We start from the raw sequence: 284,946 nt of genomic DNA on the forward strand, positions 1-284,946 counted from the left end.
AAAAAAGAGGAACAGAGATGCGGCTTTGCAACAATACTTCAGTGATACGTTCGGAATTGATGGCAAGAAAATATCTGTGATAAAGGAAATTCCTATCAGACTCTTATTATATGACTATGACAGCAAGATTATTGGGTGCGTAAAGATGGAAGATGGAAGATGGAACCAATATGGATAATGGAAGAAAAGCGATTTGAAATTACTGGACTTAGTAGACTTGATGAGTTGGATTAATTGACATGTTCATCTAGAAAAAAAATTGATGGACATATATCTCAAGGATTGGAAACTTCTCTTTGACTTTTTGTGGAAGAATAAAATGATATGATGTTAATGAGATTTGAAACCAATTAAGATAACCGCTGGAGGAAGGTGATTTTATAATCTATTAAGAGACAGGCTTGTTATATATTATAGATTTATAGCTGAACTATGACAAATCGGAAGTCAATATTTTTATATTTTCTTTTCTTTTCTTGTTGTGTTAGTTATTGATTTGTGTTTTTTCTTTTTGTATTGTTTTGGTTTTGAAAATTTGAATAAAAATTAATTGAAAAAAAAGAAAGAAATGTGGATAAATGGAAGCTCAGGAGAGGACTTTCTCTGTGGCAGCCTCTACACTGTGGAATTCTCTCCCCACAGAGGGCCATCTACAGTAGCATCTTTGCTGTACAGCTTCTGCCATATGCTGAAGACATGCCTCTTTATCCTGGCCTTTGACAATTTTGTGGGACCCACCTCTAGAATAGCAGAACGTAAGAAGAGCCCTGCTGGATCAAGTCAGTGGCCCATCTAGTCCAGCATCCTGTTCTCACAGTGGCCAACCAGATGCCCCAATGGGAAGCCCATAATCAGGACCTGAGGAACCCTCCTGCAGTTTCCGGCAGCTGGTATTCAGAAGTATACTGCCTCCGACAATGCAGGCAGAACATAGCCATCATGGCTAGTAGCCACTGATAGCCTTATTCTTCATTAATTTGGCTAATCCCCTTTTAAAGCCATCCAAGTTGGTGGCCATCACTGACACTTGTGAGAGAGAATCCCATAATTTAATTATGCTGAATTCACACTCTTATTTGAAACCATTTTATAATTCTAATGGTTTTGTTTGTTTTACAATTGGATATATGGATGTAACCCACCCTGGGACTTTATGGCAAAAGGCAGGTGAAATGTCTTATAAACAAACACACACTGGAGGTGGAGCAATTCTCATCTATTTTTAAGAGAAGCAACAAGAGGAAGAATAGTATTTATTATTTATTTATTTAATTTGTATCCCGCCCTTCCTCCCAGCAGGAGCCCAGGGCGGCATGGGGTATAGCAGGGAATGGAGTTATGCAATAAAAGTTGCATGACCGGTTTTGACCCAAGCACTATCCATAGGGAACTCAATCCCCTCTTCAGCTGGCAATATTTCCCCATACACCTGGTCCCACTAACATTACAAGGGGCCAAATAGCTGCTATTCCGAACTGCAGATCCCCAGTATAGGAGCCTTTTTGCATTACCTTCAAACTGCTTTACAGCACCCACCAGAAAGGCATTTAAGTCAAACAGTTCCCAGAAATTCCATTTCAGCGCTGGTGGGTAAACCACTGGTCTCTTAAATTTCTTTCTCATCCCAAGCCTGTCAAAGAAACAGATGACACTTGCCTATCATCCTTGCACTCCGTTCCCAGAAACACTAAAGCAAGGGTACCTGGTCCATGACCAACATCTGGCCTCCCAAGACTTCCCCCTCCCTGCCCCAGAATTTCTCATTTACAATGTAACATAATAGTTTTTTAAAATAAAATTTTGACTGCTTCTATAGCACCCCCCATGATGCCACATTTGTGGCCCTCCAGTTAAATTTGTCCACTGAATTTAAAAAAAAATTGGCCACACCCACTTTGACATGCAGCCTTGGGTCCCCAAAAAGGTTACAGACTAAGGAAAAGGAAGTAAATGCAGCCTGAACAGGGCTTACACTGGTCAGTCATGACACACATTTTGGGATAAACTACAGGTCCCAGAATTATTTGGGCGAAGTCACAACTGTTAACGTGCTATGAATATGCTTTAAATGTATGGTGTGGATGTGACCTGGATTGCAGCACCAGGTTAAAAGTTAACTACCTCAGTCCCACTATTTGTTCTACACCAGTCTTCCTCTGCTTCCCGCAATTGTTGTGCACTGTTGTTCTGTTCTGCCATTTTGTTCACTGTGTAATTGGTTGTTTTGCAAATTTATTTTAAGTGTCAGTTATACTTGCTATAAGATGGGTGACATTTTTGTTAACCCTCATCTTGGAAACATTCAGTGAACAATGGGCTATAAGAACAAATCATAAACCTGGCGCCTTCCAGACACTTTAGGCACAGCAGTGGGGTCCTTCCCATCACTTGCTATCTTGACTTTTAACTGGAGGTGCTAAAACAGTCTTCGCCAACCTGGCAACCTCCAAATGTTTGGACTACAATTCCCATAAACCCATTTGGAGATATAGTACAAGACACCTGGAGGGCACCAAGGTGGCAAAGGCTATGCTAGGGATTGTACTTGAGAACCATGTGCTCCATTAGTGAGGCCTGCCCCCACCCCATTACAAACCCATAATTTGATATCGCAGCCATCAACCTTAACTTCTTATGCTGAAGAAGGAAGTTTGGAAGGACCTCCTTTCCTACAGGAGTACAGTCTTCATTTGTGTCACTGTTAATAGCGAGCAGCCTTATTTAGAGTCTACAGATTTAGTTAGATCATTAATCCAGGAGAAACTGGTATCAGGTCTTCCAGCAAACAGGCATTATTTATGTTCAGCTTCCGACTCACCAGTTTCCCTATCACTACCTTCCAGTACATCCCCTGGATGCAAAGAGAAACCAATCCTTACAATGACTTTAATCTTTAAAGTAATTTTAAACACTTAGATGGTACCTGTTCCACCAATTCTTTAAAAATGAGATTCCCTGAGACAGATACACAGAGAGCAGACAGATTCTACTGCCTTCCAGATTTCTTAAAACTGGCCCAATTGTCTCTGAAGCAAGGACTAAATTTTGCTATCCAGGATTCATCTACATTGTAAGGTCCACTTACCTCCTCCAGATGCTTTTAATATCCTAGAGAGAAAAAGAAAGAAAAAGAAACTCAGTACCAGAAAAAGACACAGGGTATTCTAGTAATACTTCCCAAAAATTGGATGGTGATTTGGCTGGTTGCCATTTGGTCCCTTTGTGTCCAGCAGATGTCAGCCTACTTATTATGTATTTGCATTCATTTAAAAGCATTTTTACTCTTCAGTCAGAAAGGCTCCCAAAACAGCTTATGTAAGATCAACAAATCAAGATAAGCCAATAGGTGAAAAATGGAAATGGCCTGCCTTCAAGTCGATCCGACTTATGGCGCCCCTATGAATAGGGTTTTCATGGTAAGCGGTATTCAGAGGGGGTTTACCATTGCCTCCCTCTGAGGCTGAGAGGCAGTGACTGGCCCAAGGTCACCCAGTGAGCTTCATGGCTGTGTGGGGATTCGAACCCAGGTAGGGATGATGATTTAAAAGACAGAGCACAAAAGGAAAAAGGGATGATGCATGAAGAGGAAGACAGTGAACTCAGGCACTGGTTCTTAAATGTTACATGGGAGTTCTTAGAATAGTCACCTAGAAAACAGTTCAGTAAGAGAGAGAGAGAGAGAGTTCTTACCTGCACCATATGAAGGCCAAGAGTTGGCAAAGTGTTTTTAAAACTGGCTACATTAGGGGGTGGGGAACCTTTGCCCTCCAGATGTTGATGAACTACAACTCCCATCAACCGTGGCCATTGGCCATGATTGCTGGGAGTTGTAGTTCAGCAATATTTGGAGGGCCAAAGATTCCCCACACAAGATAAAAATAAGCAACCAAAATGCATTCGGAAGGGCAGGCTTCTCAGGCTGCATACGCATGACATTTTATCCTGGAATCAATGGAGACTGGGTACTTGTTTTACTACATAGCCCACACGCAGTCTAGATCTATTGAATATTTTTTGCCCCTGAAAAGCAGTTCTTGAGAAAGTGGTTTCATTCTGAAAACGAAAGCTCATTGCAGCTTGATTCTGCTACACCTTGCAGTGTTTCCATTTGAAAACAGATATAGGCAGTCCTGGCAATGGGGTGGGGTGGGTGGGTGTATCCACACCTGTCCAAAGACGTTGTGGGTGAGCGTATACCAAGATCACCATCACCACTTCCTTCTTCATTAACCTGGGTCATGCACAGGGAGGAAAAGGTGTGGGTAACCTAATCAAGGGGAGGTTTTCAAATGTGTATCAAGTAACCACACCCACCCTTGTGAGCAGCAGGATCTAGAAATCAATATATATTGAAAGCAGCATGTTGAGGATGAGTATGAATGATTCCAGATTGAGGAAAAACTATATTTATCCACCACAAGCGGATTAGTGCACACGCAGACTCAGTTGCGCAGGAAGCCTTGCTGGCTCAGAAATTCATTGTCAACACATGAGGGACTGGGATTGCTCATATGGCCTGGGAGGAGAATGGCGTGGCTTAAGCACATGACCCTATTGCGCCCCATATGGCCTCTTCATCCCAGTTAATGGCTGAAGAGGGACTTTTTGTCTTACCTGCAGGAACTCATCTGCTGGCTGCTGACATTTGTCCTCCAACTCCCGAATGATTCGATTGAGGGAGAAGAGTTCTTCAAAGAGTACGCCCATGTGCTCATCCCTCTTCTTCGCAATCTCATCCTCTACCTCATCCATCTTAGTCAACAGAAAGTGCTGTTGATGAATGAGGAACTGGTGCAGTTCTTGGTACTTCACCATTGTTTTTTGCCTCTCTGCTGCCGTTCGCATCTACAGTAAACAGGAGAGAGAGCAGAACCAGGAAAGATTCAATGAAGCACAAGGATGCAAGCTGTACAGGAAGAGGCATTTCAGCAATATTTATATGCAGCTCTGAGTGTTTCAATACACTTCTTCGACACGTGCATTCTCTCTTAGTTTTTACAATGGTGCTATAAAGTAGGCCATCCTTTATCCTCATATCAAGAACATAGGAAAAGCCCTGCTGGCCCATCTAGTCTAGCATCCTGTCTTCACAGTGGCCAGCATATGCCTCTGGGAAGCCTGCAAACAGGACATGAAGGCCACAGCCACTCTCCCCACAACTGGTGTTCAGAAGTATCTTGCTCCCAACACTGGAGATAGAATGGGGTTGACAGTGGCTTGCCTAACGATAGGCAGAGGAGGGAGTAGAACAGGGAAACTCTTAGATCAGGTGTGTGGAATCTTTGGCCCTCCAGATATTGTTGAACTACAACTCCCATTGGCCCCAGCAAGTGGTCTATGGCCAGGGATGATGGGAGCTGCAGTTCAACACCATCTGGAGGGCCGAACTACACATTATGTTCATACACACCACCCCAGGTGCTGCTCTCAGTTTAGGCCCACATGTTTTCCCCTGTGTGACAAACAGCAACACCAGCAGGCTATCTGCCTTGAGGTTGCAGTACAGAGGGAAAGAGCTAGATCACTCTGTCCCATGACAGCTCCAATTCAAGTTGGGCACTTCCATGTCTGGGTTTACAAAAATAAATTTATTTATTTATTTATTGCAATTGTATACCGCCCCATAGCCGAAGCTCTCTGGGCGGTTTACAGCAACCAAAAACATTAAAACAAATGTACAATTGAAAACACATATTTTAAAAACAATTTAAAACACAATTTAAAAATTTAAAACAATATAAATACAATTTAAAACACATGCTAAAATGCCTGGGAGAAGAGAACACATTCAGTTCTGCATAATGCAGGCATGAGAAACCTTTGGGTCTCCAGATGTTGCTGAACAACAACTTCCATCAGCCCCAATAAGCATAGCCAATGGCCAAGGATGATGGGAGTTTGTAGTTCAGCAGCATGGGCACGGCCAAAGGTTCCCCACACCTGGTAATGTGTTATTTGGCACTCCTTAGCAGCTATACATTTGGCTGGGGTTTGGAATAGGGGAGTCTGCTCTTCGCATCCACATATCCTTGTCACAGTTTCAACAAGGGCAGAACAGGTTTTTGTATTCTTTCAGGAGTGATTTGTGTATGAAGGGGGGCGGGGGAATGAATGTATATCCCATAGGAAGTGTGCGTCCTGAACAGCTTTAGACATTACTCAAGATACAGAGATGTTTTAATTCCATATATTTCTGCCCCTGCCCCAAATCACAATGTCTAGTTCAGGTGCAGGGATGAAAGGATCTGTCTATTTTGGTCCTCTCAGTTGGTCAGTTTTCCATTCTTAAATTCAGTTCCACACATTTCTGCAGCAATTTGCAGATCCTCAGGAAAATTCTTCAGCATTTTAGTGCCAATTTATCCTAATAAACTATCCTAATTAACACAGTTTTGCATGCAGTTTTGACTAATGCACACGTTCTTGCAAGCAATTTCTCCTAATATATTGCATCTTTGTACATTACTAATATATTTATTTTTACACACACTTTCCCCTAAGATATACATTTTTGTAAACAATGTTTGGAGAACTGCATTGCAAAATTCGGGTACGTGCAAATTTTGAAGGATGGCTGCGTTTCCATGCTCATATTGTTTCAGAAAGTGTGAATTCAATAGACTCAGCTTTAAATGTAAACTGAGCAGAATTGCTCCACCATCCCTAGATGTGGCTAATCCTTTTTAGGCCAAAGGTCACACAGACCCACAATCTGGACAAAGTGGACAAAGCTGAAGTGCAAGAACGGAAGAGGCAAGAACTGCAGTTCTCAAGGCAGCCTTCCAAAAGTCTTTCCTATCAGCTATTCTACACAATTGTGAACCATTCATTTTATTTTTAAGAAAGTTTTTACTAAACATAAGGACAAATTTTGAGAGGATTTGGTGGGATCACAAATATCTTTTGATATCATAGAATCACAGCTGAGGACCTGTGGGAGCATTCAGGGATTTAAAAAAAATGTGAATAAAAAATTAAAAATGGAACTGGGGGGGGGGAAACTTTGGGAAAGACATCATGGCATCACAATGGAGGGTGCATTGGAGCAGTCAATAAATTTAAACACCACAAGATAGATATGTTTAAATGACAAATTTGGGAGGTCTTGGAGGGCCACAAGAAACTTTTTTTGCAGTCATATATGATATGACCCACCACGTAGTCACCCCTCCTCTAGATAAACACAATGCATAATGTGATGTCATTGCCTCGGGTACTGTCCCACCCCATCTCACATCATTGGCTGTCAGACACCATGTGGGGCAAGTAGAGAGTAACAATATCATGCATTGTGTTTACCTAGGACAAGGGAAAGTCAATCCAGCTCAATCTGGGTATGAGAGAGAGAGCTACCTGCAGGAACTCTCGGGCACCCCCAAAGCCCAGCACCAAGCAGGATGGAAAGCCCTAAGAAAAGAAAGGCGTTTTTCTTCATTTTAGCAGTAGTTTCAATGCACCCCCTCCTGAATGAGGACTGAATAGTGCAAAACTGAGCAGAGGTTAATCCCCTAGAGGGTTATATCCTGCTCAGTTTGACTAAAGAAACAAAGGTTTCTTCAGGAAGGGATGTGCATTGAAATAGTAACTGAAACTTAATTTTAGCAGCACCTTGCTGCCTGCGAGGTGCTTTGAAGTCCTGACTTTGGGCCTTTGATGCACCAAATCACCCAATGTCATTGTTGTGTCGGATGACTGATAGGTGGGCAGCCCTGCTCACTTGTCAAATTTGGCTTGCGAGGCTGATCCTGATATGGATCTGGCTTGTGGAGCCAAAAAGCTTCCTGCCACTGACCTAGGCACTACAAGGAAGGGAACAGGATAGCAACATGGTGTGGCAGCTGTAACATCTACTTCAACCCCTGCAAACTATTGCCTGTCTCCAGTCTTGACACTGTCCACATTTTACATTCAGCAAATAAAGGATTTTCAAGGACCACATCACTTTACGTCCTTCTTGGGGAAGGCCAATCCATTTCAGACAGGCACTCTGAATAAGATAGGTTTTTAGACTTCATAACTCATTTTAGTAAAGTGCAGTAACACCTACAAGCATGTCTTGACATTGCTTTTCTGTGTTTGACAGATGCTTCAGAACCTCTTCTCTCTCCCCTTTTAGAAAATTGATGCCGCTAACAAAGTAATTCTGAAGGAAAACAAAACTGTTAGAAACAATCAATACATATAAGGAGTCAGCAGCCACAAAACTAGTCAGTCCAAACCAGAAAATAAAATACACTTAGTCTGCTACGTTTTTCCTCAAGCCTCCTCCTCATTCACCTTATTCTTCTTTCAGACTTCTGTCCCTCAGTCCATTTCCTACTCTGCTCCCTTCCTTAAGATACTTTGCTTCTGGCTCCAGGCTCCTAAGCTTCCCAATCTCCTTGCATTCTCAGCCAGCCATACAAAGTTCTCCTGTCCCTGGTACTTGTATGAGGCTTTCATCCAAACCCATTGGACAACTTTGTTGTCTCTAACAGACATTGGACTGCAAACATTCCAGCAGTTTGATTTCCCCAGAGCAGATGGAAGGCTCATGAACATTCCATACTGAACCATTGCAACAGCTCAGCCAGTCAGTGCCAGAGGCTTAACTACACAAGTACAACAGAGTCATTGCAAGAAAAGGAACATATAAATAAGATGTGGCCCTTCAGATGAGAACCAGAATCCAACTCCCACCATCCCCAGCCAACAAGGCCAATGGCTAGGAATGACGGGAGTTGTAGTGCAACATCATTTAGAGGGTTCCCCACCCCTGTTCAACACTTTCCTTAGGTTGCATTCCAAGCAAGCCTGTATTTTTCTTTGTGCTCACTCCACTACAGGTGGTATCACAGAGCAAGGGTTCTCAAAGTTTCCACCCTCAGGGACTAACTACCTTGAGATGGCTGAAAATTACTTAAGGTCATTTGTCGCAAAATGGTAGGGCAGAGGCAGAGTCAATCGCAATCCTGCCCAATGCCTCTCAAAGTATCTGTACTCATCTCCTATTATTTCTTCTCCCATTCTCCTTTCACACTCAACTTGTACCTTATTCCTCCTCCTCAGACTACCAGTTTCTTTCATCCATCCTTCTTGGTCCTTTCACATTCACTTTTCCCCTCCTATAACCTCTTTGTTTTAATTCCCTTCCTTTCTATTCCCAGTTTATTTATCATTAATATTGTATATTAACCCTTTACCTCACTTCCTAATACCTCTCAACACTTTCTCTGACTTTTCCCCCTCAGATTAGGGAGACCTTCCTTCCCTCCTCCCCAAAACAACCCTTGCTGTCTCCTGGCCACCTTTACTCACGGCACATCCACACCACACATTTAAAGCACATTTTACACACATTTAAAGCACATTGGTTCCCTATTTTTATTATGAAATTGTTTTTGTATTTGTTTACTTTGCTGTAAGCCGCTTTGAGCACATTTTTTTGTGGAAAAGCAGCATACAAATAAAAAGGATGACGATGATTAAGAACCCTGGGAACTGTGGCTTGCCCCTCAATTCCCAGCACCTTTCACAAACTGCAGTTCCCAGGATGCTATGGGTAAGTCATGTGCTTTAAGTGTACCTTAAATGTATGGTGTGTACACAGTGTAAGTGGTCATAGAAGATGGTACTCCTGGCTACTGCTCTGTTCCTAAGTATGTGGATTCAAGCTAGGATTCGTCAGTGGTAACATGCACTCTGTACATCCCTGGGGCACTCTGTTAGGGGCACAGTTGTGCCTCAGCTCCAGTGAGCCCCAGCTGCTGCAGTAATATCTTGTAGCTCAAGGGCATAGCTCAGTGGAAGAATATCTGCTTTGCATGTGGAAGGTCCCAAGTTCAATCACTGGCATCTCCAAGTGGGACCTTCCTTCCCTCTCCCACAAAAAAACCCTCTGTCTCCTGGCCACCTTTACTCACAGGCAGCACATCCACACCATATATTTAAAGCACCTTTTACACACATTTAAAGCACATTGGTTCCCCAAAGAACCCTGGGAACTGTGGTTTACCCCAACAGAGCTACAATTCCCAGCACTCTCAACAAACTATGGTTCCCAGGATTCTTTGGGGGAAGCCATGTGCTTTAAATGTGCATTACATGCGTTTTAAATACACTGTGTGGTTGTAAGATCAATCAGCATGCAAGGAGTTGCTGGTGCTGACATTGGTCAAACTAAAAGGCTAGACAGCATGGTTGGGGGCAGGTAGGCAAGTGAGGATGGAGTCACTGGGCAGGCTGTGATGCCAAGGCCCACCTTAACGTGACCTAAAGTCCACTGATGGATCCTGGCCCACTGTTTGAGAAACTCTGTCACACAGTTACAAGAAAGGGGGACTGGAAGCAAAGGCAAAAACTGCTACCTTCCTGCCCATTTTCCAAAGCTCTGTTTAAATAAATTGCACCTAAAAGAACAGCCAGAAGCAGAAACCTAGCTGGGATAGCCTCTGCAACCCTCTATCTACAATCTCCTCAGTCTTCAAGAAACACTTTCCCTTAACCAGCATCCTGTTGGGAATAAAGCACTGACACATGTTACAAGTGACCTGAACCAGGCGGGCGGGGGGGGGGGGAGAGGGGAAAAAGACATAAAGGCAACCTATTCGTCCCTCTGCTGATTCTTCCTCTAAATTGTTTGTTGCTTTTGTAGGCTTTGCTCCCCCCTTCCTTTCTTCTCTTCCTGTCTTTGTTCTCAGTTAGTTAGTAATGGCTCCCTGAGTGGAAGCTGTATGGCTAGTTCAGCATATATGACTTTACCTCTTTGTAGTAAAGAATCTTAAGTTTATTTATCTTTTCAACTACCAGTCTTAATAAACCAGGTATTTCTGCACTCCGCCACAAAATACACACACATACCCCCTCTAACACATTCAACATCTCTTTGAAACCTGCAAGACCAGCCCCCTTCTTGTTGCACAGGATTGAGGGTTCTTACTTTCTCCTCTCACCAGTGTCTACCCAGTGTCTAGGTATGTTATATGTTAGCACACCTTATATGCTAGATGTTAGCTTACCTACGGTTGCAGATTTCCAACAGTAGTCATCTGAGTAAGTGGAAGTAATAAGTTGGAGACCCCACCCAAGGATTCTAGGGTCTTGGGGTGTATCAGGAAAATTAAATATGGAATAGGACAGAGGAATATTCTTATAATATGCTAGTTGTTCATGTCTTGCACATTACAGCTATTAAACACACTCCACATGGCTCTAGCCATCATATCAGAAACAGAAAATAAGAATGCAAGATCAGCATGAAATAGGCTGCTGTGTATACGTTCACTTAGCATCAAAGTATAAAACCTTGAAAGTATAGAATCTCTTAGGTTATGATATATAAATGGACAAAGTCCATAATCACAATCAAAATCTTGCTACAGAGCCAGAGTTACAAAGTATTTGGAAATACATATAATACTTCTCACCATCAGATGACATGGATGGACTACATCACACCTGCAGTTCTTCAACCACGTCTCCAGTGAGACTGGTCCAGTGCCTCAAGCGGCATGGCTTTGTATGTGTTTTTTTTATCAGAAGGTGTGCATTCTAGTGACTTTGGTTCTTCCAACTAGTTTCCTAATCCAGTGTCTCAACCTGGTTGCTCACTCTAGACCCTCCAGCCTGCCTTATAAGGAATTCCATCCACTGCTTGGACTGCGTGTTATATTTACAAAACAATGTTCTGGTCTGCAGGCCCAGAAATATCATCTCTACATTCTCAGTTAGCTGAAACTATTCACTACAACTTACACAGGAGTGGGAGAGACTCTTTCAGAGAGCAGTCTCCGAATACAACAAAATTGACAGGCTCTTATGTGAGCAATAACAGGAACATGAAGCCAATATAGGACCTGGCCCATAACAAGTAAATTGCTCTGAAACTTTCTCCTCCTCCTCCTCCTCCTCCTCCTCCCTTGCCCCATCATACAACTATGGAGTTGGGGTGGGGATCTCGCAGGTCATCTAGTCAAACCATCTGCTCAATGCAGGGCCTGCAATGCAGGTCATAACTACAGCATCCCTGGCAGATGGCTGTTCAGTCTCTGCTTAGATACCTTCGGAAGTATGCTGCAGCTCAGTGGTGGAGCATCTGACTGGCATGTAGAAGCTCCCAAGTTTAATCTCTGCCATCTTTGGATATGAAAAAAGACCTGCTGGATCAGGCCAGTGGCCCATCCAGTCCAACACCCTCTTCTTACAGTGGCCAACTAGGTGCCTTTCGGGAAGCCTGGAAGAGGACCTGAGCACAACAACTGCTGTATATAAATTCTGTCAAATAAATAAAAATAATAAGTCGTGGCTAGTAGCAGATAGGGCTGGGAATATCCCCTGCCTGTAGCCTTGCAGTGCTGCTGCCAGCCAAGTGTAGACAATACTGACCTACACAGACCAATAGCTTGACTCTATAAACAGCTTCCTATGTTTCTTCGGCCAAGGAGAGCCCACCAACACCTGAGGCCGCCTGTCCCACTATCCAATAGCTCTTTGTCATTAGGAATTTTCTCCTAGCGTTTAAGCCAAGATCTGCATCCCTGCCAATTTCCACCCACAGATCCCAGTCCTGCCCTCTACAGCCTTCCCCAACCTTTGGGTCTCCAGATGTTGATGGACTACAATCCCCAACATTCCTGACCACTACCCATGCTGGCTGGGATTGATGGGAGTCATAGTCCAACAGCATCTGGGGACCCAAAGTTTGGGAAGAGCTGAGCACATCCGCTCCATTCTTCTGTATGACAGCCTGTCAGATATTTGAGGACAGCTACTGTGTCTCCCCTTCTGCTATTTTAACCTGTCATTTACTCAATATGAGCACCTGCTGTTCATCACTAGCCCCACAAATGGCACACTCCTACCTTGTATTCCCGGGCAGCCTCCTCCAGAGGAACAACATTGTGATACTGGTGCTCCATGGACCCGTCGCATACCAAGCAGATGAGGCTTTGATTGTCCTTACAGAAATATCTCAGGGCCTGTTGGTGCATCTCACATATTTTTGCCCTTCTTGCCGCCTCATGCTTTGCCCAGTAACTCAGCTGCTCAATTAACCCAACAACACTGACCAGTTGGCGGCTTGGCTTGAAGCTCACCTCCGATGCTACCTGCTTGCACTGAGGGCAGACAAAGCGGGTGGAGAAACTCTTCCAACACGACAAAATGCACAAGTGGCAGAAAATGTGCCCACATTCTAGAATGACGGGATCTTTGAAATAGTTCCGGCAGAAGGAACACGTTGCTTCCCACTGAAGCTGCTTCAGGATGCTCTCAGCCATACCTCAAACACCAGACCTAAAAAAAAGACAGAATTTAACTTGGTTTCTCCATCTGCCTTCCAATGCTCTTTAACTGGAGTAGTCGCGCCAATTCCCATCTCTGGAACTGCTGGAAAGGAATAGGCTTTACTTAATCAGTGGCTCTAGAGTTCATTGGATCTCATTATCTGGGTAGACTCAGGTGTTCGCTGCAGCTCTTCCGTTCTTGTTTTAGAACAGGGGTTCTTAACCTGAGATCCATGGATAGGCTTCGGGGATCTGTGAACCGGGTGCATTTTTTGTGTGTTTATGTGCATCTTTCTGGGGAGGGGGTCCACAGCTTTCATTAGATTCCCAAAGCGGCCTATGACCCCAAAAAAGGTTAAGAACCACATTTTTAGAGAGACAAAAAAGTTATTGTCTAGCTTTCTAAGCCAGAGGTGGGGAAACTCAACTCTGGGGTCCGAATGCAACCATCTGGCCCTCAGAACTTTCCCCAGCCATACCCCTCGCTAGTCCAGCATTGCCCTCTCCTTGAGTGTTTTGCCTGGATGGAATGTGTCCTTGCCAACTCTGATAAGGCCCCTTGCTTCCCTGGATGGAAAACAGTGAGGGGTGCACGAGCATGTGCAGAAACCAGCCTACTGCGCAAAGGTAAGATTGACATTCATTATTACTCCACCCACTTTTGATTTTGGCCCCACCCACCAGTAACATATGCCTCCCCCCCAAGGTTGCCTAGCAGGGAATGAAGCCTTCAGGCTGAAAAAGCCTCCTCCACCTCTGCTCTAAGCCTCCCACGGCCTGGCATTCATCGCGGGATGGCAGCCTTCCAGAACAAAGGGAGACCAGCAAACAGGGACTGAGAAGGTGGCCTTAAGTGGCAGGGAAGCTTACATGCGTGACAGTGTTCCTGTAGATAACCAGGTTACAGACTATTTCTAGTTGCTGTTTTTAGGCACCAAGCCTCAAGAGCCTTTTCTACATTATTGCACATTAGCACCATTGTACATCAGTTGCATGAACTCCACCACAAGTGAGGTCTCCTATGGAACAAAGCATTCAAAGCTTGGTGGTTCAGATTAAGCGCAAGAAGCCTCCAAAACAACCCATTCCAAAACATGGGCATCCATCTACTAGGGGACATAAGCTTTGGGTAGGCGATGGGGTGAGGAAGAGGATCCGGAAGAATTAATTAGAGCTAAGAAGAAGTAGAGGTAAACGTCAGGAACCAGCACAACCCCCCCCCCCGGCTAGGATTTACTCAGCAAAACTGTATCATTTTAAAACAAAACTCTACCGCTCAAATAGGCAACTCACAGCCAGGTATAAACAAGGAACCAGTAAAGGAACTGCCAGGCAACAAGATTTGCAACAACAGAAGGGCAAAAGGCGACTATATAAACGCAAGAACGCCAACAAAACCTTTTAAAATGCTATGCCCCACCTCCCTAAAAAGCACCTCCCCCTTATGGAAATGAGAGCCCTCCCATTACAGTCTGGCCACTGAATTATTATTACAACACTGAACTACAGTTCCAAAAGGCTCCGCCCTGTCCTCAGGCTTCTGTGCAGAAAAAGCCCCCTTAGGGGGAAGGTTAATGTCTTTTAGAAACCCTTTTTAAATTTAATCTCGCCCCCCCGCTGGCTCTGTGCAAGGCGTGCCTTTGACGATTCTGATTACAGGACGTTGGGAACCCCTGTGTCCAGTGGAGCCTTCTTTTTTCATTCCCTTTCCTTTTGAAAAGCTCCAGCCCGCTCTGGAATAGACGTTTATCCATGTGCACGGGCCGGGGACGCAGGGGACAGAAATCAGTGTGTGCTTATCATGTCCACCATATAGGAAGCTACCATATACCGAGTCAGGCCATTGGCCCATCTAGCTCAGTATTGACTACACGGACTGGCAGCAGCTCTCCCTAGCCCTTCCCGAAGATGCCCGATATTGAACCTGCGGCCTTTTGCATGCAGAGCAAACACCCTACCCCTGAGCTATGGCCTTTCCCCAAACTAGTACCGCCCCAGTGCAGAATATTCAGCTTGATGCAAATTGCCCCTTCTGTTTGGTGCATTTCAGTAATCCAGGAATCATCAATAGACATGCTGGTATAATTTCTGCTAACGCCCCAATCCTGTGTTTGTTGTTATGTGCCTTCCAGTCAATTACAATTTATGGCGACCCTATGAATCAGCAACCTCCAATAGCTGGTCTGTTATAAACCACTCTATTCAGATCTTGTACATTCAGGTCTGTGGCTTCCTTTATGGAATCAGTCCATCTCTTGTTTGGCCTTCCTCTTTTTCTTCTGCCTTCTGTTTCCCCCCAGCATTATTGTCTTTTCTAGTGAATCATGTCTTCTCATGATGTGTCCAAAGTATGACAACCTCAGTTTCATCATTTTAACTTCTAGTGACAGTTCTGGTTTAATTTGTTCTAACACCCAGTTATTTGTCTTTTTTGCAGTCCATGGTATGCACAAAGCTCTCCTCCAACACCACATTTCAAATGAGTTGATTTTTCTCTTTTCTGCTTTTTTCACTGTCCAACTCTCACATCCATACATAGAGATCGGGAATACCATGATCTGAATGATCCTGACTTTAGTGTTCAGTGATACATCTTTGCATTTGAGGACCTTTTCTAGTTCTCTCACAGCTGCCCTCTCCAGTCCTAGCCTTCTGATTTCTTCACTATTGTCTCCATTTTGGTTAATGACTGTGCCGAGGTATATAATCCTTGACAAGTTCAATGTCCTCATTGTCAACTTTAAAGTTACATAAATCTTCTGTTGCTATTACTTTAGTCTTCTTGATGTTCAGCTGTAGTCCTGCTTTTGTGCTTTCCTCTTTAACTTTCAACAGCATTTCTTTCAAATCATTCCTGGTTTCTGCTAGTAGTATGGTATTGTCTGCATATCTTAAATTATTGATATTTCTCCCTCCAGTTTTCACACCTCTTTCATCTTGGTCCAATCCTGCTTTACTTATGATATGTTCTGCATATAGATTAAACAAATAGGGTGATAAATATACCCCTGTCTCACACCTTTTCCGATTGGGAACCAATCAGTTTCTCCATATTCTGTCCTTACAGCGCCTCTTGTCCAGAGTATAGGTTGCACATCAGGACAATCAGATGCTGTGGCACCCCCATTTCTTTTAAAGCATTCCATAGTTTTTCATGATCTACACAATCAAAGGCTTTGCTGTAATCTAGAGTGATTTCCTGCTGAAATTCCTTGGTCCGTTCCATTATCCAAGATAGGTTTGCAATATGATCTCTGGTGCCTATTGTTAGTAACACCTGTGTATGTTTACTCAAAATTAAGCCCCACTGTCTTCATTGGGACTTGCTCTTCATGAGTGGGTGTAAAGCTATAGGAGTGGTGAGGAGCCTGTGGGCCCCTCCAGGTATTGTTGGACTCCAGTTCCTTCAGCCCAAGCCAGCATGGATCCGATGGTCAGGGGTGATGGGGGCTGTAGGGCAGCAACATCTGGAAGCGTCACAAGCTTTTCCAGCACTGGGCAGCAGCCTTTCTCCTCTGGCCTGAGGCCTCTGACAGGAAGGCAAGCAAACCTAGTAGTTGTACTTGGAGTCCTTATTCCTCACCCCCAAACAGGAATGGCTTCGGAGAGGGAAGAATCCCCACACTGAGGGCACCAGGCTGATGAAGGCTGAATTAGAGGATCCCCATCCAGGGCTCCTTCACCTTTAACAGTTGAGAAGAGATAATTTCAGCAGGTGTTGCTTAATATACTGCCTTCACCTGCTGAACTTCCCTCTTCTAGACAGCCATTAAAGGTGCAGGAGCCCTGCCCTCTTTTTGCATCTAGCCACCTGGCTAGATCATTCCCTCTGATAGTAACAAACTCATCTGGCAATTGATTTCAAGATTATAGCCATAACGGAGCCACTGAGAAATAATGCGCTCAGGGGGACCTTAAGGTTTGCAGAAGCTCAAAGGGGACTGAGCTTGCTTTCTGCCTATGAAATACTAATTGACTTGGGGTGGGGAATGGAAAATCCTGGAATGCAGCATGGCTAATTAGCCAGGACACTGAACTGGAGCACTCCACCCTGCAACATTTTACTGCACATCCCACTTTTATTACAGACTATGGTCACATCCACACCATACATTTAAAGCACTCTTAATATCACAGCTTCCTCCAAAGAATCCTGGGAAATGTAGCTCTATGAGGAATGTTTGGCTCTCCAGATAGGGTTGCCAGGTTCTTGGCCTGAGACTGATCCTGTATCTTTAGGAGAAGAAAAAGTCAGCCTCCAAGAGGTCTTCTGTATCTTTAAAAGTTGTGGAGGGAGAAGGGAGAATTCCACCTTGTGGTTTTTCCTATTACAGAGTTGCAAGAACACTTGCACTTGGCTGACTTTCTCTTCTTCTAAAGATACAGGATCAGTCTCAGGCCATGGACCTGGCAACCCTATCTCTAGATGTTTTGGAGGCAAGATAGTATACCACACAATTCTCCAAAAATTAGGTTACAGTGTGGTATAGTGGTTAGAGTGCTGGACTAGTGACTAGGAGCTGGGAGTTCTTATTATGTGCCTTCAAGTCAATTTCGACTTATGGCAACCCTCTGAATCAGCGACCCAGTAGCATCTTTTATAAACCACCCTGTTCAGGTCTGTGGCCTCCTTTATGGAATCAACCCATCCATTGTTTGCCTTCTTTTTCTACTCCCTTCCTTCCGTTTTCCCCAGCATTATTGTCTTTTCTAGTGAATCATGTCTTCTCATTATGTGTCCAAAGTATGATAACCTCAGCGTCATCATTTTAGCTTCTAGTGATAGTTCTGGTTTAATTTGTTTTAACACCCAATTATTTGTCTTTTTCATGGTCCATGGGAGACCAGGGTCCAAACTATGACACTGACTGGATGATTGTAGGCCAGTCACTGCCTCTCAACCTAACACACACACACACACGGTTGTTACAAAGATAAAAATAGAGCAGGGAGATCCATGGAGAAAAGGTGGGGTGTAAATATACTAATAACAGGATGTTAAAATATCAAGATCCAGTAGAGCATAGTAGTGTTGGACTTTGACTGAGCAGGGCAGAACTTGCTCTGAAACTTTTGCCCAATCATGAAACTCCTCGGGGCATCCTTGGAAATGTATTTCAGCTTCCACTACCTGACACGATTAGTGCAAAAGATATAATGTTTGCTGTAAACCGCCCAGAGAGCTTCGGCTATGGGGCGGTATACAAGTGCAATAAATAATAAATAAATAAATAAAATAATGGGCCACCTTTGCATACTATCCAGCATTCCTTGAAGGAATAATAAAGACACAGGGGTTCTGTGGACGTGAAAGTGTTTTTTCCCACCTTCTCCGGTCTCAATCAAGAACACCACAAGAGCAACAGGATGAGAAACCTTTAATACAGCAATACATTTAAAAGCTATCCAGGACATGTTCTTATACATAATACAAAGGGAAGGAACGGATGTGTAATTTAAGAAGTAAGACTCAGATCTTGCTAGTTAGAGATAATGTTACAGAACAACTGTGCAGATTGTCTTTCTCCCACCCGTGTCCAGTGCAGTAACATCCCATGGATTGCAAGAGGGGAAAAACAAGGGGATGAACCCAGTTCAGGATTCATCCCCTCCTTCTAAGAGTCTCATTTGCTGAGGGACTCCCAGTAAGAAACAAGGAAATGCCCCCCCTGTGAACATAAAGAGGTTTGTCCTATGATAGCCTCCCTAGTAGTAGTAGCAGCAGCAGCAGCTTCATGGTCGGGGGAGTTTGGGGGTGGGGAGAGAGGTAGAGAAAAGACTAAAATCAGAGTCAGAGAAAGAAGCCCTGTGACCAGCAGGGCCTATGAGGTAGGATTTGCTGCCTTAGGGAGAGAGACAGAGCTGGGTTTTTCTTTGAAGCCAAAAGAAGGGGTGAAGGGGCTCTTGTGATGTTCCTGTATTAGTGTAAATAGGGTAAGTGCTGTTTGTATAGGAGATACATGGTAAGTAGAATGAAAGAGGAAGGGGGAGTGAATGGGCAGTAGAATGCTGGATGATTGGCTGAATGTTTAAAATGGCTGACAGTATAAAAGGAAGTATGACAGGTAAATCTGGGTGGATGTGAGGTGGTGGATGTGGGGTGGACGTTGGTGGGTTTGAGAGAGTTGTTTGTCAGGAGAGCGTGGAGAAGGAGGGGGGTGGAGTTCGGATTAGTATTAGATAAAACCATATGCTTATGTGCATTATGAAGAAATCTTGTTCTCTGTGTTATTTAATAAATACTTAATTTGGTTTACCAGAGGCCTGATCCTTGGCTGGGGTTTCACAGACCAGAAGGGAGGGTGAGGTAAATAACCAAGGCTGAAGAGTGACAAATGGTGGCAGCGGGTGAAGGGAAGAATAGAACACCACAAGTATTCAGAGCAAACCAGAATTATAAGCAGTCTGAGTAAATCAAAGGGATTGGGACAGCTTAAGCACGCAGTCACAGAGGTAACCTAATTGAGGGAGACTCAGGCAGAGTCTCTGGGAATACTGGTTATAGGACGTGACTGGTGGTGCTGCCTAGCAGGGGGATCTGTTGAGATCTGTGCTAGAGCGGGGAGAGAAACCATAAAAAAGGACAGTCCGGACTGGTGGAGTCCCTGGTGGTGCCTAGTGACAGGCAGTAACCACGCGCAGGTAGGAACCTGACAGGGAGAGCCAGGGAAGGGCGTCACAGCTCTCCTAAGAACGAGAGTCCTGAGAATGCGTAGAGCAGGTTCCCTCCATCAGCATCAAAGAAGGCCAGCCGACCCCCACTATAATTCAGAGACACTCGGACCCGCTTCAGCACCCACCTCATGGGCTGAGAAGGAAAATGAGGGGGGCTGAGAACCGCAAGGTGATCTCCCCACTTTGCTATAGCCCAGATCCCTTCAGCAGGTCTTAAGGAGACAATGCCCTTCCTCCTCACAGATTTCCTGGCAACTTCCACCCCCCATCCATCCTCGTGTCCGACAACAACGTCCCAGCAATGTCTGCCACTGGCGAATTCCTCACATCCCAGCACAAAGAGACACTGGTCAAATCTTTTGTGATCATTGATCAAATCTTGGGGCATGTCTCCCAGTGTCAAGCTTTTACAATCCTTAGACAGGATGAGTTTGGGATGAGACATGTCTGGATCCAAAGTCACTTTTTCTGTGAAGGAAGCAGGAGAGAAAAGAAATAATAGTAAGCAGAACGACCTACATCCTGAGCCTAGACACAATAGTACAGTGTTAATGGGTGGCAGTGGTGGCTCCATGTCGGTGGGGCAGAGGAATCAGCTCCAGGTTTTAGTCTGAACTTTCCTTAAGGGTTTAGACTAAAACCCGGAAAAGATTCCACTGCCCCACTGACATGGATCCACCAGCTGCCACTGCTGCTGGGTGGTCTTATGTAAATATAATGAATCAAAAGGAGAATTGAGGGAGCTGTTTAGGGTATTTCAAACATTGTCTTCCTAACCCTTATAGCAACCTCTCCCAACCTGGTACCCTCCAGACGTTTTGGACTACAACTCCCATCAGACCCAGGCAGTACAGCCCATGAATGTAGGTTACAACAGTGGACCCTCTTCAGACATCATTTTTATTGTGCAGTCATGATGATTTGTGCTCATTATAGCATTGAGATGATTATGCACAATCCCACCTTCAACACTATTTATGTCTGCAAAGTTATTTTGGCGGCGGGACATAACGCTTTATTTCCAATTGGTGCACATCCCATAACTATCTATTGACACAATCGCTCCTCCGATGTAGAGCTCATACAGCTCCGTGGTATACCCCGGAGCTGAGAGTGATGAAACAAGAGAGGAGGAGGCTGGAGTGCAGATGGAGGCGAACTCCCAACGAATGTAACCATGCTTTGGTAAGTGCCACCAATAAGTTGTATATGAAAGCGGTAAGGACAGCGAAAAAACTTTATTTCGCTGCCTCTATTAGGTCATCCTTATGCCGCCCAGTGGAGCTTTTTAAAGTTGTGCGGGGGCTTTTACACTCTGGCCCTCACGATATTATAGAAACATCTGAAGCCCGCTGCAACAAAATTGCTGGACACTTTCAAAATAAGATTGCTTGCATCCGTAGGGACTTAGACTCCGACGTTGTGACAGATGAATCCAGTGAAGTGTCCGGAGCACGGCCTTGTCCTTTATTATTGGAAGAGTTTCAGTTGGTGCAGCTCGAGGAAGTGGACAAGGTGCTTGGAATGGTCCAGGCAACCACGTTTGTTCTGGATCCTTGCCCATCTTGGCTAGTGAAAGCTAGCAGGGCTGGAACCACTGGCTGGGCCAAGGAAGTGGTTAATGCCTCCTTGAGAGAGGGAGTAGTCCCTAGTAGCCTCAAGGAGGCAATAGTGAGACCTCTTTTAAATAAACCTTCCCTGGACCCAGATAATTTGAACAACTACAGACCGGTGGCGAATGTCCCCTTTTTGGGCAAGGTTTTGGAGCGGGTGGTTGCTAACCAGCTCCAGGTGCTCTTGGATGAAACCGATTATCTGGATCCGTTTCAATCCGGTTTTAGGCCCGGTTTCGGCACTGAAACAGCATTGGTCACCCTGTATGATGACCTTTGTCGGGAGAGGGACAGGGGGAGTGTGACTTTGTTGATTCTCCTTGATCTCTCAGCGGCGTTTGATACCATCGACCATGGTATCCTTCTGGGGAGACTCGCAGAGTTGGAAGTTGGGGGTACTGCTTGGCAGTGGTTCCGCTCCTACATTGCGGATCGTCGCCAGAAGGTAGTGCTTGGGGAACATTACTCGACACCCTGGACTCTCCATTGTGGAGTCCCTCAGGGGTCGGTTTTGTCCCCCATGCTTTTTAACATCTACATGAAGCCTCTGGGTGCGGTCATCAGGAGTTTTGGGGTGCGTTGTCATCAGTATGCTGATGACACGCAACTCTATTTCTCCTTTTCATCTTCTTCAGGTGAGTCTGTTGATGTGCTGAACTGTTGCCTGACCGCGATAATGGACTGGATGAGAGCTAATAAACTGAGACTCAATCCAGACAAGACTGAGACACTGTTGGTGAACGCCTTCCCCGCTCAGATGGTGGATGTGCATCCTGTTCTGGATGGGGTTACACTCCCCCTGAAAGAACAGGTCCGTAGTTTGGGGGTCCTTTTTGACCCTTCCTTGTCTCTTGAGGCTCAAGTGGCCTCGGTGGCACGGAACGCGTTTTACCATCTCCGTTTGGTAGCCCAACTACGCCCCTATCTGGATGGCGACGACCTCGCCTCAGTTGTTCATGCTCTGGTAACTTCGAGATTGGATTACTGTAATGCGCTCTACATAGGGCTGCCCTTGAAGACAGTTCGGAAGCTTCAGCTAGTGCAGAATGCGGCAGCTAGACTATTGACGAGGACCAGTCGGTCTTCGCACATAACTCCTGTTCTGGCTCGCCTGCACTGGCTACCTATTTGCTTCCGGGCGAGATTCAAGGTGCTGGTTATGACCTATAAAGCCTTACATGGCGTGGGACCGCAATACCTGCTGGAACGCCTCTCCCACTATGAACCTACCCGCTCACTTCGTTCAGCATCTAAGGCCCTCCTCCGGGTACCAACTCATTGTGAAGCCCGGAGGGTGGTTACTAGATCTAGGGCCTTTTCTGTGGTGGCCCCCAAGTTGTAGAATAGCCTCCCCGAAGAGGTACGCCTGGCGCCTACATTATTATCTTTCCGGCGCCAGGTAAAGACCTTCTTATGCTCCCAGGCATTTTAATCATTTTAATCTTTTTATCTTTTTAATCTTGTAATACTAATCCTTTTATCATCTTATATTTTGTTTAATTGTATTTTGTTTTCATTGTGTCTTATATGTTTTGTGATTCTATTATTGTGATGTATGTATTTGATCCTATTTTGTTTACCGCCCTGAGAGCTACTTGCTATGGGCGGTATATAAATGCAACAAAATAAATAAATAAATAAATAACTTCCTACTGAAATCCTGAAACTTTTCACACCATAAATGTTCTTTTGAGGGGGGGTGTCCCACTTTCGTTGCGCTATAGCGCAAGCATGCCCTTCCAGGTGGCAATAATTGAGGAAGCATCACAGAGCAACTAATAAAGGAGAATATGTGTGGAAGGTCCAGTATCAATCCACCACAAATGCACTATTATTGTTATCAATGACATGTTGCAGAATACACCTGCCAAAAAACCCCCCACCAGTCTGGAAGGGCCTGGGTGACTTTCCCTTATGAGGGTTGCATTTTAAATCCAAAGCAAGCAGGCATGGAACGTCTCCCTCACGGCCATTTCCTACTTCTCATCTGGAATCTCTGTTGGATTCTAGAGATGGAGGGCAGAAGAACTCAAATGTATTAAGCAGAAAACTTGCTGATAAGGCTCTCCTCCTGTGTATTTGCTCCTCCATCAATCCCAGTAATTTACCTTTTTTCAGCAGATGTCCAGAATTCATGATGTCTGAGGAAGGAAAAGAAGGGAGATTGAGCACAGAGAATTAAAGACATTTTTCTCATTATAACTATTAATAGTTATATTATGTATTTTTATTTATTATTTATTTATAGTGCAGGATTAAGCTGGGGGAGAATTCTTTCTAATACCCAAAGCATATCTTGAATTAAAACTCGTGGCCTACACTCCTCTCTTGTACCCAAAGATTTTTGAGTGCACAACAGTTAACAAGGCCCCACCCACAGCAGAGCCTACCTATCTGCTCTCTGTATGAGTCTCTGTTCTGGGAATGAGGACAAGACTGGAAAGTAAGTCATGTACAGATGCCACAGTCAATCTCCTCTGTGAAAGGGTACTTAGGAATCAGAGCAATGTTACATTCTTTCTACTAACAGACTAATAAATGGACACTCACAGATCTTGCACAGGCCTAAATTTAAGAAATACTAAGCAGATGGTGATGGACAAGCAATATTGTAACCCTCCCCATCTCTTCAATAAATCAGCTGCATAAGTAACATCAAAATTACCACTCCAGGGTCAACATGATTATCGAAAGAGGGAAATTACTCCCAACAGAAACAAATCTGAAGGAGGTACGAGTCAAGCAATTTTTTTCCCTGAACGTTCCTATTTCCCCCCATCTCTCGATCTTGCTCTTTTTCAAAAAGCACTTTCCCAAAGGCTTGCAGACAGCCCCCATAACCTCTGCAGTAAAGTGATACAGCCCAGAAGCCATCTGCCTTCCTCATCAGTCTGCAAAACCTACGCCTCTGAAGGGCTAAGTTCCCCCTCTCATTTCTGCGCTCCTTTTCTAACCTACACCCTTACTAAACAATGTAGGCCCCTGCAATACCACAAAGCAGTTGCCATAAACAATGGAGGAAGATCACGGGTGGGCCAATTCTCACAGAAGTGGAGCATTTTTTTCTCTCCACAGAATACAATCCAGAAATAAAAGCTGCAGGAGCAATTTTGACCTGAGCAGTTTCCACAGTGGAACTAAAAAGCGTCTTCTCATGTGGCGGTCAAAAGTCTCCATTCATCTGGCCCTGATCTGTTTACCTTTACATTGTCCCATGACATTCTCCAGAATGGCATTTGAGTCACACAGTTGCCAGAGTTCCCATTTTTGGGCAGGTGGGAAAGCCCCTGAAGACTCCAATATCCCCTTTGTCACAAACCTGGAGAGAAACAGACCATTTTTACCAAGCATCCATGAAGTTCAAAATAATAAAGCAATCTTTGCCAATCAGGGGCCCTCCAAATGGTTTGGGCTACAACGACCAGCCTCAGTAAAAAAATTTAAAGGAGTGGGAGGAACGGAAGAGGGGAAGCCTGGGTCACCCCCTAACAAATGCCCCACCAATCTTGAACTCCTTTCCTGTTAGTGTATCTAGTCATGGAAACCTACCTAGTATTTGAGCTTATTAAAATCAGCTTCCCTGAAATCCAGGTTACATTGTTGACTTCACTTACCTTTAGCTTTCCACACCACCAAGAATTTCTGCATTACATGGTTGCTATCCCCCTCTTCTCCACAACTGCCCCTTTCTTAACCTAACTGACCAGCACTTTCCTACTAGTTAGGATCAGGTAAAGATACCAGATTCTAAACAGTTATTCACAGTGATATTCCCTCAGTTTCATACACTGATGAAAGCCAATTTTGCAGCACTTTCTACACTTTGCTTTTTCGCTTACCTACCCGCCCATGGGACAGGACAGGATTTCATCAAGGATTTATGGCGGGGTCTATTTACCTCTTTAAGGTGTTTCCAGCACCCTAGATGGGAGGGAGAGAGGAAGAAGAGAGAACCTAGTGTCTGCCATAGGCAATTCTATGCATACCTCTCACATCCTGGATAATTATAGCCCCCACCCCCTTGTGTCCAGCTGGTGACAGACTTAGGCCTGAGTCACACATAATGCTAAACTATGGTTTAGTGTTATGCACAAATCCTGCCTAGTAGCTTAACTATGGTTTGCATTTTAACTATAGCTTGGGAGTTATGTGCAACCTCGGATGTTTCTTTAAGAATAGTTTGTCTGGCCACTCCACCCCAGAAGCTCACCAGGCTACAAAGGCATGAGACAAGAGCAGCTAAACAAATCAAATTTTGGAGAAACAAGCCATGGTTTGTACAACTGTCTGTGGGACAACCTGTGGCTAACCCTGTGGTTTGTTAAACAAACCATGGCTTAGGGCAGAGATGAGGAACCTGTTGAACTACCACTCCCATAATCTCTGACCATTGGCCATGATGACTGGGGCTGATGGAAGTTGCAGACGAACAATATCTGAAGGGCCACAAGTTTTCCAATCTGGCCTAGAAGGATAGCAAAGTCAATGGCATTGAAAGTAGCTGTAATTCAAGAGAATCAACAGGGTAGCACTTATCTCTTCATCTCCCAGTGCAGATGACCCACCAAGACAGCTTCCTTTACAAAACCAAACCTCAAGCCAGACTGGAATGGCTTCCTATAAATCAATTTCAACCAAAAGAGCCTAGATGTGACCATGTACTCAAGCACCTTACTAAGGTATGAAAGACTGGATAGTTACTAATATCACCAGGATCAAGGTAAAATTCCTCTCATAAGGGCCCAACCACAGGTTGCTTCCGAGCTGTGGAAGCCACACTCTCCACAAGGAAGTCAGCTTCAGCCATTTAATAGAGCTGGAGAGGGGGACTGAAAAATCAGCCACACAAGCTGGAGCAGTTGCCACCAAAGTTTTGGAAGGCGAGCTTCTGAAGTTGAGGTTCCTCAGCTATTCTTAACTTGCACCACTCTCTGGGGGTGGAGGAGTCCCTGGTGTAGCAGAAATAATTAACTAGTTACAGCCCTACATTATATAAGTCTCTTTCTCCAGTACTCAACAAATTCCTTCAGTGCTTAGCGTTTAGACCAGCCTTTCCCAACTAGTGGGCCACCTGATGTTGTTGGACCACAACTCCCATCAGCCTCAGCCAGCATTGCCAATGGTCAGGAAAGATGGGAATTGTGGTCCAACAACATCTGGTAGCCCACTAGTTGGGAAAGGCTGGTTTAGACACATGTCTCTTGGAAGCCAAAACAGACTCTTGAGACAAAGGGAAGTGTCACCACAGGAGATGTACCTCCAGCCCTCAAACCAAAGCTAACAGAAGGCCTTCTGTGTTACAGCTTCCTCCTTATGGAATACCCTTCCTCTTGAAATCAGATAGGGGCTGATTGCAATGGGCTTTCTTTTTTAAAAAAACAATACAAAACCAGGCCTTTGTTGGATTGTTAGTATCAGCTACATCTGATTACTGACTAAATAGCTGAAATTGTATAGTATTTTAAGGCCATTTTATATTTATGCACACCTCAGGTTTTATACATGTTATATTTTGGACACCACTTCAAGGTTCTGGACTATGAATATGGAACAGTTTAATAAATATCTTAAACTGAAAGAGGGAAAGAAGCCAATATTCAACTAAAACCTCAACACAGTTTTGTGTTCTACGCCTCCTGAATGCTTCAACAGGAAAACCACCCTCCATGACTTCTAGGAACAGTATTTATTTTCTGACATTTATATTCTGCCTTTTTCCCCTCATGGAAATCAAGATGGTAGATACACTTAAAAAATGGCCGCTTTTGCTTCCTATAACACAGCCTTTCCCAACCAGTGTGCCTCCAGATGTTGTTGGACCACAACTCCCATCAGCCTCAGCCAGCATTGCCAATGGTCAGGAAAGATGGGAATTGTGGTCCAACAACATCTGGAGGCACACTGGTTGGGAAAGGCTGCTATAACAGGTGGCTCAGCTGCACAAAGGCTTGACCCCATCCTCTTTTCCTGAAAAGATCCTGGGCCATTTCTGCCCCAACCTGCAGGAGTTCATGTGCTGGTTTGCTGACACTTCTCTTCCAACTCCTGGGCAATATCCTCAAGGGAGGAGAGTTCCCCAGACAGCTCAGCCACATGTTTCTCTGCCTTCCACACAATATTATCCACCAGCTCATCCATTTTGGGTAGCAGAAAGTTCTCTTCTTTGTCCAGAAGCGTATGTATGTTATAGAACTCTGACATCATGTTCATCTTCTTTGTTTCTATTCTTTCCTGTAACATGTCACCGACGGAAAGAGGAGACAGACACAGAAATGGAGTCTGTAGATAATCTTCTCCGGGCATTATGACCATAAAGGGGCAACATTATGGGAAGAAAAGGGTCTGCGGGGACACGCCTTTAGCTGCCCCCCTCCCATCATCATGGGGAAGCCAGCATGAGCCATAAGTTCCACTGAAGGAGTAAGGAACTGTTTCTGGTCAGTGGGCCAGACCTTTATCTTCCCTAACCCTGTCCCCCCTTGCACAGGCCAAATGTGGACAGGGCTGCCCACCTGTCAATCACCCAACATCACAATGAATTCAGACAATGTGGCACTTTGAAGCACCTTGGCAGGCCTGCAAAGTTCCATGCAGGGCTCTTTGGAAGGGACTTGCAAAGAGCCCTGCACTGCGCTTTGAAGTCCTTCCCATCCACTGATCATTGGTGCTTCAGAAACCAGGTGTGTGGGACTTCAGAAGCCCTGGCAATCAGAGGGACTTTGGAAGCACTGCACACTGGGCTTCTGAAGTGCCGAAGATCAGCTGATCCATAGTGCTTTTGGCCCAACCCAGCTGACTTTTTACCTGTCCACATATGATGCCATATGACATCAGGTGCTTGGCAGGTAGGCGTCGCTGGGCCAGAACGGCCTGTCAGCCAAAAGGGGAGGCCAGTCAGACCTGATGAAACCCATGGGCTGTAAATTCCCCATCCCTGTTCTAGCGTATCTGTTGGTGGGAGCTCCCTGCATGATTAAGCACATAACCATGATTCTAAATTGAGCAGAGAGCCTCCATGATTACAGGAGGTCCCCTGCCACCAAAGTTCACCTTCCATATGCCTTCACATGAGCGGCTTAGTGGTAAATTATGAAGTGCAGGCGCTCTTCATGACAAGCCTTCTAAGACAGCCCTCACCAACCTGGTGCCCTCCGGATGTTTCTGACTACAGTTTCCATTGACTTCATCTAAGCATCTGGAGGCCATCAGGTTTGAAAAGGCTGATCTAGAGAAATACAATACTTGATGCCATGGGTGTTGCCCCTCCCCCACACCACCTAGGCTTTCAGCTGTTGGACTGGGCAACACACAGCACACAGACCTCTGGTCATGCACTGTGCTGGCTGACATCAATGCTTCTCAGACTGTGGGTCCCGATGTGTTCCTAAGTGGGTCACATTACAGGGACTTCAACCACCATCACCCTATTTCTAGGGGTTTCCCCCTTTTTCATCAGGCTGACAGAACCCCATTATTTTTTGTACAGCCTCCCCCCATAAGTCATTCTTAAAATTTATTTAGATTGCCTCTGACACCTATCTAAGCATTATAAATAAAAAAATACATAAATATAAACATGTTCAGTGTTACCTACTAATTGAATATTGTGCATTTCCTCATGGGAGAGCTCAAACAGGTGGGGTTTGTTTACATGCTGCTCATAAGAGGCTGGGTAAGTCTGTTATCTAGGGATGAGGAACCTGTGACCCTCCTGATGTTGCTGGACGACGATCCCCATGAGCCACAGCCAGCATGGTCAATGATCAGGATAATGGGAGTCGTAGTCCAGCAGTATCTAGAGGTCTCTATTCCTGCTGCAATTCCATACCAGCTTACTTGGAGGTAAGTCCCATTGAACTTAATGAGACCTTTCTGAGTAGAAAAGTTTAGGATTGCATTGGGATTTTGCAGATCAGTCCCACTTCATCAAAACATCTGAGTTAGGAGGAAATGAACATAGAGCTTCGACAGCTATCCATCCCAAGTTAACATCTTGTCAAGTCCTTTCACAGAACTGCTGGCTTTCAGCATTTAGTTTTAACCCCTGACCTTTTCACACAGGCTACATTTTATGTTTGACAAGTAAAGGATTTCCTAATAATTCTCAATAGGTTAGCCTTAAAATGTCTTTGTATGGTCTGCCTGGTGAAGACTAAGCCATTGCAGACATTCTAAGGAGCCGAGGCTCTTACATGTCACATGTTTTTCTACAATTAGTTCTAACTGTTCACTTGCCAAGTTCACAGCAACACCTACAAGCAAGCAGTGGCATTCCTGTTCCGTGTCTTTAGAATCTCCTGGAAAGATCAAAACATGTTCTGAAAGGAAAACAAATCAATTTCAGAAAGGTATTAATGGCCAGATGTCTGCAGCTATGGAACTGGCTGGTCAATTGAAGTCAATATAGATGCCTCAGTTCTGCATCCCCTCTGCCCATTTACTTGAGCCTCCTTCTCCTTCATAATTCCACCTCTCAAGTGTTTCTCTGTTCATAGCTTACTCAGCATCCTTATTCTTTCAAGCCATCATAATGCTCAGCTTTCCTACCTACTGGGATATCTTCCTGGGCTTCAGTCTGCCACGCAAAGCTTTGCTTGTCCCTAGGACCTATATAAGGCTTTCATCCCAGCCAGACTGACAATTTTCCCAACTTCTCTCACAGACACTGAACTGTAAACATTCAGATAGCTTTCATTCCCCAAATCCAAATGGCATGGAATGAGCATGAATTACCCATCACAGCTAACCAAAGTTATGGGATTCACCCACAAGACAATAATCATTGAAAGACTATGCCACCCTGGGCTCCTACTGGGAGGAAGGGTGGGATATACATTTAATAAATAAATAAATAATAAAGAGAAGGACCAAATTGGCTGGCCCTTACTCTGTGTATGTCTAAAAAAAGAAAAGATCCACCCATCCAATCTCCGAAGCAGTGGAGGAGAAAAACAGAATGTTGCCACTTTCCTGCCCAATTTTCCAAAAGTCTATTCACATTAGCTGCCTTGAGAATGGTCAGATGCTGAAGCAGGAAACATCCCTACAACCAGCTGGGGCAATCTCAGCAGTCCTCCCCTCCCAGCTTCCACCCCCTTCCCCAAAATATTCTCTCTCAACCAGCATTCCACCTCTCCTACTGCTGGTTCCGTCAGAAGCTCAACCGAGGAACTCCTTCCTTGCACTCCGGGCAGGCATTGCTCGGAAGGCATTGCTTCCAGGCCTTCATAATGCAGTCATAGCAGAAGTTGTGGCCACAGGCCAGAGTTATTGGATCAACAAAGTATTTCAGACATATAGAACACATTGCTTTCAACAGAGGTATCTTCCTAAGACTCTCAGCCGCCATAGCTCAGACACCAGAACTGAAGAAACTGAATATCACTGTGCTTCTCTATTAGATTTCTGGTGGGTCTTGGCAGCGGAAGTTAGGGAGAGCGCCTCTTTTTGGAACTGCAGGCCTCCAGTCTGTGGGAGGGAGAGAGAGGTTGAAAAAACTAGCAAGTGCTGGACTAGGACCTGGTTGACCATGGTTCAAATCCCTACCCTGTCACAAAGCTCAGTGGGTGACCTCAGGCCAGTCACATCCTCTCAACCTAACCTACCTTGCAGGATTGTTGTGAGGATAAAACGGGCAGAGGGGATATAAATGCAATAATAAATAAATAACAGTCAGAGGCAGTATGCTTCTTAACAGCAGTTGCTGGAAACTGCAGGAGGGAAGAGTGATCTTACGCTCATGTCCTGCTTGTGGGCTTCCCATTGGGGCATCTAGTTGGCCACTGTGAGAACAGATGCTGGACCAGATGGGCCACTGGCCTGATCCAGCAGGGCTCTTCTTACGTTCTTCTTATGGGCATTTAGAATGTAGCTACTCAGTGGTGAGAAACATACACTTTGCATGTCTAACTCATGAACTTTGCTACTTCCAGGCTAAGACCTACCACTGAGTACAGAAAAGGCATTCTAGCACAAGCCCTTGTGATATGAAAAGAAGAAAAAAGAGTTGGATATCAGTCAACTGGAGGAAAACACAGGTGAGTAACAAGTGACATGACAGAAGTGTATAAAATTATGCATGGCATGGAGAAAGTGGACAGAGAAAAGCTTTTCTCCCTCTCTCGTAACACTAAAACTTGTGGACAGTCAATGAAGCTGAATGTTGGAAGATTCAAGACAGACAAAAGAAAATACTTCTTCACACAGCGCATAGTGAAACTGTGGAATTCGCTCCCACAAGAGGCAATGATGGCCACCAACTTGGATGCCTTTAAAAGAGGATTAGTCACATTCATGGAGGAAAAGGCTACCAGTGACGATGGCTATGCTCTGCCACCATAGTTGGAGGAGATGTGCCTCTGAATACCAGCTGCTGGAAACCACAGGAGGGGAGAGTGTTCTTGCGCTCAGGTCCTGCTTGCGGGCTTCCCATGGGCAACTGGCTGGCCACTGTGAGAACAGGATGCTGGCCTAGATGAGTCACTGGCCTGATCCAGCAGGCTCTTCTTACATTCAAACATATGATGACAGCTTTAGAATCTTTTGCAGCATAGTGCACAGAACAAACTGGAACTTCTTGAGGTTGCTATAGCCCAAGAATAGGGAACCGGGTACCCGCCAGGTGTTGCTGAACTACAACTCCCTGACCATTGGCTGTGCTTGCCAAGGCTGATGGAAGTCCAGCAACATCTGGGGGGCCATGGGTTCCCCATTCCCTTATACAGGAAGTATTTGGATTCAGACCGTAGTTATTCAGGTCAAGTGGCAAAATTCAGTTGAAGTTAAGGGAACATTATAATATAAATAATAATAATTAATAAAGTCCACACATTCCAGAAGGCTATTATTGCACATAATATGCATTAGTTTCAATGAATTAAAATTACTAATAATTAGAATTAGAACCCCAATAAAAACAACAGCTTCTAGGGTCAAGAAAAGCCTGGCGACTGGATCAAGCCAAAGGCTCATCTAGCTCAGCATCCTGCTCTCACAGTGGCTAAACAGATGCCAGTGGGAAGCTCAAACGCAGGACCTGAGCACAAGCACACTCTCCCTTCCTGCAGCTTCCAGCAACTGGTATTCTCTGACAGTGGAGGCAGAGCATAGCATTGTGGCTGGTAGCCACCAACAGCCTTAGCCTCCATGAACTTACCCATTCTTTTAAAGTTATCTAAGCTGCTAGCCATCACTACATCTTATGGGAAGAAATTCTTAACTATATGCTGCTGTGTGAAGGAGCACTTTCTTTTGTTTGACCTGCATCTTCCAACATTCAGATTCTTTGGGTGTCCTCCAGTTCTAGTATTATAAAAGAAGGAGAAAGAATTTGTTCCTGTGCACTTTCTCCACACCATGCATAATTTTAAACACCTCTATCATATCCTCCCCCTTTTTTCCTGTAATCTAAAGAGGGTTGCGTCCTGGTTTAAATTAAGCCCAGGACAGCCCTCACAAAAGATATTTATGCAGTAGAGATAACAGCCCCAGCAAAAGAGAGAAAGAACTGGAAGAACTGGAAGTGTCAGCTCAAAGCTTACCTAACAAAGCAGGACCAAACAAAAAGGGGGGAAACACAGTTCGGAGTCTACAGGCAGGCAATTACTAGTTAGCTGAGCTCAAACTGGGAAGCAGTAACAGGACTGTCCTGTTTAAAGGAGATAAAATAGCCACAACAAAGCCAGAAAATGACCAGATAAACAAACAAAAACCCTCCAAAACTAATGAGAAAGAACAACCCCCTCTTTTATGAGAATTAAAGCCCACCCATTGGTCCCCTTGGCCACAGCCTTGTAAGACTATTGGACTATAGTTCCCGAAAGTCTTCGCGCCAAACATCTTCGCCAACTGCTGCGCAAGAACAGCCCGATGGGAATTGTAGTTTCTTTGCCTTCGCACCGTCTCACTTCTCTATTGTGGAACAAAACTCCACCTCCCTGCCGCTGTCCTGTGCGAGGGGGTGGCTCCAGCATTTCTGATTGGTAGAAACTGTGTCCAATTGAGTCCCTCCTTTCCTTTCGCTAGTCTCTCCTCCTGTTTCGTTTTTGGAACGATCCAGGGCAGCTCGCGTGGAAGAAATTTGCAGGGCGCTCCGACGCCTCTTATCTAGTGGGTTGGTGCAGTGGAAGTAGAGACGGGCAGACATGAAGCTCTGCGACTTATTTCAGGGGGTGGGTATGGGAAGTGTTTGTTTAATCGCGTCGTCCTCACGGAGAACGGCTCCATGAGCACTGTAGTCTCTTCGCCTACTCTCAGTCTTTTATTCTCTATTAGGAAGAGCACCTCTCGCCGCGGCCTCTGGGCACGGCGAGGCTCCGGGACTTCTGATTGGCAGAAACTGGTAACAGCTGTGTCCAATGGAGTCCCTCCTTTCCTTTCTCCAGTCGCCCCTCCTCTTTCGTTTTGGAAAGCTCCAGGTCACGTTAGAGCAGAGTAAAGGATTGCCTAATAATTCTCAATAGGTTAGCCTTAAAAATAAGGGCGGGATGTAAATTTAATAAATTTTGTTTCATCTGACCTCACCACTGCTTACACCCCTCCCAAATCTATGTATAAACATCCTTGTCACTGAGGATTACACCTCATGTAGCTGAAGTGGACTCTGGTCCACAAATTACCCCTCATGTATTGGGTGGCTATTTTCTAGAAAGAACTACTTCTTGGGGTATGGCTGGCACCAATGGTGGTGTGCTTCTGTCATTTATTAAAAACTTAACTCTGTGCCCAGGCATTTCCTGACCACTGATGCCAATTTTCAACAGATTCCTGGTGCTTTATTGCATTGCTGTGTTTTCTCATGATTGTTTCATTGCAGTGATTTAATTCACTGTTGTAAAACCACACTGGGATTTTTAAAATGAAAAGCAGTCTAGAAGTGTGTCTAAATACATATATTGGAATACAATCCATTTGCTGGTATACATGCAGGGGACAGAAATCAAAGGAGTTTTGGGGGGGAACTGAGCTGTGGATAAAGCAACTGTTTCTTCCATTTCAAAGACTAGGTTCATCACAATGATTAAACAATGATCCTTCAACATAAACTTCGCTGGACTGGCCATGTTGTTCAAATGCCTGATCACCATCTTCCAAAGCAGCTACTTTATTCCCAACTTAAGGATGGAAAATGGAATATCGGTGGACAGCAAAAGAGGTTTAAATATGTTCTTAAAGCGAATCTAAAAAAATGTAACATGAGCATCAAAAACTGGGAAGTCTTGGCCCATGAATGTCCCAAATGGAGGTCGGCTATTATCAAGGGTGCTGTGGACTCTGAAGAAGCACGAATACAGGGCAAACAGGACAAACGAGCTAAGCAGAAGACACATCAAACAAATCCTCATCGTGAGTATCTTCCATCTGAAAACCCATGCCTCACTGTGGGAGGCTGTGTGGATCCAGAACTGGCCTCCACAGTCACTTACAGACCCATTGTTAAAGACCTTATCTTGGAAGACAATCCTACTCAGCCATGAGTGATCGCCAATGGAATGGATGATCATCACAAACTATAGATATAGCTTCTCCTAACAATCCATACCTCTTTGTGCTCATTCAGAATAAAAGTACCACTGAATTAAAAAAGATTTAGTAAGTGAGCAAAATAACACCACCAGAGACAACAAACTATTATTTTCTACAGGCTGTACCCAATTAAGTCCTAAGTTAGTCATGTCCATTAACTTCAATGGTCTACTCTGAGCAGGAGTAGCATTAGATACAGCCCTATATGCTTAAGAATCTAATACAGACCCAGTGTTTCCAATGACCACTTCATCAAGATTTATGTTCTAGATTTCTGAATTGCTAATCTGCCATGCCATTACATAGTTTTTAATAAAGGCAATACTGATTTTATTAGGTACCTGGGACTACAAAAAACACACACACAAGGTATTATTTTAGGGGGGGAGCTATAATATACCACCAAGCTTGGGTGCAATAAAAAGAGTGCAAATTATACAAGTGTTCTTATGTTCATGCAGGAACGGCATTTTTAAAGGCCCACTGGTTTATAGAATCAAACCAAACTTCTTGGGCCACAGAGCAGGATCTGCTCTGCTGCACAAGAAGGCTGAAGCAACTGCCTTTAGGAGGCAGTACAAAGGATGGGTAAGATGAAGGCAGACACTATGGTATGTGTGAATGGTGCAGGAGGACTGCACAGCATGTGCTTTCTTTCTGTATGAAGTTTCAAATTCAATGTAGTACTTTAAAACAAATATTTTTATTAGGAAGCAAGCACAAATCTGCACAACACCAACTGAACTGAATGTTTTCGAGCTGCCAGAGCTAACTGTTCAAACTTGCTCTTAAAAGTCTATTCATCTTAAAGATACAGTAACTTAGGGTTGTGTGTTCAATTTAGGTCTACTCAGGGTAGGTAGGCCCACTGAAATTAATGGAGTTAGCCATGCCCATTAACTTCAGTTGGTTAACTCTGAGGAGGACTAGCAGTGCATATATCATGACTTCTTCCCTTTTCACGCACACATTTATGTTTTAAAAAATCAACATAATAAAGCCATATTAAAGGTGGGAAACATTTTTGGCTCCACAGGTCAGGCTCTTATCAGTATCTGCCTCATGGGCCAAATTTGACAGGTGTGCTGGCCCACCCACCTGTCAATCACATGATGTCATTATGCCATCACATGATTGCAGCCAGGGGCACCCACCTGTCAAAATCCCTTGCACTTAAGTCTCCGTGATCAGAGACTTGGAAAAGCCTCTTCCCCACCCACCTGCATTTGAGTCCGCACTAGGGACCAGAAGGCAACAAGAAGCAGGATATAATTACAGTAAATAAAAGTAACTAGGGCATGTGGCAAGGTGTCACCCATTCTACTTTTTGGTTTAAAATGAAACAAACAGTCCAGTTGTTCTATTGCTTAGTAGAGTATATATTTTGCAAAGTGGAATGAGAATTAACCAGCCCACCTTCCCTTCATACAGACTAGCAGAATAAAAGCAACAGAGACAGTCTTCTTTGGTAAAAAAAAGTATTAAGAATGTTTACTCACAACATTTCATATGTTCAGGAAACAGGCTCTAGCTTGCAGAGAAAAGACAGAAGTAGGTAGTAGATTTAGTCCATGATTGGGATCATCTGGGAGAGAAGCCTGTAGTGGTTTCTCTCTCCTGTGGTTTAATGGAGAATTATGCTAATAAGAGAACATCTCTTAACAAAGAAGAGGAAGAGAACACCTATCCATAGGAAGTTACATCACAGTAAACAAGCATAGTGGTGTCCTCAAATTCTGGCTAGAAGGGACATCTCCCTATTAAAAGCATGCAAGCTGGTTTATCCCAACATCTACCATCTCCACTGTATCCTCTCATGCTAGAACAGCTCTTAGGAATTGTCATATTTTCTGTGGCACAGACATTAGCACTGCAAGTTTGTGTGGTATTTGTTGAGAGATATCCCCGAGTGAAGGACACTAATTGCAATAGGCTTGAGGTGCATGCGCTCCTCCTGCAATAGGCAATAGTACACAGTTTCAGCAGCTGAGAGTGACCAAGAAGAGTCACACGCTACAATGAGGGATTGTGTGTAATGGTAAAGTTGGAGGGCTAGCTCAACTGCTGTCCCACTTCCACCACTGCTGTGGCTGTAGGAAGAAAAGGAAACCCGACTTCACCACTCTCTTGTCTTGTTTGAATATGGGATAGCATTTCCACCAGATTTCTCCAAATTCCAGGCAACACACATGTAAAATTTTAAATACTGAGCGCCAAAGTGGTGTGTAGTGGATAGGAGTGCTGGACTGTTGGGTGAGGAGAACCTGGGTTCAAATTCCTGACCAGTCCGGCACAAAGCCGAGCCTTCTGTGTTTGCCAGGCTAGACTACCTCAGAAGGTTGTTGTGAGTATAAGATGGGGGAAGCAGCCTGGTATGCCATGCAGCATTCTTTGGAGAAAGGACAGGATACAAAACCTAACAGGAGAGAGAAAGAGAGAGGGAGGCTTATATGGATACAAGTGCTCAATATATGAAAATGGCAATGGACTGCCTTCAGGTCGATCCCGACTTAAGGCAACCCTATGAATAGGGATTTTATGGTAAGCAGTATTCAGAGGGGGTTTACCATTGCCTCCCTCTGAGGCTAGTCCTCCCCAGCCGGCTAGGGCCTGCTCAGCTTGCCACAGCTGCACAAGCCAGCCCCTTCCTTGTCCGCAACTGCCAGCTGGGGGGCAACTGGGCTCCTTGGGACTCTGCAGCTTGCCCACAGCTGCACAGGTGGCAGGGCACGTAACCCCTGAGCCACTCACTGTGGGGGTGATCTTTGGCTGGCCCTTGACATCCAGGAGACACGAGCAGGGATTTGAACTCACAGACTCTGGACTCCCAGCCAGGCTCTCCTCCCCACTGTGCTATACCAGCTGTGCTCAATATATATTTGACCCCAAAAAGAAAAACCAGACAGCAATAGAAAAGAGAAGCCTTTAATGTTTAATAGATACATTAAAAGACATGTCAAAGGCAATGCCCATATAAATCACTCAAGAAGAGTGAACAGTCATGATCTATAAAAATTATCAAGATCTGCTTTACTTTCTACAAATCATGGTAACATGTGACAAATAAGAGGGACCCCATTTTGGAATATCTCCTGGATTGGCTGGGTCCAACCCCTGGTTCTCCACATCAGAATCTGCTTTTCTCACTGGAAACATCTCACAGGAGGCTCCTCATTTGCTGAGGGACAAGCAAGTGGCCACTGTGGATATAGAGATTCAGCCTACAATGTCACACAGCCCACTAGCCTCTCTGAGTAGCAGCGGCAGCTGAAGGTAGGAAAAATGGGACAGAGGGAAAGTGACGCCAGGCAGGAATGGGGGTTACAGGGACAGGAAATTCATAGCCAGCTGGGGCTGAGGCAGACTGATTGCCTTACGGGGAGGAGGAAGGGGTGAGAGAGAGAGTGTGATCTGGTTTCTCTTGGAACCCCCCAAAAAGGGTAAAGACATTTTATAGACAAGGCTCCAGAGAATGTAAATAGCATATCTGAACTATCCATATTTTAAAAAGCTATTCCCCTTTCCCTCCCCCCTTTGTTGTTCAAAGACACTCAGATTTGAACCCCCACGTCAGGAATAGATATTTGAATTTAGGCGATTGAAAGTGGTATATCAGCATTTCTATGCCTTGTGGCCCAGATCCCTTTGTCAGGAGGACTAGCAACACCTCCCCTTTTGTCTTTGAAAACTTTCTGGCAATCCACCCACCATGGCCTCCCTGAAATGTCTGCTTGCTAGGAATTCCTCACAGCCCAGCACCTAGAGGAAATCATTTGCATTTCTTAGGGATCTTGAGGTTTCACTTCCAGTTTCAAACGTTTGGGCTGATCTGTGTCTGAATCACCAGTCACATTTTCTACGAGAGAGAAAAACTATTGTAAGCAGAAGAGTTGGGATAAGAGATACATCATCAGCCTAGAAAGTTGTCATCATATTCAGCATATAATAAACTATTGTGTTCAAAAGATTTCATATCCATTGGCATGGGGCCCTTCCAGACTCTTTCTTTTTTTGTCAAGTGTATTCTGCAACATGTCACTGATGCAACAATAGTTCATTAGTGGTGGATTTATACTGGACTGTCCACACACAATTCCGCTTTATTAGTTGTTCTGGAAAGCTTCCCCCAGTGCTACCACATTACTGGTGTCTGGAGGTGCGCTCTTGCGCTAGCAGCGTAACAGCAGGTAAGAGCAAGTCACCTCTAATTCCCGGCTGAGGCAAAATTTGAACTAGGAACTTCCCAGCTCTTAGCCCAGCCAACAGTCCTGCTTCTCAGTACAGGAATTGCACCAGATAACAATCCCTGCCCTGCATGCGCAACTGGGACACCCATCTTCTTCCAGACACTCCCCACCTTTGAGCAGGGAGCATAACCTCAACCAAAGCTAATAGCAGACTGATCAAGGGCAGTGGAAACGCGGTGCTTTTTTGGTAAAAAGAATGAGGTGCTGGTGCTCGTGTCTTGATGAGACTGCCAAGTGTGCCAGCACAAAATGGCTGCCTATGGCAACACAAAAAGAGGGCACTCTGTACTGGTGAGTACCATTACAAAAACTAACCAAAATCAGGTGGGGGTCCTAAAACTATATGCCTTAGGTGTCAAAGGCCAAGGCGAAGAGGTATTATGGGTCTTGGATCCAGGACAGAAGTTTTACTTAACTGTTTTCACCGAAAGCCAAGGCAGACAAGAGAAAACAGGCCTTGAGGTCTCATAATACTCCCTGGATTAAATGACTTTTCAGCAACTTCCCAGGAAATCGCCATCAGTTCTGTGGGGTGAACAGCTTGTGGGTACAGGCCCTCTCACGTTCTCCTGAGTAATGACTGCTAGAGAGCTCAGCCAACAGGAGCCAGAGCTCGCGTCTTGCGAGCCACCAATAGAAGGAGCTGATCCGTGTCTCCTCCTCCTTCGTGATCTTGAGCAATGCAAAACCTATGATGTGATATGTGGCATGTTGTTCAGTCCTGTTCTAAATACCCCTTATGATTACCAGTAAAGATATGTCACAAATGTTCCCGCTAGCCTCAGCCAGCATGGACATGGAAGATGGGAGCTGAAGTCCAGCAATTTCCACAGGTTTCCCATCCCTGCTGCAGTCCAACAACATCTGGAGGACCACAACCACCAACTCTGACCATTGGCCATGTTGGCTGGAGGCTGGGCTGACCAGGAGCTGGAACCCAAGAACATCTGGAGGGCCACAGGCTTCCCATCCATGCTATGAAGTCACAGAAAGCACGCAGAAGTGTGCATGGAATCCACTATTGGCAGGAACCACTGGGCTCCCGCAAACTACAAGCAGACAAGCTTTGCGACCATTTTCCCCATGCCAGCTTCCCTTTTTAAATGCCGCTTGCAATGGGCAGTGAAATTCACAACGCGATGGTTGCAATCATGTGGGGAAGGGAGGAAAGCTGTGGCCTCCTATTTAGTCACCACCTGCAATTCTGGCCTGAAGCTTCTGAAAGTCACAGCTGTCAAAATGTGACCAGTGGTGGCAGATGCTCATCGTTGGGACAGCTAGGGTGGAAGAAGGCGGAGAGACCAACAGCAGGCAGAGGCAGAGCTAATGACAGGCAGAGCCAAGGAATTCTAGTTTTGACCCCATCCTCCTCCCTGCTGAGGTCTACAAAGGCAACACCAAGACAAAGCTGACAGCCAGGGCCACCCTCTGGAATGGCTGTAAGAAGGCAGGCGGATGACGGCAGACTGAGGTTGATGGGGCAAGTGACTGATCCGCCCTAATGGACCAGCCTCCACCGAACATGACATAATTTCTGATGGTTATTCTGAACACCCTCCAGTGTTGCCTGTGAACACAAGTTACCCACTGGATTTTGCATCGCTTTCTTTAAAGTCACAGAAACAGGTGTAAAGAGATATGGAAACATTGCCTTTTCCCCAATTCTCCAGTGGACTAACTAATCCCAAGAAAATCCAGTAAAACAGCAGCAATCAACTTCCAGACAGGCTCCCACCCCTTCCATGAATTTGGTGTTCCGTAAGCCCCAGAAACTTACCTTCCTGCTCTTGATATCCTGATTCCATAGTGTCTGAGGAAGGATAAGGAACACAGTTTGATCACCACACCATTGTCCTTTTGTCAAAAGGATCAGCCTATCTTATTAGATACCATTTATTATTTTTTCTTACTTCAAGAGCAGGATTAAGCAGAAGCTGAGGAGATTCTTAGGGGTGGAGGAGAATTCTCAAGCAAATTCCAGTTTTACTTTCCTATATTCACATTTGCCGCCTCCTAACATAAAATGTCTCCCTGAAAAGAAAACTGTAAATTTGAAATTTGGGTAGATTTCCTTTCCCGGTAACAGCTGGGAGAGTTTTCTGTTGGGAGTGTTCCTTAGACGCAAGTCTTTCATGCTGGAAGGCTTCTAAGATGTTGTGGGCCCAAGTTTACACTGATTTCCAAAAGTCCTTTATTTCAAACCATTCTAAAACAGAGTCTGCCATGGACACCAAGTTGGTGCAGTGGTCAGTGTCAGACTAGGACCTGGGAGACTGCGGTTCAGATTCCCACAATTTTCAGTCTAATCTACCTCACATGGTTGATGCCAGGATAATATGGAGAGGGAGAAAGCCATGTATGGAGCTCCTTGAAGGAAAGGTGGGATTATAAAGGCAGTAAATAAAACCATAGCAGGATACAAATACATTTTAAAAATAATGTAAAATAAAAATGTCTGTCTAAGAAATTAAAACATTGTGACCTTCTGGATTCCTTAGAGGTCTACTCAGAGGCACTACCCGGTTTGAGGACATCTTGGACCAGGGGCCTTCTGGTTCTGTCACTGGCTCCAGCTGCTCTGCTCTCTGCCTCCCCGCTGCTGCACCAGCTGGGTGGGTTGGTGGCAGGTGAGGGCAAGGAAGGCAAAGCAAAGAACTGTGCCAGTCAGCTCCCAAGTCTCCAGCTGCTCACCATTTTAATTTTCAAAATTTGCAAACCCCAGGGAAAGAGTGGCAGTGGGCTCTGCTAATCAGAAACCAAGCTTTGTGGTAATGGGGCCAATGAGAGCACCAGAATAGCAAGGGGTTAGGCCAAGTCACCTTGGCAGGGGTGGGGAAGACAACTTTGCCAAGTGTACAAGGCTAACAGCTTGCCAAAGGTGACCCACAGGGTGGTGGTGGGGGAATGCGTTGGCGAAGCAGCACTGAACAGGACTGAACCCTACCCATCATCCAACATCACCCAGCGATGGTGTGTGTGGTTTTGGGGAAATGGACTCATGGGCCAAATTAGAACCCCTGGCAGGCCCAGACTGGCCTGCAGGCTGGAGGTTCCCCACAGGAAATGCAAATGTAAAATAAAAACTATGTGACCAATTTCCCCCCTCTGTCTCCCCCCCCCAAGCATTTCAAGGGACCAAACTGTAACCACTGCACGGTGCTGTCAAGAGTTCAATAGAAATAAGAATTTTATCCAAGTCCTTCCATTACCTTCAAATTGCTTTATGGTACCCAACAGCCAGGCATTAAAATGACACAATTTCCAAATTTCCAGTTTCGCCTCTGTTGGAAAAGCTGCTGTACAGGGAAACTTCTGCTTCTCACACCTGGAGAGAAAGAGATATTTTCATACCAACTATCCTTGCAGTCAGAAGCATTAGTGGAAAAGGAGGAGGAGCTAAATCTAGATTGCAGCCAGACTGACAAAAAACTGGTTTTGGATACACCTGACCAACAGATCACTGCATGGAGGAGCTGTGCTCCCTCCTCAATCTTTCACTGCGGTATTACAGATCTGTGCCCTTTCCTCACAGGGTAAATAGAACAAGTGGAAGAGGCTACAACTGGGGAAATCATAGGAGGTCTGGCATACCTTGCCCCAAACTCTATCCTGTTGGCCCAAGTTAGGTGGAACGATGGTTGCTCCTTTGTGTAATTTGCCGTCTCTTGAATTCAGATCCCCTAGCCCAGGGGTGGGAAATCTTTTTCAGCCCAAGGGTCGCATTTCCTTTTGGGCAACTTTCTAGGGGCCACATGCCAGTGGTGGACAGGGCCAGAGGCAAAAGTGGATAGAGCAGTGAACATAAATTATATGGTAGGCTAGTTTCTACCTACACACTATCCTCCACCCAGGCAAGCAAGAGTCATTATCAGAGTTCAAGGACAGGCAAAGGAGGATGTGAAGCAAAGCCAGTCAGGGGTGTAGCCTGGGAAAAGAGGGTGTGGTCTGGGGAGAGTCTCAAGGCTGGAAAGAGAGCCCTGGAGGGCCGGATTTGGCTCCTGGGCCTGCAGCTCCCCAGCCCTGCCAAAACATCTGTTTTACCAGTTGGGTTGGGCTAGCTCTGATGGGGGTGACCAGCAGAAAGTCTCAAGTCACAGGCAGATATAGAAAAGCACAGGTGTGGAAGCGCCTTAGGCACAAGATCCAAAATACCTTCAAAACTTTGATGCCCATCTAAAACTAAATGCACAGATGGACATTCAGCTAGGCTAAATCAGCCACAATTCAACATGGTCTCTCAATTCATGCGTCTTACAATCTTGGAACTATAAACCCATGGCCAGGTCTTTCTCTTTGGTAAGAGCAGTGCTGGCTGAGGCTGATGGGAGCTGTAGTCCAAAACATCCGGATGGCACCATATTAGCAAAGGCTGAGTAAGAAAACGGGAGAGGCCTTTCCCCATAGAAATGCATTTTAAAAAAACTCATGCCACTGTTGATAGGAATAAGAATGCATTAATTTAGGGTCTACAGAGTTAACTGGGACATTAATATTCCTCAAGAAAATCTGTAACAGGGCTTCCATCAAATTTTAATTCATACTTTCAAAAAAATGATAATCAAATAATAAACCATAAGATTTTGACTCCACGCAATTACTATTGCAGCTTCATAGAATCATAGAAAGGATCCACTGATTAGAGGAGACAAAGATTCTACAATGTTCCTGTTTTGTCGTTTCTGTTTTTACACTGGCCCAACCAGTCCTTTGACAAGGAAAAATTATCTGTTATCTAGGATTCAGCTTTTAATATGGAGTTCACTTACTTCTCCAAGATACTCCCAACATCCTAGAAGAGAGAGAAAAAATAAGGAACTCAGTGCCTGCCATCCTAGAGATACCCCTCAAAATCCTGGCTACTGAAGGCCTCTCTTCTCCCCCAACCCTGTGTATAGCAGTCTACTTCATATTTACCACATAAAGACTGGGAAGGGGGCATGTCTTCATAAAACGAGGGCAAAGTTTTATGTGGATTGGATATATTGGGCCAAGAACAGGAACCAAGACAAAAATCCATGTTCCTCAGGCCTTCCTACACACTTTCTACCCAGAAGTTCAAGATAGCATAAATGGGGGTTTATTAGCCTCACAACAGCCCTGAGAGGTAGGCTTGACTAAGAGTGTTAGAGCCAAGCATGGATCAGCACCTCACTCTTGGTGATCTGTGTCCAACACTCTTCCATACTACACCATACCATAGGTAGCAGATTTCAGGCTTGCTGGATCTACAATGTTTTTTACTAGAACTCTCCAGTCTAACAAGCAGAGCCAGATGCAAAACATGCAGTCAGGACTAAGGAATAGGGTATCTCCAAAGACATTCTGGGCCTAGGAACTTTGCTTTCAGTACCAGAGCTCAAAGTTCTTTCACACAGAAGTCCATTCTGAACTAGGAATGAGGGAGAAATGTGATTCAGTTCAATTTAAAGGCAAATCTATCAAATTTGCACTTTCCGAAACAATATGAGAACCAAAACACAACTATCATGTGAAATTTGCAATTATCCACATTTTGCAACGCAGTTCTCCAATCAACCAATGTTTTACAAAATGCATGTATTAGGCAAAAATGTGCAGAAACATTAATATAGTAGTGAAAATAACATTCAAAAATGTATTGTATTAGAAGAAATGTGTACATTAGTCTAGTCTGTGTACAAAAATGTGTTTATAAGGCAACATTCGCACTTAAATGCTGAATGAGTTTTTTTTTTTTTAATTGCAACGCTGCAGAAATATGGAGATCTGAATTTAAGGTTAGAAAAATGAGAAACAGGGAACAGAAATGGACAGATCCTTCCATCCCTACTAGCTAATTGACATGGGGAATGCTGTTTCGTGCTTGCTGTTGTTAAGTTGGGAGTCAGGAACTCTTACTGATCCGCTGCAAATCAGCCAGAGATCCACCAGTGGTTTCCTAATCTATCTTCCGTCCACCCTCGCACTAAGCTAAACCACACTTGCTCTCAAATATCTAGTGCAGATTTAATAAATGTATCATCCCAATTTCACGCATAGCTCTTCTTACAAGTCATTCTCAGTATGGTTGGGAAAGGCATCTACATCGAGTGCTCTCCTTTGTGGCAGGCCAATTATAAAGTGACATCTCTTGGAAGAGGAGAACAATTCTAGCACAGAAACAGAAGCTAGTGGGGAGACATGAAGACAATGACAGAGAAGCAAGGACAGATCCCAATACTATTCAACAAAGAAATTTCAAAGCAGCTCCCTTAGCACAGAGGTGGGGAACTGCATCTAACCAGTGGTCCAGATCCTTATTTTTTCCCTTATTTTTGCCCCCAGCAGGGCAAGTTTGATAGGTGGGCAGGATCACCCACCTATCAATCATCTGATGCCACAATGATGCTAGGTAACCCATTTTGGCCCACATGGGCAAAGATGCAGCACTCTGCAAGCCCAGCTGATCCGCCTTCCAGCCCAGTTGCATCTTTATCTGCCCCACTCCAGATATCAGGTGTGGGGCAGGTGAGTGTGGCTTGGCCAAACAGGCCTCACAGCCCCATGGGGCCAGACGGTCACCACTGGTGCCTTATCCTGCGTTTCTTGGATGCTTCGGTATGGAAGTTTCCACCTTGCTGGCAGCAGCAGGTGCACTTACAATTTATTTATTTATTATACTTGTATACCACCCCATAGCCGAAAATCTCTGGGCGGTTTACAGTAACTAAAAACAAATACAATTTAAGATACATCTTTTAAAAAACAATTTAAAACACAATTAAAAATTTTAAAACAATATAAAACAATGTGCTCCTTTCACTCCTCTTATAGGTGGAAGCGTCCTTTTCTCCAGGAGATGATCTTTCTTTGGTCATTTCTCTCCTACACTCCTTACCTGCAGAAATTGAAGCACTGGTTGCTGGCTCTTTGCCTCCAACTCCTCAATGGCAGCCTTAAGACAGTTAAGTTCCTTGGAGAGTCGGGCCATGTGCTTGTCCCTCTTCAACATGATGTTGTCATCTACCTCTTCCATCCTGGCCACCACATAGTCCCACTGCTCACCCATAAACCGGGTCAGCTCCTTGAAGGCAGTTGCCATGTTTTGCCTCTCCTTTTCTGTCAGCTGCTGCAACAAGCAGATGGAAGGAGGAGGGGAAATGTGTTAATTTCAGGAACTGAGGAGCCTCAGGATGCAACCTGTGCAGGAGAGGCATTTCAGAACATCGATATGCAGCTTTTTGAACGTCCACAAATATTCACTCTTTTCAGAGAGGAAGCTGCGGCAGCTTAAGGACAGCCTTGCTGGATCAAGCCAAAATGCAATATAAATTAAACTGAATGAATGAATTCATGATGCAAATTGTCCCACCCCTACATAACAGCATTGGCTGCTGGGATAAGGATGGGGCAACACGCCAGAACACCACCACCACACGTAGTTTGCATCTCATTGTTGTAAGGTGGGGTGGGGGGCAGGACAGAGATATGGACCATCCAACAGTTGTTAACACCTAGAGCACTGTTGGGTCCCCAGATGATGTCGAACTACAACTCCCATCATCCTTTGCCATTGGCTGGGGTTGGTGGGCATTGTAGTCTGACAACATCTGGGCATCCAAGGTTAAAGAACAGTGATCTAGAGCCTAGAAATGTGCACTAATTTCCTGGTCTCTAACTTCTCACATGGACCACGTTCTATATTCACAGAATCATAGACAAAGAGGGCTTATCAATGGTTTCTTCTCAAAGTGGGGGGAGGTAATGAGAGGGGTACCATAGGGCTCAGTCCTGGGCCCAGTGCTCTTCAGCAGTTTTATTAACGACTTGGATGAGGAGGTGCAGGGAATGCTTATCAAATATTTAGATGACATAAAATTGGGAGGGATCAGTAGTACCCTGGAAGACAGAAACAAAAATCAAAGGGATCTTGATAAGCTGGAGGATTGGGCTGAAAGGAACAGAATGAAATTTAACAGGGATAGGTGCAAAGTTCTACAACAAGGAAAAAGAAACCAAGTGTACAGTTATAAGATGGGGGATACTTGGCTCAACAATACTACATGCAAGAAGGATCTTGGAATTGTTGTTAACTACAAGCTGAATATGAGCCAACAGGGCAATGTGGCTGCAAAAAAGGCAAATGCTATTTTAGGCTCCATTAACAAGCATGGCTTCCAAATCATGTGATGTACTAGTTCCCCTCTATTTGGCACTGGTTAGGCCTCCTCTTACCGCATCCAGTTCTGCATACTGCACTTTAGGAAGGATACAGACAAACTGGAACAAGTTCAGAGGAGGGCAACAAGGATGATTAGGGGACTGGAAACAAAGCCCTATGATGATAGACTGAAAGAATTGTGCATGTTTAGCCATGAGAAGAGAAGACTGAGGGGAGATGCGACAGCACTCTTCAAATACTTGAAAGGTTGTCACACAGAGGAGGGCCAGGATCTCTTATTGATCATCCCAGAGTGCAGAACATGGAATAATGGGTTCAAGTTACAGGAAGCCAGATTTCAACTGAACATCAGGAAAAACCTCCTGTTACAGCGGTACAACAATGGAACCAATTATCTAGGGGGGTGGTGGGCTTTCCAACACTGGAGGCATTCAAGAGGCAGCTGGACAGCCACCTGTCAGGAATGCTTTAACTTGGAATCCTGCATTGAGCAGGGAGTTGGACTTGATGGCCTTATAGGTCCCTTCCAACTCTATTCTCTGACAGAATATTTCCAAAAGGCCCTTCCTTGAAGTATCTTTTTATGAACTCCTTAAGAAAGGCTATTCTTAATTCCGCCCTTAAAACTAGTTGTAAAATGTGAATGTAAGTGTTCACTTTCCAGTAACTGTGGCACTTACAAGATGGTCTTGATATTGCTTTTCAGTATCCAACTGCTGCACCACAATCTTGTCTTTTTCCTCCTTTAGAACCTCAATGCACCTAACAAGGCGATCCTGGAGGGAAAAACAAATGAGACAGTTCTTAAATACTAGAAGTCTGCAGTCAGAGTAGGCTGGACCATTGAGTTGCCTTAGTTCTTCATCTCCATCCTTTTCCTTATACTTCCATCTCCTTCCCCTTCTTGCTGGTTCCTTTCTCTCAGTGGACTGCATACGCAACACACTTTCTTCAACCACCTTGCTCATCCTTCCGATCTCCTAGGGCCTGTTCCCAGTCTTCAGCCAGCCACATTACACTCCTAATCTCTGTGAGGATTTCATCATCTGTTCTGAGAACTTTCCCTGCCCTCACAGAAACTAGACTGTAAACATGCCAGCTGCCTTCCCCCCCCCAAAGAGGTAGCATTTTATTGAAAGTTCTAACCCATCACCCAAGCTCAGCTAATGAGGGTTCAAAGGCTTCACCACCAGAAGCACTACAGAATATAGACTGTCATTGGGAGAGAAGGGCAAGGTGAGTAAGTTGCTGGATCTCTTCCTCTCATTCCAGTGCAAGGGAGTTTGCTCCCTTTTCCAAAAGGATGGAAGCTTTGCAGCCAATCTGAGTTTGGAACAAAGAAGTGGGAGATAAGTGGCAAAGAGGGAAGTGTTACATTCCTGCCCTAAAATGCATTAATGTTACCAGTGCAATCACAGACACATTTGCTCAGATAAGTCCATCATAATGCAATGAGGCTTACTCTCTACTGCAGTGATTCTCAAACAGTGCGCCCAGGCACACTGGTGCACCCTAAGAGGTGGCTAGGTATGCCTCAAATATTATGAAAGTATATTTTAAAAATGAGAAGAAACCCATTTGTAAGTAATAGTTTTCTATAGTTTAAGTTATTTTTATTCATAGTTTAAAATATATTAATATATTTTAAATTTTGTACACGAAGTGCGCCAGAAAATATTTATATGTTTTACAGTGCGCCACAAACCAAAAAAGTTTGAGAACCACTGCTCTACTGGGTAGGTTTAGAATTACTGCCTAATTCAGATCAGCCAGGAATAAACTCAGGAAAGCTTCCTTCTTGGGGTCCCTCCAGACTGCTGTTTTATTGTGGGTGTCTTCTGCAACATGTTCTTGATACAATAATAGTGCATTGGGGGGGAAAAGAAATTGACTGCCTTCAAGTCGATTCCATCTTATGGCAACCCTATGAATAGGGTTTTCATAAGCGGTATTCAGAGGGGTTTAGCATTGCCTCTCTGAGGCTGAGCGGCAGTGACTGGCCCAAGGTCACCCAGTGAGCTTCATGGCTGTGTGGGGATTTGAACCCTGGTCTCCCAGGTCATAGTCCAACACCTTAACCTCTACACCACACTGCCTCTCTAATAGTGCATTAGCGTGGATTTATTCTGCTTCAGTTTGTTCTGTGATGCTTCAACAATGCTATCACATTATCGCTGTCTGGAGGGGCATATAGCACAACAGGTGAGGTACAAAAATAAACCAGAACATTTGTGGTATAAAATTTTGTGGGATTTCAGGAGAAAGTTACGGGATATGCACCAACTACTGCAGGAAGGATGCGGTGTGACCGCCCAAAAACATTGAAAGCGGGATCACGTGTGACCATCCCGAGAGCATCATGAGCACAAATCATCATGAATGCTCACTAAAAAGGATGTCTGTAAAGGTCCTTGATTTCCAGTCCTTCCCACAGTCAACATACTCCCTCACCCGGCATTCCAGCCCTCCAGTCCTATCACTTCATTTTTTGGGGGGGTCATCATCTGCACAATCCCCCCCACCCAGTCCTATAAATAAAGAGGTCCTACCTTGTACTCTTGAGCAACTTCATCCACAGGAACAACACTGTGAGCCTGGTGCTCTTTGGATTCATCACATCCCGAGCAGAAGAGGGCTTTATCATCCTTGCAGAAAGATCTCTGGACCTCCTGATGTTCCTCACAGTCTTTCACCCTTCCAGACCCTTGTCTTGCCTGCTCACTCAACTGCCTGATTAACCCAGCAACGTGGGCCAGCTGCCCGTTTGGCTTGAAGCTCACCCGAGCAACTTCATTTCTGCAGCGAGGACAGGCGGTCACATCGAGACTCTTCCCCCAATGCTTCAGAACGCAGGCATGGCAGAAGTTGTGCCCACAGTCTAGAGTGATAGGATCTATGAAATACTCTGAGCAAATGAAGCAAGTGGCTTCCGACTGAAGCTTCTGGATGATGCTCTCGGCAGCCATGGCTCCCAAACGGCAGGGCTGAAAAATGCAGATGTTCACTTTACTTTCTCACCAGAACGCCAACAGGCCTTGGCTGGAGAAATGACAGTGGCTCCCCTCTCTGGAACTGATGCAAAAGGAACAGGCGGCAATCTGGCAAGGGAAACAGAGAAAAAAGAGGCAAGGAATGGTTGGAAATGGAAAGCCTTCAAGTTGATCCCGACTTATGGCTACCCTATGAATCATGGTGAGTGGTATTCAGAGGGGTTTTTCCATTGCCTCCCTCTGAGGCTAGTCCTCCCCAGCTGCCTAGGGCCTGCTCAGCTTGCCACAGCTGCACAAGCCAGCCCCTTCCTTGTCCGCAACTGCCAGCTGGGGGACAACTGGGCTCCTTGGGACTTTATTTTATTTTATTTATTTATTATTTCAATTTATATACCGCCCTTAGCGAAATAGCTCTCAGGGCGGTGAACAAACAAAATAAAATACAATATATCATAATAAAAATACAAAAACATATACAAACAAACAACAAAAAGCACAGCAAAAACAAAATAAATACTACAAAAATTAAAATACAGATTAAAAGATTAAAAAAGTTAAGAAGATTAAAATGCCTGGGAGCATAAAAAGGTCTTTACCTGGCGCCGAAAAGATGGAAGTGTAGGCGCCAGGCGTACCTCTTCAGGGAGGCTGTTCCACAACTCAGGGGCCACCACAGAAAAGGCCCTAGATCTCGTAACCACCCTCCGGGCTTCCCGATGGGTTGGTACCCGGAGGAGGGCCTTAGATTCTGAACGATATTACGGGATCCATCCGGCTTCAGGAGCGGATCAACTTAATAGATCCTCCACCTTTGCAGAGGGAAAGAGCCGCTGTGAGTCTAAATCTCAACAAGCTGTGATCTGTCCATGACAATGGGGTAGATGAAAAACACCCCACCACCAGATCACCATCTCCATGTCCAGTGGCGAAGATCAGATCAAGAGTATGTCCCGACACATGCGTTGGGCCAGTAGAAAATTGAGACAGCCCCATTGTTGTCATGGAGGCAATGAAGTCCTGAGCTGCGCCAGATAAGACAGCCTCGGCATGGACGTTGAAATCCCCCAGTACCAAAAGTCTAGGGGATCTCAACAGCACCTCCGAGACTATCTCTGTCAGCTCAGCTAAGGAAGCTGTTGGGCAGCAAGGTGGACGGTACACCAACAGTATTCCTAGTCTGTCTCCCTGGCCCAGTACAAGGTGGAGACATTCCAGACCAGTTGCCGTCTGGACAGGGTGCTTGGTGAGAGGAAAAGAACTCCTATAGCTTGCCCACGGCTGCACAGGTGGCAGGGCCCATAACCCCTGAGCCACTCCGTGTGGGGGTGATCTTTAGCTGCCCCTTGACATCCAGGAGACACGAGTGGGGATTTGAACTCACAGACTCTGGACTCCCAGCCAGGCTCTCCTCCCCACTGCACTATACCAGCTGTACCAAGAAATGGTTACCATCTTCCAATTCTGACAGGGCTCTGACAAAGCTCAGCCCCTAAAAAGCATCAGCCTTGCATGCGAAGGTCCCGGGTTCAAATCCTGGCATCTCCAGATAGGAAAGACCTCTGCCTGAAACCTCAGAGAGCTGCTGCTGGTCAGTGTGGACAATACTGAGCTAGCTGGACTAATGGTCTGACCTGGTATAAGGCGTCTTCCCATGTTCCTGTTATGGACTGGGGGAGCATATGATAGAAACAATGACAGAAACAGAGAATGGAGTAGGATGCTAGCCTTCTGCGTCACCAGGCACTGGAGCAAAACAGTTGGCAAAGTTATGGCTATAATCCTAAATATGTGTATCCAAAATGCAGTAACTCAAAAGGGTAAGAAACAGGCAACCTGAGCATGTTGTTGTTGTTATGTGCCTTCAAGTTGATTACGACTTATGGCGACCCTATGAATCAGCGACCTCCAAGAGCCTCTGTCATGAACCACCCTGTTCAGATTTTGTAAGTTCAGGTTTGTGGCTCCCTTTATGGAATAAATCCATCTCTTCTTTGGCCTTTCTCTTTTTCTACTCCCTTCTCTTTTTCCCAGCATTATTGTCTTTTCTAACGAATCATGTCTTCTCAATCCTGCGCATGCTCAGGACTAATTCCTGATTATTATTACTTCCAGGTTGAACTCCGGTACTTAGTGCTGCCATCTGGGTGTGACTTTGGGGCAGATGTCCTAGGAACATAGGAAGCCGCCTTATACCAAGTCAGACCCACTGGACCATCTAGCTTAGTATTGTCTGCATTGACTGGCAGCAGCTGTCCAGGTTTTCAGGCAGGGAGTCTCTCCCAGCCCTCCCTAGAGATACCAGGGATTGAACCCGGGACCTTCTGCATGCAAAGCAGGTGGCTCGGCGGCGACCCTTCCTCCAGGATCCCACTTCGCAGAAGGAGCAGGAGGGCCCACCAAATACAGCAGAAGTGGATTGCCCCATTTTGAAGGAAGCAAAATAAAACGGGCTTGGGGGAGGTGGATCCTGTAAGGTTTGAAAGTCCAGCGTCAAACATTTCCCAAACTGCACCGCCTTCAGCATTCAAAACCAGAAGGGATGTTTATCTAACACAGCATCCCCCAAACTTGAAAATTGCCAAGGGGCTTAGTAGACCATTTAATGATTTTTCTGTCTGTTGTAGCAACCCTAATGTGCTGTGCTAAGAGGTGTACAACTTTTAATTGTGTTTTTATAGACATGCCACGGACCACCTAAACAGAGCCCACAGACCACAGTTTGGCAACCTCCGGATCTGTAGCTCTTTCTTGTGCAAGATTCCCTGCCTCGCTACAAGCTTTAATACAATCTCAACACTGTGGAGTAAATTATCATCAGTCAGTTTTTGGAAAATGTTTAACTATTTAGCATTCATTTCAGTTCTAATTATCACTGGCTGTCGTTTTTGCATCTCCTCGCTGTTCAGTTCCCACCTTACCATTTCCCCCTTTTTATGTACCTGCCAACTTTCACTTCCTGCAACTGAACAAGCAGAGCAGGCTTGAGTCCACAAAAGCTTATGCCATAATAAACTGAGTAGCCTCCAAGGCGCTGTAAGAGGATTGTTTTCGCTACAAGAGACCACTAACATGACTGCCCCCTCTGGGAAGCTATTACAAACACACAAAAGAGGTCCTGGGTGCCAAAACAACACACACCGCAAGGGGGTGTGCATGGAACAGAGCAGACATACATGAGAGGGAAAAGGGGCTTTGTAGGGGCAAAATGAGAGTTGGGTGGGGGCCGGGCAAGGCACATTCAACATATGTTGTGCTGTTCCGCTCCCACACAAACCGGAGCTTTTTGTATTTGCTGTAGTCTGGCTACAAGGTTCAGATTGTAGCTATTCCCTACAAAAAGCCCGTGAAAGTTTGAGTGAATAACATCTACGTTTTCTCCAGCGCTTTCTCCACTGTTGCACCGTCGCACATCGCCGCTATCAATCTCAAACCGCACTGCACTAACAAGAGCAGAGGAACTTTCAGGGGTGCGCCCTGGTTCAAATTAAATGCTGGAGATCACCACCCTAATCCTGGATGAAGTATCCACACACCGCAGAACATAATCCACAGATAGGAAGGGCGCAGGTGGTAAGGAGTGATGAGAAATATATCTTAAGCAGGTAGGATGTGCAAATACAGTATTTGCATCATGAGCGAACAAGCCCCTAGGATAAATCTTCATCCAGGCTAACTAGCAAGGGGGGGGGAATTCAAACTGGATACTCAGGATATTATCAAGGAATTTAAACCAAGAACCTGCATAAAGGTTGTTCTCTTTAGAAGCAACAGGAGCTGTACAATTGAAGGGAGGAGGCGTTAGCATGAAAAATCCAACAGATCCGCAATCAGCCAAAATAAAAAAAAACTGCTTTCCTCACGGGATTTAAACACTCCGTCTGGCCACGCCCTTATAAGAACGTTTAACTACAGTTCCCGAAAGGCCACACACATATCCCGTCTGTCCCGCTCTCTTCGCTTGCTGCTTGCAAAACGCACTCCCTAGGAATTGTAGTCTCTTTTTCGCAGCTCTTGGTCTCGTACTCTGAACTGGGAAAATAACTCCACTTCCGCCACTTCTTCCAGCTCCGGTAGTTCTGATTTGTCAGGACTGAAGACAGGCGTCCAATGGAGCTTCTCCTTTCCTTTCGCCTGGTAGCTCTTCTAGTTTCGGTTTGGACAGCCGCAGCCTATTGGAGGCTTGCTGGGTATAAAGTTGCAGGAGAGGACATCTATACTGTTGCCAATTTAGTGATTTTTCTCAGTAAATCTAGTGTTTTTAGGCACGCATCTGGTGACAAATTGTCTTGTCTAGTGGGAAATCTAGTGGATGTCCAACATTTTATGGTGAGAATCTGGTGATTTTTTTACAAATACTTCAATTTCATTAATTTTTCTCTATTACAGTATGTATTTGTGAAAGCGTGTAGCCAAAATTTTCTGAAATTTTCTTGTATTTTTCATTGTTTGCATTTCTGTTTCTATGTAGAATCTCTAAAGTGCTACTTGAGTATTGTTTAGTTTCTGCTGTAAGCCATGGCTAGTTGGCTGCTGCTTTGATTGAAAGGATACCAGAGTAATATCTGAGCGACTCCCTTACAAGGAAAGGTTGCAGCATTTGGGGCTTTTTAGTTTAGAGAAAAGGCGGGTCAGAGGAGACATGATAGAAGTGTATAAAATTATGCATGGCATTGAGAAAGTGGATAGAGAAAAGTTCTTCTCCCTCTCTCATAATACTAGAACTCGTGGACATTCAAAGAAGCTGAATGTTGGAAGATCCAGGACAGACAAAAGGAAGTACTTCTTTACTCAGCGCATAGTTACACTATGGAATTTGCTCCCACAAGATGCAGTAATGGCCACCAGCTTGGACGGCTTTAAAAGAAGATTAGACAAATGCATGGAGGACAGGGCTATCAATGGCTACTAGCCGTGATGGCTGTGCTGTGCCACCCTAGTCAGAGGCAGCATGCTTCTGAAAACCAGTTGCCGGAAGCCTCAGGAGGGGAGAGTGTTCTTGCACTCGGGTCCTGCTTGCGGGCTTCCCCCAGGCACCTGGTTGGCCACTGTGAGAACACGATGCTGGACTAGATGGGCCACTGGCCTGATCCAGCAGGCTCTTCTTATGTTCTTATTTTCTTATCCCCAACATCACATAAAAAGCCAGTGACAGATAGGATTTTTAAGTTAAGTCTCCAGATTGCCTGAAACAATCTGTCTTCTGCTTTATTTCAAGGATCCAGGAGTAGATTTATCAGTACACACAGAAGGGTCCCTGTGTGTCTGAGCCCCCCACCTCAACTATTAATACACATCATTAACCGAGATGGTAACTTGAAACATGTCTGTAGACAATGAATTACTATTGAATTCTAGTATTTTAGTTTGTTGTGTTCCACTCAATTTCTCCTACTCCTTGTATTTAGACAGTAAAAGTACTGCTTAATAATATAAAGATGAACAAATAGGGCTGTGCCCAGGGCCCTAGGGACCATAAATTTGCCACTGCAAGGATCCCATGATCATTCACAGAACTGTGGTTACAGTTTCTCTTCAAAGAGCCTAGTTCTGTGTGTGCTGTCTGAGAATCAAGTCCCACTGAGTTGGGTTTCAATCTTATACCCAATTATGTGGGAGTAAACCCCATTTAATTCTGAACAGCTGTTAAGAGGATTGTGCTGTTACCTCCAAGTAAGTGTACAAAGGTGCTGCTGCAGCCAGAGGGACAGCTGTGGTGGCCTAGGATATTCCACAGCACCTTTCTGAATTTTCAGTATTGTTTTTCTGTGCCACAGTAAACCTTCCTCCCCATGCATTTTAGATTAGGGTACAATTTCAGCTGCTTAAACAGCTTTATGTTCATTTTATTCTATGGTTGATCATGTTCTATATTGGATCTGTCATTTTAAAATTGTTTGTATATAAAACCTTAAGAGCCGTTTTTCAATATAGGGCAGTTTATCATTTTTAAAAATAGACAAAATAAACATTTTGTTAAAGGTATATCTCTTCTTTGCACTTTCATGCAAGTCTGCTTAAGCCCTCTAGTGCTCCACAGCACAATAGGGGAAAGCAGGGGCTGGAAGAGAGGGAGGCGGTGTTCGTTCCTTTTCCACTCCTGAAACTCCTCACTCCCTGCCTTGAACAGCAGATAGGGACAGCAGGTTGCTTCCAGAGTGTTGCTATTTATAGGTGCGATCCAAGCACATACTAACAAATCAAGGTTGTGCAATTAAAGCTGATTTGGTGCTCTTGTGCAACAAAACCACCACCACCCCATCACATTTTTTGCTATAAGGAAAGTGACAGGAGACACTGGAAAATGGGATAACAGTTGTTTGATGCAACATCATATAACCTCCCCACAAATAAATCAGCTGAACAGTGATTCCTATAAGCGCCCTTTCAGGTACTTGCCCCATACCTGATGTCATATATGTTGACAGGAATAGGGGCAGGTGTGTGTGACTTGACCAAAATGGCTTCTAAGTATTCTGCATACAAGAACTACTTGTTCTGGATGTTAATGTTCTTTCATTTATGCTTTAACTGCATGTGTTGTGGTCTGGGTGGATGCTCAGGTAAATATATCTGGTGTAGTTTCCAGGATTCTTTGAGGAGTCCTGTGCATTGAATGTGCTTTAATTGTGTCATGTCAATCTGCCCTAAGTCAGTAGGGGGCAGCAACAAATATTATAAAGGAAGTCTGGACTTGGTCCTAGTTTACTTCCTGCTAGATAGGTACTCAGCCAGCTGTTTCATCATAAGAGGGAACAAGGAAGATCTACAACAAAATGTTGCAATATGTGGAATACTGCTCTTCAGGATTTCTGCTACTCTCCATGCCCTGTTCTCAATGTCAGTCACCATTCTATAGGATCAGTAAGCACACTCAAGTCTCCATTGGGCTGTGTTGGGGACAGCCCACTCCTTATAGATTTTTCCTAACTTTTGTCTTGTACTTCCGCTAAGCCACAGGACTCCCCTAATCCTGCCTATAACCCCCTTTTGTGGTGCTGTTTTGGCTATAAGCAGCAGAACCCATAGCCTGCACATCAGAATTAGGCCCCATCAGCACTACATGTTTAAAAGATGACACCACTTACAAGTCGCGTCTTCTCCCCAAAGAATCCTGGGAACTGTGGTTTGTAAAGGGTGCTGAGAGTTGTTAGGAGACCCCTATTCCCCTCACAAAGCTGCAATTCCCACACTGCTTTAACAAACAATCCCACTTACCAACACGCTCTGGGAATTGTAGCTCTGTGAGGGGAATAGGATTCACCCAACAACTCTTAAAGCAACAGGGCCCAGGTTCTTTAGAGGAAGCCAGAACTCTTATAAGTGGTATGACAGTGCTTTAAACACACAGTGCAGATGTAGCCATAGAGAGAATTATCATAGCATCGGCTCCAGTTCCTAGCTCTCACTGTGGGTAGGTGGGGGAGCAGCGTCATGAATATCATGTAACCAAGCTTGTTCTGAAGGTAAGAAAACTGTTCTCGCCCACTTTTCTGAAAAATTCAAGGTAGCACATTCTAAGACCTACTGTAAGAGCCAATGTGGTGTCGTGGTTAGAGTGTTGGACTAGGACCCGAGTTCAAATCCCTACTCGGCCATGAAGCTCACTGGGTGACCAATCACTGTCTCTCAGCCTAACCTACATCACAGGGTTGTTGTTAGGATCAAATGGAAAAAGGGAGAAACATGTACACCACCTTGAGCTGCTTGGAGGAAAGGCAGGATATAAATGCAATAACAGAAGAAGATCAATAAAGCAATGTCTAGTGGACAGCAGACTGGACTTGGCAAGGGAGAAGCTGGGATCCCTTCCCAGCCATATAGCTCACAAGGTGGGCTTTCACATGTCTTGGTCTCGCAGCCTAGCCTACCTCACAGGACAGTTGCAAGGGGTAGGGTGGCATAGCACCCCAGCATGCTATGCAGCATTCCCTGGAGGAAGAACAGGATGCAAACAGGACAAAGAGGGTTAGGAGGATTTAAGTGGCTAGTTATATATTTGAGTCTGAAAAGAAGCAGCTTTTATTAGATTAGTAATCCCCCCCAAAAAACCCCACAGTATTCTTGAGCAGACAAAAGAACGAATTGATATAGAAAATTAACAAATTCTAGTCTGCTTTAAAACCAATTACAAATCATGATGGGAGTGTCCCCCCTCCCCCTTTGGAATAATAGCTACCCACCCCAACTGCTCCCCCACAGCAGCAGCTGCTTCTGCCCCTGAAAAACCTCACAGAAGGCTCCTTGTTTGCTGGGGGACTCCATTCAGTAACAAGAGAACAGCCACTGGGAACGGAGAGATTCGGCCTAAAGGGTCACAGCAGCCTCCTTGAGTAGCAGTAGCCCTGTGGGTGGGGGAGGGCTGGGCGTAGAGGGAAAGTGAAGCCAGGAATGAGGCTGGAGACCAGTGGACAGCTGGGCCTGCCAGGTCAATTTGGACTGTTTTAGGGAGAGAGGGTGAGGTGGGCTTTTTCCTGAAGCCAAAAGAAGGGGTGAAGGGGCTCTCCAGTGAAGGATAACGATTGGAATGCGTAGAACTCTGTTCCTTCATCAATATCAGAAAAGGCCACCCGGCCCCCAACATAGTTCAGAGACACTCGGAGCCTCTTGGGCAACTTTCCCACAGCCATAGACACAACATAAGGAGGGTTGAGGTATGTCCAGCACTCGCCCTGCTTTGCGACAGCCCAGATCCCTTCTGTAGGGGTAAGGGAGACAGAGCCTTTTCTCCCCGTCGAATGGGTAGCGACCCCAATGCCCCAGTCACCCTCGTTTCCCAGAGTAATATCCCAGTAGTGCCTGCCTGCTGTGAATTTCTCACAGCCCAGCACAGAAAAAGTCTGGTTAAGTCTCCTGTCGTTCATGGGCAGGTCTTGAGGTGCGTCTCGCAGCCGCAAACTTTTGCGATCCGTAGAGAGAATGAGTCGGGGATGAGCCGTGTCGGGATCCAAAGTCACATTTGCTGTGAGGGGGAGAAGGAGGAGAAGGAATTATTATGGGAAGCAGAGCAGTTAGGATGAGTGCAACTGATCTTAGAGTCTATATGCATTATCCTCAAGTCGCCATCATCTCTAGTATGCTCAAAGTGCTTCACGTATCATCTGAATAGCCACCCCCTCAGGTAGGTCAGTATTACATCACAAGTGGAGCTGGTAAGGCCAAGAAATAAGGCCAGTTAAGCCTGAATAACCTTTAACATTGGCAGAGAACACAGGATACAGCTGGATATCCTGCCATGACAAGGCAGTATTTAAATCCAGAGGGTTGTATCTAAAGCTAGTCTTACTCAGAATAGACATTATACCATAGGACAAAATAATAAAACCACCATCACCCCCATACAGCCACAGGTAGCTTTGGCAGCACAATAATACAAACATCATAGCCAATCAAAATGCCTTGGGGGAAAAAGTCTATCTGGCACCAAAAAGATGTCAATGAAGGCGCCAGGCAGACCTCACAGGGGAACTTATTCCACAGATGGGGAGCCACAACTGAAAAGGCCCTCTCCCTTGTCACCACCCTCCAAGCCTCCCTCTGATTTATTTGTGGGGAGGTTATATGGTGCTGCATCAAACATCTGTTAACTTCAGTGTGTCTACTCTTGAGTAGGATGAGCATTGGATATCACCCACAGACTTCTACCTCACTTTCTTTTCTGATAACATAGATTATTCCTTGTTTGGTTCCAGAATCCCAGGACAGAACTATTGCTCCATTAAAATACAAGCAGGCAGCATCCTGACAAGGCCCCAGCCTTCCGGTGAATTTGGCTGTCTGTCAGCCCCAGAAATTTACCTTTCTGTATTTGATATCCAGATATCAGAGAGTCTGAGGAAGGAAAGAACATAGATTAACCACCACAGTTTTGCCCTCATTTCCCCATACCATCTTCCTCCCTTATTTCACGAGCAGGTTTTAAGCAGAGGCCAAGCAAATGTACAGGGGTGGGAGAGAATTCAAGCTAATTCCATCCACATTCTGCCCTTTTCTCAATATTCCCAACCACGGATGCTCTTGGATATTACCAAACATTCAAGTTCTGGCAAAGCCCAGCCATGCTTAGCTTTGGAGAGAGACTTAAAAATATTTATATCCATCCTGTCACTAGGACACCCATTTTAAAACAGTAATTTATTTTCACAAAGAAAAAGAATACTTTCAGGTACCTGTAAGCTGCATCTAACAATTGATCAAGAGGAGTTATTCACACTGACCAAATGCCATTCAGCCACAAGACTACCCTTGCAGTCAGATTTCAAAAGCAAACTGAGTGAGGTTTTTTGAAATTCAAGTGGTAACACAGAAGATCCCAGGGACTGAACCTGGACTCTGTTGCACTGGTTGCCAGTTAGTTTCCAGGCCCAGTTCAAGGTGCTCATGTTAGTGTTTAAAGGTCTAAATGACTCAGGTGGCAAATACCTCAAAAACCACCTCCTTCCCTACAGACTGTCTAGAGTGTTGAGATCAGAGGGGGCCCTTTTGGTAGTTCCACCACCCTCGGAAGCTTGGGGGGTGGTGGCCTGGAAGAGGGCATTCTCTGTGGTAGCCCCTAGGCAGTGGAATTCCCTCCCCACCGAGGTGCGTCTGGCAACTTCACTGAATAACTTTTGGCGAATGCTGAAGGTGTACCTCTTTACCCTGGCCTTCAACACCTGAGATGTGTAGTTCTATTTTCTGTTATATTGTATAGGATGTTTTAACTGTTTTTAAAGCACAAAAGCAGGACTACAGCTGAACAACGAGAAGACTAAAGTTATGTAACTTTAAAAGTGACAAGGACATTGAACTTGTCAAAGATTATCAATACCTCGGCACAGTCATTAACCAAAATGGAGACAATCGTCAAGAAACCAGAAAAAAGCTAGAACTGGGGAGGGCAGCTATGAGAGAACTAGAAAAGGTCCTCAAATGCAAAGATGTATTCCTGAACACTAAAGTCAGGATCATTCAGACAATGGCATTCCCTATCTCTGTGTATGGATGTGAAAGTTGGACAGTGAAAAAAGCGGATAAGAGAAAAATCAACTCATTTGAAATGTGGTGTTGGAAGAGAGCTTTGTGCATACCATGGACTGCGAAAAAGACAAATAATTGGGTGTGTATAGCACAGTGGGGAGAAGAGCCTGGCTGGGAGTCCAGAGTCTGTGAGTTCAAATCCCCGATCGTGTCTCCTGGGTGTAAAGGGCCAGCTAAAGACCACCTCCACAGGGAGTGGTTCAGGGATTACGTGCCCTGCCACCTGTGCAGCCATGGGCTGCATTTCACTGGTGGGGAGGGGCAGAGGCAAAAGTCACCTGAGCAATGGATGCCACTCTTACTTTTATACAATAGGCTATATTCCAGCCACACTTAAGCCAGAGGCTTCTACACACTTCCATCTAGCAAAGCAAGAGGCATTATTCCCTCCTCCCATTCAAAATGAGACTAGCGCCATCTCTGTTATCTTTTCGTCACCTACTGAAGCCCTTCTTCTTTCAACAAGCCTTTTAAGAAGAGACAATATCACAGTCTGTGTCAGAATTACTTTAAGATATTTTCAGATTTTTTTTTATAAAAAAAGATGTTTTAAGATGTTTTGTTTTTAAGATGTTTAGTGTTTTGTTCCTTGTTTGCCATCCTGGGCTCCTTCTGGGAGGAAGGGCAAGATAATAATTATTATGTATTCAATTTCTATTATCACAGTTCAAATACACAATCCAGCCAGGATTGCACTCAAGGAGGGCATGAAGCAGGGGTGTGGTTTAGGGAGAGTTCCCAGGGCCAGATAGAGAGGTCTGGAGGGCCACATTCAGCCTAAGGTTCTCCACCTCCGCCTGTCTGTTACTCCATTATCCAAAACTATTTGGAAAGAATTATTTCCACTGAACAACTTTGACTGGTACAATTAAAAGCTAAATGAACGATTTTAACCAGAGCACTTTTCACAGTGAACTAACATGGGCTCCATCTGCACTAAACATTTAAAGCAGTATTGTGCCACTTTAACAGACATGGCTTCCCCCAAAGAATCCTGGGAGCTGTAGTTTGCTAATGGCACCTAGAGTTGTTAGAAGCCTCGTCTTCTCCTCATGGAACTACAGTCTCCACAGTTCCCTGGGGAGAGGGATTGTTAAACCACTCTGAGAATTGTAGCCCTGTGAGGGGAATAGGGGGGTCTTCTAACAACTCTCAACACCCTTCACAAACTACACTTCCCAGGATCCTTTGGGGGAAGCCATGACTGTTTAAAGTGATATGATACTGCTTTCAATATGGATAGTGGAGATGAGACCACTGTCTTTTCATGTGCCACTCAAAATTCCCCATTCAACTAGTCCTCCTAGCATTACAAGGGACGACAAAGCTGGCACTTCCACTCTCAGGGCACTGTTAACATCCAGTCTACCATTCTTGCAGCAGCCTTTCCATTACCTTTAAATTGCTTTGCAGCTCCCTCCAGAAAGGCATTAAAATCACAGAAGTCCCAGGTCCTCAAGCTCAGCTCTGGTGGAATACGCTCTGGACTTGCAGACCTCTTGTCGCACCTTGAGAGAAACAGACATTTACCAAACATTCAGGCAGTTCAGAACTCCAGTTCAAGCTAGATTTCAACCAGAGACAAAAATGGAACATTGGTCACTTACCCTGAAGGCTCTTTTTCTGGCAGACTCACTCACATAGCTCCACGCTGGGTTATCAACTTCCTCTAGCAGCCCAGGCAGGAAATCTCTCGTCAATTTGAATACTCCTCCTCCCCCTCTCCCCCTCCTCAGTTTCCCTTTAGGCACAGCTAAGACTATTGGACCTGTGGAGTAAAACCTTTGAACAAGAAAACACAGAACCGGGCCATGCCTGAAAAAACAGAAGAGGGTAACATGTATTCTAATAGGAAGAACCGATGTGTTGACAGAGAGGATGAGTGCAGACTGAAGCATGGCTACGTTGGCTTCGTCTGCCAGAAACAGACCTTTCATGGTAAGTGACCAACGTTCCATTTTCCTGGCAAACTCACCCACATAGCCCCACACTGGGACCAGCCGGATCCCAAGGCCATTATGGATGGGAATTTGCAGCTCTGCTCACTGTGAATATAGCACTGATTGGAGGACACACTGTCCAAAGGCCCCTTCAGCAGACACATAAGCAGACTTTATTGGGTCTAGTGAATGTAGATGGCACTGCCCAGGTGGCTGCTCTGCAGGCTTTTGCAGTGCTGGCGTTAGCGGCTAAAGCTGCAGAATGTGCTGCTGCCGTGCGGAATGAGCTGTAATGTGACCAGGAGCCCTAAGCAGATGGGATTCATAAACTAATGCAATACAGGCTCTGATCCATGTGGCAGTAATTGCACATTGGGCCGTTTTCCCCATGGAGGAGGTGTGGAAGGAAACAAACAGACTAGTGGTCAACCTCAATGTCTCGGTGCGTTTAATATAAATTTTAAGGTAATAGAGAAGACACCTGAGGTGGGGAACCAACAAAGCCAAATGGAAATGGTCTGCCTTCAAGTCAATCCCATCTTATGGCAGCACTATGAATAGGGTTTTCATGGTAAGTGGAATTCAGAGTGGGTTTAGCACTCACTGCCTCCCTCTGAGGCTGAGAGGCAATGACTGGCCCAAGTTCACCCAGTGAGCTTCATGGCTATGTGAGGATTCAAACTCTGGTCTCCCAGGTCGTAGTCCAGCACCTTAACCACTACGCCGCACTGGTTCTCACAAAGCCTAATAGCAAGCCAGAAACAAAAGACAGAGGAGTAAAGAGGTCTGCGTGGGCTGGCAGGAAATCAAAACTGAGGAGACGCAGAGAGGGAAAGGAGAAGCAGCATTCAAATTAACAAGAGAGATTTCCTGCCTGGGCTGCTAGAGGAGGTTGATAACTCTGTATGGGCCTATGTGGATGAGTCAGCCAGGAAAAATATTCATCTTGATATTAGGTGGGCCTTCTTTGAGACAAGGAAGAGGGCCTTTTTGGCTGTGGCTCATCTCCGGAATGCTCTCCCCAGTGAGGCCCACCCGGTGCTGACACTGACATCCTTTCAGCACCAAATAAAGACACACCTCTTCTCTCAGGCGTTTGAGGAAATGTCACGCTTAGTACTATTTCTGTGTTGATTTATTGTTAAATGTGATGGTTATGCAGTTACTGTGCATGCAAGTCACCTAGAGAAGTTTTGAATTAGGCAACAAATTTACTTATTTCGTTAATTTAATCAATTTATATTCCACCCTTCCCCCCAGGGAGCCTTGCAGAGGGCAGCAATGGAACAAGCAACAGCAACTCTTCATCAGGCCAGACGGCAAACACTGCAAGAAGTGGCAGAGAAAGGGGTGGAGAGGGTGGTGTTCAAGCAATCCACAACTGCATCTGGTTAAGAGTCTTTAGAGCAGGGTGGGGGACGTTTCTGGCCCAGTGGGCTAGATTTTTATCTCCTCCCATCACCCATAGATGGACAGGGCCAGCCACCTGTCAACCATTTGCCATCATGATGACTCTAGGTGACTGACAGGTAGGAGGTCCCACTCACCTGTCAAAGTTGATCTGTGGGGTTGGGGAAGGAGAGGTGGAGCGTGCGTGTGGGTGGTTCAGTCTTGCTCTGTGCAGGGATCTACTTCCCCAGTGCATTCCCCACCAGAAATGTGCTGGCAAAGCAGTACCCAGCAGGACTGATCCTGCCCATCAGCTGATGTCACTAAATGACATCAGCTGATTGACAGGTGGCCATGGTTTTGCGGAAACAGCCTTGTGGGCCCCTTGGCAGGTCAAGATTGGCCTGCATGCCAGAGGTTTTCCACCGCTGCTTTAGATGGAGTCTGGGAGGAGGTAGCAGACATTCAAATGAGAGTGCTGTTAACTGCTTTGAAGGTTTCAGGTTGCAGCCAGGCCTCCTGGGAAGGAGGATGAACATAATGGCATCTCTGCAACCACAACTACCAGCTGTCAAATGTCAATCTTCAGGTAGGTTCTAGCCCAATTGGCTCTCATACAAAGACTTATCTGTGCTATCTGGGATTCAGTTTGTTAACGTGAGGTCCACTTACTTTTCCAAGGTACTCCCAACATCCTGAAAGAGAAAGAAGCAGCTCAGAGCCTGCCAAACACCATTCTAAAGACAACTCCTCAAATGGTGGTTAGCAATCTAACCTCTTCCTCCTTTTGTGTCCAGGTCAGAGGCTACTTGGTATGCACCACCCAGAGTCTAGCTAGAGGGCATGTCTTCATAAAATGGGAGCAAAGTGTTGTTTGAACTAGGTATTATGGGTTGTCCCCTAGGCCCTTAAAAAAGTGCATCACCCCCCACACCTTCTTCCCATAAGCTCAAGGCAGCATAAAAGCCATTGTTAAATAATGTTTACATGATAGTTCACAACAACCTTGAGAGGTAGACTTGACTGCAACAGAGCCAAGCATCACACCCAAGCAGAGGTCCATTGCTAGGTCTCTGCAGTTGGAGCTCAACACTTATTTATTAGAGCAGGAGTAGCCAACCTGGTGCCCTCCAGATGTTGTTGGACTCCAACTCCCATCAGCCTCAGCCAGCATTGCCAGTGGTCGGGGAGGATGAGTAGAACAGACTTATGAATGAATGAAACATGGAAAGAATGAATGAAGTCAAACAGATCCAGTCATCCCTACTCAGAGCAGTTCACTCAGCAGTTTGCTTTGTCCTACACTTGTCCAACGCTCCTGCAGAGAGGCTTTTCCTATCACAATTAATCACAGCCAATGGATGTCCAATGAGCCCTCTCTGCTTCTTATGCAGATGGGTTGATCAAGGAGGGTGTGACAGTTTAGTTACCAGCCTCCCCGTGGAGAAGAGTTGGGGCTGCGTCCACCACAGCGTACTTACCTGCAAGAGTTCAAGCGTTGGTTGATGATACTTGGTCTTCAGCTCCTGGATGATATCATCAAGAGTGGTGAGTTTCCGGAAGGCTATGGCCTCATTCTGGCTCTTCTTCCATATGATCTCCTTCTCCAAGTCTCCCATGATCTGGTTCAGCAGAAGGTTCTCTTGGTCCACCAGAAACTGGCGCAGTTCTTCAAGCTCAGCCACCATGAACTGCTTGTCCTCTTCTGTTTCGTGCTACAATTGGCCGGAGGAACAACGGAGGGAAAGAAACATGTTAATTTTAGGAACAGTCAATTGCTGCAGAATCAGGATGCAAGTTGTACAGGAGAGGCATTTCCCCAACATGTAGATGTAGCTTCTTCAAAGCGATTTATGTACATTATCTCCTTTGTAGCTGTTACAACAGCACTTGGATGCAAGGGTTGGAGAAGAGGTCACAGTTCAGTGGTACAGCATCTGCTGTGCAGGCAGAAGGTCCCAGGTTCAATCCCTGACATCTCCAGGTACAGCTGGGAGAGACTCCCTGTCTGTAACCTTGGAGAGCTCCTGCCAGTCCATGAAGACAGTAGTGAAATGGACCAACAGCATGATTCAGTAAAAGGCAGCTTCCTATATAGGTCAGACTTTTTATCCAAAAATTGAGAACATTGGAACAATTGTATACATCAGGAGTGTGGAGCCTCTCTCAGCCACATTACCTCATGAGCAACCTTCCAAAGACTGCATGCTAATGATGGGCGGGGTCAGAGGCTAATGTGGGTGGGGCAATGGATGCAATTCATACCTTTGTACATGAGGCTACTTTCTAGTCGTGCAAGTATCAGAACAGGGACAGGGAACCATTTTGGTTCCACAGGCCAGATTTATCAGGTCCTAGCCTTGTAGTCCAAATTTTACAGTCAGGCAGGGACATCCACCTATCGATCATCTGACATCAGGTGATTGGGCTTTCTAAAGTCCCAAAGTCAGGACTTCAGAAGCACCATGTGGGACTTCCAAAGAGCCGTGCATGGTGCTTTAGAGTGCCTGAGGCTTTGGCTCTCCTGCCCACCGCTTGACAGGTGGTGGAGCTGAGGCCTCCTCTCCCTTCCCAATGCACAATGGGAAGCGCACTTTAAGGCACCCAATTGTGCACTGACAGCTATGTTTCTACCTGCCCTACACCTGACATAACATAGAATGCCAGGTGTGAGCCAGGTGGGTGTGGTTTGGGGAACACAGCCCCGTGGGCCAGATGGGAACGTTTGATGGGCCAACTTTGGCCTGTGGGTTGGAGGTTCCCCATTCCAGATTCAGAGGTTTCTATGCATGCACACAGCCCTCTCCATCATCTAGGCAAGGAAGAGTCATTATCACAGTTCCAGCCAGCCAAAAGTACTTCAAGAGCGTGTGGAACAGCGCCAGTGAGGGGCACGGCCTGAGTAGGGATGTGGCCTAGAAGAGCTGTTAGGACCGGATAAGGAGCCCTGGAGGACCACAGTTGGTCTCCGGGGTTGAAGGCCAACCCGCCCCCACCAGTATTCAGCTGCTGGAGTTGTGTTTTAAAAACAAATAAGTATTCTTAGCACCTTAGGATTCACGTCTCCTTTTCCCAGTATTTTTTTATCACCACACTATAGAGAAGAAAGGATGATGATGAGCTTGCCAAAAAATAAGTGAATTGTTAGCCAAGGTGAGATGTGGACTAGAGAAGCACTGGCTCACACTAGACCAGGGGCTCCCAGACTGTGGTCCACGAGTTTCTTTCAGGTGGTCCGTGGTGCCTGGATCTCTAGTTAAAGATGGGAGATGCCACATCTGCCACATTGAATATTCATATTGATTTTTATTGATTTTTTAATATATCTTATTGTATTACCATTTGAATTCTATAGAGTTACAGTTACTACAGCAGGCAGAAAAATCATTAAGTGGTCCGCCAAAATGGTCAGCAATTTTCAAGTGGCCTGTGGAGAGGGGAGGAGGGAGTTTGGGAACCAATGCACTAGAGCATGTTGGCTGTCTTTGATGGAAAGGAGTGGTCTTGTCTGATTGAAGGAGGTTTATTTATTTATTTATTGCACTTGTGTACCACCCCATAGCCAAAGCTCTGTGGGCGGTTTACAGCAACCAAAAACATTAAAACAAATATACAATTTAAAACACATATTTTAAAAACAATTTAAAACACAATTAAAAAATTTAAAACAATTTAATCAATCACTGCCCTATGTATCACTCTTTTCTTGTCGCATATTCAGCTCTGGCAAACTGGGCTTTGCATTGCTTTGGAAGGGACAGGGGAACAACAGAGGCAAATAAGAACATAGGAAGCTGCCTTATACCGAGACAGGCCATTAGTCAATATAGCTTAGAATTGCCTACACTGGCTGGCAACAGCGTCCCAAGATTTCAGAGAAGGAACCCTGCCAGGCCTACCTGAATATGTTAGGGACTGAACCTGGAGCCTTTTGCATGCAAAGCATGTGCTCTGCCACTGAACCACTGATGGGCCATCCGTCATGGGATGCAATGCTTATTTATTATTTGTTTATTTTATTTGTATCCCATCCTTCCTCCCAGCAGGAGCCCAGGGCGGCAGACAAAGCACTAAAACACCATAAAAACAGATGTTAAAATACATTAAAACAAAACAGCATTAAAAACATTAAAAAAACAACTTTAAAAAAGGGTTAAAAACATTATTAAAAAGCATATTAAACAATTCTGACACAGATGCAGACTGGGATAGCTCTCAACTTAAAAGGCTTGTTGAAAGAGGAAAGTCTTCAAAAGGCGCAGAAAAGATAGCAGAGATGGTGCCTGCCTAATATTCAAAGGGAGGGAGTTCCACAGGGTAGGTGCTGCCATACTAAAGGTCCATTTCCTATATTGTGCAGAACGAACCTCCTGATAAGATGGTATCTGCAGGAGGCCCTCACCTGCAGAGCGCAGTGATCGACTGGGTATATAAGGGGTAAGACGGTCTTTCAGGTATCCTGGTCCCAAGCTGTGTAGGGCTTTGTACACCAAAACTAGAACCTTGAACTTGGCCCGGTAACAAATGGGCAGCCTCGAATAGCTTAACTAGATGTTACCCGAGACACAGAGCTCCTGACGATCACATCATTCCCTCACCCCTCCAGATCAGGCTTACCAAAATACAATTCCTAATGTAATGTCATTGCACTGAGCATTGCCTCAACCCCACCCTCACAACATCATTGACTGCTGACTGCCATGGAAGAGACACGCAACAACACAGCAACATCACATCATGTATTATGTGTAACTAGACTTTAGAAGCAAGTGGGAGAGAAGAGAGATATGGAATAGTAAGAACGTCTTGGGACCGATCTGCACTATGCATTTAAAGCTGTATTATACTGTAACTTTAACAGTCACGGCTTCTCCCAAAGAATCCTGGTAACTGTAGTTTGTGAAGGGTGTTGAAGGTTGTTAGGGGACCCCCTTTTCACAGACCTACAATTCCGTGAGAAGAGGGGATTGACTGTTAAACCACCCCAGGAATTGTAGCTCTCTGAGGGGAATAGAGATCTCCTAACAATTCTCAGCATGCTGAAACTATAGTTCCCAGGATTCTTTGGGGGAAGCTATGACTGTTTAAAGTAGTATCATAGTGTCTTAAATATATAGTGCAGATGGAGCCCTAGTTGAGTCCCTACAAACTATTGTCCATCTCCAGACTTTACTTTAATCTGACTTTTCACACAGGCCACATTTTACAGTCAGCAAGGAAAGGATTTCTAAGAGACATTTATTTACACGGCTGGCCCTTATTATATCTCCCTGGAGAACTCTGAACCAGTCCAGACAGGCAGTCTATAGAGGATAGATTTTAGACTTTACCTAATACTAATTATTAATATTGAATGTAATTGTTCACTTCCCTGTAATACCTACAAGCATGGCTAGGATTAGCCCTTCTGCATCAGACTGATGCTCCAGAATCTTTTCTTTTTCCTGATTTAGAACCTTAATGCTTCTTAAAAAATGATCCTGGAAAAACAAACCACAAATCCGTTTTCAGATAATTCTTAAATATACTATAAGACTGCAGCCACAAAATTGACTGGTCAGTTCAAGCCAGTATATGCAGTTACCTCATTTCTATTTTTTTACCTCAATCCCCTTCACTTCTCCTTCAGTTCCTCCACTGCCTATACTGTACTTTTTCTTCAGCCACTTTGCTTCTAAGCTGCTTAGCTTTCAAGTCTTCAGGTCACTACACTATTTCTATGGTCTACATGAGGCTCTTGTCCCAGCTAATCTGACAACTGCCCCTTCTCTCGGAGAAACTGCACACATTCCAACAGCTTTATTTCTGTTCTTGAACATTTGGTATCATTATACCAATTGAGCTCATCAGTGACAGCCGCTTCACCACCACAACCACAAACATATCACTGGGGTCACATCTGCAGATTACACTTAAGGTAGTATATACCACTTTAAACAGCCATTGGAGAAGAAATGTTGTCAGTCTGTGAGTGAACTGCAGGTAAGACAATAGACTTCCCCCAAAGAATAATGGGAACTGTCGTTAGTTAAGGGTGCAGAGAGTTGTTAGCAGACCCCTCCTCACCTCACAGAGCTACAATTCCAGGAGTTCACTGGGAAGAGAGCTTGACTGTTAAACCACTCTGAGTGGGGAATAAGGGTCTCCTACCAACTCACAGCATCCTTAAACTACATACCCCAGGATTCTTTAGAGGCAGTTGTGGCCTGGGAGGGATTGAGAAGGTGGTTTTTTAAAATCCCTTCCCAGTAATGTAATGGCAAATTCAGAAGTACAGGGCCCCTCCATGTTAGTCACAGCCACACCTTTTTTTTTTTTTGCTGATGGGTTGAGAATGAGATCCTTGTTCATTCCTTCTCCCACAACATCTCTAGGAGTGAATAAACATGAAATTGAAGTGTTAGCTACTTAGAAGACTCTTCTCAGTGGCTGACTCACCTCCTTTCACTCTGATTGACTCCAACCAGCAGGAAAGGACAAGGAAGCATATTAGAAGACTCTTCTCAGTGGCTCACACACTCCCCTTTCATGCTGATTGGCTTGTAGGATGCTGGAGACGTAGGGACCCGGCTCCCAAGAACTAAGGGGTCTAAGATCCCCTGAGACCCTGGATGACTACACCCCTGTCAGTTCCTGTAATTGCACTGCAAGTGTACTGAGATCCCTCAGTATCTTCATTCTACTCCCACTAATATGGTAGTGTTAAGAAAGGAGGGGGTGGGGAAGAAAAACATGAAGATAGAAGGTTACCACCTTCCTGCACTATTTACAAGAGCTTTACTCACACTAGCTACATCTTGAGACTATGCTTTAATTTGGATTCCTACATTGAGCAGGGGGTTGGACTTGATGGCCTTATAGGCCCCTTCCAACTCTGATTCTGTGACTGTTCAGATGCTGAAGCGGGAATCATCCTTTCAACCAGCTGGAACTGCAACCCTCCTTCCCCTCTCCCATTTTCTATCTCGTGATGCACACGCTTCCCTCAATGAGCACCTCTCCTACCTTATTTATTCATTTATAAAAATATAAACAGCTTGATCAAAACATTATCCAAGCGGTGTACAAATAAAACTACAGATTTTTTAAAAAATGACTAAAACCCACCAATTAAAAACAAATGCACATAAAACCATCATAATTAAACACAAAAATAAAATCAACAGAATTTAAAAAAAAAAGTAGCTAACTCATGCACCTGGATAGGCTTGCCAAAACAGATGAGTTTTCAGCTGGCATCTAAAACAAGACAACAAGGACTCCTGCCTCATGTCAATAGGCAGAGAGTTCCGGAGTTCTAAATGCTGCTGCATAAAAGGAATGACTCCTTATGCTTTATCGCCTCTGCACTTTTTTTTGAAAGCAAAACACTTCCCCCCCGCACTATAAACTGCCAAGTTCCATCCTACCTTATACTCTTCCGCAGCTTTTGACACAGGGATGACACTATGCGCCTGATGCTCCTCGGATTTGTCACACACTGAGCAGAAGGGAATTAGATCATCCTTGCAGAAAAATATCAGCTCCTCCCGGTGCTTCTCACAGGCTTTCCCCTTTCCTGCTGCTTGCTTTGCCTGCTCGCTCAGCTCTTTCATTAGCTTAATCATATTGGCCAGCTGCCTGTTTGGGATGAGGCATATACGAGAAGGCTCCTGCTCACACTGAGGGCAGGCGGTGCTTTTGGAAAGGGCTGCCCAGTAATTCACAATGCAGTTGTGGCAGAAGTTGTGCCCACAGTCGAGAGTGACTGGGTCTAAGAAGCTTTTCAAGCAAATGGTGCAAGCCAATTCCAGCTGCAGCTGCTGCACAATGCTCTCGGCATCCATGGCTTTTGCACACCAGAACCTAAAGCACTCAAGTCTGGCTTACTTCTCGGCTGGAGCAGTGACAGCGATTCTTGTCTGCAGAGTTGATGTAAATGAAGGAATTCTAGTCAGGGGCAGGGTGGGGAGGAAGAGATAAAGAAGTGGGGTTACCATTTCCCATTTCCTATAGGGCTGCCCATCTTCCCCACATTTCTTGATGACCCAGTCATGGGCTGGGAAGAAGAGTGTAATGTGACGATATAACAGCAAGACTCAACAATGGTGCAGTTATGGTTTGCTTTTTTTTTTTTTAACTGACTGCTCCCATAGGTACCTGAATGGGATGCCACAGGGTTTTGTGGCCCTCCAACACCCCACCATCTGTCCATTAATTTTTTAAACTTTTTTTTAATTGTTGACCACTCCCGCAGGTTCCCTCCTGCAATTCTGTGATGCCAAAAGGTTTCTGCAACTCCCCAAAAGGTGTTCTTTAGAAACACAAAAAATGGCCACACTGACTTCCACACTTCAGCCACACCCCCTTTGACATACAACCCCCTAACATTTGATCATAGGCAATAAAAAATGTTCGCCACTCCCAAATTAGGTAGTTAGACCTTGCACTTAATGATCTTGGGTGGGGCCAGGCGCTCTATGAGTTGTTAGTGTGTCTTACTTCAAAATGCAGTAAGCCAACCCTGCTGGGTTTGGGAGGTTCTATTGCTCATTGTGCTGACGGGGAGGGGTATTTCTGGACTTCTGCCCACCAATCCTGTCCTGAGTGAAATATTGGGGATGGAGAGTGACCTCTTGCACCATAAGCCACCAGAACAAACCAGCAGACCTTACTATTGGAAGAAGAATCCAACATACGCAAATTTTTGACTATGACCACTTCCATGTTGAATTCCAGCATCATGCCCAGAAACATATAAAAGAGTGGCGCTCAGGTACCAAACATTTGGGGGGGGGGGGAGAGAGAGAAAGAGAAGAAGTAAGAATGAATAAAGCACAGAGAGCCAGAGAGGAGGACCTTGGAAGGGGCACGGTCATGATCAGGCTCAAGCACAAGTTGAAACTCCTTGCATTTACCATAGCCCTAAACATTTAGATTCAGACAGTGGCTATTCACTAGGATTACTGACAAAATGTACTTGAATATCTGTAATATCTGCATAGAATAATAGAATAGTAGAGTTGGAAGCGGCCTATAAGGCCATCGAGTCCAACCCCCTGCTCAATGCAGGAATCCCACTTAAAGCATTCCCGACAGGTGGCTGTCCAGCTACCTCTTGAATGCCTCCAGTGTTGGAGAGCCCACCACCACACTAATGGTTCCATCGACATACAGCTCTAACGTGTTAGGAAGCTTTTTCTGATGTCGAAATCTGGGTTCCTGTAACTTGAGCCTGTTATTCCATGACTCAATTCATTAAACTAATACTAACCATATCTTGCCTTTTTTTCCCTTGGTAGTCCAAGGCAACTAACAAAATCCGGGTTCTTTTTAACTATAGAATTATTATTATTATAGAATGAGATGGCATAGCAGATTAGCAATTTAAAATCTAGGACATAACCGTTATGAAACTGTAACCAGAAACACTGGGTCTGAATTAGATCTGTGCACATACCATGTACTTAAAGGATGTTATCCCCCCTCCCAAATCCTGGGAACTGTAAGGGTTCTCAGAATTGTAGCTCTGGGAGGGGTAAAACACAGTTCTCAGTGTTGGAGGGGGGATATTGTGCTTTAAATGTATGGTGTGCAAGAACTGCTTTCAAGGCTGTGCCTTACAGGCGAATAGGATTATTGCAAAAGGCTAATTCATTTTTTAAGAGCGGGAGCGGGGTTTGTGCCTCCTTTGCATCAGCAGGTACTAGCCCAAATCACCATTCCCCTCCCAGACTTACCCAACAAGTCTGATAGACAATGGGGGGGGGAAGCGCTCAGCCTTGTCAAGTCAGCAGCTCTCAGCTGGTGCAAACCCGAGCCTTGGAAAAGGTTCGCCCCCTCTCACAGGATCAAGATCACAACAGAAAAAAATAATAATCTAACGATAACAAAAGTCCCGCCAAACGCTTGAACAAACTCTCTTCCAGCCGAGCGCCTTCCCTCTTATGAGAATTAAAGACCGCCCTCCGGCCACGCCCTTATGAAGGCATTGAACTACAGCTCCCGAAAGACTCAACTTCTTTCGTTGCTCTCGTCGCTATTTTCCGTGGGAGACAAGACTCATGGGAATTATAGTCTCTTTGCCAAACGCATCTAATTTTCTTCTGATTGAAGGCGAGAACCTTTCTCTCCCGTGGCTAGTTCTCTGCAAGGGGGTGGCTCCAGTAATTCTGATTCGGCGAGGTTGGTAACGTCTGGGTCCAATGGAGCCCCCTCTTTTCTATTACTGTCCCTCCTCTTTCGTTTTGCAAACTCCCTCTCCGCCTCACAAACTCGTTGAGCTTGCTTGTGCAGAGGTTTCGCTGCGGGCTGCGTGGTAGCGATACATGGGAGGGTTAAACTATGAAAATTGCTGGTCCCGTCCCTTCCATGTTCATTCAGGGGTTAGCCCTTAAGATCTCCGTGTACTGGAAGGCCTTTGGAGCATAACAAACCTGGCACTTTTTGTATGATGCAATGTTGATTATCATGGTGAGTTGAATTTTGGACTGTGGTTCCACTTTTTCTTTTTAATTTATATTGTTAGTCTCCCTGGACTTTCCTAAGAGGAAGGATGGGATAAAGAATTGTATTAAATAATCATAGTAACGCCCAAGCACTACACTGCCACAACCATCATCATAATCAAGTGTCTAGTGTGAAAGAAGCACCCTGAAAACCTGAAATCCCAGTAAAGCGGCACCTACCTTGTGGAATTCCCTACCCGTATATAGTAGACAGGCGCCATCTCTGTTAACTTTTTGGCGCCTATTGAAGACCTTTCTCTTTCAGCAAGTCTTTTGAGACCTTGTCCCAGTCTGCTTCTGTGTTGGAATTGCTTTTTAACATGTTTTTAAACCTTTTTTAAAAAATGTTTTTAACCTTTTTTTTTAAGATGTCATCAAAGCTTTTTTAAAAAAAGTTTTAAAAGTTGTTTTGTTTTAATGTATTTTTATGTTTTACTTTTTAAATAAAAGACTTGTCTTTTTTCCCCAGGCATTTGATAGGCTGAGATGATGTTGTTTTGTTTTTAGGGATGATATGAGTTGGAGTGTAACAACATCTGGTGGATCACAGGTTTCCCAGCCCTGAACTACTGGAAGATAGGACCACATTATTTTCAGTTATGAATCACTTCCTATGAAGCATTCCCAAAGCTATTTCAAAACGCAATAAAAAACACATAAAATTCACTAATAGGCAAAAAACCTTGCGGTTTAAGAACGTACCTATAGCCCACAGATATTTCTATCAAACTTTCAAAAGCAGGGAAATTGGGCAGCTATAGTGGATGCACCAGGGGAGCAGGAGACCTGACCTCCTCTCTGAGATATTGTACCGCCCTACAAATTTGTCAAAATGCAAACACAGTTTGGGTTGGTTTTTCACAGCTCTGTCATTTTTTTCTCCCTTTTTAGATTTTGAACTCTGTTCTCTCTGACTATTTTGTGTATCGCCATGAAAATTGAGAGGGTTGTTAAGCGTTTCTGAGTTCAGGACTATACGTTTTGTAAGGTTTTGTTTTGAAATGAGCTTATGGGAAGCATCAGAATGGCATGGGGGATATTTTCAATTTAACATTGCGGAATGTGAAAATTCCACGCTGGCTATAGTATACAGCCACTCTTGTGGCTGTATAATAACTGCATATATAAAAAGATTTTCATATCCAATATAACAGAGATACCAACTCAGGTAAAAATCTCCACGTGGAACAGGGGTAGGGAACCTTTGGCCCTATAGATGTTGTTGAACTACAACTCCCATTAGCTCCAACAAGCCTGGCCAGTGACCAGGGATGATGGGACTTGTAGGTCAGCCATATTTGGAGGGGGAGGGACAGGTTCCCCACATCTAATTTAGAAGGATGGTTGAAAAAGGCCTTCAATAGGCACCAAAAATACACTAGAGATGGTACCTGTCTGATATGTAACTGGAGGAAATTCCAAAGGGTAGGTACCACCACCCTAAATGCCCAATTCTGATATCAAGCAGAATACATCGCCAGCTAAAATGGAATCTGCAGGATGCCCTCCTCTGCGGAGAGACATGATTGGGTTGGTTATATAAGGGATGAGGCTCTCTTTTAGGTATCTACAAGATGCCTCTTTCTACTCCAGAAAAATAACACAGATCAGAGGTGGGATGGCATTAACACACAACAAACGTTTTAAATACTGATGGCATATCACATAATTGATCAGAGTACTGGAGTGGGAAAGGTCCAGGTTCGAATCCCCACTTTCACACAAAAGAAAGTCACTCTCTTAGCCTCACAGGGATCTCTTAAAGACAAGATGCAATAGCATCCCTGTTGAAACTAGCCCTAGTGTCTCTGGAGCTGTGGGGAGAGGAACCTTTTTTTCTGTCAAGGGCAACATTCCCTCAAGGGTAATCTGCTAGGGGTTGCAGGCCAACAGTAGGCAGGGGCAGAGACAATGGTGGGCAGATTGCATAGTGCTCTCTCTACCCTCCTTAAGAACATAAGAAGAGCCCTGCTGGATCTGGCCAGTGGGCCATCTATTCTAGCATCCTGTTCTCACAGTGGCCAACCATATACCCCAATAGGAAGCCCACAAGCAGGACCTGAGCGCAAGAGCACTCTCCCCTTCTGCAGTTTCAACCAACTGGTATTTGGAAGCATACCAAAAGTCAAGGCAGAGCACAGCCATCATGGCTAGCCATTCATAGCCTTATCCTCCATATGCCTCGAATTCCATAATTTTAACTATGTGCTGTGTGAAGTAGTACTTTCTTTTCTCTGTCCTGAATCTTCCAACTTTCAGCTTCACTGGATGTCCACAAGTTCTAGTGTTATGAGAAAGGGAGAAAAACATCTCTGTTCACTCTCTCCATACCATGCACCCTTCACCCTCCTCCCACTGAGTAGATCATTTGCAGAGGGCTCCTCCCACCCTCCATCTGTTTCAACTCTCTCCCCACCCCCTCCACTTTTCTCCTCCTTCCCTCTGGCTGACACCCACCTGTCATGAAATCGCAACATTGGTTCAAACTGGTTTAAAACGAACTGTGTAAAATGGCTCAGATGCAGTGAATTGTGAGGATTTCATCTGGGAGGAGATGAGCCTCTTTGGAAAACTTTTAGGTTTCGTTTCTCAGCTGCAACTCATTAGGAGGCCTAAATAACTGCACCTGGTTATCTGTTGAGAGCCTGGTACTCAAGGCCATGCGGGCCTGAGAAGGTTTGAGATCAGGAAGGGGGGGGGCTGCCAAGGCACAAAAAGTGAAGAAGCTTCAGGAATATTGCTTCATCAGAAAGCCCCCCGATTGGCTGAATCAGTATGGACTGTTGCTGGGGTTTTTTCCTTAAGTATAGGGGCTGAGATCCATAGCTTTTGTTCCCCTGGTTGTTTCCCCAGATGCCATGTGGAGTTCCACTGCCTTTTACTGTCCTGATGATATATCTCTGAGGAGAGATGAGATTTGCAACAACTACCTCATCAGTAAGCAGAATAGGCTAGTTAGTTTGTTATTTTTGTTGTGTCTGAACTCTCTTGTGTTGTACCTGAACCCCTGGCTGGGTGTAGTTTTGAGGAATTATTTTGCTGCTAATTGTGCACTTATATTTTGTTAATATAGCTACTTCTTATTACCTTTGTGTGTTCATTGAGTGAGACCAATTTGGTTCTGAATCCAGCACCTTGACCACTGACCACAAACTACCAAGTGTGTGTTTTGGCTTTACCAGAGGCTTCTGGACAAGGAGTGCCTGTTTGGCTCTTGTCTTTAGGAATCCTTGGTTTACCTATATCTGGGCTCTGGGTTTCTCCTAACTCAGTGGAACCAGTTGAAGGGGTGGTGGCAGCCTATCGTCTACCTTGCAGGGTTGGTGTTGGTTTGCACAGCCTTGGCAAGGAGGATATTGGGTTCCAGATCAATTGCCCAGGGTGGGGAATTGGGTCTGAATCATGTACCTGGCACTTGCAGGGTGGCAAGGGTTCATGACACCACCCACATGGAATTAGGCCAAAGGATGCACATAGCCCTTGGGCCACAGGTTCCCGACTTCTGCCTCAGAGCAGGTATAAGAAAGGTTTGGGCTTCCAGATGTTGCTGAACTACAATTCCCATCAGCCTCAGTGAGCATGGTCAGTAACCACGAATGATAGGAGATTTAATTCACCAACATCTAGAGTGCCCAACAGGTAGGATCTAGGGGGGCATATGCAGTTGTAGTGTTGTTGACCCTGAGAAATAAAATGAGGCAATAAAAATATATATTTATAAAACTTTTAATACGTCTCAGCATAGCAAAAAACCTCCCACAAACATGTTAATATGTTTTACGTGGAAGAGCAAACAAAAGTTCTCTTTAAAAGTTAACATGCAGATCGACTTCACTGTTGATTACAGATCTTGCAGTATAACCATATAAATTGTGGTGCTCCCCCCATTGAAATATAAATACGGTCAGGATTGGTTAAGTTTTCACTCCCCACCCCAGAATCTCATTCATTGGAGGAGGGACACAACAAGCCAAATAGCCACTTTGAATAGTGGGTCCAACTTAGAATAGCCTTCCTCAACATGGTACCTGTCCAGATCAAGTGTGGGGAACCTTTGGCCCTCCAGATGTTGTTGAACTCCCATAAGCCCCAACAGCCATGGCCAAGGGCCAGGAACTAAGGGAGCTGTAGTTCAGCAACATCTAGAGCTCCAAAGGTTCCCCACACCAGCACCAGTTGTTTTGAACTACAACTCTCATCAGTTGGAGTTGTAGTCCAAAATACTTGGAGGGTACCAGGTTGGAAAAGGCTGGTCTGAGTGTCACACCAGCCTCCCCAAGCAGACACAAAACTGTGCTTTTGGTGTCCTGCCCTCCATCAGCTGTGAAGATGCATAGTGAAACATGAAAGCAGGATCATCGCCGTTAAGAGGTCAGAGCCCTGAGTGGCAAGAAGGTGCCAACTGCTTTAGTGAGGGAGTGTGAGAACAGCTTTATCAGCCACATGAAAAAAAGGGAGAAAGGTCTCTCTGGCAATGGTCATTATCGGAGTCTGGAAGAGCAGGACTGCTTCATCTGCATCAAAAAAGGTCACTTGCCTCCCAGTACAGTTTAGAGACACTCGGATTTTCTTGAGCTCTCCAGTAAAGTTCAGATGAGAGAAGTCAGGGGGGTTGAAAACCACATACTGGCTTCCACGCTTCCCTACAGCCCAGATGCCAACCTTAAAACTGATGGCAGCCACCTCCTTTCTCTTCACAGACTTTCTGGCAACCCCCACAGCCCATTCCCCCTCACTTCCCACAGCGACATCCCAGTAATTCCTGCCTACTGCAAACTCTTCACATCCCAGCAGAAAGACACTTGATTCAAATCTCTTTCGATTCTTGGGCACATCTTGGGTTCTGTCTCCTAGTCTCACGCTTTTACAATCCTCAGACAGGATGAGGCAGGGATGAGCCGTCTCTGGATCGAACGTAATAATTGCTGCACAGAAAAAGTGTGGATGGTCAGCAGGCCAGCTGGCAGAGCAACTTATCCCAGGTGTAAGCAACATAAAGGTTTTTTACTATATATTATAACTATAATTTTACAAGATACAAAGAAGAAAAATAAAAAACCCACCTGCAAGAGGTAAGCTAAAGCACACAATTGGGTACGAGTAAAAAAATATGCGAGTTGCTACTAAAATTGGGTATGAGTAAAAAAATATGCGAGTTGCTACTAAAATATGTATAAAAATATAATTCAACTTGAATCTGTCCCAACAATCTGAACATACACAAGACGCTTCTAAAATGCTATCATTATGAACACTGTGTTTTTTATGTTGTTTTTGTTCTTGTTAACCGCCCAGAGAGCTTCGGCTATGGGGCGGTCTATAAGTTTAATGAAATAAATAAATAAACATGGTATAAGTTAATGTCTGTACATCAAGCTCATGTGACTACAATAATACTGAAAACCAGGCACCTGTCAACCCAACAGGGGTCTTCCTCAGTCGAAAGTTGAGTAAATATAGTTTTATATGCACACAACATTGCAAGTTTGCTCATTCAGGGCTTATCAGTAGGGCAGGAAAACAGACCCACTCACACAAAGGCAGAGACTTGCATACTCAGCTGTGAAAATTAATTTTTAAAATAGAGTAAACATCAAGTACCCCCCCCCAAAAAAAACCCCAGTGAAGACCCAATGCCGATTGAGCACATGAACCCTTCCTTGCGATGTGGAACACCGCATTATTGGAGGTCATGTAGGGATCCTCTGTGGCGCAGAGTGGTAAGTGGCGGTAATGCAGCCAAAGCTCTGCTCACGGCCGGAGTTCAAATCTCTGGTACAAGGGGTCGAGGTCCACTCAGCCTTTCATCCATCCGTGGTCGGTAAAATGAGTACCCGGCATATGCTGGGGGGTAAAGAAAGGCCAGGGAAGGAACTGGCAATCCCACCCCATATATACGGTCTGCCTAGTAAATGTCGCAAGACGTCACCCTAAGAGTCGGAAACGACTCGCACTAGAAGTGCGGGGACACCTTTACCTTTATAGGGAGCCCATATCTGCAGAACAGTCTCCCCTTGATTGACATGCCCCCAATGCATAGGGCACCAGGACCAATAGGGACATGATAGTGGAGCCCTATCCTTCCGACCAAGCAATTGCTACTTGCGTAAGCAAGAACACCCAAATAGTGCTGTCATGTTGTAGATTTTTACACTCTATTTTCTCCCTGACACTTCCAGAGGCAGGTAAACTCTTAAATAGGAATCCCAAATGTAATGGTGGATGGCGTGGGTTGCCAATGACCTATAGTAACAATTCACAGACTCCCCCCCCCCCATTTCTGTGGACACTCTTGAGTGCTTGCGCTGGTTTTTATAGCTTGATTTTTTTGGGGGGGGGGATACATTGCCACAATATTTTCAAATGGTGGGTGGTTTAGAACTTTAAAAAAAAATCAGCAAAGAGAGAAGAGGGGGTGGCCAACCCATTTTCTGACTCTGAACCCGCCATACTACCAGCATGCAGGTCTTGATAGATAACCTCCCAAGGAATACAGAGCCAAGAAAAGATTCCCCCATGCTATAAGGAATGGATTACTCTCTCTTCGCCTCCCCACATAGACACATGACAGTCAGTCTCTGATGTTAAAATCAGAACAGCGGGTCCCCCTTATTTTGAATACCCTTCAGTGTTGCCAATGTGCCCAAGTTATAGCTTGATGTCACACTGCCACAGGTTATCTAGCTATACTATTACAGCCAACTTGCACTAATGTCCCCAACCCTTCCTGTGAATTTATTTATTTGCCAAATTTATAGCCCGCGCTTCCTCCCAGGAGGGAGCCCAGGGCAGCTTACAGCAGGGCTGGGAAACTTGTGGCCCTCCAGAAGCAGAGCTTGGAAAAGTACCTTTTTTGAACAACAACTCCCATCAGCCCCAGCCAGCGTGGCTATGGATTGGGCTGATGGGAGTTGTAGTTCAAAAAAAGTAACTTTTCCAAGCTCTGTCCAGAAGTTGCCGGGCTACAACTCCCACCCTCCCTGGCCATAGTGCCTGCAGCTTATGGGAGCCAGAGTCTGGAGGGCCCTGGCTTCCCCCATCGCCTGGCTTACAACATAAAATACAAAACAAAGACCCCAAACCTGTGAACAGTTCACATCTTAATTGCAATCGACTCATAAATGAGCAAGCAGATAATATATGCAGTGCAATCCAAAAGCAATCTATACAGTAATGTGCCCTTCTTGCAAGTTTCCTTGGACCTTCCATAGAAATTTACCTTCCTGGAGTGCAGATTTACGTTCCAGCATGTCTGAAGAAGAAAGGGGAAAAGAGCTTCATCACCATACCATTGTCTTTCTCAAAAGGATCAGTTTCCCTCAGTGTACCCCCTCCCCCCTCCCTCTAGTTTCCAGTGAAGAATTCAAGTAGAAACCGAGGAGATTTGTGGGAGGAGAATTAACGCCACAGCAATACCGATTAGACGGGGGGGGGGCAGGGGGAACCTGTGGCTCTTGTATATGTATGTGGCTGGGCTACAACTCCCAACATCCTTGATCACTGACCATCCTGGCAGGGGCTGAAAGGAGCTGGAGTCTAACAATACTCGGAGGGCCACAAGTTCTGCACCCCTGCATTCCATATGCTGGCTCCTCTGAGGGGACGGAGGTTAGCCACCATGACTGGCTGGCAATGCACTTTGTGGATTTAAAAAAAATAAATCATATTTGCTCCAACAACTTGTACTCCACATTAATGCCAAATGGCTTAATGGAAATGGATGTCACCATGGTTTGTGCCCATCACACTTAAATGCAGGTAAACAAACATTGCCTCAAAATAAGATGGAGCAGCATGAAATACAAATCTTTAGTTGGAGCAGTAATTTCAACAGGAGCACCTTTCATAGTAGACAAAAGTTATCTCCTCAGATGGGCCCGTTCAAGTGTCCCTCCTGGTGCGCAGCAGTGGCTGGTGCCCATTGGGACTAGTGGGCTGGAAGGAAGGGAGCCCAAGAGTGGGTGGAGCCAGAGCCCATGACAGGCAGAGCCAACTAATGCTGGTTTTGTCCCCCATCCTCCTCCTCCCTGCTGAGTTCTACAAGGCTAACACTGAGACTAAAGAGGAAGAAGCCGACAGGCAGTGCAGTCTCCTAGACTGGTGATAAACATGGAGGAAGGCAGGTGGGGGCTGGCTGAGGGCAGGCCCCCATTTGCCCTAACAGACCAGCCTCCATTGCTAGCATGGCAAGTGCCACTCCCACTTGGGGCACATTGCCATGGTCAGAGTATATATGTATGTATATATATGTGTGTGTGTGTGTGTGTGTGTGTGTATACCATCACCAATACAGACTCTGCCTGCATGGCCTCTACAATTACTGCAGGCCTCCACTGCTCCCAGGACTCTGCCACCAATTCAGCCTTCACCCACACGGCCTGCACAGCAGCTGCGGGGTGCCACTGCAGGGTGCCACCACAGACCTCCGCAGGCAACCTGGGCCTTTGCCACTGCTGCCGGATAGCCCACCCGCTTGCCCAGCCCCACCCCCACCATTGTGATGGCTTACATTTATATTTGTATAGGGTTTGCAGCAATTTTTCCTTTACCTTTGAATTGCTTCACAGCACTGTCCAAAGAGGTATTTGCATCAGATATATCCCAAATTTCCCATAGCTGCTTGGTTGAAAAAGACCCTGTGCACTGAAATGATGTCACTTGTTGAAACCTGGAGGAAAAAACCAACATTACACCCACCATTCATGCAATCCAGATCTCCCAAAACCAATAGAAATTTAGTGGGAAACTTGGGTAACAAGCAGGGCCGGCCTCATCATTAGGCAAAGTGATGAGATGGCCTCATGCAGCAGATGCCGGGGAAAGAATGGTGGCAGCCCCCATCTTTTCCTCTTGAGCCATTGGCCATACCCTTTCTGTTGGAGGAGAGACCTATTTGTGGCCTATCCTGCAGCCTGATAACTGCTTAGCTGCCCTCAGGTGCTAAAAATGGATACTACTCAGTTGCTAGTATTGAAGGAAGATTCAGTTGCTTATCCAATCAGCTTCTCTTGTGGACTTGCGGTGGGGGAGATGCCATCTTGTCCTCCCATTCGGGCAGCAAAGTGTCTTGGGCTAGCCCTGGTAACAAGTGATCCACTTTGAAAGCTCGCATAAAAATGTTAAGCATTATTAAATAAAACATACTTCTTAGGAAGATAGGAAGCTGCCTGACAGCAAGTCAGACCCTTGGTTATCTAGCTCAGCACTGTCTACTCTGACTGGCAGTGGCTTTCCAGAGTTTTAGGCAGGAGTCTTTCCCAGCCCTGCCTAGAGACGAGGATGGGGGACAGATGGTCCCCTAGATGTTGCTGGACTCCAACTCCCATCAGCCTCAGCCAGCGTGACCAACCTGCCAGGGATGATGGGAACTGTAGTCCAACAACATCTGAAGGGCCACAGGTTCCCACCCTTGCCTGGAAATGCCAGGGATCGAACCTTCAACAGTCTGCACCCAAAGAAGATGCTCTGCCACTGAGCTATGACCCTTCTTCCAACCCCTGCCCTAGTCCAGTCCACTTGAGTCTAATCCCAGCCAGTTGGGGTGGACTGAGGTGGGGGGGGGAGGAGAGTCTCTTTCTCTCTCTCCTGGACTCACTGCTTGGGGGTGGGGGAATCAGATCCTGCACGCTGCCTTTTTACCCTGATCTTGCTGTGGGATAAAGGCTGTTCAGGATTTGCCTTTGACGTGGAGGCCTCTGCTTACCTGTCTAAGGTGCTCCCAACATCCTAGAAGGGAGAAAAATAAGAAGAACTCAGTGCCTGCTGCAGGCAGTTCCGAAGATACCCCCTTCTGGTGTAGTGGTTAGAGTCTCGGACTGGGACCTGGGTGACCAGGGTTCAAATCCCCGCTCGGCCATGAAGCTCACTGGGTCACCTTGGGCCAGTCACTGTCTCAGCCTAACTGACCCTCAAAGGGTTGTTGCAAGGATAAAATTGGGAGGAGGAGAACCATATTTGTACGCCACCTTGAGCTCCTCGGAGGAAAGGCGAGATATAAATCTAACAATAAATAAAATCCTGGTAAAGGTTAGGGTTACACCCTTGTGCCCAGCTAATGGCCATCTACTTAGCAAAAGCCACTTTAAAAGACTGGTGGAAGGGTGTGTTTTTAGAAAAATACAACAAACTGAGTGTGAATTGGGTATGGTGGACAAAACAGCAACGCTTCAGGTTCCACAAGCCTTTTAAAAATGATCACATTTCTATCTCACCCTCTCAGGCCTTCAGAGCAGTACATAAGTGGGACCCCCCACCCAAACAAATCCTCACAACAACTCTGGGAGAATGGCTCATTTAATTAATGAATTTCTATCCTGGTTTCCCTCCCAAAGGAGCCCAGGGTGGCAAACAAAACACAATTAAAATGTATTTTAAGATTTAAAGAGATTGGGCCACCTTTAGTTAACCCGTTGGGCTAGCGGAAGCCAGCATAAGGATTCCCACTAACACAACAGGACTTCTCTCCTCGCCCTCCCCTCCAATCTGCCCAGAGGTTTGGAAGAACCCCCAGAACAGCACACGGGGCCAGGAGACAAGAGATTGTTCCGCAGAAATGCTTGCGCTGACGGAACAATCTTAGCGCTATGCTGAATGCAGCCCATTAAGATCATCTAAAAATGCCTTTAAAAAAAAAAAAAGGAGACAACATTAGGCAAAGAGTTAACAACCAACAACACATGACTGAAACATACAATGAAACACTTTGAACAATTACCCTGATTTCTAAGTTGCTGGGGATCCTGGCATTTGGGCCTGTTATAAAGCATCCAGGCCCAAGATGCCCCCACCCAGGACCGTGCTCCAAGCCACCAACTTTCTACCATCTTGTCCTGCAAAGCATTCTATCCAACCTGCGTCCAGCTCTTATGCTCCTTTAAGTTCCCAGAACAAGCTGTGGGGTGGGGTGGGGTGGGGCAGGAAAGGAACTTTAATCAGCAACATAGCAAGGGTGGGAGGCAACAGGAGCACCTTCATTCAGTGCAGTCTGGACAGAAGGGCAAACACACACATTATGTTAATGGGATCATAGAAAGCTGCCTTATACCAGGTCAGGCCATTGGTCCATCTAGCTCAGGACCATTGACACTGACCGGCAGCAGCCCTCTAGGGGGACTTTTCCAATCCTACCTGGAGATGATGGGGGTTGAACCTGGGACCTTGTGCATGCAAGGCAGATGTTCTGTCACTGAGCGACAGCACTTTCTCATTCATTAAGGCCATGCTAAACTATGTAAGTGTGCACGCAACTCGGAGCTTAGTAAGAGCAGCGGGTGAGGCTGAACAGTACTATTGTTGGCTTTCATTGGTCTTGTGTATGCAGCCTAACACCATAAAGCACATTCAGGCACCAATACTGCTGGTGGAGGAGAAAAATAAGATATCTGATATTGAACAGCAGCAGCAAGTTAACATAAGAATATAGGAGCCTTGCTGGATCAGGCCAGTGGCCTATCGAGCCCAGCATCCTGTTCTCACAGTGGCCAACCGGATGCCTATTGGGAAGCCTGCAAGCAGGACTTGCATGCAAGAGCACTCTCCCGTCCTGCAGTTCCCAGCAACTGGTTATTCGGAAACACACCACCTCCAACTTTGGAGGTGGAGCATAGCCACCATGCCTAGTAGCCGTTGATAACTTCATCCTCCATGAATTCATCTAATCCTCTTTTAAAGCCATCCAAGTTGGTGGCCATCACTGCCTCTTGTGAGAGCCAATTCTATAGTTTAATTGTTCCCTGTGTGAAGGACAGACAAAAGAATCTTCCAACATTCAGCTTCATTGAATGTCCACAATTTTAGGGTTATGAGAGAGGGAGAAAAGCTTTTCTCTATCCACTTGCTCTACACCGTGCATAATATTATACACTTTTATCATGTCACCTTTTACTCGTCTTTTCTCTACATTAAAAAGCCCCAAATGCTGCAACTTTTCCTCATAGGGGAGTTGCTCCATCCCCCATTTGGGATGATTGTTTCCCCCCTACTTCCCCTCAGCTGCTGAGCAGTGAGAATTTGGGATTTCAGTGGCAGGACTATTCGAAACTCACAGCCATTGCCCTACTGGCACTTCCAGGGAGCAAAGGACTAGCACTGGTGACTTGCACCAAGTACAGAAGTGACTCATAATAGCAAGGATGGGCAATTGCAGGTCCAGGGGCTCCAGGCGTCTCCGTCTGGCCCTCTGGTCTTTCCCTAGCCATATCTCCTCTCCAGGCCACACTCCACATTAGCCTTGCTCCATCCCCTCCCCAAGTGCTTTTGCCTGGCTGAAATGTGCCTTTGAACTAGCTCTTCCTTCCCTGGGTGGAGAGATGTGTGTATATGTGGGCTCCTATTGGGAGGAAGGGCGGGATATAAATCAAATAATAAATAAACAACCCTCTGACTTTTGCATGTCTGGAATGTAACCTGCTGAACAGAAGTAAAGCTACATCCGCACCATACATTTAAAGCACTGTTATACCACTTTCAACAGTTATGGCTTTCCACAAAGAATCCTGGGAACTGTCATTTGTGAATGGGGCTGAGAGTTGTTAGGAGAGCCCCTAGTCCTCTCACAGAGGGACCAATTCCCAGAGTTGTTTAACAAGCAGCACCTCTTACCAGGGAACTCTGGGAACTGTAGTTCTGTGAGAGGAATAGGGGTCTCCTTCCCACTCTCAGCAGCCTTCACAAACAATGGTTCCCAGCATTCTTTGGGGGAAACCTATTATCTTACCTGCAGGAGTTCACTCACTGACTGACAACGTTTCTTCTCCATCTCCCGGATGACGCTTTCGCAAGAGGAGACTTCCCGGAAAAGTCTGCCCATGTGATTGTTCCTCCTCTTTATGAATTCTTTCACTGTGTCTTGGATCTTGCTTATCACGCGGTGCTCTTCGGACATCAGAAACTGGCGCAACTCCTTGAACTTGGTCACCGTTTCTTGGCTCAATGTGTTTGCTGATTTCTTCAACAAGCCAATGGGGGGGGAGAGAGAGAGAGAAGGGTCAAAGGCAAGGACGCAGTCAATCACTGCAGCATTAGGATGCAGTTTGTATAGAAAAGGTATTTAATACTCTCTGAAGCAAAGGACAAGATGGCGTCCAGACCTCATTCCATGTATAGATGATAACCATAGAAACAGTGAAATCTTATTTCAGCACTGGTGACAGGGACAGCATCCTCCACCATACTGAGGGAAGCAGCTAGCTTAGAGGAGGCACAGCTCTGGCCTTGCTGACCCCCAGCATCGGCTGCCCAAGATGGCTACCGCATTTTGCCTAATGGTAGAGCCGACTCCGTTAAGAATTGTCAAAACAAACAACCTTACACATTCTCCCTTTAAAGCTAACAAGGAATTCTGAAAGGAAGAAGAGTATTATTACTCCTCCCCTCCCCCCATATGTTTCAGAATGGGAAAAGGGAGGAGGTTGATAACGAAGCTTAAGGCCACATTGTTGAGTTAACAGCCAAGGAGAGATTTGAGCCAAGGATCCTTTGGCTCACAGCTCAAACCCTTAACCATTCTATCAGAGGTTGCCAACCTTTTCGGAGTCAGTGGGCACCTTTAGAAATCTGAGAAAGTGCTGTGGGTGCCAGTCACAACATGGTTGCGTGGCATAACATAAAATGGCAGAAAAAGAGACAGGACCACAAACTGATGTAGGCACACACACCCATCAACAGGAAAAAAAAGACAACAGCATCAGCTCGTTCACAGAGAGAAGCTCCCTGCACCCCTCTGCCGTCCAGTACAGCAGGGAGGGAAGGTGTCCTCTCCTGTCCAGACCACTGAAATGTGGGCATGTTTAAGGGGGCTTGCCCACACAAACAGAAACTGAGCAGGAAGAACAAACAGTCTCTTGTGCAGGGTGGATTTTTGAGGGGTATTTATTTAGATTTATATCCCACCCTTCCTCCCAGTAGGAGCCCCGGGCAGCACTTAGACCTGCACTTAGACCTTTCAGGGGTGGCATAGGAGGTACTGGTGGACACTAGCACCCACAGATGCCACGTTGGCAACCCCTACAGGATACTGTAGCAGCTCTCTTTAGCAAGAAACTCAGAGTAGTTTTTTTTCCCAGAAGGTTGAAGATGGGCTTGAAAGAAGGATTGTATCTTCTGGTGAACAAGGTGGGGTTTTTTTTTTAGAAATAGTTTAAAATATTTGCAAAAGCTCTTTCCTGACCACAGGTAACAGCAGGAGGAAAAAATAATGAACCTGCACAGCTTAGGAAGTGAGGATTCTCTCAAGCCACTGCCAATTCTCATAGGGCTTAACTTGCTACTACGAGAGACAGGGAGACGCTCACACACACACACCCAACAAACATCTAGGTCAGGAGTGGCTACCATGTTGTGTCCTCTAGTTGTTTTGGACTACAACTCTCATCAGCCCCAATCAGCATAGCCAGTTGTCAGGGATGATGGGAGTTGTCCAAAACATCAAGACAGCACCAGGCTGGGGAAAGACTGCTCTAAACTCAGAATTTTCACACAGGATGCGTCTACATAGGGGGGTTAATATTGTAAATGAGTCGTTTTCCTATATCACAAACAGGTCATTGGCAACAAGTTTTTTTTAAAAAGTTCAGATTTCCCCCAGAAAGGGTAAATCTACATTACATTTCTTTTGGGGGAGGGGGACATAGGATGGCATTTTGATAACGACGTGTAGTGTGGAAACCATGAAAAGTCTGCATGTTCTTCAAGTTCATGTGAGGCTCACCCAGCCCACCTAGAAGGAAGCACGGAAAGGCCGGATTTTGCATACCATGGGAAAAGAGCCTCCAAAAAGGAACCCAAACTTGGATATCATTTTAAGCTGTCCTTGTCGGCAATTGCACCACTTTAAAAAAAAATAGTTTTACTTGTGGACTTGCCAGCAAGACTGACACTTACAAGCAGGTTGTAACTCTCCTTGTCTGCTTTTGATTTATGCCCCAGAATTGTCTCTCCCTGGTTCCTTAGAATCTCAATGCAATTAACAAAGTGATCCTGAAAAGAAAACATAAGCATGTTTTAGAAGATTATTAAATACCAAACAAGGGCATTCTTAAATAAATACAGTGTGGAAGTTGTCTCAGTTCCTCCACCACCACCCTTTGCCCCAAGCCCCTACGGTGCTCCAACCTCCTGGCTCCAGGCTCCTTAGCTTCCCAGTCTTTTGCTGCCTCCTCCTAGTCTTTAGTCAGCCACATAAAGTTCCCAACGCTTTTTGTCCCAGCCAAACTGACAACTTTTCCTTCTCTCAGAGATACTCAGCTGCAGACTTTCTGGCAATTTTGTTCTGAGCACACCACACACAACAGACCATCACTGAGATAGAAGAACAAGCTGAGTAAGATATTATACCCCATACCTTTCTTTCCACCCCTTTACTTTTCAAAAGTATGTAAGATGTCCCTGCTGGATCAGACCAATGGCCCATCTAGTTCAGCACAGCATCCTGTATTACAGTGGCCAACCAGATGTAGGTTGGCTTGTCTCTCCCTCTTTCCCCATCCCCCACTCCCCAGTGTCTGTTCCAGCCCCGAAAATAGGGTAGGCATATGTTCTGCTTTACAATCCTCTGTTTGAAGGGCTGTCTAGCTCACATCTGGTTTAAAGATAGGGAGAGCAGGGGCCTTGGAACTGCCTATCAACAGTTATCAACTGGACACTGAGGTATCCTAGTCACAAGTCTTCCCCACTATGATGAGAAGCTCAGCAGGGAAGCTGTAGCAAAATGGAAGAGCATCTGAGTTGCATGCAGAAGGTCCTGGTTTAATCTCCGACATCTCCAGGTAGGGCTGGGAGAAACCCCCATCTGAAAACCTGCAGAGCTGCTGCCAGTCTGTGTAGACAATACTGAGCTGGATGGGTCAATGGTCTGACTCAGTATAAGGCAGCTTCCCATGCATTTAAATTATAGTACCATTAGTGGTGGCCACCCTAACTGCAAAGGTATAATCCCATTTCAAGCTGAGAGGGAGGGCTCTTCCATGCAACAGTTTATTGTGGTCGCCAAGCTGCTGATGCATGCAAATTTGGTGGAGGTGTTTTTTGCAGCGTCCACATGACATCAAAATGCCATCCTATAATTTCCCCCGCATTTAATCTGGATTTGCCATTTCCGACTTTTATTTGCTGATTGGATTTTTTTGTAGAAATGGTAAATCCAGATTAAATGGGAAAATTAACATAAGAACATAAGAAGAGCTTGCTGGATCAGGCTAGTCGCCCATCTAGTCCAGCATCCTGTTCTCACAGTGGCCAACCAGGTGCCTGGGGGAAGCCCACAAGCAGGACCTGAGTGCAAGAACACTCTCCCCTCCTGAGGCTTCCAGCAACTGGTTTTCAGAAGCATGCTGCCTCTGACTAGGGTGGCAGAGCACAGCCATCATGGCTAGTAGCCATTGATAGCCCGGTCCTCCATGAATTTGTCTAACCTTCTTTTAAAGCCATCCACGCTGGTGGCCATTACTGCGTCTTGTGGGAGCAAATTCCATAGTGTAACTATGCGCTGAGTAAAGAAGTACTTCCTTTTGTCTGTCCTGAATCTTCCAACATTCAGCTTCTTTGAATGTCCGCGAGTTCTAGTATTATGAGAGAGGGATGGGACGGTATCTTGATAGACATGTAATGCAGATGTTGAAAAAAACAACCCAGCATGCACGAGCAGCATCAAGTCCAATATAAACTGCCATGTGGATGTGCCCAGAGCGGGGAGAAGATAGGCCAAATTCCCAAAGTTTGTTTATTTCCCTTTTTTTATATACCCTGCCCTTCCTCCTAGCAGGAGCCGAGTTTTATTTATAGTCACAGCATCCTGGGCTCCTCCTAGGAGGGAAGGCAGGATATAAATTTATTAAATAAATAACTCTTCTGGAAAAAGGGTTTTGGCCCCTAGGGCAGGGATGGGGAAACTCAGGCCCAGGGATCAAATATGGCCCTCCAGGCCTCTCTGTCTGGCCCTCAGAACTCTCCCAGGCCACACCGCTCACTAGCACTGCTTTGCACCTCATATGTTTTGGTCTAGCTGGAATGCTTGCCTGGAGGGAGGACAGAGAGGAGGATGTGAGCCTGTGTAGAAACTTGCCTACTGTACAAAGCTAAAGTTTACACTCGTTGCTCCACCCCACTTTTGCCTCTGGCCTTGCCCACCACTGGCATGTGGCCCCCAGAAAGTTGCCCAGAAGGGAATGCGGCCCTTGGGCTAAAAACGGTTCCCGCTCCTGCCCTAGAGCAACCACAGCAACCCTCCCCTTTCCATTTCTTGTTTTGGTTTCTCTGTTTTTACACACTCTCTCTCTCTCCCACGCCGCCACCACCTCCTTCTCAAAATATGCATTGATTATTCTCCAATTGCAGAAGGGGAAAACTCCCACCTTGGTCTCTTGAGCAGCTTGCTCCACAGGAACCATGTCGTGAGCCTGGTGCTCCATGGATTCGACACACGCAGAGCAGATGAGGGCCTGGTCAGTCTTACAGAAAAGCGCGAGAGGCTCCGAGTGCCTCTCACAAACTCCATCCTCTCCCATCGCTTCTTTTGCCTGAACTTCCAGCTGTTTGAGTAACCCAACAAAGTTTTCCAGCGGCTTGTTTGTAAGGAGCCTGTCAGGCTCAGCTACCCATTTGCACTGAGGGCAGCTCTTGTCGGGCACAAAATTCCTCCAGTAGCTGAAAACACAGTGATGGCAGAAATTGTGCCCGCAGTCTAGAATCACTGGGTCTGTGAAATACTCCAAGCAGATGGAGCAAGTCACTTCCAACTCAAACTTCTTCAGGGTGCTCTCAGCAGCCATGGCTGAAGACACCAGAATTATTATTTTTTTAAAGTTGAATTTCACCTTTCTTCTCCACCAGAGCTGCAGTAGCCCTCGGCAAAAGGTTTTCCAGGGAATTGCTCTTTCTGAAACTGCCGCAAAAGGTGTGGATGGTGCTGGACACCACCAATCTGGGGAGGGAGAAAGAGAAATGGAACAAGGACTACCATCTCCTAGTAAGTAAATATGTGCAAGCAAAATATTGCACAGAGTCTTGTGGCACTTTAAAGACTAACCATTTTTACAAATTCTTAAGGTATCTTTGTTGTTCCTGCTGTTACAGGCTAACAGTCACCTGTCTGGAAACAGGGTACTCTGTTGTGAGAAATGGGCACTCTGCACATGCTCAAGTGTAATTCCAGACTACCAGGCAGATCTCCACTACAGAACAGGAAGTGCTTTGGGTGAAGCCTCATGGAAACACAGGAAAAATATATTATTTAGTATGGACCACCAAGGAAGGGGAATTAGTACCCCCAAGTTGATTATGACTTATGGCCACTGAACTAGGGGTGCTTCTGGATCATCACTACTTTGTGGGTAGGTTTCAATCACATACCTGCAAATTCCAGTTGTGCAATTAAAGTTGATTTGGAACTCTTATTCAATACCTCCCCATTTTTTGGATTTTTTGCAATAATGAAAGTGATAAGGAAATACACTGGAAGTGTGAGATATTTTCTTGATTCATCATTATCTAATGACCCTAGAAACAAGCCAGAATAATTGCTCAATAGGCAAGGCTATCTAAACTCCCTGCAAACAAATCATGAAAGGTCAATTAAAAGGTCGTTTGGAAAGCAACCAGGGGCTCAGGAGCGCCAAGAAAGCCCCCACAGAACTGAGCAGGAGATTTTGGGCCAGTCACTACCTCTCAGCCTGTCTTACCTGACAGGGCTATTGAGAAGATCAAATGGGGTGTGGGACAGATGAAAGAGACATACGGTCAACTTAACTTCCTTAAAGGAAACATGGTAGGGCAATACCATAAAATATTTGGATTCCATCCTGGTTATTCACCAAGAATAGTGACAAAAATACACTCTGAAAAGTTTGGGCAGGTTACATTTAAAAAATAAGTTAAATAAAAAATATATTTGCATACACGGAGAGGCTTACTCCATTACTGTACTGTACAGCACTCAAAAGTGGGAGCACAGAAAATAACAGTTAATTTTTTTGACCCTCTTCGTCCATTAAGCGACATAACTAAATAAAGGAGAAGAGGTGGGGGAGAGGAGGATTACGACAAGCTACCTTGATTTCAAGAGAGGAGAAAAGAGGGTATTTGGCTTATCAAACACCAGCCTAAGGCTACAATCCTATAGCCAGTTAGCTCTCCGAGAGTAAGCCCCACCCACTCAACTCAAGGAGGCTTACTTCTCAGGAAACACGCAATAGGATTGCACTGTAAAGCACCGTTCTCCATTCAACGCTTACCCAACAACGCTGGGGCAAAAAAAGAAAAGGGCAAAAAAATCAACGTAGCACAAACTGAGCGAGGAAGCAAGAAAAAAACAGACGCGACTACACTGGAAGGACCAGAACGCCACTACACAAAGCTTTTAAAATTTCCGCGAAATCGACATCGCCCTGACCGCCTCCCTCATATGGGACTTAAAGCCCTCGCACCATCCTCTGGCCACGCCCTTTTAAGGATATTGAACTACAGGTGCCGGAAGGCTTTGCGGAAGCTATTTCTGCCTTCTTCACTCACAGCCGTGTGCAATAGCCCCATGAGCGTGATAGTTACCGTGTTAACATCACCACCTCCCGTCGCGGGTTCTGGGCGAGCGGGCGGCTCCGGCAATTCTGATTGGGCGAGATGGGCCAATGGAGTCTCGCCTTTCTTTTCACTGACCCCCTGCTGTGGTGTAGGGGTTGCTGCGCCCCATTTGCAGCCCGACGAGTGTCCGAAGGGGCAGAGCTGTACGTTGGTGGTTCTTTATTATAATAATAATAAAACTACATTTATATACTACCTTTCTTCCAAGTTCAACGTGGGGTACCTGGTTCTCCATTTTATCCTCACAACAACCTGGTTAGGGTGAGAGGCAGTGACTGGCCCAAGGTCACCCAGTGAGCTTCGTGGCTGAGTAGGGATTTGAACCCTGGTCTCCCAGGTCAAAATCCAACTCTAACCACTACACCATACTGATCCAGGTATTATTTTTGAATCAGAAGCAAACTATTATTTTCTTTCAAGAAGCCATTTCCAGAGGAGTAGCTGTTTTGCAGCAAATCCAACAAAAAGTAATAAGAGCTGTGCTGGATCAGGCCGGTGGCCCATCTAGTCCAGCATCCTGTTCTCACAATGGCCAAGTCGTTGCCCATGGGAAGCCACAAGCAGAACCTGAGTGCAAGAACATTCTCCCCTCCTGCAGTTTCCAGTAACTGATATTCAGAAGCATACTGCTTCCCACTATGGAGGCAGAACATGGCTGGTAGCCATTGATAGCCTGGTGACACCTTATACACTACCAAATTTCTTATGGCCTTAGTGGTTAAGGTGTTGGACTACGACCTGCGAGACCAGGGTTTGAATCCCCACACAGCCATGAAGCTCACTGGGTGATCTTGGGCCAGTTGCTGCCTCTCAGCCTCAGAGGAAGGCAATGATAAACCCCCTCTGAATACTGCTTACCATGAAAACCCTATTCATAGGGTCATCATAAGTTGGGATCAACTTGAAGGCAGTCTGTTCCCGTTTTTAGTGGGTTACACACTGATTTATCAGATGCGTAAAATTTATCCTGAGTTGTAGGTGGTGGCGAATGTAAACAGCAAGTTCAGAATTCTGAAGATGAATGCAGAGAAATACAGATGGTAATAAATACTCTATAATACTTAATGCATCCAATAAAGTGGATTATATACCATGAAAGCTTATACCATAATAAATTTGTTATGCCTTTAAGGTGCCACAGAAGTCTTCCTTGTTTTTGCATGAAAAAGACATTGATCATCAATAGATAACTTACAGAAGAGAAAGCTGTTGTCAGTCTGTTTCGGTAAAAACAACAAATCTCGTAGTACCTTAAAGAGTAACAAATTTATTATGACATAACTTTTGTGAGCTGGACTCCACTTCAGCAGGTGCACATAGTGTTGGTCCTCTGTTGGCAGATGAGTATTGTGAACAGTGAGACCAACTGTGAGGCCAACTGGCCATCTGATGCAAAAAACCCTGTGACAATGTGACTTATGTAAGATAAGGCTGTGTACATACCAACGTTCAAAGCACATGCCTTCTCTCAAAGAATCCTGAGAACTGTAGTTTAAGGATGCCAAGAATTGTATCTCTGTGAAGGTACGTTACAGTTCCCAGGAATCTTTAGGGGAAGTCATATGTGTATACTACACACAGACATACATACACACTCCTGTCTGCAGCAGACAACATATTCCATGCATCTGAAATGTATTTAAGTGAGTGTTGTAGCATTATAATACATATTTAAGAACAACTTTTTCAGTCACTGCTATTTAGGAAAAAATCCTAATTAAAACATTATTATGTACATTTTCAATCCAAAACAACCATTTTTTTATGTTTTCATGGGCAGTAATCAGTCAATCACATTTTAACTGATTTAATACTAATGGGCTGAGCAACCCTGTGCTTAGATTACTCCAGGGCTAGAAATATGCCACTATTGCTTCGCTAGTAGAACTGCCACCATCCAGTACATGCTCAACTCGGGAGAGGAGGCTAAAAACACACAGCTAGAAAAATACAAAAATGGTGCAAAAAATGATAGACGCCCCACCCCAGCTCCCTTGGGCACACAGTGTCCACCACCAACCAAGGACTGTGCTGGGTGGAATACCTGCATGCCAGCCATCCTCCCAAAGAAAGCCAATAAACTCACCACGTTGAGGAGATGCCCTCAGCACATACCCCTCTATTATCACACACAGATTATACAAGCTCATGCTACAGCACCCCCAACCCATCAGCCCCAATGGCACAGCCAGCAGCCACCGCCACCCACCCACCCACCTTCCCCAGGCATCCTTACAGGCAGAAGATACAACCGGTCTTGCATGGCATTGGAATGGATCCAACCAACCAACCAACCGAATGAATGAATGAATGTCTGGCAGGGCTCCTATGTTTTAGTATGCAGAGATTTAACAAGCAACATTTTTGCCACCACATCAACACAATGTCAGGGAAGGGGATGCAGTCGTGGGGAGAAATCTTGACTTGTTACATTTCTGCCTGTTTGGTAGCTGTTAAAGGCACAGCAGCACTCATGCTGGAAATGAAGTTGCTATTCTTAGATGGCATCAGATTGCAGCATTACTTGGTAGTAAGCACGCTGAAATCATGGGAATTGGCTTTAGAGAAAATTATGCATTGGACTTGGTAACAAGTATATGCCTCCTTATGCATGTTTTCTCAGGAGTAAGTCTCACTGACTTACGTATTACTGAATGTGTACAGCAGAGGTGAGGGATTCTAAGGCCTTCCAGATATTGCTGAACTACAGCTCCCATCATCCCTGTCCATTGGCTATGCTGGTTGGGGCTCATGGGATTTGGAGTCCAGCAAAACAACAACAACAACCACCAGGGTCCACATCTATGATATGCAGGAGTCTTTGATGGACTGAAAAAAAGATTTTTTAAAGTATTCCCCCCCCCCCCCGTTACCTCTTCTCTAGTTGGCTGTCATATCTATGCTGACTCCACATGCCCCAATGTTTGACTTAATGGGAAGGGTTATTACATTTTGGAACTAGCTATGATGGCTATGTTCTACCTCTGAATACCAGTTGCTGGGAATCGCAAGTGGGGAGAGTTCTGTTGCGCTCCGTTTCTGCTTGCGGGCTTCCCATTGGCTACAGTGAGAACAGGATGCTGGACTAGATGGGCCCTTGGTCTGATCCAGCAGGGCTGTTCTTACAGTGTATCCCATTTCTTGCAGAGAGATGTTGTTCTTCACACACAAACAAAAACCTCACCTATTCTTAATCACATCCCACCTGCAGAGATCCAGAGTGATCAGCACCATTGTCTTTTGATTAATTGGTAATCAGAGTTTCATATCTGATTGCCTGTTAGAGGAAACACCTGCACCTGAGGGCAATTTAAAGCTGGGGTGGTGGTGGTAAAAGAGGAAAGTATTAAAATCCAAGAAAAAGAAACAAGAGGAAAAGGAAAGCAGGATCTAGCAAAGATTTTTGTAGCTGCAAGCAATGGTCTTGGTGAGTTGGTAGTAACAGCTATTCATTTCTTGTGAGGGTGACGTTTAGGGTTTGATAATATTCTCTGGAAAATCAGGACTGATTGCCTTTTGTATTTATTCTGTGTGGATTAGGGTTGCCAGGTCCATGGCCTGAGACTGATCCTGCATCTTTAGGAGAAGAGAAAGTCAGCCAAGTGCAGGTGTTCTTGCAACACTGTAATGGGAAAAACCACAAGGTGGAATTCTCCCTTGCCCCTGCACAACTTTTAAAGATACAGAAGACCTCTTGGAGGCTGGGCCTGGCAAGGTCTTCTGTATCATTGGCCACAGATAGTGGTAGATGAGGGCAACATACTGGTTGGCAGAGCTTAAAATTCACACACAGAGTTGTGTTTGACATAGTGCTACTGCAAATGTTCCATCAGCAGCACCAGGACTTTCCCTTGCACAGTGGAATGTTCTTCCCCTCTCTTCCCTGTGTGCCCCCTAAATCTGTTCTGGGGAGTCTTCCCACCCTCTGGAGCCGATGAGGGGATGCATGGGGGGTAGGGAGGGGAAGAAGTCCAGTTGCACATGTGGAAAGCGTTCTGCTTGCACAGTTATGTAGCTGAATGTCTCTTTTGATGTCACAGTGATGTCAGAGGCACTTTTTGTGCCTGCAGTTTGATTCCAAACCCCATGCGCAAAGGCACAGTGATTTGTAAGCATCAATGATCAGTTAACGCCGGTCACTTGCGAGTCCCAATGTGCAGCAACAGTTTCTATTGTATGCCAAGGTGACCAGATAGAAACCAGCCTTATGTACGTGTGTGGGTCTCTACTAATACCTGTGGGGGAAGCATTCTTCTGCTGAGCCAATGATGGAAGCAAGAGCTCTGTCTTCCTTTAGTGGGCATGGGAGTGATGGGGAATTTTGTAGTTTGTTGGACTGGGGGTCCTTGAAGGAATTGAAGACACAGGCTTGCAGCAAAAAGATAGGCGTTTATTGGATGACAAGCGTACGCTTGGTCAGTCTCCCTCTGAGTGAGTGGAGAACTGCAGCATGGTGCTACTTGCCTGGAGTTTTTATACACTTCAGGACAAAGAAATTAGCATTAACAAAGCAGGAGTTTACACATCAGTATTACATAGGCATTACAGTATTACACAGACATTGCATAGGAATTGCATTGGCATTGCATTATATTCTAGTCAATTTGGCAAAGTTCAGAACTTCGCATGCCAGTACATTTTTATTATGAGCTGAGTACTCCTGCTATTGAGCTAAGCATTTTAGCTATTGCAATTCTTCCTGCATGTTGGAGATACTGAGATGTTCAGCACGGTGTTCTATGTTATCTTTTCAGAGTTCAAGCTGTGCCAAGCATTTTATGCATTTCAGCTTTAGCAGGCAGGAGAGACAGTACACCAAGGAAAGCATTTTTAGATGACTGCTGCACTATTAGAAATAGTATAACCTTCCAATTCCCAAAGAATATATTATTATTTATTGTTTGAACACAAGAATTCTCCATCGGGGACCTCCGCCCCACCAGTCTTCTTAAGCCATGTGCTCATCCTGCGCTGTGGGAACAGGGCCTCTTAGTGCTGCACAGACAGTCCTGCTTTCTCGCACTGTGCTGAGTGCTGAAAGAAGCCTTTTCCTAGCCCTGGGACATGAAATGCAGGCTAAGCTGTGTGTGTGTGTGGCTGCTACCCACTTCCTCCAGTTGGAGTTCAATCTGATGGGGGAAGGAAGGTTTCACTCCCCTGCCTTTAGCACGATACAGGGAGCTGCCTTATTTTAAGTTAGTCCATCTAGCTCAGTATTGGCCACACCGTCTGACAGCAGCTCTCCAGTGCTCCCCCATGGCAAGTGCTAGGACAGCAGTCCCCAGCCTGGTGCCCCCCAGCTGTTTTGGACCAGAACTCCCATCGGTCCCCCTCAGCCAGTGTTGGCCAGGGGATAAAGAATTATAGGACTTGTGGTCCAAAACAGCTGGTGAGAACCAGCTTGGGGAAGGTTGTGCTGGGGAGGGGAATATCCTGAGCCCTACCTGGGAATGTTAGGGACTGAACCTCGGCCCTTCCGCATGCTCTGCCTACTACAATCTTCTTCCTTGGGAGCCTTAGAGATGTGAATGCTGAGAAAAAAACCCAGAAACCAGGGGAGGGAGACACAATTCTCCCTCCCCTGAGCCTTCACATCTCTAGGGAGCCTATGAACCACACCCACTCAGCCTCGAGGTGATTGGTGCCTGCTAGCCATGATGGTTATGTTCTGCCTCCACCGTCAGAGACAATGTGCCTCTGAATGCCGGACTTGCAGTGGGGAGCGTGCTGTTGTGTTCATGTCCTGCTTGTGGGCTTCTCCTGGGCATCTGCTTGGCCGCTGAGAGAACAGGTTGCTGGACTAGGCGGGCCTTTGGCCTGATGCAGCAGGGCTCTCCTTCTGATCTTCACACCAAAGCCTTGAACCTGGCCTGGTAGCAAATCAGTACAACAGCCGGTGAAGCCCTGTCGGTGACATGCTTGAAAAGGTTATGGGCTGTGTGTTTTGCCCGTGTCAATTTCTTAGGCTTGCAAACATGTCTGTGGGTCCCCCAAAGGTTGGGTGACCCTGGGTTATGTAGAGTTGCCAGGCTCAGGGCCTGAGAATGATTCTGTATCTTTAAGAGAAGAAAACATTCAGCCAAGTGCAGGTTTTCTTGCAACACCGTAATGGGAAAAACCACAAGATGGAATTCTCTCTTCCCCCTGCACAACTTTTAAAGATACAGAAGACCTCTTGGTTGCCAGGCCCAGCCTCCAAGAGGTCTTCTGTATCTTTAAAAATTGTGCAGGGGGAAGGGAGAATTTCTCTCTCTTGCCCCCCCCCCCATTACAGTGTTGTAAGAAAAACCTGCACTTGGCTGAATTTTCTCTTCTCTTAAAGATACAGAATCATTCTCAGGCCCTGAGCGTGGCAACCCTAGTGTTATGTAATATGCATACATGGATATGGGGGGGAATGCAAGATAGTCACCTTCTGACATTTCCAAGGAAAGCTCAAATGCAGACAAGATAAGGGCAGTGGTTGCACACAACAGCAATAACCCACACTTTTCCCTGCAGCGGGAAATAAAACCCCTAATCTTGATTAGCGGGGTAGAGCCATAACTTGGTGGTAGAGCATCTGCTTTGCATGCAGAAGGTCCCAGGTTCAATCCCTGCATCTCCAGTTAGGCCTGGGAGAGAACCCAGTCTGGGATCCTAGAGAGCCACTATCAGTCAGTGTAGACCGTACTGAACTAGATGGACAAGTGATCTGACTCAGTATAAGGCAGCTTCTGGTATTCCTGTGATTGGAACCTAAATGGACAGAATCAATTTGATCAATAAATTCCTTTAGGACAGGAGTCCCACGCAAGGAGCTGCACACAATTTGTGCATTACATACTGACATGCATCCACATTTTTCTAGCTTTACATCGCCCTCTACTGGCAACTGGCTAGAAAGTTTGCTTCTATCCCCCACCAAAGAGCCCTTTGCAGTTGAGTCCTGTAGGGACAGAAAAGTCTGCAGTGTCCACAATTCTCAGAATCCCTGTTAACAACCCATGTTAGAATGTTTAGAATTAGTCTTATCTGCAGCTTCTGACCAATAGAAAGCTGAGCGCCTACAAGTCCCAGCAACCTTTGTGCACCCTTTCATGCAGTGTTAGCAAACATCGCTATACTGATTGATTGACAGAAGAAGAGCTCATTGAGGATGGGCCGCATCTTAGGGAGGGACTGTCCCAGGACAGAGTGAGGAGTTTTGCTTTTTGCAGGTTCTTTCTGGAGCAAGTCTCTTGCAACAATTGAGGTGTCCAACTTCAAGCAGGAGGTAAATGTTGCTGTTATTTCTTTTCTGCCTCTGTATTGTAACAATAAGTGTAGTGGAAGTTGCTTATGCTGGATTTTTTTAATACATGTTTTCCAAACATTGGTGTGTTTGTCAATGCAAGGTAGTAAATAGCTGGGAGTATCACCTAAAGCAGAGGGCAGGAGATTTGTCCTGGCATTGGTTGGGATGCTGGCAGTAAGCAAATCCTGGTAGAGGGAGAAGGTGAGATTGGAAAAGGTGCACTTTTTCCTCTCCTGCAATGCTGTCTTAGAGGCAGTTTATGCATACAGTGTAATTAGGCAGTAGTGTTAATGTGTTTTTGCGGGTTTCTCTGCAACATGTAATTGATGCAACTATAGTGTATTAGTGGTGGATTTATACAGGACGCTCCACACATCATTCCACTTTTAGTTGTTTGCCAATGTTACTGCAATTAACGCCACTCTTGTGCCATAGTGCAACAAAAATGGGACAAGAACTCACACACCCTACCTTGTCAATGCTTGTGGTTTAAAAAGTTACAGGATTTCAATAGCAATCCGTGGGACATACAACAATTAGAAATGAAGCAGTATGCCCACCCCAAAACTTTTGCAGGTACACACAGTACTGAAAGCAGGATGATATTAACTACCTTGATGTCATCATGAGCATAAATCATCCTGACCGCACAGTTTTGAAAAAGGTTGTCTGGAGGGGCTCTCGGGCACCATGGAATATTGTGTTTTTGAATACTCCTCTTTGTGAAAAGATCCTTGTAACTAAAAGAACTAGTTCAATAGAGACTACAGATTAATTCCTGATGTGCTAGCTTTCTCCTTACAGGGAGGCGATTTGTTTTTAATTGTAGGGAATCATTCAGAAATGGTATTCTCTTCCAGCTGATCTCTGAGGAGGTACAATGCCTTTTACCACCTCAAGACTCTGCTACCTCATTCTGCTGTGCTCTGACCTAGGACTTTTATTGATCAGTTTTCCTGGAATTACACCCCTTAAGCTTGTGGCTGTTGTTTACATGCCCACGGAGAGGCTCTTAGGCTGGAAAGCAGTTGGATAGAAAGGAAATCCTTTGCCAGGGAGCTCTACGTTCTCATAAATCCTGAGACAGATGATCATGTAAGCAAAAGGTGGGATAGAGTGTTAGTAATTGTTTCTTTCCCAGAAGGAACACTGATTAAAAAATAATAGTAATTAAAGTGATAGTGGGTGTTGTACAGTGATTGAGAGAGTGAGGCGTGAGTCACAAAGTCTCCATTTCAAATAATAAGCTGCTGTTCCTTCAGCTCCATTTCTTCAATTGTTGTTATGTGCCTTCAAGTCGTTTATGACTTATGGCGACCCTATGAATCGGTGACCTCCAATAGCATCTGTCATGAACCACCCTGTTCAGATCTTGTAGGTTCAGGTCTGTGGCTTCCTTCATGGAATCAATCCATCTCTTGTTTGGTCTTCCTCTTTTTCTACTCCCTTCTGTTTTACCCAGCATTACTGTCTTTTCTAGTGAATCTTATCTTCTTATTATGTGTCCAGAGTATGATAACCTCAGTTTCATCATTTTAGCTTCTAATGGTAGTTCCGGTTTAATTTGTTCTAACACCCAATTATTTGTCTTTTTCGCAGTTGATGGTATCTGCAAAGCTCTCCTCCAACACTATATTTCAAATGAGTTGATTTTTCTCTTATCTGCTTTTTTCACTGTCCAACTTTCACATCCATACATAGAGATCGGAAATACCATGGTCTGAATTATCCTGACTTTAGTGTTCAGTGATACATCTTCGCATTTGAGGACCTTTTCTAGTTCTCTCATAGCTGTCCTCCTCAGTCCTAGCCTTCTTCTGATTTCTTGACTATTGTCTTCATTTTGGGATTAAAAAAACCTGGCCTACTGTTGAGTGCATGCAAATCCTTCAGCATTTCAAATGTGCTATGTCTAAATGAGTATTATTGTTTGATAGGGCATTATTGTGTGAATGTAGCTTTTATAACATTTGTATCATGCTCTTCCAGGATCTCAGGGTGGATGACATATACCGTTTGTATCTTCACAACATTGTTGTGAGATAGGTTAGGCTGAGAAGACAGCAGCCTGGTTTGCAGATCATGTCAAACCATAGTTTAAAACCAACGATGGTGCTCCCTGCTCAAAAGTTCCTGTGGGACTCCTCCCTCATTCCTCCTGTTGCTGCATTGCAAACCCAGGTTTGTGGTTTGTTTTCCCCAAAAATCTCCATGAATGCTAACTAATAATGAACCCAGATTCAGATGACAAGAGAAGCCAGACTCTGGCTTGTTTTGCCCGTGGTGCAGCAGGAGCAGGGAAGGAGCCTGCCACTCGTTCGCATTTAACCCATAGTTTGTTTTAAACTATGTTTTAAATGTGATGGCCAAACTGGGCCAACGATCGGCCAGAGTCTGTCCCATGAGATTTATGGCCGAGTGAGAATTTGAACCTCAGTCTTCCCACTCTTTTCATGTATTCCTCATTTAATATTGTGTTTAAAAGTACACACTGTGAATAAAAATAATTAAACAGAATTTAAAAACCCTTTGTCATTTTTAAAACTCTCTGGTTTATTGCAGTCTGAGCAACAGCCAGTTTCCTTGGATTTCTGTTAATGATATAGCCAAGCTGATGTTTACCTGGCTCCATGTGCTGCTCTTCAGGACAAAGAAGTCTTGGCCTGGGTGGCTATTATCTCTGGTAAGCAGTGGATGAACTGCTCCAAGGTTCCTGGTGAACATAACTGACTTGTGCATGGCATGAGATAAGGATGGAGGGTGGGTGAGTTAAATATTCTGGAAGTCCTCATCTGTAGGCAGAGAGAGAGAGAGAGGCTCCTGGTTTCAGACAACCACCCTGAATCAACACCATCTGAAATGTACAGGGATAGTCAAGCAATCTCTTTTCTACTTTGGCATATTATGAATGAGGGAGTGACATAAGTAATCACTGATACTTGATTTGCAGGCTGTGCTCTGCGTTTTTAATACTGAGTCCTCATTATTGGATTGTCATAAGAAAGCATTTAGAACTGGGCCACAGAAGTAATAATAAAATCTCATTCTGAGAGCAAGCATGTTATTCATTTTTATTTTTTTAAAGTTCAGGTTTCTACTGAGTTGCACATTTTCCTGATATATGTTGTTAAACTTAGAGGTAAAATCCTGTTTCTGTAAAAGGCTACTGCCTTCTGCTGATCTTCATATTTCTGTGGTGGACAAATCTATATTGGCTATTCTCTATGTAATTAATTTCACCCCAGGAAGTCACTATTTCAGGGGTCACCAACCTTTTTAGGGCTGTGGGCACATTTGGACTTTTGAGTGTATGCTGCAGGCACCACCCCCTTGGTAACTTCTTCCCTCCCCCAAAAGACCAGTCAGATCCAACAGAATTAATCTGAGCCTTGAAAAGCATAGAGATGAAAGAGGAAGTGGGAGAGTGTCACTCTTTAGCTGTATGTACTTTTCACGGGAGAAAAATACATCACGGGGCAGTTAGTGGGGGTCTCAAAGGCTTTGTGGGCACCAGGGGAAGACCTCAAGCATGCTGTTGGGCCATGCTGGTGACTCCTGTACTGTGTGATTTCCCTCTGTTCTTGGCACAGGATGGGATGTCAGTAATGTTTTTGTGTGTTTTTTTTAAACCTGTATCTCCTTTTGTCCCTACGGGCTGCATAATGTCCATCTTTCAACCTGGATTATCGCATCTTCCTATTGAAAGGGAAATGTCAGGAGTGGAGCCAGTGCAGGTGGAGGGTTTTCTAGCAGTTTTGTGATGATGGATAGTTGAAGGCAGGAAGCTTCAGCATCTTGGACAGCTCCTTGAAAGTTCGGACTAAAACCCAAAGCGGATTCCACTGCCCCTCTGACATGGCACCACCAGCCGCCACTGTTTCAAGGAAATGAAGTTGCAAGCAAGCTACTTCAATTTAGCACAACAAATGCATTTGAACTCTTTATCATTTCTATACTGAACTTGGGTGCTAAGTTGTTATAACTATGTAGCCAGAACATAAGAGCCTGTTGGATCAGGCCAGTGGCCCATCTAGTCCATTATCCTTTTCTCAAAGTGGCCAGCCAAAAGGGGGCTAATGAGAAAAAAGAGGGGGAGGCATCAGCGTGGGGGAGCCTCAAGGTTTGTGGAATCAACTGGCTTTAAAATTAATGTAATCACAACCTTGGTACAGGTGTCTTTTTGATATTGAAGAATGTGTGTGAGAACTTAGAAGTTAGGTTTGGTCCACACACGTGATAGAATGTTGAGGTGGTAGTGTGGACTGTACCACCTGAGGGAATGGATCCCCCCCCATTTCTGAAGTTTAAAAAAACTACTAGTATTCTCCATTTTTAACTGTAATTTATTTTCTGTGTCCATGTTGTTGTATTTTAAATTACTGTGACCTGCACAAGAGCTCAAATGCCCAAGATATAAAAACAGGACTCTTCAATCACACCAATTAATAAAACAAAACAAAAAAAACCTTCATCCATGAGAATGTTTCTCTAAAATGGCTGGAGAGCCTGTGGCCCTCCAGATGTTGGTAGACTTTCAGCTCCCATCAGCCTCAGCCAGTATGGCCCTTGGCCAGTGATGCTGGGAGAAGGAGTCTAGCAGCATCTAGGGGCGGGGTGGAGAGCACAGGTTCCTCACCTCTACCCGAAAAGGATTCTCCTTATGAGGGAGGTGTATGAGACAAACAGGTAGACATTAATACAGAAGTGAAGTGCTGATTTAACACCAGCTGATGTCATCTGTCAGTTACTTTTTATTGTCCCTTAAAGGCCCTGAAACAGCCTATGGACAACCCATATACTCCCAGTTACAATATTTAGAGCCTACGGCCATACTATCCTGAATACCCCTGATCTCGTCAGATCTCGGAAGCTAAGTAGGGTCAGGCCTGGTTAGTACTTGGATGGGAGACCGCCTGGGAATACCAGGTGCCGTGGGCTTAGAGGAAGGCAATGGTGAACCACCTCTGAATACCTCTTACCATGAAAACCCCATATCCAAAAGATTCATAGGGTCGCAATAAGTCGTAATGGACTTGAAGGCATATAACAACAATATTTAGAAACATAGTAACGTGCCTTATACTGAATCAGACCCTTGGCCTGTCTAGTCCATTATTGTCTATGCTGATTGGAGTTACTGTTCCCAGAGCCGTTTAACAGTCAGTCCCTTGTCTCAGGGAAATTGGAAATTGTAGCTCTGTGAGGGGACAGGGGGTCTCCTAACAACATTCAGCACCCTTCATAAACAGTTCCCAGGATTCATTGGGGGAAGCCATGATTGTTCAAAGTGGTATAATTGCGCTTTAATTGTCAACGGGAGGAGGGAGGGCATGGGGTGGATCACAAGGGGTTGTGGCCTACTGATCTGTTAGTCAACTAAAAGCAATTTGAACAATTATGAGTGTCTCTTAAGCCCTTGTCCTCCCTCACGTCTTAACACTACAGCAGTAGTGTTCTGAGTAGAAACCCATCAAAGGTTCTTCCCTGAGAGCAGGAACAGCCATGACAGATAAAATCTGAAAGTCAGCTTCTTATGTTCCTAATGTAAAAAGATTTCATTTTATAATTGAGGCACTCTCTGTGTGTATTTATATTTGTTCAAATTAAGCAAAGCGGCATGATCTGTAGCAGCGCTTTTTTGGGGGGTGGTGGTGGTAAAAAATGACATGCCAGTATTCATATCTTGATAAAAATGCTAGGGATGCCAGCGCAAATTGTTTATCAGGGGCAGTAAAAAAGATATGACAAAAAGATATATAGATGACAGTACTTCATATTGATGAGTACTCTCTCTCTCTCTCTTGTGTGCATCGTCTGCTGCAGCTCTTGGGGAAAGACACAATATCCTTGCAAGCATTCAGCACATGCTGCCCTCCCGCCTCTGGCACCAGATTTCACCAGCGTCACCCCACCATTCCAAACTTAATTCTTGCAGCCATTTTAAATGTATTTATTGATGTCATTTCTTTACTGCCTTTGCTCACACAGTCTTCCATGGCTGTGTGCAACAATAAAAGCCACAAATTATACAAGTCTTGTTGTCGACCTGCCTCAAAACACCTTAGTACTAAAACAGTGCAACAGAACTTAATCAACACGTTAATAAAATTAGTAAGGAGGCTTAACAGGCACAAATAGCAGTGTCAAGTCCAAGGCCTCAGTGGGGTTTTTTAAGGGTCAGCTTGTAAAACTTTTTTTCTAAATTATAACAAGGAAGCTGCCTTTTGAGCAGCCTGAGAAAGTCCCCAGGCCTGCTAGAAACATCTTCTGGGGCCAGTGTGCCGTGTGTGATCAGCCACCACTCCTTTCTAGCAGGGGTGATCCATGTCTATGTGGCTGCCCCTTTAAGCTCTGCCCACCCCCAATAGGTTGGTCTCTGCTTCTCCCTCTACCACAGCTTGGGACTCCCCAGTTTTCTAGAATTTGAACTGCTCCCACTTCCTTTCCATGGCAACAGCATTGCTAAGCAACATCACTGCCTCAGTCTCTGGCCTGCTGCCTTTTCCTTGAATGCTGCCATTCTCCCTTTGGACTTGCATGGGGGGGGGGGTGACAGACAGAAGAAAAAGGGTTGCATCCAATGTTAGTCCTACTCAGAGTAGACCCACTGAAAAGTCACATCCACACCATAGATTTAAAGCATATTAATTCCATGGCTTCCCTCAAAGAATCCTGGGAATGGTAGTTTACCCCTCATAGAGCTACTGTGTCCAGCACCCTTTACAAACCACGGTTTCCAGAATTCTTCAGGGGAAGCCGCCTGCTTTTAACTGTGTGGGGTGTTATCCAATGTTAGTCCTACTCAGAGCAGACTCATTGAAGTCAATAGACATAGCTAACTTAGGTCCATTAATTCCTCTGGGTTTACTCTGCGTAGAACCTAGTTGAATTCAGCCCTAAATCTACATACACTTGCATAGGAACAAAACAATAGTTCTGAAGAAAGTATTGGGGAAGGGTTGTAGTTCAGCGGTAGAGCGACTGCTTTATGTAACATCCCAGGTTCAATCCCCAGGAATGACCCCTGCCTAGAGAGATACCGCCAATCCATGTAGACAACATTGAATTAGATGGACCCTTGGTCTGACTTGATATAAGGCAGCTTTCTATAAAAAAGGTGTATGTTCCTTCTTTTCACATGATGTAGGTGCTTGGCACATGAGGGGCTATCTTAAACAAGGTATTCCTGGGTGTGCGTGTGTGACAGAGCGTGCGATGGCTACTTTAAGATGGCGTCCAGCACTGAGTACTTGTAAATTCTTGTATTTTTATTTTTTCAAAAAGAGAAAGCAGAAGGCCCTAGTTTCAATCCATCCTTCGCGTATCCGGGTAAAAGGATCAAAGGTAGACAGCGAGGAAAGATCTGCCAGTCAGAGTAGATAATATTGGGCTAGTTCAGGGTGGTCGGCATGCAGGCTTTATTTCAAAAGCCGTCTGCAAGCAAGCACTTCAAAACTCTGGCAAGAGTGCTTTGTCCCTCCTCCAGCAGCCACACTGGATGGGGAGGGAGATGGGGTGGCAGAAAGACACAAGGGGAAAAAAGGCTGGCCTTGAACACTACTGGCCTTATTTGGGGTGTGTGTGTGTGTGTGTAAGAACCTTTTTCAAGGCCTTATCACAGTTCAAGGACACATTTCAGGCAGGCAAAAGCCCTCTAAGCGAGTGCAGAACAGGGCTGGTGAAGGGGTTTGGCCTTGGGAGTCTCCAGGGCTAAAGAGAGGCTTGGAAGTCTGGATTTGGCTCCTACCCGTTTTATCCCCACCTATTGCAGGCATGGGGCCAGTTACGCCCAGGCGAATGGGGGCCCTGAACAGAAAAAAACAAACCCAACCCACCCCCTGCCTAGGCTTAGTGGGGGCTGGTGGCTCCATGTCAGTGGGGCAGTGGAATCCGCTCCGGGTTTTAGTCCACACTTTCAAGGAGCTGTCGGAGGTGCTTCAGCATCACTGCCCCGCTGACATGGAGCCACCAGCCCCCACTGCCTGGGCTAGATGGACTAACGGTCAGACTCGGTGTAAAGCAGCTTTCTCCTGTCATAGTTCTTAAAAAACTACTCAATCTATTAGATGCACTTAAAAAAAATTAAGAAGAGTTTCTAAAAGTTTGGAGACTTTTAAACCGATTAATGTAACCTGTTGGTGAAACAACGGAAACATCTTCACATTCAGTATGTATTAGGAGAGGAAAAAACTAGACAAGGAAGAAAGAAGCCAAAACCCACCCACCCAAACAAACCCAGAAAGACCTGGTGGCAGTTGTATCCAATGCTAGTCCTACTAAGAGCAGACGTACTGAAATTAATAGACATGATTAACTTAGGTTCATTAATTTCAGTGGGTCTATGCTGAGTAGAGCTTGGTCCAGGATTCCCCTTGTCCTGCAGCTTCCCTCTAATTATTGGTGCCACAACTGATACTTGTCACAAGAAAAGCGATCGGGATTTTTAATCAAAATTTGCAGACACAGGCTACAAACCGAGGTATTTTACCTGTGAGTAATGCACCACTGAAATCAACAAGGCTTTCTTCTGAGTAAACATGCACAGGAGTGTGCTTTTTATCCTCTGGGCAAGGACAATATATCACTTCTGTGTGGCATTTCAAACACTGACAGGGCTACACGTTTAGTACCAAAACAATATCTCCCCACCCCTGCTCCATGCCACATCATATAGATGATGCATTTGAGGATGACAGTCACATGGTCAACAGCGACGACCCGAAGATGTTAAGTACCAGTGCTCAATAGCAGGCAGTGGGTCAAAATCCGGCACTGCCACGCCATTAACAGCCACCATCACAAGAGAGTTTGCCACTTCATTGGAAAGCTTCAATCTCTCATAAGTCCTTATCAGATTCATAACAATGAACCCCTGCTTACAACTTCCTGTAGAGATACGTAAGCATGCAGAGACCGATGCAAGTTTATTCAATAAAGGAAATGTCTGGCCTTCCGCAATTGCCTTCTTGCACAATGCCGAAAATGAAAGGTTCTTGGCCTCATTTTTAAGTTCAAACCACTCGTCCACCAGCCTTTCTTCACTGTAGCTTGAAAGGAGAGCACATTCAAAGTGTTTTGCCATGGAAAGAATCTCAGCATCTCCAAAGCTGGCAAGATGGGTACTAGCAGGCCAACATACAGGATCAAGCACTTCCATGTTTTTTAATAACTGGGGGGATTTCTCTCCATCAAATCTTTGGTGCAGGTATTCTGCTCCGGTCAGAATAATTTTTGCTCTGTCTACCTGAAATCGGAACTCTCCCATCTCTACCGCATCCAAGATGACCCCACGGAAAGATCCGTCCTTCACGTTGGCATCAAACTCTTCCTCCTTTGGTCCTGGCTGTTGAAGGAGGTTTTGCAGTGCAAGGTATGCGTTTTCTAGAGTGGTATTCACTTGCCTGATCAACACATTTTCTTTTTGAAACACTTCCGAGAGGGGCTTGTAAATCTGAAGAAAGTCTATCAAGAAGTGGGAAATTTTTACAAAATGGAAACTCCTCATGAACATCAACATGCCTTTTGCTTTTTGCCCCTCATGGCCGCTGGATTTCGACAGGCGCTCGAGATGGTTAACCACCGCAGGCAAGTTTTCGAGAAGCGTGCTTAGAGTTTGCCTCTTACTTACCACCCATCTCACACTGTTTGATTCCATCAGTTTAGCCACTTTCTGGCCTAGGCAGGAAGCCACAACCTGCAGCTCCCTCAGCCTTTCGGGAGAAGACTGGAAAAATTTGAACATCACCCTTATGTGTTTTTCATAGTCCTTCACAAAATCAACATCCCTGCAGCAGGCACCAATGACTGCATATTGTAGCTTGTGAGTCACACAGTGAGCCGGTGACAGTCGAGGGATAATCTCTTGGAACTTTGCAACAAGCCCGCTTTTGCATCCCACTATATTGGCTGCGCCGCCCGTTCCAAGACCCACAACCCACCCGGGCTTTCTAAATGGGATCTGCAACTCATCTAAGGCTGAAACGGTTGCAGCAAAGCAGGCATCAGCTGTTTCGCTGGGCAACGATATCAAGCAGAGGTAGGATTCCTTCACTTCAGTTGTCTTTATATATCGGACGTAAATGGCTACGCAGGGCTGATCAGACGAATCTATGAAGCCGTCCAAGAGAATGCTAATGCAGGGCGACTGGTGGATGTCGCTGAGTATTTCTTTCCTCAGTGTGTCCGCGATGCACTTTATGAAGAGGGTGCATGCCACTCTGTTCCTGTACCTGGGTATGATGGGGGCTCCCATTACCTGTAAGAGATCCAGGGCTTTCTCATAATCGTTCAATGGCTTTGAATGGTAAGCGATATCATAAGCCGCGCTAAAAAGGTGCTCCATGTTTTTCAGCACATAGCTGGACATCTTTGTCATGCGCTCGGCTGCAGGAGTGCTATCAGGGTCTTCCTTAGCTGTCAATGCTCGAATGCAGAGGTTATGGGCATTGCTCTTGTCATGGTGTTTGAGAGTCTCCACTTTAAATGGTCCAGTGTATCCTGTTACTAGCTTGGACACTGGGCCATGAGTGGGTGGCTTTTCCTTGCAGACAATGCAATACAGAGTAGTCTGGCCTTTGTCAGCCTCCAGCCACGGAAACTGAGAGAACCACAACTTTTGAATAGATCGGGGGCCGAAAGTCTTTCGTACAGTTCCCCTCGCACCCAGTTCTCTTCCACAGCTGTCTTGATACAGGTTTTGAGGCCACGCTTCCATTGGAGGACACAGGGAAAGAGCATATTTGTCCATTGGGTCTTGTTCACCTGGGTCTTCCACCATTTCAACCTTGATGATTCCTTTTGGAGATAAATTGGGAGAAATTGGGTTTGGTTAGTTTTTTGCCATTTTGCTGCATTGGTCCTGCCAGGCCCTGGACCTAGAGTGTTTGCCATTCCTGCCCTTTCCTAGTCTTAGCCACAGAGTAGGAAACCTGTGGCTTCCCACATGTTGCGGCACTACAACTCTCATTGTCCCGAGAGGAAGGCAAAAACTTATTGAACACCCCCCGCCCCCCCCCCCCGGGAATCTGTGAACCTGATAATGTCCTCAGTCTGGAAAGTGCTGTCACATAAACCCACACTCTGCAGGGGAAGCAGAGACTCTATGAAAACAAACAGCCAGAGTCCAGTCATTCTGCAGCACTCACCTCCGAGATAGCTTGGCTGAGGCACTGAAACTTCCGGCACTTGGTAATCTGAGTGAATAGAAACAGAGCATTTAAAAAACAAAACTCAACTGTAAAGGAGGACAGAGTTTTACAGACTCTGAACATGCTTGTTATAGTTCTCTCTGGTGCATAGAAAGCAGGGTGGGATGACCCCAGAGCAGGGACGGAAAAATCTCTGTTTTAGTTCTCTAAGTTTCTAATTTTTCCCATCTTAAATTCAATTGTCCACATTTCTGCAGTAATTTGTGATTTTTTGTTTATCCTCATGACCATTTGCCAGCATTTTAGTGCAAATTTCTCCTAATAATTTTTGTAGGCAGTTTTAAGTAATGTACACATTTTTTTCAAGCAATTTCTGCTCGTCTAAGGGATTTTTGGGTGTAACTTTCACTCATATATACATTCTTATGCACATTTTCCTCTTTTATATATATATATATGTAAGCATTGTTTGGTTGGCAAACTGCATCACAATATTTGAATGAGTGCAAATTTCAAAGGGTGGCTGTGTTTGGGTTCTCATATTGTTTTGGAAAGTGTGAATTTGATAGATTTGGCCTGAAATGCAAACTGAGTCAAATTCCTCACCCATCCCTACCCCACACGCTGCTGCTGTCATTATTAGATTTTTATCCCATCCTTTCTCCCAAAAGGAGCTCAGGGTGGCAAACAATAAAAACAATACAAAACAATTAAAAACATTTTAAAAAACAACAACCCAAATATCCTCTCAACTAATAATTTCAATGTCAACAGAAACAATGTTTCAGCCACCAAATGCCTGGGTGAGCAGGAATGTTGTTAAATTCCACCTACATGTTAATCATGGTGAGTGACAGCCACACCTCACCTGGGAGGGTATATCAGGTTAAAATGCTGTAACCCGCACCCCCGGAAATTTATGGTGAAGGGCAGATAAGAAATCAAATAAATAACACCAGCACTACTGCTACTGAGAAGGCCCTGCCATAGGTCAGTGCCAGCACCCCCAACAGGGCCTGTATCAGTGGGCAAATAAACTTCATTTTGTTGGTACAATCTAAGTATTACCAGCCTTGGAACCCATTAACAGTCTCTGAGCATGTGCTAAATACTTTTGTCCTAACCCCCATGTTAACTGAACCAAAATATTGGAGGGGGAGAGAAGGGTCCGATTTGATTTGGATCCTACCCCGGAGAATCCTTAGCAGAATGGTTAACTCTGCCCTGTTTATCCTGAGGAGTATTTATCAGGCAGCCCTCCTGCTGGCTGCAGCTTCCGCAGCCCGCCATGCTTGTGAACGGGGCACTCTCCTTCCCAGGGGCTAAGCAAAGAGGAGAAGGGCCAATGTCTCCAGTCTCTAGGATGCACTGATGCTACAATCTGTGTTGGGCTGATCAGAGTCTGGACTGGAAGTCATTTTTATTTATGTGTTTGGATTTATCCCCTTCCCCTTCAACAGGTTCCCATGCTGGCTTACAAAAAGCTGAAATTACAAGAAATGCAAATATCACAATACAGAAGAACAGCATAAAAGCAGTCACCAGAATTAAAAAACAAAACAAAAAACACCAAGCAGCATAAAAAGAATTCACACAGCATTCGAAACCTTGGAAAAATTAAAGGATCTTTGCCTGGGGTCAAAGTGACATCAAGGTAGGGACCAGGTGAGGAAAGCGTCCCATAGTCAGGGAGCCACCACTGAGTAGGCCCTTGGCCCTGTGGCCACCCACCACACCCAAAGCAGCCATATGCCATCATGGAGGTTTGAAGCGCTTACTTTGATGCTGCTGTCCTCCTGGCTGGTTCTGGTGAAAAGCCGATTCTTTACAGGAAATGCTTTCTTGGATTAACAGGGAGTTTGGCACCAAGTGTTCTGCAAGGAAGCAACGCGCTCATATTTAGAATCATAGGATGGGGAATCAACTCACCCTACCACTCTCTTATGATGGAGAAGAACGTCCTGTCTTGGAAAAGATTCCAGTCACAAGGGACAGGGAGAAGATTTAGCCCCAACCCCAATGGTGCTCAAATGCCTCCATTTACTGTACTTTCTTCCATATAGGTAAATGGCTGTCATTCACTCCTGTGGGGAAAATGACATTCATTCCTATGGAATTCACTCCCACAGCAGGAAGAGATGGCCACAAAACAGGATTAGACAAATTCATGAAGGATTATGATTATTATTTATTAGATGTATTAGTCGCCAATACATTCGTCTCCAAGCGACTTACAAGATTGTTAGGAAACCAAATAAATATATCATACCATAAAACAAAATAATAAAACAGCCACCACCCCCCATAGAGCCACAGAAAGCTTTCACACCACACTAATAGAATATTGATAGGTTAAGGCTAAGGATAGGACATTGATAAGATAAGGCTATCAATGGCTACTAGCCATGATGGCTACGCTCTGCCTCCACAGTCAGAGGCAGTATGCTTATGAATAGCAATCGCTGCTGGAAACTGCAGGAGGGGAGAGTGCTCTTGCAGTCAGGTCCTGTTTGCAGGCTTTCCAGTAAGCATCTGGTTGGCCGCTGTGAGAACAGGATGCTGGACGAGATGGGCCGCCACTGGCCTGATCCAGCAGGGCTCTTCTTACATGTTCTTAACAATGTGCTGTGGTGTAGGTCAAATGCACAATGCTGGAAGCCCAACAACAGGTGGCCCAACTTTCACCAACACCACTGTCACTGTGGGGTGAAATGCAGCTCCGCAGGCAAAAGGCAGGAAAGCCCATTTCATGCACACGCATAACAGGGCCCCCTATCGCATACAGGCCCCTCTTTCTGCCTGCACGCTACGACACCGCCGGGTTTGCTTACTCTGGTGGGTTTTCTGATGCAAGGTAAGATTCTTCCGCAGTGCAAATCTTCGCCGGCAGTCCGGACACTCGTAAGGTTTCTCTCCCGTGTGGGTCCTCATGTGCCCGATAAGAGCGTATTTGGAAGAGACCATTTTCCCGCACAGGAGGCACGTTGCTTTTTTCTTCACTGCCTTCCTATCGCTTGCTGCCCACGGGTGGCAGAGAGAAGAGGAAGCATAAGGAAACTGCCTTATATCCAGCCAGCCTAGTATTGCACACTCTTGGCTGGCAGTGGCTCTAGTTAAGATCTTCACCATCACCTCCAACTGATCCTGAACTAGACATGCCAGGGACTGAACCCTGGGATTCCCTGCATGCGAAGCAGGCACTCTGCCGCCAAACCTCAGCCTCTTGGCCTCTACAAACAGGATAGGGCATGTTGTTGGCCTCCCAACTCCCATCAGCCCTAGCCACCCTGGCCAATGGTCAGGGATAATGGGACTTGTAGTCCAACAACAGTCTGCATCTGCGCTGGGATTGCTTGATAAGATGTTTTTAAAGCTTTTTTTCCCCCAAAAGATTTTTTAAAGAGGTTTTGTTTTAATGTGTTTTTAAAGATGTTTTGTTTTAATTTATTTTAAAGTCTGTTTTATGATGTTTTAGAGTGGTTTTGCTTGCCGCTCCAGGCTCCTACTGAGAGGAAGGGCGGGATATAAATTTAATAAATAAATAAATAACATGTGAAGAGCCACAGGCTCACCATTCCTGCTCTGCAAGGCCCAATTCACATATGCATACACACTGGAGAGGAGGGGCACATGATGTTGGGATAAGCAAGCTTGCATGCCCTCTTAATAGGGAGATATCCCTTCTGGTCAGAATTTGGTGAAACCACTATGCTTGTTTAGTGTTATGTAACTTCCTAGTGGTGGGGTTATTTCACTTCTTCTCTTCCTCTTCTTTGTTAAGAGTTGTTGTTCTCTTATTAGCTTTATTCTCCATTAAGCCACAGGAGAGAGAAGCATCCACAGGCTTCTCTCCTAGATGATCCCAATCATGGACTAAATCTACTACCTACTTCTGTCTTTTCTCTCTAAGCTAGAGCCTATGTTTTCCTGAACATATGAAAAGTTGCGAGTAAACATTCTTAATACTTTTTATCAAAGAGGACTGTCTCTGTTGTTCTTTTATTCAGCTAGTCTGCATGAGGGGAAGGTGGGCTGGTTAATTCTCATTCCGTTTTTGTGAAATATATACTCTGCTAAGAAATAGAACTACTAAACTGTTTCTATTTCATTTAAACCAAATATGGAATGCATATTGTGAGAAGTCAAGGCAGTTTGGCTCCCTCCACCCAACCGTCAATGCAACCTGTCTGGAATTAAGCCCAGATGTACTGAAAGAGTGGCAGGGGGTGGAAAACAGAGGCAAGGGAGAGACAGGAAGAGGAGGGACTGGATAGGAAGAAGTCACAGGACTAAAAGGAGCAGGGTAAAAACCCTGAAGGAAGATTATAAGAACATTTTGAAATAAATGCATCATCCCCCAGTTCAGGTGTTTTGTTTCACCTGTAATTAGGGGAAGGAAAGCCCACACAACATCAACAGCTACTCCCAGTCTCCTTGCATTTAGAGCTGGGATGGGGAATCTGTGACCCTCCAGATGTTGCTGGACTTCAACTCCCATCATCCCTGACCACTGGCCATGCTGGCTGGGGCCAGAAGGATCTGAAGTCCAACAGCATCTGGAGGGCCACTGGCTCCCTATCCCTGATTTAGAGATTCTGAAGGTGTGGTTGGTAGGTGTCAAAATGAAGAGGCACACAGGGCTGTGTAGCCTAAGAATGCTGACCTGAATCAAACAAGCTGACCCAGCATTCATTAGCTCCATGGAACCAGGAAAGCCTAAACCTCTCAGAGACCCAATGATAGGCCTGGACTGTGTCATATATTTCAGAAAAATACTTCAGAGAAAACTGATGTACAGCTGGGAGTGAGCTAATAGCAATCCAATTTGCTGCTTGGCTCAGAGACATGAAAGGAAAGGTTGGGATTCTCTCCGTCTGATTTTGGGAAGTGGAGAAAGGCCACTCGGGATTCTAATCTGCAAGCTTTTTTTTGTTGCCAGCTCGATGCCCCCAATTGCTTACCTTTGACTGCCCTTTCTCCTAGATCTTGAACCCAAGGCTCTGCTCCTTGCTCAAGCCAGAAGATCAGGGCTGGTTTGGTAACTGTAAAGCCTGTTTGGGAGGGCAGAAAACAGGAAAAGGGTCAGGAGGAAAGGGCTAGCACAAGAGGCATAAAGAATACAGATTCCTATGCAAACTTTAATTCCCCTGGAAGTTTGGGGAATAGAAGTAAATTGAACTGTGTGCAATTGACAGCCCAATCCTATGCATGTCTACTCAGAAGTAAACCCCACTGAGAGCAATGGGATTGTCTCCCAGGCAAGGAAGTATAGGATTGTAGCCTTATGCTGGTAAGGACCTATTACCTATTCTTTTCTACAAAAACGACTTGTTTAGCTTTGTTGATCACTCACTGTGCACCACACACAAGTGGATTTGACTATCATCTAAAATTACATTCATTCATCCGTGCAAGTAGGCAATATTGGGGTGACAGGGTGTGACGATTCATGGAATAATCTCTCTCTCTCCGAGAACTCAGGGTCTTCATGTGAAAGCATTCATGTAAAATGTAATTCACTTTGTGAATTCACAGCCACAGGATGTCCATTAAGTTTAGACATTTTAAAAAGGTATATATAGATCAATCAACAGGAACAATCCATTAGCAGCTAAGAAATCCATGATAGCTAAAAATGGAATCTTTGTATTTGTAGGAAATATACCTCTGAATTACTGACACTGGGGTCAAGCAACAGGTCATTCTTGTCACGCTTGTGAGCTTTCAGGGATATCTGGATAGCTATTGCTGGAGACACAGAGGTAGAGCAGGTGCACCCTTGATCTGATCCAGTATGGCAGTCTTACAGTATGATCTTGACAAGGGCTGTAGCTCAGCAGTAGAGCATCAGTCTTGGATGCAGAAGGTCCCAAATTCAATCCCTGGCACCTCCAGGTAGGGCTGGGAGAGACTCCCTGTCTGAAACCCTGCAGAGCCACTGCCAGTCAGTGTAGACAATATTGAGCTAGATGGACAAATGGGTCTTACTCAGTATAAGGTTGTATTTCCTAATCAAATGCATCCCACTTTCATTACTGGTTGTAGATTTCACAACTTCCTATTTAAGCTGTGAACATTGAAGCACACTTGCTCTTTCAAACAGGTTTCACATCTTGTCAGAAGAAGGCGAGGAGCAAATTAGAGTCCTTGATATCTTTACATAGAGAAATATTAAATCAAGTATTTATTGGCTTGACCTGTAGGTCATAGCCCAAACGTATACGTAAAGCACAGATAGTAACAGGAAAAATACAGTAAAAGTTTTGGCAAAATGTTTGGGGCCCACCTATGACCTACCACCCTCACGGTCATTGGCTGAGCTATTGTGATGTCATGGAATGCAGCAGGCCTGATGTGGATCCCGCAGGGCAACAGGCATATCAAAATCCACTGAATCTGCAGACGAAGCAGCGCAGTGCAGCCCACAAGTTGCTCTAACACAACCACATCAGCAAAGCCAAGTTTTGTGAATGTTGGCTACTTAATTATATTCAGTCTAGATTCTTCCTTGATTGCAGGGACTGGAAGACGAATATGGCCTTCCAGGCTCTTCTGTCTGGCCCTCGGAACTCTCCCCAGGCTAAGCCCCCTCTCCTCAACCCATATCCATCACTGGTCCTGCTTTGCTCCGTGTTTTTGTCTGGCTGGAATACATCCTTGAACTCTGATAATACCTCTTGCTTGCCTGGGTGGAGGTTAGGAAGGTGTGTGTAGAAAGTAGCCTATTGGACAAAGGTAACATTTACATGCATTTGCTTTGCTCACTCCCCCGCCTACCACTAGCATGGGGCCTAAGATTATAAAGTCATCAGGTAAAGGAAAATAATCTAGATGGATGTTGATGTAGAGAAAAGTTCTCAAATTCTTAGGAGGAAAAGCTCAAACAATCAGAAGTTGATGACCCACATACTATATATGAAGTCTAGATTCATGAAGTGCTCATGTGTATCACGCATTCTAATGACCAGTGATGACCCTTGGATATATACCTAGGATTGTATCCAGCTAGGTCATTCTCAGAGCAGACTCAATGAAATTAATGGACCTTAATTAGTCATCATCATTAATTTCATAGGGTCTACTCTGAATAAGAGTAGCACTGGATACAACCCCTAGATCTGTATATAAAACTGCTGGCTGACACAGGAACTTCAGAATTTCCCAGGTCCTAAGTCCTGGGGAAACAGTTCTTTACCCAAGGAGGCCACATTCTCGTAATTCTCCTGCATGACCTCCCTGTACAAGGTTTTTTGTGCTGGATCCAGCAGATCCCACTGTTCTTTTGTGAAATACACAGCCACATCCTCAAAGGTCACCAGCTCCTGGAAGAAGAAGAAACAAAACAAGAGCCACTCAATCTCAGGTACACTATCAAAATAAAAATAAAAAGTAGAAGAAAAAACAAATAAACCCCATCCTGCTTCCTAAAAAACGGTTACCTGCAATTTGGGAAAATGAGATCTGGCCTACATATGGAGCAGAAAAAGGTGGTTTGATGTTAAGCAGGTGAAAAAAGGGGTTGCAACACTTCAGACTGAGGGGGCAAATGCCTTTGTTTATGCTCCCCTACACTAGGAACTCCCTGCAAAATTAAAAAGCAACAACAATGGCACAGCGGAAAAGGGCTGAGCTACCTTTTCCCTCTGCTATGCTAATTTTCCATTTGTACGGATTTTCTTTTCACCAGGAAGCATTAGAAATGGTGTTCCCCACTGCAATCTGAAGTTGTATGGACCATTCTTCCCCCTCAACATTCTACTGCTTCATTCCATTGTACGTGTAGACAGGTTAGGCCTAAGTCTCTATAACAGAGCTGGAGGGCCATCAGCCCTCCAGATGTTGTTGGACTACAGCTCCCATCTGCATGGCCAATGATCAGGGATGAGCTGGACTCCCCAACCATCTGGAGGCCTACTGATTTCCCAGCCATACTTGATAGGATTTAAGCTCTTACCCTCTTGCTTTATGTTTTGGGGCATGATCACACTCCTTAGAGACTGAGCTGTGAATTAGAATGTTCTGAATGCAAATCTTGTGTCTTACTGGCTTTTGGCAACTCACTGCTCTTTTAGCCTCAGTTCTCCATCCATAATGAGGCAATAACACTAGCATACCATATAGCATTGCTGTAGTAAAGATTTCCTGAAATAATGTATACTAAGCATTTTGAACATTCTAAAGTGCTACAAACAAAGCTTCATAGTAGGAATAGGAATACATCATCATTCTGATATAATCTATTGCTCTTTAAACTGCTGCAGCCAGTGCTTGGTAGGCAAGTGAAGGGGAAAAGAATGTGAACCAAATTACACAGACTGACCCATCCAGCTGGGACTTTTAAAAAATGTACATTTAAATAGGAAGAGCAATTACAATGCAGGCTGACTTTAGAGCAGTCTTGTAATATGTGTTGGAATTGTCTTTAAAGATGTTTTAAAAGACTTTTTAAAAGCTGTTTTACGATGTTTGTAAGTACTTGAAAGGCTGTCACACAGAGACGGGCCACGATCTCTTCTTGATCATCCCGGAGTGCAGGACATGGAATAACGGGCTCAAGTTACAGGAAGTCAGATTTCGACTGGACATCAGGAAAAGGTCCTAATTGCTAGAGTGGTACGACAATGGAAGCAGTTACCCTGGGAGGTGGTGGGCTCTCCAACACTGGAGGCATTCAAGAGGTAGCTGGACAGCCACCTGAGGTATGCTTTAGGTTGGATTCCTGCACTGAGCAGGGGGTTGGCCCCATAGGCCCCTTCCAACTCTTTTATGATCCTATGTTTTGTTTTCAATTAAAAAAAAAAAAGCCTTGTTTTTAAGATATTTTGTAGATGTTTTTAGCCTTTTATCGCTTATTGCCATGCTGGGCTCCTTTTGGGAGGAAGGGCAGGATATAAATGTAATAAATAAACAACATGAGTCCACAAAAGAACTGCTTGTGTAAGTGGTTACTAGCTGGTTGGGGACTGACAGAAGAGGGATGGAAAGGTCTAGCCTGATACATTTCTGTGCTGTGTGCAGAGGAGAAACAGAGTATTCCATCTCTCTTCTGCCTGCCTGCTCACCCGCATCCAGTCAGTTCCATTTTGCCTTTGACTACTAGGCTAGTGCTTAAATACAAGGCTGATTTACAAAGGTCTCACAGAAACTCTAGCCCAAGAAAGGAGAGATTGGAAGCACTATGTGAACAGGGTGTCAGGAAAATTACCAGTTCTTTTTAGACATTCTCCCTCTTATTTATTTATGTCATTTCATTTATGAATCGCTTCCCATGAAACATCCTGAAACACTGTAACAATAAACACATCAACAATAAAAAACATCTATAAAATCAATTAGAAATCCAATACAGATTGGGCTAAAAAATCTCCACTTAAAAGACTTGTTGAAAAAGGAAGGCCTTCAATAAGCATCGAGAAGCCAGTAAAGATGGTGCCTGTCTTATAAGTAGTGGGAAGGAGTTCCACGGGGTAATTTCAATTTTGTTTTTTGGAAAGGAATTTGGGAGGGGGGAGGGCGCTGAGGAAGTGGTGGTGACAGTAAACCAGATCTGGTTCCACAGATTAAAACAAAAACCTGGTCAAAGGGTCTTTGACGTTTCCTGGTCAAATGAAGGGTATGGGGTTTCTCTCATAAAACCAAAAGCAGTTCCATGACAGACCACACCTGGGCAGACTCTACTGGAGCAATATCTCTTGTCCAAGGAGGAGATGTTGACCTTGACTGAAACATGGGCCACCTTTCAGAGTCTGTGGGAACAAAAGCCACAACTGAGGAAGAGATTTCAGCATCATTGCCCCCTAGCTCTCTGCTTATGCTTTTAAGCTGAGTTGAAGTTGATTTGAAAGCTATAATCAGGAGATGAGGTGGAACAGGGAAAGGGCAAATAATAATATTATAATAATAATTAGTAAGATATGAAAAGATCTGAAGAGGATAAAATCTTAGAGATAGGAACAATCAAGTGCTCCCTCCATTTTAGCCAAATTGTACAAAATCAGGAGACCTATAGTTGACCAGTGGTGAGAAGCATAAAGCGGAATAAGAGGAACCTTTCCTTTCATCCAGCCAGGGAGGGCTCTCCTTATGTTTTCAATGACAGGAATGCAGTATTGCTCTAGGTTCCCTTTAAGTGCCTAACACAGATTGCTAATAAAAAGCATTTCAACATTTTTTGAGAGACAAGCAAACGTCTTTCTTAAAGTCACAGTTTCAAATAGCCAACACTTCCAAAGATCTTTGGCTGAAGATATGAAAGCAAGAAAAGTGTTAGTGTCTCTCTCTCTCTGTGTAATGTAATGAAACCCTCTTCAAACAAGGAGGTTTTGCATCCATCACTTTCGGGAGAGATCTGCAAGGAAGGGCAAGGGAGGCACCAAGAATGAATGGAGTGGCAGGAAGGGGGTGAATGGACCCCAGAAACAGAAGGGGTTGGGACAGGAATTTCTCAAGATCAGCTTATTTTCTTTTTTTAGAGTAAAGCTGAGATCTTCGCTGTGTGCGTGTGAGTGTGTACGTGAGAGAGAATGTGAATTATCTACACCTATATATAAAAACGCCCACTAGAACGTGGCAAAACCTTTCCCCAGAACTACCACGTGGATCCAGTCCAATTCCATCCCCAGCAATAACCTTCTCTCCATCCAATTTTCCTCCTCACCCGCTACCATTCTTCTCCCACATCCAGAAACACAAAAGACAATGCGGGAACCGAACCCTCCACCATCACCCCTCCTAAACCAAAAAGACGACTTAAATCAGGAGTTTAACAAACGTGATCCTCTTCTATACTTCGGTCTCTCCCTCCTTCCGTCCCCACAAGTGCCCTTCATCGGAGCAGCCACAACGCCCTCCCCTCCATCACGCGTGCTTATTGAGGTCTTTTCTTGCCTGTAAAGCTGAAGCCTTCGGCAGAGCCCTGCTGCTGCTCGAGGCCGCTTCTTGCTGCCATCGTAAGCCCAGGAAACTCCCAGTCACGGGCTCCACCAGCAATGAAGTCTCCCTTTTCCCTGTGGTGGCAGCCCTTTCGGTAGACTCGCTGACGATCCGAGCAACTAAAATATATACACACAGGATAATTCTATTGGCTACGGGGCACAAGGAGCTGATGGGACTTGTAGTCTCTGTCTCCTTGTCCCCAGCTACATGGGAGGAGCCAAAAGCAGCCGGCCTGGATCCGGGGAATTCCGGGAGTTGTAGTCCCCGAGGCTCTACGCTCCTTTCCAGCGCTCTGATTCGATTGAGTGCGAGGATGCTGTGGCTGGCACTCATCCTGTCGTTATAAACTTTGCCAAAATAAAATAAAATAAAATAAAGGTAAAAAATCGAAATGGATTGCCTTCAAGTCGATCCCGTCTTATGGCGACCCTATGACTAGGGTTTTCATGGTAGAGGCTGAGAGGCAGTGAGTGGCCCAATGTCACCCGGGGAGCTTCATGGCCGTGTGGGATTCGAACCCTGGTCTCCCAGGGCGTAGTGCAACACTCTAACCACTAATTCTGTCAGATGCACGAGAGGGATGAAGAACAGGGAACGCCGCTGGAAGATAACGTGGGCATCGGAGACCTTGGAAGATAAGCTTTTTTTCAAAAAAAGCTGGTACAAAATAGGTACTGTTTTCCTTTCAGCTTGAAATCGTTGGACACTTGAGGGAGGCTAAAAGCCACCCATCAGCTTTCGCGGACGTTTGCTGAGAGCAACAGTCCAGGCTGTGTAGCAACGTGGCTAGGTTTTCATCAGCTTTTGCTTACAGCCTAACACAGTCAAAGTACATTAGTAAAGACAGAATTATAAGTATACTTTAATTGCAGTTTTAAAAATACCTGTGGCTACAATATTGAGCTGCTGAAATACAGAGGCCATGAACAATTTGTTTTGCTTCTATTAATCTATTGCATTTTCTTTGACATTGGACTTCATTGATGATAAAATAAATATATGCATAGAAATAACAAGCTAGAGTACTAGGGAGATGTACCAGTCCTATCATTTAAGAGCACGTTAGTACAGCGTACAGACCACGGGTGCAGTTGTCTGGGGTCCCAGGGGGTCTTAAACCCCTCACCTTGTTTGGGAGACATTTCACAGCAGAGTGTCTCAAGCATCCTATGAGTCAATCGCTATGAAAGGGGAGTGTGTTACCCACTGGGAAGAGCCCCAATGAGCCTTTATTAGTTCCTACTTCAAAAAGCCAAGACAAGTTGTAGATAGTGGGAATTCTGTAATTGCATAAGAAGAGATAGTGAATCCTGATGATAGCATCCCATCTACATTATCTTTTTTTTTTTCAATAATTTTTATTCAGATTTTCATAAAACATACAAGACAAAATCATAAAACATTCAAAGACAAAAAACAAAATCAAAAATAGTTAAACAAAAAGAAAAAAAGAGAAAAAAAAAAAAAAACAAAAATAAAAAATATAGAGTAAAATATTGACTTCCCATTTGTCAAAGATCAAATCAGTTATAAGTCTATAATATATAACAATCCTGTCTCTTAAGTCATATTATAAAATCACTTTCCTCCAGTAGTTATCTTACTTAATCATCAAATCTCATAAACATTACTTTATTCTTTCCACAAAAAGTCAAAGAGAGGTTTCAATTCTTTAAGAAATATATCTATCAATTTTTTTTTTTCAGATAAGCATATCGATTAATCCATCTCATTACTAATTATGATAATCTTATTGTCATAACCATAGTCAAAATAAACATTTCAATTAATCCATCACATCAGAATCTGTTAGGTTCAATAATTTCAGTAGCCATTGTTCTATTATCTCTATTAGTTCCATTTTCCATCTTCCATCTTCAGTAGTCTTGTTAAGTCCAGTAATTTCAATATCCAATCTTCCATTATCAGTATTCCATAATAATCTTGCTGTCAAAGCCATAGTCATATAGTAAGAGTCTGATGGGAATTACCTCTATCCCAAATATTTTCTTGCCATCCATTCTGAATAGGTTGCTGAAATACTGCTGTAAAATCATATCTCTGTTCTTTTTTTCAGAATACACTGGGTCATCTCTTAAAAGTTTTTCCATTGTCACATGGCTGCAATTAATTCCATAGATTTTCTCTATATTGGGCTCCATCACATCATTCCAGTCCAGAAGATTATCCATGCCATTGATAACTTTATCTCTAGAATCTTCATTCATTTCTTCAGAGATAACATTGAGTTCCAAACAATAGATTTTATTTCTAAAGTCCATAGACTCCAAATCTTGTTCCTGTTCCACGTTGGTTCCAATCTCCGGGATCTCCTCTCTCACAGGGACCCCTATTCCAGTCTCCAGGGTCTCCTCTCTCACAGGGACCCCTGTTCCAATCTCCGGGGTCTCCTCTCTCACAGGGACCCCTTCCAGGGTCACCTCTCTCACAGGGACCCTTATATCTTTAATCTCCTGCTTCATTTTACTCAATTCAATTTTCGTTATCTCAATCTCATCCATTATTTTCTGAAACATAGTTATTTCCAGATTTTCAGCCACTTTCTTAATTGCCATTTTAAAAGAAAAATATAGGAAAACCACTATTATCAAGTAGTTTGGTAGCAGCAGGAGATATACATGTAGACAATTAATTCAATAATTCAAGCAATATCTCTGACAGTGAGAAAGGACAGTCAAATGGTGACATTGATAGAGAAGCAGAAAGCAGTATTCAAGCCTGGTCAAATTATTCTGTAATTTTAGAAGATTATATGTTAGAAGGGGGCATGGCTGTGAATAACATGAAGGGACCCTTCTCAATTTGCCACAACACTACTGGTGCAGGAAGTCCTCAGCTCAAATCCCATATAGGAAAGCCACTATTTTTTCATCTTCAATTCCCTCCCTTTCCATATCTTCAATATAATTCCTGGGGAGGAGGGAGTGCTAACTGGCTCTCCAGAAGTTGTTGGATTCCAAATCTCATCAGCATTGCCAATTGTCAGGGGATGATGGGAGTTGTAGTACAACATCTAGAAAGCCATTAGTTATCTGCCTTACAGGATAATTTTAAAGATTACTGGTATAATGCATATGAAGCTCTATAACACTTGAAATGCACCACTATAAATGCTCTGTTCCCATCCAATTACCTCTTTAGTACAGTAATTAGATTCTCTCTTCTATTACTGGTGTGTGAAACAGTTCCAGTACTTGAGCTTTAATATCTTTAAATAAATAAATTTAACAACTAATTAGCTAGTTAAGCACAACTTTTTAAAAACAATGTGTATTTATTTAAAAATGTCTGTCCTGGGCTCAGTGAATGGTCTGTGAGCATCTGAAACTGCAGTATTGCCAGGGAGGTGTGGACCTAATAATTCCCTTGAATGGGAGACCACTAGGAGCAGCATATGTACATCTCTATGTATGGATGTAAAAGTTGGACAGTGAAAAAAGCAGATAAGAAAAAAATCAACTCATTTGAAATGTGGCGCTGGAGGAGAGCTTTGCGCATACCATGGACTGCGAAAAAGACAAATAATTGGGTGTTAGAACAAATTAAACCAGAACTGTCACTAGAAGCTAAAATGATGAAACTGAGGTTATCATACTTTGGACACATAATGAGAAGACATGATTCACTAGAGAAGGCAATAATGCTGGGAAAAACAGCAGGGAGTAGAAAAAGACAAACAAGTAATGGATTGATTCCATAAAGGAAGCCACAACAATAAACCTTTTCCCACAATCCTCCAGGCAGTTTACTCCTGCCCCCAACACAGACAGACACGCACACAGAGAGAAAATTAAAACAATCTAAATGCGAATTTACACTTTCTTGATTTTAGGTGGGTTTGTCTTTGGTAAGATTTGCAATTGTAGATCTTGGGGAAATTGCTCTCTCCCCTTTGCTTGACACCAACTGTTCAGTAGCAAGGATACAAGCAGCAGCTGCACATGGTAGTGTGAATTATTGGGATCTCTCTGGACGTGCTGAAATCCTTGTTTGCTGCTTCACTTGGGCAAGAGATAATAGACAATTCCCTACTCCCACCTCCCACTGCTGTCAACAGAACCAGATCATATAATTCAGCTTTATGAATTCTAATAATCTTAAGAATGAACAGGGAAACACTGAAGTTCAGACTAGTCCTTTGCTTCATGATTCATTCAGCGCTAGAGCCCTGAGGGCTAGAAACATCAGAAATAACTTGAGATTACTATGTAAACAATTGATACATATTCCTTTTTAAAAAACAACCTTTTGATTCTGTTGCTGCTTAAAGTATTGATTGCTGGTGCTGCTCTGTGTGTTTGTGCTGCTGTTCTTAGTTTGATAATCTGTGTTTTTATTTATTATTATTTATTTTAAAATATTCTTGCCCTTCCTCCCAGGAGCCCAGGGCGGCAAATAAAAACACTAAAAGCACTCTAAAACATCTTGAAAACAAAATACTTTAAAACATATTAAAATAAAACATCTTAAAAACATATTTTAAAAAAACTTTAAAAACATCTTTAAAAGCAATTCCAGCACAGATGCAGAGTGGGATAAGGTCTCTACTTGAGAGGCTTGTTGAAAGAGAAAGGTCTTCAGTAGGCACCGAAAAGATAACAGAGATGGCACCTGTCTAATATTTCAGGGCAGGGAGTTCCTAAGGGTAGGTGCCACAACACTAAAGGTCTGTTTCCTATGTTGTGCAGAGCGGACCTCCTGATAAGATGATATCTGCAGGATGCCCTCACCTTCAGAGTGCAGTGATCGACTGGGTATATAAGGGGTAAGACAAACTTTCAGTTATCCTGGTCCCAAGCTGCATAGGGATTTGTACACCAAAACCAGAACCTTGAACTTGGCCCAGTAGCTAATGGGCAGCCAGTGCAATTCTTTCAGCAGCGGGGTGACATGCTGGTTATACCCTGCCCCAGTGAGCAGTCGTGCTGCCGCATTTTGCACCAGATGCAGCTTCCAGACCAACCTCAAGGGTAGCCCCACACAGAGCGCATTACAGTAATCCAACCTGGAAGTTACCAGTGCATGGACAATGGCTGCAGCTGTCTTACCAGCCAAAGTTGGTAAAATGCACTCCTAGCCACTGAGGTCAGCTGGGCCTCTAGTGACAAAGATGGATCCAGGAGCACCCCCAGACCACAAAACTGCTCTTTCAGAGGGAATATGATCTCATCCAAAGTAGGCAATTGACCAATTATCCGAACAGGAACCACCAACCCACAGTGCCTCCATCTTGCTAGGATTCCAGCTGTTTATTGGCCCTCATCTAGCCCACCACGGAGTCCAGGCAGTGGTTCAGAGCTTGCATGGCCTCTCCCAATTCAGATGTTACAGAGAAATAGAGATGGACATCATCAGCGTACTGCAAACACCTCACCCCAAATCTCCTGATGACCACTCCCAAGGACTTCATATAGATGTTAAACAGCACGCGGGACAAGATGGCACCCTACAGCACAACTGCCAGGGGGCCGAAAGACCCAATGCTATTCTCTGAAAACAACCCTGGAGATAGGATTGGAATCACTGTAAAACAGTGCCTCCAATACCCATCTCACCAAATCGGCTCAGAAGGATACCATGGTCAATAGTAGCAAAAGCTGACGAGAGATCAAGTAAGAATCACAGGGTTGCACTCCCCCTGTTCTTCTGCAGATAAAGGTCATCCATCAGGGCGACCAAGGAGGATTCAGTCCCATATCCAGGCCTGAACCCAGATTGGAATACATCAAGACAATCTGTTTCATCCAAGAGTACTTGCAATTGCTGTGCCACAACCACAACCATCTTAAAAAAAAAAAGGTGTCCCTGCACTTGTAGTGCAAGTCGTTTCCGACTCTTAGGGTGACGTCTTGCGACGTTTACTAGGCAGACCGTATATATGGGGTGGGATTGCCAGTTCCTTCCCTGGCCTTTCTTTACCCCCCAGCATATGCCGGGTACTCATTTTACCGACCACGGATGGATGGAAGGCTGAGTGGACCTCGACCCCTTTTACCGGAGATTCGACTTCCTCCTTCCGTTGGAATCGAACTCCGGCCGTGAGCAGAGCTTCGGCTGCGTTACCGCCGCTTATCACTCAGCACCACGGAGGATCCTACAACCGTCTTAATCACCTCTAAAAAGGGGGTATTTGCAACTAGGTGGTAGTTGTCACAAACAAATGGATCCAGGTGAGCTTTTTCAGGAATGGTAGGATCACCACCTGAATCAGAGCAGCTGGGACCACTCTCTCCTGCAAAGATGTGTTGACGACATCCTGGATCCACTTGGTGATACCCCCTTGGCAAGCTTTAATAAGCCAAGGGTTGAGAGGACACATTGCTGGCTGCATTGTCGCAAGCACCTTATCCATGTCATCAGGCCACACCAACTGAAACTGATCCCAAGAAGTTGCAGCAGACATTGCACTGGACACCTCTTCGAGACTACAGTAGATGTGGATGGGGCTTCAAAATTGCTATGGAGGCAAGCGACTTTACCCTCAAAGTGCCTTGCAAACAATTCACAGTGGGCTGCAAAAGGTCTAAAACTCATTTCCTGTAGTTGATGTGTTTTGAGTTTTAATTGTTGGATCATTGTTGCTTTTGTTTGCTTTTATATTTACAAACCCCTTTAAGCAACTCCTGTATGGAGGGGGAAAGCAGAGTATAATATTTTAAAAATAAAAAAGTTTTTAATATATTAAGTCCAGAAACTGACAAGTATTTCCAGACAGCATTGAAAACAGCAGAAAAGGGCAAGTAAATTGGATCCATGACTCATTTTGTTATAAGGAAGTGCCTTTTAACATCACATCAAATGTCTCCTTCATCTGGTACAGCACTGTATGTCCAGATAGTAACCGTCCTGAGCCTTACATAGATGTGTTTCCTTCTGCTGGAAACTAGAAGGCGCTGAATCTGGGATCATACACATTGTAGCATTTTCTCTGTCACTGGACTATGGCCCTCTTCTGTACAGTAGGGCCCCACTTATACGGTGGGTTAGGGACCAGGCCTCCGCCGTAAAGCGGAACCCATTGACTATAATGGGTCACGTAAAAATGCCGCAAAAGCGGCTTTAAAATGGAGAATTTCCCCTAATTGAAAGCTGTCGTATCAGTGGAACGCCGGAAAATGGAAAGCTGTAAAGCAGGGCCCTACTGTACTGGGAATAGACAAGATCAAACCCAGAAGGACATGAGTCCTCTCCAAGGGATCTAAAGATGTGACATCCTCTGAAGTTCTGTTCTGTTGTTCATATGCATGCAGCCCCTTTTTAAAAATTAAAAATGCATGGACCATTTTCTAACAAATGTTTTCCAAAGCAGTTTACAGAAATGCACACAAACCATAATACACTTTTAAGTTAAAAACAGGCATGTTAAAATAGTACAAAACTTTACTAAAACCAGCATAAACAAATATGACTGTACCAAAAAAGCAAGACACAGACTCACCATTAAAAGCAACAGTAAAAGGATAGGCCTTTAAGGCCTGTTTAAATGTATTGAGGGTTGAACAACTTCAAATGTTATAACTAAGCATGTAGTTGATTATAACCATGCCTCTTATCTATGTGAACCTCCAAGAATGTTTTTCTAGCTGTACAGTTTACATATGCTAAACTAGTACTTATTGAAGGCTTCCCTTGCTACAGCAGACGTGTGTGTGCACACACGCATGTGTAATTGCAGTTTAGATAAAGGATAACTAATTTCATGAACATGATAGAATGCAGAGTCTGCCTGCCTAAACTCCTACTAGAGCAGGGGAGAACCTTTTTCAACCCAAGGGCTACATTTCCTAATCAGGATGGGGAACCTTTTTGGCTCCGTGGGCCAGATCCTTATTAGAATCTGCCTTGCAGACCAAAATTTGACCAGTGAGTAGGGCCACTCACCTGTCAAAATCCCTTTTGCTTGCCTTAAGTCTCCATGATCAAGGACTTAAAGGAGGGAGATTTGCATAAACCTTTGCCAAGTCTCCTCGCACTTTCCTTTTAATTCTCCACAATCTTCCAACTCTCCCCTCCTCCCTCTTTAAGTCCCTGAACACTGGGGAACCTGGAAAATGCTTTTGCAAGTCCCCCCCCCCCCACTTAACTCTCCCATTGTGGAGACTTTAAGGCAGCCTCCACACTCCTGTTTGAGCAAATGGAAGGGAAGCAGTTTCACAGGGCTTTAATCTCTACTCAGATGGTGAGCAGAGATTACATCTTGCTGCCTTGGCTGTGCAATCTTGTTTCCTCCTGGGAACAAGATCAAGGAGCCAAGACAGAATTACACCGTTTTCCCACCTATTAACTGACATCACTAGTGATGTCAGCTTGTGGGCATGGTTTGGGGGAAATGGCCTCCTGGGCCAAATTGGTCCCCTGGGGGCCAGAGGTTCTCCATCCCTGCCCTAAAGGACAACCATCCAGGGGCTGCATGCCACTGGTAGGCAGGGCCAGAGGCAAAAGTGGGTGGATCGACAAATGTGACTCTAACCTTTGTACAGTAAATCAGATTTTTAACATACATTCACACCCAAACACACATCTATGTTCCAGGCAAACAAGAAGCACCATCACAGTTCCAGGACACTTTTCAGCCAGGAAAAAGCACTTGAGGAAGGTGCAGAACAGGACCATTGAAAGGCGTGGCCTGGAAATAGTCTAAAGGGCCAGACAGATAGACCTAGAGTGCAATATTTAGCCCCCAGGCTTCACGTTCCTCACCACTGTCCTACAGGCTATGATATCCTCTCCCAAACCAAGATGCTGAAGGGCGAATCCACAACTCTGGCCAGGCTCAAGAAATTCACAGGAAGGAATGCCAGTAACCTAAGAAGCACACAGAGCTGCACTGATTTTTTACATTGCAGGCATTTCTTCCACTGAGAAATGAGAATTGTCCAGAGGTATCCACTTCTTTTCTGAAAAGGGGGAACCTGCTGTAATCTCTGACTGTTTTTAGCCAAGTAAATGTTGGCCATCAGGTTTCAGTGCCAACTTTGCAGAGAACAGTGCAAAAAGAGTTTCGTGCCAATATCAGCTTAGCAGGCAGCCTCCTGTCTAGAAATGATTTGATTTATATCCTACCCTTCCTCCCAGCAGGAGCCCAGGGCAGCAAACAAAAGCACTAAAAACACTTTAAAACATCATAAAAACAGACAGGATTGTGAAGCACAGCATTGCTTCTTGCCTTACAGGCTCCCCTGCCCTTTTCCAACCTGGCAATGAACATAATCAAGTCTGGTGTGGAGATGGATGGTAAGATGGAGATGGAGAGTTAGCGACCACTAAGACCATTAGTTGTGTGAGTTTGTGAAGGGAAAAAAGAGATAGCAGGCACAGCAGGGAGAGAGGAATAGCTTAGGATTTCTAGCTGGATATGAACACAATGTTACTGTATTTTGTACATGTAGCAGCAGTTTAAAAAAAACACTACAGGGCAGTATAACTAAGAAACACAACAACTTGGAGAATCAGCCAATGGAACAAGTAGGAGGAGCAGAAAACATGGAAAGTGGGCAAAAGCAAAAGAGATGGAGGCTATTGGAAGACCCTCAACAGACATCACCTATCCTATGTACAATATACTGAGTTTTCAGGGGGCCCTTGTAGGCAAATAATGGATTACAATTATATAAGAATATATTAAGTGGTTTCTGGATTGTGAATTCAGCTTCTTCTCAAGAAATTAAGCCCACAATTAGAGTGGTCTACAGATAATCAACACTACAAATCCCCTCAAGTACTTTTGATGCACATTTCTCTCATTCCATTCCACAACTCCACACTCTCAGAGACCTAGGTTACCAAAATAACATTCGATATTCCCCTTTTTCAGGCAAGCACAATGTGTTTTTCAGAGCTTGGCAAAGTTACTTTTTTGAACTACAACTCCCATCAGCCCCAGCCAGAATGGCCACTGGATTGGGCTGATGGGAATTGTAGTTCAAAAAAAGTAACTTTTCCAAGCTTTGGTTTTTCCAAGGTTGAACTTGTTGGAAATTGTAGCAAGAGTTTCCAACTGTAGTATTTCTCCAACTTGGGATTTGCTAAAAAGTCCTCCCCATCCTAGAATTGAGAATTATCACAGAATAAATGTAATGTTATCCACCACAGGAAGAAACATTACAGGTATAATGTAGAAGCTAAGAGTCTGAGTTATTAATACAAAGTTTCCAACTTGTGATGTATTTTCCATTTAATCATCAGATCTATGTTCCTTTTCCTCTTTAGTGGTTTATCCTTACTGTATTTCCCCCTCCTCCATCTAATTCCCCCTCCCAGAACAAAGGCAAATCACATTCTCATCTTTTACATTTTAAATGTATTTTATTTTTTAAAAAGAAAAAAGTGCCCCACAAAGTCATGACATTCAAGTTGGTTACTGAATTTGTCTGTCACAGTCCGTGTTTCTGGGAATTAACAGAAATTTATTATTATTAATTTAAACCAAACACCAGAAGTGAGACTAAAAATCAGGCTGGACAGTGACAAAGAATAGTCCACAGGGGACTATATCAAAATCAAAGTATGAGCAGCCCTGCCTGGGGTAAAGGGAATTATCAGGTAAGGACCCTGGGCATCCTCTGGATGTAGAAGATCAACGGATAGTTTTGACTGGGCTCTTAAAATTGCTGGCGGCCTGAAGCTGCAGCTGGTAAGCCATAGGGTGGATCTTGAATCCATAAAGTCTGAAACAGAAAAGTGGATATGTTTTAAAACAGGCCAGGACGTGTGTGGAAGGAAGAGAGGAAAGCCTTGCTCAGCCACCAGATACATCAGTAAAAGATATGTATAAACTTTGTTAGGTTTCAGAGTGGACACCTATTAGGAAGACATCAACTAGAGTAGGAAGCCAGATATTTTTTAGAAAAGCCTCCGGCTTGACAGTCAGGTGCAAAAGAGAGTCTGAAGCTGTATCTACAAATCTTCTGGAGGGAATTCTGGTTAAAGAGTTCCAAGGACAATAAAACACAGTACAAAAACTGGATTCCCCACTATGGTTCTAGAGGAAAGAAAATATTCTATAGAACTAGATCTCAAAGGCTCACCACCTTCAAGAGGGGAAAGAATGAATAGCTGAAGCAGGACTCTAGAACATTGCTGACCAGGGGAGAACTGAAGATCTTGTAGTCCCTGAAATGAAGTCCTGCTTCATCTGTGGACAACTGAAGGCCCACATCATCTGTAAAGTGAGAGTGTGCCATGTCAGGTGCAGTGAATTGCTCTGTTCCATTTTAAAATTAGACTATTCCCAAGGACTTGCTCAAGAAAACAGCTCAACCCCAAATCATGCAGCAAGTCCAGTGTAGCTTTTGAGATGGGCTTCCCTTCAACTTAGCTGGAACTAGGAAAGCTAAGGAGCAGGTGACCAGTTCTGAAACTGTACCCAGCTCTCACATCTATAGCACTGAGCCTGCCCTGCCCTGCTTCCTGTGCAAATTCTTGGCGGGGTAATCAGCACAGCCCAACCTGAACACAACACAGAGCTTTTAAGCCATGCTACATCTCGGGCTTCTCAGCATCTTCATTCAGGCACTGAAATTGGTAGCAATGAGCTGGGAAGGAAAGCTGAATGGTGCTGGCCCAGTGAAATGGCAGTTCTACTCTCAGGCTATCTTTCAAAACTAAGGATGTCCCACAGATTTCTACAGAAGTCTCTGGCAAAAACCCTCCCTTGGTGCTGAGAGGATCCTTCTGTCAGGAGGCTAGACTTTTCTTGGCAAAAGTATGTGTGGCTGTGTGTGTAAGGGGTGACATCATGGTTGGGAGCATCTGTCCCCCGAGCATGTTAACTGAGAAGGATACGACTAATAAGAACAGAATGGAAATAAGAAAAATATAGATGTGGTTGGCTGAATTTCACAGCAAGGAAGAAAAACTTAAACCTATGATTCCAAAACTCTCCTGGATCATCTTCACCTGACATCTTTTAAAAGTGTCTTACCTGGGCACAAATTGATTAGCAGGTCGCTTCGGCCGGTACTCGGGGTGCACCATGAACAACATGTGGGGGAAGCCAGTCCCAAAATAGGCCCCATCTGTGTGATGGTGGCGGGAAGATTTGGGGGTGTAGACATCCATGCACTTGGGGCAGTATAGTTTAACCATGGCCTCCCCTGGGATATCAGATAAGCCTAAGAGTGAAGTAGAAGGCAAAGTTCAAAAACAAGGTGGCTTTCAGGCTCAGTCCTACCATCAAAGCATCTAGTTACAAGCTAGCAGTTTTCAAGCCTTTTAAACAGGTGATTCACCATTGTAAATTCTGAAAGTCTATATGTACAGGTCTTTGATCCTACCTACAACCCTTTCTAATTCACTCCATCTTTCTTGAAGAGGTCAAGAATTCTGGCACGTAGTTCTTCAACCCTAGACCCTCCCATTAACTCCCAGCCCCATCTCCCCAACACATAAACTCACCAATGGGCAGCATGGGCTGGTTCTCACAATAAACTCGGGGACAGTAGCCAAAGTCTCCTTGCTGGTATTTCTCAAGCTAGGAAAAAGGAAGTGTCTGAAATCAGAATTAGGACTTCCTCACCACTTAGGGGATGATAACTCCAAAGTAAGATTGGTTAGCTCAGAAGATCATCAAGAAGGTCTTTAAAGAGATCTGGTCTGGAGCGCCTCCAGCATCATCAATCATGCCGCCTGCCGAGATCAGCCACACAGGACCTCCTCTCGGTCCCACCGGCCAGAACTGCTAGATTGACCCGGACCAGAGAGAGGGCTTTTTCGATCGTGGCTCCCACCCTCGGGAATTCCCAACCTTTTGACCTTCGCCATGCCCCTTCCCTGATGGGGTTCCGCCGAGCCTTGAAGACCTGGCTATAGTATCTCTGGAGTGGATTAATTTTTATGTTTTTATTAATTGGAAAAGTGGTTTTTAGATGTTTTATTGAATTGTGATGTTTTGGTCTATATATTGTAATCGTTTATATTAATGTACGTCGCCTAGAGTGGCCGTTCATTCGGCCAGATAGGCGACTCACAAATAAAATTTTATTATTATTATTATAAGTCAATCAAAAGGAAATTATGGTATGGATTAAAGTGCCTTTTCCTCCTTGGCTCTGATTTTGATGTGGCTGCCTCAGATCATTAAGGAATAGGTTACAAGGTGACTACTTACACAACAGCACAGACACTCACCATTTGGGCAATTCCACGATTTGTGAGGATGTAGCGGGCATGGATGAGCCCATAGAGCATTTCAGCTGCTTGTTCAATCAAGTCACTTTGGTTAGGGTTGTCCTCGAGCTCCTCATCTGCAAGAGGAGAGGAAAAACTCAAGAACCCATATATGAAAAGTACAGCAGTGTAACAGAGTCTGATAGAGAGGAACAAAGATTCTCCTGGGATGTGCACTAGTCCACTGCTTAAGCAATATCTGGTATGAACAGCTTCTAAGACCACATTATACCTCAGTGCTGACACTGCACATGTACAATACTATCTCACTCTCTATCTTTTGCTCCCTTTCCTACCACACCAAATTGTAGTTGTACTTATAGATAAAACATTTACCCAGTTTGCCAGATTTATAGTTTAATTGATAAAAAAGTATCAGAAGCCTTTTACAAGTTTTTGATATTTGTTTCTCAGACTATGGGTTGAATCCACCAAAGTTATTGTGTGAGTAGAATAACCTCTGATTGCACAATTGAACTTTCACTCCCTCTCGTTTCCCACGCACCCCCCAAATCTGTTCCATCAACCCTCTGGAGCAAATTTTTTTTGTGGGGGGGAGGAGTTCTAATACGCAAACAGAAAGTTTCACTTGCACAATGACTTTGTTGGATTTAACCCCATGTAGGTAGGTATGCTTTTTCTCAGATATAGTAAATAGGCAACTTCTGATGTTAAGAGAGAATGTAAGTTGACTGAAATAAATGATAACAGTTGTTGTGTATTCCAATTCTAAAGAGGCTTGACTTAAATCTAAGAACACAAGACCAGCATTTCCAAAATGTGTGGTTTCCAAGGCAAGATGTTTCAAAATTGCAGAACCGGACCAGAAATTTACGTAATTCCTACTCCTTGCAAAACCACTGCTATTAATGAAGCCTCAAAATATTTACTTCTAATTCCCTAAGTGCACTAATGCCAGAGTATGAAATCAGAGGAAGAACTAGACATTTCTGAGCACTATGGACAATTTTATTTTAGTGGACTCTTTTAGAGTAATGTTTAGTTGCCTCTTGGTGTGTGTTGTGCTTTTACAGGAAGTTGTCTCAAATTAACGATCCCTCAGGCAGACATGCTTCAGAGGATTGAGCCAATCCAAGAAGCACCAAGATGTCCTAGGTTGGATTGCCCTGTGACCATTGAATACTTGTCCTTTTCTGCCTGTGTACACCTTATGTTCTACAACCTGTGCTGAGTTCCAAATGTCAAGTGTTCAAAAATGTGATCAGTATATAAGAAACACCACCTCTCACCTGGTTCCAAATCAAGGATCATATCCAAGGCCTGGCGATAGTGGGGAACTTGCTCATTAAGACCAGTCAGGTTGAACTTGTCTTGGATATAATCTTCATCCACCTAGGAAAGAGATACAAAATATTGGAACTCAAGATCAACCAAGTGAGCTATTCTGTGTTAGATCCAGTCAATTTGATATCTGAAACTCACTTATTCCTAAAAGTTCTTCCAAAGCTGCAATCCTTTACTTATTTACCTGGGAGTAAGCTTCACTGACCTCAGTGGGATTGGAACTTACTTCTAAAGGAGACATGTACAGGATTGCACTGCAAGTAACTAACATCCTACGATTTTCCAGCAACTCCAAACTAACCTATGAGACTCTTCCTTCCCCCAGGAAGCCCTGTTCATTGTCAACCTCCTTCCCACTACATATTCTAGAGAAAGAGAGGAATCACACTTCCTAATTCCCAGCTCCTCTCTTGCAAAATACACACACGCATATGGACTAAGGTCTTCATCCCAGCTCACCTCACAGAAGAACTCATTGCCGCGCAAGCCACAGAACCAGGAAATCCAGGACACTTCCTCAGAACTACTCATCTTCCCGTCCTCTAGTGAAAAAAAGGGGGCATCAACACCAACACTTTCACCATCACGAACCCACCTACTCTTCCAGATTATAACTACTTTATAAAACACTTCTTTTCGCAAAGCATTTAATAGGTAGTGAGAGTTTCAATCACTTCCCCCCCCCCCACTGCCAGAAAAAAATACCCTTTCGCATCCATGACTGGAGACCGGTATTACAAGATAATTCCAGAACCTGTTTCCTTCTACTTGAACATTTCCCTCCCTTGTCCGCACTAGGAAAAATGCCTTTTACAGACTAGTTTAACCTCTATCCGTACCATGCCCTTTTGCAGAGAAATGTGAGAACGACACAACTCTTCCTTTCCTTCTTATTTTGTTTCCTTTTTGTGCCCGTGGCAGACTCTCATACACCTTTCCTTAATTTTTCAGGGTCAGCTCTGTTGCTTGTACCTCTCCTTTACTTTCGGCAGAAAATCATCCTAAATCTATACCTCAATAACTCACCTCAGAGGGCTGAAGTGCCTCAAGGAGAGGTTCACGGGGAGCAAACAAGCTTTGGACCTCTCAGGCCTCTGCTAGCTTCAACCACGCACGCGCTACTCTCGCTGGTGAAAGAGCATCATGGGATTGTAGTATTTCAGAATAAGGACGGAGTAAGCCAACAAGATAGGAAAAACTACAAGTGCTAGAGTGCATTGGAGAAGGAAATATCAGGATAGTCTGTGCCACAAAGCACGCTGGGAATTGTAGTCCAAAGACCTCTAATCCTATACCTTTGAAAAGAATGGGTATACTGCAAAACTACCACTCCCAGAATATCAGTGCGAGACATATTAGTGATCATAGAGAAAAGAAAACATCTTTAGGATGCTAACCTCTAACAAGTGCATTATGGGAAACGTAGTCCAAATACTATTTCAGTTTAAACGGACAAACGAGTAGGAGGGTTTCAAGAGAATGATTATAAGTGCTTGGCCAGATAAACTTGCTATAAGCCTTTTGGAATAACAGCTTGGAGCTCCAAGGAACTTGATTAGCACAGGAAGGAGGAACGGATCCCTTATCGCAACTGCAATTCGTGACCAAAAAGAGCGATTTTGCAGAACTATACTTGTACCTCTCTAGCTTTCTCTTACGTGCGTGCGTGTACAGACATCAGGACCGCCTCGCAGTGAGTTAATTTTTTTCTTCCCTTGCTGTCGGCTTGATGAAAACCCCGCTCCTATTTGCCGCGATTGAAAAAAAAAATGCTAGTATAGCCTATTGAATGGTCTCTTGGAGGAAGGCAGATAGATGAAGACAAGCGATCGATCAGAAAGCAAACTGAGAGGGTCTGACCTGCCTGAAGGTGGCCGGTTGATATTTTGAATTAACCCTTTCTACAATATTGAGTACATATAAAGGAGAGAGTAAGTGCATCCACAGAACAGGGCAGAAGAGCGTGAGCTGCAGAGAGACCACAGCGGAGAAAAACATAAACTGTTATTTTTATGAAGCAGTCAAATTACTGGAGTGCCTTGCCACCAAAGACTGAGTAAGAACTAATTGCAGAAACGTGAGGAAAAAGAAAAGGAACCAGCTACTTTTAAAATAACATGAGTAGTTATATATGCCCCCAAGAATCAATAAAGTCCCTTCTGCCTCAATATAAAGTGAGATAGTAAAGACGTTTAGTTGGAGCATTAATTTTATTCCTCCCAGCCAAGTCCACTAAAAGTCTCAAGACTAATTTTTTCCTCCTAAGCCCTAAATCAAACCAACTTCACTTCCCCCATTTTGTCTTGTTTAACTTCAGAAGTTTTGGTCATCAACATACATATGGGAGCTGCTCTTTCCAGGTAACCTGCCTTCCACCTCATTTCCTAACAATTACGTACATAGTTCCCTAATGCATGTTAAGCAGGAGGCGACATCTGAAGAAAAATAGACTAGAAGGAGAGGCATGGTTTTACCTTAGCAACAGAGCACCATACCCTGAGTCACCTTTCCAAAGCCAGCCATATGTATTATAGCCAGATGGGGACTGGGTGCACTAAAGGAGCCCAATCCAGAACCTCTCAGGGATCAGGACCAGGCCACTTCTGTGACCTAGTAAGGAATGTGCAGTCATTGCTCCCCTGTTCCTGGAGCCAGATATCCTCCCCGTGGCTAGCACCAATAGCTAGGGCTTCCATTATGTGATTGCATGAGTGTTGTGGCCACTGGTTAGTTAATCCCTGTGATATCTTGTGTCCTATCAGAACTAAACTAATATGTAGTGATGTGTAAAGATGGTGGTGACAGCATGACAACCTGCCCCAGCTAGGAGCCACTTAAAAGAGAAAGAGAGCAGACTGTAGGAGCTCACAGGTGGGTTGGTTAACTGTGTCAATAAAACATGACAAAATTACTGCATTTTGGGGAGAAAGGGTTGCCGCCTTTTCCAGCACTAGTAGCCAAATGCTATTTTGTATGCTTTCCACTACCCTTTAAAAAATGGGGTGAGTAGACAGGGAAGGAGGTTAATTATCACAATACAATGCTGTATCAAAATTAATGAACATTTTAAGGAGAATTAAAGATTGGGTATTGTCAACTGCCACACCAGAGGAACAAAGATGCCAATTATGGAGAAAAGTGAATGAACATATCTACCCCCAAAAAGTGGATTTCCCCAAAGAGAAGGTGTGCTGACAATAAGAAATCAAGCCTGACTGAAGAGGTGTCCCATATTACAATATTAGCACTTCTTAAGTGGCAGTGTAATTGCCACTGGAACACTTTTCCCTGTAGTCTCATCCACACTTCAGTGCAAATAACTTCTCAGCTGAGATTTAGCCATTGCTGACTAGAACATCAATGTTGCTATGGAAGTGGTAGAGTCAAGTCACATTCATGAAGCAGTGCTTGAATTATGGGAGGAAAGGTAGGGGAGCCCTAATGAAATCCACAAACCCCATCTCTTGACACCCTCAAATTTTAGTCTGATCACAACATCCTACAGCCTTCTAAAAACAATAGCCAAAGGGGCTGGTTCCCCTTTACTTCAAGTACTACATGAAGAGCAACCAGATCCACTTCCCATTATTCAATGGTGATTTTCCTTCCCTAGTAAGTTACCATCCCTGATGCTGGTGCTGCTGCGCCGGCTCATTCTGTCTGCGGTGCCAGTTCTCAACATGGCTGTCATACTCAGTTTTCTCTGAATTAGCCATGCCTAATTTAATGGATATAAAGATACAAGGATCAGTACTTTCCCCCTCTTTTTATCTAACAGAGCAGCTTAGAGATCATAAGTCAGTCTCTGTCCTCAGGCTTACAATCTAAAAGGGAGGCACAAAAGGAAAAAGGATGAAAACAAGCAGACACAGGAACCAATTGTGAAAGTTACATAATACATCTTACAATGATCAACTGAAATGGAACTTTGGATTTTCCAAGGACAAGTTTTCCCTATCCCTTCTGTAATGTATGAAGACAAACCATATGACTGTTAGATCACTTGGAAAGTTCTGTTCCAGTCAGTGCCTTCATCAGTCACCATTGCCTTGAGTTCCTGTTGTCAGGCAGAAAGGCGGGATATAAATATTTTACATAATGGTTGCATTCTGTAAATTAATATCACTGAAATACATTAGCTATTAATTACATAAAGGGCCATAGCCGAGTGGCAGAGCATCTGCCTTGCATGCAGAAAGCCACAGGTTCAATCCTGGCTGTCTCCAGGTAGGGCTGGGAGAGACTCCTGCCTGAAACTCTTGACAGCCACTGCCAGTCATTGTAGACAATACTGAGTTAGATGGGCCAGTGGTCTGACTCCATTATAAGGCAGCTTCCTATGGTGTGTTCCAATGATAAAACTTGTTTGTTCATTTTAGTTAATTTTAAATTCACAATTTATTTGAATTAGTTCCATTTTTAATTTTACCTTGTGTCCATCTAAATATCGATTACTGAAATGATCTCTTGTATGATTTTTTGAGTCTGTTTTTTTACAGCACAATCCTACACACACACACACACACACCCTTGACGGCTGTGGGGATTGGATGGCATATAGTCACCTCTCCCTCAGTCTCTGTTGATGAAGAAGAGCACTGCTAGCTGGAAGGTTTTTTGCCATATTGGAAGGCCTGAATTTGTCCAGCTGGGCGGAAACCTACTCCTGGTGGTATGTGATTGGGGCAACGGCAACTTTGGATCCAAGGGATCACCCTAAGCTGTGCTAGCCTACCACACACACCTTCCACCCTGGCTGGTACAAGGCAACAGGGCTTTGAATGTGGTGGTGAATCTGCCAGCCTACCCAAGTTTGGATATATAAATAAGCTTGACTAAGGCTACAATCCTAACCCCACTTGCTTCTGAGTAGACTTGGTTTATGATTGTTCTGTAACTATTCGTTCTAATACTAATTACTAACTATAATTATTCTGAGCTAATCTGAGATCCGCTCCTCCTAGGAGGGGCGGGATATAAATTTAATAAATAAATAAATTTTGCACTGTACACTCAGTGCAGTATAGGGCTGCATTCAGCTGAGTTCTACTCAGAGTTTATTGTTATGTGCCTTCAAGTCGATTACGACTTATGGCGACACTATGAATCAGTGACCTCCAAGAGCATCTGTCATGAACCACGCTGTTCAGATCTTGTAAGTTCAGGTCTGTGGCTTCCTTTATGCAATCAATCCATCTCTTGTTTGGCCTTCCTTTTTTTCTACTCCCTTCTGTTTTTCCCAGCATTATTGTCTTTTCTAGTGAATCAGGTCTTCTCATGATGTGTCCAAAGTATGATAACCTCAGTTTCATCATTTTAGCTTCTAGTGATAATTCTGGTTTAATTTGTTCTAACACCCAATTATTTGTCTTTTTCACAGTCCATGGTATGTGCAAAGCTCTCATCCAACACCACATTTCAAAGGAGTTGATTTTTCTCTTATCCGCTTTTTTCACTGTCCAACTGTCACATACAGATCAGGAATACCATGGTCTGAATGATCTTGACTTTAATGTTCAGTGATACATCTTTGTATTTAAGGACCTTTTCTAGTTCTCTCATAGCTGCCCTCCCCAGTTCTAGCCGTCTTCTGATTTCTTGACTATTGTCTTCATTTTGGTTAATGACTGTGCCAACGTATTGATAATCCTTGACAAGTTCAATGTCCTCGTCAACTTTAAAGTTACATAAATTTTCTGTTGTCATTACTTTAGTCTTCTTGATGTTCAGCGTTGTCCTGCTTTTGTGCTTTCCTCTTTAACTTCATGGTATCGCCTGCATATCTTAAATTATTGATATTTCTCCCTCCAGTTTTCACACCTCCTTCATCTTGGTCAAATCCCACTTTCTGTATATGTTCTGCATATAGATTAAACAAATAGGGTGATAAAATACACTCCTGTCTCACACCCTTTCTGATTGGGAACCAATCAGTTTCTCCATATTCTGTCTTTACAGTAGTCTCTTGTCCAGAGTATAGGTTGTGTATCAGGACAGTCAGATGCTGTGGCACCCCCATTTCTTTTAAAGCATTCCATCATTTTTTATGATTTACACAATCAAAGCCTTTGGTGTAATCTATAAAGCACAGGGTGATTTCCTTCTGAAATTCCTTGGTCCGTTTGATATGTCTGGTGCCTCTTCCCTTTCTAAATCCAGCTTGGACATCTGGCATTTCTTGCTCTTAGTGGTTAGAGTGTTGGACTACGACCTGGGAGACCAGGGTTCAAATCCCCACACAGCCATGAAGCTCACTGGGTGATCTTGGGCCAGTCACTGCCTCTCAGCCTCAGAGGAAGGCAATGGCCACCTCTGAATGCCGCTTACCATGAAAACCCTATTCATAGGGTCGCCATAAGTCAGAATCAACTTGAAGGGAGTACATTTTATATGGTAAAAGCCTTTGTTGTAGAATCTTGAGCATTACTTTACTTGCATGGGATACTAAGGCAATAGTTCAGTAATTACTGCATTCCCTGGGATACCCTTCCTTTGGAATTGTGATGTATATTGAACGCTTCCAGTCTGTGGGCCACTGTTTAGTTTTCCATATTTCCTGACAATTTTTTGTGAAAATTTGGACCGATTCAGTCTCAGTAGCTTGTAACAACTCTATTGGTATGCCATCTTTTCCTGGTGATTTGTTTCATCCAAGCTTTCATCTCACATTCTAAAATTTCTGATTCTTCATCATACAGTGCCTCCGTGATCCTTGCATCTCTTTTATAGTTCTTCATTGTATTGCTTCCATCTTCCTTTTATTTCATGTCCATCAGTCAGTGTGTTCCCCTGTTGATTATTCAACATCCCTACTCCTGGATTAAATTTCCTTTTAATTTCTCTAATCCTTTGGAATAGGGCTCTTGTTCTACCCTTTTTCTACCCAGAGTAGACACACTGAAATTAATTAAGTTAGTCATGCCTATTAATTTCAATGGGCCTACTCTGACTAGGATTTGCATTGAACACCAAATATATATTCCTGTTAATCATAATCCAAATAAATTTTTAAAATGCAAAGTTGCTTGGGAAAGCTGTTCCCTTACAAGTCTAGTGGGGCATAGTGTCGATTGTTCTAACAGCCAGCCGTTTTTTTCATTAATATATCCCCATTAAAGAAGCCTGCACTCCAGAAAGAACAGGACCTATGAGGAAAGTGAGTAGAAATATGTAAATTAGGTCAACGGCTGTTAAGGGAAACCAGTTAGGAACTGGATCGCCTCGCATTCGAAATGGCGGGAAAGAGCACGACGCAACAATAAGGGGGGGGGACGCGGTCCCTCCTCCTCCTGCGCATGCTTCTTACTCCGAATTGCCAACGCCGACTGAGGTACCTGAGCGTAAGGGTGGTCTCGAGCACCTATCGCGCATGCGTCAGAACTGTCAACAAACTAATATTTGTGTTTATAGGGAAGGTGGCCCCGTGTATGATAAGTGCACTTTAAACGTGTATGTTTTATAAATACTATGGATATTTTGTTTTTTTTAACCCACCCACGCTCAAGCAGATGCTGCTCGTAAGCTGTGCATGTGCTTTTCAAAGCAGCAACAGCAACAAACTCTGCTCCCCCTCATTATTGTAATACTGCATTGTCACCAAGCACGCTCGGCGTTCCCTCCTATTACCAGGATACGGCCTTGGCACATGCGCTGACAATCCTCTCCAAAGGTCGCGCGTTGCTAACAGAGTAAAACCATAGAGATTGAGTTTATGTAAAACGAAAGAGTTGCACGTAGGCTGAACTTCCGGTGCAAATTAAAAGCTGTCATTGGCCGCAGAGTGGTCCCGCTCTGACCCTTCGCACAGAGACAACATTTTATAACGGGAAGTGATTTTATAGGGGAGAGTAGCAGCTGCAGTCTTTATAGCAGAATGCCGTCCAAGTCCTATTCAATGCAGCGGAGCTTACTCCCAGGGTAGGTGGAGTTAGGTTTTAGGCTGCAATCCAATACATGTCTATTCAGATGTAAGCTCCATTGGGTCCATTGCGACTTACTCCCAGGTAAGGCTGCAGTCCAATACACACTTACCTGGGAGTAGGTCCCATTGAACCCAATGAAGCTTACTTCTGAGTAGACGTGTATTGGCTTGCATCCTAAGCGTGTATTGGATGATTGCACCCATTGTCTCTTACAGCAAAGCAAAACAAAAATGAAATTATGGTTCTAAATGTTTCTATCTCTATGATTAAAATGCGGCTCTCTGTTGCGCCTGCGTAGAGTGGAATCCCCGGCGTGTAAGAAGCTTCCTGTTTTGTTTCTCTCGTTGGTCTGGAATTCTTACGGCCCAGTTCTCGGCGGTAAAGCAGAACCCGGTGAGTGTGTGTGTATGCGCGCGCGCAAGGGCGGGGTATTGCGAGGGGGGAAAGAGCTAGGCTGCCCAGAGGCTGGAGAGACAGCACCCGACACGCGCACCCGTTGATTCCTGCTTTAGGGGCGGAGAGAACTCTTGACTTAGGCTGTGTACATTTAACCCACATCTCTTCCCCCTCCCCCGAGAATCCTGGGAACTGTAACAAAAGTACTGTGAGGGGGAAACTACAGTTCCCAGGATTATTTGGGTGTGTGTGGATGTGTTTCAAATGTTTGTCGTGTGTGCAGCTTTAACCCAGGCTTAACACCTTCACCCAGGTATCTTTGGGGAAGGGGAGGTGTCACAGTGGCAGAGCACTTGCTTTATATGTGGAAGGGCCCAGGTTTCATCCCTCATTCCTCCGGTTAAAAATAATAGGTTGGTGGTGAGGGAGTGGCCTGAGATCTCTTGAGAACTGTCTCCAGTCAGGACTTGGCTGCTCTCTATTTTTCTATTCTTGCTGTCTGCTCCACTTTCTTCTGTTACCTTAGTTCTGTTGAGTCATTCCCAGCTTTGGCTTCCTTTCTTGAGCATTGCTCTGTCCTTTGCCAAATGCTTGGTGCTTCTATCTAATTGCCTTTTGCAGTTTCTTCAGGTAGGCCCAAGCATAGCAGAGCTCCCATAGCTGATCTTAATGCTGGAATATCTGTATGCTTTAAGCAGTGTTTTGAATGCTGTGCTGCCTTATTCTATGGGTAGAAGTAACTCAATGAGACATTCTCCTAAATAACCATGTATAGGATTACACAACCTTAAAGGGATATATAAATGCAATTTTTACATTGATGAAATGTATTTTTGGTGGGAGGAGGGGATGGTATTTTGTAGCACAAAAGATACCCTAGCTTTGGCTGAGTATTTTGTACTGTTCCAATTGAACAACATAGTATGTAGTACCTGATGTGGTGTTCAGCATCTTGACAACCTTTGTTTTGCTTTTAAAGTAGGTTTGTATCCTTATGCTTATGAAGACAGGCTTAAAATGTGTGGGTGGGCGACATCTTAGAAGCTAAAGTGGCCCTAAGCAGGATTCCAGTTAGTTGGAGAGCAGGATATCAGTGTTCTGTCTAAATCCTTGCATCTCCTAGCTGTGCCTAGCAAAACAAATTATACAAAATAACAAATATGTGCAAATTTGTGATATTGTGATATTTGCCTGGTTTGGGTGATTGACTGAAGCTCCATAAACCACATTTTATGAAACTGTAAAAGAGTGTCTGGTCTAAGCACCCTCCTCTCTCCATCTCCCATTGGACGCTGTCTTTGACATGAACTGGCAACTCTGGTTTAAAACAAGACAAGGGCATACTCACTGGCGCTGGCGTGCAACAAGGGAAGCGAGGAACCTTCAGTCCCAACCTCATTCACAGCTTCATAGTCTATGAAGCCTTGTACAATTGTCTGAACCATCCTATTGGGTTATAGAATTTAGGTTTTTTAAAAAAGTTTAGATTTCTAGCACCGAGTACAGGCCGTGTTCAGAGCCAGCGCTATCAGATGGCCAGGGTGGGCACTGGCCGAGGGCCCAGGAGCTCACAGAGGCCTCTCACCAATCTGAGCCCAACCCTGCCCAGGGCTGTGGAGTTGGTATGCCAAACTTTCAACTCCGACTCCTCTATTTTTCTGCTGTCCGACTCCACCCAAAATTGCTTCCAACTCCACAGCCCTGGAAAGGGCTGTAAATGACTTTTTAAATTGGAAGCTCTCATAGGAGCATTTTTATCGCTGCCTGAATATGCGCTGATCTTGGCATCACAGCATTTGTCTTCATCAAAATGTTTTCCATCTTGAGTTATGGTGAAATGCTCAACTACAGCTGACTTCATGGGAAGCTTCTTTGACATTTTGAATTTATATTTTAAAAAATTTGTCAATCAAAATTTATTTTGAAGTTGAAGTCGGTACATTTCTACCGACTCCGACTCCACCCAAAATTGCTTCCGACTCCACGACTCTGACTCCACAGCCCTGACCCTGCCACTCTGGCACTTCTGCTTACGTTGTTACCACCTCTGCCACCTCCTTTCTCCTCAGAGCCTGCTTGGCCACTCTTCCTTCTCTGCATGCTTGGCGTGGGCTGCTACTCATCTTGGCTGTGCTTGCTGGGCCGTAGGAGTTGCAGGCAGATGGCAGGCCTCGGGGGCAGGAGGGAGGCTTTTGCTTGCGCATCTTGGGAGAGAGAAGAGGCACTGCTGCTGCTGCTCCTGGCACTGATGCCAGGTTAAGGGGGTGGGTGCTCACTTGTGCTGCAATAGGCTGTGGCGCCTCTTCTTCGGTGTGCACCCAGGGACTTCCCGCCTTCCTACGCCTCCTTTCCTGCCTTGGGGGCCTGCCGTCCACTGACGACTCCCTCCAGCTCAGTGAACATGGCACGAACAGTGCTGTGCAGGGAAGGGGGCTGTATGCTCAAGGGCCCCCAAGCAACCTGGAACTGACCCTGTGTGTACTCTGCACTTTATATAAAATTTCATTATTTTGTAAAGAGTGTTGGAATTTTACAATTCTTTAAAAATAAGCAAATAGAGCAGATTTTTAGCTTTTGTTATAGTTTTTATGACTTATTTTGGTTTTACCAGTCACAGGGAACATAGGAAGCTGCCTTGTGCTGAATCAGACCATTGATCCATTTAGCTCAGTATTGTCAACACTGACCAGCAGCTGCTTTTCAGGTTTTCCGGTAGGGCCTGTCCAGCCCTATCTGGGGACCCTGAGAACCTGGGACCTTCTGCATGCAAAGCAGATGCTCCACCACTGAGCTATGGCCCTTCCTCTATGGAGGGGCAAGGAACTACGCAGTGCAATGAAGACCCATCTCCAACCTCTGAAAATTTTATTCAGGCATCACACTGGCTTCAGAGATTTCAGCAGGCATTTGCATGCACGCTCTAGTTTAAAGCATGTCTAGTTTCGCAACCTGAAAGAGCTAGCAGTGTAACTTAGAACTTCTGCTTCCATTTTTTTTAAGGGACCTGTGGCCCTGTGCTACAAAATTGCAGCATACACTGTCTTTTCCATAGCAAAGAATGGCTCTTCATGTAATATGTAAATCTCTGGCTCCTCTTTCAACAGGCTGAGAAGATCTAGGTTGCATCTCTAGCTTTGTAGCCAGCGGTACTATACTTCAGCATGAACCATGGTCCTCAGCTGATTGCCTTTACACGTGCCCAGGAGGAATCGGATCTCTGGAGAGATGGGCATGTCCAGAAAAAGAGCTGCAGAGGCTCCCGTATTGCTGGCCAGGAGGAAGACAACACAGCAGGCGAGGCAGCGCGCAGCTTCTATGAGAGCCTTTTGCTTCAAACTAATTCTGGGAGACCCTCACAGAGGAAACGAAAGGTGCCTTACGTATGCGACCAGCCAGCACGAGAAGTTCCTCACACCCACAACCATCTGGGACAGACAGGCAGCCGCACAGGGAATAAGTTCTTGAAAGCTGCCCAGGATGGTGACCTGAAATCTCTGCGGATGCTGGTGGAGAAGGAAGGGTGTGATGTGAACTATAGAGATGGTTATTATTGGACAGCCATTATGTGCGCAGCTTATGCTGGACAGGTGGAGGCCGTGAGGTATCTCCTGAGCTGTGGTGCTGCCTGGGTGGGGGTTTGTGAGCCACAAGGCCGGGACGCTATGGATTTGGCTGAGGAAGCTGGACACCAGAACGTGATAGATGCCCTGCGGGACAGTGAAAGGCCCCACGTGAAGGAGGAATCTTCCAGGTGAGCTTCCTTGTTCCTGTGAGTTTTCTAGAGGAGAAAAATCTCCAAATGGATTTACTTTCAAATGCTGCCTTGGATTATTTCATAACCCCAAGGTTGCCTAGCAATAATGATACAGTAAGCTGTAAGAGTGTAAAAATTGCTCTCTGCTTACGATGGTAGCTACTGCAATTGAACTGCTGCAGTTGTAGACACCAGAAGACCATCTAGAACAGAGGTAGTCAATATGGTGCCCTCCAGTTGTTGCTGGACTACGAACTCCCAGCATCCCTAGTTGTTGGCCATGCTGGCTGAGGCTGATGGGAGTTGGAGTCAACAACATCTGGAGGACACAACATTGGATATCCGTGATCTAGAGACCATTCCCCATCACAAAACATGCATCCCTCTCTTCCTGTATTCTGGCCTCACATTTTCTTTCCCAAGTTCCGGACCCAAATCATAAGAAGAGCCCTGCTGAAGCCAACCAAAGGCTCCTCTAACTTGGCATTTCTGTTTACACAGCAACCAGCCAGGTGCTATGGGAAGCCCACATTCTTCTTCCAATATGCAAGCTCAAGTACGCCACAGGTAAAGAGAAGATGTAGCCCAGCCAAACAGCTTCCGGCAACTGAAGCTGCCAGTGACTTACTGGGTGCAGCCAAACCCGTTAATATCTTTCTCTGACCCTCACTGTCTTCACCTTCTAAAATTGTAGTAGGCAGCCTTTGAGGTCCGTAGGTGACAATGTCAAAACCTTGTCTCCTGCGTTCGTATGAAGCTGCCTTATATTGGGTCAGGCTGTAGGTCCAGCTAGCTCAGCACTGTCCATGCCAGCTAGCAGCAGCTCTTCACAGACTCAGGGATTTCCCAGCACCTGCCGCTGCCCAAGATCCTGTGAGTGGAGATACTGAGAATTAAATCTAGGGCTCCTTTATGCAGTGTCTGCTCTACCACTGAGCTATGTGGGTCTCAGCTGGTCAGTCACCCCTTTTTAGGACCTTCCTCAGCCAGGTTGTGGCAGTGTTCACACGGATGAAAGTAAAGGGTATTTGATTCTTCTGTGGGGTCATTCTAGAAAGTCCACCTCCACTTGCCTTACAAGTAGACTAGTGATCAATGAAATCCCATGAGGATATTGCAGAGTCCTCTGCCCTAGACAGAGATAACCTGGAAAAGGGCTGGCATGATCCTGTGGCAACAGTTGAAGACATTTGACAAGCTTTTCTAGCTGGCTGATTTTTAAAGGTCTCTGAATTGGGTGTTTGTGCTGTTTTTAAACCTATTTTTTTGAGGCAGCATGCTTCTGGATTCCAATTGCTGGAAACAGCAGGAGGGGAGAGTGCTGTTGCGGTCAGGTCCTGCTTGCAAATTTCCCACAGGCATCTGGTTGGCCACTGTGAGAACAGGATGCTGGACTAGATGGGCCATTAGCCTGATCCAGCAGGGCTCTTCTTACGTTCCTATGCTTGTAAATCACCTTGGTTGTGTGAAAGACAATTCATAAATCAATAATAATCTTCACCCAGGCAATCCAGGGAGAGTGAGCACATCCTCACCCCTCCAAAAGAAATATGTGCTTTCTCCTCACCTTTTCCTGTGAAAAACACTTTGAAAGTTAACTGAAGTTACCAATTTCTCCAGTGTAATTTTCCTTCTTTCTGCAGTTTGCAGACACCAGCTGAGAGGAAATATTGTGCTGTGTGCCAGATGCAGTACAGTGAGGACACCGTGGCTCTGCATGAGCGCTCCACCGCTCACCTTTTCAACCGGCACGACCCACTGCCACCCACCCGCTATCACATCCCTGAGAACAACGTGGGCTTCCGGCTGATGGTGAAAGGAGGCTGGGATCAGGAAGCTGGCTTGGGGCCTGAGGGCGCTGGCCGCAAATTCCCAATCCAGACTGTCCTCAAGCGAGATCACAAAGGCCTGGGCTTCTGCAGCAACCTCAAGCCCAAGGTTACCCACTTCGATGCCCGTGACCCCAGCGCTGTAGAGCGACCTGTAGATCAGCAGCCCAGGAAGGAAAGGGCAGCAACAGTGGGGAAACGAGAAGCCCAGCGCAGAGAGGCCAAGGCCACAGCTTGGGAATGCAACCTCCGTACTTACATGAACCTTGATCTTTGAGCTCTTATTGGTTAGTTGTCTACATAATCACTTAATGAGCACTCTTCCTCCTTCTGGCCCAGTCAGAGAGACAGAGCTGTGTTGTGAGGGGGAGAAGTCTGTCAAAGGAAGGTTGAAAGAGCTACTGGCACTTGCTGGCCAGTAGCCGAGGGGGGGGGGACCAGATCTACAACTGGCCTTGTACCCTTGAAGCAATTTTACGTGTGATCACTTAAACAACGTGGAAAAATTAGTGGGAGTAGTCTCCTTCAGTCTAGAGTAATCGGCGTGGAGTTTCCCAAATGTTGCAATAGGCCACAACATAGCCATCGCAGGACCTCAGGTAAACAGGCCAGAGGGAGGCAGAAAGTCAGAAAAAGCTGTTGGCATCCTTACAGGATTGCCAAGCGAAGCAAAAGGTCAACATCTCTGTCTTCCCTCCTTCACCTCAAGATCAATTAAAAAATAAAATATTTGCCTTCACTCTGCATGGTGGTGGTTGTTTTGTGTACTCTGTGCTGAGAATAAAATGGAAGACTCTACCAATAGTAATCCAAAGTTTGCTGCAAGAACAGTTAAGTTATGCATCCTATATAAATTATATAAATCCAGTTACATAGCGTTACAAAATAAATTAGATAATTTTGCTTAGGGAGACATTTTTATTTTTATTCTCACTGAGGGGCAGTGAGCTATGAAGGGCACTGAAGCCCCAGTCCCTGGATATCTTAGTCAACCCTGCCCTCAAGGTGTCCCAGGTTTCAGTTGTTTTTCAGACTTTTCAGTGTGTAAACACAGCCATAAGGGCTAGAGACTTGACTTTTAAAAGATCTTCAGGAAGCTGGATTCTGCACCAATAATTTTTTCAATGTTCCATAGAGTCTTGGTGCCCTGTCCAGGGGGTTGTCACTTGGTCTCTTGGGCTACCCAGGACATGGGAATACTTTTGGGTGCTGAGCTCTTGGATGAAGAGATTTGTGCCTCTTGGGACAATTTTCTTGCACATAATTTGAAGGGTAACTGCTGTGCAGTTCTTTCAGCAACTAGTTTATCTGGAGGGCTGGGTCTGAAGCCAAAGCCCCCATCTTATCCATTGTCGTTGCAGTGATCTCTTTTGCCATGGTTGGCTACTCAGGGCTAAGGAGCATCCATCTGGGAGCCACCAGCTGCCTGAAGTCTGCGCATAAGCTTTTTTGCGTCTATGCTTCCAAACAACAGCAGCATAACTTGAGCAACGAAGTAGTTCACCTTTGCTAATTGTACCTCCAACTGAGTTCTCGCTACTGAGGCTTGAGAATGTTGATACCCAAATGCAGGAGGGAGGCACCAAAACCAAGAGAGGAAGCTAATTCCTCAAGAATGCCAACGTCAGTAATGTGCAGTGAAATGTTTTAAGGTCAAAAAAGCTATTTCTTGAGCACGATACATTTCAGTTCTAAACTATCCTTTCTCAAGGGCAGTCCGTAACAGATAAAACATTAACAAATATCTAAACTTCACCCTGATTATTACAGCAACAATTAAACCAAAACAGGTTTGTCCTACTCATGAGCAAACTTGTATTTAACTCATGAGTAGCCCACCTTTAAAACAGCTAAGTATGTAAGAAAGGCCCTGCTGGATCAGGCCACTGGCCCATCTAGTCCAACATCCTGTTCACACAGTGACCAACCAGATGCCTCTGGGAAGTGCAGAAGCAGGACCTGAGCACAAGGACAGTCTCAAGAACAGTGGTTTGCAGAAACTGGTGTTCAGAAACATACTGTCTCTGACTATGGAGCGGAGCAGAGCCATCACGGCTAGGAGCCACTAACAGCCTTAAAAATAATAATAATAATAAATTCATTAGTCACTTGATACCCTAAGGTCCCCAAGTAACTTACACAATATTAAAACAAAAAACCAAATAAAACACACTATAAAAACATGACAATAAACAATAACAAAACAATAGTAATACCACCCCCACACAGCCACAAGAAGGTTTGGTAGCAAGTTAAACAAAAACAAATCTTAAGGTTCTTTTAAAATCCTAATCTGCTTTCATTGTTGCTGCACCTGCTTCAAACATATCTTTTTGGAAGTAGAATTATGAAGAAAACTACAACAGAGATAAGAAATGGTTTTCTATTCATAATTCTATTTTCAAAAAGATATGTTCAAAGCAGGTGCAATAATAATGAAAGCAGAACAAAGAGAAAGAACCTTGGCTCAGTTTGCTCTTGAGTAGGACAAACCTGCTTTGGTATCATTGTTGCTGTAATAATCAGAATGAAGCCACCTGGGTTAACATACCAGGCTTATTATTTATTGATGTACTGAAGTATTTATAAAGTTTATAAGTAAGAGCTCCATTTATTCAGAGCTACTTTTTGAAATCTCCTTTGCCCTAAGGATACAAAGGGATTTTGGACTTGGAAGTTTCTTTTAAGGTAAAAAATTGTTGGGTTTTGTCCTTGTTATAGAAAAAAATTGTGGTTGTTCCCATGAAGCTTTCTATTGTTCCTGATTGGTCAGTATTTTGTTATTTAGGAAGTCTTGTTTATAACTTGTAAGTTTTAAACAATTTAGTAATGCTTTTATCTTTCCAATGTTTTGAAAGCTTTTCATGCTTACGTTTTTCAGTTATTTATGTATGTTTCATCTGTTACAGATTGCCCTTGAGAAGGGGGTGTTTAGACCTGAAACACATTGGGCTCGATAAACAGCTTTACTGCGTGTTACTGACCTTGGCATTCTTGAGGAATGTTTTCTCTTTTAGTTTTCTTGAAAATGTTGATGCAAGCCCACCACAATTTCTAGTGCTTCCTCGAACTGTCTCTCTCACAAAAATGAGAAGCAAAATGAAAAGATGTTAATATGCTTGCTCCTTTCAGCATGCTGGCAGCAGGGAATCTCCTAATACTGAATGCTGGTTCTCATAGCCTGTCTAAAGTTTTGGACGAGTTAGAAATTAGTCTTCTGGGAGCTGAAGAATTGAGCAGCAGTGCCTGGATTGGTTCCATTAATGAACATTGAAAATACAGGATTATAGTTAAGAACCCAAGAAGAGCCTGCTGAATCAGGCCAATCCAGTCCAACATCCTGTTCTCATAGTGACCAACCAGGTGTCTATGGGAAGTCTGCAAGGAGGATCTGAGTGCAACATCACTCTTCCCCTCCTGCGGTTTCCAGTAACTGGTAGCTGGAAGCATATATAGCCTCTTCTGGCTACATGTTTCTAGGTGCTAGGCACACTTTGCCTTCATGCTCTGCTTGTGAGCTTCCCAAAGGCATCAGGTTGGTCACTGGGAAACAAGATGAGGACTAGAGGGGCCCTTGAGTGGATACAGCAGAGCTCCCCTTATATTCTTAAATCAGTGGGTATGCCTCCTTCAATTTTTGAGCAAAAATGACAATTATTAGGGCTGTGCGCAGACCCTCCTCTTTGCTCTGTGGCTCCAATCCAGAGGGGGGCATCAAGCAGATGTGCCCTCGTTCAACCTGGGGACCACCCACTCCAGCTCTGGGACACTCCTGAATAAGTTCAGGAGGTGGGGCTAATGTTTAATCGGTAAAAAAACCCCAACCAAATTAAACATACAGTGGGGAGAGGAAGGAGGTGATGCGGAAGTAATCAAACTGGGCGGAAGTAATGAGTGGGGTACCACAGGGCTCGGTCCAGGGCCCAGTGCTCTTCAACATTTTTATTAATGACTTGGGTGAGGAGGTACAGAGCATGCTTATCAAATTTGCAGATGATACAAAATTGGGGGGCACAGCTAATACCATGGAAGACAGAAACAAAATTCAAAGGGACCTTGATAGGCTGGAGCATTGGGCTGAAAGCAACAGCATGAAATGCAAAGTTCTACACTTAGGAAGAAGAAACCAAATGCACAGTTATAAGATGGAGGATACTTGGCTCAGCAATACGACATGCGAGAAGGATCTTGGAATTGTCGTTGATCACAAGCTGAATATGAGCCAACAGTGCGATGTGGCTGCAAAAAAGGCAAATGCTATATTAGGCTGCATTAACAGAAGTATAGTTTCCAAACCGCATGAAGTATTAGTTCCCCTCTATTCAGCACTGGTTAGGCCTCATCTTGAATACCGCGTCCAGTTCTGGTCTCCGCACTTCAAGAAGGATCCAGACAAACAAACAGGTTCAGAGGAGGTCCACAGTGATGATCAGGGGACTGGAAACAAAGTCCTATGGGAAGAGACTGAAAGAACTGGGCATGTTTAGCCTGGAGAAGAGAAGACTGAGGGGAGATATGATAGCACTCTTCAAGTACATGAAAGGTTGTCACATAGAGGAGGGCCGGGATCTTTTCTCGATTGTCCCAGAGTGCAGGACACAGAATAATGGGCTGAAGTTGCAGGAAGCCAGATTTCGACCAGACATCAGGAAAAACCTTCTAACTGTCAGAGCCATATGATAATGGAACCAATTACCTTGAGAGGTAGTGGGCTGTCCAACACTGGAGGCATTCAAGAGGCAGCTGGACAAAATGCTTTGATTTGGATTCCTGCATTGAGCAGGGGGTTGGACTTGATGGCCTAATAGGCCCCTTCCAACTCTACTATTCTCTGATTCTATTCATCTCACACACAAATACGCACAGCAGGGTCAATCCTGCTCAGGTTTCCTTCTCTTGACTCATCAGCTGTTGAGCCCAGTGAATGATCCTGGCGGTGGTTATTTGCAAGGAAAGCACCTTGCAAGATTCAGGTTTCTTGCAGGAAAGCATCACCTGCAGGATCACTCCCTGGGCTCAGTGGCCAATGAGCTGACGGAACAAACCTGTGCAATGCAGGTTTGCAAACTAGTACCCACTGTTGAAACTGTTTGTTGTCTCTTTAAGGGGAATGGTTTGGGTGTAACACATAGAGAGGCCTAAAGGGATATCTTTTTATGTAACCCCTATTGAATATTATGAGAAGTGAAAGCAACTAGTTTTCCTGCTTTTTCTCTCTTATTCTCTTCCTTTTCCTCAGTTTGTAGAAGCAGAGTTTGGTGTTTTTGTAAACCAAGTGTGTCAATTAATAAATATAATCAGAGTCAAAGAAGTCAACCTTCCAAGAACCATTTTTCCTGTTAAGAAGACCTTAGCTGTTGCAACACCCACAGTGACCTTGTGGGGCAGCAGCAGCGTTTAGGAAGGAGAACCACAGTTGGCTCTTCTCCCTGACTGATGTTCCACCCTATGACAGCCATCTGTCACACTGGGTTATCCAATCGTAAAAAGGTCCAAATGGGCCTAGTTTGGCTCAGGACTTGGGTCTTGGCTGAATCTGATACACAGTTCTAAGCAATTACACTCCTGTGTTATGCGGATGGTGTTGCACCCAGGGCACTCTGGGTTCAAATGTTGCAGAATCTGAGCCAGAGGGGAGTGTGAGAGCTTCAGGACTATTCCAGCCCCCTTCCTTAAAACTCCAGTTTTGATCTGGGGAAAACAAGCGAGAGACAAGTATGCATATTCCCAATTGCTCAGTAACAAATAAATCTCCTTTCATCTTCTTGCATTATGGCCCATAAATGCACTTAACATTTTATTAATACTGAAAATATATGTATATGTATAATTTCAAAATAAATACTTGGCTACCTGGCCTGAAATCCCCTCTCAGCCTTGAAGCCCCCTGGGTGACCCTGTGCCCCAGTCCCTCTTTTCGCAGCCTAGCCTACTTCACAGAATTGGTTCTGAGAGCCAAAGAAATGGGCGGACTCCATGGACGCTGCCCTGCCTCTTGGAGAAAGGGTGGGCCACAAATGGAACTAACAATCCAATTTGAAAACCTCAGGGTTGTAACAAGAAGTTCTGCACCACTGGCCGACTCTCCTGCACTGTTTACTGAGTGTAAAAAAGGGTGGGGGAGAAGGAGGGGGGAAAGCCAATTACTATTCTAGAATGCTGCAGTTTGACCTTTGTCCTGGGAAATGGGGCCTGGCCAACTGCGCTCAGTCAAAAGCACAAACAACTTGTCTTCCCCAGTGGTTGCTGTGCTCTCCACACGCACTCCCGAACTTTCCCAAAGAGCTACATCCTGGATACCTGTTACCTTTCCCTTAGTTACGAAGAAACTGAAAGCACTTTACTTGAAGGAAAATAACAGGCTGCACAGCAACCGGTGATGGGGCTCCTTCAACACTTGGTCAGTGCACTATAAGGGGAATAATCTCAGCTCTCGATGGGTGAGTTATTGAGCTTCCCCTCATACCCCACATGCTATTGTGTGTAGAAGACCAAGAGCCAGTGTGGTGTAGTGGTTAGAGTGTTGGACTGTGACCAGGGAGACCAGGGTTCGAATCCCCACTCAGCCATGAAGCTCACTGGGTGGCCTTGGGCCAGTCACCGCCTCTCAGCCTAACCTACCTCCAAGGGTTGTTGTAAGGATAAAATGGGGAGGCAGAGAATAATGTATTATTTATTTATTATTTGATTTATACCCAGCCCTTCCTCCCGGCAGGAGCCCAGGGAGGCATCCCAGCAGGTACAGCACCTTGAGCTCACTGGAGGAAAAGGTGGGATATTAGGGTTGCCAGGTTCATGGCCTGAGACTGATCCTGTATCTTTAGGAGAAGAGAAAGTCAGCCAAGTATAGGTTTTCTTGGAACTCTGTAATGGGAAAAATCACAAGGTGGAATTCTCCCTCTCCTCTCCACAACTTTTAAAGATACAGAAGACCTTTTGGTTGCCAGGCCCGGCCTGCAAGAGGTCTTCTGTATCTTTAAAAGTTGTGCAGGGCAAAAGGAAAATTCCACCTTGTGGTTTTACCCATTACAGTGTTGTAAGAACACCTGCACTTGGCTGACTTTCTCTTCTCCTAAACATACAGGATCAGTCTCAGGCCAAGAACCTGGCAACCCTACATAAATGTAATAAATAAATAAAAAATATATAGCAAGAAACCAGGAATTCAGGATTGCGACAGAGTAGCAGAGTTAGCAGACTAGGGAGGGAATTCATGGTAAAATATTGTTCTGTCCTAGATAACCAAGACAGTCTCACTGGATGTAGGATATATGTGATTAAAAATTTGGAATCCAATAAGATATTATCTTGCCTAAAACATGACATCCTTTAAGTAAAGCATCTCTGACAGATCCATGACCAGCCTTTTCTAGAATTGCAGGAGGAAATTCTGCATCCCCTAGAGGCAGTTTGTTTAATTGGTGACTAGGGTTGCCAGGTTCAGGGCCTGAGACTGATCCTATATCTTTAGGAAATGAGAAAGTCAGCCAAGTGCAGGTGTTCTTGCAATGCTGTAATGAGAAAAACCACAAGGTGGAATTCTCCCTCCCCCCTGCACAACTTTTAAAGATACGGAAGACCTCAAAGCTGACTTTCTCTTCTCCTAAAGACACAGGATCAGTCTCAGGCCCTGAACCTGGCAACCCTAGTCTAAGACCCACCCACCCCGAGAAACCTGGATGACTACAATTCTGTAATATTTCTGAGCACAGTTTAAGGTGCAGGGTTTTTTGACTTACAACATCCTAAATAGTTTCAGCTGTACCAGTAAGAGACCACTTCTTTTCCTATGCCTAACACTCTCAGCTGAGAGCAGCTTCCTATCTGTACACATAGTCTGAAAAGGGTATCTTAGGATTTTTTCCCTCTGGCTCTTTTCCCAGCTACATTCTTTTCTGCAAGTCATGAAAGCTGCCTGCAAGAAAGAAACATAGGAAGCTGCCTTATACTGAGTCCAACTGTTGTCTCCCAAATGGGTTAGTTGCCCGGTGCGCAGCACAGCCAAATGACCACACCCAGGTTGAAGGGTCCAACAAGCTTTATTTCATTCTGGCCAGAAGAGGTGCAAGGCAATAATTCGCAAAACAAGCACACCCCTTATGGGGGGGTGCTACACTTTTATACAATGCAAGCAAAAATTCATGGCACATTCTAATTGGCCCCCTAATGCCATCCTGCCACCTTTCCATTGGTCCATCTTCTAACTTATGCATGCCTATCATTTCTTATGCTCCCGGCACATTAATTTCTCCACCCATATCTGCATTCCAAGCTAGCCATCACACAACAGCTTCCCAGCACGTATTTTTACTGATAAGCTTCAGCAAGGCATGCAACTCCACTAGGCCTCCTAAACTTAGTTTCTTTTTTTCTTGAAAACGCTGGCCCTGAGTCATCACAACCATTGGTCCATCTACCTCAGTGTTGTTTACACTGACTGGCAGTGACAAAATATGATTTCAGATGGGTGTCTCTCCCAATCTCCTGCCTGGAGATGCTGGAGATTGAACCTGAGACCTTCTGCATGCAAAGCAGATGTTCTGTCACTGAGGTACCACCCTCCTCATAAGGACAGCAGCCACTCCACCAGTGGATTGATTTGGAAAAAAGGGGTGGCGGCAGCAGCAGCAGCAGCAGCCGCCTGCCATATAAAATAAGAAGCATGAGTAAGATGGGCCCACAGAGAAGGGGACCATTGATTGATGGGGAGTTTCTAGTGCAGACCAGCATTGTTTACCCCAGTGCAAACCTGACCAAATGCTATGATCCACTTGAGGCCTTTCACCGTCCCCCTGCTGTCAGGTGGGTGGTGGGTGGGATACAAGAAATAAGGCCTTTTAAGTCATGACACCCAGATTATAGAATAACCTTCTAAAAGAGATCTGCCAAACCCTATTGCTGCTTGCTTTACAATTGTCTGCAAAAACGTTTGTTGTTTAAAACAAAAACACTAAGAACCTGCTTTCAGGATTCCCACAAGCATATAGTTGGCTACCGTGAGGACAGGATGCTGGACTAGATGGGCTATTGGCCAGATCCAGCAGACTCTTCTTATGTTCTTAAAGCTACATTCTGATTGCTCATGCCCTGGTAATTTCTAATCAACTGTTATTCGTGTTTAAGATTATTTTAAATTGCTATTTTACAAATTTTATTTACTATTTAGGCACCTGCATTGTTTGCATAGAAAGGTGGCGTGCAAATACAAGAAATACATACATCAAGAGTGGGAGAACCTGGCCTTTCAGATGCTGTTGGACTCCCAACTCCCATCAGCTCTAGCCAGCATGGCCAATGTTCAGAGATGATCGGACTTGTGGTCCAGCCACATCTGGAAGGCTACTAGCTCTCCATTCCTGACATAAATGAATGCCAGAACTATTTTTATATCTTTATAATCTCTCCTTGTAGATCCCATTGTGTGAAGCGAGAACCAACACCTAGCTGTATTTTTTTTAAGTGTAAAAAAATGGCCTACAAGTTGGAAGAGGTCAGCTTCTCAGCCTTGCTGTCTCTTCGGAGCCGTGTGGATCCGAACAGAGAGCTGTTCTTCTGCCTGAATCTCGCTTTGAAGCAACTGAGCCTGGAGCCACTGTGTATAAGAAACAACACCCGGCTTATGATTGCTGCCGACCACACACTGATAGAGTGGATTTCTGGAAAAGGAGACTGTGAGATCACAGTCTTCTACATCCAAGGCAAACCCCAGTGTCATGTCTCTGTGGCCACATGGGAGCAATACCTTGACCGCCTCTGCTCCCAGCCCCAGCCCTTGAGCCTGGGCAATCTTCTCAGCACCCGTAGCAAGCTGCGTAGCTGGACCTTTTCTAACAAGGCTCTGTCCTTGGCTTGCTTTGATGAAGCAGTGAAACGTTTCTCCATGGAGCCCAGCTCCATCAAGCAGGATGCTCAAATGCTGGTGGAATGTGATGGATGGGTGGTGAAATTTATCTCTGGCCAAGGAGTCTGTGAGATCTCTGTCTTTTTCTCAAAGGGCGTGCCAGAGTATAACATCCAAGTGAAGAGTGAGAAGTTCCTAGAGCGTCTTCAAATGGGGGCTGTTCCACTGAGCTTGGAGAACTTAAGGAAGGTGAGGGATGGAATGGAGGAGGGAGAGATAAAGAGCTGTTTTGACTTAGCCCTGTCAAAATTCAAGCAGGAACCCCGGTGTATCCAGGAGAATGCCAAGATGGTGGTCATGGGCAACGAGGAAACACTTGTGTTGTGCTCTGGGAAGGAAGAGAACCAGATCACAGTGATCAGCTCTGAAAAAGGGATCCACTACCAAGTATCTGCACAGGGGTGGTGGGAGCTTGGAGCCAGGATGCTGAATAAGCTTTGGTGAAGAATGGATTTCGATACAGGCAGCAGCAAGAACGGCAACAGGGCAAGCAGGAATGCAGAAAAGCGCCCCCCCCCCAGTGTTTTGTAGCTCCTGGGTCTAAATTTCTCTTGAGTGTTTTACATATACCGGGTAGAACGACCTGAGGCTTTTCTTACATTTTTTTTAAAAAAACATTTCCTCTAACACAGAGCCTTATCTACTAATATAAAAACAATGTGGATTAAGATTCCTCCAATATTAACCATATAGGAAGCTAAGTTCAGAATCAATTCTTGTCCCCAAATATTTGTGGAGGGGAGGGATGGGACCAATTGGCCAGTACCGGTTCGAAAGCATTTCGTCAACCTAACTGGTCAGTACAGATTTGAGTTCATTCTTTGTCTGCTAGCTACTACTTTTACCAATCCATTTTTCCCCTCAAAAAAGAGAGGAAGATATTCATATTGATATTTTGAAAGGAAATATTAATAAAATTATCATTAATATTTTAGAGGCAATATTTAAAAAAATCAAAAATAGCCACAGAAAATCACTACATAAAAATCTGATCTGCAATGACAGAGAATAAGCAAATTAATGGAAAATTCAGTACCAAATCAAATTAGGTGGAATTCTAGCACATCCCTAGCAGGGGGGATTGCTGAGAATGTTCTTTCTTCTCTTCCTTATTATCTTAATAAACTATCAGGGAGAAACAACGGTGCTTTTTGTATGTGTAGCCGCTGCATCCCAACCCTGCCCTTCCCTTCTCCTTCCTGGAGCATCCCGTGATTGCCTTTTGCTGCCTGAGGTGAAGAACTAGATGGAACCTCCTTCCCAATTCCCTGTGTCAAAGTCACCTGGATTGGCAGTTGAATCTTACTTCAGCACCAGTGATGGGACAGCATCTTCTACCACACCTGAGGGCAACAGGCTAGCTTAGGCGGTGCCTGCCATGTAACATAAAAACGTAAGAAGAACCTGCTGGATTGGGTAAATGGCCCATCTAGCCACAGCCCTCTCCTCCAGCACATTACCACTGCTGCCTGCCCCCCCCCAGTCTGCCCCGTGACACAGCTGCCTCCCTCTGCCTAACAGCAGAGCCAGACCTGGTTATTTCCCTTACCATAGAATGATGTATCTCCTTGTCCACATTCACACTACATATTTATTCCACTATTATTCCACTTTAAAGAAGCATGGCTTCCCCCAAATAATCCTGGGAAATGTAGTTTGTGAAGGAAGCTGACAGTGGTTAGGAGATTCCTATTCTCACAGCGTTCCACTTCCCAGAGTGGTTTAGTAGTCAGTCCCTCTTCTGAGAACTCTGGGAATTGTAGTTCTATGAGGAGAATAGAGGGCCCCTCACAACTCTCAGCAGCCGTCACAAACTACCCTTCCCAGGATTCTTTGGGGGAAGCCATGACTCTTTAATGAGAGAGAGAGACCTGTTTGCTAGTCGGGCGGTATATAAGCTTAATAAAAATAATAAATAAATGTGGAATAATAGTGGAATAAATGTATGGTGTGAATGAGGCTCTTGGCTTCTCAAAAGGTTAGATTAGTAGATCACAGTTGAAATGGTTGTGTGCTGTGGCCCCTTACCACATGATTCTATCGGGGAAGATTCTGCTGTTCATCTGTTGTCACTCAGAGATGGAAACAGAAGACTTCCAAAATCAACTGTTTAGCACATACAGGACATGCAAATAAACATAGGAAGAATAATGCTCAATTAAGTAAGCAAAACCCTGGATGATTTTCAGAGGGTACGAAGATAGTCTAGAGCAGAGGTGGGCAAATGGCAACCTAGTTTTGTGCAGTGGTAAGAAGGGGGTTGAAGGAGAGGGAGGGAAGGGGGTGTCCATATCAATTTTCATTGCCTTGGAGAGTGTGGCCCTGAATAGAAGATAAATCCCCACCCACTCTTTGTTGAGGTTATGTTCTGGGGGGGGCAGTAATCAGTGGGGGGGGGGGTTGCATGCTGCTGCCAGGTGAGAGGGAAGTCAGCAATGGAGGGACCAACCAGAATAATAAGCGGGTAGGGCTTCCCATGTTTTTCTTTCTGCCACTCACCCCCCCCATTTTTACTTCCTTACCACCCATAAAATTAGGGTGAGGCTTGGAGCACAGGTTGCCCATCCCTGCATCACAGGCAGCTGGGAGTGAAGGGCCTTGCAATGCGGCCCCACCCAGCCCCATGTGCCTTGAAAGGCAAAGATGAGCTTCACCCTGGACTAGCAGCAGCCCACAGATTTGTTTCAAGTGGCAGAAAATCACTTCCTAGGGATCTACGTAAGTTCAACAGTGAGCCCATTGTGGAAGTTATCTTTTTGCATTTTAGGACATGCATGTCATCTTCCTGTCAGTGCCATTTTCAAAACGAACAGCAGGCGGGTCACGCAGGCTCCTGCCACAAAGATCTCAGTAAAAGTTCTTGGAGCCCTGTGGCTGGATTTAAAAGTGCAACGTTTTCCTTTGCACTTTGCACTTGCAAGTGATCTTCGACCTTCCTCTATCAACAAGCCTTTTAAGAAGAGACCTTATCCCAGCCTTCATGTGTTGAACAAGTTTTAAAGATGTTTTAAAATATTTTCTTTTTTAAGATGTTTTGGTTTTAAATATGTTTTATAGGTGTTTTTAGTGTTTTACCACCTGTTTGCCACCCTGGGTTCGTTTTGGGAGGAAGGACGAAGTATAAACTGAATAAACAAACAAACATTTATTTATTTATTTATTTATATCCCACCCTTTCTCCCAGTAGGAGCCCAGGGCGGCAAATAGACAATTTATTATTATTGGCAGTCTTGCTGAAATGCTAGCAATGGCAGCAGCCCAGGATGCTACAGGATACCTGGCAACAAAGAGGTCTTCCGTATCTTTAAAAGTTGTGCAGTGGGAAGGGAGAATTGCACCTTGTGGTTTTTCCCATTACAGAGTTGCAAGAACACCTGCCCTTGGCTGATTTTCTCTTCTCCTGAAGATACAGGATCAGTCTCAGGCCATGAACCTGGCAACCCTATACATAACATATGTCATAGGAAGCTGTCTTATACCAATTGGTCTATCTACCTCAGTACTGTCTACACTGACTGGTAGTGGGTCTCCAAGATCTCAGAGAGGGGTCTCCCTCAGCCTTGCATGGAGGTGCTGGGGATTGAACCTGGCACCTTCTGTGTGTAAAACAGGTGCTCTGCCACTGACCTATGACTGTTCTCCATCCTATACTGCAATTACACCAAGGCTGGCGGTGTGCTGCCACTTCACAGCTGGAATAGCTGCTCTATCCAATATGTGCTCAGCTCAGACATGAAGGGAAAACACGGAAAGAAAAATGTAAACATCTGCAAAAGCACCAACCAGCCATACCCCAAAGGAACTTGGCAACACTGCCACTGCCCACTGATCCTAAGACAGACTGGAGATGCAGCCCCCACACTGCCCAATGATGGAGGAAGCCAACCTATGCCAGCTGATGGTGATGGTGATGGTGATGATGATAACAACAATAATAAATACCAATTATTATTTATTTATTTATTTAATTAATTAATTACATTTCTAGACCGCCCTATAGCAGAAAGCTCTCAGGGCGGTGTACAACAAATAAAATCACAATTAAAATATGAGCAAGTGTGAAAAATATAGTACAATTATAAAAACATTAAACATGATAAAAATCTGAAATAGAATTGCCATTGAATTTATAAATTAAGATCCATATTAGGTTTAAAATATTATGTTTAAAATGCCTGGGCGAAAAGGTAGGTTTTTACCTGGCACCGAAAAGATAACAGAGAAGACGCCAGGCGTATCTCGTCTGGGAGGGCATTCCATAGTTCGGGGGCCACCACCGAGAAGGCCCTAGATCTAGTTGTTGATCTCCGGGCCTCTTTATGAGTTGGGACCCGGAGAAGGGCCTTCGACGTCGAGTGTAGTGAACGGGTAGGTACATAGCGAGAGAGGCGTTCCACCAGGTATTGCGGTCCGATGCCATTTAGGGCTTTATAGGTAAGAACCAACACTTTGAATCTGGCCCGGAAACATATCGGTAGCCAGTGCAGCTGCGCCAGGACAGGTGTTATATGGTCAAATTTCTTTGTCCCAGTGAGAACTCTGGCCGCAGCATTTTGCACTAGCTGAAGTTTCCGAACCGTCTTCACAGGTAGCCCCACGTAGAGTGCATTACAGTAGTCCAATCTAGAGGTTACCATAGCATGGATAACTGAGGCGAGATTCTCCCTGTTCAGATAGGGTCGTAGTTGGGCTACCAGCCGAAGCTGGTAGAATGCATTCCATGCCACCGAGGCTACCTGAGCCTCAAGTGACAGGAGCGGATCTAATAAGACCCTCAAACTACGTACCTGCTTCTTTAGGGGAAGTGTAACCCCATCTAGGGCAGGTCGAACATCAACCATCTGGGCAGAGGGCCCTCCCACCAACAGCATCTCAGTCTTGTTAGGATTGAGTTTCAGTAATGATGATAATAGCATTTATGTAATGCTTTACAATCTTCAAATTGCTTCACATAATTATCTCATTAGTCCACACAGCAGCCTTCGCCAACCTGGCGCCCTCCCGATGTTTTGGACGACAACTCCCATCAGCCAGGTTGGCGAAGGCTGCCTTACAGCAACTTGTAAGGTAAAGGGGCAGATGATTTTCTAGAATGGTGAGAAAGAACGACAACGTAGATATACCGTCTCGGAGAGTTAGGTGACTTTCCGGTCCTAGCTCAAGGTTTCCTACCCGGACTCTAAAATGGTGGCACCAAGTATGGGCATGCAAAAAAAATCGCTTCACTTTGGGTCGCCACCTGACGTCACATCCGCCCTCATCTGTGTGTGCCCTTTCCCCTTCCCCTATGGAAATTGCACCAATCAATGCAAACGTGCGCCCCTTTTCGTGTAAAACCTTGGAGTTGTTGGAGGAGTGTTTAGGTAATTACGATGGCGAAGGAGGGATTGGATTGGGGTGGGGTGCGTAATTAAAGAAAGAGATGCTCAGAGTTATTCAGAAGGGGAAACAGGGAAGGGAGGCAGTGTGCCAGTAAATCCCAGTTGTTTGGACATCTAAGTTGAGAGAGTGACGTTGCGCTCAGGTCCTGCTTGTGGGCTTTCCAGAAGAGAAATCTGGTTGGCCACCGTGAGGACAGGATACTGAACTAGATGGGCCTTTGGCCTGATCCAGCAGGGCTCTTCTTACGTTCTTCAGAGTGGCTGAGACCATGGAGTGGCATTGGTACCGATCCTGTATCTTCCCCGCAGCTTGACAAGCCCTTTCGACTGGATGCCCGTTCCCATGGCATCAAGGTACCAGCGTCGCCTGTGGCGCTACGTCAGTTCTGGCCGCCGCCACAAGCTGCGGAGGCTCCTGCAGCATCACAGGGAAGCCTTGGATCTGGGGGAGACGGCCGGGCACAGGAACCGAACCCCACTTCACCGATCCTGTGCCCGACAGGACCACAAAACTGCCATACTCTTGCTGAAGCATGGAGCGGACCCCTCTGTTCTGGACCGGCGTGGGGACACAGCTCTACACGTGGCTGCCCGGCAGGTGGCGCGCAAGGGAAGCACAGGTGAGGTGCGGCCTTAAAATAGCTCCTTGGACAGCAGGCAGAGGCACTAACTGCCCCGCTTCCTCTATGAGTGGAGATCTTTGATCATTTGCAGTGGGAGGAGGAGGTGGAGCAGGTGTGGGAGATCTACAGCCCTCCAGATGTTGCCAACTACAACTCCCATCAGTCCCAGCAAGCATGGCCAATGGTCAGGGAGCATGGGAGCTGTAGTTCAGCAACATCTGGAGGGCCAAAGGTTCCCCACACTTGAGGTAGAATGTAGCATCACAGAGTTGGAAAGGACCTACAAGGTCATCTGGCTTGACCCCCTTCCAATGCAGGAAATCTACTGCTACACCATCCCTGATAGGTAGGACTACAAGCAGAAAGGAGATGCTTTGTTGCTTATTTTGTTTTATCGCTTTATGATTTGTTGGCATGTCCCTTGCATGGGCAGGACTTGTATTGGGGCCACCACTTTCTGAACCCTGCTTGCTTTGGAATGGGCATTGTTAGGGGGTGACCCAAGGGCCCAAATCTTGGATCTTTTGTGCTAGACCCCGGATCCTCTGTTTCTTCCCTTTTTAAAAAAAAAAAAAAAAGTTGTTTACAAGGCTACAGGGAAATCTGCAAAGCACAGTCTTGTGTGACCCCACCCACCATCTTAATTTGCTCAGAGACTTAACTTTACATCTCTCTCTATAAATGTTCATATGCAAATGATATGCAAATTTGGTCATGAGCCTGTGCCTTTCAAGTACCTAGGAATGCCCCTGGTTTGGACCCCTGAGATCCTGGACTGAAGTAGTGGTGACAGCTCCCTTCAAGGCAAAATGGAAGAAACATGGGAAACTGCCTTATACCAAGTCAGACCAGTGGTCCATCTAGCTCAGTATTGTCTACCGTGACTGGCAGCAGCTCTCCAGGGTTTCAGACTGGGGACTTCTCCAGCCCTACCTGGAGAATGGACCTGGGACCTTCTGTGTGCAAAGCAGATGCTCTGCCGCTGAGCCCTGGCTTTTCCCCAAGGGCCCTGTAGATGCAGGCGCTGTGGCTGTCACAAGCCCATGCAGCCGTGGACTGGGGCGAGCCACTTTGGGCTCAGCATGCTTCTGGTCCCTGCATGTTTCCATGAGGATGACATTGATGATGATGATGATGATTTATTAGACTTGTTCGTTGCTTGTTACCCCAAGGTCTCCAAGCGACTTACAACACATTGTAAGGGGAATATATTATTAAGGGGAAGGCAGTCACCGGGACCTCTGCAAGGTTTAAAGGACAATGAATGGAAGCACTTCCTTCTAGCCTGAGACATTATCAATATATAGAGTAGCAGCCTGGGGCAGGGCTCAACATGGCTTTTTGGGACCTTCCCATCTAGCCCTAAGTGTAGTTCCTGATCCCCTTAACTGTCAGTTGTCTTCTTCCACGAGAGCTGAGACAAAAGGGAAAAGGCTCTTTAACCCAGGGGTGCTGTCAGGGCAGGACCTTGTGGCAGACATCCAGGGCCTCACCCAGCGGGAGGCCACCCTTGAACACAGCAGGGTGTCTTTAGCACAGGTTGAAGAAAGTCAAGTAATAAATGTTACCATCTAAAAGGGGCATAAAACCATTAAACCCAGAGTCTAAAAACAATCTAATTGCATTACTGCTTTGTTTATTTGCAACCTACATATCTCGCCTTTCCTCAGAGGAGCTCAGGGTAGCATACGTGGTTCTCCATTTTATCCTCACAACAACCCTGTGAGGTAGGTTAGGCTGAGAAATTGTTACTGGCCCAAGGTGACTTGTATGGCTGAGTGGGGATTTGAACCCTGGTCTCTCAGGTCGTAGTCCAACAGTATAACCATTACACCACCTGGCTCCCTCCTCTGTAGTGTGAACAGCAACAGGAACTTTGGCAGAGTTCTCTCCTTCAGCATCTCAGCTGTTCAGTCCCATGACACCAATTCCAATAAATTTTCCTTGTAGCCATTAGCCTGGTGCAAGTACAGTAAAATGCCAATTAGCACAGAAATAAAACATGGATGAATATACTCTACATTATATGCAATCAAAAATAAAATAAACCTCAAAACTTCCTGGGGTTACTCTTAGATTTAGCTTGCTCAAAGTAATGAGTCACCTTTGCAAACCACTTAATTTAGGTTCAAGATTCTCACTTGGATTTTCTTTTCTACAATTGCAAATAATGCAACTTGATAGGATATAGACTCATTTGGATAACAAGTACATTACTATGTTCTGTATTGGCCACACACTACATTGCGATACAAGATAAGATAACAATTTTTTTCCAGGATAAGCATATAGTGCCTGCTCCGTCGGAGGCAGTGTTTCTGAATACCAGTTGCTGGCAACCGCAGGAGGAGAGAGTGCTTTTGCTCTCAGATCCTTCTTGCAGGCTTCCCGTAGGCATCTGGTTGGCCACTGTGAGAACAGGATGCTGAACTAGATGGGCCATTGGCCTGATCCAGCAGGCTCTTGTTATATTCTTAGTGGGCAATACAATAAATAATGTGCTATATCCTCTATACACCCATTTCCACAGATGCACAATCTGTTTCTTATAGGGATAGGACAACATCTGCCATCCAGATAAGCAGGGTGGATGCATCATCATTATAATTATCATTATTTTAAAAGACACCTGATTAGAAATGAGTAGATCAGTGTTACAAAACCTGGTGTTCCTAATTGCAGTATGTATTATAACCAATAGAGGGCAGCAGGGACAGGGTTGTCTTCTGCAGTTAGCTCAGTGGCCACTAAGAGGCGCCATTCATTAACCTTGTTTTCCTTACCCCAGTGTACGAAGACTTGTTTGCACCCTTGCGAAACCGTTGTCCCTCCGCCATGAGTGTCAGGAACAAAGATGGAAAGACTCCGGGAGACCTCCTGAGACAAACGGAAGAGAAATGGGTATCAGTATGGCTGAGTAGGGAAGGATATTGCCAGAAGTTTGGGTTTCATTCAGATGCCTATCTGTCAAACATGGATTGTGATATTGTGTAATTCTCCGCAGTGCCCTCAGGAGACGTTTGAGGAAAATGAGGCAGAAGATGAAGCTGATGGGGAGTGGCGTCGCAAACTCCTTGGCGAATGGGAGGATGAGAATCAGGAGACGGGCTGGCAGAATGAAGGTGAAGTCTGGCCTTTCGTAGAGTCAAAGATTTAAGAGAGCCAGTGTGGTGGAGTGGTGAGAGAGTTGGACTAGGGCCTGGGAAACCTGGGTTAAAATCCCCACTCAGCCGTGAAGCTCACTTGGTGAGCTGGGGCCAGTCACCAGTTCTCAGCCTAACCTACCTCACAGGATGGTTGTGAAAATAACAGGGAAAGTGGGAGAGCTATGAACACCACCTTGAGCTTCTTGGAAGAAAGGCGGGATATAAAATGCAATAATATATAAATAAAATTCAACCGTGAAGTTCACTGGGTGACTTTGGAGCCATTCACTCTCTCTCTCAGCCTAACCTACCTCACAGGGCTCTCGTGAGGATAAAAAATGGAGAGAACTGTGTACACCACCTTGAGCTCCTTGCAGGACAGGTGGTATATAAACGTAACAATAAATAAATAAAAGTTCTCACAGTGTTAGATGGGCTTCCCTGTGGAGATACAAGCTGTCACAGGGGGAGATATGAGTTTCTGCATGATTTCTGAGTGTGATGAGTGTAGTTAGGGGGCCAGTCTGAGCCCCAGATGGAGGACAGAGCCTGTGTGTGCTGTGTGGCCTGCCTGTGTCCCCCGAGTGAGTCTGCTGCCCTCAAGTGTGGTGGAGGATGCTGTCCTGGCTGCAGGGAAGATGATCAAGGGGCCGGAGCAACTCCCAGATGAGGAACGGTCACAAGACATGAAGCTTGTTCGTTACAGAGAAAAGGCAAGCAAAAGGAGGCATGACAGAGGTGTATAAAATGATGCACAGTGCAGTGGAAGTGGGCAGAGAAACTGTTTTTCTCCCTCTTCCATAACACTGGAACTCGTGGATATCCAGCGAAGCTGAACGTTGGAAGATTCAGGACAGACAGAAGGAAGTCTTCATGCAGCACATGGTTGGATTATGGGATTCGCTCCCACAAGAGGCAGTGACAGCCACCAACTCAGATGGCTTTAAAAGAGGATTAGACACATTAATGGAGGAGAAGGCTGTCAGTAGCTGCTAGCCACAATGGCTTCGCTGTCGGAGGCAGTATGCCTCTGAATGCCAGTTGCTGGGATCCTCAAGTGGAGGGAGAGTCCTGTTGTGCTCAGGTCCTGCTTGTGGGCTTCCCAGAAGCATCTGTTTGGCTACTATGAGAACAGGATGCTGGACTAGACGGGGCATTGGCCATCTAGTCCAGCAGGCTCTTCCGATGTTCTGAAGCTCAGATGTCAGCTTGATTGGATTCTGTATGTAGAATGGGGGGTGGGGAGGCATCTTCTCCTTTACCTCTGGCAGCAAAATGTCTTGGATCAGCCCTGCTTATTACCCAGCGAGGGGGCTTTGCGGAGCAGGAGTGGAGGGCAGGGTGTGCACATGTGGTTGTACCAACCTCTCCCTTTTCAACCATGACACCAGTGCTGTATCCCAGTGTAAGTGATTATAACTGAAGTTCCCTGGGTGGCTTACTTTCAAAAATATGTCTGCTTTTTAAAGGCCCAGTTTGCCTGTATCACCAAACCAAACCATAGCTCAGCCCAAATGTGCGGGCTCCTGGAGAGGAGATTGTAGGTGCTTTGGTCTCCTCCATTCCTGCTTAACCGCTGTGAGCTAAGCCATAGTTTGGCTTAAACTGTCATCAGAACCTGGGGAGGCCACGAGTGGTAAGCCATAGGACAAACCTTGGCTACAGCTTGTGGTTTGTCTGGAGCGAGACAAAACCACAAGTCAGGGTTCAAACAATACACTAAACCAATCCATGGCTTAGCTCACAGCCGCGCAGCAGGACCAAAGGAGCAAAGAGGCTGTCCTCTCCAGAAGCCCACACACTCACAGGTTCACGCCAAACCATGTTTTGGCAGTGTTGCAAACAAACCAGATCAAAATGTGCTATTGGAGGCTTTCCCTGCTGGTCACCAGAATCAAAGTTTTGGTTGCCAGAGGTAACATAGAGACTGTCAAGAATAGCTAAGGTTGGGCTAAGGGCAACCAAAGTAAAATGGCTCAGCCAGAGAAAATTCTGGGTTTTTTTTGCAAAGACCCTTGCGATGTTCAATGCTGGGAAAATTATGGTGTTATGCACCAGCCAGCTGCAGATTGTTATTCTTAGGGGGAGGCAGCTGAGCCTTATCTGCTTCCTGATATCAAAGTCAGGAAGTCTGAGTGCTGTAAGTCAGAGTCTGGCCCTGTGTGAACTTTCTCGGCTATTCCATCACCGTCAAGGAGGTGCCTGGATTGGATCAAAGAAGAGGTGCCTGGATTGGCTAATTGGCCCTCTTGCTGTTGCCAGCAAAACCCCATTAAAAGAAGGGTGATTGTTCAGTTAGTTATTCCTGTTCTCGTTCCTTTCCATCCATCTTGACTCGCCTGTGGACGTTCTGTGGTATATGAAGTCTCAGGGAACCAGGCTCTTATACGTGTTGGAGTGCATATTAGCTAGGCTAGTAAGCTTTGTTGTGTTCTTGTCTGTTGAGCCTCTCACTGTGTTTATGTAAGTGTTGACTATGCCTAACCCTGTTGGGGGCAACTGGGCTTAGAGGAATTTGTACGCTTCTCTTTTTATATGCTCACTTATATTCTTTAATAAACTACCTCTTATTACTTGATGTGTGTTACTTTTGGGCTTTGGCTCTAAATCCAGTCCTTGACCACGATGCTACTGGCTACTGATTACTATTCCAGGATTATTGCTCTAGGGCAAGGAGTGTAATCTTATATCTTGCTCTTGAGGGGATTTTGTTATCTTTGTGGGTGCTCTGAGTGGGAAGGTCTACCTACCTTACAGGGTTGGCGTTGGATGCAACTCAGCCCTGGTAAGGAGAGGCATGGGGAGTGTCTGCCCGGGAACAGTTGCCCAGGGAGGTGGGGACTGCTCTCGGAAGCAAGGACCCTGGGGTCTTGAGGTCAAAGATTCTAAGGGGCTTTGACAGATGCTTCCTCCCTTGACCTGGGAAAGGACTTGAAAAGTTGTTTATGGTATCTGCAGATTGCTTCCACAGCACCCCTTTAATCTGGCGTTGTCATCCTTGACATTTAAAACATCGTCCTCATCCTTTGTTCACACTGTTGTTAAGAGAAATCAAGACAAAAATGTGGCTAGCCAACTTCATTTCAAGGGCATTGCTTGCTTGGGTATATAACAGATGAGATGATCTTTCAGATATCTTATGCTTCTTTTTCTTTTCACCCTTTTTAGATGATTTCTATACCACCGGTCCAGACCCGGAATCTTACGAGGATTGGGTCGATCGCATCGCTCAGGAATACAGGCAAAAACGCTGCCATGGAGAGGAACGCCATAGCCGAAGGCCTAAAGAGGAACCGCAAAAGCCTCCCCTCAAGCTGCAGAGTCTCCTGGAGGAGGAACACCTGCTCTACGAGAAGCGTGCCCGAGCAAAAGAAAAAGAGTTGAAGGAGGCCAAGAGGCTGCGCTACGAGGAGGGCTGCAGCCGGGTCTTCTCTGCCAGCGGTTCACATCTTTTGAGATACGTGGACATTCCCTGGCCGTGTCCGACCGGGACGCCAGAGGAAATGGCTGCCGTGGCACTCCATGGCACAAACCCCACCGACAGAGCAGCTTACCGGCGCTTCCTACGGCGTCAGCAGGCCCTGTGGCACCCGGACAAGTTTGTTCAACGCTGTGGCACGTGCTTAGCTGAACAGGATCGTCGCCGAATCTTGGACACTGTCACTGCGTTGTCCCAAGCATTCAACCGGCTAGCGGAAGATGCCAAATAACTCTCTTTTGCTTTCTGTCAATAAAGTTTTGCCTCTTCAAGAATGCAGAATACTGGATTGTGGTGCAAAAAGGATGTATTTTCCCCCCTCTATTTTTTTTAAAGATTTCTCCATGATGATGATGATGATGATGATGATATTTCCATTTATAGACCGCTCACTATCTGAAAGATCTCAAAGCGGTTTACAGTAGAATACACAAGGTACAATAAAAACCATATCAAGTTAATTTACAAAGCAAAATGCATGAACAAATACATATTGTTGAACCATGAACCTCTTTGAGTCTTTCTGGAGAAGTACAGAGATAAGTGGCTTCACTGGGGCCTTTTTACATGAAATGACCCCCTTTGGAGACAACAGCTGGTGTCGCGTAGGTGTTAAGAATATTAGTTATTTATTTAAAACAGCCTTTGCCAACCTGGTGCCCTCCAGATGTTGCTGGACTACAACTTCCATCAGCCCCAGCCAGCATGGGCAGTGGTCAGGGACGATGGAAGTTGGAATCCAGCAACATCTGGAGGGCCACAGGTTCCCCATTTCTGTTGTATAGAGTTGTATACAACTATAAAAGTGATAGGAATTAAAATACAATGGGTATGAGAAGAAAGAGGTTTACTGGTTAGGGCAAGATAGGAGACTGGAGTCCTGAGATGTGGGCTTCCTGTCAAGGACAGGAAAGCAGAAGTCACTAGTAATGGGAAAAACAAACTAATCCAGAATCCCAAGCATACTGTTGATGTTCATCTGCACACAAGTCCCCATTAATTCTAGTGGAAGGGGTTCCTTTTCCTATTTGGTGGGTGAGTAACTTTGGTCCTCACTGATTTCCTCACTGCATGCTTGTTCACTGCCAAGCAACTGAAGAGCATTGATCAACTGCTGAACAATTACCAGGGAGTCCCTTCAGTGGCACACAGTTCATCAAGTTGTCCAAGGGGAACCCAAGGCCATCCAGTGAAGCTGAAAGGTGGGAGATAAGTAAGGACTTCCTCACACAATGCATAGTTAAACTATGGAGTTTGCTACCACAAGATCATAGAGATGGCCACTAATTTTGATGGCTTTAAAAGGTGATTAGACAAATTCATGGAGGATAAAGCTGTCAATGGCTACTTGCCATGGTGGCTATGTTCTGCCTCCAGTGCTGGAGCGGAGGCAGTATGGCTGTGAATACCAGTTGCTGGGGACTAGATGGGCCACTGGCTTGATCCAGAAGGGCTCCTCTTATGTTCTTAACAGCTTAGCTCCAGTGTAGTCAACGTGGTGCCTTCCAGATGTTGTTAAACTACAGCTCCCATCATCCTTCACTGCTGCTGGGGCTGAAGGGAGTTGTAGTTCAACAACATCTGGAAGGCATCATGGTGGGAGGCACCATGGTTACTTCTGTGATTTGGGGTTTGGACTTGATGGCCTTATAGGCCCTTTCCAACTCGACTATTCTATGATTCTATGATTTAGGAGGGACTATTCTTCCATGTTTCAGAATGTACCTTTGAGCATGCTTGAGCCCCACAAACTTTGTTTTTAGAAATTGAGCATTGCATCTGTGGGATGCCTGGTCCAGGTAAACATGGCTACTAGCCATGATGGCTATGCAGTGCCCCCATACTAGGAGGTAGTATGCTTCTAAATACCACTTGATGGCAACCACAAGAGGGGAGAGTGTTCTTTGCGCTCACGTCCTGCTTGTGGGATTCCCACAGGCATTTGGTTGCCCAATGTGAGAGTAGGAGGCTGAACTAGATGGGTCATTCATCTGATTCAGCAGGCTCTTCTTATGTTCTTATGTTCTTCTCTGGAGGGCCACAGCTTCCACATCCATGGTGTACAGGGTTAGTTTAGTGGTATTGTGGAACTCAGCGATGGAGCTGGGAGAGAAGGGCTCAGGCAGTCCATAAATGATGCTGGATCCAAGCTGTTCAGGGCTTTGTATATCAACAGAGGAACCTTGAACCTGGTCTAGTGAAATCAAAGTACAGACTGCTTCCTTAATCCTTTTCGGCAATGTTTAATTCCTTAAAAGAATATCTATCTGCTACCACCACAAGGGCTGTTTTCGTTAAAATAAAATAATGAATATGTATATATTTATATAAATATAACCTTTATATCAAACTGCATGTTATAACAGATATGGGGAATCTCAGCAGCCCTCCAACATGTTCTGCCTGGCCCTCAGGAATCTTCCCAGGCCATGCCCCTCACAGGCCCAGCTCCAAACCCTCAAGTGCTTTTGTGTCCTTGAACTATAATGACGCCTGTTCCTTAACTGGACTGGAGAAATGGGAAAGTGCAGAAACGTTTCATTTTTGCATAGCTGGAATGGAGCCGAATGTACAAAGATAAGTCACGGCCGTTGCTCCACCCACACTTGCATCTGGCCATCCCTACTTTTTGCCCCCGGCCCTGCCCCCCTCTGGCATGTAGTCCCTGGAACGTTGCCCACAAGGGAAGGCCATCCTTCCCCAGCCCAGTATAAGTACACATGAAGGGTGAGCTATAAAACTTTTTAATATTACAAGAGCAATCAAATAAATCCCAGCTGAGTTACACCCACAATTGTGAGGTGTATGAAGAGATGATGATGATGAGGCCTCCCCCAGCTGTTGCCATGGGCTGTGGACTGCCTGTGACATCACAAAAGCACATGGCTGCTGAGTGCATACTGTATAAAGGTGGGCCAAGTGGAAAGCCAGAGGACTGAGGTAAAGCATTGCCTGGTCTTCTTTCACTTGGAGGCGGCGAATTGGCCAACGCAAGGAGGTGATCATCTGGCTGTGGGATGCCATCACAGAGCAATAATGAGGCAAGTTTACTAGCTGAGCGGGATCGCGGCTTGAAGGTGGCTGATACTCACATCTGAAGCTGGCTGATGTCTAGCGATGGACCTAGCGGAAGGTGGATATTTGTGGGTTGAAGCTGGGGCACGAATGTGAATGGATGGGGGGGCGAGAGAGGGGCAGATGTTGCCGCTGGCGTTCTTCATGGATGTCGGCTGGCCATGTGTTTGTGTGTGGGGGATTTCAGATGCGGTCAAGAGGGGTGGTGGGTGTAAGTGTGTGAACATCATTCCTGGGACTGGGAGCGCCTCCCCCCCCCTTTTTTGCAACTGGAAGATATTTGCACAAGAGATATTGGCAAGAACGCCAATAACAAGAACGCCAGTAACAAGAACGATGCAGACAGGAACGAGTGTGAACCTACCATCGGCTGCCGAGCCAGGTGCTGTGAGGTCGGGTGAGAAACGTTTCCTCTAGGTACTGTGAGGTCGGGTGAGAGTCGTTCCTCCTCGGCTCGTGCCTTCTTGTTGCTGCTTCGCCCTGTTGCTGTGACTTGTGCCTTCTGCTGTGGCCATTGCTGGCTTCGCTTTCCTCCTTCCTGCTTCTGCCGTGACCCCTCCTTCTTTGCTGTTGCCGCTTCAGTCGCGGACTGTGCTTTGTCGCGGCTCGTGTCCTTGTTGCAGCTACCGACACTGATTGTGCCTCTTTACCATCATTTGGGCCTTTGTTCCTGCCGCGGCCCGTGTTTTCCTCCGCTGCCGCCGTTGCGGTTCGCGCTTTTGCCGCGGTCGTGCCTTTCATTGCCGCCGCTGTGTGCTGCACTCCTGCTGCTGCTGGGCCTTCGGGCCTGGGAGCGCTCCTTGTTGGCTGAGGCGCGGTGGGCGTCGATCATGGCATGGTGGAACTGGGTCGTGGTTTCTGGATGTGCCCGTGCTACTGGATTTTCTGGCGCCTCCGTCTATGGTGGTACAGTACAGTGTGCCTTTTTACCTTTTATCGGTCACAACGACAGTCCAAGAAGGAAGAACAGAACATATGAAGAGGACTGTGTTTGTGCCTGGTTCTGAGTTGAATGCTTGTGTGTGTGTGTGTGATTTTATTAGATGTGTGTGAGTTTGTGTGTTCGTATATAAGTTTGCTAATTTGTGCTTTGGAGAGTTGTGTATATGTGGTTATATGTAATTGTGTCACATGTAAATGAGTTGGGTGTTTGTTTATAGTTTTTAATATGTGCTTGGGAAAGAGGTTTTTTCATCAATCGGGGGGACTTGAGGGGACCCCAATTACTGTAGTGACGGGCAAAGGGAGGTATGGCGTTGTGAGAAGGACGTGCCAGGTAAGGGGAACGCGGCCCAGACATGTTGTGGCTGTGCCTTGTTCCGGTCCTTCTCACACCCGCAGGGTCGTTGGTTGTCCTCTCAGCCAACTCTCAGATCTCCAGTTGCTGCTTTTTAATGCCAGATCGGTACATAATAAAACCTCTCTCGTCCATGATTTGATTCTGGACGAGGCAGCCGATCTGGCATGCACAACCGAGACCTGGGTGGGCGAGCAGGGAGGAGTTAGCCTCTCCCAGCTCTGCCCACCGGGGTACTCGGTCCAGCATCATGGTAGATCTGAGGGTCGGGGAGGTGGGGTTACTGTGGTCTACAAGAGTTCCATCTCACTCACCAAGCACCATGTCCACACAGTCACTGGTCTGGAGTGTTTGCACCTTGTGTTGGGTCAGAGAGACAGGCTGGGAATCCTTTTGGTGTACCGCCCACCTTGCTGCCCAATGGCTTCCCTAACTGAGCTGACGGAGGTCGTCTCGGAGGTATTGCTGAGATCCCACAGACTATTAGTACCGGGGGATGTCAACATCCATGCCGAGGCGACTTTGTCCGGGGCGGCTCAGGACTTCATGGCTTCCATGACAACCATGGGGCTGTTTCAATATGTTAGCGGCCCAACGCACATGTCAGGGCACACTCTAGACCTTATCTTTGCTACTGGACATGGGGATAGTGATCTGGATGTGGGGAGTTTTACATCTCTCCCTTTGTCATGTACAGATCACTGCTTGCTGAAGTTTAGACTCTCAGTAGCTTCTTCCCTTTGCAAGGGTGGGGGACCTATTAAAATGGTCCGCCCCCGGAGACTAATGGATCCTGAAGGTTTCCAGAAGGCTCTCGGGGTTTTTCCGGCTGACAGGACTGGCGCTCCTGTCGAAGCCCTGGTTGATCTGTGGAATGCGGAGATGACCCGGGCCGTTGACATGATCGCTCCTGCGCACCCTCTCCTATGCAGAGCTCATACAGCCCCTTGGTATACACCAGAGCTGAGAGCGATGAAGCAAGATAGGAGGCGGCTTGAGCGGAAATGGAGGTGAACTCCCGACGGATGCAATTATGCGCTGGTTAGTGCTTGTAACAAACTGTATGTGAGAGCGGTGAGGGCGGCAAAAAAACAACATTTCGCTACCACTATAAAATCATCCCTTTGCCACCCAGCAGAGCTTTTTAGGGTTGTCCGAGGGCTACTTCATGCGGGCCCTCAGGACATGGTTGAATCATCAGTAGCCCGCTGCAATGAGTTTGCTGAGCACTTTCAGCATAAGATCTTATGGATCTAGTGGACATAGTGTACTTAGACTTTCAAAAAGCGTTTGACAAGGTACCTCACCAAAGGCTTCTGAGGAAGCTTAGCAGTCATGGAATAAGAGGACAGGTCCTCTTGTGGATAAGGAATTGGTTAAGAAGCAGAAAGCAGAGAGTAGGAATAAACGGACATTTCTCCCAATGGAGGGCTGTAGAAAGTGGAGTCCCTCAAGGATCGGTATTGGGACCTGTACTTTTCAACTTGTTCATTAATGACCTAGAATTAGGAGTGAGCAGTGAAGTGGCCAAGTTGCTGATGACACTAAATTGTTCAGGGTTGTTAAAACAAAAAGGGATTGCGAAGAGCTCCAAAAAGACCTCTCCAAACTGAGTGAATGGGCGGAAAAATGGCAAATGCAATTCAATATAAACAAGTGTAAAATTATGCATATTGGAGCAAAAAATCTTAATTTCACATATACGCTCATGGGGTCTGAACTGGCGGTGACCGACCAGGAGAGAGACCTCGGGGTTGTAGTGGACAGCACGATGAAAATGTCGACCCAGTGTGCGGCAGCTGTGAAAAAGGCAAATTCCACGCTAGGGATAATTAGGAAAGGTATTGAAAATAAAACAGCCAATATCATAACGCCGTTGTATAAATCTATGGTGCGGCCGCATTTGGAATACTGTGTACAGTTCTGGTCGCCTCATCTCAAAAAGGATATTATAGAGTTGGAAAAGGTTCAGAAGAGGGCAACCAGAATGATCAAGGGGATGGAGCGACTCCCTTACGAGGAAAGGTTGCAGCATTTGGGGCTTTTTAGTTTAGAGAAAAGGCGGGTCAGAGGAGACATGATAGAAGTGTATAAAATTATGCATGGCATTGAGAAAGTGGATAGAGAAAAGTTCTTCTCCCTCTCTCATAATACTAGAACTCGTGGACATTCAAAGAAGCTGAATGTTGGAAGATTCAGGACAGACAAAAGGAAGTACTTCTTTACTCAGCGCATAGTTAAACTATGGAATTTGCTCCCACAAGATGCAGTAATGGCCACCAGCTTGGATGGCTTTAAAAGAAGATTAGACAAATTCATGGAGGACAGGGCTATCAATGGCTACTAGCTGTGATGGCTGTGCTCTGCCACCCTAGTCAGAGGCAGCATGCTTCTGAAAACCAGTTGCTGGAAGCCTCAGGAGGGAAGAGTGTTCTTGCACTCGGGTCCTGCTTGTGGGCTTCCCCCAGGCACCTGGTTGGCCACTGTGAGAACAGGATGCTGGACTAGATGGGCCACTGGCCTGATCCAGCAGGCTCTTCTTATGTTCTTATGTTCTTATGCATCCGTCGGGACTTAGACTCCCAATTTATAGCAGTTGATCCTAGTGAGGTGTCCAGAGCACAGTCTTGTCATGTTTTATTGGATGAGTTTCAGTTGGTTCAGCTTGAGGACGTGGACAAGGTGCTTGGACTGGTACGTGCAACCACTTCAGTACTCGACCCGTGCCCCTCTTGGCTTGTGAAAGCTAGCAGGGATGGGACAGTTGGCTGGGCCAAGGAAGTGATAAATTCTTCTTTGCGAGAGGGAGTGGTCCCCAGCTGTCTGAAAGAGGCAGTGGTGAGACCACTCCTGAAGAAGCCTTCCTTGGACCCAGAAGATTTCAGCAGCTACAGACCAGTAGCAAATGTCCCATTCCTGGGCAAGATCTTGGAACGAGTGGTTGCTGGCCAACTCCAGGCGCTATTGGATGAAACCGATTATCTAGATCCATTTCAATCGGGCTTTAGGCCCGGTTTTGGCACTGAGACGGCCTGGGTCGCCCTGTATGATGACCTATGTCGGGAGAGAGACAGAGGGAGTGTAACTCTTTTGATTCTCCTTGACCTCTCAGTGGCTTTTGATATCATCGACCATGGTATTCTTCTGGAGAGGCTGGTGGAGTTGGGAGTTGGAGGTACTGCTTGGCAGTGGTTCCGCTCCTACTTGGTGGGCCGTCTCCAGAAGGTAGTGCTTGGGGAACATTGCTCGACACCGTGGGTTCTCCAATGTGGAGTCCCGCAGGGGTCAGTTCTGTCTCCCATGCTTTTCAACATCTACATGAAGCCGTTGGGTGCGGTCATCAGGAGATTTGGAGTGCGTTGTCATCAGTACGCTGATATCACACAGCTCTACTTCTCCTTTTCATCTTCTTCAGATGAGGCTGTCGATGTGCTGAACCGTTGCCTGGCCGCGACAATGGACTGGATGGGAGCTAACAAACTGAGGCTCAATCCTGACAAGACTGAGATGCTGTTGGTGGATGGTTTCTCTGATCGGATGATGGATATATACCCTATCCTGGATGGGGTTACACTCCCCCTAAAGGAGCAGGTTCGTAGCTTGGGAGTCGTTCTAGACTCTTCCCTTTCACTTGAGGCTCAAGTAGCCTCAGTGGCTCGGAATGTGTTCTACCAACTCCGGTTGGTAGCCCAGCTACGCCCGTATCTGAGTAAGGAGGACCTTACATCAGTTGTACATGCTCTGGTAACCTCACGTTTGGATTACTGCAATGCGCTCTATGTGGGGCTGCCTCTGAAGACAGTCCGGAAGCTACAGCTAGTGCAAAATGCAGCGGCCAGACTCTTGACAAGGACCAAACAGTCCGAGCATATAACACCTGTTCTGGCCTGCTTGCACTGGCTACCAATATGCTTCCGGGCCAGATTCAAAGTGCTGGTATTGACTTATAAAGCCCTGTACGGCGCGGGACCACGATACTTGTCGGAACGCCTCTCCCGCTATGAACCGGCCCGTACACTACGTTCTGCTACGAAGGCCCTCCTCCGGGTTCCAACTCACATTGAGGCCCGGAGGGTTGTGACAAGATCTAGGGCCTTCTCAGTGGTGGCCCCCGAATTGTGGAATAGTCTCCCCGAGGAGGTCCGCTTGGTGCCGACATTGTCATTTTTCGGCGCCAAGTTAAAACCTTCCTCTTTCCCAAAGCATTTTAACTGTACTTTTTAACTTAATATAACTTAATTGGATTTTTGCACTGTATTGTTTTTCTTATTGTATTTATTGTATTTTTCTGCTGTTCACCACCCAGAGAGCTATCGCTAGTCGGGCGGGATATAAGCCTAATAAATAAATAAATAAATGTGACAAACCGGTGGATATTCGTGAACAGATGAAACCCGTGAATGTTGAATGTTGGCAGGTGGAAGCTAGCGGATGAAGTTGCCAGGCGGACGCCGGTGGAGGTGCCTGGGTGAGACTGCTGGATAGTTGCCATCCCCCTCATTGTCCGTGTTTTTTTCCTTCCAGGGATGTCTCTGAAGCTGGCGAGGTTTTGGAAGAGACCACCTGTGAAAGCAACAAAGAGGACTGCAAGGCTTAAAGAAGCCAGCTTTTATTTCTAAATGAAATGTTTTTTTGTATTCATCTCCTGTGGAGTCCTTTGTTTTATTCAAAAACAGATAAGAGGAGATCAAATCCCAGAGTGTTATGGTGTGCCCCTCCCTGGTATCAGTATACATGAAGCCATACGTATACATGAGCTTATAAATACTTTAATAATAAATGAATAAATCACTGCTGAGGTGTCCTCACCATTGTCAGGCCGAGGCAGGTTGTGCTCTTACTGTTGGCAACGGACTGCCTGTGATGTCACAAAAGGACATGGTGGCTGAGGGGAAGGAGACAGGGGGAGGGGAGACAAATGGAGGGAAGGAGCCCAGGAGGAGGGGGAGGCTGAGGGGAAATGAATATATAATCTAGAGAAGCTGGGCTGGCTCCCTCCTGTGTACTTGAGTTGCCAACATTTTGCTCCCTCAGAGCTCCTGTGCCTGTCAATATAAACAAGTGTAAAATTATGCATATTGGAGCAAAAAAACTTAATTTCACATATACGCTCATGGGGTCTGAACTGGCGGTGACCGACCAGGAGAGAGACCTCGGGGTTGTAGTGGACAGCACGATGAAAATGTCGACCCAGTGTGCAGCAGCTGTGAAAAAGGCAAATTCCATGCTAGGGATAATTAGGAAAGGTATTGAAAATAAAACAGCCGATATCATAATGCCATTGTATAAATCTATGGTGCGGCCGCATTTGGAATACTGTGTACAGTTCTGGTCGCCTCATCTCAAAAAGGATATTATAGAGTTGGAAAAGGTTCAGAAGAGGGCAACCAGAATGATCAAGGGGATGGAGCGACTCCCTTACGAGGAAAGGTTGCAGCATTTGGGGCTTTTTAGTTTAGAGAAAAGGCGGGTCAGAGGAGACATGATAGAAGTGTATAAAATTATGCATGGCATTGAGAAAGTGGATAGAGAAAAGTTCTTCTCCCTCTCTCATAATACTAGAACTCGTGGACATTCAAAGAAGCTGAATGTTGGAAGATTCAGGACAGACAAAAGGAAGTACTTCTTTACTCAGCGCATAGTTAAACTATGGAATTTGCTCCCACAAGATGCAGTAATGGCCACCAGCTTGGACGGCTTTAAAAGAAGATTAGACAAATTCATGGAGGACAGGGCTATCAATGGCTACTAGCCATGATGGCTGTGCTCTGCCACCCTAGTCAGAGGCAGCATGCTTCTGAAAACCAGTTGCCGGAAGCCTCAGGAGGGGAGAGTGTTCTTGCACTCGGGTCCTGCTTGTGGGCTTCCCCCAGGCACCTGGTTGGCCACTGTGAGAACAGGATGCTGGACTAGATGGGCCACTGGCCTGATCCAGCAGGCTCTTCTTATGTTCTTATGTTCTCCTGCACTGCTGTCAAAAAAGGAGTGTAACTGAGCATTCTCCTTGCCTCCATACACACCAATAAACACCTAAGGAGGATCTCATGGGTTTGGAAAGCTTTTTTAGTTGTAATATGCCTGCTGGGGCTGGTGAGGAGCTTGCTTCAGGATCAATTGATGACAACTTTGAAGAGCCTCAGTGTAATCTAAGAACTCAGCGTCTGAGCTATGAAGAGGACCTGGGTTCAAATCTCATTGCTGCTCCCAAACTCATGCCTGCATGGGAAGGAGGAGCAGGGCCGGTTCTAAAGGGTGACCTGGTTGGGCACTGGCCCGACGGCCTCTGGAGCTACAGGGGGGCCCTCAGCCGCCCCTCCGCTCCCCTTCCGTGATCCGTGGGCCCCCCACGTCCCCCACGTCTCTCCACGTCTGCTGTCTTTTACCATTGCCCTTAACAAAGATGGCGGCTGCAGTTTCCCTAAGGTACTGAAGCCCTTGCTGGCATCTTAGTTGATGGCAGAGATGCGCACGCATAGCAAGCATGCATGCCATCAACAAAGATGGCGGCGGAGGCTTCAACACCCTCAGGGAAAACGTGGTCGCCATCTTGGTTAATGGCAATAGTAAAAGACATGAGACACGTAGGTGGGAGTGGGGTGGGGTGCATGCACGCGCGAACTCACATGCGCTCACACGCACATGCCAGGGCCCAGGGCAAGCAGATGCCCAAGGGCCCCAGCATCCCTGGAGCTGGCCTCGTTGTTAGCCTCCCTGGACTTTCCTAAGAGGAAGGATGGGATAAAGAATAGTACTAAATAATCATAGTAACGCCCAAGCACTACACTGCCACAACCGTCATCATAATCAAGTGTCTAGTGTGAAAGAAGCACCCTGCAAACCTGAAATCCCAGTAAAGCGGCATCGACCTTGTGGAATACCCTTACATAGTAGACAGGCGCCATCTCTGTTAACTTTTTGGCGCTTATTGAAGACCTTCCTCTTTCAACAAGTCTTTTAAGTTGAGACCTTGTCCCAGTCTGCTTCTGTGTTGGAATTGCTTTTTAACATGTTTTTAAACCTTTTTAAAAAAATGTTTTTTAACCTTTTTAAAAAATTGTTTTTAACCTTTTAAAAAATTGTTTTTTAACCTTTTTTTAAAGATGTCATCAAAACTTTTTCTTAAAAAGTTTTTAAAGTTGTTTAGTTTTAATGTATTTTAAAGTCTGTTTTTATGATTTTATAAAGTGTTTTTACTGCTTTTGTTTGCTGCCTTGGGCTCCTGCTGGGAGGAAGGGCGGGATATAAATGAAACAATAAATAAATAAATAAATAAATTGTAGCTGTCCCATGGCCTCTGCAGAGAGCCTTAGCTGGCCTCTTCTCCTTCAGCCTCAGCTCCAGGCTGCAAAATGGGGATAATTATATCAAACAGACCAAAAGGGCAGCACAAAGCCGCGTGGGGAGGAACCACACACACACACCATTTTGTAAATATGTGGGCAGGGAGGGAGAAGGGGAAGCTGAGAAAAGAACATCTCCTCCTCAGGGCCGGCTCCAGAAATGCTGGGGCCCTTGGGCATCTGCTTGCCCTGGGCCCTGGCATGTGTGCGAGTGTGAGTTCACATGCGCGCGCACCCCACCCCATCCCAACCTATGTGTCTCCTGTCTTTTACTATTGCCATTAACCAAGATGGCGGCTTGCTACGCGCATGCATCTCTGCCATCAACTAAGATGGCAGTAAGGGCTTCAGTACCTTAGGGAAACCGCGGCCGCCATCTTTGTTAAGGGCAATGGTAAAAGACAACAGACAGGTAAGTGGAGAGATGTGGGGGAACGTGGGGGCCCTGTGGATCACGGAAGGGGAGCAGAGGGGCAGCTGAGGGGCCCCCTGTAGCTCCAGGGGCCATTGGGCCATTGCCCAACCTGGCCGCCCTTTAGAACTGGCCCTGCCTGTCCGTATCCCTTTCTTTATGTGGTGTTGGCCCCTAGTCTGTTCCTGCTTGCGTACAGCTGCTCCCATCCTCCTTAGATCATAGATTCCTAGGCTAGGGTTGGGTGAATATGTCCATTTCATTTTTTCTCCATTTCTTATTTTTCCAATCTTAAGTTCAGTTTCCATATCAGTCTGAGATATTTTAAGTCCTCATGAAAATTCATCAGCATTTTAGTGCAAAATTTTCCTAGCATACACAGTGGTGTGTGTGCATGCAAAGCAATTTCCCCGAACATAATGCATTTCTGTCTGTCATTTTCACTAATCTGTGCACTTATACGCATACTCTACCTGAAGATATACTTTTTTTTAGTATATACTTTTTTTTGTTCGCATGACTTTGGCTGGAGAACTGCACTGTACAATTTAGAGAAGTGTGACTCTTGGAGGATGGCTGTGTTTTGGTTTGTGGGTCATTTTGGAAAGTGCACATTAAGTAGCTTCATCTTTAAATGCAAACTGAATTTAATTTATCCCCTGTCCCTAACCTAGGCTTGGACCCCAGTCAGTGAAGATTTTGTTTGGGCTTTCCTTCCTGTGTGATGCTGTGACTTTCTCCTGACAAAGTGGCATTGTCGTCTCCTGATCTCGCTAGAGCTTGATTTGCATCTGCTTCAAGAGCGTACATCCCAGTCTTCACAGGCTCCTTATTTTCCAAGATGGGCTGCATAGGTCACGAGATGAGGCCAGATATCATTCCTTGGGCCCTTGCTCCTTGTTCTTTCCCTGTACAGCCACTGTGGTGCCGCTTCTGTCCTCAGAACTGCTCGCTCTGGATCGGGCTGTATCATCAAGGACACTCCTGTATGTAGCTTAATGGCAACCCCTACAAGTTTCAATAGTGGAGCCAGGAATGAGGTCCTTGGACAGCTGTGTGTTTATGAAATATGGCTGGCTGGTGGTATCCGGAGCATTGCCTTGTGTGTTACAAAGGTGAGTGGTGGTGGTGATGGGATCAGCATTTTTTCACTGGATAATCAACCATATATTCCCTGTCCAGTTTTGATAATACACATATAATGTTGCTGTGAATTAATTTGAATTGGTTAACAACTGAATACAGCCGCTGAGCAATCCAAATCAAGTCAGCTAAGAGCCTTAGGAACACAGGAAGCTGCTGTATATACTAAGTCAGACCATTGGTCCATCTAGCTAAGTAGTGTCTACACTGATTGGCAGCGTTCTCCAGGATTTCAGATTGTTAAATTCTCCTGACTACGGGACAGACAACTGTCTAGCTAAGTGGCATAGTAACAGAGGCATGGCTGGTATATTCTTATTTTATATTCTCCTCCCCTTCCTGCTAAACTGTTATTCCAGACTTGTTGACTCCCTCCCCACAGTCTACCAAAGCTGGTAGGTATCCTAAACCCACCCACCCACCCACACCGCCACCCCTACACACCCCTTGCTCTTGGCTGCAGTAGCAGGCTTCTTTCAAGCCTAATTTAGCAAGTGGAGGAGTTGAGTGCAGTGGTGACTGGTACTTCCGATATCTGTGGGGCAGTGAATCCGCTCGGAGTTTTAGTCCAAACTTTCAAGGACTTTTAGCTCCTTAAAAGTTTGTAAAACCCAGAGCGGATTCACTGCCCCACAGACATCAGAGCCACTGGTCTCCACTGAGTGGGTGGGAAATGTGATGTTGAGGTTTTACCTGGAGATGGCAAGGACTGAAACTGGGATTTTGCGCTTGCCAAGCATGGCCTGCTCTGCTGATGTTTCATGGTCTCTCCTACAGCCACCCCCCAGTTACTTCTAAGATTTAGGGGGAACTATTATTCCATGTTTCAGAATGTACCTTTCAGGCATGCTTGAGCCCCACAAACTTTGTTTTTAGAAACTGAGCATTGCATCTGTGAGATGCTGTTGCTACATAAATGCCTGGTCCAGGTAACCACAAGGGAATGGGGATTTGTCTCCTACCCTATATATGACTTCTTCTTATAGCTTCCATCTCTGAACCCAACAGTGATGTTGCGATTCCTCCTCTATTGCCAGATCTCTTCAGATATGATGACAGAACATCATAGACATTGTCAAAACATTAGGAAAGTGTTGATTGTTTTGTATTGTTATTGAAAGATGTTGCTGTTGCTTTTTAAACAATATTAATCTTGTTATTTAAATTTTGTACACTGTATTGCTCTTTTCTGATGTCTATTTTGTATTTGTGTTTATTTTTTGTGAGTTGCCTTGAGGGCCTTTTTGGTCAAAAGGTGGCATAGAAATAAACCATAACATAACACAACATAACATAACATAACATAACATAACATAACATAACATAACATAACATAACATAACATAACATAACATAACATCCCCCATTGGCCCCTGGAGATCAGGAAGCCACACCCACATATGTGGACATGTTGACTTTTCCCACTCCGGCTGCTAGCAAACGTTGGCCTCCCTCATCCTTTCCCCTCTTGCCCCAACTTCCCAGAGACCTGATGGCCAGAAGGAACTCTGAACATGTAATTTTTTCATACACCTGTAGGTGGCAACTCTGAGCAATCCAACAATGTGGCTGTTCCTTCTCATACCACAGTGGTGGAAGGCTGCTTATCGACCCCATGTTATCCCAAGCTGAGCCAGCATACCTCAGATGTGAAAAAGACATCCCCGGATACAAGTATGAAATGTGTGTGGTAGACTGTATGGATGTGTGTGCGTGCACAGAGCTAAACTGTGAAACTATGGAAGTAGCCTAGAAAATTATTCTAGGGAATGGCATTACCCCTCTCCTTTCTGTTGTTTAGATAGCAGCAGGGTCTTTGGTATCCCTTTAGAATTCACGTCTCAAATATTAGACAGGCACCGTCTCTGTTGTCTTTTCAGAGCCTACTGAAGATCCTCTTTCAACAAGCCTTTTAAGTAGAGACCTTATCACCATCTGCATCTGTATTTGAACTGTTTTTAGCATGTTTAAGGTGTTTTTAAATATGCTTTCAACGCTTTTAAAATATTTTTTATGAAATGTTTTAAAGATGCTTTGTTTTTAAGATGTTTTAAAAGATGTTTTTAGTGATTTATCGCTTGTTGTTTGCCATTCTAAGTTCCTTCTGGGAGGAAAATCGGATATAAATTCAATAAATAAATACATAAAATAATATCTTTGCCAGCCACAGTTTTCTATCGTAGTCATGATTCACAAGCATGGGTTTTGGTAAATGAGGATATATATTAAAAAACAAGTTTCTAGCCCTCATGTCTTTGGATATGGGTTTGAAGGGTGTGTTGTGGGCAATGCCAGGTGAACTCTTGGAAACCTGCCAGTGTGAAGGTTGGGAGCAGAGTGTGTTGTAAGTTTGGGGGTTTGGACACAGGAGAGGGTGAATGAGGCCAGAAAGAGATATTTAAGAAAGCTCCTTAACAGTCAGAGGCAAAATATGCCAGCCACATACGTTGGGAAGGAAATTACAGCTAAATGGCCCTATAAGGTTAGGAGATGGTTAGAGAAGCTGACTCATCCTTATTTCCCCCTTCTGGCCTAAGGGAGGAAGGAAGGAAGCGAGGTGTGTGTACAAAGAAACAAAAGCAGTTTGAGATGGAAATATGGGGTGGGAGGTGAGGGAAAGCTGAGTTTTGAGTTTGGAAAAATGGGAAAGTATCTGGGGCAGGGATGGGGGAGAAATTTGATCCAGTTCGCATTTAAAGCTGAATGTATCAAATTCACACTTTTTGAAACAATGTGAGGACTGAAACACGGCCATCCTTCAAAATTCACACTTATCTGAATTTTGCAATGCAGTTCTCCAACCTATCAAGAGTTTACAAAAATGCATTTATCAGGGGAAATTATGCATGAAAATGAAGCTATTTGTGGAAATAACAAAAGAATGCATTATATTAGGAGAAATTGCTTGGGAAAATGTCTACATTAGTCAAAACTCCATACAAAAATGTGCATATTAGGAGAAATTCACATTGAAATGCTGAAGAATTTTCATGAGGATTTTTTTAAATGGCAGATTACTGCAGAACTGAATTTAAGATTGGAAAAACGAGAAACAGAGAGAACCGAAACTGACAGCTCTTTCCATCCCTAATCTGGAGGAAAGGGGTGCCTTTTCTTGGGATCTGACGTGGAGGACAGTGAATTAGGCTGTTGTTGGCGCTTCCAGAATGTTGCTGTTAATGGATGAGATTCAAGCACATGTCAGCAAATTCAGGTTGCACCAGTAAACTGATTTGGTGCTTGTGCACAAAAAAGCTGCTTTCCCACCAAAATTTAACTTTTTTTTTTTGCAATAAAGAAAGAGAAAGGAAAATGCATTGGAAAGTGTGGGATAACAACTGATGTAACTAAGTATAACTTCTCTGCAAACAAATCAGGATGAATGCTTATTAAACAGGTTGTCTGGAAGCGACCAGCGTTTCTGATGGGAAGGGCTTCTGTGCCTGAATAGCTCTTTACTCCTCCCTATGAGTGTCAGAAGTCAAATAAATTATGCAAAATTAGATGCAAATTCAGCTCATTTGCATAATTTATCCAGGATACAGAATCTGACTTTCTTGGTGCAGAACCCCTCCCCCCAAAAAACACACAAAGCTGCTTGTGTCTATTTACAGCCAATAGTATTTGGGATATGTATACATATATGGTGATGGAGCTAAACACTTAAATCCTCCTAGGGACTTCGCTACCCATGAAAAATGGCTCAATTTCTGATTCCTGGATACCTGTGACAACTTCATGTAAACAGTTCTCAACAGGAACAAATAATGGTAAGTTTTGGAGGAGAGTCTGGAGGAGCGAGGAGGGAAATGGAAAAGGCTGGGGAAAGACAAGAGAGTGGAACATGTGAGAGGCAGCTCAATGGGCAAGACCAGAGGCCAGACTCCTGATATTTATATCTGGTTGGACCAATCAAAAGGCCACTTATTGCCTGCCTGTCAATCATGATTGGCGATACAGGAAGTCCTTGTCTCCCACCAGAATTTAAGAGGGCTCTGAGTCCTACTCGCCTATAATCCCAGGTAGCTGTCCAGCCCAAGCTTTGGGTTCAGTCCCTGGTTCAACAGCTTCCTATGTTCCCATCTTCCTGCGTTCCTGTGTTCTAGCTTCAGTGGGGTGGGAATCTCTGGACCTCCAGAGGTTGCTGGACTACAACTCCCATCATCCCTGCCCATTGGTCACCATGATTGCTGGGGCTGTTGGGAGTTGGAGTTCAATGACATCTGGAGGGCACCAGGTTCTTTAACCCTGTCCTAAGGCTAGGTGAAAATGGGGTACAACATACAATTTCTTTTCTGCTGCTCTCTCCTTAGGTTACATGTCTGCAACTACCAGTGGAAATCTAACTTCCACAATTCAGGATCTTTTCCCAACTCTTCCTAGCCCTGAACAAGAGACCAGCTAAACAGAGCTGTAGACTTTCTCTGCTCCGGATTTAATTAAAGGTACACCTTAGAGCCAGATAATGATTTGTGTGCCAGCATTTAGCTGCCCTTGAGAAGGTTTATGGCCAGACAGAAAGCAGGAGAGGGCTCTTTTATATTTTATAGCTGTGCAGAAGCTGTGCACACCTCCTGCAAAAGGTAGTGAGGGCTACCAACTCGGATGGCTTTAAAAGGATTAGATTAGTTAATGGAAGATAAGTCTATCAGTGGCTGCTCGTCGTAGATGCCTATGCTTCTATCTCCACTGTCAGCAGTGGTGTGCCCCTGAATGCCAATTGCTGGCAAGCACAAGTGGGGAGAGAGCACTGTTGTGCTCAGGTCCTGCTTATGGGCTTCCTAAAGGCATTTGGCTTGCCACTGTGAGCACAGAGATGGGTCTTTGGCCTGGTCCAGCAGGGCTCTTCTTAATGTTCCCACTTGACAAAGTGACGCTCGGTTAGAAATTAGGGTGGCCTGATGCCAGAATAAGACAGGGCTTCTGCACCTTTAATAGTTGTGTAGAAGATGGAACAAGAACAGAAGAAGAGCCCTGCTGGATCAGGCCAGTGGCCCATCTAGTCCCGCATCCTTTTCTCACAGTGGCCAACCAGATGCCCCATTGGGAAGCCCACAAGAAGGGCATGAGCACTCTCCCTCTTGTGGTTTGCAATAACTGGTTTCTGGTAACTTGCATAACAAGCTACACCTACTGACATTTCCTCCTCTCTACACCATTATGTGCCTGTTGGAAGGAATGTTGCTCTACTTACCTTCTCTTCCTCTTCCATGTTGTGGAGGAAGGCGATGATCAGTGTATGTTTCCCTCTGGCCCTCAAGGTAACAAAACTGAAAAGCCCAGCCGTGTAGAATTCCCATCTAGCCTTCCATCAACCTCAGACACCAACTCAACTACTAGCAATGTCCAAAGCAATGCACATATCTTCAGCATCCAACAGACACCACATATTACAGGTAATGCTGCCCTGGGCTCCTACAGGGAGAAAGGGCAGATATCAATCTAATAAATAAATAGTAAATAAATAAAATAATAATGTGATAAGAGGTAGATGGCAAACAAGATTGCATGTCTATCCATCCTGTGGAATGTTTGCTAAGCACTTTTTACAGCTCTCATGGCTTCAGGTGGCCTGTGATGACTCATATCTGCTGATTCTCTCCTTTGATACCTTAATGATGTCCCAAATTTGCCAACTGGGTTGGGGCAGCCATAAGGCAAGGCAAAGCAAGGCAGCAATTGGATAATTTGGGGCATTATGAAGGGTGACAGAGGACAGACAGATCTGACTAAGGCTGTTGCCCAATTAAAAAAATACTTAGCCAATTAACTATCTTAGTCTTGATTGATTGATCTATTAACTCTTCATGCATTCTATGGTGACAAGAGAGTTCTTCTGAAAGGATATTGATAAACTGGAACAGGTCCCGAGGAGGGCTACAAAAATGATGAGGAGCCTGGAGACAAATGGTTGTATTCAACTCAAAGTAGACCCAGTGAAATGAATGAATCTAAGTTAGTAATATTATTTAACTTCAATGGGTCTAATCTGAGTAGGACTATCATTGAATACCACCCAAAGTCCTCTAAGAAAAGATTCAAGGTGCTGACTATGTTTAGCCTGAAGAAGAGACAACTAAGCGGTGACATGATAGGCAGTAGGGGTTGGTGGCTCCATGTTAGTGGGGCAGTGGAATCTGCTCCGGGTTTTAGTCTGAACTTTGAAGGAGCTGTCCAAGTTGCTTCAGCTCCTTGAAATTTTAGACTAAAACCTGGAGTGTATTCCATTGCCCCACTGACATGGAGCCACCAACCACCACTGATGATAGCCATTGCCAAATATGGAGCAAATTTCCTTTCTGTTGTTCCAAAAGGACTCAAACCAGCGGATATACATATGAAACCAAACCATGGGTCCCTAGTGGGTGTTCACGCTGGCCCTAGAATCATCACAAAGGAATCTCTCTGATTTTGAAGAGCAGCCCTGTGGGCTCATGGAAAGTAACTACATTCTACATCTAACAGGAAATAAAAGGGTTGAGAAAGGGTGTCGTCCTGAATGTGTTTTCCCTCTCTGCCTCCCATTATTGGGACCTATGCAGGATCAAAGCCCCATCGTTATCCAGGAGAATCACACTTGGCTTGAAGCTGTGGCTGCCTGCATTCCAGAGGCCAGTTCCTGGCTGAGAGGGATGCACTTTCACAGGGGCTGAAGGCATGGCTGGGACTGCAACTGTCACAGGCTCTGGGGCTACTGGACTTGGGCCGTGGAGGAGCCCTGGAGCTGGGGGAAGGGGACCCAAACGATCCTATAAGGGGGAATTGTGGAGTGGGAACAGGCACAAACGAAGGAGTCATGTGGGAAGATGAGTGTTCTGGGGAGAAGTTGTACCATGTGTGTGAATATGGGCCAAATGAAGTCCACATTCACACCATACATTTATTCCACTGTTATTCCATGTTAAACAGTCATGGCGTCCCCCAAAGAATCCTGGGAAGTGTAGTTTGTGAAGGATGCTGTGTGTTGTTAGGAAACCCTCTCACAGAACTTACTGTTAAACCACTCTGAGAACTAGTTCTGTGAGAACAGGACATTCCTAACAATGGTCAGCATCCTTCAGATACTACACTTCCCTGGATTCTTTGGGGGAAGCCATGAGTGTTTAAAGTGGAATAACAGTGGAATAAATGTGTAGTGTGAATATAGCCTAAATGTGGCATTAACTGTGTTAATACACTCAAGGTGCATATTTTTTTTAAAAAAAGACGTAAATAGTAGCCTTCAGAAGGAGGGTTTGAGCAGCAATCGGGTTTAGTGATATAGTGTTGCTTGGGACAGGACTTGAAATCCCCACTCAGCCGTGAAACTTGCTGGGTGACCTTTGGGGCTAGTCATAGTGTCTCAGCCCAACCTATCTCACAGGGTTGTTGTGAGGATAAAACAGTGAGAGGGGAGGATCGTGTGTGCCACCTTCAGTTCCTTGGAGGAAAGGTGGGATATAAATGTAATAAATAAACAAATAAGCAAGAATAAGGACTGCAAGAGTGGGGAGGGAGAGTTTAACCCTTTCCCGTCTGCCATGGTGTGAAATAAACCCTAACCAAAAAAACCCCCTTCCCCCTCTGTGCTATTTGCATCAGGAAGGAAGCCACTGGAATCAATGGAGGCTTCCCTCCCAATACATATAGCTACTTGGGGAGGGGAAAACTAGGGGAGCCTCAGGCCCAAATGAAACCCTCTAGGCCAGCCTTTCCCAATCTTTTGGTCTCCAGGGGTTGTTGGACTACAGTTCCCATAATTCCTGACCATTGGCCATGCTGGCTGATGGGAGTTGTGGTACAGCAACATCTGGGGACATAAAGGTTGGGAAAGGCTGCCCTGACCTCTCTTTCTTTCTCTTGTAATGCCTCCTAGGCCACACCCCCTGTCCCTAGGCCACAGCCCTAGGCCACACCCCTCACCCTACTTCACTGCTTGACTGGTTTTATCTGATCATGCCTCTTCCTTGTTTGGATGGAGGATGGAGGGGGTGCTCTGAGTGGATGTAGAAACTAGCCTGCAGTACAAAGGTGAAATTTACATTTTGCTGGCCTGCTCACTTTTTCTTGTGGCCCCACCTACCACATGCATATGGCGCTCGAAAGGTTGCTTGGAAGGTAATCTGGCCCCCCGAACTGAAAAAGGTTCCCCCTCTTGGCACAGGGCTTTACTGTCATGCTATCATGTGGGCCTTTGTTCTTATCTTCCTATCTTCCTTCCTTCTGTGATACTTCTGAGACCTGGCCTCTTCCCATCCCATCCCTGCCTTTTCTACTAAGGTAGATTTAATAATTACCCCCCTGGGCAAAGACTGTGTCCCAGACTGCAATATTTAGATCTCTACACAATAGGGGCCTACTCTTACAACAACAACAACCAGGAACATAAGACATTTAGAAACGCTTGTGCTGTACTCACAAATACAATAAATCGGCACATTAATAGTTGATCACAAAGCATACAGAATACTGGTGAATGCCCATTTCAACTATACAGTCTTTTTCAAGTTTATATGTGATTAACACCTTGGTCTTTCAGAGCAATATTCTTGTTCTGTTGAACTCCAGTTAAGATGTTGTCACCAGAGAGCTCTTAATGAATATATGCCAGTGTAAATTTGTGTCCCTCTAGGCCTCTCTAGGTTTCTTTTCCTTTTCTCACGTATGCTAATGTCTTGTCTGTGCTTGTCTTTTTGTAGAATCTACATATTCATATTAGCTGGGAAAACCAAGATATGGGAAAGTTATTCATGCAAATATCAACATAGTGACAATTATTTCATTGTACCTGTGTAAATGAATTCAGGGATTTCATGTTTGCTGATGCCTCCCTTTTGTTCAATATATTGCAGTTGAATATAAATATTTTTTTTCTTTAAAAAAGTTATTGTAGCCAGCTTTAAAGAGTTTCAGTAAGGTTCATCCTCTCAAAACGTCCTACAAAACATGTTACTTTTTACATACCATTTACATACTATCACACCAGTTTACAATTAAACCTTTCATAAGTAAAAAGACCTTATCACTTCATGGAACCTGGCATGCTTTGAACATGAAGAGCTGAACTAGACAGTTAGTGTTGTTGTTTATGTTCATGTTTCAGAATATTTTTTAACCCATGCCCCTTTTTAGCTAACATAGAAATCCTACACACCCCTTCAACCTGGCTCCCATAATAAGGTCGAACTACTGTGCACCCCTGATGATGTGCAGATCATGTAATAAGTTTTGTATGATCTTTTCATCTTCCAAACATAATATTTCATACTTTTATATCTTCATGTTGTTATTTTTTTTACTTATATTGTACATAATTTTTGGAAACACTCATGTGCCCCCTCTCCTTCCCCAAGATCTTCATACGCCACCCTGGTTCAGAAACACTGGCATATGTTTGTTGTTATGTGCCTCCAAGTCGACTACGACTTATGGCGACCCTATGAATCAGCAACCTCCAAGAGCATCTGTCATTAACCACCCTGTACAGATCTTGTAAGTTCAGGTCTGTGGCTTCCTTTATGGAATCAATCCATCTCTTGTTTGGCCTTCATATGTAGCTGTGTTTTATTGATTTTCATTTGTGAACCACCCAGAGGACATAGTTAAGTGGGTGATTTGGAAATGCTAAAATAAATGCCAAGGAGCTCAGGATGGTGTCAATCAGGGGTTGCCAGTGTGGTGTCTGTGGGTGCAGTGGCATCCTTGAGGTCTTGCCACTGTTCCCTAATCAGGAGGTGGCAAGGATGGTTACACTTTTCTCCCTTGAAAGTATTTAGAGCTGAACTGAAGGAAAAGTGATGCTCTTTCCTGCTTTCTCTTTTTACCTTTATGTGCTTTTCAAGGCTCAGATTAATTCTACCGGATCTGATCTTAAGCCAGATTACTTGGAAAAGCAAAGTGTGTGCCTGCTTTGGAGTCGGATTCTGCAGGGGCACCAGATGGAGAGCAGAGTCAGGGTCAGAGCTCGGAGCTGACTGCTGAAGAAGGGGAGACCATTGCACCTGAAGTTGTTGGATAGCAGTCCCCAGAGGAACCGCCCACACCACCAGGGCCTATACAGCCATAGCCTGGACACCTTACCCTGAACCAGAAGAATCAGATGCCTCTCACCACATATCACCAGCACAGGGAATGCACCTGGAGGGAAGCTATGGAATGGAGGAGGAGTCTCCACCTTCAGGGTAGAGGGATGACCCTTTAAGGCTCTGAAGTTGTCTACAAGGGGGTGGAGCCTGGAGGATGTAGTCTGGAGATTTAGGATTAAAAGGCTCCCAACTCCCATTGGAACAACCTGCTCACTTGGAGTTATCCATGGTCCTGGCAGCCTTGCCCTACTGCCAGCCCAGTTCCTTTCTTTGTGGGATCTGGCATAAGACCAGAATATGACAGTCTTGGGGGGAGTAGGACGACATGTAGTGTTGGGGAATCAGGTCTTACCAATATACCCAGAGCTCCCAGTTGATCAGGCTGGGGACAGCAGGATACTAGCAGGAGTTTTGGGACCATACCAAGGTAAACGTTTTAAAAGGTTTATTGAAAAATGCCCAATTTTCACCCAGCCAGGAGTGCCTTTGTGAACCACCCCATTGCAGGGATGGTGACATGCAGTGTTAGATATGCCCAATAGTCCTGATCTTTCATATTCTCACACACGCAAAGTAGCTGGTGGCCAACCAGTTTACTGTAGTGAGGAAGAAGAGACTTGGAGAAGGGGGGAGGTGCCCCCTCAGAGTTTCAATGCCGGCTGTGGTATAAACCTCATTAATCTTCTGGTGAAGCTGGGGTGTCTTTATAGTCTGATAATCCTTGATATCTTTGCTGAGCCCCTGGCATCTCACTCATCAATCAGTCAGATTGGCACTTTGTGATGTCAGTCTCCTCTCTCGGGATTGCATCCCTTTGCTTTGGGTACTTAGGCTTGCATTACAATTGAAACATTTGGTTATGTTTGATGACCTCCAGACACCCCATATTATCATCTCCTTTACCACCTTCAGCACCTCCAAGCCCTCTCCAGTCTCGGCCAAAAAAGCCCTAGAAAGAGACATTCATTCATACCCTGCACCTATTCATTCACTTCTAGTTGTCGATGCATTTAGGCAAGGTTCTTATTATCACTAACTTTGGGCAATTAGCTAGTTCCAAGACATATACAAGCAATGTAACGGACATTCCACTTTCTTTTACAAACAAGATGGAGAAAATTATAAATATTCCTGGCTTTATCTCCAACATTTTTGAATTGCAAGAAGCTTTTGTTAAGTGCTAACCTCTGCAACACAGAGCCATTGTGTGACAATTGTATTCCTGTTAGTGTCAACACTAACAATATTTCTTATATACAATTGTAAATGTGAATACAATTATAGAATAATATTTATAGTAAATTCATAGCGGCTGTGGGCCTGTAGGCAACTGTATAGCCAAATGTATAGCTGCTTTTAGCATGGAGGCCTGTACTATTACCTCCAGAGCCTGGGCAATCTTCAGCACTTAGCATCTTTCTGGCAGCTTGCAAGATAGGTCAAAGAACGGTCAATGTAAATAGCTCATATCACACCTGGTACCTTATATAAGATGCTAACAAGCTTACATTCCAAGGAGCAGCCTGATGCTCTGCCAGAAAACTAGTTCTAGGATGCCAAGATGCTTTGCTTATTAGCAGTATCAGTTATCGCTATGCTGTATCATCCTGAGAAAGTGCCTTATTCTATTGCTGAGAAAGCAATGACTTAACACTTTGTAGCAATTAATTACTTACATAAGATCATCGCTGTGCCTGTAAACAAGTATACTATATAAATCACTCTTGTTGCCCAGTTCGGGGTTTAGGCTGGTCAACGGTTTGTGCAGGACCTTGCAGTCTGATCCGCCTATTGGGTATGCCTGTGCGCTGTAAGTTACTCAGTAAACTTCTCCTTGTAAGCAAACCTGGATCTGACTTATTGTTTCCTTGGTATCCCTAAAACCTGGAAGCCCACGACCGGGGCATACAGTGGCACAGAAGCGTATGGAAATGTTTCAGTAGCAGTATCATCAATGGCATGAATATATAAGTGCATTGAGGTGTTCAGACATTGATGCATACAGGAAGAAGGAAAATATGCAGCAAGTATACTTTAATTCATGTCACGGGGCTGATCCAGGGAAGGGGAAGGAGAAGGGACTAGAGGGGGTAGCACTCACAGCACTCACATGGAAATCTATATGCAACCACAGACCTAAAAAGGCAACTGTTGAGTTACACTATTTTATTCTCACTGCAGTCCTGTGAGCTAGGTTAGGATACAAACAGGTATGTAGTTGTCTGGGGTTGTGGGGGAGCATAGATCAATTACTTTTTGGGGAGCAGAGTCCCAGCCAGGTCCCTATGCATGAGCCCATCAGCATGAAAAGGAAGCATGCTGGCCACTGAGAAGAGTCCTTGTCCTTCCGTGTTGATTGGAGCCAATCAGAGTGAAAGGAGGTGAGTCAGCCACTGAGAAGACTCTTCTCCATAGCTAACTCACAGGCTCCCCTTTAATGCTGATTGGCTCCTAGGGACGTCTGTTGTTTTGGAATGTGGGTTCAAAAGATGACAGGGAGAGCAAGGGGAAAAAGGGAAGGAGGGTGAGAGGACATGGCATAACTACAATGAAGGGACTCTGGACTACTGAATTTGTCACTACACTACTGGATGAGAGAGACTGACAGGTCTAAAGCAGGGGGTCTTCTGGTCCCTCCCACTTATGTGGACAGGTGGCCCCTTCCGTCTTCCTCCTATTATTTCTGCTGGAAGTGAGGAGTGGGTAGATGAGGCCTGGTTGTGGAAGAGGAGAGGTGGACATTGTAGCAGCAGCGGCAGCACTGTTCCTGGGCAGCTGCCATTGTCATTGCCTATAATGCACCAGAGTATTGTAGCAGTGATGTAGATCTGGATGCCAACAACACCTGGACACCATGCAGGCTACCCCTGGCCCTGGGGCATAGTTAGGAATCACAGCAGTAGCTGCTTGATGCTCAGTTTGGAGTACTGGAAAAACCGGTCCAAGGCTTGTAGCAGTGGCCTAGGGTCACGTAGAAATCTGCCTTAGCTGAGCACCGATTTGAACTGAGGCCTCACCAGTCCTACACTCTCTATCCTGTCATCCACCACACTACGGGTTTGCTCAGATTTGAGTTGAATATCACTTGGAATCCAAGCTTTCTCCCTTCATTATTCCACAGAAGCATGCATTTGCAGTTGAAGTTGAAGATCAGATTGGCTCCCATCCAGTAGATGTTCCATTTGTCTTTGTCTCTGCCCTCCAATTTGTTGATTGGAATGTGTTACTTTTGCACAAACAGGGCATGCATGCAGGAATCAGCTGAGCAGCGCACATACTTTTTTTTAAAAAAAAGTGTCTGCCCAAGAATTGCACAATAGCATACCGCCAGGAATTCCCAATTCTGTATAAGCTTGCATGCACACACTTTGCTTTATGTTCAGCCTTAAAAGGACAGGCATTTCTGTTTCAAAACAGGAAGATGACTGTAGGAGAAATCAATGCTGTAATATGCAGTAAAATCAATAGGGGAAAAAAATTAAGCTGCAAGATCTGGATATCCCCCCCCCCCAGTTTTCCAGTCTTGCACAAATCTGATTTTTTTTAAAAAAATAACAGACTGGGGTTCTGCTTTATGGAGCTTGCTGCGAATAGACACCACAGAACTGGCCTTACGAATGTAGATCTGTTGTAGAGCAGTACAGTAACATACAGTGAAATCAATAACAATAAAAAGATCTGGAGAAATCATTGTTTTTCAGGTTTCCTGTCTTGCACAAATCTAATAATAATAATAATAATAAACCACAGCTGCGGAGCTCATTGGGAGTAGAAACCATCCCTGCTGGAACAGAGCTGGCATTGGAGAGCATATGGGTCATCATGGAAAGGAGAGTTGCCAAAACGGATGCATGCTCCACCCCCAGGAAGAAAAACCAACCAGTGTGTCTGCTATCTTGAGTGGAGCGGTTTGGAGTCACTTTTTTCAGAATTGGATTATCTCTGGATTGGTGAAATTCAAATTTACAGGGGAAAACCAGTGGGATAGGAGCTCTTTGAGGGGAACATTTCATGGAGAACACTACTTAAATGGGAACACAAACAGCTTCAAATACACAATTTCAGGTGTGAACAAGCCCTACATTGACTCAGAAGGGAATGTGGGGAAGGAAGGAAGCACCCACCTGAGTACCCCAGCATCGGAGTTGTATGATGCACACAATAGGAAGATGGAATGTGAGAAGCATGAACCAAGGAAAGTTAGAAATCATCAAGCAAGAAATGGAGCGTATCAACATTACAATACTTGGCATGAGTGAATTGAAATGGATGGGAATGGGACATTTTCCATTGGGCAACTACAAAATATTTTATGCAGGAAATCAGAAATTAAGAAGAAATGGGGTTGCTTTAATAGTGAGAAGTGATGTAGCAAAAGCAATTAGGAGTTACAACACAAGGTCTGAGCGAGTCTATTACGACTTATGGCGACCCTATGAATCGGTGACCTCCAAGAGCATCTGTCATGAACCACCCTGTTCAGATCTTGCAAGGTCAGGTCTCTGGCTTCCTTTATGGAATCAACCCATCTCTTGTTTGGCCTTCCTCTTTTTCTTCTCCCTTCTGTTTTCCCCAGCATTCATTTCTTTTCTAGTGAATCATGTCTTCTCATTATGTGTCCAAAGTATGATAACCTCAGTTTCATCATTTTAGCTTCTAGTGACAGTTCTGGTTTAATTTGTTCTAACATCCATTTATTTGTCTTTTTCGCAGTCCATGGTATGTGCAAAGCTCTCCTCCAACAGCACATTTCAAAGGAGTTGATTTTTCTCTTATCCGCTTTTTTCACTGTCCAACTTTCCATACATAGAGATCGGGAATACCATAGACTGAATGATTCTGGCTTTGGTGTTCAGTGATACATCTTTGCATTTGAGGACCTTTTCTAGTTCTCTCATAGCTGCCCTCCCCAGTCCTAGCCTTCTTCTACTTTTTTGACTATTGTCTCCATTTTGGTTAATGACTGTGTCGAGGTATAAATCCTTGACAAGTTCAATGTCCTCATTGTCAACTTTAAAGTTACATAAATCTTCTGAGGGGGTTTGAGAGTGTTGAAGAAGCTGAGCGCAATGCCGTCAGGAGTCTAGACCAAGAGGCTAGACTCCTAGCAGGGACACCCAAGGCAGAATGGTCAAAGCTGAGACACCAGACTAAGATGCATCCAAACTCAGAGGACGGCAATGGTAAACCACCTCTGAATACCTCTTACCACGAAAACCCTATGAACGGATTTACATACTAAACAGTTTAATACTGTTAGTATTAGAACAGATAATAAAAGAGTCCATTGGCAACTATGTAGATGACAATGCTGTGATTAGTAGGAGCCAGCATGGGTTTGTCAAGAAAAAATCCTGTCAAACTAATCTCATCTCTCTTTTTGATCGGGTCACTAGCTTAGTAGATGATGGAAATGCTGTAGATGTTATCTATCTAGATTTCAGCAAAGCGTTTGACAAAGTCCCCTACGACCTTTTGATTAGCAAATTGGTCAAATGCGGACTACATGGAAATACTGTCAGGTGGATTCACAACTGGTTGGAAAATCATACTCAAAGAGTGGTTGTCGGTGGCTCTGCTTTGGACTGGAAGGAGGTTTCGAGTGGAGTGCCACAGGGTTCTGTCCTGGGGCCAATACTCTTCAACATTTTTATCAATGACTTAGATGATGGGGTGGAGGGAAGCCTTATGAAGTTTGCGGATGATACGAAACTGGGAGGGATAGCTAACACAATGGAAGACAGGAATAAAATCCAAAGGGACCTGGATAGACTAGGAAATTGGGCTGAAATTAATAAAATGACATTCAATAAAGAAAAATGCAGGATTCTGCATTTAGGCCACAAAAACAAAATGCATGGGTACAGGATGGGAAATACCCGGCTTAGCAGTAGTGCGTGTGAGAAGGACCTTGGAATTGTAGTGGATCGCAAGTTGAACATGACCCAGCAGTGTGATGCTGTGGCAAAAAAAGGCAAACACAGTTTTGGGATGCATAAACAGAGCTATAGTTTCCAGGTCGAGGGAAGTAATAGTCCCACTATATTCTGCATTAGTCAGGTCTCATCTGGAATACTGCGTTCAGTTCTGGGCGCCTCATTTTAAGAAAGATATAGACAAGTTAGAGTGGGTTCAGAATAGGGCAATGAGGATGATAGCCGGTATGGAGAACAAGTCTTATGAGGAAAGGTTGAAGGAACTTGGCATGTTCAGTCTGGTGAAGAGAAGGCTGAGGGGTGACATGATTGCACTCTTTAAGTACCTGAAGGGCTGTCACATAGAGGAGGGTACAGATTTGTTCTCTGCTGCCCCAGAGGGTAGGACTAGGTCTACTGGTTTTAAGTTGCAGGAGCGTAGATTCAGATTGGACATTAGAAGGAACTTCTTGGCAGTAAGGGCAGTTCGGCAATGGAACCGACTGCCTAGGGAGGTGGTGGGATCCCCTTCGCTGGATGTCTTCAAGCAGAGGCTGGACAGCTATCTGCGGGAGATGCTCTAGCTGTGGATTTCCTGCTGTGAGCAGGGGGTTGGACTCGATGGCCTACAAGGCCCCTTCCAACTCTATGATTCTATGATTCTACCAGCTTTCTATTCTGCTCATGTTTTGCTTGAGGCTATAGATGAGTGCACCCTTTCTATTTTTTAAAAGTATTCATTGTATTGAGGCAACACTATACTTATTATTTATTTATTTATTTATTTATTTAGTTGCATTTCTAAACTGCCCTATAGCTAGCAGCTCCCAGGGCGGTGTACAACATGATAAAACCACAATATTTAAAATACAGCAAGTGTGTATTGCGCAGACAATATAAACATTATATAAACAAAGTGAAAGAAAACTAAAAAAATAAGATTAAAAGCTTAAATACTTTAAAATGCCTGGGTGAAGAGGTGGGTTTTTACCTGGCGCCGAAAAGATGACAGAGATGGCGCCAGGCGTATCTCATCTGGGAGGGCATTCCATAATTCGGGGGCCACCACCGAAAAGGCCCTAGATCTTGTTACTGTTCTCCGGGCCTCTGTATGGGTTGGGACCCGGAGAAGGGCCTTAGACGTCGAGCGGAGTGAACGGGTAGGAACATAGCGGGAGAGGCGTTCCATCAGATATTGCGGTCCAGTGCCGTTAAGGGCTTTATAGGTAAGGACCAACACTTTGAATCTGGCCCGGAAACCTATTGGAAGCCAGTGCAGTTGGGCCAGAATAGGTGTTATGTGGTCGAATTTCTTCGTCCTAGTAAGAACTCTGGCCGCAGCATTCTGCACTAGCTGAAGTTTCCGAATCGTTTTCAAAGGTAACCCTACGTAGAGAGCATTACAGTATACCATCTCAAATCAGTTGTTTGCCGCCATTCAAACTTCTGTATGGAAGTTAAACCCCACTCTGGTGAGAAGATGGATTGTATTTCTATTTAAATTACAATAATTCTTTCTGAATCTGCACCTATACACATAAATGGTCACATGCAAATGTTACACTAATTGGTGTCTTTTTTGTGCAAATTGGTGCCCTCTTTTTTGATGATGCAAATTCTCTTCTAGAAGCTAAAATGATGAAACTGAGGTTATCATACTTTGGACACATCATGAGAAGACCTGATTCACTAGAAAAGACAATAATGCTGGGAAAAACAGAAGGGAGTAGAAAAAGAGGAAGGCCAAACAAGAGATGGATTGATTCCATAAAGGAAGCCACAGACCTGAATTTACAAGATCTGAACAGGGTGGATCTTGACAGATGCTATTGGAGGTCACTGATTTATAGAGTTGCCATTAAGTCATAATCGACTTGAAGGCACATAACAACAACAACAAAATGCATAACTGGCCTGCCAAAGCAAATATTGGGTTGTGAAACCTGTTCAATATCAGCAACAGTTGGATCACCAAAGGCAAGTGAAAGGGAAAATATTTCCCCCACACACAATAGAAATTCATTAATCCTACATTAATCCTACATTCATCTTACACAACATAAATTAATGTGATTACTATTAATTAATACATAATTATGTGTGGGAAAATTATATTTCCTTTCATTTGCCTCAGTGATTAATCATGAAAGCAAAATGTTGCTGATATTGAACAGATTTCGCAACAACAGGTTTTGCTTCTGCAGGCCAGCTCCTGAGTAAATCTTCTTCAGCGATGCTGGGAAGACACTTCCCATCTTGCGGGCCCTCGCTTAACCCACGGGGAAGTCTGGCGTTGCTCATTTGTTTAGACTTGAGTCTGGTTGATTTCTGTGGTATAACTTCCTCTACGTGATGTCAAGTCCAGCTAACTGCTGGCTTGTCTCTGTGGGCACGTCTGTATATGTGGTGGTGGTGGAGAGCTCTGGTGAAAGGGTTAGGGTTAGGGCAAGGCTCACATCCCATCCCCCACCCCCATTCCAAGGCCCCACTCAGTGAGGTACCTCAGTCAGTTGCTCAATGAGTGTTCACCATCGCAGACGTGGCCCGTGTCAGGGAGATTAATGGGGGAATAGCTGTATCAGTTGCTCTAAACGGCATAATGCTCATTGCCTCATACTAGACCAGGGGATCACCAGCATGATGCCCGTTGTTATTGTTGGTTATTTATTTATTTAACAAAATATATATAGTGCTTGACTACGCACTTTAGAAAAACATTAAGATTATCAATAAAAACCAGTTAAAAACAAGCAATTAAAGGATTTAAAAAACAATTAAAATAGCAATTGACTAAAAAGAGATTAAAACACATCACATTATTTAAATGTTTTATGTGCCCTTCACCCTGAGGGCCCAGGGCGGGTTACAACAATCTAAAATACACCTTAAAACAACTTACAATCACAAAAACAGGGTGGGTCCTAAAAATACGCACCTCAGGTGTCAAAAGCCAGCGTACAGAGGTGCGTCTTCAGCATTCGCCAAAAAATGTATCATGAAGTTGCCAGACACACCTCTGTGGGGAGGGAGTTCCACAACTTAGGGGCTGCCTCCAAGTCATACTCCCACCCCGAGCTTCTAAGGCTGACAGAACTACCAAGAGGACCCCTTCTGCCGGTTGCAACGCGTGAGAGAGTCTGTAGGGAAGGAGGTCTTTCTTCTGCATGCAACATAAATGGCTCTACCACTGAGCTATGGCCCTTCTCGTACATCCTGCCTGGAGCCCTGGAGAGCGGCTACCAGTCAATGCAGACAATACTGAGCTCAATGGACTAATGGTCTGACTCAATATAAGGCACCTTCGTATGTTCCACATGTTATGATCCTGTCCAATCATTCCCTCCTTCCAGCATAAGGTAATGAAACATATCGATTTTGTACTAGCACTGGCTTCGTCTGCTTATAATTTCTCATTGGGATGCATACCAAGCAAAAAAAGTTTGAACATTTGCCCGTCCATTTAACTAGCGTGTTTGCATTTTTTTTTTAGCAAACCAGATGAAAACGTAAAAAATAGAAATGAAGCAAAAATAAAGCCCAACAGCTGAGACAGGTATTTTCTGCAATTGCATTGCAGGATATGTGAAATGGCTCAGGTACTGGCAGCTTTTTTAATGAACAGACACACTTGCACTTTAGCACACAAAAAAAGTTGTGATTTTAAAAAAAGAGGGGAAAGGGCAAATGGCTGCTGCTGGCAGCTAGAGGGAGGAGGGAACATGTTTGAGGACTTGAAATGAAGAGGGAGGTGCAAGCAGTTCACGCAGATGAAAAATTATACCGGTCAGCTATTTGGCAGGAATGCAATGGAAAGATCTGCCCATTTTGGTTCTCTCCATTTCTCATATTTCCAGTCTTAAATTCCATTCACCACATTTTTGCAGCAGTTTGCCATCTAAAAAAAATCCTCATGAAAATTCTCCAGCATTTTAGTGCGAATTTCTTCTTTTTATGCAGTATTTATACACATTTTCAAGCATTTTCACCTACTATAATGCACTTTTATATGGTATTTTCACTCATATATTCATTTTTATGCACACATGCCTGTAACATATGCATATTTGCATGCATTGATTGGTTGAATAAGTGCAAATTTCAAAAGACGGCTGTGTTTCGGTTACTATATTGTCTCAAAAAGTGCGAATTGGATAGATAAGGCTTGAAATGTTAACTGAATCGAATTTCTTGCCCATCCCTAGTATGGGCATTGAGGTGGTTTTCACTTTTTTGAGGTCACAACAGGGAAACGGGTGGAGTGAGGAAGCAATGCAGAAATGGAAGCAGCTACCAGCTGCCTCATGCCCCACATCAGAGGAAACAATATTATTTATTTAATTAATTAATTTATACTGCATCTTTTCTCTCTCTCTTGGGGGTGTTCATGCCCCCCTCACAGCAATCCTCTCTCTCTCTCTCTCTCTGCGTAGTAATTAGTTTCAGTTAGCATTTAAAGGTGAATCTGCCTAATGCACACTTTCTGAAACAATAAGTGAACTGAAACACAGCCATTCGATAAAATTTGCACTTCTCTGAATTCTGCAATGCAGTTCTCCAGCCAAGCAGTCTTTACAAAACTGCATATACTAGGGTAAAGTGCGCATAAAATGCACTCGTAAGTTAAAGTGACTATAACAAACCAAAATTATATTCAGGAAATTGCATGCAAAATCAGGATAAATTTGCATTAACCAGGGACATCTGCCCCTGTGTGCTTTGCATGCCAACCCCATCACCTAACGCTAGGAACGGGAATCCCAGGCACTCCTCAACCCCCTCGCCAACCCCCCTTCGCATCAGCCCAACAAAAACAAGCTGCTTAAACAAGTATGAACTGAAATGATTCTTCCAACATGGTACATCTGATTCTTTCTTGAGGATATCATGCATTTTAATACAAAGAACTTCACTCAAAATATAAATGTGGGGAAGATTATTTATCAGTTGGGCTTTCCTGCCTGCTGTGCCCACTGTAACATATTCTGTCCTCTGGAAAGCCTTTCCTGGTATTTGGAAACAAGAAAGCTCTGGACTGTGGTTTTGATGGTTTTTCAGTGGAAATGTTTGCAGCTCAGTATCAAAAAGTGATAACCAGTATCTCTTTTTATGATCTATATCATGTTTAGCTGTTGGATAGCACTTTAAATGCAGGGTGGGCAGAAAGTAGATTGAAATGTATTGGCATATCTCAGGGTGACTTGTGGATCAGTGAGGATTTCAGACTCCTGTTTCACAATGAAAACATGAAAATGACCACCGCGCCATTATACTGCTGAAAAGAAGAAAACTGGGACTTGGTAATCGTGAGTGGATTTTTGTGTGGAAATACTGTGAGCTCAGGTCAATTCTGAAACTCAGAACAAAGCCCTGGGCTAAGAATTATTTAATTCTAAGTGAATATATTTTGTGGCTAGCTCTGGTTGGTGGATCTGGGTTTTTTCTGTAGTAATAATAATAAAATCAATACCAAAAACCTGACATCTAGCCATCCTGATCTAGAGTATTACAACCCTACAAACCATGTGATGCAGCTGCTTCTGGCAAACTACAAACTGTAGTTTGTTAAGGGTGGGAATTTGTAACTCTGTGTGTGGGTGGGACGGTGGGTGGGAAATCACAGCTCAGAATTTTGGGGGGAAGTCATGTGCTTTAAATGTATGTTGGATATGCTTTACATGTATGATGTGGATCTCCCCTGGGCTTGCCCTACACCAATGTCTCTGCTATCACCCTTGGGGAAGAGACGATAGCATTTGCTTTGCATCAGAAAGTCCCAGGTTCAATTCCCTGCATCTCCAGGTAGGGCTGACAGAGATTCCTGCCTGAAACCCTAGAGAGCTGCTGCCAGTAGGGATGGAGGAGAAGATAAATTTCATTTGCATTTTAATAAGAAACTACTTAATTTCCACTTCTTGAACCAGTACATGAATCAAAATACAATTGCCCCTTGAAATTCACACTTCTCTGGATTTTGCTATGCGATTCTCCCACCAAACAATGTGTCCAAGAATGCATAGAATAGGGGGAAGTGTGCATAAAGGTGCATGCATTAGTGAAAATAACATACAGAAATGCATTACGTTAAGGAATATCGCTGGAGGAAAATTATGATTATTTATTAGTCACTTTTTTCCAACTGGAAAACTCAAAGCAACTTACATTAAAAACAAGAATAAAACATCCTAAAATACTTAAAACTATATAAAAACAAAACCCACTTCTCCCCACCTGAATAAAAACAAACGGAAGATGAAACTCCAAAGGCCTGGTTGAATGAAAATGTTTTTACCTGACGCCTAAAGAGAGAGAGTGATGGCACCAGACGTGTGACAGCATTTCACAGATGGAGAGCCACCACTGAGAAGGCAGCCCATTCTCATATTGCCACCCTCCACACCTCTCTTGGAGGGGGCACATGGAGAAGGGGCTCAGATGATGAATGCAGGGTCCGGGTTGTGAGGACAGGCAGTCTTTGTGGTACAGGGGTCCTGAGCCACATAAGACTTTATAGGTCAAAATCAGCACTTTGAATTTGGCCTGGAAACTAACTGGTAGCCAGTGCAGTCGTGCCAGAATTGGTGTTATGTGTTCCGACCGTCTTGCCCCAGTCAGTAATCTGATCACTGATTCTGTACCAGCTGCAGTTTCCAAACCGTCTTCAAAGGCAGCCCCACATATAACGCATTACAGTAGTCTAACCTAGAGGTAAAAGTGGATATTAGTCAAAACTGCATACAAGAATGTATTAGGATAAATTCATACTAAAATGCCATTTAAAAAAAACACCCTGCTAATTGCTGTGAGAATGTGGACAAATGAATTTCAGACTGGAAAACAGAGAGAAACGAAAACTGTTTTATCCATCCCTAGCTGCCGATCAGTGTAGACAATGCTGAGCAAAATGGACCAATTGTTTGACTTCGTATAAGGCAACTTCCTGTGCTCCTATATGCCTCTCCCCTTCCCAGTATGCAATAGCAACCCACCTGTTAGGAAACAAGTGCAGTGGCTCCACCCCATCTGCTGAGCTGCATCTAGCTCCTCCCCTCACTTTGCTTACCCCCCTCCCAACTTGTTGAACAGCTCTGGGGAACGCAAAAGCTTGCTCACTCTTTTGTGACATGATGTTTGCTCCCCACTGTGGATTTTGGAATTTTTCTTATTGGCCAACATGGTTGACCTTTGCTTTTTATCTTACCTGCTGGAAGTAAATCACATTCAACTCAGTAGAACTTTCTTCTGAACAGGCATGGTTTCAACACCCCAGAGGTTGACATAAGAACATAAGGAGAGCCTGCTGGATCAGGCCAATGGCCCATCTAATCCAGCATCTTGTTCTCATAGTGGCCACAGTGATATGGGTTAAGGAGGTGCTATTCCAGGATTCTCCCTTACGCAGCAAACGCTGGGGGTATGTGCAAATCCACAACTCAATTGACTTGTGAATGACTTGTGACACTCAGCAAGAATGCATGGACTGAAACTCCTTGGAATTCCTTGCGTGCATTGAAAGCGGTGACTGATTTACGATAGCAGCCCTATAACGTCTGAAAGTAAACTAATTTCCTGAACTGTAAATCTTGCGGTAGCATTGGAAGAGCTTCTCTCTCTCTCTCTGCTTCAGGCTGTGTGACACCCTGTTGTGTCATAATAAATGTTCTTGCGTGACTCTGCTGTGTTGTTGGCAAACACAAACTCTGTTCCCTAGGAAGTATGTCAAAAGTTCATGTCATTGCTTGCCCCGCCTCACTTCCCCATCAGCATGATGAAGAGAGACAGAGAGGGATGGTATTGTCCTCTTAACACTAGGGTGCCTAACCTTTTTTGACCTGACGGCTGCATTCCTGTTTGGCCCACCCTCCAAGGAAGGCCACGATGCTGATGGGCATGGCCAAAGCAAAAGTGGGTATGGCCAAAGCAGGCATGGACACCCCACACTTTTGCATTCTCTCTCCCCCCCACTCTCTCTCTCTCTCTCTCTCTCTCTCTCTCTCTCTCTCTCTCTCTCTCTCACACACACACACACACACACACACACACACACACACACACACACACACGTACTACATACAGAGGCTCAATCCAGACAAGACTGAGATTCTGTTAGTGGGTGGTTCTTCTGACCAGATGGTGGATGTCCAACCTGTTCTGGATGGGGTTGCACTCCCCCTGAACGAGCAGGTTCGTAGCTTGGGGGTTCTCCTAGAACCATCTCTGTCACTTGAGGCTCGGGTAGCCTCGGTGGCACAGAGTGCCTTCTACCAACTTCGGTTGGTGGCCCAACTACACCCCTATCTGGACAGGGATAACCTGGCTTCAGTTGTCCATGCTCTGGTAACCTCCAAATTAGATTACTGCAATGCACTCTGCGTGGGGCTGCCTTTGAAGACAGTTCGGAAACTGCAGCTTGTGCAAAATGCAGCGGCCAGATTGGTAACAGGAACCAGACGGTCCGAACATATAAAACCGATTCTGGCCCGCTTGCATTGGCTGCCTGTATGTTTCCGAGCTCGATTCAAGGTGCTGGTTTTGACCTATAAAGCCTTACACAGCTTGGGACCACAATACCTGATGGAACGCCTCTCCCGATATGAACCCACCCGTACACTACGTTCAAGATCAAAGGCCCTCCTCCGGGTGCCTACTCCAAGGGAAGCTCGGAGGGTGGCAACAAGGGAGAGGGCCTTCTCAGTGGTGGCCCCCAAATTATGGAATGATGTTTCTGACAAGGTGCTCCTGGTGCCAACACTGTTGTCTTTTCGGCGCTAGGTCAAGACTTGAAGTTGAAGTTGCAGGGTTGCAGTTTGAGATTGATAGACAAATGGTCAAGGAATACCTAATCACTTTGAATGAGTTTAAATCTCCAGGGCCTGATGAACTGCATCCTAGAGCATTGAAGGAACTGGCTGAAGAACTCTCAGAACCACTGTCTATTATCTTTGTGAAATCGTGGAGAAAGGGTGAAGTGCTGGATGACTGGAGGAGGACTAATGTTGTCCCTATCTTAAAAAAGGGCAAAAAGGAGGAACCTGGGAACTACAGACCAGTCGGCCTGACATCAATCCCTGGGAAAATTCTGGAGCAGACTATAAAGTGGTCAATAAGCATATTGAAAACAATGCAGTGATTACTAGAAGCCAACATAGTTTTATCAAGAACAAATCCTTCCAGACTAATTTTATCTCCTTTTTTATTGGGTAACCTCCCTGGTAGACTGTGGGAATGCTGTGGACATAATATATCTTGACTTCAGCAAAGCTTTTGATAAAGTGCGCCATGATATTCTGATTAGCAAGCTAGCTGAATGTGGGCTGGATGGAACAGCTATCAGGTGGATCCACCGCTGGCTAAAGAATCATATTCAAAAAGTGCTTATCAATGGTTCCTTCTCAAACTGTGGGGAGGTAACAAGCAGAATACTGCAGGGCTCAGTCCTGGGCCCAGTGCTCTTCAACATTTTTATTTATGATTTGGATGAGGAGGTGCAGGGAATGCTTATCAAATTTGCAGATGATATAAAATTGGGAAGGATAGCTAATACCTTGGAAGACAGAGACAAAATCCAAAGAGATCTTGATAGGCTGGAGCACTGGGCTGAAAACAACAGAATGAAATTTAACAGGGATGCAGGGATAAGTGCAATGTTCTACACCAAGTAAAAAGAAACGAAATGCATAGTTATAAGATGGGGATACTTGGCTCAGCAATACTACATGTGAGAAGTATCTTGAGATTATTGTTGATCATAAGCTGAACATGAGCCAACAGTGCGATGTGGCTGCAAAAATGGCAAATGCTATTTTAGGCTGCATTAACAGATGTATGGTTTCCAAATCATGTGAAGTACTAGTTCCCCTCTATTTGGCACTGGTTAGGCCTCATCTTGAGTACTGTGTCCAGTTCTGGATACCACACTTTAAGAAGGATGCAGAAAAACTGGAACGGGCTCAGATGAGGGTGGCAAGGATGATCAGGGGACTAGAAACAAAGCCCTATGAGGAGAGACTGAAAGAACTGGGCATGTTTAGCCCTGAGAAGAGAAGACTGAGGAGAGATATGATAACACTGTTCAAGTACTTGAAAGATTGCCACACAGAGGAGGGCCAGGATCTCTTCTTGATCGTCCCAGAGTGCAGGGCATGGAATAATGGGCTCAAGTTGCAGGAAGACAGATTTTGACTAAACATCAGGAAAAACTTCATAACTGTTAGAGTGATATGACAATGGCACCAATTACAGGTGATGGGCCACCTTATCTTGGAAGACAATCTTACTCAGCCACGAGTGGTCGCCAATGAATGAATGATGCTTTGTGTTCCTGCATTGAGCAGGGGGTTGGATTCAATGGCCTTATGGGCCCCTTTCAGCTCTACAGTTCTGTGATTTCACATTAAATTTGGCCACAACAAACAGTGAGATGAATAGCTTACTTTTTAGCACAAGCCAAACTGCAGCGGAATAGAAACAGCACTGATTGCAACTAACCTTGAATGGACCTTACTAACTTCATACATCCCTAGCAACAGAGATTCAATTCAGACTGCTTTTAAAGGCAAATCTATCAAGTTTGCACTTTTCAAAACACTTTGAGAATGAAAACACAGACGTCCTTCAGTTCTCACCTGGATTTTGTGATGCCACTCTCCAACCAATCAATGTTTACAAAGAAGCTGCTATTAGGGGAAAGTATGCATAAAAATTAATGTATTTCTGAAAATAGCGTCCAAAAGTGCATTATAGTAGGGAAAATTGCTTGCAAAAATGTGAACATTAGTCAAAACTGCATATAAAAATGTGTTTATTAGAAGGAAAGCACACTAAAATGCCGATGAATTTTCATGAGGATTTAAAAACACACAAATCCTGCAGGAATGTGGAGAACTGAGTTTAAGATTGGAAAAATGAGAAACTGAGAGACTGACAGATCCTCCCATCCCTAACAACAGGATAGCATCCTCAACTACACTAGAGGACAACAGGCTAGTTTAGCAGATGCAGAGCTGGGCACCTGACACACAGCTCTGTCTTTCAACAGAAGGGAAAGACCAGGTAGCTCAGGAGGAACAGCTGCTACTCCCTCACTCCACATCCACACCCTGAGGTGGCCGCCTTGCTCTACCTAAGCACAGGGCTGGCCTTGCTACATTTCCCCTTCCCAAGCTGCTGTTGGTTCTGTGGGGGCAATACAGGAGCCTGTATTTTCCACCATGGGGCTAATAGCAGTTTGAGGGGACAATTTTGATCAGGAGAGCAGAGCAGTGCTTGAATGATAAGAAGAGCAGAGGGGGGCAGTTACCTTCCCTTCGTAATGGCCCCTTAGCCAGTGGGTGCATTTAATGACAAACGAATCCCAGAGATCAGTGAGTTTAGGGGTGGCGGAATCTGCCCATTTTGTTTTCTCTCTCATTTTTCAGACAAGTTCAGTTCTTCACATTTCCACACCAGTTTGCAATACTTTTTTAAAGTCATTGTGAAAATTCTCATTGGGTATTCATATTTTTGTATGCAGTTCTTCTGAAAGTACAAATTTCTGTAATTTCCCCTAATATAATGCATTCTTGTATGCTATTTTCACTCATATCTGTATCTCAATGCGTGTTTTACCCTGGTATATGCATCTCTGTACACATTACTTGGCTGTAGAACTGCATTGCAGAATTAAGAGAAGTGCAAATTTTGCAGGATGGCAGTGTTTCGGTTTGCATGTTATTTTGGGAAGTGAGGATTAAGTAGGTTCACCTTTAAATGTGAACTGAACCAAATTCCTCCCCCACCCCTATCAGTGACAGAGGCTGATCATCTGTCTGAAAGTTCTGGCGATGAGGCTAGTGTCTGGAGAATATAGGTGTGGCCCATCTCTACACTAAAGCAATTCAACGGGGGCCAGTGGATCATTCACGCCTTTCTTCATCATAGCGCGCATCCAGACCGTTGCTATTTTCAGGTGGGATTCAATCACATACCAACAAATTCAGGATGTGCAATTAAAGTTGATTCGGAGCTCTCATGCCGCAAACCTGTTTCCCCTCCAAATTTGCAATTTTTTTTGCAATAAGGAAAGTGACAGGAAAATGCACTAAAAAGTGTGGGATTTGCTTGATGCAACGTCTCCTAATCTCCTCGCAAATAAATGAGAGTGAATGCTCAGTAAATAGCCAACATCATCTAACCTCCCCGCAAACCTTGTGCAGACTCCCCAGAAACAAATCAGGATGAATACTCAATAAATGGGACATCTTGATACAAATATAGCACTCACTTTAGGAATAAATTATTTCAGAACTTCTGGTTTACATAGGTTCTGTTTGGGTGAGGTTTACTTTGCCAAAGCCTGAAGAGAATCCCATGGCCTCTGGAAATGATAGTGAATTAGTTCATATTCACTTATCATCACACATTTTATTTATTTATTTATAAATATATTTGTATACCGCTATTTCATTTAAAAACATTAAAATGGTTTACCACAAGTTTTTTTAAAAAACAACTGTACAATAAAGACATTAAAAATACAATAAAAACAAAGGTCAACTGTTCACTTATTTTGCACCAATTTCTTTTTGTAAACCGCCTCTCATGAGGACAATGTGCCCTGAAAAGTGGGTAAGAAATTCAATAAAATAAAACCCGTCTGAGGGTTCACAAGACATTGGCCACAGTGGCTGTATTTGTAACCTTAGAGTCTAGAAACTTGCATTTTCAAATTAAAGTTAACTGGAAGGAGGTTGGATCTTGTGCTGGAAAACTTAATTCCTGCAGTTATGTGTGATGACCCTGAATCATCGTGAATATGAACTGCCCTGATCATAAGTCTATGACCTCTACTTTGTCTCTGGTTAAATTTACTGGCTGCATGTAGTCAGTTTAGTTGCCCTTCTGGTAAAAGGTTTAGTTAGATATAGGCTTTTTAGAAAAAAGGAAATTCTGGGTTTCCCCCATGTCTATTTTCTGTTTGGCCGTAAGCAATATCTCCTCTGCGTTATTTTCTGGGTGGCCTTTCCTTTTCCCCTTAAGATCACCTTCCTCTCTATTCCTCTAGCATGGTGGCACTCAAAAGCATCTCCCTGCTCGTGACTTCTGCGATGGCATTAGCATCCACAGTATATCAGGGATGGGCAATTCCCATCAGCCCCTTCCAGCATGGCCAATGGTAAGAGATGATAGGAGCTGCGGTCCAGCAACTTCTGAACTATATGCACTATACATTTGAAGCAGTATTGAACCACTTTAAAGCATGTGTGGCTTTTCCAAAGAATCCTGGGAAGTGGAGTTTGTGAAAGGTGCTGAGAGTTGCTATTCCCCTCACAGAGCTACAGTTCCCAGAGTTCCTGGGCAGAGGAATCTGCTCTGGGAATTCTAGTTCTGGAAGGGGAATAGGGGTCTCCTATTCAACAACTCTCAGCACCCTTAAGGAACTACACTTCCCAGAAATCTTTGGAGGAAGCCATGACTGCTTTAAATGTACAATACTGCTTTAATGTATATAGTGCAGATGAACCCCTATGTTTGGTTTCCCTTTGGAAGGAAGTCATTGAAGGCTTCACATTGTGTAGTACGGATGGATTATTTTTTTAAATATAGTAATCTCTAAGTGGCTTACATAAAAACAGTACACATTCAATAAAATTCCCTAAAAATGAGATAAAAACAAAATGCAACTATATCCCAAAACTGAGCAGTGTACAAAGCAAAACAATTTTTTAAAAAAAATTAAAAGTCAGAGTCAGTCCAGGAAAGCTTGGGTAAGCATATACATTTTACGAGGTGTTTAAAGGTTGTTACTGTCTCCACCTCATTTATTTATTGTGTTAATACTGCATTTATAGCTCACCTTTCCAACAAGGAGCTCAAAGTGGTGTACATGGCTGTCCCCCTTCTCCATATTATCCTCACAACAACCCTGTGAAGTAGGTTAGGCTGAGAGTTGTTGACTGGCCCAAGGTCACTCAGTGAGTTTCATGGCTGAGTTGGGACTTGAACCCTTGGTCTCCCAGGTCCTAGCCCAACACTCTAACCACTACACCACACTGGTTTTATTTACCTGAAGGAGGGCATTCTAAAGGGTGGGTGTTATCGCTAAGAAGGCCCCCTCCCACAACATCACTAAGTGAATTCACTGGTAATGGAATAACCAGCAGGGTCTCCTTGGAAGATCTTACTGATCGGCCTGGTATGTACCGGGGAGGCAGTCTCTGTTTATTTACAAAGATACAGGTTGAGCATAGGTGGAGGCAGTCCAACAGACAGACAAAATCCATTGCTCTCACACCAGATCTCTAGGGCAGGGATGGGGAACACTGAGCCCTCCATGTGTTGTTGGACTCTAACTGCCATCATCCCTGACCAGTGGACATGTTGGCTGCAGCTGATGGGAGTTGAAGTTCAAGAATATCTGGAGGGCCACAGGTTCTCCTTTCTGCCTTAGCTGCTCTCTCTAGCGTGTGAGCGAAGGGCAGTCATCAACCGAGGAGCATCTGGGGGTGGGAGTGGATGGGAATGCATCTGTCTCTGTTGCTGCAATCCTAGACAACCCCGACTTAATAAGCCCTGTTGAACTTGGGGAGGTTTTCTTTCCCTTAAACGTGCACAAGCTCAGGTTGCACATCTTTTTGAAATGGAACATAATAAGGAAGGAGCTTAAGGGGGTGGGATGTGGAAAGCGCAGTGGAACGGAAACAGCATTGGTTGTACAAGAGGCGGTGGATTTCTGCATTGTTGACCAACAAAGCCCAGATTTGTGTTTCTCACACAATGGGGAAGTGAAAGAAGGGCAGGCAGCTTTCCCCACCTTGCCTTCTCTGTCAGAACCAAACGTTCTTCTGCAGCCAGCAGATGACGACAGTAAAGTGAAATTCCATGTCAGAGAGCCCCAATGCTGGGCTGACGGGCACCAAGAGCGCTGGTAAAGTTGACCCAGCAAGCGGGGAAATGTCTGACGAGACAGTGTAGCGTGCGAGAAGCTGAATTTCCCCTTTGCAGCATCAGGAGGAATGAGAGGCTGAATCCCAAGAGGCAGGCCAGACCTCACTGACTCTATAGGGCAGGGATGGGGAGCCTGTGGCCCTCCAGAGGGTGTTGGACTCTGGGCCCCTCCACACTGGTGCTTTAATAGCGCATTAGTGGTAGATTTATTCTGCTTTAGTTTGTTCTGCTTGCTTTCCCAGAAATTGCCCTGGAAAATTCAGACTAAAACCCAGAGCCAATTCCACTGCCTCGCTAACATGCAGCCTCCAGCCGCCACCGACTAGACCAGAGAAAATTTGCCAGTCTTTGCAACTGAGGAGGAAGAGCATGGTATGGTGGGCAACGGTAGCTTTTGGTCAGTGGAAAAAGAAGGCTGGTTTATTTACTGGCAAGATGAGGGTGAAGCAAATTATGCTGGCATGAGAGGATTTTATGGAGAAAGCTGTAAGAAAGGTGCTCGGGCCTGGGGGAGGGAGCCAGCGATGGGAGCAGCAGTGTGAGCTCACCATGCAAGGTCATCTCACCATTCAGGGCAGGAGAGACTTTTTGCTACAAGCAGCAGTCTAGTGACAAATTCAGAAGTGCAAGGTCCCTTCGTGATACTCACAACCACGCCCCTCCCATCCCTTTGTTTTGTTTTGCTGCTGGGTTGAGAATGAAATCCTTGTTCATGCCTTCTTCCACAACAACAGACATCCGAAGACAATCAGCATGAAATAAAAGTGTTAGCTACTGAGAAGAGTCTTCCCAGTGGCTGACTCACCTCCTTTCACTCTGATCGGTTCCAATGAGCAGGAAAGGACAAAGAAGCATGTTAGCAGCCTCTTCTCAGTGGCTAATATGCTCCCCTTTCATGCTGATTAGCTTGTAGGATGCTGGTGACATAGGGACCCTGCTGGGATCCTGCTCCCAAAAACGTAAATGATCTAAGAACTCCCCAAGTCCCCGGACAACTACACCCTGGCTATGAGCAACTGAGGCAGTGTCCCTCAGAATGCCCCTCAGAGCCCAGACCATGAGTCCACCCGTCCTCTCCAGTTTCCCCAGGCTATATTAACTCACTCTCTGGCTGCCTTTAAAGCCCATTCAAAGCACATGACCTCCCCCAACAGATCCTGGGAACTGTAACTACTTTCTCTGTGTGACTCAGTCCCACTGAGTTCAACAGGGGTTACGCCATGCATAGGATTGCAGCCTTGTACTCAGTCCTTAGTGTCTTTGCAAGGGATGAAAATAGGAAGGAAACCTTTGCCCACTGTGGTCCCTGGCTGTGCCTACCCTTGGCACCATCTACCATTAGTTGCTCATCCGCGTGCTCTCACCAGTCTCAATGGGCACCACTGATCTAGGGGCATTATGGGAGATGCAGTCGCAGTCACATCTGTTCTTCCCCTGTTTACTGAACACTGGAAGCTGCCTTATACCGATTCAGACCATTTGCCTATCTAGCTCAGTGCTGTCTACACTGACTGGCAGTGGTTCTCTGGGTTTCATGGGAGGAGTCTTTTCCAGCTCTACCTGGAGATGCCAGGGATTGAACTGGAGACCTTCTGCATGCAGAGCAGATGCTCTCCCACTGATTCCAGTGGCAGCTGGTGACTCCATGTCAGTGGGGCAGTGGAATCCGCTCTGGGTTTTAGCCCGACCTTTCAAGGAACTTTCTAAGATGGAGAGGTCCTTGAAAGTTCGGACTAAAATGCAGTGGACAGCTCCTTGAAAGCTTGGATTAAAACCCAGAGCAGATTCCACTGTCCAACTGACAATGAGCCCCTAGCTGCCACTGACCGAGCCACAGTTATGTTTCAGATCACACCAGGTTCTTCCTCAGAAGTTACCACAAGATTCTTAAAGTATACTGCTTTTTGGGAGGGCAACATAATCTTAAATAGACCCAAGAGAGCAAGCCTTTGAACCTCACTGCAGATTGAACCTTAGGGAGTGTCCAAATGTACACAGCTTGAGCCGAAAAGTCCCTTTGGGAATGTGCCCCACTGCATTTTGATCATATGGGCAATTTCCCCCCCAGAGCCAGCTCTGTTTGTCTGGAACAGACACTGTGAACTGTGCTGATGGGTTGGGAGGAGGGTCGCAAGGTGATAAGCTCACCTCTTTCTTTCTGTCTTCCCTGGGATCAGTTTTTCAACTCTTTTTAAAAGTGTTGTTCTTAAAAAGGTGCCAAACATATATTAAAATTAGGGATAGAGGCACACTTACTTTTTTGCTGGTTCCAGTGCATCTTCACCTTCTTTTCTGAAAACAGGGGCACACAATGCATTAAACCCTGCCCCTTTTACTGTAAAACCTGGTGGGATCAGTTCGAGCACATTTTTTAAAAAAATTCAGCTTCAAACAGATTTCACAACTGATCGGCAGATCAACCCGTTGCCCCTCCAGATGAGGCTAATGGAAATGCTTTGCTGTAGGTGACTAGTGTGTTCACAGCCTTAGGCCAAATTCACAAATACATTTATTCCACTATTATTCTGCTTTAAACAGTCATGGCTTCTCCCAAGAATCCTGGGAAGTGTAGTTTGTGAAGGGTGCTGAGAGGTGTTAGGATACTCATATTCCCCTTACAGAACTACGTTTTCCAGAGTTCCCTGGAAAGAGGGATTGATTGTTAAACCACTCAGGGAATTGTAGCTCTCTGAGGGGAACACGGGCCTCCTGATAATTCTCAGCACCCTTCACAAACTACCCCTCCCAGGATCCTTTGGGGGAAGCCATGACTGTTTAAAGTGGAATAAAAGTGGAATAAATGTTAAGTTGTAAAGGATTATCAATACCTCGGCACAGTGATTAACCAAAATGGAGACAATAGTCAAGAAATCAGAAGAAGGCTAGGACTGGGGAGGGCAGCTATGAGAGAACTAGAAAAGGTCCTCAAATGCAAAGATATATCACTGACACTAAAGTCAGGATCATTCAGACCATGGTATTCCCGATCTCTATGTACAGATGTGAAAGTTGGACAGTGAAAAAAGCAGATAAGAGAAAAATCAATGTGGTGTTGGAGGAGAGCTTTGTGCATACCATGGACTGCGAAAAAGACAAATAATTGGGTGTCGGAACAAATTAAACCAGAACTATCACTAGAAGCTAAAATGATGAAACTGAGGTTATCATACTTTGGACACATCATGAGAAGACATAATTCATTAGAAAATGATGCTGGGAAAAACAGAAGGGAGTAGAAAAAGAGGAAGACCAAACAAGAGATGGATTGATTGCATAAAGGAAGCCACAGACCTGACCTTACAAGATCTGAACAGGGTGGTTCACGACAGATGCTCCTGGAGGTCACTGATTCATAGGGTTGCCATACGTCATAATCGACTTGAAGGCACATAACAACAACAAAATGTATACTGTGAATGTGGTCTTAGATTAGTTTGTTAGCAGCATTTATTTATTTTAAAAGGTGGACAGCCCTCATGAAGTGGGGATGGGATCAGGGAGAAAAAGAGGTGCAGAGCAGCACTGAATTTTCCACTTAATAAGGTCACATGCACACCACACATTTAAAGCAGTCTTATATCCCTTTAACCATTAAAGCTTCCCCAAAGAGTCCTGGGAACTGTAGTTTGTTAAGGGGGCTGGTGCTGTAGCTCTGTGTGGGGTCTCCTGGCAACTCTCTGCACCCTTAACTACAGCCTCCAAGATTCTTTGGGGAAGCCATGACTGTGACCGTGGTATGAGTGCTTTAAATGCATGGCGTAGATGTCATTTTAAAAGAAACCGTTAAAGAATGTAATGCATCAGCCCCTTTCTTCCTAACTGCATCAAGTCACGCCAGGGGGACTCAGCCCAAGAACTGAAATTGGAAACAGGTTCTGGGGCACAGCCTGGAGTACAGTGCCTCTTGCATGAGAACAGTTCTCTTAGGTCTGCCAGAATCCCTTCCAGGCTGCATTTCTGGGAATTTTTTTGAATGTAAACGTACACACACATATGCACCCCGAGCGAGCGATGATGATTCATCGCCTGCCAGTCCCATCATTTCAGAACAGCCCCAGAGTTGCTTGGCTGGTCCGAGCAGATACAAAAGCTGGGGGAAATGATGTTTAGCTTAATCCCTTGGGAGGAAGGGGTGCTTGTGTGTGTGTGTGTGTGTGTGTGTGTGTGTTTAGTGAGGGTACTGCTGATTAAGAAACTAGAACGCTTTCCATTTCCTCCCCTGGTAGCTGGGAGAGACCACCATTTCTTTGTGCATCTTTGAATTTCTGTTTCCAATTTGGTTTCTTTGACACACATTCATCTCGCTGCCAAAGTCATTAGTCATTTTAGTGCAAACTAACTCATTGCCTTCTTCTAATATTTGCTTATAGTGATTGCTGTATTTGGGGACAGAAATTAGCTCTGGTGTGTGTGTGTGTTGGCCTTTTCCTGTACTGTGTGACTTGGCTCGCTTTCTTGAGCCACCCGAAGCTATTCGAGGATCAGAACTGGAAAACTGTCTTGCTGGATCAGTGCAAGATCCATTTAGCCCAGGATTGTGTCACCACTGCAATCCAGTGGACACATCCAGTTAGTTCCCTCTCTAGAAATCTCACAACGAGTAGATCTTGATGCCCTTCCCTTGTGGTTTGTGCAACTCAAAGGTATACTGCTTTTGAATGTGGAGGTTCCATTGAGCTCTCACAGCTTATAGAAGGCCTGTGCAATTTGTTGTGAGTCAGCAAGCTGAATGCAGTCCACCATCGACGTACCAAAAACAAGAGGCTTTTACTGGGACAGCAAGGAAAGCTTCAGGTGGCTCATGAAAGGGATGCTATGTACACAGGCCATGCCGTGAAAGCACATGGCTTTGCCCAAAGCATCCTGGGTACTATAGTTCACCCCTCACAATGCTATAATTCCCAGCACTCTTAAGGAATTATCGTTCTCAGGTTTCTTTGGGGGAAGTCATGTGCTTCCAGTGTATGGTGTGTGCACAGCTGGTGTCAAATGACACAGTGCACAGACATACACACTTTTCTGAAAACCAGTTGCTGGGGAATGAGAAGAAGATAGTGCTCTTGCACTCATGGGCTGCTTGTAGGCTTCTGGAGGACCCTAGTTGGGCACTGTGGGAAACAGTCTACTGGACTAGATGGGCCCTTGGTCTGATCCAGCAGGGCTGTTCTTACGTTCTTGGGCAGGGTGTGTGTGCATGTCAAAAACCTGTCCAGCCACATTGCATGCCTGGTGGGTTCAGCTCAGCATGGTGTTTATCACAGCTTGTGCCGGCCTGTCTTATGTAGCCATTGGCAGAGCTATCTTCCGTAAATTCCCTTTCATAAGAACATCAGAAGTAGGGATGAAAAGATATGTCGGTTTCGGTTCTCTCACTTTCAGAGTTTTCCAATGTTATATTCAGTTCTCTACATTTCTGCAGCAATCTGCAAATTTTTTTTAAAAAAAATCTTCATGAAAATTCTCCACCATTTTAGTGTGAATTTCTCCAAATAAATACATTTTTGTGGGCAGTTTTGACAAAGGTACACATTTTTGCAAGATGTTTCTCATCACATCATGCCTTTTTGCCTGTTATTTTCACTCATATATTCATTTTTATGCACACTTTCCCCTAATACATGCATTTTTGTAAATATTGTTTAGTTGGAGAACTGGATCCCAAAATTCTAATAAATGCGAATTTTGAAGGATGGCTCTGTTTCGGTTCTCATATTGTTTTGGAAAGTGTGAATGTGATAACTTCTGCTTGAAATGCAAACTGAATCGAAGTTCTCATCCATCCCTAATCAGAAGAGCCCTCTTAGATCAGACCAAAGGCCCACCGAGTCCAGCATCCAAAGAGATACCTATGAGTGCAACAGCTCCCCTTTCCCATGTCATCAATTTCCCTAAGGAGCGGCTTAACTCTTTTTCTGATGGTCAGTTTCCAGCTCAAAATCGCCTTTCCCGAGTGGACATAGGAACATAAGAGGAGCCCTGCTGGATCAGTCCAAAGGCCCATCTAGTCCAGCACTCTGTTCTCACAGTGGTCAGCCAGATACCCCTTCTGGGAAGCCCACAAGGACATGTGTCCAATAGGGCTTTCCCAACTTGTGAGTCTGAGCAACTTATATTCAGAGGTGTATTGCCTTCATCAGTTGAGGTAGAACATAGTCATCAAGGTTAGTAGCCACTGATACTTATACCTTATGCTCCCTGAATTTGTCTGAACTTCTTTTAAAGTCATCCAGGTTGGTGGCCGTCGCTGCCTCCTGTGGGAGCCAATTCCATAGTTTATACGCTTTGTGAAGAAGTTGTTCCAACATTCAGCTATGCTGGATGTCCCCGAGTTCTGTCATGTCCCCTCTGACTCGTCTTTTCTCTAAATTAAAAAGTCCCCAATGCTGCAACCTGTCTTCATAGGGGAGCTGCTCCATCCCCTTGATCATTTTGGTTGCTCTTTTCTGAACCTTTTCCAACTTTGCAATAGCCTTTTTGAGGGGAGGTGTCCAGAACTGAACGTAGAGGGACCCTGGGCACATGTGAGCTGTCCGCTAAGATCCCAAGTTCTCTTTCCTGGTAGCCTCAGCCAGATCAGAACCTTGTCAGCATATGTACAAAGCTGGGCTCCCCCTGCCCCGTGCATCACTTTGGAATTATTAATGCTGACTGTCGTTTTCCTTTTTCTTGCCCATTCACTCAGCATGGAGAAAGCTTTCTAGAGAATTTCCTCATCTCTTTGGGATTTCCCTGCCAATAACTGTGTCACCCGTGAACTTGCTGACCTCATGTTCCATACCTGACTCCAGATAATCTATGAATGTTACAAAGAGCTCTGTGTGGGCCTTTCCAGATTTTTTCCGTTTTTACTGCAATAAAAGTACATGTTACTCATTTGTTGCACAGGCTTGCCCGGTTATGTTTCCCTGAAGGTTATGGTTGCATTTTTGCTGCAGGAATGTTGTATCTTCCCAGCACTAGAAGTGCTATATTTTGTACTGGGGGAAAATGCTGTCCTTCCCCTAGAGTGGGCACAGTGGGCAGATGAAAGTAATGGGAATGCCACAAAGGGCCCTGCTATTGAATATGGCCTGTGATGTGAAGGCAAAAGGGCTGTAGCTCAGTGGTAGAGCATCAAGGCCCTAGGTTCAATCCCCAGCATTTCCAGACAGATCTGGGAAAGCCCCTCTGCCTGAAAGCCTGGAGAGCTGCTGCCAGTCAGTGCAAACAGTACTGAGCTAGATAGACCAGTGGTCTGACTCGGGATAAAGCAGCTTTCTGTGTTTGATAAGGCAGACTCGTAGCCAGGGAGTCTGGGAGGGGCACCCCCTAATTTTTTTCTGGCCCTTCTTAATTTTTTTATTTTTAACACAATATAAATAAATTTATTATAGTTTTTTTTTCTGGCTTCCCTACTTCCCCTCCCTCCCAACTTTTAGGCTGGCTACAAGCCTGTGATGAGGAATATATAACTTTTTATAGTTCAATTGGCATGAATCATCTTTCTTGCGCTAGTATTGGGGATCTTCGTAGGCAGGGAATGGGCAACTGTGAATGTGTTCCCTAAAGCAATTTTTATCTGACTTCCTCGTGGCCCTATAAAATATTTAATTCAAGGTGTGGTTAAAAAGTTTGCCCATAGTTTAACTTATGGGCAAAAAAGAACATTTTAATCAATTAGTTCTTTTCCATTATGTGTACATCCTATCTTGCACAGATCTCCTTCGCATGATATGAGGAGGGCATTGGATAGGGGTGAATACACCTTCCTTGTCCTCCTGGACCTTTCAGCGGCTTTCGATACCATTGACCATGGTATCCTCTTAAATCGCCTAGAGTGATTAGGAATAGGAGGCACTGTTTTGCAGTGGTTCCGTTCCTATCTCTCGGATAGGCAGCAACGGGTGGCATTGGGAGATGAGGTTTCAGACCCTTGGCCTCTCCATTGTGGAGTGCCACAGGGCTCTATCCTCTCTCCCATGCTATTTAACATCTATATGAAACCGCTGGGAGCAATCATCAGGAGTTTTGGGTTGCAGTGCCATCAGTACGCAGATGACACTCAGCTCTATCTCTCCTTTAAGTCCTCACCAGAGTTGGCTGTGAACACCATGTCCAAGTGCCTGGAATCCGTAAGTGGATGGATGGGAGAGAATAGGCTGAAGCTGAACCCCGACAAGACTGAGGTATTACTTGTGGGAGATAAAAGGAAATTAGGAATTACTGACCTGATGCTTAATGGGGTAAATTTGCCCCTGAAGGACCAGGTCCGCAGTCTTGGGGTCATTCTTGACTCCCAGCTATCCATGGAGGCTCAGATTACAGCAATGAGCCGGGCAGCTTGGTATCAATTACATCTGATACGGAGACTGCGACCCTATCTTCCTGGTCATCTGCTCCCCCAAGTGATACATGCCCTGGTCTCCTCTTGCTTAGACTACTGCAATGCGCTCTACGTGGGGTTACCCTTGAAAACGGTCCGGAAATTACAGCTGGTACAGAATGCGGCGGCACGCTTGATCACGCATAGCCGTTGCTGGGATCACATTACCCCAGTGTTATTAGATCTTCACTGGCTACCAGTTGTCTACCGGGCCCAATTCAAGGTGTTGGTGCTGACCTTTAAAACCCTATACGGTTTCGGCCCAATATATCTGAAGGAACGCCTCCAGAATCACCGATTATGCCGCCTGACAAGATCAGCCTCGCAAGACCTTCTCTCGGTCCCACCTGTGAGAACAGCCAGGCTGGTGCGGACCAGAGAGAGGGCATTTTCTATTGTGGCCCCCACCCTCTGGAACTCCCTCCCTTTTGATCTCAGACATGCTCCCTCCCTGTCCAGCTATCGCCGAGCCTTGAAGACCTGGCTGTTCAGGCAGGCCTACAAGATTGAGATAGAGTAATTTATGAATTAAAGGATGGTTTTTTAATTTTAAAATTTGATGATGTTATTATATATATATGTATCGTTTTATTCTTGTTGTTCGTCGCCTAGAGTGTCCCTAACCCGGACAGATAGGCGGCTGAAAAATAAAATTTATTATTATTATTATTATCCCATTTTATCTTCACAACAACCCCGTGAGGCAGGTTAGGCTGAAAGAGAGACACAGAGAGAGAGAGACTGGCACAAGGCCACATGATGAGCTTTATGGCTTAGTGGGGATTTGAACCTGGGTCTCCTAGATCCTAGTCTAACACTGTAGCCACTATGTCAGATATTGCCCTGCGCAGGCAGAAAAAAAAATAGGCATGAATTATACAGATACCTCTCCCCCTCCCTCGTTGAAGGTCCCTTAAAGCAGATAACAGCCCAAATCAATTTGGACAAATCAATAATATAAATATTTTACCTTAAAAAATGTAAATGTACTGCCTTCAAGTCGATTCCAACTTATGGCGACCCTATGAAAAGGGTTTTCATGAGGCTGAGAGGCAGTGATTGGCCCAAGGTCACCCAGTGAGCTTCATGGCTATGTGGGGATTCAAACCTTGGTCTCCCAGGTCTCAGTCCAACACCTTAACCACTACACCACACTGGCTCTCAAGCTGGTAAAAATATAATAATATGATGAATAATTGATCCATTTGCTACCTTTTAACGGCAGTGCTCAAATTACACCTGGGATGGGACAGAAGGGGTCTAGCCCTTGCATTTTGTGAAGCCATCTTAACTACCGTTTTGAGAAAATGGGGGGGGATGTTTGCATAATTTGACTAAAATGCAGGGGGCACAGAAGAGTTTGGGGACAGAGCTTGCAGATATCATTATTGCTAATGCACCATCTCTCAGCTTACTCCAAGCTCAAAGGGTACCTGTACACTGCCTTGGGATTCCCTCTGATGACCTGTTTATTCAGGATCCATCCTGATTTGCTTGCACAACGTTTATGCAGAGGTTAGACTATGTCCAGTTTTTACTGAGCATTTGTTCTGATTTGTTTGTGGAGAAGTTTGATGACAATGAGCATTTCTCCTACATTTATCTCGATTTGCTCACAGTGTGTTTACACGTCTTCCCTTTAATCATTCGTTCATCTCATACTTTTCAGTCCATTTCCCCATTGCTTTCCTACCCCCCCAAAAGTCTAGGTTTTTTAAAAAATGGATTTGTTGTGCCAGGGAGACAAGCCACTTTAATCCACTTAAATTGCGCAAGCCTAAATTACCAGTATGTGCTTGAATTCCTTCCACAAAATACTGATGGTCTGGGGGTGACCTTGAGTCCTGTCTATACTACCTCACATGGTTGTTATGGGGATAAAAGAAAGGAGGGAAAGAACCATGAACATGACATTGAGCTTTTCAGAGAAAAGGCAGGACTGAAATGCAAACAAACAATGGTTAACCCAACCTCCCCCCTCCATAATTGGCTTCATTTCCAAGGACAACTCAAAGTGCTGGTTATTACCTTTAAAAACCTAACCATTTGGGACTAACCTATTTGAACGACTGTCTATGGGCATCTGCCTGTCCACAAAGGGAAAGCCGGTAGATCAGTGGTAGAGCAGGTGCTTTGCATGGTAACAGTCCCAGGTTCCTTCCTCTGCATCCCCAGGTAGGGCTGGGAAAGATTCTTGCCTGAAATCCTGGAGAGCTGCCTGACTTGGTATGAGGCAGCTTTCTGTGTTTCGGGAAGAGCTGCAGCTCAGTGGATAGAGGACATGCTTTGCATGCAGGTTCAGTCCTCAGCACCTCCATGTAGGGCAAGGAGAGGCTCCTGCCTAAACTCCTGGAGAGCCCCTGCCAGTCAGTATGTAGGCAACACTGGGCTAGGAGGATCATGGATCTGATTTGGTATAAGGCAGCTTTCTATGTTTCTGTGTCCTTTAAGAACAGCTGTTGCACCCTTCTTCTGTGTGCCATTGCCTTGTGAAGGCACAGTTAGTGCCATTGTGCGAGAGGGCTTTCTCCATGGCAGTGGCCCATCTGTGGAACTCCCTGCCTCAAGATGTTAGGTTATCTTTCTATTTGTGTCCTGCCTGTGATGGAAGACTTTTATCTTCAAACAAAGCTCCCCCCCCTTGCTTTGTTTAATTGATGGACTGTGGGCACTTCTGCATAGCAGCTTAATGTGGACTCTGTGCTGCTAGTGGAGGCTGCTCCATTAAGGCGAATGGGCATCAATTTCAATCTGTCCTTAGCCAGCCCCCACCTGCCTGCCTTCTTATGGACACCCAGTGCAGGCAGTAGCCCTGGCTGCCAGCTTCCTCCTTGGTCTTCATTTTGCCCATGAAACTCAGCAGGGAGGAGGATGGGGCCAAACTGTTCACCTGCCATTGGGTCTGGCTTTAACTGTCATGGGCTCTGGCTCTGCCTACTGTTGCCCTCCCTGCCTTCGCCCAGTAGTGCAGTGGCAAATTCAGAAGTGCAGGGTCCCTTTATGATAGTCATAGCCACACCCTCTCATAACCACACCCCCTTCTAGGACTATACAGCCTTCTATGGGCATGAAAGGGGAGTGTGTTAGCTACTGATAAGAGCCTTCTCAGTGGCTGACTTGACTCCTTTCACTCTGATTGTCTTCAATCTGCAGGTAAAGACAAGGAAGTATGCTAGAAGACTCTTCTCAGTGGTCAATTCACTCCCTTTTCCTTCTGATTGGCTTATAGGATGCTGGTGATTAAGGGACCCTGCTCTCAAAAAAGTAAGGGGTCTAAGACACCCCACCAAGACCCTGGAAAACTACACCCTTGCTTCCACCCTGCCAGCCCCAATAATCACCAGCCACAACTGGATGCTCATGCATGCACATTTTGCACCAGGGTCTGTCCACAATTCACATGACATTGCCCTCATCAAGTTTTGCACAGGAACCCCACGACAGCGTCATCATCAGAAAGCTGAACCATATTATTTCTGCAGAAAACCTGATAACTTAATAATAATAATAACAACAACAATAATAATAAAACCCATGGAAATGGTAAACCCAGATTAAATAGGTGCAAAATATGGGATGGCATTTTGATGAGGACAGTGTTGTGTGGACTCTGCACAACACTCCAATGTTGTGTGGAAGCTACGGATGGGCGAGAAATTTGATCCAGTTCGCATTTCAAGCCGAATCTATCACATTCCCACTTTCCAAAACAATATGAGAACCGAAACACAGCCATCCTTTGGAATTCACACTTATTTGAATTTTGCAATGCAGTTTGCCAACCAATGTTTACAAAAATGCGTATGTTAGGGGAAACTGTGCATGAAAATGAATATAAGATTGAAAATAACATACAAAAATACCTCATATGATGATAAATTGCTTGCAAAAATTTGTATTAGTCAAAACTGCTTACAACAATGTGTTTATTAGGAGAACATCGCACAAAGATGCTGGAGAATTTTCATGAGGATTTTTTTTGTTTAACGGTTCCAAATTGCTGCAGAAAGCTGGACAACCGATTTTAAGGCTGGAAAAATGAGAATCTGAGAGAACTGTAACTGACAGATCTTTCCATCCCTAGTGGACGCGCCTTTACTTTTCTAGCCAGGTAATTGTGTTTTCATGGTGGGCCATCACGATCTTGATGCTTATTTGTATGTTCAGCAAGCTGCTTTGAGCAACTTTCTTTTTGGAGAGGAAAATCAAAAGTATTAATGTCGGTGTACTTATTTCTCTATAACAGTATTTACAAGCCGCCAAGTCATTTCAAAAAATTGTGGCAATGTACAATAAAATCAAAACATCATAAAACTGTACAAATTCTGAACAAATGATCAACACTGAATCGAACTAATTTTCTAAAAAAGCTTGGCAAAACACAGAGCCCCTCCAGGTTGGTGTGGCTTTTTTTTTTTTGCAGGTATATATCAACATGACATTGACATTAATAGTATTAATAGTACATTAGTGGTGGGTTTATACTGGACCATCCACACATCATTCCACTTTATTAGTTGTTCTGCGACGTTTCCCCAGTTTTGCTGCATTTTGCTGTCTGGAGGGGTACTCTTGCACAATAGCGCAACAAAAGTAGCAGCGGGGGGGGGGATAAACCCAAACATTTGTGGTAAAAAAAAGTCACAGGGATGTGAGCGGAAAGCTACAGAGCCATGTAGATTGGAAATGAAGCTGTATATTCTCCCTTTTCCAAAAAGCTTTTGCAGGCACAATTTCAAACTGTGATTGAAGGCTGGATCAGGTATAACTGTGCTGATGCCACCATGAGCACAAATAATCATGAATGCACAATAAAAAAAGATGGCTGGAGGGGCCCAGAAAAGGTTTCCACAGAAATTATGCTTGTATATATCAATAGGTACCTCAAGCACTGTTTAATGGCATCCTCCAAAATAATTATCCCAAAGTAATTAGGGAAGGGAAGGCTGGAGAAGGGGGGTATGCAGCAGTGTAGTGGCAAATTCAGAAGTGCAGGGTGACTTCATGATAGTCACAGCCATGCCCTCTACCCCCTTTTTTGCTGCTGGGTTGAGAATGACGCCCTTGTCAATATTTTCTCCCACAACAGACGTCCCCGGGAGCCAATCAGCATGAAAAGGGAGTGTAGCTACTGAGAAGAGTCTTCTCGGTGGCTGACTCCCCTCCTTTTACTCTGTCTCCATTCAGCAGGAAAGAACAAGGAAGCATGTCAGAAGACCCTTCTCAGCAGCTAACCACCCAGAGAGCTTTGGCTATGGGGCGGTATACAAATAATAATAATAATAATAATAACAACAACAACAACAATAAAATAAATAAATAAATAAACAAACACTCTTCTGCTGATTGGCTTGTAGGATGCTGAAGACACAGGGACGCGTCTTCCAAAAAAGTAGGGGTGTAAGACCAGAGCTTGGAAAAGTTACTTTTTTTGAACTACAACTCCCATCAGCCCCAGCCACCATGGTGCTGGCTGGGGCTGATGGGAGATGTAGTTCAAAAAAAAGTAACTTTTCCAAGCTCTGTAAGACCCTGTGAGACCCCGAACGACTACACCCCTGGAGGTGTGTATTTCTTCAAAGGCATGAACTGCTGTCATGCTTTTAAAAAAATACACGCTGCCCCTTCCAGTAACAAATCATTTTAAGAGGCATGCCCTGGCTTGTTCAATTTCTCCTCCCACGGGCTCAGTTTTGTCCCAGTGTGTGCCTTCCCCCCTTCTCCTTGGCCCACTTTCCCACGTCCTCCTGACGGACATTCGATTTCCTCCTTTCCCCCCCGTGGCGCGCGCCTTTTCGCAATCCCTTCCCCCCTCCCTCGGCAGCCAGTTCCGAGACGCATTTCTCGAGCCGGCCGCTCCCTCCCCCTACGTGCGCGCTCCCGGCGGCGCCGGCGCCACCCGGCTTACCCGGACAAAGGAGGCTGGATGCGTCAGCTCTGGGATTCCCTCGCGCGTCTTTGGCTGACTCACGCGCCGCGGGGGTCACCCTTTAAAAAGCCTCCCTCCGCCCGCCTGCCTGTCAGATTTTCGGCAGGAGGCTTTGTGGATCTTATCTCTGGTTCTCGGGGGAAAGGAGGAGGAGAGGAAGCCGGGCGCGTTTCTTGAAGATGGGAAAGCTAAGAGGCTCTGTGATGCCTGTGGATCCTCTGGGCAACGCTGGGTTGCTCTGCCAGGCGTGCGGATTCCTCCTGATCAACCCCCAGCAGGCGGAGTGTGGGCATCGCTACTGCAGGGGCTGCGCGAAGGGGCTCTTCAGGTCAGTGGCAAAGGCGCCCGCGGTTTATTATTTAGCTTATGTATTTATTGTATTTATATCCCACCGCTTCTCCAAGGAACTGAAGGTGGTGTACATGGTTCGCCTTCTCCTCATGTAATCCCCACAACAACTTTAGGCTGTGAGGCAGTGACTGGCCCAAGATCGCTCAGTGAGCTTCATGGCTGAGTGGGGATTCGCACCCTGGTCTCCCAGGCCCTAGTCCAGCTCTCTAACCACCACACCACACTGGCTATGGTTATTTCGTTCAAGGGCAGGGAACCCGTTGTGGCCCACCAGATGTTGATGGGCTACAGCTCTCACCATCCCTAGCCAATGGCCATCCTGGCAGGGCTGGATGGGAGTTGGAGTCCTCCAACTGTAGGTGGGGGCGCGCACAGGTTTCCTAGCCCTTATGGTCGTCTGCCAGGACCCGGGGGGGGGGGGAATTGTCAGAGATCAACTGTGCTCTTTGGCATCTGCCTCCCTGACTTTTAATCTGAAACTCTCCTGCCAGACTTCCTTCCTTCATCTCGTTTTTTAAAAAAAGCTCAAGAAAGGAATCTCCTTCCTTCCATCCTTCCTGCTTGTCATGACAGGAATACAGAACCTGTCCCAGTACTGGGGAGCACCACTGGTGGAGGGCGATTGCCTTCCCGCCCCACCAGCTGGGTTTCTCCGTGGCATCTGACTGGCCCCTCTGGGAAACTGGATGCTGGACCAAGTGGGTGCTTGGTCTGATCCAGCAGGGCTCTTCTTAAGATCTGCATTTTCTATGAAGGAGGCATCCCGTTTTATTGGAATGATAATGTTTTTGGGCTGCAAGCTTTTTCATTGGCCGGGAACCAGCTTTAATTGGTGATTGCAAATTTGTGTTGTGTCCTACAGATGTACCTCAAAAACAAGACTGGCTTGTTTCTTTTAATGGGGGGGGAGCCAGGTTTTCCCCCATTTCCCAAAATTTTGGTTCACCTGGCCCTCCTTTTCCATTTTCTCTTGTGTGTGGTTCTGTTTTTTTTTGTTTTGCTTCTATCCATGTAAAGTAGCCGCTACAATACGGTTACTGTCATATTCTGTAATGGGCCCTGATTCAACTCTACTTGTGCATAAACAAGATGTTAACGTGTGCCAGCTGGGGGAGCAAGTGGATGGCGACACTCATGTCAGCACACATCAAAACACACAGTCCCCACTGGCAAGTGCATCTGAGCTATGCTGGGGGCAGTTTGTGACCCAGCTTGTGATATGCATCGTACATAAATCCGCTTATGTACGTGGAACTCCTTAGGTGGACTGAGGTGCCTGGGCAGCTGTATCGACTCTGGAGTGGCTACTAAAGCTTCTGATCCCTAATATCCTTGGAAAACTGTTCCCAAAAAACAGAGAGGCAGTTGACTTCCAGAATGGCACTGAGAGCTCTTGTGGTTGTGGAAGGGCCCAGGCTCAGTGGTGGAGAATCTGCTTTGCATGCAGAAGGTCCCAGGTTCAAAAATCCCCCAGCATCTCCAGGAAGAGCTGGGAGAGCACTCTCGCTGGAACCCTGGAGAGCCGCTGCCAATCAGTGTAGACAATACTGAGCTAGATGGACCGAGGGTCTTGACTCATTATAAGGCAGCTTCCTATGTGGTGCATCGGTCAGAGATCCAAGTCCAAATTCCCACTCTGGCATCAAACTCACTGGGTGATCTTGAGCCAGTTATTCTCTCTTAGTCTAAACTACCTCACAGGGGTGTTGCGGAGATAAAATGGAGGCAGTGATTAGGAACGGTGCATGCCCGCCTGAGTTTCTTGGAGAAAGGCAGGATTTAACTGTAATCAATAAATATGACACACTGTATCCACAATATTAATGATTAATAAATGGATAGCATTAATACTGAGAATGACTGACTGTACTGCATGTGTGGGGAAGAGAAATAAATTATCAGAGGACATAAGGAGGGGAGGTGGAAGGATACACGTTTTAAATGTATTAAATATGTATTTATTTTATTTTTGATTGTATTGCTCTTATCACAGATGAGTTTTCCACCCTGGGCTCCTTTGGGGGAAGGGTGGGATATAAATTTAATAAATAAAGTTTGGAGAATGCTGTTTTTAGTGAGGAAACCACCTTAGTCTCTTGCAGCAAAACCAACACAGCCTTGTGTTACTTTCAAGACTAGCAAATGTATGAGGGCATAATAAGAAGCTTTTGTGCGCCGCAGTCCATTTCCGTTTCTAAATGTTCAACCTGTTCAACTTCCTGTCCTCTTTCTCCCCTCAGGGACGCTGACAAGGTGGCCTGCCGTACTTGTAAGAAGGGACTGAGCCCCAAACAGGTGAGTTGTAGTAATGCGATGCTCTGGAACAAGGGTCATTTTTGTTCTTCTAGGCTTTTGGTTGTTTAATAGGTGTGATTTTCAGCCTGTCTTGTTGTTGATCTTTTAGTGGGGTGGGGAAGGATGTACATTCCTTGTCATATTGTTGGTGGATGAGCACTTTCAGTTTTTATTGTTGTCTTGTTTATTTTTATGGCAGTTTTGTAACTTGCCTTGAGACTCTTTTGAAAATAATACTAGTAATACTAGTAATAATAATAATAAATCAGCCCAATGGTCCAAAAGAGTTTAAAAGACTGGTGCCATAGAGAGGTAGATGGGAATTATATTTGCAGTGGCTGTTTTTCAGCATTGACAATGCATTTTAAGGTAATCTGTATTTGGATGATGATGTGCTCAAGGCAGCCTTTGCCAACCTGGTGCTCTCCAGCTGTTTGGGGCTGATAGGAGTTGTCCAAAATGTCTGGAGAGCACCAGGTTGGCAAAGGCTAGGTTAAAGTAATGTGTAGGGTGTGTATGCAGTGGTGGCTGGTTGCTCCATGTCAGTGGGGCAATGGAATCTGCGCCGGCACCTTGGACAGCTCCTTAAAGTTTGGACAAAAACTGGGAGTGGATTCCACTGCCCCTGACATGGAGCCACCAGCCGCCTCTGTGTATGTTTGTGTGTGTGGTGGTAGGGGTAGCTATGAGGGGTGTGTGTGTGGGCCAGCTTTCAGGATCATCAACCAACACATTGAATTCATTTCTCCATCCACAGTTCCACAGCGACAAAGCAGCAGAGAATGATGCTCTGGCCACGCAAGTTGCCTGCCCAGATTTTGACTGCACTTGGACTGGAACGCTGAAATTATACCAGGTATTTTAAATGGAGGTGCCCCTCTACTTCTCTCTCTCTCATTCTGTCTCACATACACAGACCAGGGATGACATTGGAGCACAAAGCTCCAAGGGTGACCTCTTGTGGCACTTTCAGGAAAGGCTCATAGCATTTGATAAAAAAATGTAAATGTACAGCCCTCAAAAGTGCATGCAAAAAAAGAGATACAAAAAGGTTGGAAGGAACGGCTGCTGGGCAAAGGAGAAAGAAGTCTCTGGTAAAGCTGCTGCGGCAAGCAACACTGATCCCTCTGTTTCTGTTCGGAGTCCTAGCCATTCATCTATCCATTCACTCCCTGCAGTACATTCCAGCATCTCCTCTGTTCTTCCCCCCGTTCCATTTTTCTTTTCCAACTGACCCTCACTATTCTGTGCCTACTGAGCATGTTCAGTGCTTCTGTAACCTTCAAGATTCCAAGCATACTGATACTTTGCCCTTTTTTCATAGTAGCATTGTTTTCAATCCACTTCTGTTGGCACTAAAGCAGACCTTTAGTATAGTGGCATCGACCCTCCCCTTAAATATTAGACAGGTGCTATCTGTATTATCTTTTCAGTGCCTACTGAAGACCTTCCTCTTTCAACAAGCCTTTTAGTAGAGACCTTAACCCAGTCTGTGTCTGTGTTGGAATTGCTTTTTAAGATGTTTTTTAAAAAATTTTTTAAACATTTTAAATATGTTTTTAATATGTTTTTAAAGGTGTTTTGTTTTAATATATTGTAAAGTCTGTTTTTAAGATGTTTTAGAGTGTTTTTAGCATTTTTGTTTGCTGCCTTGGGTTCTTACTGAGAGGAGGGTCGGGATATAAATTTAATCAATCAGTCAGTCAGTCAATCAACTAATAATTTATTATTATTGTTGTTAACAACAACAACAACTAGAGATGTGAAGGCCCAGAGAAAAAAGGAAACATTGGGGAAAAACATTTTTCCCATCCCCCCCATTTTTCAGGAAAAAACTCAGAAAAATTTGGAAATAACAATAACAACAAAACCCATCTGCTCCCAGAGTCCTGGTGGCAACAAACAGTCTTTGCTCATTTTTTGACCTGTTATTTTGATGTAGGAGCACGTTTGCCCCCCTGTGGCACAGCTTGGAACTGCGACGAACGCTGCCTTTGCCCTTGGAGATTCAGGTGGTGATGAAGAAAGAAAATCCTGCTGGAGTGTCAGTAGCAGCGTCGTGGTAAGTTGCTGAGTGGGCCAAGAAACCCTGGATGTGAGGGAAAGACGCACTGAGGCACGGGCTTTGGAGGTGGCACTGGCCATAGCTTGAGAGAAGGGCTGTAGCTCAGTAGAAGGAGCGTTTGCTTTGCATGCCAAAGGTCCCAGATTCAATCACTGGTGTCTCCTAGTAGGGCTGGGAATGGTCTCCTGCCTGAAACCCTGGAGAGCCACTGCCAATCACTGTGCAGACACTACTAAGGCAAATGGACCAAGGGCCTAACTCAGAATAAGGCCACTTCCTGTGTTCCACGGAGGGATTTGAGAAGGGGAGAAGAACTTTAGAGAGCCCGTGTCAGGAGAAAGCCACGATTTTGACTAGAGATTTGTAGCACAACATGAGCAAATGTGCACAGGTGGATGTTTAGGGAAAGGATGGAGTCTAGAGCGGATGCAGACCTACAGCATGATCACTTTATTTCATTTCTTTCTTACATTTCTATCCCACCTTTCCTCCAAGGAGCTTAGGATGCATGGCCCTCCCCCCGACATATTGTCCTCACAAGAAACTCCTGTGAATTTGGTTAGTCTGAGAGGCAGGGACTGGCCCAAGATCACTCAGGGAGCTCTTGGTAGATTTCCGGGTGGTTTGCGATAGATCAGCCAGGAATTCTCAGTAGCAGCAACAATAACCTTATGCCGTGGCTGGCCTCATACTCCTTGCTTCTCTCTCTCTCTCTCTCAGTGTCCCTTATCTGTAAAATAGGAGTATTAATTGGATCATTGACCAAGCTTTGTGCAACTCTGCTAGCCAGTTTTAGAGCCTTGTCTGTGCAGCCCTGATCTGCAGTAATTCAGATGTAGATTTGTACTTCTACGTGCAGCTTAGCCCATGTATGGCTCATGGAGTGCAGTGGATTGCCACCATTTTGTGTCTGACTGTGACCTTCCTGTTTTTGTCCCTGGCTCCTGTTGGACGACTTGTTGAAGTGTGTGCGTTGTTGCGTGAAACAGCATACATTACGTTGGAGTTAAATTGAGCAAGAAACTTCTTCAGAGCATTAGATCATGTTAAGAGTCTTTATTAAGACATTACGGCCAAAGGCTTAAGAGTAAATACATGTAGAGTTTCTTCAGTCACCCCCCTTCTGGTACATCTCTCTCCAAAGGTAAACACAGAAGAGAACCTCTCAGTTCAGAGGCAATACACAGAAGACACAGCTTAATACAGATAGCTGCTAGAACTTTTCCCAGTCTATCGCGATGGTTACCATAGCAACGGCCTTGGCAGTCCGTTCCCAGACTGGGCAAAGACATAACTGCCCCTAGTTACAGTTTTTCAGACTTGATGGAAAACAGACTCAGTGACAGTGCGGTTCAATGGTCAACACGACTTGGGGGTTCTAGTAAAAGCTAAATCAGGTCCTATAAACCAGGTTCAGGACCAGTTGTGGGCTTGAGTCCTAATGCTGACTTGCTCACAGAAATGCATTGCAATGCCCAGATGGGGACCCCTGCCTCTAAACTCTCCCTCTCCTTCCCTAGGGTGATACTTCCATGAATGTGGAAGCTGTCCAGATGCGGGTGGAGGCCCTGGAGCTGGCAGTGGCATCTCTGCGCCGGCAGCTAAACAGCCAGGGAGCCACGGTGAAGACCCTCCAGCGCTGCTGTGCCCAGTACGAGAAGCTCTTGAGGGTTTCTCAGGAAATCTACAACACGCCTCACGGAGCCAAAGGGTCTGGAGGGACAGCATCGCCAGAGCTGGTCAGCACTGATGGCACGTTGGTGTGGAAAGTGGAGAACTTCTCTAAGCTCCTGAAGGATGCCAAAGCTGGGAAGAAGCGTTCCATTTACTCCCCACCCTTTGCCACCCACACATTTGGGTACCACCTCTGTGTCCGGCTGTACCCTGACGGAGATGGCATTGGCCAAGGCGGCCATCTTTCGCTCTTCCTTGCTTTGGCCAAGGGGTCCTACGATGACGTCTTGCCCTGGCCCTTCCGGCAAAAGGTCACCTTCTCTCTCCTGGACCCCACGCGAAGAAAGTCACCTGTAAAGGAGACCTTCCTTCCCGATCCCCATAGCATCTCCTTCCACCAGCCTCGGGAGAGGCTGAATGTAGCCAGCGGGAGCCCCCTCTTCGCCAGCCATGTTGAGATTCCGAGTTACCTCAAAGACGACACACTTTACCTCAAAGTGGTGGTGGATCTGGCAGGGATGGAAATCTGAGAACGGGAGTCAATGGGGGAGAGTTAGTGGCGGTTCTCTGTTCCCGCAGCCACTCTTTCATTTTTTTCTCCCCACCTCCCTTGTAACTATTTCTAAATCTCTTCAGCTCCATCCCTTTCTTCCAGCCACCAGCTGCGTCTGCTACAATTCCCATTCCAATATGGGTGCTGAACTACCTCTCAGTGGAGTCTAAAATCTACACATTTTTGGGCTGTGAATTGTGTAATATCAGCCCCTGATCTACACTTGGGTGGAATTTTCAAGGCTCTTTTAAATCCTACAGAGTGTTTTTTTATGGACATTTTTTTTTAAAATGTGTTTCTGTGAAATGGATGGAAGCTGGTGGAGTGTCCTGACAGGCCTTTCAGATGTCATGGGTGTGATACACTGTGACCCACGCACTGGCCACCCAATACTGTCAGTTGCATTATTTATTCAAGCTGCGGAATTTGAGTTTTCTTGTTATGCTGCTTCAGAATTATTTAAAATACAATTCATTCAGAAAGATGCAGAGGGCATGAAGATTTTCTTCCGATGCCTCACTGTGATGACGTCCCAGCCTATATTCTGCAGGTGTCTTGGGAGCTATAAATTCAAAATTTGCTGCTGCTGTGGGGTTTGCTGTGTGTGTGTGTATGCATATATATATGAGTGTGTTTTCCTGCTGCCTAACAGCAGGATACAGTTAAAAGTGACATTTTGAAATATTCTACGTTTGTATTTATTGATCAGTTCTGTAGCACTTTTTAAAGACAAGGGGGCTTTGCAATAATCACTAAGGATTCCTAGACATGGATCCTTAGATATGACAATTCTTTCTACCTCGCATTCTATTTATTGACAATAATCTAAGTATTTATTATGAAAATTTAAATATTAAAAATATTTATTTGATTGATGGCTGTCTTATGTTGATTTTTGGAGGGGGGTTGGGGGAGAACATAATGTGTATATGTCAGGGCACTTGCGTAGAGTCCAAGGAGATAGCACTGTCTGCTGAGTCCCACTAATCCCCACCCACATCAGTGACAACTCCGCAGTGTCCTGGACCTGAGCGCCATGAAATGAATAAGCCAGTTAATACTTTCAGCAGAAGCACATGGTAATGCTTTTTCTTGAATGCACCACTTTAGACTGGGAAGGTGGATGTTGTAACATGAATATCACCCCACGCCATCCCCCCAAAATTTCTGTTCACATACACAAAAGAGCATGTCTGGGAGAAGGCTATGATGAACCTTCTCTGTATGCAGGAAGTTTAATCCGTAGGAGAATATTCTGACCTCCCCAACAATTTCATCTGCAGTTTAAAGTAGTACAATCCCAGCAAAGCATTGCTACTATGAGATTCTGTTGGCCGTACTGGCTTGTTCTTTCTAACTCAGACAGAAGCACAATCTACATGTCGCATTCTGCCTTCAAAACTAAATCCAGTGGTTCACAACAAAACACAGTAGTTACTTTCCAGAATGAGAGTTTTTGAGGCATAAGTCTAAACACACCATTCACCCTTCAGCCTAGAAGTTGGGCTATCACGCCCAGTGATGGTGGGTGACTCAGTTACTCGGGTATGTGAGTGATGAAGGAATTGTACTCTGCACATGCTCAGATGCATTCTTAAAAAAAAAAAAAACCCTGCTAGCCCTGGCATTCAAAATAGGGTCCTTAGTATGCTGTGCTCTCATGAAGTTTGGCTCAAATGGAGACTTTCTAACCATCTTACCATCTATTTTAAAGGCCCTCCTGTTTTATGGGCAGTTGCAACAAGCAGGGGCCCTCCATTGTGTAGGGCAGGCGTGGGTGGACTTCCGGCTTTTGGGTCTACTTTTTTTTTACTAGAACCTCTTGGTTTGCCAACCAAAGCTAAGTGCAAAGCAGAGCTAATTACCTCCTGCACACCTTTGAGCTGTTAGCCATACATTGAGATGACCTATACATTCAACGACATCTCAGCTGACATAAAAACATAAGAGCCCATCTAGTCCAGTATCCTGTTCTCACAGTGGCCAATCAGATGCCCATGGGAAGCCTACAAGGAGGACTTGAGTGGAAAAAAAACACTCTCCACTTGTCATTCCCAGCAATTGGTATTCAGAAGCATCCTGCCTCCAACAGCGGAGATAGAACATAGCCATCATGGCTAGTAGTCACTGATGGCCTCATCTTCCATGAATTTGTCTAACCTATTTTAAAGCCCTCCAGGTTTAAAACCAGGCAGGACATCACTGCCTCTTGTGAGAGTGCAGTGTGAAGAGGTACTTTCTTTTGTCTGTCCTGAATCCTCCAACATTCAGCTTCATTGGAAGTCCACGAGTTCAAGTGTTCTGAGAAAAGGAGAGAAAATTCTCTACCCACTTTTGCCACACTATGCATACTTTTATACATGCCCCTCTTTACTCACCTTTTGTTAAACAGGTGGACATCAGACCTGTTAGTTCAGGTGTGGGGAACCTTTGGCCCTCCTTATGTTGCTGAACTACAACTCCCAGCATCCCTGGCTGAGCCCAGGGCAGCAAACCAAAACACTAAAAACACTCTAAAGCATCTTAAAAACAGACTTTAAAATATATTAAAACAAAACCTTGGTATACCAGTGAGCTAACGGCAATGAAACAGGCTGGATGATGGCTAGAGCGCAAGTGGTGAAAGACATGCTATGAGGCTGATCGGGCACGATTAAAACATTATAACCGTGCCTACTGTGTGGCAGTGAGGGCTACGAAGAAGCCCCACTTCTCTGCCTCCATCACATCCTCAAGCAGCCATCCAGTGGAGCTTTCCATATTGTCAGGGGTCTGTTGACATCAACTCCAGGAAATGGAGTTTTAGACCTTTTGGAGGCTCACTGTGAATTGTTTGCAAGGCACTTTGAGGGTAAAGTTGCTTGCCTCCGTAGCAATCTTGATGCCCCATCCACATCTACTGTAGTCCCCAATGAGGTGTCAAGTGCAACATCTGCTGCAACTTCTTGGGAACAGTTTCAGTTGATGCAGCCTGATGACATAGACAAGGTGCTTGCCATGATGCAGCCAACAACATGTCCTCTTGACCCTTGCCCTTCTTTGCTTATTAAAGCTTGCCTAGGGGGTTTGACTGAGTGGATCCAGGGTGTGGTCAATGCATTGATGTAGGAGGGAGTGGTTCCAGCCGCCTTGAAAGAGGTGGTGATCCGACCACTCCTGAAAAAGCCCACTCTAGAAGCGAGACTGCTCACTGGGGCAGGGTATCACCAACATGTCACCCCGCTGCTGAAAGAATTGCACTGGCTGCCCATTTGCTACCGGGCCAAGTTCAAGGTTCTAGTTTTGGTGTACAAAGCCCTATATAGCTTGGGACCAGGATACCTGAAAGACTGTCTTATCCCTTATATACCCAGTCAATCATTGCGCTCTGCAGGTGAGGGCCTCCTGTAAGATGCCATCTTATCAGGAGGTCCGTTCCACACAACATAGGAGACGGACCTTTAGTGTGGCAGCACCTACCCTGTGGAGTTCCCTCCCCTTAAATATTAAGCAAGCGCCATCTCTTGTTATCTTTTTGGTGCTTTGAAGAGTTTCCTCTTTCAACAAGCCTTTTAAGTTGAGACCTATCCCAGTCTGTGTCTGTGTTGGAATTGCTTTTTAATGTTTTTTTTTTAAAAGCAATATTTTAACCCTTTTTTAAAAGACGTTTTTAAAGCTTTTAAAAATATTTTTAAAGGTTGTTTTGTTTTAATGTATTTTGAGGTCTGTTTTTATGATGTTTTATAGTATCTTTAGTGCTTTTGTTTGCTGCCCTGGCCTCCTGTTGGGAGGAAGGGCGGGATATAAATCAAATAATAAATCAATAAAAATAAATAAATAAAACATCTTTAAAAACATATTTTTTAAAAAAGCTTTAAAAACATCTTAAAAAGCAGTTCCAACACAGACGCAGACATGAGCTAAGTATTATTAATATTACCCCAATGCCTGCTGATTGGGCCATTTTAAAGGCACAGGAGCAGGGATTGGTTAAAAAGTTGGCAACTTTTTCCGTTATGTGTCCCATTGCACAGCAACAGAGAAGTTCCTTCGGTGTGAGCAAGTACAGAGTGGAACCTATTGTATTTGATTGCATTGCTGTTTGCATTTCATTTGAATTCGAACTGTAATACAATAAAATACAATATAAGAAATAAAAAAGGAATAAAATACCATTAAAATCAAATGTAAAATAAACATGAATATTTCATGTGGACATACCACAGACCACTTGAACGAAGCTTGTGGACCACTGGTGGTCCGTGGATCACAGTTTGGAAACCCCTGCTCTCGGTGTTTTTGACTATGCACTGGCAAGGGTTGATGGGAATTGTAATCCAAAACAGCTGAAGGGCACCAGATGGGGGAAGGCTCTACTAGCAAAGTCTCTATAGCAAGATTCTGCTTGCTGCAGTTTCCCTGAGTATCTTAGAGATGTGAACAATACAATTATTTTGAAGCCTTCAAGGGCGTGGGGTGCAAACATGGTTAATTTCCACTAGAGGGCAAGAGTGACACAAGATTTAAAATAGTGCTCTTTCCAAAACCACATCTATATGGACACCAGGGGGCAGCAGTGACATAGATTTAAATATAAGAATAGAGTATTTATTTAAGAGTCAAAGTAATATATACAAATATATATTTATGAAAATAAATATGAAGGGTGCTTTTGCCCTTTAGATGTCCCCAGTTTTACACTTCCCCTCATTTCTACCCACCCCATGCTACCTTTTCTCTTTTCTTATCAATTCTTTTCACAAAAATGGAAACTGAAATATATTGTACATTTTGTTAAGAGAAGCATTTATGGAAAATAAAATATTTGTCACACAGTGAGTTTCACTGCAAGTTGGCATGTGAAGATATCATCATCATCACTGGTGATCACTCATGGCCGAGTAAGATTGTCTTCCAAGATAAGGTCTTTAACAGTGGGTTCATAAGTGACTGTGTAGGCCAATTCTGGATCCACACAGCCTCCCACAGTGAGGACATAGGTTTCCAGATGGAAGATGGTTGCGATGAGGATTTGTTTGACGTGCCTTCCGCTTGGTTCGTTTGTCCCGTTCACCCTGTATTCATGCTTCTTCAAGTCCACAGCACCTTAATAGCCGACCTCCATTTGGGACGTCCATGGGCCAAGACTTCCCAGTTGTTGATGTTCATATTACATTTTTTTAGATTCGCTTTAAGAACATATTTAAACCTCTTTTGCTGTCCACCGATGTTCCATTTTCCATCCTTAAGTTGGGAGTAAAGTAGCTGCTTTGGAAGACGGTGATTAGGCATTCGAACAACATGGCCGGTCCAGAGAAGTTGATGTTGGATCATTGTTTCAACACTGGTAGTCTTTGCTTCTTCCAAAACGCTAACATTAGTCCGTCTGTCTTCCCAAGTAATTTGCAGAATTTTCCAGAGGCAGTGTTGGTGGAAACTTTCAAGAAGTTGGGAGTCGCATTTATAAATGGTCCATGTTTCACAGGCATACAGTAAGGTTGGTAGTACAATGGCTGTGTGAATAAGCATTTTGGTCTCCCTGCGAATATCCCAATCCTCGAATACTCTACGCTTCATTCAGGAGAATGCAGTACTTGCAGAGCTCAGGCGATGTTGAATTTCTGCATCGATGTCAGCTTTTACAGAGAGATGGCTGCCGAGATAGGGGAAGTGATCAAAGTTATCCAACGTCACACCATTAAGCTGGATTGATGGTGCTACAGAGGTACTAGTTCGCTCCTGTTGATGAAGCACTTTGGTTTTTTTGATATTAAGTGAGAGCCCAAGCTTTCCATATCCTTCTGCAAAGACATTTAGGATAGTTTGAATATCTTTCTCTGAATGTGCAGAGACTGCATTATCATCGGCATATTGAAGTTCTACGACAGAGGTTGACATTACCTTACCTTTTGCTTTCAGCCTACTGAGATTAAAAAGCTTTCCATTTGTTCGATATATTATTTCCACACCAGTAGGACGTTTCCCCTCAATAAGGTGTAGAATCATAACATAGAAGATAGCAAATAAGGTAGGAGCAATGACGCATCCCTGTTTTATGTCTGATCTGACGTGAAATTGTTTTTAAAATAGGGTATTGCTTTTCATTGATGTATTCATGTTTTACTGTGAAATAGCTTTGAGATATTTTATGGGAAGTGATTCATAAGTGGAATCAATCAATCAATCAATCAATTAAATAAAGACAGACAGACAGACAGACAGACAGACAGACAGACAGATAGATAGATAGATAGATAGATAGATAGATAGATAGATAGATCCGTCTATCTTGGGTCAAAGAGATGGTTCAGGATCCTGAAAAGCATCCCAACAAACCATCTCCCTTTACTTCATCAGCTGCCTCCAACCTGATAATTTAAGATATTGGGATCCCTTAAACAGAACCACATCTAAGGGGCTCCAGTGATGATTATGAACTAATATACCACTTAAAGACAAAACAAGCCAAGCTGACAGGCAGGAGGCTCTCCTGCAGGTATGTGGGCCCCCCATTGTTGAGTGTTTCAGCATCTTTCTGAATAATCCTACAGAGGGTACAGCTGTTCATTAATTGGAGGTGGGTGCATTGAGCTTTCTATTTTCACAGGCCTCTTTCCAGGTCTGAGGAGCACCAGAGCGTTGCAGAGGATTCTGGGACATATTCAGGAGCAGATGCCAGATCTGCTGGGCCTCATCATTGCCCTGTATGAACTGAGGGTGTATCCTAGAATGCACCTAGCACTTCCTTGAGGCTCAGTTTTGCATGGGAAAATAACCTGGGAGGGGCAAGCCACCTTTCTAGGGAAACTGGTGTGCATCTCTTTATGCATATATGTAGGTATGGGTTATATAATGCCTTCTTGAAACTGCTGGGTGTGGTGTCACCAGCACATTCATTACTCCTTGCTCTCGCTCTTCCTTTTATATCTGCTTCTAGGGAAGCTGTGGGCGTTCTTAATTGATGTCTGAAATCAGGGGTGGACTGAATGTGGGCTAGCAAACTGAGGGCTCATCCAGATGACTGTATAATGTGTGACATGATCGCTTTGTGTTCTCATTATTTTTCGGTCATCCAGATGACCTCACGCACTTTTGCGCATTTTCGCGTAGTTAAATCCACTTTGGCATAACCGCGAAAAATGCGATTTGCTTTTTAAAATCGGGAATCATCCGCTGTTCCTTCAGCCGCTCGGATGCAATATTGCGGACTTTACAGCTGAGGGCGGTTCTTGGGCATTTCCTTCCCTCATTCTCAGCCAATCACGTATTTCCACTTTTGCGCATTTGTGCGCGAATGTCCAGGGAAAGCCAGGGAAAAGGAAACCAATCAGAGCAATGGTCCAGTGTTGGGGGGGGGTCTGCAACTTCTACTGCACAGGAATACCTCGCATTAATGTACTCAATGGGACCAGAGCGAGTACATAAACCAAAAATGTCCTTAAAGTGAAGAACTACCTTTTAAAACTTTTTTAACCTCTCCTTCATGTGAAGCCTCAAAGCCCCGTGCTAAAGCCTCTGCTGCTGCGCTGCCACGCCTCTCAGCTGATTGCGCCTCCCAGCTGATTTGCGGTGGCGTGATCGCGTCTATTTCCATCCCCACGCGCTAAAGCCTCTGCTGCTGCACTGCCGCGCCTCTCAGCAGATCGCGATCGCACCTCCCAGCTGATTTGTGTACATTAAGTGAAGGTCCGTATAGCGGGGTATTCCTGTAAGTGGTTTGCTAGAGCATCACACTGCGTTTCTGGAGAAATAAGTGGAATTGCCAGCCATGTGTATCTCCAGAAACGTTAATATGAGTAAAGGTGGAAACGCATACAGTCAATTTTGCGAAATATCGCAAATACAAACTAACAGAAATACAGGTGTTATTGGCATATACAGGCATACCCCGTTTTAACGTTCGCAATGGTACTGGAGAGTATACTTTAAGTGAAAATCTACTTTACGTGAAGCAATTGTCTTCACTTGTACTACACTCAATCACCACTAGATGGCAGCAGCGTCATGCCAATAAAATGTATGTTATTGCGAAGCGCGCAAACGTTAAGTGGGGTATGGGGACGTATGGAACATGTACGTTATAGTGAGGCAACGTTAAGTGAAGCAACGTTAAGCGCGGTATGCCTGTAAGTGGTTTGCACGTTTCTTTTATCAGTGGGAACACCGCAAAGCCTGTGCTGGCCGCTTCAGTGCAGCTTTGCAAGGCAGCGCTCGGGGCTCTTTTCTGCAATTTTAATATGGATTTATGGGTGGAGGGAGCGAGTTGTGTAACTAGGGCACCCTCATCATCTGCAGGTATGCTTTGAGCCGCCCTTGTGTGAAACTGACTAGCCTGTTCCCTGCTCTCTTGTCAATTTCAGAGGGGAGATATTTTTTTGTTTAAAAAAAATCCCTTTTAAAAATGAGTACATTAACCCCACGCAAAGTCGACATGACGATGGCTTGCCCCATTCTCTCTCTACCCCCCCAATACCTCGCAGAATTGCTGGGATCTCTCAGGCTTTGCATAGCAGTGCGCGGGGCTCTTTGCCCGCATTCCTTGCCCGAGCCAAGAGCGGCCACCTGTGGGGGGGTGCTGCTTGCTTCCCTCGGGGGCAGCATTCCTGGGGAGGAGCTGGGAGCTACAGCCAAGCGCTGCACTGTAGAAAAGCTCAGCAAAAACACATACATTCGTTTTTGCATAATATCAAAAATACAAGAGTGGTGAGCGGCAAGGAACTCCATTACTGACACAGGAAATTCAAACTTTCGCGCTCTTACATTCAAGTGCATGCGTGTCGCTGATTGTGGGTGAATGGGCAGAGGAGCACACGTCAGATTTTGCACACCAATTGGCTGGTAGTGGTTGTGTTGGAGGCAGAGCTGGGAAAAAGCGAAAAGAATGTGGAGGTCCTCCCGCTGCATGTGCGGGTGTGAAAAAAGCGGGTTTTTTTACATCGGGAAAGAGTGAACAAACAGGTGAGTGGGGACTGTCAGATGACAAAATGGATATGAAAAACATGGATTATTCCGCTCCGTTTGGATGAGCCCTGAAACTGAATTCAGAGGAAATGGAAAGACTGCTGGCAGAAGGGAAGACCTGAGTGTGGAAGAGGTGTTCCATTTGTTTGGATGGGGCTGTACTCCCTTTAAGTTAGAGGTGGGGAAGTGGATCCAGCTGGTGGGCCTGATACTTATCTCCCCCCTCCCAGAGATGGAATTTGACAGGTGGGTGGGGCTCAGCCTGGTAGCCATTCAGCTTTGTTGGTTGGGGCAGCCACATTTTTTTGGTGGGGCATTTGGAGGGCAGAGTCGCATAGCACCAGGCAACCCTCCCCTCCCACTCACTGGGGGAGAGGATGTAAGGGCCAGGCCAGGGGAAGGGAAAGACAGTGATCTTTCCCTTCACTCCTCCTCCATGTAGACAATGTGTTAACTTACATAATGGGCTATGTAAAGGTGAAATTAACAGAAAATTTAGTATAAACACCAGGAATTAAATGACTGGCAAAGAATGTTAAGCATACAGTGAACAAAAGGATTCCAAAAGGTATTAGCTCTTCCTTGAGAGTCCCTCCTTCTAGTCTTGTTCTGATCTTAAGATTTTCCTTCCTGTTGGACAATGAAGGGAAAACTTTTAAACTGGTTGCTATATAAAGGACTAACTAAGCAATTGGAAACTAACTGTGGAAAGCAACTGAACTTTTAAAAACTGGTTACTGGGTTGATTTTTCTGCCCAGGAACCCTGAAAAGGCTTCATGCTGAGTTGCACACATTGGGAAAATTAGAAATTAGGTTTCAGTTACAGCCTAGGGATTCTGCTTGAAATGAGAACTGAATTGAATTTCTCACTCATCCCTAATTCACAGGCATATGTCCACATGGGCAGAGAGACCAAAAATGGAAATAATGGGATCCACTTGCAATGGAATGCAAAAAGCACCATTTGTGACCATTCAATTAAGTGGTCATTCACAACAACAGCAACAGATGAATGGTCAGTTAATGGAATTGTTACAGACTCTGTTTTCTTGCTTTTGGCAAAAAGCAACACCTATGCTTGCTTGAGTAAAAAGTTCTAGGAACCCAAACTTCACTGATCAGTGAAATTTCTTTACCAAATCTTAACATCTTGAGATTCCACCATCTTGCCTAGTGTCTCCTTAATCCTCAAATTGGTAAGTCTAGAGGCAGGATTGTTAGCCGAACATTCACACATTAATTCCAAAATTGCTCAAACACTCATCCTTGCTCCATCTATTAAAGAGTCAAGATCACAGATGCTTAACACATGCCATCTCTCTGACATCCTCATACGAAGGATCAGCCAGCACAATTTTGTAATATGGTAGTTGGTATTCTTCAATAATACCTCCTGTGATACAGTGTCGGGCTATTTCCTAAATTATCAAGCCAAAACTGGAGATATCAGTCATGATGTATGGCTGGAAATTGCCAGTTGTTTATATTTTCTGTCTCTATGTCCACATGTACCGAAGGACACATTCCACATATCTGATGAAGTAGAATAGTCCATGAAAGCTTATACCATAATGAATTTGTCAGGCTGGGATCCAATTAAGTTCTACAAATGAATAACATAAGAACATAAGTTGAGCCTGTTGGATCAGGCCAGTGGCCCATTTAGTCCAACATCTTGTTCTCACAGTAGTCAACCAGATGCCTCTGGGAAGACTGCAAGCAGGACCTGAATGCAATAGCACTCTCTCCACTCAAGATTCCTGGCAACTCATATTCAGAGGCATACTGCATCTGACACTGGAGGCAAACCACAGCCATTGTGGCTAGTAGCTATTGATACCCTTATTTCCCATGAATTTATCTAATCCTTGGCAGGGGTGTAGTCATCTGGGGTTATGAGGGGTTGTAGACCTCTTACTTTTTTGGGAACAGGGTCCCAGCCAGGTCCCTATGTATGAGCCAATTAGCATGAAAAGAGAGTGTTAGCCACTGAGAAAAGTCCTTGTCCTTTTGTGCTAATCAGAGCCAATCAGAGTGAAAGGAGATGAGACAGCCACTGAGAAGACTCTTCTCAGTAGCTAACACACAGCCTCCTAGGGATATTTGTTTTTGTGGAGTGTGGACTCGTGAGACGACAGAGAGATGAGGGGAAATGGAAAAGGTGTGGCTGTGAGGGGGTGTGGCATGACTATCATGAAAGGACCCTGCCCTTCTGAATTTGCCACTACACTGCTGATCCTCTGGAAAGGAGAGTGCCCACACCACAGCTGCTTTCCCAAGCAGCCAGAAAATTCTTTAAAAATTAGTAACTTCAAACTTTTAATGAATTTTTAAAACAGATTTCTAGCTGCTGTGGCAAAGCAGAAGCAGCACAGGCATTCTCCTGGCCACCTCGCCCAGAATGCCCCACTCTGAGGAAGGACCCTCTTCTTCAGAGTGAGGGATGAGGATGGAGCAGGCACTGTGGTGAGTCCTGCATAGCATCAGGAGTGAACGGTCCATGGCAAGACAATCAAATGAATCCTGGAGGGTGTTAATTTGCTGCTTCTCTGCGAATTGAGGCAGTTGCCACATTTTGCCTCATGGTAGGCCTGGCCCTGAGAGTAAGAGTAGGCAGCATTCATTCCCCGGGTGATTGACAAAGCACAACCATGCTTCACACTTTCCATCGTAACTCTTGCCAATTTCTCAGTGAGGTGTTCAAACACGTATCTGCTGTCTATACAAGTCCTCCACATTTTGAGATACGATTCAACAAATCCAAGAACAACCTAACTGAATGAATACAATCAGTTTAGAATTAAACAGATCCAACAATTACAAGAATTGCTCTCAAGTGTTAACTGCATTTGTTTTGAGGTTCACTTATAACATGTCTCTGGATGAAGATTTTGTGGAAACAGGTAGCCTCATTTAACCTACCAGTCACCACTGAGTTTGGTCTTTATTGAATTCTGAGGACTTTCAAATAGAGACATGAAGAGCTGGGGTGGACGTGGGGGAGGGAATAGCTGAAATCTCAGTTTCCCCGCTCTTCTGGGTTTCCCCCTCAGGCCTTCACATCTCTACTTTCAGATCTGTGCAATTTTAGCAGATATCAAATCAAGATTTTCATCCCCACCCCCAAGATGGAAGTTTTGTCACTTTGGTGTACAATTAATTCTTTCCAATCATATACTGATTGCAAAAAAAAAAAAAATCCTGACTGTTCTAATTTAGTACGCCCTATCAAACTTAGGGGCAGGCCAGGGTTGAGACAGCAAACCATGGGGAACTTGGAGAGTTAATTTCCATGAGTACTGCCGCTCTTTAGCTTTCTCTCCCAGTCCTGGCTCCTGAGAACCGTGGGCGTCCGCTGGTTTCTCCACAGGAATCAGGAAGCAGAAGTGAAGACTCGTCACTTCCTCAGAGGCTAAAAATAAACCTTTGAGGAAGGAGAGTAGCTGGCCCATGTTGAACAATCAAGGAGAAGGCTGTTTCCTCAGTGGGGCACTTATGTAATTTTAGACACAGGGCCTAAAAGTTTTATCCCTGCCCCTGTCTTTAGATAGCCATGTGTATTACTTCATTTGCTTCACAATGTGGTAAGCCAAACCTGCTGCATCGGAGGAGCCCTCTTGCTCATTGTTGAGTGAGGCCCCAGGCTTCTGCCCCAAAGTCCTGCCTATGCGGTACTGCTGTGTTTCTTTACCTCAGGTATGCAGAACCTTTGGCCTGCTAGATGTTGCTGAGCTGCAGCTCCCATCATCCCTGGCTGCTTTATCTCATAGACTCTATGTTGAGCAAAAAGCTTTCCAGAACCTAAACCTATGAATACATTATACATATAACTAGAAACAAATATAAATAAAATAATACATATGCACACAAAGAATGGTTTTAAACTATTTGTGTTTTAGAATGTTTTCAACTGTCTTTAGAATGCTTCTCTTTTTGTTGTTATATTGTTTTATTATGTTTGCCACCCTGGGCTCCTGTGGGAGGAAGAGCAGGATATAAATGTAATATATAATAACAGAAGTAGTAGTAGTAATAATAATATATATGTATATATGTGCCTCATAGACTCTGTGTTAAAGAAAACACTTTCCAGAACATATGCATGGGCTAGGGATGCCAGATAATTCCAATGAAAACAGAGATCGGAGTAGAAATTGCTGATATTTGCTTATATATCCCATGTTCAGAATGGAAAGCAATCCAGTGAATACAGGTGGGCCCTGCTTATACAGCGGGTTCCATTCTGGACCCCCGCCGTAAAGCGGAAATCGCTGTAAAGCGGAACCCCATTCACTATAATGGGCCGCGTCGTGCGAAAATGACGCGAAAATGGCGCAAAATGTCGCAAAAGAGCAAAAAATACCTTTAAAATTGAAAATGAAAGCCGCCGCATCAGTGGAACGCCTTAAAGCTGAATGCCGTAAAGCGGGGCCCTACTGTACCATGTGATGAATACAGGGTGGAATGGAAACCAGTGACTTCTTACATTCTCTCTCTCTCTCTCTCTCTCTGTGTGTGTGTAAAGCCAAGGGCAGGCCCTGAAGCCAGTAAGATAGTTGTCAAAAATATTGATTTCTCTCTCAGATTTTTTTTTTTAGCTCATAATGAACATAAGATACTGGAATGTTTATTTATATTCTAGAGATTGGACTATATTGAGATATAGCATTTTAAATAAATGATAAAATAGCTATATTAATACTAGTCTTCTTTCCCTCACCTTTTGGTGACAGATTCTTTTAAAACCATCTGTCACCCACTGGAATGTTGTATAGGATACATAGCATCTATATATTACTTTAGAATGTTTGAAGCACATCACATGTATTATCTCAGTAATTCTTGCAGCAACCCTATAAGGTTGGCCAGAATTATTATTCCCATTTTGCTTATGAGGGAGGCTGAGGCTGGGAGAGGCTTCCCTATGGTCACCTCATGGCAAAAGGCAAGATGATGCTATTAAAAAAAGGGAACAAAGATGACCGTTTGAGAAAGGCAAGCACATCTGAATGAAAGACCAGTGATCAATGCCAAATTTACAAGCTACATTTCACACTGAAGTGACCACGGCTGAATAAAATAAAACCAGTAGGCAAGTGAAGTCAACTATAGCTTGAACATCACAACTATTAAAAAGGAAAAGGACTGGGAAGCCATTTCCAAAGGGAGATGCAAAATGGTACAATGCTAAATATGGACGGATTTCTCAGACCAACAAGATGATGTTCCAGAATGTCCTGCCTCAGGAAATCAGGAGAGGATGAAGCAAAAGGAGAGATGACTGGAGGGAGATGAATGCATGGCCTCATTACCGTGGGAGCTGTGGAATTTCCCACCCCAGGCACAGTGAGTAATTTACAGGACAGGATGAAGATGAGGGAAGAAGCGAAGGAAGAAGTGTAGATTTATTTTTTTATAAAAATATTGATAAATCTCCCTCTTGCAAAACATCAGGGCGGTGTACAACAGCATAAAAGCATTTCAAAAACAATCATTAAAATAACTGGCTACACAGGAAACATTTTAAACAGCTACATAGGCCAGACGGTACAAAAAAGTCTTCAAAAGATTCCTGAAAGTTAAAAGCGAGGCTGCCTGCCGAATCTCTGCCAGAACAGTGCTCCACAGCATGGGGCCGGCAACACTAAATACCCAATTTCTGGTTGAGGCCCATTGGGCCTTTGTAACACAGGGGACAAGTAATATTTGCCTCAATAACCTGAAAGAATGCCTGTTTCCGAATCCCACACCTACTTGCCTATGTGCCTGTGGTCATCTTCAGAGGCGCTTCTCTGGAAACCCCCACCTTCTAAGGTGAGGTGGGTGGTGGCCAGGGAGAGGGCCTTTTCAGTGGTGGCACCACACCTCTAGAATTCCCTCACCAGGGAGGCTCGCCTGGCACCTACTTTGATATCTTTTGAGTGAGAGGCAAAGATCTTTTTATTTTCATAGGCCATTCAATCTTTCTCATGCCTTCATGAGCCTTCACACTGTTTTTTATATGCCGTTGTACTGTTATCTTGTTAGCTTCTGTTGTGTTGAAGCACAGGAGAATATTTTGTTGATGGTTCTGTTTGTATATTGTTTTGGCACCAGTTCTGACTTTTCATCCTTTGAGACAGTGGCTACTAAACAGGGCCCCTTCATATAACAGTGGACTTTTAAGATGAGGGACCATCTTTAACCCCAGCCTGCTATACCTAATAATATGTCTGCTTTCCGATTCTTTTTCCTTCTCTGATCTCTCTCCTTATCTCTTTTCATGACCCTCCCCCACCATCTTTGGGCTTCATCCTCTTGATGTAGCTTAACAGCAGAAGTTCCTTCCCAGTTTGCATGTCAGAACTTTGCCCCTAGGTGACCCTGGCAGGGAGGAGGGACTTCCTTGAGGAGACAGAAAATGGAAGAAAGAGAGGAAGGAGACAAAAGTCTACAAAAGCAGTGGAACCATTTTGATGTGTCAAAGGTCACTTCCAGGCAACCCGTTTATTGAGCATTCATCCTGCACAAAGCTTGCACAGAAGTTATACGTGTGCCCTGTTAGTTCATTCTGATTTGTATATGTGGAGGTTGTATTACATGCACCATTTACTGATCATTCCTCCTGATTTGTTTGCACAGAAGTTATATGACTCCCTGTCAGTTGATTGTTATCCCACACCTTCTAGTGCCTTTTCCCATCATTTTCCTTACTACAAAAGTTTTGGATTTTTTAAAAAAAGCAGGTTTGTTGCACTGGAGTGCTTTAATTGCAGAAACCTAAATTCACTGTTATGCAGTTGAATCTCTCCCACAAAATACAGTCTGGAATCAACTCAGGTCCTGCCTACTATCCCCCCTTTACCAGGAACAAGATACAGCACCTTCCTTAAAATGAATAAGCAATAAAATGATAGTTGTCAGACACTTTAACTTGTACCGTGGGTAGAGATGGGGGAGAATCTCAATTCAGTTCGCATTTCAAGCAGAATTTATCAAATTTGCAGTTTCCGAAACAATATGAGAACCGAAACCCAGCCATCCTTCGAAATTTGCATTTATTAGAATTTTGCGATGCAGTTTTCCAACTAAACAAATGTATAAAAATGCGTATATTAGGGGAAAGTGTGCATAAAAATGAATACATGAGTGAAAATAACCTGCAAAAAGATATGAAAAGATGAGAAATGGCTTGCAAAAATGTGTACCTTTCTCAAAATTGCTTACAAAAATATGTTTATTTGGAGAAATTTGTACTAAAATGGTGGATAATTTTCATGAGGATTTTTTTTAAAAAAATCGCAGATTGCTGTAGAAATGTAGAGAACTGAATTTAACATTGGGAAAATGAGAAATTGAGAGAACCGAAACAGACGAATCTTTCCATCCCTACCTGTGGGTGGCCCAGTTTTGGTTCCTGAAGCTGCAGCCCTGTATCCTCTTTTCTAGAAGTACGCCCCATTTCATTCAATGACGCTTACTTCTGATTATTTATTTATTTATTATTATTACATTTATCAGTCACTTCTTACAAGAGAAAAAGTCTCACAGCGACTTGACAAGATAAAATACAACATGTAAAAGCAATTAAAAATAAATAAGACAATGAACAACATACAACACATAAAATGCTAATCCAATATGTAAAATGGCCATACAGTAAAATATTAATAAGGAGTAAACATGGATAGGAATTTGCTGTGACTCACTAGTTGAAGACCAACGTTATAGTATTGATAATACCATGTAAGTAATAAAATGAGGAAGGACTGTTGTAGTCTCCCAGATGCAAAATGGCTTGAGTGCTGCTGAGAAGATGTGATATCACTACCACAGAAGAGCAACTGGGTAAGTTGTACAGAAAGTGTGTTAGAAACAAGATAGAAATTATGTGTATTTATCTGTGCAATGAACTGTTCATGTCAAAAATTCTAACATGCCACTGGACTCTTTGGCTGAGGTTGATGTTAAATTCAAGGTAGACCCATTGGAATCAAGGGGCAGTTTTCAATGAAGTAGTTGTTGGAGGAAGGACTTCTGGTTGCACAGCAGAATGTCCCCTCCTTCTCCTCTCCCTGTGCACTCTCCAAAACTACTCCAGAGGGTTGGGGGGAAGCCAAGAACATATTTAGGGGGTGCACGGGGGGGGGGAGCAGGAAGAAGAGAGAAATTTCCACTGTGCAACCAGAAGTCCTTGGGCCAACAGAACTACTTCACTTAGTGTCGCCCAATGGGCTGAAGTTACTTAAGCAACTTACGTCCATTGATTTTAATAGGTCTACTCCATGATTTATTTTTATTTATTTGTTTTATTTACAGCAGTTAGGCCACACTCTTTAGCCAAAAAAGACTCTCAACAAGGCTTACAAAAATGAATTCTAAGACTGCCCCTTCCCTTCTTAAGGATGAAAGAAGAGCTCTGGTGGATCAGATCAAAGGCCTGTGTCAGAATCAGGAGGAGGAGGAAGAGGTGGGAACCTCAGGGTCTGGGGCCCAAATACAGATTTGGCTCTCTGGGCTCTTCATCTGGTCCTTGGGGCTGTTTCCTGGCCACATCTCTCTCCCAGCTATACCTGTCGCTTTCCTGCTCTACACCCATCTTGAGAGAGTTTGCCTGGGAGGAATGTGTCATTGACCTGTGATAATGCCTCTTGCTTGCCAGAATGAAGGATGGAGAGAGAGAGAGAGAGAGTATAGAAACCACTGACTTTTACATGACTGGTAGGTAGCCAGATAAGAATATGCAAAGATAAGAGTCATATCTGTCGCTCTGCTTTTGCCTCTTGACCAAGAGCGGCTCTGGCATGCAGGACCCCCTGCAAGGTTGCTCACTCACAGACAGGAATGCCGCCCTCAGGCTGTAAAAAGGTCCCCCATCCCTGGCCTGTGTCATCCAGGATCCTGCTGTCCACAGTGGCCACCTGGATGCGTCTGGGAAGCACAGAAGTAGGACATTCAGATTAGACCAGTCAAGTGATCTACGTGCCTGTGTGGACCTGGCCTTGGTGCTTTATGCAGATGCTCCTCCTAAGTCCTCAAAGCATTTCACACGAGTGGAATCATTATGAAGCCATGTCAGGGAGAATAATCATTCTTCCTTCCTCGTCTAACTGGGCCATTAAAGGTTGGGCGAATCTGTCAATTTAACTTTCTCTCCCTTTCTCATTTTTCCAAACCAAGTTCAGTTCTCCATATTTCCACATCAGTTTGCAGGGTTTTTTTCTTAATTTAAAAATTCATCAGTATTTTAGTGCAATTCATCAGAATTTTAGTGCAAATGTCTCCTAATATACACATATGCAATTGTGTCATCTCTCTCTCTCTCTCTCTCTCTCTGTGTGTGTGTGTGTGTGTGTGTGTCTGTCTGTCTGTCTGTCCATCTATATTTGCAAGGCATTGTTCCTTAATATAATGCATTTTTGTATGTTATTTTTACTAATATTGTTGCTATATATTTTAAAAAATCTGTTTTCATATTGCTATTTTCTATTTAAGTAAGTGCCTCTGGAGGGTTTTTTTTCCAATGCTGAAGTGGGTGGTGGGTGAGTTATTTCTATGCAAGCAAAAACATTGGCATAAATATATTGAGGATTCAGTATCTCAGATATAGTAAAGGATAAGATTTATGCTTAGGTTCAGCTTAATGACCTGCTGAATGACTGCCTGTCATGCAGAACAGAAATACAAGTCTAGTCATATCTGAAAGGGAGCACTGCTCAGATTCTAAAATCTTCCTACCATTACAGCACAAGTTTCACCGACTGAGGAATTGGACTGTCCAAGGCAGGAAGTGGCACAAAGGTGAGGAAAGGTATATGTGTTGGGAACAATTTTGGTGGGTAGGCACAGCAGTAACACTCACAGATGGGTAGGTAAAAGGTATAAAGCCCTCTTTGCAACGAGAGTCCACAAAGGACTTATTTGACAGTGCCATAACATCACTTTTTCTTCTTCTTCTTTTTTAATTCTTGTTTTATTCTTCTGTTTATGGATTAAATGACGTTTCATGCATTGTTTTGTTCTGTATTATTTTGACGGGCATTGTGCTAAAGATTAGCTAATTTAGCTAATTAAATTTAATTAAATTAATTAATAGCAGATGAAGATGATGATGACAGCTGAGCATTCCTCATCTCTCTTTCTCTCTCTCTCTCTCCCCCCCCCTTTAAAGTTTAACACCAGTGCTGGGCCTGCAAAGAGAGATCTCTGGGCAGAGGTGAAACTGACTTGCCAAAAGGTCAAATGTGGGAAACCCACTTGTCAGTTTCACTCTTTCTGCTGGTGCTCATGCTGCAACCAGCAGCTAGCCGGCCTGCCTCCAAACTTTCCCTTAAGACTGCAATTGGACTCCCGCCAAACTGAAACTGCCTTCTTCAAATTTGCACATAGTACTTCAAAAAGCAAAAGGCTTAGGGATGAATGCATGGCCATAGGGGAAGTGATATATCTCAGTGGAAGAGCATCTGCTCTGTGTGCAGGGGGTCCCAGACTCATTCCCCAGGATCTGCAGATAGGGCTTGGAAAGACCTCTGTCTGAAACCCCGGAAAGCTACTGCCAGTCAGTGTAGACCATACTGAGCTAGATGGACCAGTGTCTGACTCAGTATAAGTCATCTGCCTGTGTTCCTTCGATAGACCTGTTAATAGCTATAAACATGTCCATGCTCAGATGCAGTAGTTGATGCTGGGGGGAAATAACAGAGGAATGCAGGAAATTGGCTTATACCAGGCCAAGCTGTTTGTCCATCTAGCTCAGTATTGACTACTGACTGGCAGCAGCTCTCTGGGCGGGGTAGCCAATGTTGTGCTTTCCAGATGTTAACTACAATTCCCATCATCCCTGGCTATCTGCCATGCTGGCTAGGGCTGATGGCAATTGTAGTCCAACAGCAGCAGGCAAGCACTTTCCCATCCCAGACTACCTGGTGCTTTTTAAACTGGGCATTTTATTTTGATGGATTGATTGTTTGATTGAAATAATTTATATCCTGGCTTTCTTCATTGAAGTGTGCTTGAGAAAGCTTATAAACCAACAATACAATATTTAAAAGAAGATCAGTTGGTAAAACATCAAAACAGGGATGGAAGAGAAATTCCATTTAGTTTGCGTTTAATGCCGAATCTATCAAATGTACACTTTCCAAAACAATATTAGAATATGAATATGAGAACTGAAACAGAGCCATCCTTCGAAATTTGCATTTCTCCAAGTTTTGCAATGCAGCTCTCCAACCAATATTTACAAAAAGGCAAACATTAGTGGAAAGTGTGCATAAAAACGAATATCTTAGTGGAAATAACATACAAAAATGCATTATATTAGGAGAAATTACTTGCAAAAATGTGTACGTTAGTCAAAAATGCATGCAAAATGTGTTTATTATATGTTTGCACTAAAACACTAAAGAATTTTCATGAGGATTTTAAAAAAATCTGCAAATTGCAGCAGAAATATAGAGAACTGAATTTTACACTGGAAAAACAAGAAACTGAGCAAGAATTGAATCTGGGACTTTCTGCGTGCAAAGAATCTGAACAGACGGGACATAGGAAGATGCCTTACATATACACTGATTGGCAGCAACTCTCCAGAGGGCCAGACAGTAGTCTTTTCATGGACAATATCGTGTAGATAACAATGAGCTAGACAGATCAATAGTCTGGCTCAGTAGAAGGCAACCTCCTGTGTGCCATTTGTAGACAGGAAAATGTGTGAACAGTCCTTGCCTGACGACTCAAACTGTAGAACTGCAGTTGCCTGTGATGCCAGCAGAGGGGAATATTTTGTCACACAACATACCTTCCTGCGCACCTCTGCAAATCAATAACAGAGGCGGGAATCATTGCTTAATTTCTGAAAAGAGAGCGGATTGGTGGGTCTCTTTGGAACAGTTGAATGAAGGGGGGTAGCCCAGAATGATGAAAAAACATAAGTAAAAAGTCACAGTTTTATTCTATTTATGTAAATTAAAATTGTAAAAAAAGCCCTACGCGTTTTTTTTACAATTTTAATTTACATAAATGGAATAAAACTGTGATTTTTACTTACTTTTTTCGTCATTCTGGGCAACCCCCCTTCATTCAACTGTTTCATTGAATGACATCCACTCTCTACCTACCTCGGGTCTCTTTGGAAGTCATATTCCGTGCTTTAGAAACCCTTTCCCCTAATCCCTAATGTGCGGTGTCTGGCTGGGATTATTTGGTGGAGAGGGGAAAGTCACTCTGCACACCTTGCTTAAAGACAGGCTCCTCTTAATTGCAGAACATGTTTCTGAACTGAGCACCAGCATGCAGAGTAGGTTTAAACTAGGGGTAGCCAACATGGTAACCCCGAGATATTGTGGACTACGACTCCCATCATCCCTGACCATTGGCCATGCTAGTTGTGGATCATGGGAGCTATAGTCCAAAACATCTGGAGAGCACCGTGTTGGCTACCTGGTTTAAACCCTAGCTGAAATTAGCTGTTCCTTCTTTTAGGGGGGACAGGAGGGTATATATAGGCAGCTGTTTTCCAAGTGCAGGTGTGGGGAACTACAACTAGGGATGGAACTACAACTAGGGATGGAAAGATCTGTCATTCTTGATTCTCCCAGTTTCTCATTTTTCCAGTCTTAAATTCAGTTCTCCACATTTCTACAGCAATTTGTGATAAAATTCACCAGCATTTTAGTGAGAGCTTCGGCTGTGGGGCGGTATATAAATGCAATAAATAAATAAATAAATAATAGTGCAAATTTCTCCTAATAAACACATTTTGTAGGCAGTTTTGAGTAATGTACACATTTTGCAAGCAATTTCTCTTCATATAATGCATTTTCGTATATTATTTTAACTCACATACTCATTTTTATGCACATCTTCCCCTAACATGTGCATTTTTGTACACATCAGTTGGTTACATTGCAAAATTTGAATAAGTGGGAATTTAGAAGGATTGCTGTGTTTCGGTTCTCATATTGTTTGGAAAGTACAAATTTGATAGATTCAACTTCAAATGACTTAAAATTCAACTTCAGTCCCATCAAGCGTGGCCAAAAGATTCCCTATCTCTAAGTTAATGTAACATGGCGCACATCTAACTAATGGTGAGCATAGATGCAAGAAGACAACTGACAGAGGATCTTTTAGCTGTCACATGAGCCCATCTGCCTAATTGAAATGACAGACAGGCACACCAACGAACTGAAAACTAAATGCTGTTCAGCCATTGTGCCCTTCCCCACATGCTTCAGAGGTGCTTTCAACCTTAAAAATGGTTTTAATCACTGTGTATGTGCTTGTTCACTCTTTTGTAGCCTTATTTATTTTTAAAAAATGAATGCAAAACCAGTCTTGGAATTGAGGCTTCCCAATGATGTCACAAACACTAGCCAATCAGGGCCATGCACAATCATTACCTGCTGCAATGATGTGGAACCATTCCCTTCCCCACCCCCACTCCTCGAAATGTATGTTTTGACTGAATGCAGTGAGGGTTCTTCCAAAGTGACTCCACTTCTCTCAAATAAAGGTTATGTCTGACCACCCTAAACAGAAGTTGTGTACCATCCTCCCAAGTGTCAAGGACAAACTTACCACATTGCTGCTTCCATTAATTTCTGGTCAGGGACAGAATGGCATAAAATTCTCCTTAACAGTTGCAGGATGATAGAGAGGGGTCAAGCAGATGACCATTGTATGACAAATTGTGTAGGCTGCTCCAACACCAATCTGTCAGGAGAGAGAGAGAGAGAGAGAGAGCCTTCTCAGTGGTGGCTCCCTGCCTATGAAATTCTCTTTCAAGCAAGACAGGCCTCACATCCAATTTGGTTATCATTTCAGTTGTCAGGCCACCATTTTTTAATTTTTCCAGAACTTTTGATTGTTAGTCTCTCAGTATGACTTTATGTTGCTAATGATGTTTAAATTGTATTGAATGTTATCTATCTATCTATCTATCTATCTATCTATCTATCTATCTATCTATCTATCTATCTATCTATCTATCTATCTATCTATCTATCTATCTATCTATCTATCTATCTTTCTATCTATCTATCTATCTATCTATCTATCTATCTATCTATCTATCTATCTATCTATCTATCTATCTATCTATCTATCTATCTGATGTTTAAAAGTGGTAGTTGCACTTTTTATTAAATGTGTAAGATAGAAATGTTGGCAACAAATAATGTGAGGTTAAAAAAAAATCCCTCTCACTCATCGCTTAATAGGAGGATATAAATGATTACACTACCATCATGGAATGAGGAATCTTGCCCTTAAGAACATAAGGAGAACCTGCTGGATCAGGCCAGTGGCTCATCTAGCCCAACATCCTGTTCTCACAGTGGCCAACCAGATACCCATGGGAAGCCCACCAAGCGCAACAGCACTCTCCTCTTGTGCGGTTCCAGCAACTGGTATTCAGAAGCATACCGAAAATCGAGGCAGAGCATAGCCATCATAGCTATTAGCCATTAGTAACTTTATTAATAACTTTCCAAGTATTTATCTAATGCTCTTGTAAAGGCATCCTTGGGCAGTTTGGTTTTCTACATGGGACTCGGCCAATTCCCATTGTGTGTGGTGCAGGCAATGTTTGTGTGTGTAAGCCCAGACTCCATCCATGCTCACCACTGGGTCCAGCCCTTCCACCACTGGCATACAGCCACCGACTCACAGCCATGTGTGGTGCACCCAACCTTGTCCTTTGGTAAGGCACCATGGGAAATTCACACTTGGAAAATGGTTGTCCATATTCATCATTTCTCTACAAAGAAGATCTCTGAGGTGATATCGAAGCATGCAGCACAGAGTGGTATTCCTCTACAGAGAACTTTGGGGCCAACCCTACCATTAGGCAGAGTGACACAGTGGTCTCCGGAGCTGATTTTTGGTGTAATGAAAGGGCAGCAGATTGTTGGCTATTTATTTATTTATTTATTTTATGGGGAGAGGTGCTTGAGGGGTTTCCTGCCTCAGGTGCCAAAATCATATGGCCAGCTATGCACTTTGGGCCCCTCCCTACAAGAGTATAATCTGCAATGTTATAGCGTTGTGTCCTCCGTTAATTCACCGTTATCCATATGACGTACAGATTTTCGCATTCACAAATCTGCATTAGAAATACCACCGAGAAACCGATATGCTTTCCTAAACCGATTTTTGTTACATGAACCACCCTGTTCAGATTTTGTAAGTTCAGGTCTGTGGCTTCCTTTATGGAATCAATCCATCTCTTGTTTGTTCTTCCTCTTTTTCTACTCCCTTCTGTTTTTCCCAGCATTATTGTATTTTCTAGTGATAATCAACTGCATTAATGCCTGTGCACTCAGATGCAATGCCGCGGACTTTTGTGCAATAGGCGGTCCATGAGCATTCCTCCGTCATACGCCAAGCCCCTTGTCTCCTTTCCACCTAATAGAACATTCACAAACCTGCACATCCGTGGGAAGTGGAACTAAAAAAAAGAAGATATACATTATTGCACTCTTCCGAAAAAGCACGAAAAGCAAACACCCATTATGGGCCAATCACTGAAAAGGGGTAGACTTAGGGGAGTGGCCAATGCTAAAGCAATTTAGAAAAAAAAAGGCCACACGTATGGATGCTTGATAGTTGGGTTTTCACAATAATCCGACCACAAACAGGGCATGTACCGAATATGGAAAACACAGATTTTGCAGCTAGATATGGATGGGCCCCTTGATTCAGAAGAGGGACACGTGTGCTGCTCTGCCTCAGGCAGGAAAATGTCTTTGGCTGACCCTGAGGGCCATGGTTTCAGTTTCCAGTTTGAAAAATGGAGGGCAGCTTGGAATCACAAGGATGAAATTGAAAGTGAACAAATGCTACTTCCTACTGACACAGCTTATGTGGAAGCCAAGAAAGGGATGAAATTCCTTTGGTGAGGTAATTGTAGTAGATTGTCTGGATTTTCCGGCCTGGCAAACCCAAGCTAGCAAAATGAGTGATTTTCTACAGGCAGTTTCATTTCTACAGCCTTTATGATTCTGATTGCATACTACCACGGCAACAATCTTATGCATGTTTACTCTGTCCCATTGTGTTCAGTGGAGCTTACTTATTTCCAAGAAAGTACAGTGAGGATTTGCCTAAGATTTGCAACACTCATGAGAGATTGCTTAGGTCACAGTTGCTCAAATGCGGTGATGGTTGGTAGCTTATACGGCCACCAAATCAACCCCATGCCACGTCATCTACAAGTCAATGGAGTACAATTGCTCCCTTTCACTTGTATGAAACTGGATAAGGGGTTCCAATCTGAATGAACTGTGAGAGGAAATGCTTAGGAAAATGTGTGTGTGTCATGCGTGTGCGCAGCAGGGGGAGGGGAACGCCAGATAGATCCCCTAGTTACCAGCAATATCTCATTTCATTTATTTATTACATTTTTATCCCATCTTTTCTCCAAGGAGCTCTAGACAGTGTATATGGTTCTTCCCTTCTTCATTTAATCCCCACAACAACCATGTGAGGTAGGTTAGGCTGAGAGACTGTACCTGGCCCAAGGTCAACTTTCAAAATGATAACCGTAATCCATGTTCTGTGGCCACACCCAATGCTCATTATGGGCGGAGGGCTTAGCTACTGTTTCTAAAAGAAGCTCTGAAGGGGATCATAATGTGATCATAAAAATTAGGGGAAGTGAAAGGTGGGATTTATGCACTGCCTTTAAAAAAAAAGAAAAAATGAGGTGTGGATACACATACGTTGACAGAGGGCTGTGGATGTCAGCACAAAATGGGTGCTATGGGCAGCAAAAAAAGGTGACAGTACTCCATTCCAGTGAGTACTGTCACAAAAAAGAGGCAGTGTGATGTAATGGTTAGAGTGTCAGACTAGGCCCTGGGACACCAGGTTCAAATCCCCACCCAGCCATGAAGCTCAGTGGGTGACCTTGGGTCAGTCACTGCCTCTCAGCCTAACCTACCTCACATGGTTGTTGTGGGGATTAAATGGGGGAGGGAGAGAACCATGTACTGTATGCCACCTTGAGCTCCTCGGAGAAAAGGTGGGATATACATAAAATAGAAAGCACTGGGTTTATGGATTCCATTTCACTCATCCATCTTTTCCCTCATAATTTGAACATAGTCATAGCCAGTTTAATTATACACCACATTTTCCACAAATACATCTGCACTCAGAACGATTCACTTTAAAACAAAAACCCAGACTAAATGCAGTATCATTATTAGTAAAATTAAGTAATTTATATACTGCTTAATTGTCAAGGTGGTTTCTAAGCAGCATACAAGTATAAAACTAGTTGCAAAAATATCACACACATAGTTAAAAATACAACATTAAACAATTCCATCAAAATAGTAAAATAAAGATCCACAGTTAATATGCACAGTAAAGCAAGGCTAGTAAAATAGCACAACAATTAAAAAAGAAATAAAGCAGCAATTTAAAACAAGTCAGGAGGTCGATACTACAATAATGATATATAATAAAAAGTATGATGTCACTGCAACATAATCAATCAATCAATCAACAGTTAACAGTTCATTGAATATACATGATAATTTAAGCGAGTCTAAAGGTCACTCACCCCACCTAAAGCCCACCGGCCAAGATGGAGGCCTAGTTATCTTCAAGGAGGTCATTTAGCTCTGGGCTGAATCACTTCAGGTGTGGGCTCATATGACATAATGCTCCTCCATACCAAAAAATCCTTCCGCATACAGAACTAACATGCCAGAAGATTTGTGGTCTAGCCTTTTCCCGATTTTATTTTTTGTACGGACAAGAATTGAGTGCCTGCTGTCTGAAACAGCATGGTCCAAACACCAGTTCTATATTAGAATTAGGCCAGAAAGCTAGCAACATTCCCATTCCTAGAGAATTTCCCAATTGGGCACAGATCCCAGCAGGGACTGTATCAAAATCCAGGACATTTTCCAGCTTGGTTTCAGAGGCCTATATGGTCTCTAGCTATCCCCAGGTCTTGTTAAGTCTGACTTTCTTGACCTTCCCTACAGACCCCTGCGGGTGTTAAGATCGGCAGATGGGGCTCTCTTAGTAGTTCCACCATTGTTAGCTGTGGAATTCCCTCCCCACAGAGATGCACCTGGAATCTCTGTTCCATAGATTTGTCATATCCTGTGAAGAAGACACACCTCTTTTCCCTGGACTTGGACACCTGAGATATATAATTTTAGGACACATCCCATTCTTCTGATTGTAAATTGTTTTTTAATCTTGTATTTTTATATTGCTGTAACCTGCCCTGGAACCTTATGGTGAAGGGCAGGTAAGAAATCATCATCATCAATATCATCATCATCATCATAATTCTGCGTCAGATCTACCAAGTAGGGTTGTGGATTCCAAGAAACCTGAGATGAAGGGGTGGCCCGCCCTGGAGCCTGGGAGCAAAGGGGCAGGCCTGGGAGTCAAAGGTAGGGCCCTGGTGGGATAGGGGCAGGGCCTAGTATTTCCTGGCCTCTTTCCATCCTCCTTATCCCTTGATTAAAGGATCCAAATTCTGTGAATAACACAAGAGAAGCCAAAGGCCCTGATCCCAAAGGATATGTCAGGTGCATACGTAGCTGTTCGGCAGAGTGTTTTCTTTTCAGAAGCTGCCCTATATGTGACTCCTGTATTGCTCTTTAAACATTCTCTGTTTCAAAAGGCAATCTGGGAATTTGGTCCGAGAGGAGTTTAAAGAGGAATAAAAATGTTGCCATGCATGCCAGTGCCAGTGATCCTTCAGACTTAGCCACCAATTCCAAACAGGCCTTTGAAACCTGTGTGTTTTAAGAGCGGGTTCTGAACACTCAGTGACTTCCACACTGCTGTTTAGTGTGGACTCGCAGTTGCTTCTGATGCAAGTTTTATGCGGCATCCACACACATTATCCTCATCATAATGCCATACCATATTCCCTCCCTTTCATCTGGATTTAATGTTTCTGTGGGCTTTTAAAAAAATGTTTTTTACATAGGATTTTTCATGGAGATGGTAAATCCAGATTAAGCTGGAGAGAAAATATGGGATGGCGGTTTGATGAGGCGCTGCATGGATGCTGGACAAACCTTGCATGCATGAACACCAACAAATCCACAAATAAATTGCTATGCAGAAGTGCCTTCAATGCTACATAAAAAAACAGCCTTGCGCCAGAACTGATTACAGGACAGTTTATGTGGTTAAAAAAAAAAAGGCAAATATATAAAATCACAAATAAAAGGTGGAACCAGCAGATAAAAGAACCACCAGAAATACTTTAAAATAATAAAAATGGTTTTGCCTGATGCCTAAAAGAAAGCAATGTTAGCACTACCAAGTAAGTCTCAACCAGTGGCTGGGGGTGGGCATCCATAATCAGGGGCTCCACAGCTGTTAGCCCCACAGTGGTCTCGATATAATCTGAAGGCACATGAGGACATTGCCTTGCTAAAGTGAAGCAGGTGTGATTGCATGTTCACTACTGCTACTCTGATCAAAATCAGAGCCTCCGTCTTTAAATCCCCCCGTTAAAGACATGAGATTTGATTACAGACCTTATGTATGTAAGGGCTATGCCTGTAAAATCTTCAGAGCCAGGCTATGGTCTGAAGGCACATGAAGCCACCACCTTGCTGAAGCTAAGCAGGTCTGGGTCTGGTCAGTGCGTGAATGGGAGACTGCATGGGAACCACATGTATGCTGCCTTGGGTTCCAGGGTGAAAGAAAGGTGGGGTATAAATGTAATAAATAAATAAATAAATGTGTCATGTCCCCCCCCCCCGCACCTAAGTTCAGGGTGGTGGTGGCCCAGGACAGGGCACTATCTCTGTGGCAGCCCCTAAGTTGTGGAATTGTATGTTCATATAGTTGTCACCTGCCCTGGGACCTTATGGTGAAGGGTGGGGTAAATAACAACAACAACAACAATATAATCAGTGCTTTTTTGTGATGATACTCACAGGTATTGTCAGGCCCAGGATATGACTCAGGAACCAGACCAACGGCTGTAGCTCCCCGGGATTGGGACCCCAGCTCTGCCTTCCGACAGGTATGGAATACCGGCACCTCGTTTTTTTGTTGCCCATGACAACCGTTGGGTGCGGGCACCCACAGCACTTTCGTCAATATATCGGTACGACCGGCACTTCATTTTTTACCGCAGAAAGCACTGATAATAATCATAATGCATGATTTGTACCTCGCATCATTCTCTTGACACCCAACAGTAAGGCAAAACCATTTGCTCTTTGTTATTTATTTATTATTGCATTTATACCCCACCTTTCCCCCCCAAGGGGCTCAAGGGGGCGGACAAACATGGTTCTCCCCCTCCTGATTTTATCCTCACAACAACCCTGCAAGGTAGGTTCTGTGGAAAAATTCCTGGCCCAGTGCGGATTTGAACCCTGGTCTCCCAGGTCCCAGCCCAGCACTTTAACCACTACACCACACTGGCCTCGAACACAGGAGCCTGTGTCCATGTAATCCAGTATTGTCTACACAGACTGGCAGCAGTTTTCCAAGGTGCGGGAGGGCGCGTGGGGGGTTACGTCCTTCACCTGACGCCACCCCCCTCCCCACTACAGAAAGGCCTTTGGGGGATGTCCCAGCAGCAGCAGCAGCAGCGGGCTTTCTGTTACAAGCTTCCTCTTTCTGTTACGCTTTTTCCCTCTTCCTCCTTCCACAACTGGCAGCCTTGAGCTGTGGGCGGGGAAAAAAATCTTGTCTCTCTCCGAGATCACAGGGCTGGCGAGGAGGTATATAAGGCAAAGCCGGCAGCCCTGAAGCATCCAATCTTCTCTCCAAAGAGCCGCACACCCGTCGAAAGTCAAGAAGGGTTGACAAGGGAGAGGCGCCAACCCTCCTGCGCAAAGCATACTCGAAGAACCGCACCAGAGCAGCACAAGCGACACTTCTGTGACAACTTTTATCTTCGACGTGTGCGGCTCTTGGCACAAAGTCCCTCGCTAGAATTCTTGAAGGCATCCCTTGAATCGGCGGTTTTTTTCTTCTTCTTTTGTTTTGAATTTTGAAGTGATCTAAATTCAAAAAAACCCGCGAAATCCGCCTGGCGAAAAAAGGCCGTCGCTTCCCGCTTGCTGATTTGTAATCCGCCTTGGCCCCCCGTCCTTCCACCTCGACGGCAGCGCATCCATCATCCGAGGCGCATCCGCTAGCGATGAGCTCCGAGCATTTGGTGTACGACGTGGAGAAAGGGGACCACAAAATCGTCGTGGTGCGCGAAAAGCCGCAGAAAGACAGCCGCTGGAAATGCCTAACCGTCTGTTCCCTGCTGCTCTTGATCGGGGCCACGTTCGTTTTTGCCGTCTTGCAGTTCGGCGCCTTCAAGCAGTCAGAACACCAGGTAAGCAGCAAGGGTGCGCGTGTGTGCGTAAGAGAGAGAGAGAGGGAGAGATGGGGGTGGGTCTTCATTGGTAAAAATTTGGTGGGTTTTCACGAAATGCACAAACACATTACAGAAAGGGAAAAAATGCAACCCCATACATTGAATGATGGAGAGAAAGGATGCAAACTGTTTAAAACAAATGCATAATAAAATAAATAGCCCAATGAACATCATCACCATTGACAAATTTGCCTTGTTGTAATTTAATCCCCGCTCCCAACAAGCTCAATGACTAAGAATGACCCTTTTAGAAGAAGCAAGGTATACTTACACTGAATTTGGCAAGTTTATAGGAAACATTTTCAATTTATAAAAGTCTCCAAAGTTAACTTTGTTTGTTTTTAAGTATTTTTTTAAAAAACTACAACCTAGATTCTGATGTAGGAATTAAAAAAAAAGTTTGCCAAGTTAGATCGGCAATGACACCTGAACAACTGTGGTGATCTATCAAGCTGAACTCGACCCACTGCCACCCATGACCTCTGGTCTGCCAGGTGCTTGCCGTGCCAAACTCCCTGGTTTTGCCATTGCAGGCAAACAGTAAATACTGGAAGGTGTTTTTTTTTCTCAGCCCATATAAGTGGCTGTGTAGATCCTTCATGAGCATCTCAGGTGGCCAGAATATCTTAAGAGGAGCTGAAATTTTGAAGAGTCCTTGAGGCTATCAATTTGGGCTTCAGAGGAGCTGGTGGCCCAAGGCTTACAGAGGCAGGGAGAATGCATGTCCATTTCTGCTTGTGTGTACACACATGTTTACTCTTTGGAGATACTGAATTTTGGGCACGTTTTTTAATTTTTTAAAATATTTAGTTTTAATTAACACAATTAAAAAACCAATATAATAAACTACTACCACCGTTGTTACAGGATCCAAGAGTTACATACACAGCTGAGGCTGAGATACATACAGTAAAGTTTCTTAGGAAGGTGACAGTTATAAGCACCCCTAGTATGTCTCCAAAATGACCATTGCTGAACTGGTGACCCTCCCTTTGAATTAACATAGGTGAGAAAAGGGAACTGCTCATCCAAAAGGCTGTCTTGCTGCATTTCCCTCCCTGGCTAGTTTGCACTGCTGTTAATTTCTCCTCTACAGCTAATTGCCATACTCTGTGACACCACTCCTAAACAGCAAATTTCTCAGTACTTTCCAAACAATGCTTAATTTCCATTTGCGCTGCAGTCAAAACCTCAAAATTCAGATCTTTCTGTAGCACCTGTTTGTTTCCCCACCACCACCTTAAAGTAGGGAGTAACACTAACATTTGGTCTTGCCAAATGGGCTGTCCTACTGTGTCAGTCACTGATAATGACCAAAGAACACTTGCCAATCTTATGATGGTGGTCACTGAGTGGCTTATTGGGATCCAATGCCCACTGCATCTCTACAGGGATGTGCAGTCAGCTCTGTTATCCCTATAGTTCTGCCACTTTGCAAGGCTGTTACTCTTACATCCGAAACACACCTCATATGTGTTGGACGTTTGTAACACCAGCTCAGTTTGCACAGTCACTACACGAATAACATTATTACAAATGTATTCACCTCATTTCCCCATTCCTTTTCTTTTTTCAGGATGCCAGGGAAAACAGAAACTCATTTTCTGGTAAGTTCTTCCTAACGGCGACATTTTCTTAAGAAAAACCTCCCAAACCTGACAGTGCAATGGCCCATTCCCCTTGCTGAAATCTCAGGAGTCCTAACTTGCGGGGCTTCTCTCTGTCTTCCCAGACCATTGGGAGACAGTGAGCAGAACCTGGCCAAAAGCTCAGCACCTTTTAAGTGCTTCCTCCTCACACTGAAATAAGTGAGATTTGAAAATAATAGACCTATAGCAACAACAAAAAGACCCTCCCCACTCCCCTCCAATTAGACTGCTAAAATAAAGAAAGCTGGATTTTGGGGTGCGAGGACTTGATTCAGTTCTGAGGCAGGGTACACACACCATACATTCACCCCTTAAAGAACTATAATACCCAGTACCTTTAAACTATAGTTCGCAGGATTCTGTGGAGGGAAGTCATGCGATTTGAATGCACCTTAAATGTAGGGTGTACAGAGGAAACAAATCTCTGTGCTAAGCAGCTGGTCACAGGCACCATGGTCTAGTTGGTGGATCTTGGGGTTTTAGTCAGATGCACAGCAGATCCTTTAAGCCTGAAATCTGCCCTCCCCTGGGCTAGACTACCAGCATTGTTGAACTGCCTACATCTGCAAAGGGAGACTTGTCCGTGGCACATTTAAAATACTGATTGCCTAGCCAACTGAAGAATATGCTGCAGCGACAAGTTAATCAAGCCTTGTGGGGTTCCTTTAAAGAAGATGATGTATCATCTGACAATCTGCCTTCTTTTTGTCTTTGCAGAAGGGTTGCCGGACACAATGAAAGTGCAAGCCTTGATGTCCAATAAACCAGCTGCCCATGCCATTGGTAAGAGGGTGTTTCAAAGTTGCTTAAAAGGGGTTTCTGGAGTTGGGTTCCTTTTAGGAACATAGGAAGCTGAGTCAGACCACTGCTCCCATCTAGGTCAGTACTGTCTACACGGACTGGCAGTGGCTCTTCAGGGTTTCAAGCAGGGGACATCCGATTTGGAGATGGAGGGGATTAAAACTGGAGCTTTCTGCATGCAAATCAGATGCCTACCATTGAGCTATGGCCCTCATCCTTCTATAGCTTTGATTAGATCACAGTAACAAAAGTGAGGGTGTTACAGTGACTGAAATGAAGGAAAACAGAAACAGAAAATTTTTCTGTGGGAAAAAGAGCAGATTATTATGGCTCCTTGAGGATTAACAACTTTATTATGGCATAAGCTTTCATGGACTACTGTCCACCATCAGATGCATGGAGTGTTATCCTGAGATACAGAGACAGAAAGTGAGGCAACGGGCCATCCCTTAAAAGAATGGAGTATCAAGCAACCTTACAATGAAGCATTCTCAATAAGGGGGTACTAGATGAAGCCATAAGCCCAAGAATTTATGATAATGACAGTGAGTTGCAAGGTTCATACTGAAAGTACGTAATGAGTAGGTTGAGAGATGTTGACTGGTCAAAATGTAGCCAATGGACTTCTGGGCTTCCACAGCCTGATTCACCATGCTATCTACAGCATTATTTTGGCAAAGCTACGTCTGGGCCTTTTACAACATCTAGTACTGAAACATTTCAGTTATGAACACATTTTTCGGCCTCCTTGAAGCTCCAAGTCTTGATCTTTATCCCGTGTAGTTGCTACCAGAGTTTGGCGGGGTCATGGGTGCACACCAATTAAGGCTCTTTCTGCCCAAAGGACTCTTAAAGTAGGAACTGGCATTGTACTCTCCAATCTACCAAAGGAGTAGGCCAAAACAAAGTTCCCCTCAAGGAAACCAGACCTGAACTTTGTAGGCCGAAGCCTTAGCAGAGGAGCACAGAGAGGGGTTCTTTACATGTGTGGACAAGTCGCTCTCTTTGATACTGATTGGTTTTTCTACTGACCCTTCCTTTACAGCTGTTAGAACACCCAACAAACAATTGGTCTGGACGACAGATGTGGCACCTGCCATACAGGAGAATGGTATGCAGTTGGACAAAAATGACAACTCCCTTGTAGTACCTTCCACTGGACTCTACTTTGTCTACTCTCAGGTCATGTTCCATGGTGACACCTGCCCGGAGTCCCCTCTGCTGCTCAGCCACACCGTATCGTGGTCTTCCTCACAGTTCAATTCCAATGTGGACTTGCTGAAAGCCATCAAGTCTGTCTGTGAGGGCGGAAGTGACACCCAGGGCCACAAGAGTATGTGGTTTGAATCCATTTATCAAGGGGCTGTCTTTAGATTGAATAAAGGAGACCACGTGTGGTCCAAAACGGAATCTTCCCAGTATCTGGACTTTACCCACCATGGACAGATATATTTTGGGATTGTTGCCATGTAATGGAAGCCTCTTGCTCTATGCCCTCTTGGCCTTTAGTTACAACTTGCTTATTCCTCCTACTCTGGTCCTCGCTATTTGAAATACAAATTAACGTTGCTTCTTAGTATCCCTGGCTATACAAGGGCCGTCAAAAAGAAAGGGGAACTGTGCGATGCTCACTTTCAAGTCTGAAAATTTGCTGATCAGAAACAAGAGATTGATCCCTGAAGTGGCACCCGGTGTAGGAGTGGTGTGTCCTGGGAAAACATGACCCAGCGTTGTTGTTATTATTTATTCTTAGTTAATCTAATTTATTTATTTATATTTATTTATTTATTCAAAGGGAGTTTGGCTGGAAGACTGAGCGGGTGCTGAATGTATGCTTCTTTTGTGAGCTTAGAACCACACCAATGCAATAATAATGATAATGCAATGTTCTAAGCATTCTGTGAATTAGTGTTTTATTTGCAAATGCATGTATAAGGGCTGTCTCTGACGACGCTGCTGGATTATCACACTTTCTTTGGATACTGTAGGTTGTATCCAATGTTTGTACTGCTTAGTGTAGATCCACTGAAATGAATGGACATGACTAACTTAGGTCTGTTCATTTCAGTGGGTCTACTGTGAGTAAGTTGGTTACAACCCTGTGTAATGTGTGAAGCTGCCCTCAAATGTAGGGATTTCTCAGGGCTGGCCAAAGGCATTTTGCTGACTTAGTCAAAGCAATAAATGATGCCCTCCCATGCCATCAAGGTGCCTTGTATTCAAGGCCAAATTGTGTTGGCATAAAATCCCGGAAGATCTTCCTGGCTGTTAAAAATACAATAATCATAAATAACCAAGAATTTGACTGCCCTTTCATGACATCCCAAACCAACTGCCTGAGATGGCTGCCTCACCCTGCCTAATAGCAGGGCTGGTCATAGTCCCATCCACCATGGGAATATCTGGTAGAAACGTGTGTGTGTGTGTGTGAGAGAGAGAGAGAGAGAAAAAAATGTGTCTGTGATACCAAAAACAAAAGGAATTGTGCTCCTTTGAACCCAGCTCCAGACACCCTTCCTCAGATCATTTGTATATATACTATGTATATCTGCTATGATTTGAATATGTTGATTTAATTATGTATATTACATGAACTTCTCCTGAATTTTGGAAGAGGACCACGCTGGCAGCAGGGTCCTCAAGGTCTCTCCCAGTTTACTGAAAAAGAGAGAGAAAATCTCTTTGATGATGTTTGCATCAAAGATGCAATCTGACGTCAGAATATCTGAGATATTCTAATTTTATTTACTCTGATGGCACAGTATATTTTATGCTGAAGTGCTGTGCTGTTGCCACAAAAGCAAGGATTTCAAAAGGGGAAAAATCTTGTGACTTAATTTTTCTTTAACAATATTGCTTATTTATTTATTTATATGGATATTTATTTTTGTTGTCTTCTCTGTATGGCACATTGTGGAGAAACTACTACTATTGTTTTATGTTGCTCTGTAATCTTCAATGAGACCAAGCAATAAAACTGCTATTTTTTTAAAATAAAAAAACCTTAATGGATGCCTTGAAATGAATTGATTAGCTCAGTTTTATTTGTTTTTGCCACGAGCTATAATAACCACAAGCTACAAGTATCATGACTATAAATACTATAAAATAACATATGAAATGAATATCACAAAACATCAGCAATAAAACATCAGTTATTTATTTTATTTAATGTTTGCATTTCTAAATGGTGTACATGAAAGCAAAACATACATAAAACAACAGAACAATTAAATCATCATAAAACCAAACATTGCCTTAAATGCCTTCAGGAATAAGAAAGTTTTCATCATACACCTGAAGTTCAACCAGGAGATGCTTGTCTAATCTCAGCTGGGAGGAAATGTCGCAACCTTGGGCTCACTACATGGAAAACATGTCTGCAATCTCCTTCAGAACCCATGGATCCGCAGATACTTTTGGACTCCAACTCACATCAGCACCAGCCAGCATGACCAATGTTCAGGTATGATGGAAGTTGAGTCCAGCAACTTTTAGAAAGCCACAGGTTCCCCATCCTTGATCTACTGCAGGAACATCAAAGTACTTTTCATGACGTTTTGTTGCATCCAGAGTAAAGCAAGCCACTCTCTGATATATGTTTATTTAGGCACTTTTATTTCACCTTTTGATTTAGAAATTCAAAACGTTGTTAAGAAAACAGTTCAAGTTTTTTTCAAAACATCAATAAAAGAGCCATGCATTTTCTAAAAAAGGTCTATAGTAGGGATGGCTAAGAAATTTGATCTTTTAACCAATTCCAATATGCAGTAACCTGATCCGCAATTTCAGGACTAATGCAAGGATCAAAGTGTAGTTGTACACATCTTTTGTGCTTTCTGAACACTGTGACACAGTTCTTTGTTCAAAACCATATCAAAATACATTTACAAATGCTTATATTGAGAGAAAATACATTTACAGTACAATCCTATCGATGCCTTTCAGAAGTAAAAACAAGCTAAGTGTAAAGGATTTCAGCCTTAGAAATGTGTATTTCAGGACTCGGGACTGCAGTGCAGTCACACATGTTGGACTCCAACTCCCATCAGCCCTAGCCAATGTGGCCAATGGTCAGGGATGATGTGAGTTGTAGTCTAGCAACATCTGGAAGGCCACAGGTTTCCCATCCCTTGTGTATTTTGTTTTCAATGCCTGGTAAAAAACTTTTTTACCTTTGGCAAGCCTACCCAGACGTGTAATTTTATTAATGTACATTTCTTTGAAAAATCTGTTGATTTTATCTCTATTTTGATCTTTTCATTATGTCTTCTGTTTTCACTTTGTAAGTCACTTTGGGTCACTTTCTGTGAAAAAAGTGGCTAATGAATGTAAATAATGATGATGATGTTTGCTTTTATTGCTATTTTTAATGAATATTTTTACACCATTTTATGTAAAGCACTTAGAGACTTTTTTAAAAACTTAAGTTGTTATGTTATGTTACTGTTTATTTCTAGGCTGCCTTTTGGCCAAAAAGGCCCCCAAGGTGGCTCACACACAAATAGAAGAACACAAATACAAAATACAATTTACAAAAAATCAGACTAACAAAATCCTAGCATTTCTAAAAAGCAACAACAGCTAACCAAACGCATTCATCTTCCTGGTAAAGGACAGTCCCCAGAGAAATGTCACTAACAGCAGGGGTGAGGGGGCAAGGCAGGTGGAAAAGCGTGCCCCTTGATGGTCCCAGCACAGTCTCATCCCAGCAGCAGCACCTCTCAGTCTGCAGCTCCTCCTGATAAGGTCCAGGCCAGAGCTTGGAAGATTACTATTAAAAAGCTATAAATTACAGTTACAGTTACATGGCCCAAAAAAGTAGTAATTACTGTTACAATTGCTCTGAAAGTAACTGATTACAGTATTTTACTTTTTCTCAAAAGTAATCAACCACTACAGTTACATTTTAGTAACTTTTAAAAAAAAATTGCCTACAAGGTGCTGGCCTTGGCTGCTGCACATCTAAGTAGCCTAAAACAACATTAAAAATAAGCACGCACACACAGAGGGTATTACAGAACCAGGGACAAGACAAGCAGGCAGAAAGAGCCACTGAAGGCCAATTTAATCTACACATGACATTAATCGTATGGTTTGTCCTTGAGTGCACTTTTTTTCTTTAAGAAATAGCCAGTGCGGGGGTCTGACATAGATTGGGACCCTGGTGTGGTAGTGGAGGCATTTAGCCCTTTGAGTCCTGAACTGCATCACTCCTGCCCCTGTAGTTTGCTTGGGGGGGAAGCTCCCATTCACCCCAGTGGGAGCACAAAGGCAAAACCAATTTTAGGCTGCATTCATTAGAACGGGAGTTTGCAAGTCATAAGAAGTAAACATTCACGTAATTCTGCACTAGTCAGGCCTCAGTTGGAGCATTGCATCCAGTTCTGGGTGCTGATCTAACCAAATTGGAGTGGGTTCAGAGGACAGATATGATAGCACTCTTCAAGTACATGAAAGGTTGTCACATAGAGGAGGGTTGGGATCTCTTCTCGATCGTCCCAGAGTGCAGGACACGGAATAATGGGCTCAAGTTTCAGGAAGCCAGATTTCGACTGGACATCAGAAAAAACTTCCTAACTGTTAGAGCCATATGACAATGGAACCAATTACCTCGAGAGGTAGTGGGCTCTCTGACACTGGAGGCATTCAAGAGGCAGCTGGACAGCCATCTGTCGGGAATGTTTTGATTTGGATTCCTGCATTGAGCAGGGGGTTGGACTCGATGACCTTGTAGGCCCTTTCCAACTCTACTATTCTATGATTCTATGACAACAATGGAGATCATCAGGGGTTTGGAAAACAAGTTCTATGATGAAAGTTTAAGTGAACTGGGTAGGTTTATTCTGGAAAAGGCTTGAGTAGGGGTACATGATGGTAGTTTCCAAGTAACTGCAGGGTTGCCACATAAAAGAGTACAAAGACCTCTGGGTTAGGACTGGATTTAATGGGCTTAAGTTACAGGAGGGTAGATTTTAGTTGAGGGGGAAATGTCCCAAAAATATATGAGCGGCTTAACAGTTGGACCATGTACCCAAGGTCAGCTCCCCTCCCCTTCCCTGGAGGTCTTCAAATAGAAGTAGGTCAGCCATCTGGCTTTCTGGACTAGATGACCTACAAGTCTCCCCTTCAATTTTGTGAGTCTTAAGTGCTTTGAACACTCAAAGCCACATAATAAATAGTAATTGAGCATTATGACAGGAAAGGACCCATTGCCACACCACACACTTTAATATTAATAAAACAAAACCCAAACCTGCCTGACATCCTACTTACAACTAGCCCAGGAGGTGGTCCTGGCTGTCAGCTTCTTCCTCCGTAATCGCCCATTTGTCCCTGTGGAACTCAGCAGGGGGGAGGATAGGGCCCAAAAAGACCATCTGCCCTATACCTTTAAAGAGGAGCGATAGCATTTCAAACCGCCATGGCTTCCCCCAAAGAATCCTGGGAAGTGTCGTTTGTTAAGGAAGCTGAGAGTTGTTAGGAGACCCCCTGTTCCCCTCTCAGAGCTACATTTTTCACTCTGGAAATTGTAATTAGTGCAGATGGGGCCTTTGTTGGCTTTGCCTGTCATTTACTCTGGCTCCACCTTCTGTTGGCCTCCTAGCCTTCCATGGTAACAGCCCCAAGATAAAGCACACAGCAACCCTTTACAAGAACAGTCATTGGTTGCAATGCATAGCTTTGCTGAATCTTGCACTGGTTGCTGGGAGAAATTTAGAAGTGCAGGGTCCCTTCATGATAGTCACAGCCACACCCCCTCTTACCTTTTTTTCTTTTTTTCGCTTGTGGGTTGAGAATGAGATCCTCTTCTCCCACAACGGAAAATGCCACAGGAGTCAATAAGCATGAAGGGGGAGAGTGTTAGCTACTGAGAAGAGTCTTTTCAATGGCCAACTCACCTCCTTTCACTCTGATTGGCTCCAATCAGCAGGAAAGGACAAGGAAGCATGTTAGAAGACTCTTCTCATTGGCTCCCACACTCCCCTTTCATAGGATGCTGGAGACATAGGGACCCTGCTGGGACCTGCTCCCAAAAAAGTAAGGGGTCTAAGATCCCCCAAGACTCTGGATGACTACACCCCTGCTGTACACTAATGGAAATCAAGCTGACTGATGCATTCCAGTTCAGCAGTTTCAAACAGCTGAACTGGGAAATGTGAAAGGTACACTTTCAGGTGGGCAGATGTAGGTGGCTGTCTAGGAAAGAATATTGGGGAGTGGGGGTTGGGCTAGATGACCTCAGAGACATCTTCTGTCTCTATAGGTCTAAGAAATGCCCTTGAGGGCATCCTGTTACACCATGTTTTTCAAGCTGTGCCCCTGAGCTTTTTTTTTTTTTTTTAAAGGATAAATGTGATGAATGGATGTTTGATATGCTTGAAACTGGTACATTCTTCAGAGAGCTGGGATTGGCAACAGATCTCTTCTGAACATAATTGGTGACAAACCTACATTTGTGTCTGGGAGAGACAGGAATGCAGAACTGGTGGTGCTCCAGATGTTGCTGGACCAAGTCCCATCAACTCCAGCCAAGATGGCCAATGGACCTGGATGATGGGGTTTGTAATCCAACAGCATCTTAAAGGCCAGATCCTCTATCCCCTGGTGTAACACATAACATATCAGCACCTTTGGGTGAGTTCAGCACCTGTGTGGGTGTAGTAGGTTCAATATTCAGGACAAGTGTTTTTTCTTTGACATGGTATTTTATTTCAGGTGAGAAGATTTATTGGGACAAGATATTTTTTAAAAATATTTTATTGACTCTCTCATGAACCATCTTGGGGAGGATTAAAAGTGAGACAAAAATATCTATTTTAAAAAAACTGTGAGAAATGGTGAGTGAGGGAGTGAGCGAGTGGGGGGCGAGAGAGCAAGGATGGGGGGCAGTAGGACAAGTGAGCAAGCAGGGGAAGAGTGAGGGGTGGGGGGTAGTAAGGCAAGTGAGTGAGTGGGGGCAAGAGAGTGGGGGGTGGGGGGATGGTAAGGTGAATGAGCTAGTGGGAGGGGCAAGAGAGCAGGGGATGGAGGCCGGTAAGGTGAGTAAGCAAGCGCGAGGGGCCAGAGAGCGGGAGGTAGGGGGGCGGTAAGGTGAGTAAGTTACCAAATTCTTCCAAGCTACACAGGAAGTGGATTGGACTGTGAAAGACCAAGCCAAATTGGGTTTGCATTTTTACAAATGTGTAGGGCAGTACAATATCTCAGAGAGGAGGTCAGGTCTTCTGCTCCCCTGGTGCATTCACTATAGCTGCCCAATGTCCTTGTTTTTTAAAGTTTGATAGAAATATCTGTTGGCTATAGGTACATTCTTAAACCGCAAGTTTTTTTTGCCTATTAGTGAATTTCTCTGCTTTTTAATCCAAGAGGTAAGAAATGGGATCCTGTGCAAGTTTACCAAAAATGGATTGATCATTTGCTTGCTTATTGAGTTCAGTGGGATTTACTCCCCTGCAATCATGCTTACGATAGGTGAAACTGACCACGGAGGATGGGGAGGGGAGGAGGAGGAGGGAGGGGAGGAAGGGCAGAGGGGAGGAGGAGGGAGGGGAGCAGGAAGGAGGGGGAGGGGAGGAGAAGGACAGGTTTGATCATTTGCATGTTTATTGGGTTCAGTGGGATTTGCTCCCATGCAATCATGCTTAGGATAGGTAAAATTGACCGGGGGGGAGGGAGGGACGGCTGGAGTGGGCAGGAAAGGAGGAAGAAGGAAGAGGGGAGGGGAGGAGGAAGGGAGAGGAGAGGGGAAGGAGGGGAAAGACAGGTCTGATCATTTGCATGCTTATTGATTTCAATGGGATTTACTCCTATGTAATCATGGTTAGTTAGGATAGGTAAAACTGAACATGGGCGAGGAGCAGGGGGAGGGGAGAGGAGAGGGAAGGAGAAAGGGAGGGGAGAGGAAGGAGGGGTAGGGGGAAGAAGGGGATTGGAGGGAGAGAAGGGGCAAGAGGGAGGGGAGAGGAGGGAGGAGAAGGGAGGGTGGGTTTGATCAGTTGCATACTTTTTAACTTCAGTGGGATTTATTTCTGTGCAATCATGTTTGAAAATGGAAATGGACTGCCTTCAAATCAATCCAGACTTATAGCGACTCTATGGATAGGGTTTTCATGGTAAGCGGTATTCAGAGGTGGTTTACCATTGCCTTCCTCTGAGGCTGAGAGGCAGTGCCTGGCCCAAGGTCACCCAGTGAGCTTCATAGCTGTGTGGGGATTTGAACCCTGGTCTCCCAGGTCATAGTCCAACACAGACCTGGGAGAGGGGAAGGGAGGGGAGGAGGAGCGGGAGTGTGGCCAGCTCTTACTTGGCCTGATGGAGGTGTGTCAGCCGTGCCGGACAGGCACTGCCAGGGACACTTAAGTAATTCCAGCCACTGCCTCGCTGCTCCCCACGGTCAAGGCCCAGTCCCCTGAGCCAAGCTCCCGCAACTGCCCAACATGAATCACCAGCAGCAGCAGCAGAAGGCCGGGGAGCAGCAGCTGGGTGAGCTGGAGGATTTGGAGGTGGAAGACTTAGGAAATATAGAATATGTTGGCGTTGGCGGCATCCTCTTGCTCCTCCATGGGCCTGTCATTGGTGCTGCCTCCGGTGCTGGCGCATCTTCGAGGCTGCGACCTGGAGTTCATGATGCGACGGGTGTCGGTGATGATAGCTGCGGCTCCTTGCAGGACTCAGTGGACTTCAACTTGGGCCTCTCCAGCTTTATCTCGCACCGCCACCTGGAGCCCGCCCGCCCCGTGCCCTGCACTTTTACCTACGCTGCCTCAGCAAGAACGGTGTCTTTGTCGATGGCGCCATGCAGCGCAGGGGCGGCCCAGGCCTCCAGCTGCCCCCACATCCTTCTGTTCACTGTTTTAGGGATCCCCTGGGAAGCTTGTGAGACTTTGGGGGCGATTTGTGTATGTTGGACCCAGGGTGGATGCGTGGAGTCCTAGGTGAGAGCCAGGAGGTTGAGAGATGTTGAGTGGAGAAGTGCAAGGCAATTGTTTTTATATTTATTTATTAATTTGTGTTATGTATGCATTTGTATTGTGGCTTTATTGTATATTTTTATAATATTTGCTGCTGTTTTATCTCCTGTACAGCACTTAGCGATTTTTATATATACAGTAGGGCCCCACTCATATGGCGGGTTACATTCCAGATCCCCGCCTAAAAGCAAAACCTGCCAAAAAGTGGAACTCTGTCAATAAAATGGTGCCCGATGCCCGAAAAAATGCCATAAAAGCGGAACAAGCGCTGTATGAGTGGGGCCTTCCTCTAATTTTAGCCGCTGTATTAGCGGAATGCCAAAAAGCAGGCCGCCAAAAAGCAGGTCCCAACTGTATTAAGTGGTATAGAAATGGCTTAAATAATAATAATAAATAATAACCATTCCTCATAAGTTTCCAAACCCCTCACTGCCCTTGTTGCTCTGCTGTGCACAAGGTTTAGTTTGTCCAAATGTCCAGCAAACCAAATCAGGCTGTATTCAACCAAGTTGTACTGAGAGTTGAAATTAATGAACCTCAGTTAGGGAGCAATCTAAACCAAAGATCTGCCAGGTTGAGCGAGTTAGGACCTGGCGGATCTTTGGCTCAGCGTGCTGAACCTCAGCTCAGCAGGGGTTACACCAGTGTTAAGTCCCCAACCTTGACTCAGTGGAGATATGCTGATATGTCTCTCATCCCAGCTCAGCTGAGGTTGACATAAGTCCCCCGAAAGGTGCATTGTGGGGGTGTGGCAGGGGAGGGACTGGGCAGGGAAGACTCACACTGGATCCTAACTCTGTTCAGCTTAGTCCCATGACCTGGCAACCCAGTGGAACTCAACCTCTATTTTAAAGGCTTGTTGTCCCTCTGCCAGGCTTGGGCCAGCTCAGCCAGCAGTAGCCTCACTCCTGAATGAGGTCTGGATCTGGCATTCTGTACAGCTTAATTAGCTGGCATAAATGGCTTCCCATAGTTAGGATGGCTCCCTTAGTCATGTCTATTAACTCCAATGGGTCAACCCTGAGTAGACGTATCACTGAATACCACCCATTATTAGTCAGTTTTATTTCTAAACTGCGTTATTCTTTCAAAAACACATCTTCAGGAAACCCAGAGAAAAATATCCCCAAAAATATATTTATTTAAATAAACAATAAAAATCCCTAATGCGTAGGTGAATGTATAAAATACTATCCATGTGCCATTTATTCCATGTTGTAAGCACTAGGAATATTTGTCACGGTCCACAATACCTCTTACATTCCACAAATTACATGTAAGAGTATATACAAGTAGCTCAAAGAAAGGTGCACTTACATCATCATGGAAAACCCTTTAGATCATGAGTGATCTTTCATACTTTGATTCACAAGTATGCATTTTCCAAGGCTCAGTTTGCTTTGTTAATAGATGGGTGGGGTGGGGAAAAGATGTGCAGGAACGGGAACAGTAACTGAAATTAAGTTCAGTGCTGAGCTGGCCACCAAGACCTCAAAAGTCTCCTTTCCCTGCAAAAGAGGCTTCTGTTTTTCTGCCTCATTCTGTTGGACATTTTAGAATTTATTTAGAATATCATTTGGGTAGGTGCACGGTTGAGTATATTTTATTGATGTGAGGTGGCTGAGGGTACAGATAGGAACACGGGAACTGCCTTAAACTAAGTCAGACCCACTGGTCCATCTAGCTCAGTATT

At 44.7% G+C, this 284,946-nt stretch overlaps 12 protein-coding genes, 1 long non-coding RNA gene and 1 other non-coding gene across 33 annotated transcripts in view; 8 read left to right on the forward strand and 6 right to left on the reverse strand.

Annotated features, from left to right (window-relative positions):
- The window catches only part of LOC133381011 (E3 ubiquitin-protein ligase TRIM7-like), a 23,816-nt gene extending 9,155 nt beyond the window's left edge, over nt 1–14,661 (reverse strand). The window contains exons 1-6 of one of the 4 annotated variants that reach the window (XM_061619359.1): nt 14,556–14,661; nt 13,074–13,272; nt 8,048–8,143; nt 4,615–4,845; nt 3,086–3,108; nt 1,512–1,630 (exon numbers count right to left, since the gene is read on the reverse strand). In XM_061619359.1, the coding sequence (XP_061475343.1) occupies nt 1,512–1,630; nt 3,086–3,108; nt 4,615–4,845; nt 8,048–8,143; nt 13,074–13,256 (652 nt within the window). In that variant the 5' untranslated portion in view covers nt 13,257–13,272; nt 14,556–14,661. Of the gene's footprint in view, nt 1–1,511; nt 1,631–3,085; nt 3,109–4,614; nt 4,846–8,047; nt 8,144–12,839; nt 13,273–14,535 lie in introns of all 4 variants that reach the window. The other 3 variants (XM_061619356.1, XM_061619357.1, XM_061619358.1) reach the window with 3 other exon arrangements.
- A 5,262-nt stretch (nt 14,662–19,923) lies between these two features.
- LOC133378859 (E3 ubiquitin-protein ligase TRIM7-like) lies at nt 19,924–54,304 on the reverse strand. Its single transcript, XM_061613473.1, has 14 exons — nt 54,190–54,304; nt 50,011–50,559; nt 48,142–48,237; nt 46,178–46,408; nt 44,088–44,110; nt 42,531–42,646; nt 41,099–41,131; nt 38,861–38,930; nt 33,483–33,559; nt 29,807–29,868; nt 25,449–25,471; nt 24,751–24,869; nt 23,659–23,691; nt 19,924–20,405 (listed from the first exon to the last, which is right to left on the reverse strand). The coding sequence occupies exons 2-14, from the start codon at nt 50,425–50,427 to the stop codon at nt 19,939–19,941; spliced, it is 1,767 nt and encodes a 588-aa protein (XP_061469457.1). The 5' UTR covers nt 50,428–50,559; nt 54,190–54,304; the 3' UTR covers nt 19,924–19,938.
- A 4,142-nt stretch (nt 54,305–58,446) lies between these two features.
- Nucleotides 58,447–75,312, reverse strand: LOC133381010 (zinc finger protein RFP-like). Of its 2 annotated transcripts, XM_061619354.1 has the most exons (8): nt 74,516–75,312; nt 72,206–72,725; nt 70,181–70,276; nt 66,278–66,511; nt 65,469–65,491; nt 62,863–62,975; nt 60,247–60,279; nt 58,447–59,410 (listed from the first exon to the last, which is right to left on the reverse strand). In XM_061619354.1, exons 2-8 carry the CDS (start codon nt 72,620–72,622, stop codon nt 58,893–58,895), a joined length of 1,434 nt encoding a protein of 477 aa, XP_061475338.1. In that variant the 5' UTR covers nt 72,623–72,725; nt 74,516–75,312; the 3' UTR covers nt 58,447–58,892. The 2 variants fall into 2 exon arrangements, with proteins under 2 accessions (XP_061475338.1, XP_061475339.1); XM_061619355.1 differs by lacking the exon at nt 70,181–70,276 and having other exon boundaries at nt 74,516–75,262.
- A 3,681-nt stretch (nt 75,313–78,993) lies between these two features.
- Nucleotides 78,994–94,786, reverse strand: LOC133381006 (E3 ubiquitin-protein ligase TRIM7-like). Of its 4 annotated transcripts, none has more exons than XM_061619339.1 (9): nt 94,450–94,786; nt 93,629–93,775; nt 92,632–93,200; nt 90,164–90,259; nt 87,999–88,229; nt 84,987–85,009; nt 83,833–83,951; nt 82,503–82,535; nt 78,994–80,208 (listed from the first exon to the last, which is right to left on the reverse strand). In XM_061619339.1, exons 1-9 carry the CDS (start codon nt 94,496–94,498, stop codon nt 79,691–79,693), a joined length of 1,785 nt encoding a protein of 594 aa, XP_061475323.1. In that variant the 5' UTR covers nt 94,499–94,786; the 3' UTR covers nt 78,994–79,690. The 4 variants fall into 4 exon arrangements, with proteins under 4 accessions (XP_061475323.1, XP_061475327.1, XP_061475324.1 ...); XM_061619343.1 differs by having other exon boundaries at nt 94,510–94,607; XM_061619340.1 differs by lacking the exon at nt 93,629–93,775 and having other exon boundaries at nt 94,450–94,784.
- A 3,390-nt stretch (nt 94,787–98,176) lies between these two features.
- LOC133381019 (uncharacterized) lies at nt 98,177–108,163 on the forward strand. Its single transcript, XR_009761608.1, has 3 exons — nt 98,177–98,282; nt 104,694–104,814; nt 107,955–108,163. It is a non-coding gene; the product is annotated as an uncharacterized LOC133381019 (long non-coding RNA).
- LOC133382711 (5S ribosomal RNA) lies at nt 106,951–107,069 on the forward strand. The gene has a single exon (XR_009762079.1). It is a non-coding gene; the product is annotated as a 5S ribosomal RNA (ribosomal RNA).
- A 2,489-nt stretch (nt 108,164–110,652) lies between the features above and the next one.
- On the reverse strand, nt 110,653–124,322 carry LOC133381002 (zinc finger protein 862-like). Of its 2 annotated transcripts, XM_061619327.1 has the most exons (8): nt 124,166–124,322; nt 122,942–123,024; nt 120,474–120,600; nt 118,240–118,329; nt 116,110–116,295; nt 115,057–115,152; nt 113,276–113,323; nt 110,653–112,925 (listed from the first exon to the last, which is right to left on the reverse strand). In XM_061619327.1, exons 1-8 carry the CDS (start codon nt 124,224–124,226, stop codon nt 110,836–110,838), a joined length of 2,781 nt encoding a protein of 926 aa, XP_061475311.1. In that variant the 5' UTR covers nt 124,227–124,322; the 3' UTR covers nt 110,653–110,835. The 2 variants fall into 2 exon arrangements, with proteins under 2 accessions (XP_061475311.1, XP_061475312.1); XM_061619328.1 differs by lacking the exons at nt 120,474–120,600; nt 122,942–123,024; nt 124,166–124,322 and adding an exon at nt 118,944–120,462.
- A 10,197-nt stretch (nt 124,323–134,519) lies between these two features.
- CSNK2B (casein kinase 2 beta) lies at nt 134,520–139,863 on the reverse strand. Of its 2 annotated transcripts, none has more exons than XM_061619391.1 (7): nt 139,733–139,863; nt 139,166–139,248; nt 138,652–138,754; nt 137,363–137,478; nt 136,631–136,706; nt 136,158–136,347; nt 134,520–134,901 (listed from the first exon to the last, which is right to left on the reverse strand). In XM_061619391.1, the coding sequence occupies exons 2-7, from the start codon at nt 139,235–139,237 to the stop codon at nt 134,811–134,813; spliced, it is 648 nt and encodes a 215-aa protein (XP_061475375.1). In that variant the 5' UTR covers nt 139,238–139,248; nt 139,733–139,863; the 3' UTR covers nt 134,520–134,810. The 2 variants fall into 2 exon arrangements, with proteins under 2 accessions (XP_061475375.1, XP_061475376.1); XM_061619392.1 differs by lacking the exon at nt 139,733–139,863 and adding an exon at nt 139,546–139,655.
- Nucleotides 139,864–140,156: 293 nt separating this feature from the next.
- GPANK1 (G-patch domain and ankyrin repeats 1) lies at nt 140,157–153,351 on the forward strand. Of its 9 annotated transcripts, none has more exons than XM_061619383.1 (5): nt 140,157–140,399; nt 146,927–147,021; nt 150,129–150,775; nt 151,280–151,345; nt 152,422–153,351. In XM_061619383.1, the coding sequence occupies exons 3-5, from the start codon at nt 150,186–150,188 to the stop codon at nt 152,882–152,884; spliced, it is 1,119 nt and encodes a 372-aa protein (XP_061475367.1). In that variant the 5' UTR covers nt 140,157–140,399; nt 146,927–147,021; nt 150,129–150,185; the 3' UTR covers nt 152,885–153,351. The 9 variants fall into 9 exon arrangements, with proteins under 9 accessions (XP_061475367.1, XP_061475371.1, XP_061475370.1 ...); XM_061619384.1 differs by lacking the exon at nt 140,157–140,399 and adding an exon at nt 146,523–146,623; XM_061619387.1 differs by lacking the exon at nt 146,927–147,021.
- A 5,468-nt stretch (nt 153,352–158,819) lies between these two features.
- LOC133382415 (uncharacterized) lies at nt 158,820–163,650 on the forward strand. Its single transcript, XM_061622117.1, has 2 exons — nt 158,820–159,047; nt 162,019–163,650. Exon 2 carries the CDS (start codon nt 162,077–162,079, stop codon nt 162,950–162,952), a length of 876 nt encoding a protein of 291 aa, XP_061478101.1. The 5' UTR covers nt 158,820–159,047; nt 162,019–162,076; the 3' UTR covers nt 162,953–163,650.
- Nucleotides 163,651–167,770: 4,120 nt separating this feature from the next.
- Nucleotides 167,771–175,423, forward strand: NFKBIL1 (NFKB inhibitor like 1). Of its 3 annotated transcripts, none has more exons than XM_061619397.1 (5): nt 167,771–167,871; nt 168,199–168,509; nt 171,301–171,413; nt 171,517–171,634; nt 174,827–175,423. In XM_061619397.1, exons 2-5 carry the CDS (start codon nt 168,221–168,223, stop codon nt 175,366–175,368), a joined length of 1,062 nt encoding a protein of 353 aa, XP_061475381.1. In that variant the 5' UTR covers nt 167,771–167,871; nt 168,199–168,220; the 3' UTR covers nt 175,369–175,423. The 3 variants fall into 3 exon arrangements, with proteins under 3 accessions (XP_061475381.1, XP_061475379.1, XP_061475380.1); XM_061619396.1 differs by having other exon boundaries at nt 167,783–167,871; nt 168,146–168,509; XM_061619395.1 differs by having other exon boundaries at nt 167,775–168,509.
- A 2,830-nt stretch (nt 175,424–178,253) lies between these two features.
- Nucleotides 178,254–184,149, forward strand: LOC133378860 (uncharacterized). The gene is made up of 4 exons (XM_061613474.1): nt 178,254–178,269; nt 178,614–179,117; nt 182,924–183,099; nt 184,033–184,149. Exons 1-4 carry the CDS (start codon nt 178,254–178,256, stop codon nt 184,042–184,044), a joined length of 708 nt encoding a protein of 235 aa, XP_061469458.1. The 3' UTR covers nt 184,045–184,149.
- A 49,432-nt stretch (nt 184,150–233,581) lies between these two features.
- Nucleotides 233,582–241,334, forward strand: LOC133381023 (TNF receptor-associated factor 2-like). The gene is made up of 5 exons (XM_061619394.1): nt 233,582–233,923; nt 236,187–236,241; nt 236,999–237,097; nt 238,184–238,303; nt 239,827–241,334. Exons 1-5 carry the CDS (start codon nt 233,775–233,777, stop codon nt 240,508–240,510), a joined length of 1,107 nt encoding a protein of 368 aa, XP_061475378.1. The 5' UTR covers nt 233,582–233,774; the 3' UTR covers nt 240,511–241,334.
- A 28,897-nt stretch (nt 241,335–270,231) lies between these two features.
- On the forward strand, nt 270,232–276,219 carry TNF (tumor necrosis factor). Its single transcript, XM_061622118.1, has 4 exons — nt 270,232–270,790; nt 272,409–272,439; nt 273,199–273,264; nt 274,328–276,219. Exons 1-4 carry the CDS (start codon nt 270,605–270,607, stop codon nt 274,753–274,755), a joined length of 711 nt encoding a protein of 236 aa, XP_061478102.1. The 5' UTR covers nt 270,232–270,604; the 3' UTR covers nt 274,756–276,219.
- Nucleotides 276,220–284,946: the final 8,727 nt, after the last annotated feature.

Source organism: Rhineura floridana, chromosome 3 (assembly GCF_030035675.1).
Source record: "Rhineura floridana isolate rRhiFlo1 chromosome 3, rRhiFlo1.hap2, whole genome shotgun sequence".
Taxonomy (NCBI): domain Eukaryota; kingdom Metazoa; phylum Chordata; class Lepidosauria; order Squamata; family Rhineuridae; genus Rhineura; species Rhineura floridana.

Excerpts from the sequence above, each read along its gene's own strand:
- LOC133378859 (XM_061613473.1), bottom strand. The coding sequence starts at position 50,427 with ATGGCTGCCGAGAGCATCATCCAGAAGCTTCAGTCGGAAGCCACTTGC. Across the intron at positions 29,869-33,482 it reads CACAGGACAGCGGCAGGGAG|AACATGTTTTGATCTTTCCA; the intron begins GTGGAGTTTTGT and ends TTTTCCTTTCAG. Across the intron at positions 24,870-25,448 it reads GCTGGAAACACCTTAAAGAG|GTTTGTGACAAAGGGGATAT; the intron begins GTAAATAGACCC and ends GTTTCTCTCCAG.
- LOC133381010 (XM_061619354.1), bottom strand. The coding sequence starts at position 72,622 with ATGGATGCCGAGAGCATTGTGCAGCAGCTGCAGCTGGAATTGGCTTGC. Across the intron at positions 70,277-72,205 it reads AAGCTGCGGAAGAGTATAAG|GATCATTTTTTAAGAAGCAT; the intron begins GTAGGATGGAAC and ends TTGTTTTTCCAG. Across the intron at positions 59,411-60,246 it reads TGGATATCAAATACAGAAAG|CAAATGTGACTTTGGATCCC; the intron begins GTAAATTTCTGG and ends TCCCCCTCACAG.
- LOC133381006 (XM_061619339.1), bottom strand. The coding sequence starts at position 94,498 with ATGGAGAACGGTGCTTTACAGTGCAATCCTATTGCGTGTTTCCTGAGA. Across the intron at positions 88,230-90,163 it reads AGGAGAGTTACAACCTGCTT|AAATCAGCAAACACATTGAG; the intron begins GTAAGTGTCAGT and ends GGCTTGTTGAAG. Across the intron at positions 80,209-82,502 it reads TAAATCTGCACTCCAGGAAG|CAATTATTACGTTCGATCCA; the intron begins GTAAATTTCTAT and ends TTTTCTGTGCAG.
- LOC133381002 (XM_061619327.1), bottom strand. The coding sequence starts at position 124,226 with ATGGCAGCAAGAAGCGGCCTCGAGCAGCAGCAGGGCTCTGCCGAAGGC. Across the intron at positions 118,330-120,473 it reads CGAGAATGTGGCCTCCTTGG|GCTTTACAGTTACCAAACCA; the intron begins GTAAAGAACTGT and ends CCTCCCAAACAG. Across the intron at positions 116,296-118,239 it reads AGGAGAAAGGGCAGTCAAAG|CAAGCGATAGGAAGGCAGTG; the intron begins GTAAGCAATTGG and ends ACCCGTGGGCAG.
- CSNK2B (XM_061619391.1), bottom strand. The coding sequence starts at position 139,237 with ATGAGTAGTTCTGAGGAAGTGTCCTGGATTTCCTGGTTCTGTGGCTTG. Across the intron at positions 136,348-136,630 it reads CCAGCCCATGCTGCCCATTG|GCTTATCTGATATCCCAGGG; the intron begins GTGAGTTTATGT and ends CTTCACTCTTAG. Across the intron at positions 134,902-136,157 it reads GCTAATCAATTTGTGCCCAG|ACTTTATGGATTCAAGATCC; the intron begins GTAAGACACTTT and ends TTTCTGTTTCAG.
- GPANK1 (XM_061619383.1), top strand. The coding sequence starts at position 150,186 with ATGAACCATGGTCCTCAGCTGATTGCCTTTACACGTGCCCAGGAGGAA. Across the intron at positions 150,776-151,279 it reads GTGAAGGAGGAATCTTCCAG|CAACCAGCCAGGTGCTATGG; the intron begins GTGAGCTTCCTT and ends CTGTTTACACAG. Across the intron at positions 151,346-152,421 it reads CAAGCTCAAGTACGCCACAG|TTTGCAGACACCAGCTGAGA; the intron begins GTAAAGAGAAGA and ends TTCTTTCTGCAG.
- LOC133382415 (XM_061622117.1), top strand. The coding sequence starts at position 162,077 with ATGGCCTACAAGTTGGAAGAGGTCAGCTTCTCAGCCTTGCTGTCTCTT.
- NFKBIL1 (XM_061619397.1), top strand. The coding sequence starts at position 168,221 with ATGCCCGTTCCCATGGCATCAAGGTACCAGCGTCGCCTGTGGCGCTAC. Across the intron at positions 171,414-171,516 it reads GACAAACGGAAGAGAAATGG|TGCCCTCAGGAGACGTTTGA; the intron begins GTATCAGTATGG and ends AATTCTCCGCAG. Across the intron at positions 171,635-174,826 it reads GACGGGCTGGCAGAATGAAG|ATGATTTCTATACCACCGGT; the intron begins GTGAAGTCTGGC and ends CACCCTTTTTAG.
- LOC133378860 (XM_061613474.1), top strand. Across the intron at positions 179,118-182,923 it reads TGGCGCCTCCGTCTATGGTG|ATGAGGCTGTCGATGTGCTG; the intron begins GTACAGTACAGT and ends CATCTTCTTCAG.
- LOC133381023 (XM_061619394.1), top strand. The coding sequence starts at position 233,775 with ATGGGAAAGCTAAGAGGCTCTGTGATGCCTGTGGATCCTCTGGGCAAC. Across the intron at positions 233,924-236,186 it reads TGCGCGAAGGGGCTCTTCAG|GGACGCTGACAAGGTGGCCT; the intron begins GTCAGTGGCAAA and ends TTCTCCCCTCAG. Across the intron at positions 238,304-239,826 it reads GTGTCAGTAGCAGCGTCGTG|GGTGATACTTCCATGAATGT; the intron begins GTAAGTTGCTGA and ends CTCCTTCCCTAG.
- TNF (XM_061622118.1), top strand. The coding sequence starts at position 270,605 with ATGAGCTCCGAGCATTTGGTGTACGACGTGGAGAAAGGGGACCACAAA. Across the intron at positions 270,791-272,408 it reads TCAAGCAGTCAGAACACCAG|GATGCCAGGGAAAACAGAAA; the intron begins GTAAGCAGCAAG and ends TTCTTTTTTCAG. Across the intron at positions 273,265-274,327 it reads ACCAGCTGCCCATGCCATTG|CTGTTAGAACACCCAACAAA; the intron begins GTAAGAGGGTGT and ends CTTCCTTTACAG.